This window comes from Numenius arquata, chromosome 6, assembly GCF_964106895.1.
Source record: "Numenius arquata chromosome 6, bNumArq3.hap1.1, whole genome shotgun sequence".
Taxonomy (NCBI): Eukaryota; Metazoa; Chordata; class Aves; order Charadriiformes; family Scolopacidae; genus Numenius; species Numenius arquata.
The window spans coordinates 38,496,606-38,782,521 of NC_133581.1; the positions used below are offsets into that span (position 1 = coordinate 38,496,606).

General features: G+C 46.9%; 3 protein-coding genes across 4 annotated transcripts; all 3 read left to right on the forward strand.

Moving 5' to 3' along the window:
• Positions 1 to 82,302: 82,302 nt before the first annotated feature.
• Positions 82,303 to 191,726, forward strand: HSD17B12 (hydroxysteroid 17-beta dehydrogenase 12). Its single transcript, XM_074149623.1, is given in 12 exon segments — positions 82,303 to 82,561; positions 82,564 to 82,737; positions 122,751 to 122,797; positions 128,069 to 128,144; positions 148,080 to 148,190; positions 153,923 to 153,987; positions 154,934 to 154,978; positions 168,863 to 168,897; positions 174,511 to 174,592; positions 179,098 to 179,163; positions 189,382 to 189,531; positions 190,035 to 191,726. Coding segments are annotated over 12 exon segments (1,215 nt in total). The 3' UTR covers positions 190,140 to 191,726.
• Positions 191,727 to 193,634: 1,908 nt separating this feature from the next.
• Positions 193,635 to 221,739, forward strand: ALKBH3 (alkB homolog 3, alpha-ketoglutarate dependent dioxygenase). 2 transcript variants are annotated; one of them, XM_074149693.1, is made up of 9 exons: positions 193,635 to 193,772; positions 195,940 to 196,052; positions 197,244 to 197,278; positions 202,278 to 202,325; positions 204,346 to 204,449; positions 205,663 to 205,751; positions 210,653 to 210,862; positions 219,478 to 219,576; positions 220,117 to 221,739. In XM_074149693.1, the coding sequence occupies exons 1-9, from the start codon at positions 193,685 to 193,687 to the stop codon at positions 220,207 to 220,209; spliced, it is 879 nt and encodes a 292-aa protein (XP_074005794.1). In that variant the 5' UTR covers positions 193,635 to 193,684; the 3' UTR covers positions 220,210 to 221,739. The 2 variants fall into 2 exon arrangements, with proteins under 2 accessions (XP_074005794.1, XP_074005795.1); XM_074149694.1 differs by having other exon boundaries at positions 193,685 to 193,754.
• A 15,391-nt stretch (positions 221,740 to 237,130) lies between these two features.
• C6H11orf96 (chromosome 6 C11orf96 homolog) lies at positions 237,131 to 237,493 on the forward strand. The gene has a single exon (XM_074149941.1). The coding sequence runs from the start codon at positions 237,131 to 237,133 to the stop codon at positions 237,491 to 237,493; it is 363 nt and encodes a 120-aa protein (XP_074006042.1).
• Positions 237,494 to 285,916: the final 48,423 nt, after the last annotated feature.

Here is a 285,916-nt window from a genome sequence, read left to right on the forward strand (position 1 = left end):
TAACATGTTCTGGGCAATCCTACTTCAGCAGGGGAGTTGGACTAGATGATCTTTATGGTCCCTTCCAACTCTAAAAAGTCAGTGAAATTCAGTGTAAATTCAGTGAGGCTGCATAAGCTAGTTCTATAATGAAGTTTTTCTTCAAGGTGGTGGTAGCATCTGCCACCGTGCAGCATATGGAGTGTCAGGTGGACAGCCATGTAGATGACAATCCTGCATTCCTTCTCACAGTGTCTCTATGGATTGTCTTAATTGCATAGTACTATTAGGGACCCAGATATAATCTTCTTCATAGTAAATGAGCAGCTAAACATGCACTTTCTTATGAAGAACCCTCGGAGAGGCAACTCCACGCTACCTTAGACTCTAGGAATACGAAGCAAAACTCTGTCTTCTGCTCAACTGTGTATATAGTAGGACTGGACAAAAAAAATCAGCGCTGGTGAGGTAGAACTATATTTTGTCCTTTCATCAGACATCTTATGCACTTTATGACCATTGATCAATCGGACTTCAATTGTGCTAAATACTGTACTGTATGAGGAGGTAACTGGAAGAACAAACCAGTTTATTGCTTGGACTCACCTTTAGTTTATAGAAAAATGAAGAGGAGGGTACAAGTCCATCAACTGTCTGGCAGAGGTATTGCCTTCTCCCAGTTTCATCGCAGACCTCTCCAAAAGACACTCCAGACTTGGATGACACCCATGTGTGGTCTCACTGCCGGGTTCCTTCACCTCTACTTTCTCATTTGCAAAGGAGCCTCAAGCCAAGAGGAGTGGCTCCACTCATCCACATGCTCCACGGAGTATTTTCGATACTCCATGACGTTTTTTTCCCCTTGAAACACCAGGATTGCAAATAAGACTGTCTCACCCCTGGTATTTGCCTTATTGCAATGCATTTTTGCAAATTCTTGGTGTATAGAAGGTTGGGTTTCTTCCACTTTCCTAATTTTGTGACCGGCTTTCCGTTGACTTCCGCAGTGAGATCAACTGTGAGGCCACACATCTTGCTCTTGCCACTTGTGACTTCCCACTCCTCTTTGTTCTACCCAAGATCTCCTTCCTATCGACTTGTGTCTGCCTTCTACTGGGATTTTACCAAAATGATCCACGTAGCTGAAATGCCTTTCTGCAAATGCCCCATTTAATTTTTCTATGTCTCTTCCAAAATAAAAAAAAAATAAAAAAAAAAAAAACACAAAAACCCCAACATGCCAGGACACAAGTCATTTTCTTCTGTTCTTTGTGGGATTCTGTCTTTGTTCCCTGCCCTTCCATTTGGATTGCAACCTCATGGGGCTGGTACCGTCTGCTGTTCGTTATTCTGTACAGTACCCATGGTTAGATAAAAAAATATGTAATCTGTCATTATTTTTCTTTTCCTCCCCCCGCTCCCTCCCTGAATAAGGATCAGCTTTATTTTAATGCCCCAACCTCTGTTTTCAGCTGTTGGCTCCCAGCTAGAATGTCCCACGTGGTTCCTTTCTGATGCTGTGTCTGCCCAGCATCCAGCAGAATGGGAGCTTAATCTGTGATTGCCAGTATGTAATAACAAGGCTCACGTTTGAAAGTTTAACTTGTGACATGTGTTGCTAACGTAAGGAGCAATCAACTGATACAATATTAAAGTAAAAAAAAAAAAAAAAATTAACGTGTTTCTAAATTTAGCTAAGTACTCATTGTCAGTCTTGAACAACAACTCAGGATAGCTTTTATATGCAAACCTTGAACTACTCAGAAAATCATTACATGGAATATAATTCAGACTTTGTATCTCTGTTCATGTAGTCCTACAGTAATTGCAGTTACTGCAAAAGCAGCACCAAAATGATGCTCTGTGAGGGATTTGCGGAGGTATATGTGTTTCATCAGCTGGCTCTGCAGCAGGCGTTTGTAGCAATATGATAATAGCCTGCACTTCTCTGTGGCTCATCCATGGATCCCCAGATATTCCACTAATACTCAGTAAGTTATGTGTGATACTCGCTTCCCCATCCAGTTCACATGATGAGCTGGGTAAGTATTAACGCACATCTCTGGTCGTTAAGAGAATGCAAATGTAGCCCCAGCAAAGGAACGGGGACGCAGCTGCCACCCATCCTTCCCTTCGGTGGATCCACTGGGAAGGGGACAAAAGGGAGACAACCACTATGGTTCCATAGTGGCCAGCTGTTGGCCGATGGGAGTGGTGTTTCTGAAGACTATCTTAAGGGCCTATAGTCTCCCGAGTATTGAAGTGTGTCCCTCTCCCTGCTAATTTCATGGCACATCCTGTCTTCTCAGTGATGGCTCTTAGTCCAGTAGCTGTCACGGTTTTCCCCAGGGGGAACTGAAGCGTGTCTTAGCAGTGAAAACTTGTAGATGTTTCCACTCCCATGCACAATCACGTGAATTACCTCCTTCCGATATTCACAATCAGATCACGCCATGTACCAATAGCTATAGTCATTTATTTGGCAAAGTAAAAGGACGTGAAGTATTCTAAGTTTCTACAGAGAAGATTCAGCAGCTGGAAAAAGAAAAGCCCTTGCTGCTTGGCCAGCTGATCCTCCTGGGACTTCCACAAGTTCTGTACACACTGATGGTTTGCCAGTCACAGCCAGGGAACCGGTGGCTTAATTTGTAAACTCTGCATAGCAAAGACAGCTTGGATCCAAGCAGAAACAGCTTGGATCTTGGTGCCGTTTATAGGGCTGAACCTGCTATTAGCATGCAGTGCATAAATGTTAACTGGGGATAAAAATAGATGTTCAGACAAGAAGTCATGTGTGATCTGGATCTCGTGCTCCATTCATGTTTTCATTTTCCCTGATGTTACTGGAAACCACTTTGCCAGATGTTTCTGCCCTACTGAATGTGGATTTCTGGAAGTTTGGGCTCTAGCTAGATAGGAATGCCAGAACTATTGAATGGTGTGAATTTGAGATTTTTCTTACCCCAAAAGGTAAGTAGAGAAGTGACTGGTAAAATTGCCATCGTGTCCTGGTTTGAATATCCATGGGTTTTTGTGGCTGAGTAGCAATTTTATGTTGTCATTTTTGATAGCTAGATTGAACTACATCACAGGGAAGAACAAATCAGAGACAACAAGCCAGGAAAGACCAGTGTTGCAGGGGCATCATAGGTCAGGATAAGAGCTCACAAGGCCGGGTCTTCATAACCCTTAGGCGTCGCACCTTGTCTTTCACCTCACCATCTATGAAATGCAGATAAATGAATGTACTTTCTTTTTCCACCCTGCTGTCTTCTTCCTTGAGAGAACTTGATTTATTTTTTTCCCTTTAATTCAATCCTTTGGCTTCATGTTCTGTTGTATCAGTAAATAAATTCTTCCGAAATTCCTTTCATATCGCCCCATTCCATATCCCATTCTCTCCCCTGGCTATGATACCATCTAGCTTGAGGTAAAAACTGACACAGATTTTTGGCATTTCTTCGTCACTGCCTTCTCTTTTTTCTACCAGTACAAGATCCTGTATAATGCACCTTGAAGTGTTGGCTTATCCTTTTGTTCTTGTTTATAACCCTTTCTTTAAGGTGGCTACCAGAGATGTGTGCATATTGTGTGAAAGGTCACGGGTCTTTTTCATGAAAAGTTCCATTTTAAAGGCTAATGAAAAGCAAATCTTAGTGTAAAGGCTCATCAGATTCATAGCAGGATTCCTCAAAGGTTATGCTCCATGTATCTGAACTATGATGTCTGTTCACCGTATTTCTTCCATAGGTTCAACTTTTATTAAAAAGTGGTGTGATTTTCTTCTGATACCATCCTCAGTATCAAGACCTTAGTACTCCTTTCCACCAGCTTCATTATGCTAATGTTTTTCTTCTTTTCATCCCTGTCGCACAGAAGCGTGTCTCTAGGGTCTGATTTTGCAGCCATTGGAGGAAGATCCAGTTCCTATCCTTTTACACGTTATAGCCATGATATATCTGTATAATGTAAACAGAAAAGCCAAAGATAACAAAGCGACCTGGGTGTACTGGCATTTCAACCCCAGACCGCTAAAAGTATTTGTTAACCCGATCTGTGTGAGATGACACTAGCACGTGAGTTGTCTACTTTGTTGGTTGCCTGGTCTATGCATCCAGTTTCTCCACAAATTCTGTAAACTGAAGTCTTAATAAGTCCTTGATCTTCTGACACAGGTGAGATTTTCTTTGCTAACATACTGCACAGCCTCCCATTCCGCTAGTGGAGGAAAAGCACTCTTTTCCTCCTTATGCCTCCTTGTATGCTCTGATTTCTCTGGTTATTTATAATATTCGTGTCTTTCTTACTGATGACTTTTATTGATTATCTCGATGCTATAGATATCTTCAAGAACATCCTGGTTAGGTAAGTAGGTGTTGTCTTATCTTCATTTCATGGGTGGCTAAACCAAGCAGAAAGTGATGGGCACTTCACCTCAAATTTGTGGAGAACTTCAAAAATACTCAAGGAAAAAGCCTTTCCATGAGAAATTTCAGATCAACACTTGTTGCAGCAAATTTGTGATTGGAAGAAGAATATTGTAGACCCTAATCCCCTGCTTTAATAGCAATTACTCTTCTCTAGGTCCTTCCACTAGCTTGTGCTTTGCCACCCATAGTAGGCAGTAGATTGTTGAATAGACATTGCTCTAATCTACTTCCATTTCAATGGGATTGCTCTTTCCTCTGGGTATTCTATTTTCCTGTAACAAGAGTTAACTAGTATAAGTTATGGATTGCCCTGGTACAAGGTGAATTATATTCAAAAAGCTGAGGGGTTTTTTGTGAGCTCTTGGTATATCTCGGTGGCACTTCACTCTGTTTCTGGTCTTCTTCTGCTCTCCTTATGTTTGGAACATACCACGTGTCATTCAGCTCTCCAGGTGAACTTGCCAAGAGCAGACTCTGTGGGAGTAGGACTGGGTTAGGAGAATATGTTATAGCAATTATATTAATGAATCAGCCACTGGCTCATCGGTCAACAGAACTCCAAGGCTCTAAGGAGGTAACTCTTGAACTACAGCAAAATGTTAGGCTATTTTCCCCTCATTTTGTGGTGTTCCCTCTGGCTGATCCTTGTCTTGAAAAGAAGGTGAAAACCATCTTCCAGGGCAAAATGAGAAAGAGGCGGAGCCTTGAACTTGCTGGATCAAAACCCCCCAAAAAGTAATGAATACCGCTAAAATAGCTTTGACTTGCAAACTAAACTACTTTAAGTGGCAGAGCATAGTTGTTTTGAGCAGCAACTTTATGCAGGCTAATATTTTACCACTACTGTTAATAGGAGTATCCCAATGTCTGCCATTGTCCATTAGGGCAGAGTTTGGAAGGGAAATTTCCAAAGGTGAGGACAGTCCCATACGCAGCTCCTATGTGTTAAGAGAGTGGGCTGTCCCCTCTGGCACCTTCAGTAGCTCTGAGTGACAGGCTGTGTGCCCGCAGCCGACGGGCACCCCGCTGCTTCGGCCGGGATTACTTTTCAGTGGAGTTAAAAATACAGGATTCACTGCTTTCATTTAGACTTCGTTGGTAGGGAGGCTTAATTATTTGGAAACAAGGAGATCGCTGGTAACTAAAATATTGAGATAGGAGACAAAATTTCCTTTTAGTGCTTCTAATGATCAGAAGAAGTGGGAACTGCTGTTGGGTGCACGATTGCCTGCCAGACATTCTTTCCAGTTTGGATGGTTTCCATTTCTTCTTCTTTTTGTTTTTTTTTAAGCCAGAGATTCACTGGGCACTGGACTTTGCTTCCACTGAGCCTTTAGCAGCAGACAGACAAGACAGGAGATGGGTCTGCTAAGATGGAGATGACACGTTTGGGTGGAGAGGCAGAGGAAAGCGAAGGAGAAGGCAAGGCTGCTTGTGTGACATTGAGGCTGAGAGATGGTACTACAACTTCCAGAAGAATGTGTCAAACGCCTTGGAGGAAGGATTTAGGTCTTTCACTAAGATGGGAGAGTTTAGAAAAAGAAAAAAAACAAACAACCAAAAACCCATGCATGGGACTACAAGGAGCTGCTCAGGATGGGACTCAGGGAGGGAATTCCAGGCACTGGGGATGGCCTGAGGTCCAGGAGGTGCAGGGATTGCCGGTGTGTCTGCTCCTGACCTGCCACTGAGATCATCCTTTGTACATGACCGTGTTGATACCTTTTCTTTGCAACAGAGAAAAGCTAAACAGCTTTTCTCTGTTCACATGCACAGAGCTGAGCACTACAGGGGAAACTCAAAGCTCTTGGGGAATGGGAGGGAGGGAGGGAGGGAGGGAGGGAGGGAGGGAGGGAGGGAGGGAGGAGAGATGACCTCCTTCTATGGTAGGCCGTGGGTTATCTGAACACTCTTGGGTCTGAGTGGCAGAAGGTAGTTTAGGTGTGCATACCCGCATCCTTAAACTCCTGTGTGGCCTAACGTTTTTGTTTGTCCAAGATGAGCTTCATTGCAGCTCCTCAGAGAAGGTATGTTTCGTGGCTGGCTGGCTGGGGTCTTGAGGTGACAAGATAGGGAAAGGGGTAATGGTTTTAAACTGAAAGAGGGGAGATTTACATGAGATATTAGGAAGATATTCTCTGCTGTGGGGGTGGTGAGACCCTGGCCCAGGTTGCCCAGAGAAGCTGTGGCTGCCCCATCCCTGAAGGGGTTCAAGGCCAGGCTGGACGGGGCTTTGAGCAACATGGTCTGGTGGGAGGTGTCCCTGCTCAGGGCAGGGGGGATGGAACTGGATGATCTTCAAGGTCCGTTCCAACCCAAACCGTTCTATGATTCTATGAAGATCTGTCCTTGGTATAAGGACTTTCCCTACTGTGGTATTTCTTGGTGTCCTGGCTTCTGGGCTGCTACTGCTGTAAATGCTGTCTTTCCAGGTGTGTATAGTGAAATCAGGGTATAAGTTGGGTCTTTCTTCCATATATGAAGCGCAACATCTCTCCCAGTCCTGGGAAGATGGGTTCGTGCTGGTGTGTGTGGAGACGTGTGGATGACAACGCGTCTGCTGCCGCCTACCAGAGAGCTCGTGTGGTCATTTGAAATGCATAATCTATCTCCCCGAGCCTGGCAGTGCCTTCGAGGTGATCTCATAGAGGTGTGTGGTGCCCCCTCCCCGGATGCTGCTGTACCAGTAGCAGTGGTTGGCGATGGCATTGCCTGGGTGAGAGAGAGAGGGGGCGAGAAACAGCCTTCCCTCATTGATTGCGGTTTATTGACATTAGGAAATTCATTGTCTGCCAAAGAAGTTGGTAATAATTGAGTTAAATAAGGAATGTGTGTGTACAGATTAGACAGTAAATAACTTACTGGCTTCTTGATTGCCCCGGCATTTTGCTTCTCTCCTCATACACAAGGTGTGAAGTGGGCTGGTGGTGGGCAGAGGGGATTCTCCACACTCACCTGGGGAAGAGAGAGGTCCCCACGAACCTTGGCTTTCCCTCGGGTGCTGGCGTGTGTGTCTGAGCCTGTCCCCAGGGGCGGGGAGGTTGTTTAATGCTTTTAGTGCCATTTTCCAACAAATGAGAGATGTGTTTAAAAATAGCAACAGTCCTTTGCGCTTGCCTTTTTTTAGGCATTTTAAGAAAGAGCTGCGTCCCTTTGTCTGGGAGACTGGGAAGACGACCTGCTCTTCAAGGTCCTCATTAGCTCCTCTGGGACCGTGGAAGGGCTCCTGGTGGCCCCCCTCCTCTCCCGGGCTGCATGTGTTAATTGTCCCCTCTTCACACACTTGGTGGCAAGCGAGGTCGTTTCAGAGATGTGTTTTGCTTAATGGGAGCTGGGGAAAGGTGTGGTGCGTGAAGGAAATACCTCTCTTGGCCAGATAAACCCCGCATTTACCAGCAAGACAATTCTCTTTTGTCTGGTTGCTATTGGTGCCCGGGTTTGGGGCAGGGGGCTCGGGGGGGGGGGGGGGTGCCAGCATGTGTCTGTGTGTGTGTGCATGTGTGTGCCACCCTGCAAGCTCAGGTTTAGCCATTTGCGTACAGACTGTAGCAGCATTATAATTTTTAATTGCAATTTCATTTGTTATTCTCTCCCTTTCCCCCACCCCTCTCTCTGTATAATCTGGATCATTGCTCTCTGTAGCTGATTCCGTGGGAGACCAAGCAGAGTGCGTGGGTGCAGAATATAGAAAGCCAGAGCCATAGAATCTGTTATTTGCGTCATTCTAGGAGACGGGGCTGTTTGCCTGACAAATATACAGAATTAATCCTGGTTTTATCAATATCTGTCTTTTGCTACAGTAGCCAAATACAAGTGTAAGGTGGTAGGGGGACTAGCTGCTGCTGCTGTTGTTGGTTGGATTTGGGGGGGGGGGGGGGAGGAGGGGGGGGGAGAGGTGAGAGAGGAAGAGAGGATGCTAAAATATATCCAGCTCCCCCCATGCTGTTTGCCTTACAAATATTATAAAACCTGAGATTTTTATCCAAATTGCTTTTTGTTAAAATTGCTAACCACGAGAAGGGGATGGGAGGGGGGGGGGGCGGGGGGGGCGGGGGGGGGATGTTCTTGCAAGGTCTGGCTATGCAGATTGCTCTCCCTGCCTGTGTTTCTGCATGGGATATGTGTGTGGTTTTTAAGAAATACCTCCCTATCCCCAGTGAGTACTCTTTTTTTTTTTTTTTTTTTTCTCCCCCCCCCTCCCCTTTTTCCAAACACACATATGCACACACACACCCCCCCCCCAGGATTTTTGTGCAACTGTACAGAGAGCTGCACAAAATATGGGGCTGGCTAATTAACTCTGTTCCTCGAATTGAAGTGCCTTACTGCAAGCACAAAGCTCCAAGCACAGACATCTTTTATGATGAACTAGAGCCTCTGAAGAGGAGAATCTGAACGTGACGTCAATAGCTGATAACTGACGCAGCCTTGCAAAGGAGTCTCAGGCTGGCTCCTTGCAGCCTGCAAGCCCTAATGATTCTATTTTTTCCCCAGTCCCCCCTCGTAGTGAATTACTAGAACGCAAACACACACACCTCCCCCCCCCCTTTTTTTTTTCCATATATATATTTATAGATCCTTTATTCTCCAAACAAAGGATTTTTAAGGGGCGGGGGGGAAGGCACTGGGCGGGAAGGAGAGAATTTTTTTTTTTTTTATTAAAAATAAGCAACCCTTCTTTCTGCAGGGTGCAATTCACTATATGAAACCATCTCTGTCTCTCGGCAAAGCAACCATCCCTGCCTGAAACCCACATTTGTGCATGATGGCAAACTGGTGCATGGTGGTTGTTGTGTTTTTTCCAAAGCCCACTTTATAAAGACACTGCAAGAAGACAGACACAATAATGCTTGCGAGGCAACAGGCAGAGAGGCACAGAGACAGACTCAACACAACTGTGGATTAGGGGTTTGTGCAATAGGACAGCATGGAAGGCGGTCAGTTTGGGTTGGTTTTGATTTTTTTTTTATTCTCTGCAATGATGCACCTAAAACAACTGTGGATGGTGGTGCAGAAAGAAGCTAGGGTAGGGGGGTAGGTGGGGGGGGGGGTGCGTGGTTGGGGGTGGTTGTGTTGTAGGGGGGCAGACTTAATGCACATTTAATGTTTTGGACGTAGCGTTCCAGCGAAATGCCTTTGTGTGTGGATTTTTTTCCCCAGTACCTGCTAAAAATAGCATCAGGGTTTTGATCGCGTTCCAGAAATAGACAGAGGGTTGCACTTGTATAAAAAGCGAGCGCGGGTGGAAGAAAACCTGGACATCACCGCAGTATTTTTTTCCAACTCCTGTCTGGAAATTAATTGTTGGATACCCCCCCCCCCCTCTTTCCTCGCCCCCCCACCCCCTCACCCCTCCCTCCCCTAACCGAGGAGTTCCCGTCTGGGTAAGTAGTGATCTTTCCTGTGCATGGTGCAGAGAGTGCCTGTGAGTCTTGTCTTTATTTTATGCATGCCTGGATTAATTTCCACCACCACCCCCATCCCCCCCTTTCCCTTCTACTTTTCTTCTAAAGCGAGAGGGGTAATACTCGGCTACATAAACGAGTGCGGTGCATGCACGGAGCCCAGAGACGGGGGAATTCTTGCAGAAAGGGGAATCACCCTGTCGGTAAATCTCTGAATCGATAGCGAGCTGCAGCGCTCTCTCTCTCTCTCTGTCGGCGCTATTGAGCCCCTCTCCCCTACCCGCCCCCCTCTCTATTTTCCCTTTGCCGGGGGCGGGGGGGGGGGGGGGAACGGGACGACCGGCGGCGGGGCCGGGGGGCGAGGACCGGGCTCTCCCCGCCGGGAGCTGTCCGCGCCCCGGTGCTGAACCCGCCGCTCGGCTCGGCTCGGCTCGGCTCGGCTCCGCCGCCGCGGGGGGGGGGTATCTGCGGGGGTCCCCCCGCCGCCCCGCATCTTCCTCCCTCCCCCCCCCACCCCGCACCGCCCCGCACCGCCCGGGAGCGCCTCTCTCCCGCCGAGGCTTCCCCGCCGCCGCGCCTCCGCCCGCCCTTCCCGCCCGTGCGTTTGAAAGAGCCTGTACCTGATGATGGTGCTCCGCAAAATAAGAGGCTATAGGTTGCTTTATTTGGACTCACCCCTTCTCCTCCCACCTCATTTTTTCCCCCCTTTCTAAGCGCTCACACCTTCTGCAGATCGTGTGTGCGAGAGCGTCTGTTTTTATTATTGCCCGCCGTCCTTCGCGTCCTTAGTCACATCCTCGCCAGATGAGTTGGTGGCAATGACTGAATTAAGAGGCGAAGCGGTGGGGGGATTTGTTTGTGGTTGGTGTACGGAGTAGATGTGCGGGGTTACCTCGGTGCTGCAACCAGCCGTCATCCCCTCGCCGATTCTAGGGAGCCGGGGAAGTTCTCGCTAGGCTGTGAAGCATGCAGGTTCCCAGGCATTCCGGCTAGCAAAGACATGTCATCAGATTGTATTAAAAAAAAAAAAGAAAAAAAAAAAAAGGAGAGAGACACGGAAACACCGTCCGGCACTCACACGCACCACCCCGTTATCCCGCACAATGGTATCCCTCCGAAAATGCCGTGGGAAAGGGGGGGGCTTTAGCCGCAGGCTTAGCCCCGCGAGGGGTGGCAAATGCACAAGGCAGACAATAGCCAAGGAAGCAGCTTTCCCCTCCGCACGTTTAGCCATCATAGCCTTACAGTAAAGAGCAAGCTTAGAAAATGGTGCACCTACCACACAAAGCCCAGCAACAATTGCGGATCCTGCAGACAATGGCATGATGCAGCCATGAACATCGGTCTAGCACAGCACATTGGGCTGGGGGGGGGGGGGGGGGGATTGGGAGGGGGGGTCGGGAGGGGATTGAGAGCACCTCCCGGCCAAGATCGCATGCAATGCTCTAATCTAGGCATACAAAAGACATCATTTCTTGCAATTAAATCAAACCCCGGCGCCTGAATTCACAGCACGGTACTCCACCCACGGCTGCCCTTAATGGCTAAACCGTCCCTTCCCCGAGCTTGCGTGGTCGTATTTACAAGCGGACCCGATATCTAGTTTGTTTGTTTGGTTTTTTTTAAAGGAGAGAAAGAAAAAAAAAAAAAATCCCCTTACAACACGTGTAGCCAATCATCGCAACTCTTAATATATCTTTATAAAACAGTCATTAGAAACAAGAAATGCCCTCCTTCCTCGCCCCCTCCCTCGCCTTCCCAGCCCTCCCCTCCTAGATCGTTGCCTGTCTTGGCACAATGCATAAGATTACCCTTAACTGGATCCTATTAAATAATTCAATGGTGGCGGTGTAATTTTGGTTGGAAACTGCACGGATTTCCAAGTCGTGACTGTAAAAGTGAGTAATGTGCTCTGGCTGCGTCATGGCTCCAGTCACAGATGGTTCCAAACTGAGGAGAAATCGTGACTTCGACTTGAGACGTCCCCTCTCCATGAAAAGACCATCCAATCACAACGGCGTCGGGGGGCAGCCGGACTCCGCGGAGCTCGCTTTCTCCCTTGCTCTCCCGTGTGTGTGCGTGCCCGTGTGTGTGTGTGTGCGTGTGTGTGTGTCTGTGCCCGTTGTTGTGTGTATAAAATCCTCAACAAGTTGCAGAAGGGTGAAGGGAGAGGAGGGGTTAATCCCGGGGAATCTTCTGCACCTAGTGAGATCGTGACCCTCCCACACAGTACAGTAACTTATATACATACCTGGAGGAAGGGACGCTTTGCTTTTTGGGCTTTCTTAAAAAAAACCAAAACAACAACAACAACAAAAAAAAACAACCCCCCAAAAAAAAAACCAACAACAAAACAACCCAAACAAAACCAAACCACACCAAAACCCCCAAATACTGTCGCTGATGGTCGCACCCCGCGCGGGACTCCCCGGAGCGGCCAGGGACGCGCCCCGCCAGGTAAGTGCTGTGGGTTTTCCAAACTTCTGCTGCCTGCGCTGCCCCGGCCGCCCTGCTCCGCTCCGCTCCGCTCCGTTCCGCTCCGCTCCGCCGCTGCCGCCGGGGGCTCGGGAAGGCGCGGGGCGTCGTGCCGCCCGGCGGGCGAGGAGCGTCGGTGCCGGCGAGGGGAGGGAGGGAGGGAAGGAGAGAGGAAGGGAGGGAGGGAAGGAGGGGAAAGGAGGGGAGGGAGCCGCGGCGGTGCGGGGCTCCGGTGTCTGGCGTTGGGTTCCCCCTTTGCCGCCCGCGGGGCAGCGGTGGACTTGCAAGTTCTGGAGTTTTTGGGTCCGTGCTGGGAATGCGGGGTTTGGGGAGGGGGGTGGGGTGGGTGACGGGGGCTGGTGTGTGTCCCAGCCCCGACCGGTACCGGAGCCCGGCGGGCGGGACGCGACGTGGACGTGGAGGTGGAGGTGTGTTTGACTCGCTCCCGCTGCCGGCGGGGCCGCTGGTTGCCCGCAGGTTTTTTTGGGTTTTTTTTTTTTTTTTTGGGTAGAAGACCTCTGGAGTTCAGTGACATGTCCTGGAAACTTTTACCGGAGCGGGTGTCCCCGCCGCCGGCGGTGGCCGGGGTGGCTCCGCGACCGGGACGGTGCTACGGAGCTTAAGGAACAGAAGGGAGGGGGCGGCCCGCGTCCCTCGCCGCCCCGGGTGGGTCGCCCCCCGGGGCTGGGCGGCTCCCCGCGCTGGGGGAAGGTAAGGGAAGAGGGGGAAAGGAGGCAGCGGCGGGTCCCCCCCACCATGTCCCCGGCTGCCCGCCGGGAGGTGGCGGGCGGCCCGGGGCGCCCCCTCCGGGGGGAGCAGCGGTTCTGCGCCCGGGGTCCCCGGCGGCGGGGCTGCTCCTGAGCTTAACGGCGCCCCTTTGGTAGCGGAGATGGGTTTGGGGGGGGTGGGGGGCGAGGGTCGGCAGGGGACAGGAGGGGTCTGGGCTGGCCCGGCTTGCTCTCGGACGTGCTCTTGTCGCGGATTTGGTGACTAATTAGATATGGAGAGGAGGAGAGGGCGCTTGGGTTTTTTGGGGGGGTTTTTTGATGGTGGGTTGTTTTTTTTTTTTTGGGGGGGTGGTTTTTTTTTTTTTCTCCTCCCCCCCCCCCCCTTCCTTCCTTCCTTCCCCTCTTCCTTGTTGCTTCCCTCCCGTTCTCCTCTCCCTCTTCCCCCTTCTTTCGGGAGGGGAGAGGAAAAAAAAAAAAAAAAAAAGGAAGAAAAAAAAAAAAAAAGGAGTTAAAAAAAAAAAAAAAAGCCGAACTAGGCAATGTGAGGCGCCGCCTGATTGGTGGGTGACGATTTTAGCCCGCACCAATGAGCTGCCCGCCTGCTCTCTATTTATTTAGCGCTCAGGGGGGAGAGTTTTCTCTTTACGCAGCGCCCGTGCCCAGCGCCGGAGCCTCCGCACAGAGCGGGGCCGCGGACACGCCGCGCTCCGCCACGCTCCCGCGGCCCCGCCGGGATGGGGAAAAAGAGGGGGGGGGGGGGTGGTGGTGGGGCGGACGGCGGTGGGACGCCCACCTTCCTCCTCCTCCTCCTCCCTCCTCCCCCTCACTCCACCGGGTGGGGTCCTCGGTTTTCGGCGCGGGACTCGGCGGTGGGGATGGGGGGTGGGGACCCGGCGTGTGGCGGGGGATGTGGCGGAGCCGATCGCCCGATGGGTCCTGTGGATGTTGTGGTGGCAGCCGGATGGATGGATGGATGTAGGAAGCCGCGGGAGACTTTTTTTTTTGTCCTTCGCGAATCTTTTTGCGGTCTGGGCTTGCTGTACATAACTACCTACCCGGGAAGCCCTTACCCCAAAAAGCATTCGCGGAGGGCGCATTCGCCGAAGGAGCCAGCAGCTGCGATCGCCGAGCCTCGGATTTAAATCTAGACTCTGTGGGCTTCTATTATTAATTCCGGGCACCTTTCCCTCCCCCCCCCCCCCCCCCCTCCCCCCGTCCAGCTTCCCCCCACCCCCCATGCTGTGAGTGTATATATGTGTCTCTCTGGATATATATGTAGTGAGAGAAATAAACACCCTCCCCCCCCCCCTTTCCTACTCCGCTTGGTCCCCTAGACGTTCAAATATTCACCGTCCCTACTAGTCTTAACTTTTTAATCGACTTTTGCCTAACGGAGCAGATCCCACGTTTATTCGGCTAAATGTATGGTGGTTTTTATTTCATTAATGGAGAAATAAAAATAGAATAAAACTTCCTAAAAGTTCTCCGCCCCTCACCTTTCTCCCCCTCCCCTCCTTCCAGGGCATAGCTGTGTTTAAAAAAAAAAAATAAATATGGGTGTCCTAGTTGATCGAGATTAATTCATAAAAAAAAAAAAAATCTTCGGAGCGATTCATTAAATGCTCTGTAATCGGAAGCCTCGGCTTATTTCGAGGTGGGGAGGGTGGGATTTACTGGGATCACCCCATAAATAATAGGGAGGGAGGAGGAGGGGGAGGCGCACGGATCCGCCGCGGTTTGGGGGAGACCCCAGTTAGCAGGAGATGCACCATGGAAGCGCTTGCCAAAGGCGCCTCCCTCCCCCCTGCCCACTTCCAACCTGATTTTAAGCAACTTGCAGTCCGGCGATCTCTCCGATCACTCATTCCCTAAAAGCTAGTGCCCCCGAAAAGGGTAAAAAAGGCAGAATCCGGGGGAAAACCCAGCCGAGGCGATGCTTTTGGACGAGGTGATTGCAAGCGAGCAAAGCAGCATCAGCACCAGCTCTCTGGTTCTGAAACAGCCTTGTGCATGCACACAGGCACTGAGAGCATCTCAGGCAGGACTTGGGGAAGCTGCATTTTTTCCCTCTCTTTGCAGTAATTACCAGCCCGGATTCCCTGGGCAAGAAATAAATAGCAAAGAGAAATCCTCCCTCCTTGCCGCCGCCCCCTCCCCCCCCCCCCCCCCAAAAAAAAAAGGAGCGATTAAGAGCAGATCTGTCCGTGCAGATCAGCCTCGTGAAAGAGACAAGATCTCAGCAGCAAGTTGGTAGCAGAGTGGCCGCTTGACGCAACACAGGGGCCTATGGTTCGCCCGGCTGTAAAATAAAAAAAAAGGCGGGGGGGGGCCGGGGGGCTAGCTAATGTCTCAACTGTTAGAAACTAGAAGGGTTCTCCCTTCTGCTCCCCCGGCAGCGGCACGGAGGGAGATCCGGCTGAGAAAGGGCTGATCTTGCATTTCATGGGAAGCCTGCATGGGAGAGATCGGACGAGGGCTACAGTCGAGGCTAAGAGTTAATGTTTCTCGAGAGATAAAAGAGATTTTGAAGACCTGCTTGCACTTTAGAAAAGAGTAAAAGGCCGGCTAAGGGACAGGCGAGGAAAAAAGGCGAAGGAAAAGCACCTCGTTGCTCCCCTCCCTCCTTTCCTCCTTGCTCAGGACACGTAGCTCGAGCACTGGCTGGCTTGATGAAAACAAAGGTGGAAGGGTCACAGTATCTTTCAAGTAGACTCGCAATTTCATAATATTTATCCTCTTCTATTTAGAGGAGAAAAAAAAAAAGGCGTTTGTCCTTTCTGGTCGCCAGCAAAGCTCTTTACGGGGGTTTTATTCATGTGAGCATATTTTAAAGGGAGAGACAAGGTACTGGAGGGAACTTGGAAAAAAAAAAAGGAAATAGAAGTGATAAGAGGGATCGGCCAAGCTAAGGCTAAAAAAGCATCCTCTCTCTTCCCTGCCTGCCGTCGTCCCTCCAGAGGATTGAAACCGGGAGTGGTATGGGGGGGGACAGCCCGGTGGCGAGTGGAAACCCGAGCCGGGCTGGTGCAGCTCCCCGTCTCTTTCCCTCGCCAACCAACTTGTTGCTGCCATGCTGAGGGCTGCTTGCTGCGGGCAGGAGCGGCCACCGCTCCTCTCCCCTCGGGGGGCTACCCCACCCCGGGCTGCCGGACCGCCATGGCTCCACGGGGCGCCTCTCCCCCACCCCGCCCTGCCCCTCTCCCGGCCCTCTTCCCGGGGCTCTATCCCCAGCAGGGAAGTTAGACACGTCGGACCATTCCCGGTCCCGTGCCCACCAGGCACCCACCCCCCCCTCACCACGGGGAAGGTCTTCTCCTCCTCCCGCCCGGCTTGGCCTCGCCTCCCCGCCCCGAGGTGCTGGGGGCCGGGGTCGGGTGGCCCAAGCCCCTCTGCTGTGGGCAAGCTTGTGGGGGGCTGTCTCCATGCTCTGTGTGTGTGTGTCCACGGGTGGAAGGGACCACCCCACCACCACCACCACTCCCCCCGTCCGGCGGGGCCTTGGGCAGGTCTCCGCTCCCCTCCAGGCACCAAGGTGAGGAGTCAGGGAGGAGCGGAGAGCCCCGCTTTAACCCTCCTCTCCCCTCTGCCTTTTTCCCCCCTCAGGTGAGGCCGCGCCGTCGAGGCCGGAGGCGACGCGGGAGCAGCCAGGGCCGCCGGCAGGTGAGCGCCAGCGACGCGACGGGCTTCCTCCCCCCCCCCCCCCGCGCCCCGGGGCTCCCTCAGGCTGAGGCGGGGAGATCAGGGACCTCGCACAGGCCGGGGAGCCGGGGCGGGGGCTGCAGTCCCCCTCCCCGGGCACGCCGTAGGGTAGGGGAGCGCAGCCCCCGCCCCGGCTCCCCGGCTGTCGCCCGCCCCTTCGACCCCGGCGGTGGTTACAGCCAGGCCCGGCCTAAGGCCGCACTAGGCCGCGGCCGCCCCGGGGCCCACAGCCCCAGGCAGGGCCCAGGGCAGCACCTGCCCCTTCTCCCCACCCCACCCTCCCCGGGTAGAGGCAGCCACCCCTCATCCACACAGGGGAAAAGCCCAGGTTGGCAGGGGGAGAAGGTCAGGGTATCGAAGGAGGTAGCAAAATCCATGAAAAGTTGATGGGAGAGTGGCATGTAAAAAAGGCCACGGCGTCGATTCCCGCAACACCCCTTGGTGTGAGAAGGCGGGGAAGGGAAAAAGATAGTGGGCTTCGACTGAAATCTCCTTCTTTACCTCGTGTTCTTCTTCTTTACCTCGTGTTTTCCTTCTTTACCTCGTTGTTTTCCTTCTTTACCTCGTGTTTTCCTTCTTTACCTCGTTGTTTTCCTTCTTTACCTCGTTGTTTTCCTTCTTTACCTCGTTGTTTTCCTTCTTTACCTCGTGTTTTCCTTCTTTACCTCGTTGTTTTCCTTCTTTACCTCGTTGTTTTCCTTCTTTACCTCATTGTTTTCCTTCTTTATTCACTAGCTCATGCTCTCTTCCACTTCGTAGTTAAATGCATCGTCGGACATTTGCAGTTCTCTCATAGTTTTTGTCTCGTAGGTTTCTTCTTTTTTTTTTTTTTTTCCTCCAAATCCACGATCCTTCAGGCACTTAGTACAATTTTTCTGCCTACCGGTGTAATGGTAGAAAACTGAGAGGCGAATGAATTAATAGGATGTGTTTTAAAAGAAAAAGGACACCCCACCCCCCCCCAGTAAAACAAGGAAACATACTGTTGTTTTCAGTCACGTTCAGTCGTCGTCCCTTGCTCTGTTTCCAGACCTGGCTGTTTTAGAGGAGGAGGAAATACATTCCAGTCATAAAATTAAAAGTTTGTAGATGAGTAACTGTGGCAAAGTCTCTTCACGTTTACCGCGTTTTGAATTTTAAATTTAATAATATTACGAGTAAACAAAATGCATAGGAAGACTTATTGCAAGCAGTCTCTCTCTGTCCTTTCATTTTTTGGCATCTAATTTCTGGACGGCTGTTATCTGCTGAGGAGCTGCTATGTAGGATTTGCTGTAAAACAACACAAATGTCTTCCTTCAGAAAGCTGCCATTCTGGCCAGATGACTTTCAGGGGTTGGGGGCTCGCTTGCCACCTTGACTTGAGTCAAACACTTCCTTAGGACCCACAGAGCTCAGCAGCGCTTTACTGATATCAGCTGCTTTCACCACCAAAATAGACAAACTCCGCTTATTTAAAGATGGGAAAGAAAAGCAGATCCTCGTAGCCAAAGATGGGAAAGGCCTGTTAGAGCCTCGAGTACACACACCTCCTGGACCAGCATTTAATCTCCCCCAAAAGAGGACGTATCAAATATTAAACTAGTACTACTCTTGAGGTTTTTTAAAAGGTCAAGGCATACATTGCTAGGAGCATGGGGTCAGTGCATGTTAATTTACGTCTGTTACTGTACTTAATACAATTATATAAAGGCTAAGGGCCTATGAACAGAATTGCTGCTTGAGGCCTCTGAGCCTCCTGTATTCCTGTCAGTTAAGGGCTGAGAAATACCTCCAACCATCTGTAAAAAATTGCTTTGTGAATACGAGCCTCATGAAATAATGATTAACACTCTTACCCTCCCTTCCTTCTACCCTCCCTCCCCCCTAATTTTTATTAGTATTCGAATCTTTTACAGTTCATCTGCACATCAGTTCTCATTCTTTCTCTTTTAAATCTGTTACCACAAATACAATTGGCTATAATATTTGCATTAGCTGTGGTACGCTGCCATCTCATTTCTGGCTATAGACATTGCCCTAATAAAGGACACACATAAATTAACTTTTATTTTTATGATTGTATTTTCAGGCAAGTTTTGTGTGGTGGGCTGTTGTTTGTGTAGCTTTCAATAACTGTCAACTCTCGCTGAAATGCTACTAGTTTTTAAAAATACTTCTGGAGGGGCTTTTTCTAGAAATTAAAATAAATACCTTTTGGCTTTTCTGCTACTAGATACAACCTAAGTTCAGCAGGGGCAGGTTAATTTGGTTGGTATCGTGTTGCCTGCCCCTCTCCCTGCCCCCTTCCCCCCCCCAAAAAAAAAAAAAAAAAAAGCCCAAAAAAGTTATGTGTCTTTCTTTCTCTGAGATATTTTATGGGGACTACTTGGGGAGTGCTAGGTAGGGTTTGTTGACCCGCTGGTGGTATCCACACAGGTCTGTTTTGCCAGAATATTCCCACCATTGTTATCACCTGTTTAGCATGACCACTGGAAGTGGTCTGATAACCAGTAATGCCGTTAGCAGCTCTTACAGCAGGCTTAGCTGGCACTGCGTTTACCTGACGTAGGGAGCAGGAGAAGGAAAACCCTGATGAAGCCTAATTAGCAGTAGAAGTGGTAGGAAAGGTTTGCAGATTTATGGTACTGCAGACGTGATAAGCAGTCTGGGGGAAAATACAGGGTGTGGACTTTGCAAACTTTGGAGAGGAGCGCTACAGCAGCCAAACTTAGCCTGAAACAAGACTATGCTGTTTCACTTCAATTCCTGTTTGTAAATATAATCCATTTCTATTTGTGAATTTAACCAGGGCATGTGGCAGTGTCCGTGGACATTGTTTGGAGCAGGGAGAAGTTGCACCTTGTTTAAATACAAGCAATTTTCCGTATAAGTGACCTGGTATTATTCAGGACAATACACAGGGGTGGCTGCACACATGCATGCACACAAAATACATATGTATGCAAATATAAAATGGATTTTTTTTTTTCTAGCATTTTGTTTGAATTCCGGGTAGTCAAGCTTCCTGATTTGTAGAAGAGAGATACAAAACTTGCCCCTGTGAAACTCAAAGTTTCCACTTGAAAATAAGAAATGGCACTTAGGTTTTGTAGTGTATTTGATGCTGTTGTTCGGGTGGGCTTGGAAGGGACGATAAGAGATGCTTTATTAACTATTTGCTACATTTGCACTTGGAGAAATGCATCACGGTAGCAGCGTGACATGAGTCTCGTTTCTAACATAGCTTTAGTCTCTTTAGGACCGTAGCATGGCCTCCGGCACAGCTCAGGTGCTGCCTGTGATCAGCGCTCCTGTCCTTGTGCAGGTAGCCACAGGCTGAGCTACAAGTGCGGTGACAAGGACACGTGTCCCGGTACCAATGGTACCCGGGCTGGTCACCAGGATGCAGCATTACCCTCCTGAAGAGAAAGGAGACGATTCCCTTGAGTCCAGCCAGAGGCGAAGCGTGTCCCCTGCATTTGTGTAACGTTGTCGAGTTGTGGCATCGTGACTCCTAACATCTAGGTGCCACCTTGTCCCCTCCCAGGCAGGCATAGATGGGAGACATGCATAAGGAGAAGGGAGGTGAATGTGATTTTTCCATTGATTTTATTAGGGGATTCCCCCCTCCCCAAAGCTAATCCTCTGAATTTGACAAATCCCTGTTTTCCTCCTGTTCTCCTTGCTCTCCCGTGGCAGCAGCCCTGTCTCCCAGGAGGTGGCCAGGCTGTCTTCTGAAGCCATTCCCTTTGCTTGCCCGTGGAAGTACCGAAAGGGTTGTTGCCAACTTCTCCCCAGAGCTGAAAGTGGCCGCTCCACCTAGTTTTTTTTAAAAAGGGCTCGGAGTAATGTGAGTTTCTAGGCCGAGAATATAGTGAACACTTTACTAAGAATAAAGTCAGGGTGTGCCCAGGCAAATGTGTTCCATCATCCCTTATTTTCAGTGAACTGTAAGGAAACGGTATGGGATAATGCCATGCTAAATAACGTGAGCTATGACGGGCTTCTGCCCGAGTGGAAAAGGTTCGACCGCCTGGGAAACCCAAACGTTCTCAGTTTGCTTGCAAAAAAAAATTGCCAAAAAAAAAAAAAAAAAAAGTTCTGCTGAGAATTTGGTTGTTTTCAGTGATGCATTTTCAAAATGAGTGCATGGTTGAAGGAAAAAAAATGGAAAGCGGTGGGAAACTGCCATGGAGAAATTACATCTAGTTTTTAAAGGGCGCGATTCTTCCATTTTTCCTGCTTGAATTATCTGCCTCGTGTGAACAGTTCTGCCAGCTCGTTGTGGGAGGCAGAAAGCCCTGCCCAATCTGGGGCCCACCGTGCTCTCGAGCTTACAGCTTTTCCTGAAGCAAATAAGGTTATTTTCCGACGGAGGGATTGGGACGAGCGCTGGAAAAAACACGTGCTGTGGCGCAGCTCGTCGTATTACAGTCCGACCGTGCGGACGCAAGTTGGTGACCGCGTTGGTGTCCGCCCTCGGTCCAAGCGAAAAGGAGGGAAATGAGGAAACGGCCTGGAAGAGAGCACGTTTGATCTTGCCCCGAGTGAGTGGCACGTGGTGTCCACTCCGGAGCGGGGAAAAAAAAAAAATGTCAGCATTTCCTGGGAGAGGAGTAAAGATGAAAAAGGCCAGTTAATTAGGAGAAGAGTTGGGGAGAAGTGGCCAGCAGCCATGACGCTATCAGCTATTTAACCTCAATATACAGGATATATAGTCAGCAGTGTTAATTTAACATAAGTACCGGGAGCTGCTAGCATCCAAACAAAGATGTGAAAGCCAACCCAGAAATGTATCAGTGCCCTTGCCTTTTCTCTGTCTGGAAAGCCTGGCTGGGTGACTTGCTAAAATCCTGCGTGTCTGGCGTAGCTGCCCACGTCCTTAGTGGCAAGCTGATGCCAGGACTCTATCGCTTTCTGGTTTCCTTTCTAAATCTCTTTAATTATGTTGTTATATCTTAGTTCATTTTCAGCTCTGTTCCTCTGCTCTGTTTGGCCGCGTTAGAAATGGCCAGTGATTTTAAGTGAAGAGAAAACCAGTAGGATTAGCGGGAGGAGGTGGGGGGGGGGGGGGGGGGCGGAGAGGAGAAATGTACATAAGCTATTTATTTGCTATGAGGACGTGAAGGATCCCGATATACCTGTTAGAAGTTCCTGGCTGTGCCAATACGTTTGCCAATTTTGATGGAAACGGATACTGGTCGCTACTTTGCCGTTTGTTGGTCCATCTCCAGGGCAGGAATGGACCAGTGAGGGGTTCCCTGCCTGGGCACAGTTCTCAGCCCTCGCCAGAGATCTGCTCGTGTGGCCTCTTGCTCTTCAGAGAGGCTCCAGCCCACGTGTCCCAAACGTAGGGCCAGGCGGAATTCCTGGTTGGAAGAGGATTTGAATTTTCCTCTCAAGGAGGTAGAAAGAAAGGGACATCCTAAAGTATGGGGAGAGATGACGTGGCTTTGGAGAGTGTCGTTCTTTGGCAATATATTTGGTAACTTTCTTTTCCTTCCAAATCAGGATATAAGAAGCCAAAAAAAAAAAAAAGAAAAGAAAATGAATTAGCAGAGTGACACATAGGCTTTTAAAAAAATCCATATACTGTTGGTTCCCAGGCTCACCCTGAGCAGAGCAAGGCCTCTCGGTCACCCTCCTTACCCTCCCAGGAGCATCCGCTGGGGAAGCACAATACAGCACAGGTAGAGAAATGACCACATGCAACTCCTGGTGTGAGCGTGGCAAGACAGTTCCTATTTCTTCTCTTTCAACCCCTTCTCTTTTTTTTAAAAAAAGGAAATTCCTGCTTTCCCCTGTTTCATTGTTCATCCTTCTCCTTGGTCCCGACCCAGGCATATGCGCACTGTCTCTCTGTTTTCCTTCCACTGTGTCTCCCAGATTTTCATCCACCTCCATGGACACCTGTCTCTGGGAAGGGCCCTCAGCTGATTCCCCTGCTCCTCCCGCCTCGTCTCCTACCGTGCACAAGCCCAGTTCTCCTGGTGAACCCAGGAGTGGAAAACTGGGAGGCAGGGCAGCAGGCAGAGGAGTGAGCCTGAGTCCGAGGAGCCAGTTCAGCAGACGTGATCCCTAAGCCGGGTTGGCCGCTCTCTTCTGGCACTTGGACGCTCACAAAGTTCATCATGGAGCAGAGGAAGCAGATGTCAGGGCTTGTCAATGTAAGTGTGAGAAACCCCCCTCTCGGCCGATGGGTTGGATGTTAAAGATTCCTCGCCTTAATTGTTCTGTAGGTAAATGAGGGTGGTGTGTGCTGCTGTGGCTGTTGCTCAGGGCTGAAGTGGGCTTTGCGGGCGGTGTGGTGAGATTAGAAATGGATCACCCATCCGCAGACGAGGGTGGGAATTGCAGGACATGGAATGGAGCATGTGCTCCCTGTTTTATGCTAAGTTGAGGCAAGCAAGAGTGGGAGAGAAGCATCCACTACACAAAAATAGGGTTTGTAAACATGTACACCGTGTTTTTATCCAGAGTTTTGTAACTAATTGCATTTTTATCCCGCAATTGTAGCAAAATGCCAGACTTAACTGAACCAAATAAGAAAAACAGGAGCAAGAAAAAAAAAATCCCAGCTTGACGATACCGATTTGTACGCTGAAGTGTTGTAGTCCATATAGTGACAGGTCACCCCCACCTTTGGTCTCTGGGCTTTATTGAGAGGTTGTGGTATTTGGATATAGTGTGAGATAAAAGAACAGGGTGCCAAGTCTCTAAGCTGAATCGTTTGGAAGCTCTGCTCTATAAGGGATGTTATGCTGAAGCGTGACCCTAAAAGTCATCTTGAAGGACTTAACGTCAATAACTTCTTAAAGCCCCGAGTTTTTCTTTTTTTTTTTTTTTAAAAAAAAAGAAAAATTAAAAAAAACCCTATGTTCGTGAGAAGGAACAAAAAAAAAATTATCTTTTATTTTTAAATTAAATTAAAAGACCTTATTTTATATTTAATGTCAAAAAGCCAAATGCAGCCGATTTGTGTTAGTACATGACAGCAAGGAGGTAAAATGGCGAGGATAGGTAGATAAACAATTCATTTTTTAGTATATTTTTTTTTACTGGCGAATCTGAATGAAATACAACAATAGAGAGGCTATAAAACTGGAACTTGTATTTTTTTTTTTTCAGTTTCTTCAAGTGCTTTCTTGTTTTGCTCTTTAAAATAAAATTAGAAACCATGACTTTTTTTTTTTTTACATAATAATTTTAAATTTACGCAGTACTTTTAACTTGTTAGAACAACTATACTAGGTGCATTTTTTTTAAGTTGTTCTTTAGTTTCTTTTCTTACCCAGTATTTGTGAATATCCAAGTCTTTGTATGTGGATGCAGACTGTTTGATGGGAACGTGGATGGATACGTATGTGCGTATGGGAACATATTCACAAATCCACGTGCCTGCAAATCCACAGCAGAAACAGTAAAGGCAAAATGTCATCCTTTTCTTTAGAAGTTTTACAAAAATTTAAAGGTGGTTTACTGATTCACAGGTTTCACTGCACACTGAGAAAATTATGGTTTATTTCATAAATATTTACTAAACTTTTTTTTAAGGCTTATTCAGTAGTAATTATGCTGAAGTACAGGGCAGACTATTTTATTATATCACAGTTTATAGAGTCGGGGACATTTTAAAAGAAAAAATGTTTACTGACCTGTGATTGCCTACATTTCTACCACTTTCAGTCAGGTTTTTTTAACCCCAATTTTAAGCATATAAGTCAGGAAAAACTACATCCTGATCCATAAAGGGCTTTCCTCTTCCAAGCAGTCTCCTAACAGGAGTTAGCCTGACCACAACAGGGCTCCTCACAGCAGTAAGCGCTGCTCAGAGAAGCAGATGCTTGCAGGGAAAGGCCTTTTGTCTTGCACTACTGCATCTGAGATTTTTTTCCCCTTGCTTTTCACAATGGGTGAAAATACCTTGATTGTGTTGAAAAGCAAGCTGTTGCTGAAGTTTGCTTGACTTTTTTTTTTTTTTTTTTTTAAATTGTCCGGTTGCAGAAGTGGGATAAAGACCTTACAGCCCTCCCCAAGGGATCCTGGTTTCTGGGAATTTCTATTTATTGTTATTTTGAACAGTTTCCATAGGATGTAGTTCTGGCACTGCGTGACTGGTCCTCTCTTCACCTGCTTTAGTAAACCTATTAGCAATAGATATTCTGGCTTTATTAATTCACTGTTCCATGCTACATCTACTCCAGGGCAGAGGGACAATTCAAAGCCTGAGAGGAATATTTGGTTTTCCAGGTCCTCTCTGCTCAGGTTGTCAAAAGATGAGAGTATTTATTTTTATTTTTTTATTTTTATTTTTTTTTTTAACACTAACAATTATTGCCTGGCAACTGAACAGAGACCTTCAAAACTTGTATCACACAAACCATTGGTACCTCGTTTGTTAGCTTCCTTGCTTCTTGCCTTCTCTGATTATTCATAGTCAAACTAGGCCTTTCTCAATAGAGTGGATTTTAAAAATATATGTATAATGCAGCTGCCAAACTGAGAATGGAGATCCTGCAGTTTAGCACTCGGTAAACAAAATGTGACCAAGTACTTCCATGCCAATAGGTTTAAAGATTCCCAAATGAACATGAGTGCTGAGACCCCTGTAACCTGCTATACTATATCTTTTTGCATAAGACCTTCATTTACTCTCCTGTACGGTTCCTGAGATTATGGAGGCAGTTCTGTTCCTACAGTGAGGCCATTAGTAAAACCCCTTTAGACTTAGATACAAAGAAGTAGTGGTTCCAGAGTGATAATTTTTTTATTCTGAAGTTGTTTTTTGACCTCTTCTTTTGAGGCATGTTCATCCCTTTCATTTATTTTGTTCAGTTGATATGTATTTATATACAGTAGAAACATCACAATTTAGCTATTTTATTTGCTGCCCAAAATTTAAGCAGATATTACATGCAAGAAAAGCAATCTGGGAAAAAAAAAAATCAGGAAAATCTGATGAGACTGAAATGGAAGAAAACATTGTTCTGCATAAAACAACATTTATTGCATTTCATCTTTATTTTTGCTTTTCACATTAATTTGGGTGTTCTGATCTACAGAAGACCAGAGTCCATCGGTTGCCTTTCCCCCCTTCCCCTCAATCATATAAGACCCATTAAACACTACTGAACTCACTGGTACCACATAAGTGTGTCCCCCTCGCATTCCCCACACTCCAAATTTGAAATTTTAGCTAGCCCTGTCCCAATTAAATAACGGTCATTGCTTTTCACTCCTATTAAACTAAATCAGTCTCTTGATTCATTCCTGTTAAAGGAATTTCTTGTATAAATTTGAAACAGCATAGTAGGACTCTGTATGTAGGGGACTGGGTATATGTGCATATATGTAGGCATATGTGCATTAAAAAAACCAGGAAAAGTATAATAACTGAAAATAATAAATAGAATCAAATGAATCTTCCCTCAGTTCGTTTGTTTATAAGGTGTTTGGGTAGGTTAATAGAATTTTAAGTTGTTCATGAAACTGCAGTATAGTTCTCCTATATAGGGAAACACTTCTGCTGGAGAGGGATTTCACCAATTTATTGCTGTTCCAATAGTTGCTTGGAAAATGTGTTTGAAGGTACGTGTCTATAAGGTACATACTGCTCACCTGCTTTAACCGAATCTGATCCAAACCCCGCCAAAATGAAGGGCTGTTTTTTTTACCGAATAGGAGTTGTATCGGTGCCTTCAGTGGTCTCGTTTATTTGAGGGAAAGAGCTGCTGTAATGTCTGTGGGTGTGTATGGGCACATGTAGCCATGTATATTTTACCCATCTATCTGTCCGTATACAAAAGCCATAGGTTTTGTGTAGTTCTTACTGGGGCTTTGTGCATTCATTAGGTGGACACACGTGCCTGAGCTTGTACACGAGAAGAACTGTGTAACAGGGGTCTCCTCTTTATGTACAAGTTTATTTTTTTTTTTAATACCTAGGGGAACAGGCATCATCTAGACTTCAATGGGAAAACCAGCAGATTAATTTTTGCTGCTTTTTTTTCCATTTTAATTTGTCCTTGAAGGTCAAAATTATTTTGGTGATCACTTCATGTCACGATTTTTATTTGGAAACAGGCTGTAATGTCTCTGGCACAGGGACTGAGAAGTCACGAACACGTCTCTGAAGTGTCTAACACACCAAAGGAGTTTTTTTTTATCTATTTTTTTTTCTCTGTAGTGATAAAGCAACCGTGGACCAAATCCTGCTTGCTTTATTATCCAAATTTTCCTAACAAAGTCCTCTCACTTAATTACAGAGCTAAAAATACTGGTTGCTTTCATAGGTGGACTTTTGCATCTGTATGTATCATAGACATTTCATCAAATAGTTGTTCGTTGATTTTAAAATGCTTTTATTTATTGGCTTGCCTTTCCCTGCTGGCTAGCTTAGGAGCCTAACCTCAGGCAAGCCAGTTTGAAATGTTAGGCCATTGTTTTTTAACCTTATGGATAGTCCCCAAACCCTACAGCACTTATTTCTCTATCAGCTTTAAGAATAAATGTATACAGAATTAAAAAATTATGAGATACTGCTTTCTGGTATCTAGAAGGTAACCACAGTTAGGTCTAACGGAGTTTCAGGAAAAGATGTCAAGGAGGAATCCAGTCAGCTTGCCGTCTGCCATTTCTAGCTGCCCTAAACGGTGTGGAATTTGAATAACAGAATTTCAGTGGAGCCAAGGGAAGATCTTGGATGGGAGGGAATTGTGAGAGGTGCAGACTGTGCTGATAGAGCACCATGAAATGTCATCTGGCATCTCGGCATCAGCCTTGGGTGGAATGGATCGGTGCAGTCTGGCCACCACACTCTCAGGCCAGCAGATTCGTGAGGTGGTGGCAGCATCTCCGAGTGGGCAGGAGAGGGGACATGCGCCATCGTGCCCAGGCCACCGGCTCGGTGCCCCAGCCCTCCTGTAACTGCGGCACCAGGTCAGGCTCTGCTGGGCCGCCAGCAGCACAGGCTCAGCCCATTAGGACATCTGGCTCAAAGTAAAAATGGAATTTAGTTGGTGCTGACCTTTAGCCCCAAACAGTTTTTAACTACAGTGGGCTTCAGTCTTGTAAACGGGGAGGTGTGTGACACGTGTGGGGTCCCTTAGTGTTGCGGTGGCTGGTCCCAGCGAGCTGAGCCAGCAGCCTGCCTCGGTGCCTCCGGCCACTCCGGTGATCGAGGAGGAGCAAAAGTGAAGCAAACTGAATGCTGAAAATGTAAGAATGCAACCTAAACACACCAAAAAAACCCAAAACCCCACCAAAAAATACTTGGGAGCTCTTTCTGAAATTGGAAGTTCTGGATGCATGATGAATGCAGGCTCGGCTTCTTATTCGAAGCAATATTTGTAATAGCTTTGGTTTATTTCTTATAAAGTTAGGCAGCGTCATAATGGAGACCTTGAGGATGTTTTAAAATAGTTGCTTGAGAAGGACTTTGCCTAGTAGAAGTAAGCCTTAATGAAAGTTTTACTTTATATATGCTTATTCAAAGGTCCGGTATGCGAGTAAGAGAATGTTTTGTAGGAAAAAAAAAATAAAATAGATAAGTATGTCTGTTAGGGATGATACAGATTCCAAGCCCACGTGTGTAAAAGGCCAAATGCAGCTCACTTTCCGTACATTATTTACCATAGTCTTGTTTCCAGTAAATGAAAGTATTTATCAGAGCGGCCAGAGCAGAAACTGGCATTAAAAATTAGCCAGGAGTATTATTCCTTTGCATCCCTCGGAAAAAAACAAAAATCCAAAAAAAAATCCAAATTTATAATGAAGCAGAGAACAAACAAAAAAATTAAAACTTTACTCTGTTGTTCTTGCTATAGCTAGTCAGGGGGTTATTGATATCAAGTGCATATTGACTGCTGCAGCTAATTGCATGTTTAGATAACAGTCAAATCCATATTACTCTGTCCCGTGAACCCAGTCCTATTGCACAGAAGCAGGATCCAGCCCGTTGGCTTCGTAAGGGCAATTCAGATGCATAAAGCAAGCATATTTTGGCTCAGTCACGTGCAAACAAAAGTCCCCTGCCCATTTACAGCCAACAAAGCAGGTTTAAGATGAATTTTTTATATGAATGTAACCCAAAGTAAGAAGGAAAAATAATTCCATGGAGGTAGTAGTGGAAGCTAAATGTTAAACAAGCCTGGATCGGAAAAAAAAAAAAAATTGTCAGAGCAGCATACTGCCATTTTATTACCCTGTCATCTGCTAATATAAATGTTACTAAATCAATATGAATATTAAAAATAAGTGTTAATCCTCTTTCCGTATTTACTTCACAGTAACATTCATATTTTCCTTCTTATTTTTTTTTTAATTTTGACATTAAAAATATTAACAGTTTTTGCTGTTGAGGACAAAGGCTGGAGATTATTTTTTTTTCTCCATTTAAACTACTGATTCACAATTTATTTACTTGTCACTTATTGTTGGCCATCCCAATCATTGATTTTATTTGATATTTTACTTGATCTTTCTTTCTGGGCGGTATATGGAGCAGGTTTTAATTTCTGTATGATTCTCATCCTCTATTTCTACGTACGTTACTAATATTTCCCTTAGAAATAGCTTGTGCTTCAAAGGAGAATTCTCCCTCTGTAATGTTACCTTTCTGTTGCAAAGTACTAAATACTCTGATACTGAAGTTTTCTTATTTTGAACAGTCACTGTTTGGGATAGTCCTTCTTGCGAGCTCGGGGATTCAGGTTTGAGGCTATAAACACTCCTGTACGTCTGAGTTAAGTCTAATTTTGTGAGTAGTCCAAGGCAGCAGGGCTCCTCCAACAACTACGTGTCTGCAGGTTGGGACCTGCACATATTTGGATGGAGGAGAAGACAGGGAAGGGTTACAGCTACTAAGTTTTATTTTTAATTACACGTGCCTGCCAGGATCATCGAGAAATCCGCCAGTATATTTCATGAAATTGGCTGGATTGTTTGAGACACGTAACACATAAATGAAACTGTTTGCTAAATTTGAGTTAACTCAAATACCTGATATATTAATCGAGTCCAATCATTGTGATTGTTGAAACCTTTGGTCCTGATTTAGTTAAATTTATGGGTAACATTCGAGCATCTAGAAATCTTCCTGTCCAATGATACCTGGTTGAAAAATTTGCAAAACCAGGAATCAGTCTCTAAAATTTGGGGGGGGGGGGCAAAAGGCTTGTTAAAGATGCTATTAGATTAACAGCTTTTTATTTTATATATATCTAAGTTGTTATAGTTGCTGTGGTTTTTTTTCACTAAGAATTTTGTTTTGTTTCATTAGGCTTTTTTTTTCCCTTCACCCCATCCCTTCCACACTGCAGCCACTAATTAAATCCACCTAAAGGAGAAGTTACATGCCTGGTTCTTGATACTTCTCCTACTGAATTTAATGGGATCAGCATCAGTTTTAGAGGTGAGGGGTGTGGTGTAAAAGCAGAAGGACAGAGGTGCATAAAAAGAGTATTTCACAACTCCGAGAATATTTATAACGTAGTCAGGAGCTTGTGCAATGAGAGAAAAGGGATATGAGGACATAGGCAATGGTATATATAAGGAGGCCAGAAAAATCAGTGTTTTAGAAGCCATATTTGCAAGTATGACAAACATGTCTACCTGGGAAATGGCAGTTAAGTTTTAAACAGTATTCTTTTTACAGTAGTGAAAATTAAGGAAAACTATGAGGGTCAGATCCTGCTTTTAGATATACTCATACATTGTCGACATTGAGAGGGAAGATTTTAACATTTCACATCTGACTTGGAACCAAAACAAAAAAAAATAAATTATTTTCAGATGACTCTGGAGTGACTTCCGGAACAGAGGATCCCGAATTTCGCCTGCCAATATATGGAAATACGATTTCACCAAGCAGTGAGAGCAGTCTCTTTGGAGTCGAACACGATAGCTATTTAACTGTACATAGCAATGAAAAATGGCAATTTTGGCTTTGACAGGAAAGAGGGAATTTGCTCATATGTAGAACTTCATACTACAGGTGACTGTCTCACCTAAAAGGAGTGACAGCAATTCTGGCCATCATTCCTTCTTCAAAATTCTTCATAATGGCTTTGCTCCTCTGTCCTGTAAACACGACCAGCCCAAAGGAATTGCTGGGTTCTGTGGTTCAGACGGAGCATTAATAAGCAGGACTTCCAGGTCCTCCTCTGGGCTCCACCAGCTTTTCAGTGTAACCCTGGACAGATACCTGGTTTTCAAATGGTATGTAGTATTTACATGAAACGTGTCAGCAGAAGGTAGGCTTCACTGAACAGCTAGTTTTGGGTGGGATGGTCGTAGGCCGCTGGTTACCGAGTTGTGGAGACTGCCATACACTCATTTATTCTACTTCTTCACTTCTCTGATGAGCGTAGCGTGGTGATCCCATCTGAATGGCCTGGTTGCTGGTAGTTTCTGAAGGTTCCCGCCTGGAATAGTCATTTGCTCCCTCTCTGTTGTTAAAAATTACCGAGAAGATGAAAGAAGGCAGCCTGCTGTGTCAGAAGGCTGCGTACAAAGACAGCTAGAAAGGTTTTGGTGGGTCTTCCCAAACCACACTGACCAGAAATTAACTGTCCCTTTTTTTTTTTCCTCTGGCAGACCTCAGCAATGCCAACACATAGTTTTCCTGAGCTGTCTTTAGAGGTCCCAGCTAAGCTGCCTGTGGTGGTTCTTGGCCCTTTGTGGAAGGTGGCAGTCAGCAAATGTTTGATTCTCATTTGTCTTGCAAAACGTTCTATTTATGTGGCTATTGAGATAGACAACAGTCCTAAACACTTCTCATCCCAAAGTTCTTGTCTCCTTGCTGTCAATCAGGATGGGCTTCCTGAAGACCAGCGATGGGGCTGTCCCTGTTAACTTTCACCAGGAAAAATAGGGAAAGGAATGTTGCCTGGATGTCTTGCATGCTGTAGCACCAGAACCCACAAAGCTGATTTCCTGGGGTGGTTTCGTGCTTTGCTGCAAGTTTTGCTGGATGCTTCTCCTGCAGTTGGGGCTTCTCCTGCAGTTGGGGCTTTGAGCAACCTGGTCTAGTGGGAGGTGTCCCTGCCCATGGCAGGGGGGTTGGAACTCGATGATCTTTAAGGTCCCATTCAACTCTAACCATTCTATGATTCTATGACATTCCTGACTGCCATCCTGCCAATCCATACTGACTGTGTGGATTCTCTGGTGCCTGATAAGGCACACGCTCACAGTGCAGCCTTTCCCTCTGACCTGGGAAACTTCTGGATCTCCGTAGTCTTGGTGGCCACCTGCCTCCACAAAACTTGTAGGAACTTCATTATCATCGAGGCCTGTTGTCAAGTGCTGGGTCTGAGCACAGCCTAGCAATGCATTCGACAGTTGTTGGACATTCCGATGGTCACCGCCTGTCTTTGACATGCACACGTACACGTGCACACACGCAGCGTGATCACAAGCCTTGTTGCCATAGGAAACCAGGCTAAAAACAAGCAAGGTCAGAAGGCATGAGCTCATTGTTTTTCCTTTCCAGCTCCTTATTTAAATTACTAGCACAGGCTTCTTTTTTTTTTTTTTTTTTTCATTCATTAGATCAGGTGTGTTATTGGATGCCAGGTGATGGGAATCGTGCTTGCTGCCTGCTAGGCTCTGTTCTGCGGGACGCTGTGGTGTCTCTTGTGGAGTCTGTACGGTTGCCATCTTTGTCAGGCCTTAGCTCCTTCCCTGGTTGATTCAGTAGTCATACTCGGTGCTTTGGCTTGCAGGTTTCCTTCCTGGTCCCCTGCTTATAGTTGAGAGTATCTTCCATAATCACTTTGAGTCTTGCCTACCTCCAAAAAAGTAGCAGCATCATGGGAACAAGGAGTATTCTGCCATGAGTTTCAGTGGGCTGCACTGTTTTCGTGAAAGAATGAAGCAGGGTCATCAGTGGTTAAATATTAAGGAAATCTCTAGTCTGGTTAGGACTAACTCAACCACTATCGTCTTTGCTTTAGCATAAATATGTAGTGCATTATGGCTATGCCTTTAAAATAGAGAGGTGCTGATGCTGCCTAGCATTTGAGGGTGGTGAGACCCTGGCCCAGGTTGCCCAGAGAAGCTGTGGCTGCCCTGGAGGGGTTCAAGACCAGGTTGGACGGGGCTTGGAGCAACCTGGTCTGGTGGGAGGTGTCCCTGCCCAGGGCAGGGGGTTGGAACTCGATCTTTAATGTCCCTTCCAACCCAAACCATTCCATGATTCTATGATTTGTGGATGTGAGCCACATTCATCCTGTGACCAAGGTGATGGCCAGCCACCCCTCCAAACTGATGTGTCGGTGGCAGATGGAGTCTCTGCCGTCAGTTGAGCTGCTGCTGTAGGTGCCACCAGCAGGCAGAACCCCCGTTCCTCACCGCAGACCACGTTCTCTGCCTTGGAGGGTATCACAGGCTGCAGAACTAGCCCTGGTCAGGGTATCAGAGGGACAGCGGAGGCCCCTTATCTGCAGACATTGATTACCTTTCCGGGCTTAACTTCTCGCGAGGGTGGGGTGAATGGGGTCTCAGAGGAATGCGAGATTAGTGAAAACAGAGGCATGTAGCTGCAAAATTCAAAGGACTTCTTCATGAAAATGAAAGCCATACTGTAACTTTTCCGTTTTTCCTTTGCCCCCCCCCCCAGTACAGCAGCACAAGTGTCTACTCTTTTGACCAACATGGTTACTTGCAGAGACTTAGTTTCCTTTTCCGGCATGAATTGTTGCGTTCTCTTCCATCTTCTTCTTCTAGCAAAGTACAAACCATAAGGAGCAGGAATTCATCTGGGTATGAATGTGTAAAACGGCTTACTTAGTGATAAAGCATAGTACGTATCCCTCTATCTATGGCATGTAAACATTAAATTAAGGTGCCTACAAATGGGCACAGTTATTTGGACATACATTTATCATGTTGAGGATAAATCCAACTTCTTGTTTTCCTTATAACTGTTTTAGAAATTCAGAAACCATAGACCTCTTTGGTTATGACTGCCTGTCCCTGTGGCCAGGGTAGGCTTATTCCTTGCTTATCATCTTCCACACTTTCACCTGTACTTGCTCTTACAGAAGTTCTGTTTCTGGGTAAAATGAGAAAAAATTCAGCCTTGGAAAATATTTCCTCTTGTCCTGGATGGATGGTCTTGTCCGGTCTGGATGCTCTCACTTCAGTGGATGGAAGTTAGATATTAACTGTACATATTGTTTATTAGTAGATTCTTTTGCTTTCTAACTCCCTGCTTGGGTTGGCTGGCCTTTGGCCTGTTGGCGATTAGTAAATCCCAGTGGCATGTAGGTCACCCAGATCCTGTCTGCCTTTCTACATCTTCTCTCCTGGTGTTTGTCCGTGCTGCAGAGACGGAGTACCCGAAGCCTCCAATCACCTCGGCTTTGTAGGGCCTTCTAGGGACAAAAGCTCTTCTCAGCAGCAAGGGTTTACTGGGGAGTGGGAAGCCTGCTCGAGTAATGGTGGTAAGTTGTAAAACACGGAGTATTTCTGGCCACCAACAAGGGCACAGGAAACCTGCTTTCTGAAACTCTCTTTCACCACCCCGTGCCCAGCTTGCCTAGAACCATATCACTTTCTTTACTAGTCTCATACAGGTGGTTTGGGCTGTTCGTGGTGCCGGGCGGTGAAACATTTGTAGTCTGGGAGCTGTGCTGATGTTCTGGTTGATGTTATCATATCAGCAGAGAAAGGAACTACTAGAATGCAGTTATTTTCAAGAGCCATCTAGGAGATTAAAGTTGCCACAGAGTGTGTGCCTATCTCCCTGCATGTCTCTCAAACCATGGGCACATAGCTTTAAAATCCTTAAAGAAAAGGAATCTGGCAGCTCACTGAGAGAGATCTCAGAGCTGGCACCATGTATCTTGAAGGCTCACGTCACTGGCTGTGTCCATGCTAGTAAATTAAACACCTCCTGGACCATTCTCTGGCATTGAGGTCAACTGGCACAAAATAGCCAGCGTCCATACTATTAAGCTGTCTTGAACTCCAAGGCAGGACGGCCATATGGGAAGTGCCTATTGAGAGCAGTCCCTGGCTCGTGGTAATTCCCAGGAGCCGTTTGGGAGAGTGCTGTTTGGCCCTGGCCTCAGCCACGCCGGGGATCTTGAAGAAACTGGAGAAGAGGTGCCAGCGGTGGTGTCCCTGGCACCGTGTCATGTTTCGGAGGAGGTGCAGCCAGCGGGTTTGCAGGTGACTGAGCCTTTGAAACAGCAGCTAGATGGAAGGGTTGATCCTTCTCACAAGGGCTGCCATTCCCTCTCTTTGCCAATCCCTTTGTCTTCTCTCTCCAACCTGAGATTTTATTCTGATTAGTGCTGGAATGACTTACTATTTTCAGCTGTTTAATAGTTTGGTGTTGTGATTGTATTTGATTGTGTTTGAATTTCTATCTCCCCAAGGATAGGCAACGGGATTCTATAAATATTATTTGATTTAATTAATAAATGTCAGCTTCTTTTGTAATGTCGTAGGGGACTGAGGATGTGCACTGGGACAATGACCAGTAAGGACAGAAAGGCCTTTCTGTTTTTATTCCTGTGCCACCTTCACCACAGTCCCTGTGCCACTGTTGCCAGGAACTCTAATGCCACTGCAAAAGACATTGTCTATTACAAAAAAACTTTGCTAAAGCCCCCCAAGGTAGCAAAGGCAGATAATAAATCACTTCATGCCTTCTCAGGTATTTTTTTGTAACTCATAGTTTGCTGCCACGATCCGTAGAAACCCCCCAGTACAGACCCTACTGAAGGAACGCGCTTGGGTCAACACGTTTTTCTTGGTTTGGGCATTCAGATTCTTTCGATTCCTCGTAGGCTTTTCAGCAGAAGATGATCATGATTGTTTTGTGTCAGTATAATCTTCCAAGGGCACGTCTTCTTTCTGAAATGACCTCTGTAGCCTGATGTAAGCCCTGGTTGAATTTGGCCAGGCGTGTTGATGGGGCTTCTGTGCGCCGAGTCGGACCAGTGTGCTGGTCAGCAGAGGTCTTGGAGCCAGGGAGAAGCAGTTTCCTTGTGCTGGTTATTTGGTTAACTGAGAAGACTTTAAATTTCTTCTTAATAATATTTTACAAATCTGCAGGTAAAAATACAAATGAAAAGAAAATATTTTAATCAGATCCTGATATGTCTTGGGGCAAATTAGTGATGATACAATGCCATGTGGATCCGTGGTAGCCTATTAAGGTTGCACTGAGATTCTCCAGCTGGTGTATGTACTCCTAGAGCTCTGTTGGATAAGTAAATAAAATGCTTTTAGTAATTTTGCCGTCCTGGGGCGTTGTGTTTGACAGCTGGGTGAAAGATTCTGTGGGCCAAATGCTGTTTGCTTAACTCACGGGAGCTAGTCCGCTGATTTCAAGGAGTTAGCAAAGCAAACGGGCTTTTGTTGTTGGGAAACTCTTTAGAAAGCTGCTCTGTATTTTTACTGAGGATCCTCCACTGCTGTGGATGCCACTATGTGCTTAAGCCGGAAGGTTTTGCGTGGAGTTTCCCATGTTTTAGGATTTTCAAACAAATCCTTGAAGGCTGGGGGGGGGGGTCATGTGGGGGGTGGATGGAACCAAAGTCCAATACATTCCAGATGGTGTTAAGTAATAGCCGTGGCTATTTCTTATTCTGTGATATATATATGGGGCTTCTGTGGGTAGGAGGAGTATATATACATATGCAGCATTGGAATTATGATGTTCAAAACTAAGAATTTGAGAGTCGTTTTAACAAATGTTCTATTCATCTGTAAAATCTGGAAATGTATTCTGTCAATGGAGGCTAGTACATAAAGACTGATGACTGCTTGAAAAAAAAAATTGTGAACTTTTGTTTGAATATAACTATTTGTTTTGATGGTAATTGAGGCAATTCCTTCACTTTCCACAAACATTCATTAGAGTGATATTCTGTAGAAAAACTGTCACGTGCAATGATGCATTTCTGTATCCATATGAATGCCTGAACTGGAAGTCTGCGCGCAGCTCTTAGGGAAGCCTTTGATGGGTTGTAAATTTACCAACCAAGGGCAAAAAAAAATAAAAAATGATGTCAGGTGATTTGGGTGACCAACAACTCCTATAAATACAAATCTATGAGTGGCAAATTCCTAAAATACACAAAACAGTCATTTTAGTGAATAGCTTATGAGCAATCTCACGGGCAGAAATATGTTGGCTATTACTCATTCAATAATTTCTGAAAAATATGTCTACTCATTGACATTTTGTTAAAAAAAAAAAAAAAAAAAGAAAAAAAATAAATCTCATAAATGCATTGCGGGAAGTATCTTGCCAGGTAACAACTCAAAAGACATGACTCCACTTCGAAATATTTAACCTTCTGAACTTCTGATATTCCTTACCAGAAGAGGTCTCTCTAGATGTATGGACCCTACCAGTTCCCTGAACAGAAGAAATGTAACCACAGAGTTGTGACACAGTTTGAAAAAAAAAATAGAAAACCCCAACCTATATTGGTGGCTTGGTCCCAATCTGAAATTTGCAGCTAGCCAGTTTTCTTAAACAAAATTTCAAATTCTTACACTTGGATATATTAAAAAAAAATGGATTGTGATTTGAGCTTTGAAACAAAATTAGCTTCTAAAGGCTGTTATGCATGTGCATTAGGGCTCCGAGCGTATTTTTGAAAAAGCAGTTGTTGGCAGTCATTAGTTTAAACACCTCTGCTGACCACAGGAGGCGTGGAGGTAGGTCCAGAACAGTTTATAGCTCCTGATCCGTGATCTGCTGCAGCTGTGACATTTATGAAGGCCCATTCCTGCATCATTCCCTTCTCCTGGGCCATCAGGAATATCAGTTCTCCCACGCTGCTCCTTTGTGACATGCTGTAGAGGTTGGAAGGAGGTTGATTTTCTGTGGCTCCTTCTTCCTTTTCTGTCTTCGCTGAAACTCCCAACAAGGAAGGTCATTTTTAAGAGTGTATTTTTTGTGACGTGGACATGGGACATGAATTGAGGCTGACAGGTTCATTTCATGCGGGATACATGACTAGTGCTCGCAACTTGTGGTCCGTGTGTACCTGCGCTGATTTCAGATTGGGAGTTTAGCTGGCATAGCTACTTCCAATTTATTTTTTTCAAGGTTATTTGTACCGTTTCAGCCTCAGCTCAGTAGTGACCGGACTAACAGGTCTCATCATGTATAGACACGGAGCCTTTTATACATTCTTTCTCTGTTTGGGTTTTTTTTTTTTAATGTAGTTTGCTGATACAATTGTTTATTTTTTACAATTTTCTAATTAAAACCCAGTTCCTAAAGCGCTCATGTTACTAAAATAATTTCAGAGTTGACTAAAATTTCTTCCGTTTCTCAAGTATGTGATGACTACCTTAGTGTAGTCAAACCGATATCCTCCCATTGTAATTGGATGGTATATCAGCATTAAAATGACTTGGTGTTGTCTGCCCATCTGTCAAAATATTCCAAAAGCCGTTTAATGATATTAACGAATTTTGGTTTTATATTTTATACAGTTAAAAAATATGGAGAATTTTGAAACCCTTCGCATTCAAGGCTAGTTCAATGAAAATACAGCAAAAAAAACATTCCACTATAGGTACCTCACAAATAATTTATTTGTCTGTCAGATGCATCTGTCTTGCCGTGGAAATAGTAGTTAAAAGGGGGAAATAAGTGAAGTTCTGTCTAGTTTTACATGATTTTTTTTTTTTTTATAAATGAAACAACTGTAGATGGGTAGAGATATTTCATTGAACTTTTTCCTGAAATATACAGTGCTTTTGTTTATATTTTTGGATTTCAGCTTTCCTCTGAATGATTTGCTATCCAGAACCAAACCAGGGCTTTTCTAGTACACGGTAATTAAAAAATGAAAGCTAACAAGTACTAGAAAATGAATCTTGTTTGTTGTCAATTGGTGACCTGGACTGCAATGCAGAGCGCAAACTGTGACCCGAAAGTCAGAGAGACTTGAAAAGAGCGACAAAATTGATTACAAAATGATTTCTGAAATTGCTAAGGAGTCTGTGTTTTGAGTTTTGAGGCAGCCACGTGCCTTTAGGCCTGTTACGATTCGATTCAACTTCTCTTTTTTTTTTTTATTTTTTTAAAGCCTTCAGTGATGAGACCGAATTGTGACGGCGATGCGGTTGGCCCGAAATAGCCATCCTTTTGTCCCAGCCCTTCTCCCCCGCATGGCACACGTTAGTACACCCAGCCCTGCCTCAAGTGTCCCTCTCATCCTGGCCCCGTTCTCCTTTCACTCAACGGGAATTACAGGAGAGGGCTTTTTTTGTGAGAACAGGGGCTGGCCCTCTTTCTCAGGATTTCTTTCCTCAGTAAAACAATAACTTTGCACAATGCCTGATTATTTTGGGGGGTTGTTCATGGTAACTACTTGAGTTCAACGGTGTTTTTGTATTTTCTTTTATTGTTGCTAATTTGAATTTATTTTAAAAAGGGGAATTAAATTACCCAGACCGGAAGATGTTGATGCAAATATCCTAACTGCTAAGATAATAAGATTGAAATTAGGAGCATGTACATATCTTCAAGAAGCATCCAAAGTACATAACTACAATTTAGGGACCTTAGAAAGATTTCAGTTTTAACAGAAATGTGATTCCTTGACTTGCTTAGTTCAAGTCTGTTTTTTAAATGCCGTGACCAAGACTGAAAAGCTCTTTGCTTCCTCAGTGATGCAGCAGGATTGTTTTGAACCCTCCCCGAGAACAACATCCCACAACAGACTTCTCCCTGTTTCCTCCAGATGATCTCAAAGACTCCCCAGACCAAGCGCTGGGAGAAGTACGCTTTACAGTCCATTCCACCATGTAATTTCTTTATAATTTTACCTGGAAATTTTGTGGAGGAGTTCAAACAGCAAAACTTATACTGTGGAAGAGTTGTGCTACCACACACGCACGTGCGTGCAGTTATTTTACAGAATACGGGCTCAAAGTCTATCTCTGAGACTAGCACTTTTTAACCAATCAAACACAACAAAAATATAACGCAACTATTACTTATTTCTCCTTTTGTGTACAGCTAACAGTGCATATTCAACCCAAAGGATCTCACAGTGCTTTACAAATGCCACATGTACAGGAATTCCTTCCACACTGAAATGCCCAGGCTTAGAGGGTGGGCTGCAGCCAAGAAAATAATCAGCTTATACCACACTGCATAATGTGTGTGAATTGCACAATATGAGTAAGGATAATTCTGGCCAAGGGCATATCAGACAGTACATCTCACCAGTGCATCCTGCTGGAAAAGACTAATATTTAAAAGCTATATTAAAAATAAAAAAACACCAACAGCATTGTTCATTGACAGGCAATATGATCCATTACATTTTTCTTTTTATTTGTATATGTGTATATATTTTTAATATACATCCGTACAATTGAAGTGTTGATTTTTCATTGGCATCCCTAAAACTTGCCTGTTTTCACAACGAATTTCCTTTAAGCGCCACATTTTGATAACTGATGGTAAAGGGAACTAGAGGAAACTTGACTTCCCCATCCAAGAGGACGGTATACATCTATATTAACTCATGCTATTGACTTACTGCTCCAGGGACCAACCCATACCCAGACTGTCTAGTACAAACTGTGAGCTAGAGAGTGAAATGTGTGTGTGCATTTATTTTTGAAATACTACAGCACCTACTGCCTGCTTCTTGTCACTTAGATAGTGCTGCCAGCTTGGAGATCCTCAACTTAAAGCTTCATTCCCCATTTAACAAATGAGAAAACATCAAACACGGCTTTACCAGTAAGTGCATGGTGAGCCATGAGTTAATACTTACTGTCAAAACTGAGTTCCATAACTACACCTGCCAAGCTCTTTCTCTGGCCAAGCTTATCCTTCAGATATTGCTTTTGGGGTAGAGGCAGCCGGTTGTTGTGGGACTGTATAACCCTACCACAGTGGGACTAAACGTGGTTGTCACACAGGCGGTTTTAGTGGTGGCTAGTAATTATAAGAAGGATAGAAATGCTCGTAATCCCTCCAGTGGTACCGGAGTCTTGTATTACAGGAATCTTTTCATAGGAGACCTTCAATAAATGCTCCAGTTTCTCAGGGAGAAAAATATGTTGACTACTACCTTGACCTTCCTACCAGCGTGAGGAGAAGGAGCATTGTTAACCTTCATCTTCACCGTAATTCTTGCTTTCTAGCAAGAAACTAGAAACTTACCTTCTGTAAGGTGTCTCCCTTGCTTTCTCTGCTCCTTTCCTTCTCCCCATCTCCACATGGACTCCCAGGATGCCTCTGTTCTCAACATGATGGCACCAAGCCTCGTTTAGTTCTGCTGTTCAGGTACTGTCTTTTTCTGCAGATTCCTCAGGACAGATTTCTTGTGCAAGTCCTTTCAGAGGAGATCTACCAGTGCAATGTCAATGATAACAGGTTGAAAAGGATGATAAAATAAAATGGCAAGGAATATGTGGAACCAACAGCAACAACTGGCTGTCTTCTGCAGAAAACCCTTGCACCACCCAAGCAGCCCCACTGTAGTTCTTCCCTTTCCTCATGCCCCTTAAGGTATGTTTTGGATTAGTCTGATTTAGAACACTAGCTTCTCAGCAACAGATATTTTTGATATTTTGGCCTTTACTGGAATGTAGGTATGTATGGCACTGTATCAGTAACAACAGGAAAGGCTTCAGCACAGTTCGTTTAGCTCAAATTTTTGCATACTAACCAAGGGATTAATTATTTCTACTCCTCCATGCTTTGATTTTCCAGTCAGATCGTTCATGACAAGGCTGCAGGTGGAAAGTCATACTTTGGAATAAAACTTGAAGGAGTCGAGTGAAGTGGGGGAAGAAGATCTTTATAAATGTAATCCAAGCAGTTATTATTTAACAGCTGATATTTTTGCTTCTCTCGTCCCACTTGCTGCTGAAGAGCACAAGCAGCTCGTAAAGAGAGAGGTATACTTGGTGGGGAAAAATAGCTGATTTTTTTTTTTTTCTGAAAAATAGGGACTTCTCTCTGGAATGTATGTAAGTGGTGGTATGTACACACTAAAGTGTGCCTGCATTTCTTGTAATTGGTGTCTTTGAAACATTATGTGTACACAGTCTCTCTGTGCAAGAAAAAAAAACAACAAAAAACCAAACAATAAAAAAGATGGTTCAAGCTCAAATAAAATTTGAGACGGATTTGGGCAGACAGTAATATGAGAATGTGTACACAGGATGCAGATGCCTAATAATGTGTGTGTTGTCTGAGTGTAACAGTGCACGTGTTCCCTCTATGCGTGTCTGTGCATGTGCACTTTGCTTTGTTAATACTTGTATGTGTTCATGTCACGTAGTTGTTTACGTATTTTTATATTTATTTTCACGTGTATCTGTCTGGACGTACCTACAAGCCATTTTAAAGGTTCTTCCAAGTCAGTATAAGGCATAACTGTATCCATTGAGCTGTGTCGATGCTGTCATGAGAAGATGAGTCCATACTACATGTATCATCCGTGATATATGTACACATGCACGCGTGTAGACGTGGTCAGCCTGGTTTTGCCTGATGGGGAGAGCCGGTATATCTCCGTGCGGTAGTGGTTGTGCAAGGGAAACGTGGTTGTGCTGGTTTGCAGACATTGAACACATTCTCAGTGTAGAGAATGGTGACCACTGAGCGCTTGTGATAACATCAGGGGTCAGTAATAACTGCTAACGTTAAAGATATTTTAATTTATCAAGTCAATAATGTCCATATTCTTGCACAAAACTGACTCTCTTTTCTCTCATCCCCCCAAAACACCCATAATTCCAACGCTCTGAGAGAGGTGACCTTTGTTTTTTAAGGGAACGCAGAATATAGCCAAGACTGGTTTAGATAGTTTTTTTTAATTTTTGCCTCATGCTTAGAAATATAAATCTTTAGATTTCTGATCCCAGATTTGGAAATTGAATCTCTAGTAAGTGTTTTACAGGCTATTTGTAGCTGTCTGGTGAGCTAAAGCGAAGGACTGTATCCATCAGTTGTCCTGTCTAGTTCATTTGTTAAGTGAAGCAACCTTCCCGAAGATCTCCTCGGGAGCATTTTGTATGGTTTGCTAAAGAACCAGGAATTTTTTTTTTTTTTTTAAATGGTAACAGGAAAAAAAAAAATTATTTCAGTCTCCAGCACCTTGAATAAAAATAAAGACCTGATTTTTCACTGCTTCATCTAATAATTCAGGCCCATGCAAAGTGAGCGCAAAGCGGGTGTAGATACCATGTTTTGTGCTTAAGTCTTCTTCTCTGAGTCTTGAAACACGAGTCCCTTGTATGACACAGAGAACCAGCGTGGTGGAACGGGTCCACCTTCTTATGCAGAACTGAGTATACAAGGGGCAAGACAGCAGGAAATTAGGGCATAGGGGCCTATCCCAATTCCCCTGAGGCAAATGGGAGATGGATTAGGCCTAAATCTCTAATTACATAGGGGTAATAGTCTATCGGAACTCCCACTGAAGCAAAAGGGAGTTGGATCAAGTCCAGGACTCTTAATTGCGTTTTTCCTTGCCATTTTTGTTCCTATATTTTGTTTACTTTGGCTCATCGTTACATTGTTTTGTAATGGGATTAGTGGCCATTAAATATCTGATTTCTGAATGGTGTGACCTATTCCTAGTCACTGATGTCATTGATGTATGTCAGAAAGCTTTGCATATTCTGGTGGATAACGGCAAGAGATAGATGAATTTATCACATGCTTGAAATGGGTCGAGGCTTATACGTTTCCTACCCGGGCTTCAAAGAGCCATATTCCTTTTCTGTGTGCAGAAAACAATATAGTGCAAGGCCACACCAGATTTTTTTTCTCCCCTTTTGTTCATCCTGGTGTTTGAATACCTTTGAATTTCCACTGCGAGGACTGGGTTTATCTAAGGAATTTGATAAGAGCAGGGCATTACTAGGTGATAGATATAGCTATTATTTGGAGAAAGCTTCCATGATGCTTGTCATTTTGGGGCACCCCAATACATTCGTTCAGTTTGTTCAATACCAGGTTTCCTCCTGCTCTTCTGAGATTAACTCCACAGGGGTATCAACAAGTCGTCTACGGGTTTTTTTTCCCCATCTTGAACCCTGTGCCCAAACATCACAGTTTTAGAGTAAGAAAGAGGAGAGTTAACAGCACATACTGGCCAAGGAGAATCGTACTCATCCTTCCAGTGCTGTACTGACTGCACCGTACTGGGGATATTAAAACTAAAGGACCGTATAGAGGCCTTGGAACATGATGGGAATTCTCACTGACGACAGCAGAAATTGCATGCGTCGATCTAGGCAGGACTCCAGGTAGATGACGTCAATGTGGCTCGGAAAACATCAAAGTAGGAAATATATGCTGGAGCAAGGGGCATTTCTGCAGTCATTCTTCACGACATAATTCTACTTAGTCGCCCATTAATAATGTCCTGAGACAGATGGGCACCGCTTCACTTTGGACATTTTATTGATTTGTCCTAATTCGTACTTCTAATTTGTGGCCTTAAAATATAAGCTCAGAATTAGGGAAGGGCGTTAGCCAACACAGGTGTAGAGTTCTGGAACAACTTCCTTCCAGGAACCTTGGAAACGGGCAAGAAAATTAACTATGGATTTTGATTAATTAATGAAAGGGATTATCTAGCAGGGCTGTCCAAAACAGGAGGGCTTTATTCATCAATTTAGGAGATCCCATCCACTCTAAGTCCCACTGTATCTATCTGGGGAGCTGTGGAGGAGATAATTATCAATACACTGTGGAAGGCCATGGTGAATCATTAATATATCTGTTCACTGCTTTCTGGGACAGAAGGACTTTGACCAATTCGGAGGTGTTTTGTTCCCAATTAATATATTTTTGGCTACAGCAGAGGTACAGAAACTTTGAAATTCTACTTTAGCAGAAGACATGTCTGTCAATTAAACTGTCCGGGAGATGTATTGGTAAGCATAAAGTCCGAGTAACCTCAGTCACTTCACTGGAGTCATTCCAGACTTAAACTGACGGAAAAGAGGAAGGAAGGTCTTCCTCATTGCATCCCTTTTATCCCGGTTAGAGTAACACAGCCTCAACGCGTACCTCCTAACTGAGGTTAGGAAATGCGGTCTTCTTTCGGACTGAACGGTATTTTGGTGTTTAGCTCACTTGACGTAGTCTGTGTTGAAGAAGAACAGTTTTTCTTGTTGAATTTAGAAGCCTGGGTTTGCAGTGTTTCCAACCTGCACGTTAAAATCCGTAGGGCCGTGTCACATTGTAGCCGTTCTTAATATCCAGAGGGACATTTGCTTAAGAACAAACAGGGTGAAACAGTTCATCCTCAACAACAACAAACTGTTTAAAACCAGATCTGACTATCTTAAGCTTAAAACCGATTGGTTTCTTACATTCCTAACGAAAATCAGTTAGAGACGTTTCCGTGATTTGTAAAAAAAATAGTGTCACGGGGATTTTGGCCACCGGCTGCCCTGGGCTGGGCAGAGCCTGGGAACTGGAGGAGGCAGAGGAGGAAGCTGGTAACAAAGGTAAGGAAGCTATTTAAAATGTAACCTGGACTGAAACGTTTACCTTCACGTTGCTTTTTGGGGGAAAAAAAAAAAGAAAAAAAAGAAAAAAAAAAAAGCAGTATAAAAATACCTGTCAAATCCATTTCAAAAGGCAGGTTTTGTTTTGCCATGAGAGAGGAAACCAGGTGCTGGATGGGGAGAGAGTTTCGTCAGTGGGGACTGGCAGAAAGGTAAGCAGGTCTGCTCTGTGTAACTGTAACGACAAGGTTCATAATCCCCCCCCTCTACCCCCCCCATTACCACCAGATGCAAAGGGCCGTACACCTCCAACCAGTGACGTTAGTGCAGTTTTGGGTGGGTTCAGAGGGGCTGGCTCGAAATTCGGCGAGAAAGGGGAGAAGTGCAGGTTCTGTGATGCAGCTTTTGTAAATAAATATCTAAATTATATGTAATTCGGCAGCTAAGCATTTCCTTAAACACGAACAGGCTAAACAGTAAATAATATGGAAAAAAAAATGGTGTTAGTCAAAAACTTCTCTTTCCTAATATAAAAAACCCTGGAGAAAATACATTGTAATGTACGTGCAAAGTGGTTTTTTGCTTTTTTGAAGGCAAGAGTGTGTCTGAAGAAAACTATCATCTGAGCTAAATTTAAGATTTCTGAATGTAGTGGTGGTCAAAAAATGACTGTACAAGATTTTGCATGCATCTCTGGTTCATTCTGACCAGGGAAAAACTGGTTTTTCTGCGGAGTGCGGACAGACAGACGGCACTCTGCGGGTTCGGCTGGGGCCCTGTGTAAGGGACGGAGAATGATTTCACGGAGTGAGGTGGTTAACTTTTTAAATGGGTTATTACCCCCATTTCAGCCGCCAGGAACTGAAAAATCAAGGTATGTCTTACTGCCTCTCAGAAAGTTTCTTGCAGATCTCTCTGCTCCAGGCGTGGGAGGTCATGATGCTTTCCCAGGGAGAGTGAAATCCCGCTCCCTGTATCTCGTACAGGTAGTTTGGCAGTGTTAGAGTGATAAAAGTACGTGCAACGGACCCGAATCCTTACCGGCATACGTGAGAGAAACTGTTAAAATCATTGCAGCCACAGATGTTCACATCAGTCAGTTTGCCTTTAGTTTGTCAGTAAAACATGCAGATCTTTGCTCTTAAAAATGTTTTGAGTTTTCTGCCCCGGCTCAGTGCTGAGGACCACGTTAACCCCGGTTTAACAGGTTGCATTTCTTCCTAGGGAACCGAATGCACACGCTGGGGATGGGGAGGTTTTGTGCGGTGGCTTTTCTGGAAGGCACGTGCCATAAACCTGCAGCAAAGAGTTAACAGCACCGGGGGCTAATTGGCAGGACCTTGGCAGATTTCAGCAGGTCAGACCTGAAGAAGCTTTTGTGACCAAGTCCCCAAGGGGACAGCACAGAAATCGTGCGCTGAGGGTTCTGTGGGGTTTTTTTTTTTGTTTGTTTTAAAAAATAGTTAGCTGCTGTTGACTTTAGTGGAAAAAGTGTAAAAAAGGATATTTGCTGCTTAATGCAGAATGTTTTAACTTTTCAGAAGGTAGTTCTCACTCCTCTTCCCCATCTGGTCCAGAGCTGGCCACTTTCACGATGGGCTTTTTTTGCAGCTGAGGACACGAGAGCGCAGCAAAGGTGACATCTCTGAGACGGTGGAAGAGCTACGCAAAAGAGCCCTGTCACTGGCCACAGCCCAAATTGTCACCGTTAGGGTCCGGTTAAGTTCTAGACCTTTTTAAAAAAGAAAACCTGGGATGAAGGTGTTCGGTTAACCCTTTGGAAGTGGGAGGGGAGTTTGGCTAGAGAATAGTCTGGACAAATATATCATCACCTGCCCCGAAAGGGCTAATAAAGGGTAAAATCACCGTTTCCGGGGGTCGTAAATACCTGTGGAGCAAGTGCTTTTTTTAAAGGAGACTAACTTTTTTCATACCTTGCAATAGTTACCTCCCGTGTATAAAGCACCTTTTCTAGTTTAGATAATTGTCTTTATTAATGATTAATGAGCTCACAATTTGAACTTGCTTTCTTTGCGATGTCAGAAATATTCAAAATCAGCGGAATAGCACTAATTTCTATTTATTGGTAATGCATTCTGTTATTTTTTTAGAAGTTAAAAATAGGACAGCTTACGAATTACATTTTAAATAAGTTTCACATCTTGTCTAAAAAAAAAAAAGTTTGTTACATGTATGTGACTGAAAGTTTAGATATCCTGTTTTAATTTAGTGAGACAGGTTTGGGCTCAAAGAAGGGCAATTCTGAACATAAATGTTATCAAAGCTTTATTTTTGGCAGCAGCTTTGCAAAACGACACGAGGTGTAGTCTCCTACACTTCATGTAGTTTCAAGCTCTTGCTCTGCTGAAAGTGCTCCCGATTTCCTTGGATCAGGCCCCTTAACTATCTCTGTCACCTCGAAGGGAGCCCTCGGTCCCTCTCCATAACAAAAACCTCGTTAACCCTTCCCTGCCCGGCACCTTCTCAGAGACTTCCTTTGATTCCCGCGATCCAAAGAGCCAGCAGTGCAAAGCTATGCTGCTCCGTTCGGTGAGTCATTGCCGGACCATCCTGATTTAACTCCTTTTTTTTTTCTTTTTGGAGAAAGTAAAGGAGTTTTCAGCACTTCTACCTCTCCCCTCCCCGTTCAACGCTTTCTGTATTTGCTGGGAAAATTTCTTGCCAGTTTGCTTCTTTTTGGGGGGGAGTGGGGAAGCCTACGTCTTAACAGCGTATAGACCAGAGGCATCAAGGTCACAGGTAAAACAGATGGAACTACTAATTTTTCACAACTATCTGCTAGCCAGAGCGTGCAGCAGGAAGCCCTCATCCTGACTAGCCCTCCGTGCCTCTCCGTTGCCCTCTCTGTTTGACACCTGCAGGTTTGGGGGTTGGAAGATGACTTTCAGCCCTGCTTTTGGTGGTGCTCCGGACCCGTATGCCTGGGACCCCGCAGGGCTGGGGAGGGGGTCACCGGTCTCCTGGTGTCCTGCTCTGCACCATGCTCTCCGTCTTGGCTTCAAAGCCATTTTCACACGAGGCTTAACTGCACTGCTCACTGAAGGAGTTTCTAAATCCTAGGGGCTAAATCTAAACAAGGATTTCCACAATGACTTTGTTGTGTTAAAATAGTTTCTACAAACATCAGAGCTAAAGATGCTTTCTGCTCCTGGCTGGAAAAAAAAAGTAAGGAATCTCTGCTGGCTACTTGGAGACTAAATCCTACAACCTCTGGTGAATATTCATGCATATTCATGAAAATAATCTCAAGGAATTCAATAGGAATATTTCTGTGGATGAGGATTATTCCTGGGAGGGCAGGTTAGAGTAATACAGCCCCGGTAGAACCTCCAAGTTGATAATGCTGCAGTGCTTCCTCTCAGAGTACCTGCCTTTTAGAGCTAAGTTTTGAAAGCAGTAAATCAAAAGTAAAAGTTAAAACTTGTGACCAAATGCAGCGTGCAGCAAACAACATTAAGTATTTCAAATGAATTAAAAAAAAAAAAAAAAGTAATCAAAAAAGGCCTTTAGCTGTAGTTTAGTTTGAATTTCTTTTCTCGGACATTTGGGATCTGCTATAATCAGTTCTACAAAAATTAAAATCTTCCAGACAAGCAGCTTGAATCTTTAACTAAATAAACAAAATGTTACAAAGTGCTGGAGTTCTTAAAGGAAAGAAACTGGTGATAGGATTTGTAACAATAATTTGAAAAATTTAACTTGGAAACCAGCTTTTTCTTCCAGAGGGAGGGAGGATCAGAAGTAGCCAGGACATTCAGAAAAGGTAACTATATAAGCTTTCAAAGCTGCTTTGATAACATACTCTCTACCACAAACATTATTTTCACATAATCATAAAACCCATATTTTTGATGTTAAGAGAAATTTCATATAGGTCTTTTGAGCTCTGTAGTTAACTTAGGCAAAATACCTCCTGCCTTTAAATGTACTGCCTGAAATTACTTTTGTCTGGCAAAAAAAAAAAGGGGGGGGGGAGTTTGGGCTTTATTTAGCCTTTGTTTGTATATATTATATATTGTGAAAGATTGACATACAGGTCCTCTTAATTATCTAGAATTCAGACTTGAAGGAAATTAAAAATTAGACTAGATGAAAATTTAGGGAAAACTCTATAGGACTAGGGCCATCAGCCATGTAATTTCAGTGGGCAGCTTTATTTTTTTTAAGTGAATATTTATACTAAATGGCATCCAGTTGAAAAATCATTTTCAGGGAAGATATTTTCTTATATTATATTCTGGGAAGTTAGGCTCATAATAGCCAAAGTACTACGCAGCATGCAGCTAAATATAAAACAAAGTAAGCTCGGTTATCTAATATAGATATAAATATAAGTATTTGTGAAATCTTTTTTACAGCAAGGGTGGGGTGTTTTGTACCTTAATATACAGAGGAAAAAGCTGAAGTGGGGATGTTACATCCTTTAGCCAAAATACCAGCTAAATAATTTTTTTTCCTTTTGCTGGATTTATTTCCTATGAGTACTAAGGAATATTTAAATTATCAAATATGTCCAAAGGGTAAGCATACCTAATTGTTAGCAAATTCATATGGTAAAAGTTAGGAGACGGTTGGATTTTAAATTCCTGTGGACTGATCCTGCTCTCCTGAAATCAGTGGTAAAATTCCCTTTGGCTTCAAAGGGAGCTGAATTTCATGTCAGCTTTTTAAATACAATTTGTTAAGTCTTTAGTATTTTGCTAAAGGATAAAAATTCACTATTTCTTTAGTATCAAAGTAACAAAAATTTTAGATTAAAGTCTAAGCAAACAGGAGGAGCAAATGCCGTAAAAAAAGTTTTTAGGTGGTTGCTATTATTAGCCTATCAGCTGATAATTTGATAAAAATAATTCAGTCTTATTTATCTACTGTTTTTCAGTGGTTTGTAAGACTTAGATGTTTTACATTCTCAATTTAACATATATAGGATCTGAAACAAATAAAGCCCTGCCCTTGCAGAATATAGGCAGGAATATATTTTAGCAATTAGAACAATTATATCTAGCTGCTGAAGCTAAAACTTAGTTATTTAAGTGTTGACATTTTCATGTTAGCAATAGAAAATAAAGCAGAGAGATCTTTGCATCCAGAAATAACTTCTTCTAATAAAATACAGAAATTTGGTCTTTCAGACATTCCAAAAAAAAAAATCTTTCTTTGTATTTGGGAGTTTAAATTTGTAGTTTAGCAAATACATTGTTTAAATAGCAGGCAGAGACAACCTTCAAAGAGGGGTAATTTGTAGTATTAAAACTTACCATTTGTACAAAGAGAAAATGTTTTGAAAATGGCAAACAAAAAACAGAAGTCAGTTTGGGGTTCATTGCTATCCTATGGATTCCTATAGTTCATACTAATTTATATATGACTTAAAGACTAAGATATTAGAACCATTGCTCATCCTTACTGAACGTATTTCTGTTAAAAAAGTTATGGTTTTTCCTGTTTTTCAAAAATTGCTTTTGACTTTTCTACAGAGAAGCCAAAAAAAAAAAAAAAAGTAAAAATTCGATCATAATTCACAAATGCTCCTTCTCTTGAAGCATATATTTTTTTTTACTTTGAAATTCCTAATAGGAAATTATTTGAACAGTTTTTTAACATGAATTTATGTAAGAAGCTTTTTGAAAGTTCTAACATGATCTTGCTTATAACTGACTGCAGCTAGAATACAGCCCTTTTTCCAATTGAATACTGTACATAATAATTAACAAAACATGTGGATGTAGATACAGTTACAATTATTAGGAACATTAATTTGCATGGTTGAATCTTAGTGAGGGGTTTGTTCTTTCTTAAGGCTTTTAAGCAGTTAGCAATGAAAATAAATGGAGATTTAAAAAAAAAAAAACTCTTTCAAATCTTCCTTAAAAACTTCAAAACTGTTTCTAAACCTTGAAATGTGGTTTGGTATATTTTTCCCTATTCTGTATAGGTTATTTATAAAATCTTCTTACGATAGAAGATTGCTATTTTTAGATAGTTCATATCTCATTAAACCAACTGAGCAGACAGGCTTACGTCGTACTTGTTTGTAAGTTTAATTGAGACTTATTTAATAGAACAATGAGCTATATAAATATTTTACATGAAGTTGTATCCAAATAAAAGCAGATGTAATAATTACTATATGTCAGCAGTCCCATATTGATCATGTCTCTGGAAGTTATTTTTTCAGTTTCTACTTGATATTTTTGGAGGTTTTTTTCCTTTTATGGCTTCCAGAAAAATAAACACAATATCCCTGTTGTTTTTGAAATTTATAATAAGGAATAAATACTGATTTTTGTTTTGACATCGAAAGAAATTACTGACAGGAGGAGATATACATCAGTTTTGCAGGAGTAACTTTATGCAACTGATGTTTTAAAATCCTTGAAGTAAGGGAAGGAGTTTAGAAGAACAAAAGCAAACAAATTCCCCCCCCACCATATTTGAATAAAAATGTTTTTAAATGTCTGCTGCAATTTTTTTGAGAGGGGAAAACAGCTTTCTGGCTTCGGTAAGGTATCCAAGTTCAAAGAATACCATTAAAACTCATGATGAGAGTTCTGCCACAGAACTTAGCTTTTCAAAACACTGCTCAGCTCCTTAAATTTAATTGAAACTACATTAAAAAAAATTATGTTTTCATGTACTAAGTAAACCTAAAGGTTTAACTTGGAAAAGAATAACTGCATCTGTCTGATCGAGGGAGACGTGAACACCACAAAAGTGATTTTTCTCGAGGAAAAGAATTATCTCCACGTAATTTTTAAATCAGTGGGCAGCTGTTTATGGCCGTATTAGTGCTGTGATCAGTCCAACGAGGGAGACTTTACGAACTGAAGGGAGGGCAGGTAGAGTAGGATCTGAAGTGGGAGCGAGCTCGGGGTCGCCTCAACGGAGCGGCAGCGCATAAATATAAATATCAGGAACAAAGTCCAGCTTCTTTTGACTACAGTTTCCACTGAAAAACTAACTTAAATTTGAGTTTAATAATTGCATCTGCTTCAGTGAAATCACGTGCTTTTAAAAGAGGTATTAATAAGCTTAAATATGATTATGTTGCTAAATATTTCAGTAATTAGAAAGTGAGCTCTTTAAGCCTAGTGTAAGCCCAATATGGGAAACAGAATTGATGTATTAGTAATATGCTTCATTCTTGATTTATTAATGAACCATTTTAGAGACGAATAGTAAATTCTCCAGAATAAATTGACAAATGCATACCTCTGTTACTTTTTTTTTTCTTTTTTTTTTTTTTGAAAATGTTTTGTTCTCCTGGCACAAAAATTATGTATTCTTTTGGCCCTCTAGAAATAATGCCAAAGGTGCTGAAAGGGTCAAACATGTTACCGGTTTGTTTTAAGTCACAAGAAAAGTTTTCCAAGATTTTTATAATTCACCTTAAAACAAGGCAGATGTGGCAGACGGTTCAAAGTAAGCCATTCATTTAAAAATTCATTAAAAATTTAGCTAAAAGTTATCATTACGGTAAAACATTGTTATGGAATTTGATATGAATTTCTTCTGTAGGATACTGTAAATCTAAGGCAAAGTCCTACAGTCCAAATCCCTACTGATGATAGTATCAGATTAGGCAAGGCAGATGCTGCAGGGTTTGGAATGCAGTATCCTGGTTTGTGGCTGTAATCTTAGAACCAGAGCAGTATTTGGATTAGAGGTTCAAATTTTAATACTTTTTTTCTACTACAGCTCTCTAAATTTCTATTATATTTACTAATACGAGTACTTTTGCCACAGTCCTCATTGTTAATGTATTTCAGAGAAGAAGACCCAATTGCTTGGTCCCTGATCTCTAAAAAATCCATCCTGTCAGGATGAGAATTAATTAATATAGCTTTAATTAACTTTTAACTTTTCCCTTTCCTTTTTTCTCCCTGGTTAATTTGGGAGAGGGGAAAAACAGGACTCGCATTAGTATCATTTCCCAACTCACATCAAATCCTGTGTTTCTATAAGACAAATTCATGGGGTAATAATGGCATGCTGCTACTAGTATGCATTTTTAAACCTAAAATATAGCACCAGTTAAATTTATTTCACTGAAAAAAAAAAAAAATCCATTTAATTCACCTCAATGTTTACCAGAGGTTGCAAATAGTGATTTTAGTTACTAACTCTTAATTGTCATTGTACTTACGGTTTAGAATGCTATTTAAATAACTAGGCCTCACCATTCAAACCGTCTTCGCCACTGTTCTAATAATGTTATAATAAAATATCTTCCCCGCTGTTCTGTTATAATAACCCGGCGGATCTGTATTTCCTGACGTAGGGGTCCGAAAGGGCGCTGTGTGCAGCAGGGTGTCTAATGGGGGTCGGAAGGAAAGCAACCAGAGTACAAGGAGATCTGGATTTAGGGTGGGTTAACGCCAAACAACTTTGTAAATTGCCCAGCTGAAGAGAGACGGAAAATTTCAGCTCCTGTAAAATCATAGGTGCGAAGGTACAGAATTCTATAGGCTGCCTGTTGTACCTAAGTCCAGCCGGAAGCTTGTCCGTCAGTCGTTGTCCCGCAGCCCGACCCCACGCCGAGAGGGGGTTCGGGATTGAGGTGCTCCATGAGTTGGATGTCCAGGCTGAGCTTCTTGGGCTGCATTCTAGCGGAGCATGTTTGGATCAGGTTGTATTTATCAGAATATTTCTGCGTGTGCCGTTCTATATTTATGGGTTGGGCTTTGTAATTATTCTGCCTGCATGCTTAGATGGAACCGAAGCTTTGGAGCCACTATTTTTTTTTTTTTTTTCCCAAAGAAAAATATTGTTATGTAGAACGGGCTCCATATATTATTCCTTTCCCGTATGAGATGGGAATTAACATGAAGCTAGAAGGTATTAATGGCTGCCTTTAACAACTGTTAAAAAGCAGGTGGGTGCTGATAGATTCACTTGCCGTCTGTGGGGGCTCCACATGTGCCTCGTTTTCCAAATTTAATGAAAATTAATTGTTGGTTCCCCCCCCCCCCCCCCCGTATAAGAAGGTAATTCTCTGGCATTTCAGAGTTCACTGCTTGCCCACAGACATGCATCAGTAGCGTAGGATGGGTCGTGTTCTTCAGCTTCGTGGTATGTGAGCGGTATGTGAGCTCTGAGGGTTCGAAAGGGGGAAAAAAAAATCTTCAGGAGGTTGTGTCAATTAATAGTGTTCTTCCCCGTGTTAAGTTTATTTGAGAAGGGTGAGGGTGAAGTTTGAATTAAGTCTGCTTGAACCTTCTCTTCTGTTTGACTTTATACTCTGGCAGTGAGCTGGGTCCCTTCACAAAACACAGTAAGACCAGCTTCGATGCCATTATTGTGAGAGACGCACAACCTGAGCAGAAATATCTATATGATATTTCTTAACCTATATGAGGTGGCCACTTCCTACTGCTTTGATCCAGAATAAGCACTTGGGCCCACAACCACTGTTTACAGATAGGTCTGTAATTAATTGACAACGTGTGGATAAATATCAGGCCCAGATTTTCTTCTTCTGTGCCCTTACCTCATTTCTGATTGTTTTAACTGTGTTTGGGCAGCTGGAGAAGACTAGGTTGCTCTTAGCCGTGACTAAAAGTCCTACAGTATTTAGGTAAATAATGTAAACCTTCTTATGAAATGTTCAACCGTTAATATTGAGGGGCTGCAAAATCATGTGGGACAGTAAGAAATGTCCACGGGAAAGATTGACAGGGCCTCATTTTTCATAAAAATCTGTAGGATTGTTGGTGTAGTTTGTATAAAGCACTTTTTTTTACTTTAACTTTTTTTTTTTTGGTGGGAAAAGATCAAAGTCACACCCAGAATATTTCTGAAACCAGAATGCTTCGTTTTCTTTTTTTTCTTTTTTTTTTTTTTTTTTTTTTTCCTGGAATTCTGTTGGTTTATGTTTCGTTCCATTTAAATTGTTGTGGAATTAACAACACACATGTTAGGGGCCTTCCGACAGCGCAGCACTCGACTTGGTGGGTGCTAAGGGAGTGTGCTTCGCTGTTTGGGAACAGCTGGACTCGGTGCCCGGGAAAGGGGGTGGCTGTACCGTACGTCCCGGTTTAGTTGGACATGGGCTTGGTTGACAACCTGTGAATATGCCTTCTTGAGGACTAGACACCGAATGTTTGCGGATGGTCCTCCTGAGGATAAAAATGGTCATAAAAATGGATGTTTCGGTCATCCTCTGTTAGTAGATGGTTTCTGACCTTCGTTATGATACAAAACAAAAATTTCTAGCCAACCTTTTTGGACCAGAGGTGTTATTTATTATGCGAGCTTGTTAAGAGAGCAGGAGAAATAAGGGGTATTTTATCTTTTGCAAGCAGTTTTAATTTAATACGGTGAGTTGAATGTATGCCATTTGCCTAGGTGCCCTGGAATGTCAAATAAAATGTAGAAATAAGTAAAATGTATTATTGTAGGCGAAACGGCATACCATCTCCCCCAAGACACAGTTGGGGAAGGACCTTGGGAGTGTACAGAACTGGTCTGAAGCGCAAGAAAATAGATGGACTGATTGGCAATAAGTTGTTTTCCTAGCTGAAGCGCTTCAGAAAAAGCAGAGGGAAATAGAGCAAGCTCATCAGCTGTCTCCTCATGAGCCGAAATAAATGACAGGTACCAAGGTCACTATACGTTTTGAGACGATCCGAGCCCGCGGGATTTTTAGACGTGCTGAGTACTTCTTCCAGTAGTGCGACAGGCAGTGTGTGGTTCCTTCCCATCCCTCCCACTACTAACTCATTCAGAAGGACTAGTGCTTTTGGACTCTGAGAATCATGCCCTGCTTGGGAATTGTAGAAGGGTACTGAATACAGGGCAAAAAAGTAGCCGCTAAATGAAGCGCTGTTAATTGATCAAGTCTGATAAATCTTCCGTCGCTCAGCCCATCACTAGGAAAAGTTTTGTGTTGTGGTTTTTTTTTTTTTTAATTTCTTAGGGACCAAATGCTCCGTGCCAGTGGTGTGGTTCCTTTTCCCATTAGCAGGCAGTACGAGGACTTCCTTCTTTTGCCACCTACTGTATGTAATGTCATTATGTCCATTAGTGCAGTGTTTATCAAACTTCCTGGGTCTGGGACCTCCTTTTGATTCACCTCTCTCCCTGTTACTGTCTTGAGAGCTTGTCTTTTTTGACGATAGAGACTTAAGGCTCTGTAATCGCTGTCTGAAAACTCGCTCCCTTTTTCAGGGAGACTGGACTCGCTGCCGGCAAGCCAAGGTAGTTAAGAGCCTAGTGGCTGCCCTGTGTGCAGGAACTTCTCGGTCCCCTGCTGTCAAAAATTGAGCTACTGCTGACGAATTTGGGGGTTTTTTTTCTAACACTGTGAATATCGTTATGTCCTTTTGCAACCTGTAGTTTGAGAAATGCTTCTTTAGAAGAGGGTGCAGTTCCTGTCGAGTGAGGAATTCCTTGGCAGCGCAGTTTTAGAAAGCGACGGAAAGTGGGTCTGTTGAACCTGGATGCGTCAGAGGGCTGTTGGCAGTGGCAGGGGACCTACAGGATTCCGTGACAGCACAAAGTCCATCTCTGGTCTTTAGGCTATAGATGATCATCTGTGATCATCTGAGTTACAGCCATCTCTCGTCTTCCTCTTCAAACAAGATCATTCTCAGTAACGGGTATGGGTGATAGGAAGAGCTTTTGATGTTGGCATAGTTGCTTTAAATTTAAGGAAAAAAGGGGAGTATTTTTTCCCCCGTGTTGTGTGTGTATTGTTTTAGTTCTGTTGACCAGCTGGTCTTTAGTTAGAAGTTGGAAAAAATTGTCCCGGAAATCTATGGGCCGGGTGACATTTGTAATACCCGTGGTGTAATATTCACGGTCTCTCTTGTCAACCCCCTTGTGCAAACACCGAGATGTTGTTGGTTCCTGGGCACAAGCAGTGGTCCTCGGCGCGACTGGGATGCTCTCCACGGATGCCCATCCCCAGCAGCTGGTCCAGCCATTGCTGTGCTCGTCTTGGGCTGCCCCGTTGGGTTAGGATCAGGGCAGTGCTTAGGAGATCAGGAAAGATGGCTCGAGCCTGGTGTGTTTGAGAGTGATAAAAGAGGTGAAAAGTCAGGAGTCCCAGGCCGTGCTCTCTACACCCATCACAGGCACTGTTTGACCCCTTCACATCTCCATTCCTCAGTTTAACCTACCTGTCATGACAGTTACTCTCCGCTGCAATTATTATTAATCACGTGACTATTACATAGCACCAGGGGTTATGCCCGATGCCTCCCAAAACCAAATACATTAATGAGTAGTTGTTAATAGTTGCTCCCCTCCTCGTTTCCAGATGGGGAAAAGAAAGAAAGGAGCGGGCTGCCCCTGCGATACCCTATTGCGCTGCAGCGGGACCTGTCAGGAGAGGGCTGCAGAGCACTGGGAACCCCAAAGAGGGGCTGCAGAGCCCTTGGAGGCTGCTGGCGTGGGGAGTTCCCTGCTTTGCACTTCAGGAATTGGTCTAACGTGAAGTATCTTGGAAAGAACAGCAGCCCTCTTTCCATCGTCCCTCCCGTGTAACTGCCTCCTGCCCCTTTGCCACTCCTGATACTTGACAGGGTTCACGGATGATACTCGCTGTGAGGCTTTTCTCCTTAATATCAGAAGAAGGCAGGAGATAAATAGCAATCACACAGTTAAAATTATCTCGTTAGAGTAACGCAGGCATGTATGGTAAATATTTATAGAAAAGCCGGGTAAAATACAGGACAGAGCGCTGCAGAAGGAAATAATTTCTAGGAGTGAGCCAAGAGCTGCATTTAATACCAAGCCTAAGTCAGAAAACGTGGCCTTTAGAGGAACCATTTTGAAACAGGCCATTGTATTTCCCTGTAATTATTTCCGTCGTTGGTAACGATCCACCAGTATTAATTGATGGATAATTGTTGATTTCACGAGTGTCGTGAGCCTGTGAAAGTCAGTGTTGTCATCATCGTGCTTTCCAGTGGACAGAGTTTTCTGTCGCCCAGGGGATCACAGTGGTCCCTCTTGGTGTGGCACCGAAGGGCCCCAAGGTGCGCTTGACCTCGGCGAGTGAATAACCCCCCTGAACAGGGGGTACAGTTGTACCCTTGAAATTCAGTGTGTGTGCGAGTCTGGGGTTGAATTGGCCTGGGAAACACAGAAGATGTCTTCTGGGGAAAGGAGGGGAGAGGTGGAGGTGGAGAAGGAAAGTGGAGAGAAATTAATTCTTCGGGAGCACAGTTACTCCTCTGATCATAGAATCATAGAATGGTTAGAGTTGGACGGGACCTTAAAGATCATCCAGTTCCAACCCCCTGCCCTGGGCAGGGACACCTCCCACCAGACCAGGTTGCTCAAAGCCCCATCCAGCCTGGCCTTGAACCCCTCCAGGGATGGGGCAGCCACAGCTTCTCTGGGCAACCTGGGCCAGTGCTTAATGATGTAGTGGCATCCAGGAAAAGAGAAACCGGGAGAAGAGAAACCGGGAAGACTACATAGTGCTGTGGAAGTGCTCGTGTCTAGATGTGTGATGGCATCATATAAAGTCAAATATATGGTACCACGGTCTGCTCCGATCGATAGAAAAGTGTGCGGCTGCGAAACGGATGGGTACACGATCATGGTGCAATTCCCTGTTTTTATTCACGTTTCACACGGTGAAATAAACCGTTCGGGTAAATAAAACAGAGATACAGGTATTCTCCCAGGAGTTGCGTGCGTAAGATTTTAAGATTTAACTTTTGGCATGTAAACAGGAAAATAATAATCTGTAAGCAGGTGGTGACAGATTCTGTGTGTGCTTGTGGGATGCGGAATTTCTGGGAAAGAAGTTGAAAAAGTGAACGTTGCGTGATTCCTGTAAACCCTTCGGTCTTCCGAAGTCTTCCCGTTAAGTCTCGAGGTCTCGGAAACCCCTGCGTCCCCGCAGACAGAAACTGCAGTTTCTTTGCTTTGGTAGCTGGAGGAAGATTTCGTCGTACGTCTGTGCACCTCCCTACGCATGCGTGCGAGGTCACGGCTGCGTTGTGGGTGTCTGTGCCGTAGAGAGGGGAAGGGGATATAGAAGGGAAGATAAGGGTTTTGAAAATGTAAAGGGTTTTGAAAATGTAAAGGGTTTTGAAAATGTAAAGGGTTTTGAAAATGTAAATGGAAGCCTTTCCCTCCCCCCACCCCTCCCTTGCTGTTGATAGTTCTCCTTTCTGAAGGCATTATGGTTTATCCTAGAAAAATGAGGGTGACACAGGTCTGTGCTTTGGAAACGTGGATTATAGAAGGTCCTGGCACAGGACAGTGATGGTTCTGCGTGGGTCGGAGTGTTGCCTATAGCTCGCGCTTGGCACAAGAAGGAGAAATAGTTCTTTGCAGCCGGTGGCAGGGAAATACAGCATTTCCCTCCCCATGCAAACCAAAGTGGGGAGATGTCCTTCTAATTTCCTACAGCCTGTGTCAGGAAGGGTATTTATCACTAATTTAAAAGTGTACAGAAAGGTGAATGCAGGGGCTGGGTTGTTTTTTTTTTTTTCCCTTGAGTTTGCATAGGAAAATAATTGAAGGCAAGCCTTGTAGGTTATAAGGAATATATTGGTCTGCGTATGGCGTTCTTTTGTTACAGATTACAGACCCAGAGGCCTGATCCTGCTGTCAGGGAAGTTAATGGCACATTTCCTATCCATTTCAGGGAAAGAAGGAGCAGACCACAACCTAAACACGTGACAAGTGAAAGCTGCTCCTTTTACAAGGATGCTGCCCATTACATTTAGGCCTCCAAATTATTATTTTTCTGAGCGTCCTGGGAGAGAGATGGACACGAATTGCTCGTGTTATAAGCGTAATGAGGATTGTTTAAAAATGTAAGTGTCATCTTTAACATTGCTGAACAGAAAATATAAAAGATTTTCTCAGTGCATGAAAGTGAAACTGGCTGAGAACAAAAGTGAAACCAACAGGCAACTTTCACTCCTCAGGCTGAGTGAAATGCAGAAAAGTAAATCCTAAACAGGTGATGCCGACCAGTACATTTGAATTTAAAAATTTTCTTTACTTTTATTATTGTAGAAAAGTGTTGCTAGTGATCTTGATAAAGATTTCCCCTAAGATGGGTGTTTTCTCTCGACGGTTTCTCTTTAAAAAGTCAGAACCAGTTTAAAATGTCTTTTTTTTTTCTTTGTGATGGTAAGGGGCATTTCTAGATGTTACCCCCTTTTTCCTTTTTCGTGCTTTGCATCACAGACTTGCAAGTTCCTTTACATTTAGGATGCTGACAGGAGCATGAGCTAGAGCAGCACAGGGCTCACCTTGCTTTACAAAAATATGGGTGACTGTAATCAGCAAGTTCCTAGAGAAGGGGAAAAAAAAAAAAAAGTATCTCTAAAATATATGAAAATGACAGTAGAATGAGTTTAATCTGTAAAACAGTAAAAAAAATGAGAGTGTAGCAAATGGGAGAGAGAGACATTCAGTTCTTCCTGCCTGGTCTAATAGGAGCAGCAGCAGAGAAATACACAGAAAAGTGGGCAAAGACCAAACAAAGCAACAGCAGAGGGTTAAAAAAAAAAGCCTAGGGTGCCACGGAGAAAAAGAGAGGAGGGGGAAAAAGAAAGGGTTTAGATAAGTTACCATTGTGCAAAATGCTTTTCTGGTTCACATTTGTCAATGTCTAGGAAATTGGGTGGAAAAATACACGTGCGGCAATAGTCCGCTAGGATCTAGGCAGTATGAGGAGGGGAAAATATGTAGTAGAGAAGGGTAAAAGATGGAAGAAAAGATTTCAACGCGGGCAGACCCTTTTTTTATTTAAAAAAAAAAAAAAAGGCAGTTTAGTCACAAATGCTACACCCTACAGCACTGAGGCTTTCTGACCATGACTTACATGGATAATGCTTATTAAATGACAAACTGAAACAAGGGCTTTTTTGGAATTGTCGTACACCATCAATTTGTACTCATTATCTTAACTTTTTTTCCCCTCTCGCGTTTGTTTGACAAAAGTATAGAGGGAAAAGGGGCATAAAAATGGTGTAGAGACAGTGATTTTTTAGCTGGTATCTTCCTTGCAGGTGAAGGGAAGAGGCAGAAGTCCCAAAACTCCAGGCCTGCGTTAAATTCTGCAGCATCACAAATGAGTACATAATAACACAGATCACAGAAAAAAAAAAAAACAAAACAAAACCAAACCCCCAAAAAACAGGTAAAGCAAACATCCTATTTATCTGAGAAGGAATTCAGCTTTTAAAACAGGGGAGGGAAAAGTTGCTGTGGGAAGGGATAGCTCGGGACTCTGTCCCTCGTGTAAATGGCTTTAAAACAAACCAAAACAAAATTCGATTTCAATAGATGTAAAAGAAATTATTTTTTTTCTTTTTAAATAGAAGATCGTGCCGTTTGCGGGTGAAATGTTGTTAATGGGGTGGAGCATGCAGCAGTACACAGGCCTCTTAGAACTTAAAGCCAGGTCTGGAGAATGTGGTACTTAAAAGGACCCTGTACGGGGGGTAATTTTTGATGCGTGCCCCTGAGTTCTCAAAAACAATCTTGAGGGCTCTGATTCGAATGTCAATAGAAGTTTTTAAAATGCTTTTCAGACCAAGAGATGCAGAGCCTTGCGAGAGCCAGGTAATTTGAATGGGCAGGAACGGGGCTAAGCATGTAATAACTTCAATCCCTTCTCTCTTAGGGTGCGGGGACCTGGACAGAGGGACGGCCGTCCACGGGACACGAGCATCACTTCCCAGGTAACATACTGTTCCTGATGTCTTTCGGCGTAGAGAGAAAATAACTTTTCCGTTTGGATTTAATAATACCTGATCTTTTGGCCTTTTTCGGGGTGTTTTGTTTTTTTTTTTTTTTTTTTGGAGTTTATTGCCATTGCAGCCAACCCTAAATATTTTGGGGTTTATTTTGCCGGAGGCGAGGAGGTGAAGCCTCGAGAGGAAGTTAGTGCCGGGTCCTTCGGAAGCGCGGTGGGTTGCGGGAGAACAGCAGTGCTGACGGTGGTGAACTGGATTTTCCCAGTAAAAGATGCAAATGAGAGGGTGTTCTAGAAGGCCAGAGGTATTTGCGAGCTGCGGTGCGTGTTTCAGTTCACCTCGTGTTAGAAGAGCAAAGAAATTGGAAGTGGATGCTGTAATTTGTGGTTGGTCAAAGGCAGGGCTTAAAAAAAAAAAATTAAAAAAAAAATCGGTTCTTTCTAATTGTACGTGGCTTTATTGTGTTGACAAATATATTTGACGTGGTAGCAATTAAAAATAGTCTGTTTTGATTAAGTTGAAGGAACGCTACTTGTCTTTAAAGCATGCTGGTTAATTAAGCAAGAGTCAGTAAATGGCATGAAGCTATAGACAGGATGCTTGTTGAGAAAATGCAGTTCCTTGAGGTCAAATTAGTCAATAAGTAGAATTTTTTTTGCTCGGGGCAGAGGCTGTATTTATTTCTGAGGTATTTACTACTTTGTGTAAGCTGATGATACACCAACGGAGAGAGGAGCTGTGTTAAAGTGTGGGACTTGCTGTTGTGTTATGGTACATCACTTGTTCTTTCTGTTGTGAATTGTTGATTCAACTTGGATAATTCAGACGAGAGAGAAATGTAAATTCCATTTACCAAACGGGAGGTTTGTAGCATTTAAAAAAAGAGAAAGATTAAAAATGGTTAGAAGTCTCTAAAATCTCTAATGTTCTTCTGTAGCCTTTTAAAAAGGCAGAAATCCAAATAATAATAATATTTCCACTGACAAAATAATATATTATATCTAAAACCAATATAAACTGTTAGAAGAACTTTGAAATAAACAATACGTGAAGATAGGGAGCTAGGATTTTGCAGTATTTTTCTTCCCTTAGTCTCCCTCCTTTTTGGCAAGGAAAATGGGAAGATTTCTTTTAAATAGAAAAGGAATAAACAAATACGATTGCAATGAAACATTATGCTTGATATTTGGTGAAATTATGTTTTCTTATAAATATTTCGGGTTTTAAATGTGAGTGCTGTGAAGTAGTTCAGATCTCAAAAGTTTGTGGGGAGAAAATGTTTCAGCATCTTGGTTCCTACCTGAGGAATCCATTTTAGAAGTCCATTTTCCCTGTTTGCAAAATACATTTTTTTTATTAGATCTATGTATTTGGGTTAAGACTTACTTAAAATTACTTAATTAGGTTATACTGAAATTCTAAGTAATTTAAAAAGAAGGATTATGGTAATATGACAAAACATAACACTATTTTCATTGAAATCCTTAAAGAAAGCCCTTTTAACATGCCAATTTTAAAATCTATAAATTTGGGGTGTTAAAATAGTACAAAATATAAAAAGGCCGAACTCCTAATGGAATGTATAATCCTGCACCAGTGAGCAGGGATTTTGTAGGTACGTCTGGAAGGTGGGAGGAGGTCATTTACACCTTCAGTTTGGTTTTGAGCATTTCTCTTGCTGTCTTGTCCTTTTTAAGACTTTATTATATATCTGTAAAATCCTTCTAAAATGTTTGTGGTTGATTTGTAGAGAGAAAATGTGGAGAAAGAGGTTAACAGCGTAGGTGCGCTAAACTAGAGGGCAATTGATTGTGTTTTCCCAGGGAATTTGGAAAAACAGACCAAAGTAAAAATTGCCACAGTAAGGAATAAATTCTAAATAATTGTATCAGTGCCATTTGGAATAGCGGGGCTGGGAATTGTCTTTAAAAACCCTCCTGCAAGCATCTGAAAAACAGTACAACATGAAAAGCCTTCCCAATTGTGTTTTCTCTGGGTAAAGCTGTTGGCTTGTAGGCTGATCGAAGGGACAAGGTATTAAAAAAATAAACTTAGAAAAAAAAAAGAGCTATGTGTGTGCTTTTCTTATCGATAAAAAAAAAATAATAATAAAAAAAAGAGAACGTATATGTGTTGCTTTCCTCTGTGTTGTTCATGGTCTGAAATAAATAATAAATTTGAAGTGGGTTGTTTTTTTGTTTTTTTTTTTTTTTTTTTAAGAAAAAAGAAGTATTTGTATGAAAAAATAAATACTTCTAGCAGCAGTTTTGTTTTAATTCTGGAGGAAGGGCAGAGGATGCGTGTGGGTATTTGCTTGGGTTTGTTTCAGAGGTTTGGAGCAGGAGCCAGCTTTCTGTGTGGTCTGTCAGGCAGTCACACGTCTCGGCACGTTACAGTTTAGAGCACGAGAAATTAAGAGCCATTTGACTGGGGTTTGCTGCACAGGGCTCTCATGAAAAAATAAAATAATAATAAAAAAAAATATAAAATATATATATATATGTGGCAAATAAAGCAGCCGTATGGGGGGACGCTCTCGGGGGGTATCTCGGATGCCCAGCTGCAAAAGGGGGGGTATCTAGGGGGAGACCCCGCTTCTGCGTGAACTTGTGCTCTCTGCCCCCGTCCCTCGTTTTGCTGTGAAAAATGGGATTCTGACTCTCGGGTTTATTTTGTTGGGATTTTTTTTTTCTTTTTTTTTTTTTTTGGTGGTGGTTGGCAGCGGGGGTTAGCTGTTGTTAGTCGCGGTGTCGTTGGCTACTTATCTTGAGGAGAGGGAGCCGGGCGAAGGGCTGCGTGTGGTTGTGGTGGGTGTCCCCAACACCCCTAAGCAGGGGGTAGGGGAAGGGGGACACCCCAGGACACAAGCCTTGGATGAGCTGTCACCTGCCTTTCCTGGCCGGGTAACCCAGAGCCTCCTCATTAACTTCGTCCCAAAGTTTCCTGGGGGTCGGAAGGCTATTTTGGAGTTACTCAATGAAATTTGTGCTTTGAAACAGAAATTTGAAAAAAAAAAAAACACCAAACAAACATCCTAAACCAAACCTAAAAACCACCGAATCTAAACCAACAAACGGTTGGAGAAAATAAAAAAAAAAAAATAAAAAAAGTATGTTCCACCCGCTATTTTTTTTTTTTTTTTTTTTTTTTTTTACTAACTGGCAGGGAGCGAGCAATTAAAACCACGGCCGGCAGCAGCGGGAAGCTGGGAGCAGACGCCCGCCACAGCGCCTGCGGGCCCAGGGACGCCACCAGGGCCGGGCCGGGGGCGGCTCTTCCCCCGCCGGAGGAGCGGAGGGGAGCGGGCCCGGGGCGGCCTGTGGTGGCGGTGGGCCCGCGGTGGGCCCTCGGCGGGGAAGCGGTGGTGAGGGAATGGCGGGCGCCGCAGAGGGTTAACGGCGGCGAGCCCGGGGCAGGCTGGGAGTTGTAGGCGCCGCGGAATGCCGGGAGCTGTCGTAAACGCCGCCGCGCCCGCCCGCCCGCTCGCCGTGGCGGGCCCCACAGGCGGCAGCGCGGCCTGGCCGGCCACACTGGCCTCGAAACGCCGCGCTGGGGGCGGCCCGGGGCCGGCCGGGGCTGCTGGAGGAGCGCTGGCTTTATCCCCCCCCCAGCCCCAGAGGACCAACCCCGGGGTGGCTAGCGCGGCCCGGCTCGGTGTGGCCGCCTCAGGCCCCGGTAGGTCAGTGTTAGGTTTGGCCCTTCCCCCGGAGCCGGGCGAGTCTGGGCAGCCATGGGTTGGCCTGGCTGAGGCGGAGGCGGCTCGCTCGCCCGCCGGTGGAGGAGCAGGCTGAGAGGCGGCCCCGGGGCGCTCGGGCCGGGCCCGGCCGGCGGGGCAGCGTGGCTACTCGGGGCCCCGGCCGAGGCGCTGGCCCACGGGGCTACCAGCCCGTGCAGGGTCCTGCTTCTAGTTTGTGGCGAGCTCTGCATCGAAAGGAAGAGCTTTCCCGTGGCGTCCTCCGGGAGCCAGGCTACGCGGACAGCACAGGCTTGGACGTGGCAGGAGGAGGGACTGGGGTTTTCTCTGCAAATTCGGTTTTTGTGCTGTTTTGTTTTGTTTTTAAATGCGAAAGAGAAGAATTCGGGTGCCCGCAGGCGCTGAAGCGTGATGGAGTTATGGAGGGACAAACCCAGGAAGCAAAGGAGACTTGGTAGTCAACCGGCTAGCAAGGTATTTTCTCTGAGGACAAAGCAGGGAGGGAGGAAAAAGGTGGGGAAAAATATTACGTGTTGATTTAATTCATGCTAATAGTGGGCCACAAGTGCAAAATCAGCTTCTCGTTAAACATTCTGATGTTTTAAAGGAATTAATTACCTTCTTTTATGTATGAGAGGAATGGCAAATAATAAATAGTATGTGAAATAAATCAGTCTGAAGTGAATTCGGTAAACTTGGTTTGGTTGGGGTTTTTTTTCCTCCTTACTTTCTGAAGGCAAACGTTGAAAGATAGCGGTGCCGAGCATCAGTTGAACTTCGGGCTGAGCATGCTTAAACATCTCCTGGGAATGAAGCTGGAAAGACTCTGGTCAGGTGGTTCCTTTTTCTCCGTAATAGGAATCCTCTTGAAATGGAGAAGAAAACGTAATTTATTTGTTAACTAACAAATGAAGGTGTGCAAAGAAAATAACACCGTCGAGATGGAATGGAAAAGGGAAATATGCCATACTAGGTTTGTTTTCTATGGCACATTTTGCAGTTCAGTTGTGAGAGGAGGTACGTAAGGGGCTCTACAAAGAGTTTTATATTTGTGTCAGAAACCACATCAGATTTTGGCAACGATCGTGACCTGAAATACAGGCCTTAAAGCATACGCGGATGGGTGTAATTCTCGGAAGAAAGGTGGCGAAGAAATGACTTTTAATTTATTTTTTTTTAGGGAAGGTATTGTTCTAGTGGAGGAAAAAAATGTTTTGCTTATTAAAGAAATTGTTGGGTAGACACAAAAAAGGGATGAGCGTCTAAGTGCCTGCTTTGTAACCCCTGGTGGTTTGGACTTGCAGAGTTAAGCTGTTGAAGGTGACCTGAGATACAAAATCAGGAACAGACTGAACAAAACAAATGTGAATAATGTGTCGTAATGTGTTTTAAACTTCTTCACCTATGGCCCACTCTGTTCCCATCTGAAAAGAACCATTGCTTTTCCAGTTCTTCAACAGGAAATTAATTTTACTGAATTCTCTTTCCTTATTTTGGTGGCAACGGAAGCGCATTAGCACAATAAATACGGCATATCCTCTATCCAAAAATGTACAATCTCTCTTTAAATACTATAGAAGCGGTGGAAGCTACACATCGAGGGCGGCGAGTACTTGAGGGTCCCAAAAGGAAAGAGGAGATTTGTAATGGCAGAGGATCTAACCTGATAGCCATAGTACATTTTGCCGTCGAACAGTTTTTGAAGGGCAAAATAAAAGACACAGAGAAAAATGAAAGATGGGATGAAATGCAACGTAGTTTTAGCAAAACCAGACTGTGCCAGATGAACTTGGTACCTTACGCTTGGATTTTCTAGACGGAGGAAATACACTAGATCTAATGAGGTTCATTGTTAGGAAAATGTTTGATATTGTACCGTGTTAAGAAATGAAGTAAAATGGAGAAAATTTGGATTAATTACGTTGTCAGGTGACTTGGGAATGCACTGATAGGGAATAGGTAGAAAGAGAACGTGCTGATGGAAAGGAGGCTGCAAACTGGATTTTTCAAAGGCTATACTGGAAATTATTTAATTTTTTCCATAGCGACACCAGTGGAAAAATAGAACTGCGGTGATAAAACCTTACGATACAAAACCGGTGGACTGTATCGATAGAGAGGAGGATCGGAATATCCGTGTACCGACACGATGAATCAAAACTGAGTTCACCAGATGAGACTGGGATGCAAATAGCAGCTAATCACAATTTATTCTGGGAGAGCTCATCGCTTTAGTGATCAATTGGTGTCGTAGTCAGCAGCAGAACGGCAACGTACTATACTGCTATGTGACGTGGCTGAGAAAATAGATGGTGTCCTAGAACGTACTAGGGGAGGGAATTCCTGCAGGTATAGAAAATGTCAATGTATATGGCATTAGTGAGAACTTACCCAGGGCCCGACCATCACCCACATTCAGATAAATGGCTTCCAACAGATGGATGGAACAGATGCAGGAAAGGACCACATGGATGTTAAGAGGAATAGAGAGACTGTTTACGGAAAGATGCAAAAGTGACAATTACACAGTTTTTCTATAGGGGAGGAAAATAATTATGTGAGCTCAAGATTAGCGTAAACAACCAAAACAAAGGCATATAAAGGGGATAATGAACACAGTTTGCAGGAAATGACAGGAAGAGTTCTAACGATTGGACCACCACTAGTCTGGAGCGGTTTCAAATGAGAAAGAAGTTTAAATTTCTTTTTAAATGAAGTTTGATAAATGCAGAAAATAACATCAATGCTTGGTTTTGCATAGTAGTGGAGAATTTGCCTCGGGAATCCTGCATATACCCTTCCTTAATTCTGCATTCACATGTATCAGTAGAATGGATTCGGAGATGGAGATGTGCATTTACAGTGGGCCCATTTTGAAAGCGCTGCTGGTTTTTCTCATCTTAATTTCCCCTTCCGTTGATCGAGTTCTTTTCTTTGGGCCCCTTACTGGAAGCGGTGCAGCTTGGTTCTATTTGCTGCTGACTGCTTATCACCTGCGCGCTCTGACTTATGCCGGCGGAGGAAAAGGGATGTTCTTTACCTCACTGACTTCAACGTTGGGAGCAGACAAACCATAGGGTTTGGACGCCGGGGCTGAAGGTCTTCTCATGCGGCGCTGCCCCGCTTCTTGTCCCTGATGGGCTGTTCGTAGAAGTCTTTATGGAATAATTTTTAGGAAAGTATTTAAATGAAAAGTCGTCTAGGGCAAGACAATATTGCATTCTGAAATGTATGTATAATCAGCTCCCTCGGGATATTGCCTGAGACCTTGCATCTTTTTTTTCCTGCTTTTTAGACATGGTACAGTTTTTACATACAGCACTTAGTGAAGCACTGAGGAATTAACAGAAGAACCGTAAAATTAAAGAACGTTGCTTTTCAGCCAGGCTGCCATACTCTAGGCTGACATTTTAGGTTTTTACTCGGCGTTTTTGCTATTTGGGAGATCTCTGCAAAGCAGGGAGTTCAGCAATCATTGCTCAGCCATCCAGCTTCATTTTATTTTTTCAGTCCACAACTGTCGCAGGTTATTCAGATAGAAAGAATTTGGTTTAAGGAGGTAACTTCCCATTCGGTGGTCAATAGAAAATTAAGTGATGGAATCAATCGAGTCATCAATGTATGTGTTAAGCGCTACTGGTGGCACTTTCACTAGTTGTTGAAGCAAAGGAGTGAATGGATTATAAGGATTAAACTTCCTTCATCCCTCTAGACGTGAACAAGTCGTGAAAATGGAAGGCTCATTTGGTAGGAAACAGTATGAAAGACTTGGAAGACACACAAAAAAAATAATATATATATTATCTTTAAATGGTTTCTTGTACATTTTTTCTGTAATAGATGGTGAGCCAACAGACAGCATCTCGAAGCTTTACAGGGCAGAAGTGTGACCGTGAAGTGATTCCGAGTATGGAGTGAAACCTGCCTGGTCGTTATTTAACCTGAATTCCTGAAAAATATCTTTCTCTTCGTCATAAGTGTGATTGTTTAAAGAAGAATACTCCTCTTCATGGCAGACGCTTTCTCTTGTTCTTTTCTTGACCTTTTTGAACTGGAAGGAAGTCATGGACTTTACCGCTGGAACGGTGGGAGCCCAGTGTTAGGGCTACAGTGAAAATAGCAGAGGATCAATAGATAAAAGTACTGGGAACTTATGCACTGGACAAAAGCAAAGTATGCCAGAGCTCGCTTTGGTAGCAGTAGACTGGGAAAGGGATGGTTCCCTGCAGCCTCCAGCAGCATCGTTTGGGTTGGTTTTATTTTTTTTTTTTAATTGTTGTTTGTTTGTTTTTAATTATTATTTGTAGAAATGCTTTGGAGCCAGGGCATCGCTGCTGTAAGTCTTCAGATTTTCATTGATGTCCTTGGAGAGATAGTGATTTACACCCCCTGAAGAGATGGCCTTCTGGGCGGGGATGTTATTATGGTGTCTTTGGTCTTACATCATTTCATTCCTCTTGTTCCCAGAAACAAAAGCCAGTCAAAGGATAGGTAATGATAAGCTCCTTAATGAGCTCCTCCCATAGAAAAAAAAAAAAAAACAAACAAAAAACCTCAGTACCTCTACAATGGTCATATAGTTGGTACAAAAGCTGTTGGATGTTGTTGTTGTAGCAGCGTCTATAAGAACTGAAATGGCAGGAGGAGAAATTGGAATTTGAGGATTCCCCTGGTCTCTCTCCAACTTGTGAAAAATCCTGGGATGGAAGGAAATGCCATCTTTTGGAGCTACTTATTTGGTTTTCTGCAGTGCCTTCACATACGGAAACTTCTCTGAAAATTTCATCGAAGCAGAATAACGAGTAAGTAAGTAGGATAAAACTTGAAACTTGTTTCTACTTGTTTCAGAGTGGCGGTGGTCATTTCTGTCTCAAGTGTTTCTGTGGAAGGAGAGTCCAAACGATCTATTGCTATTCTTACTGCAGTATCCAGGTAGAAGACAGCTTGGTTTAAATTACGGATGCGAAATGAATTTCACTCTCCCACCGTCAAGCACAAAGAAGCATCGAGTTAGAGAAGCCAGACCTCACCTGTTTGAGCAAGTCAATATTCTACTCCCGTAAATTCTCCAACATAATATCGACCTTTAATACTTCTCCTGTTACCGTCCAGAACATCCAGTTGCCCTCTTGGCATCTAAAGATAAAAGATTAGGAACCCCAGATCACCTGCTCAGGTACCACCAACTGTGAGAGGACCTTGGTTCCTGTCCCTAGATTTCTCTGCCTGTTTGTGCGGGAGAGAGGGCGATGCCACCCGGCTGAAGCCGAACGTTAGAGGCAACCGACTGCAGTGATGGGTACTTGGGATCCAAATCCTGTTGGAATGGGGAGCAATGTACAGTCCTGGGAATGACTTGAGTCTCCCAGGGTGTTTTTAAAATGCCACCTTTAATGGTAGAACTCTTTAGGAAGTCTGGAAGCTGGATGTTTTAAAGAATTGCAGAGAATTTGAAGAAAAAAATACAGAAGCATAATTGGCTGTTAGGAAATGGAGACTTTTTTTTTTTTCCTCTCAGCTTTTGTCCCTGGTAGGGTCCTAGTTGGACTCTCTGCCCTCACGTTTCCTCACGTGCAAACTAGGAGTGTTATATCGTACTTAGTGGGCATTCTTTTGAAGCATAATTCATGTTTGTCAAATACTGGGAGCAGCCAAGACAAAGTCTTCTAGAAGCACCAGGTTATGGCAGGGGTACCAGAACTGTCTGGCCAGTGGATCTTTGAAGAGACACTTAAAGAATCATAGAACACTGGGCTGGAAGGGACCTCGAGGATCATCTGGTCCAACCTTTCTTGGCCAAAGCACGGTCTAGACAAGATGGCCCAGCTCCCTGTTCAGCTGAATCTTAAAAGTGTCCACTGTTGAGGAACCCACCACTTCCCTGGTGAGATTATTCCAAAAGCTGATTGTTCTCATTGTGAAAAACTTTCCTCTTGTGTCCAGTTGGAATCTCCCCAGGAGTAACTTGCACCCATCACTGCTTGTCTTTTCCATGGGACTCCTTGTAAAAAGGGAGTCTGTCATCTTTGTCAACACCCTTTAAATACTGGAACATGGTGATAAGGTCTCCCCAAAGCCTTCTTTTCTCAAGGCTGAACAAACCCAGTTCTTTCAATCTTTCCTCACGTGGCAGCTTCCCAGTCCTTTGGTGTCCCTTCCCTGGACCCTCTCCAGCCTGTCCACAGCTTTTTTGTGTAGTGGGGCCCAAAACTGAACACGTATTCCAGCTGTGGCCTGGCAAATGCTGAGTAGAGTGGGATAATGACTCCTTTCTCTCTGCTGGTGATGCCCTTGTCGAAGCAACCCAGCATCCTGTTGGCTCTCTTTGCCCCAGCAGCAGCACACTCTTCACTCCTATTGAGCTTGTTGTCCACCGGGGCCCCCAGGCCCCTTTCCACGGAGCTGCTCACCAGCCAGGTAGATCCCAGCCTGTGCTGCACCCCTGGACTGTGTTTCCCAGGTGCAAGACCTTACACTTGTCTGTGTTGAACTTCACAGGGTTCTTGTTAGCCTACTCTTCCAGTCTCTCCAGGTCTTCCTGCAGGGCGGCTCTCCCTTCTGAAGTGTCCCCTTCCTCACTCAGTTTGGTGTCGTCAGCAAACTCCATCAGGGTACCCTTGATGCCATCAACCAGATCACTTGGGAAGATACTAAACAGCATTGGGCCCGGTATCGATCCCTGGGGGACCCCGCTTGTGACAGGTTGCCCGTTTGAAAAGGAGCCATTGACCACCACCCTCTGGGTGCAGCCTGTTGCCCAGTTCCCCACCCACCGCACAGGCCACTGGTCTGGACCATAACACATAACTTTCTCTAGGAGGAGGCTGTGGGTAACCGTGTCAAAAGCCTTGGAGAAATCCAGGTAGGTGGTGTCCACCACTCGTCCCACATCAACCAAGCAGGTTACTTGATCCTAGAAGGCGATCGGGTTTGTCAGGTATGATTTGCTCTTGGTGAATCTGTGCTGGCTTTTCCCAATCATGTTTCATTTGACTTACCCTCAGGAACATTCGTTCCGTAACTTTCCCAGGGACTGAAGTAAGACCGATGGCTCTGTAATTTCCTGGATCCTCCTTTGAACCCTTCTTGTAGATGGGGCTGACATTAGCCTTCTTCCAGTCTTGTGGGACATCCCCCGATCCCCATGATGTCTCAAAGGTCATGGAGAGCGGCCTCACAACAACGCCTGGAGGAAGAAGGATTTTTTTTTAAAGGATACGATGGCAAAGCCAGTCCACTGGCGTATGGAAGAGGTGAAGTAGTTCTGTGGAAGAGAGGAAATGTTGTGTGATTCCCGTCCCACGGATTTGAACCAAGAGTCTCTCGGGGACAATAGATATGTCAGAGGGGGGTAGAAGGAGGGCTGTAGACACCATCTCACATTCAGTGTACTCCACAAAAGGATGCAGTGGAAGGGTGGAGTGGATAGAATCCAGTGTAGTGGGTGAACAATAGGTTATAGATGAGGAGACAAAGGTTCATTGTCAAATGTAGTCCATCATCTGGGTCTGAAAGTGAATGCATCACGCAAGGTGACACGGAGCGTTGACAGTGGCGTGAGGGACACGCATTCCTGAACTTTGCTCTTTTTATGAAGACAAGTATCTGCATCGCTTATCTACAGTTACGAAACCAGGTAGCAGAGGCACCGGGGATTAAACAAAGAGAACGGGGTATTGCGTTTCTACTGATGATATTTTCAGCTCCAAATCAATACATTTCAGCGGGCTGCAGGATTGAAGAAGGTTAATCTGTTGCCACGACCCATATTATGTCTCTCCACTAAACTCACGCTGCGCTTGGATTTGCAGCACGCACAACTGTTAACATTTTTTTTTGGAGAAGTACTAGAATTCCAGCGTTCCTGGTGATTAGAAAAAAAAAAAAACAAAACAACAACAACCAACCATCTGCATGTCCTGCTCAAGCCTTTCCTTGGTTTTCCTTGGAGAGGGGCTGGAGCTCCCCACTGTAATCGCTTCTGAGAACTCCAAACAGGAAATGGCAACAAAAAGAGAAATTTTGAGGTTTCACAAGAAACTGCAGAGCTCACCTCTTAAGCTGTAGGAGGTAAAAGCGGAAGATCCCTGTGTAAAGTACTAGAAGTTCAGAGTGCCATTTGTGTTGTTTCCTATTCCTAAGAGGAACCTACTGGACTTTCTCACGGAGAGCAGCGCGCATCTGCGTGGCACGTTAGATTTACGGTCCGTAGACTCAACTAGTTCATACGCCAAATGCCGTCTTGCTTTTGGTGCTGTTTAGCCTCCATCGCTCCGTTTGCCTGGAGTGATTTGTGGTTGAGAAATTCGGGACTTTAATCCCCGGAGCAGAAGGACAGGTTGCTGACGCCCGAGGTTTATTTGGGAAACAAGGAGGAGCGTGTCGCTGTTCCACGGCGCCGTAACCTAAAATGCCTCCATGACTCAGTTTTGAAACTAAGCCTTGTGTTTGCAGGCTCCTGTCCTCGGAGAAACGACAGTCAAAATTGCAGGATAAGAGACAGGCAAATCCAAATTTATACTTTTTGCTGATTTATTATGGCACTTAATGATACGGGTTCCCCCCGCTCCCTGCTTTTTCTCAACCTGCTGCTCTCTGGCTCGCTTGCACCTGTAAGCTCTGCAGAGCAGGGACGATGGGCTCTTCTGTGGTTGTTGGGCACCTGGTTGGGTTGGGTGCCCCTTCCTCAAGGATGCTGGGGTGCCCTGTGTTATGCCCGTGGGGCTACTGGGAGGGCTGAGAGCCAGGTAGCTGCCGCTGTTGAGGCTCGAGTCTTAAACCACAGATCCCCAAGCCCCTGCTTACTGGGGAGAGCAGCAGGAGCGAGGAGGATTCCAGAAATACCCGCTTCCAGAGCTGCCCAAAATACGCTGCTTTAACAGATGCTTAAGATTTACGTCTGGGATGGGGCTGAGATTGTCTGCCCCAGCCCCCTCCGGTCCCACTGGCTTTCCCTCCCATCATGGCAGCTGGTGGGAAACCGGTTATTCTGTGTGTTGTGCAACAGCTTCAGCTGGGATCGCCTCAGCCAGCAGAGTCTGTGCCACGGGAAGGCATATCGATGGTGACAGCCCTTCCAGGCAGAGGAGGGAGAACTGGGTTCCCAGGTGGGTGCCAAAGAGCCTGTGGGCTTGGAGAGGTATGGCAACCCCTGCAAAGGAATGGAGGAGATGCCTAAGAAAAACCTCGGGAATGGGAATTCCACACAAAGGTGTTTTGCCTCACCCCAGCCTTAGGATCCGCTGCTGTTTGAGGTGCGGAGAGTTTTATTGGTATGTCCGACCGGTTCCTGTAGAGTCCTTCGCTTAACAAGGTGGACGGCGTAGATCCCTTTCCTGGGTATCCTGCTTTGTGCCTTCAGGATGCACCGGGAGGGGGGGGTGTCTGATGTGGGGCGGTGGGGGTTTAGGCTGCTCAGCACCGTGGCAGCCGGGCCCTTTATCCCATCCGGCCTCTCTGCAATCGGTGGGAGAGAGGCGGGAGAGCCGCGCTTTGACTTGACGGAAAACGTGTTTGTAATTAACGTTAAATTAGCACCGGGTACAGGAATGCCATTTAGTGAAACGAACGACGACACCCTTTTCTCGGTGGCAGGGGAAAAAGAAAAAAGGTGCCACATCACAGATGACCAGTGGTGTCCCCCACCCCCTCCATCCTCCCCTTGGGGTTGCTGCAGAGGTGACAGCGCTGCCGGCCGGGCTGGGGTGAGGAGTGTGGCTCCCCGAGCACTGAGGGCCCTGGCCACACACCTCGCTGGTACCTCTGGGGAGCCACTGGCTTTGGGTCTCCTCTCTGGACTTGCAGGAAGAGGTGTCTTCCTCAGGTAGAGCGGGGCAGGAGGAAGGACGTATGTGTGGGACATGGTCTCACCGAGACGCGGGATTGCTCCTGAGGTACTTGTGGCAGCAAAATCACAGAGGAACCTAATAATAATAAAAATTGGCTGTCTCTTCTTATTGGATGCTCTTTTATCCCCTCTTCATTGTATTTTATTTCCCTCTCTGCTATACTTTTGCCGCCTTTATGTCTCCTTTTGATATCTTCTTCTCTGTAGTTCTACATCCTTTTTTTTTCGTTCTTTTTTCTTTTCCTTTTTCTTTTTTTTTTTTGTTTCACTCATGCGTGTCTTTACTCCTTTAGCTTCCCTAAATCCTTTCTCTTTTGTCTCTCTTGTGATCTGCCGTACAGTTTGGCCGCCTTCCATGTGATGGAGCAACGTAGCTGAGTTGCGGGTTGACTTAGGCTTGCGTCACCACCCTGAGCCGGTTTGCATCTGCAGTCGTCTGGAACTGGCTACGTGCCTGAACTGATAGAAGATGCTGCGGAGACGTAGATCTCCGGGGCCCTGGCAAGGTATCCTCACGTACACGTGTGTGCATGTTGGTGTGGGAGTACCTTCGAAACGTCTGTGGGTTCCGTCAGCTGGGCTGTGGCTGGGTGCTCCTTGCTGGGAAACGGGAACAGACCTGCAAAGCTCATGGGAAGGCCGGGATTAACCGTGGAAAAGGGGACGTGCCTGTTGCCCGGGAATGTGTGATGACCGTAAGCAGGAGATCCAGAACCCCTCACTTGACCTTTGTGTAATTCTTTCCCTTCCAGTGAGTCCCTTTCCCTGCCTGTGACTCATCTTCTAAATGTAGACCGTGAGCCTCTCAGAGGACAGCCTTTCTCTCGGAACGGAGTAGCATGAAAAATAGCAACGCTGTTGAATAACCGGTATTATTTTTTTAACACACACACACACAAAAAAAAAAAACCTCGAGGGCTGCCTTGCTTGTAGCTGTGTTTCTCTGTCAAGGGATTTATCGGTTTCCCCAGAGATCAGCGGAGCACGTTCTGTCCTGCCCCACAACAAGAAGGTTGTTCAGGCGTGAGGCCCCAGGAGCAGCCCAGCTGCAGTGCGGTGGGCAGTAGATGTTAGAATAAAAGATATATAGGTGCTGACAAAGGCCACGGTGTTTCATAGCACCCGCCTACTTCTTTCCCTATTTCTGACCCATCTCCCTGGTCGCTGCAGCGTGGCTTACGTGAACATCCAGTAGGAAGCTGCCTGCTCCCTCCAGCAGGTTGCCCAGCGCCCATCTCCTTTCCTCCAGCCTCTACAAACTGCCAGTCCTCTTCTGTTCTCCATACTGGGTGACCCTGGTGATCATAACTGGGACCTTCTGTCCCTCGCTTCAGCTCTTGTTTTGTCTTTGACTTGTTGCAGATCTCTCAAGAGAGCCAAACTGGTGCCTCTTCTCTTTTCAGCTGCCTTTGCCGTGTCCTCTCTCTCTCTGTTGCCCGGTCCTGTGGAAGGCGGAAGAGTGAGAATCAGCGGTGTGCCGTTATCCTGCGACCAGTTTGTGACCCGCTTTGAAAGCCGAGAGAAGAAGATGGTGTGTGGCGGCCACAGCGAGCGCGGGCTCTTTCTACCGATTCACGATTGCGCTACGATCCCAGCGAGGCGGGATGCTCGGACCTCCCTCTGACCTGCGTTCTTTTCCCTTACTAGAACGACCTGGGCTCTTTCCAATACACACGACACGTCGAGATTCTCCACGCAGGTTAAAGTGGGATTGCAAATTGAGGGAAGGCTGGTACGGGACAACAGGGAGATTAGTTTATCCCAGCAATTTTATACTTCCTTGTGATCCAGGTCCCGTCTTTGGCGGGTGTTATGTTAGGGTGAGGCCCACGTGAACTTTCCTTGTGTAAAGACTGCGGGATTTCACCCTGGCAAATCACACTAGTCTATGGTGGCCAGTAAGAAATAGGTAGGCTCTTTTGGGGGAAAAAAAAAAAAAAAAAAAGAAAAAAAAAATAAACAGGAAGAAAACTTGGTGAGAGCTTGATCCTCTGTGATGTCACCTTTCACAATCAAGTGACTGATGAGCAAAAGGAAAAAGAAAAAAGGTGAGGTAAGCTCCGAAGACTGGAGACAAGCTCCGAAGAGAAAGATCTGGGGGTCCTGGTAGACAGCAAAATGACAATGAGCAAGCAGTGTGCTCTTGTGGCCAGGAAGGCCAACGGAATCCTGGGCTGCATAGGGAAGAGTGTGGCTAGTAGGTCGAGGGAAGTCATTCTGCCCCTCTACTCTGCACTGGTGAGGCCACAACTGGAATACTGCATCCAGTTCTGGGCTCCCCAATTCAAGAGGGACAGGGAACTACTGGAAAGAGTCCAGCGAAGGGCAACGAGGATGATTAAGGGATTGGAGCATCTCCCTTATGAAGAAAGGCTGAGAGAGCTGGGACTCTAGTCTGGAGAAGAGAAGGCTGAGGGGAGACCTTATTAATGCCTATAAGTATCTAAAGGGTGGGTTGAAGGAGGATGGAGCCAGACTCTTTTCAGTAGTTGCCAGTGAGAGGACGAGGGGCAACAGGCACAAGTTGGAACATAGGAAGTTCCACTCAAATATGAGGAAGAACTTCTTTCCGGTGAGGGTGCCAGAGCCCTGGAACAGGCTGCCCAGGGAGGGTGTGGAGTCCCCTTCTTTGGAGATTTTCAAGACCCGCCTGGATGCAGTCCTGAGTAGCATTCTCTAAGCAATCCTGCTTCAGCAGGGGAGTTGGACTAGATGATCTATATGGTCCCTTCCAACTCTAAAAAAAATTCAGTGAAATTCAGAGGTAAATCACCAGGAGGCTGGTGGCCTCCTGTTGTGGAGCGGAATGAAATCCAGCGAGGCGCTCCCTCCCGTTAGACCCGGTAGAGCTGCTCTGTGCTAAAGATGAATTTCTGAAACTCGATGGTAAACCTGCAGGTCAGCCAATAAGAGGGCGACTTGAGAAATTCTTTACTGCAAAGCGTGTGATGGTTTCGTGCCTTTAATCTGCATCGCAGCGTTGAATCCAATGAGGTGTAAATCCCACTACAGTTTCAATTGTTTTCCACAAGCAGATTATGAACAGAAGCCTTTTATTTCTGCTAATTATGTATCTTTGAGTGCAAAGCTCATGCGCGTGTGGATATATGTGTATTTAGTAACAGAAATGTAACAAACGTTTATTTTTCTTAAACTAATAAAACAGGTACAACCTGTCAAAGCATGTTTGCATTTAATTCCTTTGGTCTTGTTTCCCGCAGTGTAAATCAAAGAGCATTAAGTGCGATCTCCTGTATCTCGGGACGCGCGGTTTGTTGCGTCAGGTAGTCGATGTCGTTGCAAAAGTATCTTTATTTCTAAGTGAGAGCTTTGGGGTTGCAGTAGCCTTTGTAGCTGCATCCAGGGTCCTTCTTACCTGTTGCATTTAGGGGTAACACCTCACAGAATCACAGAATGATATGGGGTTGGAAGGGACCTCTGGAGATCATCCAGTCCAACCCCCCTGCCAAAGCAGGTCCACCCAGAGCAGGTACCACAGGAACGTGTCCAGGTGGGGTTTGAATGTCTCCAGAGAAGGAGACTCCACCACCTCTCTGGGCAGCCTGTTCCAGGGCTCTGCCACCCTCACAGGAAAGAAGTTCCTCCTCATGTTGAGATGGAACTTCTTATGTTCCAGTTTGTGCCCGTTTCCTCTTGTCCTGTCCCTGGGCACCACTGAAAAAAGACTGGCCCCATCCTCCTGACACCCACCCTTTAAGTATTTATAGGCATTGATCAGATCCCCCCTCAGTCTTCTCTTCTCCAGACTAAAAAGACCCAAGTCCCTCAGCCTTTCCTCATCAGAGAGATGCTCCAGGCCTTGTACAATCTTTCCAGACTCATGGAAAAACTCAATCCCTGGCATTGAGGAGCCTCCTGCCCTGGGAAGGAGCAGGCAGAAAGTTAGGGAACGTGGAATGAGATGAGGAGAGATTCCTTGTAAATGGCTTGTAAACACAGTGGAGAGCAAGCAGTCTGCGGGGAGTGGGGTGGGGAGATCTGGAAAAGGAGGCTGGATCTGAAGTGTGCCGGGGTTTGGGAGATGGTCACCCGGATCCAGCATCAACCTGGCATGTGGGAGGTAACGCAAAGGAGTGGATGAGGGGAAGTGGCCAAGTGGCTGCCACCCGGCAGCAGGGCAAAGGGGGGCACAGAAAGCTGGAGAGGCCTGAAAACCTGGTTGGTATTAAAGGCAGGTGTAGAGAGCCACGAAGATGGAGGGCCCACCAGCATTGAGTGGCTGTGGGAGCAGCTGGAGAGCCAGCGGGCGAGGAAGGGAGAGAAGGAAAGAGCAACACAACAGAAGTGGTGGACGAGGAACTCCGTAACTCTTTGGGTTCAGCTGGGATCGGCGATGGGGATCTGGGAAGGGCCAAGTAGGCTTGTCCTAGGTGTCGGAGCGGCACGGGAAGAGGGGGAAGTCAAGCTGAGCGGTGCTTTGGTAGATCTTGGAGATCTCCAGCAGTAGCGGCTGGGTTTTGGGTATGACCTGTTTGCCAAGGCAGGGGGGAAAGGAAAGGCGGTGTGTGAAACTACCCTCTCTGCTGCCTGTCGTTACCAGCCTGGATGGATGTGGATCTCCAGAAAAAAAAAACCAACCTCATCTAGAGAAGGTTTCTTGCTGCTTGTAGTGAGGTCATTGTCAAATAAATCTTACAAAAAGGCTTGCTTTCCAGAAAAAAAAAAAAAAAAAGATTTTGACACTGAAGAGGTGCAAAACTCCACCTTTAAAATCGGTCATCTCCTCCACCTCCACCGCTGGAGGAGAGGAGCAAGTCCCGCTGGACTTGCCCGCCGTTCTGGTTGACCCCCACGTTGCAGCAAGGCTGGTGTCCATGAGAAGGATGGGGATAGCCAGGGCCTGGAGGTGGGGTGGGAGGGGGGTGGAAGAAGAGCTTTGTGCCGCCTTCTCTGCCTCCACGGGAGAGGTGTGGGCAGGGGACACGCACAATTTTGGAGCCTTACAGAGAAACCCCCAACAATTTATTGTTTAAGCCAATTAGTCTCTCACTCCATGACCCCTCCCCAGCCGGGAAGGGGAATCGGGGGGGAAAACCAAGGAAACCCAAGGGGTTATGTATAAACTGAGTTAATAGAATCGGACTAGATAATTAACATTAATAATGCTAAGGAACCAACGTTGATCCTGATACCGGTGTAAAACACACAAGGATTATACTCAGTTTGTTCTGTCTCAGGAGGTCCCCCCCTCCCAGCAGGGACAGCCAGCGTGGGACCCTGCCAGCGCTGGGGCTTCGGGAGGGAGGGAAGGGCTCAGGGCTCCGGCACCGGGGCAAGGAGTTCTCTGGACGCACCACCGAGGGAGGGAGAGAGAGAGAGAGAGAGAACTCCTCATCAAACTTTCTACTTTATATCGGACGTGAGGTTCATGGTGTGAAATAACCCCGGTGGCCAGTTTGGGTCAAGTGCCCGGGATCTTGCTCCTCCTCATAGAATCATAGAATCATCTAGGTTGGAAGGGACCCTCAAGATGATCTAGTCCAACCATCAACCTAACTCGGACAAAATTAACTCTGAAAAAATTCTTCCTAATTACCCATCTTCGTTAGTGCCACGAGAAATCTTCCTGAAGAACCGCCAGAGGAAAGGGGCTCTTGTTCTAGAGGTGCTTGTTAATAAAAGCTGTGATTTTCAGAAGATTCCTATCTACTATTTCATGCCAGTGCTTTGTCTCCCTCAGAGACACCAGAAATGAAGAAGCTCGGCTACCTCTGGTGACTTGGGGTTGATCGGCTTCCGTGTCTAAGGTTCAAAATAGAGTTGAAGCTCGTCCTGTGGTTAGTTTTAATTAAGGCTTTTTACTTCTCTGCCTCTCTCCCTTCGTATGGATTTCCTGATGCCTAATAGCAGGTAAACTAATATCGCTATTCCCCTTGAAAGGACGTGTACCTCTTCCGAAGTCTCCTACTTCCAAAAAAAAATAATATAATCTATCGGGACTAGAAGCTCTTGCAGAATTTCCACTGACTCACTACAGGAGCAAGTCGTTCCCTGCCCTATCTCAGCCCTGTTTCTATCTGGTAATGGGGACAGTAGTCCCTCATCTTCGCGCCTGGAGAGGCTCAAAAACCCCGAGACCCTGCATCCCACGGAGCCCGGCCGCCTGTAACGGACGTTATTTCCACAAATTTAAAAGACTGGAGTCTTCTAAAAGCGCGGTGTCCCCCCCCCCAACTCCAGCGTTAGAAGAGGAGTCAGCCCTGTGTCGCTCACACCGGGTCACAGCGGTGGCTCCTACACTCCAGGCTCCCGTGGGGCTCCAACGGGCAGCGGCGGGGACGAGCCAGCCCCGGGGCGGGCGAGGGGGGGGGGCACGGCCAGTGGCCACCTCCGGGGGCATCTCAGGAGTCCTCCGCCGCCTCGGGGAGGTGGAGGGAGGACGGGCGGGCGAGCAATGCCGGCCCCGCCGTGCGGAACGGGCTACCCCCCCCTCGGTGCCGGGCTCCCCCCCTCGATGCCGGGCTACCCCCTTCGATGCCGGGCTACCCCCTTCGATGCCGGGCTCCCCCCCTCGATGCCGGGCTACCCCCTTCGATGCCGGGCTACCCCCCTCGATGCCGGGCTACCCCCTCGGGTCACTCTCCTTTGCCCCCCCCCCCTCCCCGGGGTCACTGCTCCCGCCGTCTCGCCGTCCCCCCCCCACGCCGTGGCGATGGCAGCGCGGGGGCGTTTGGGGGGGGATAGGGGGGGAACCGAAGGCCGTATTCGGGTGCGAGGCGGAGCCTGAGCATTTTATGAATGGGCTCATATGACGTCAGCGAGGGCGGGAAGAGCGGCCCCGTCTCCCACCAATCCCGCGAGAGCCTCGGGCAGCCCGACCAACCGGAGCGCGCCCGCCGGTTGACGGCCACCCCCGGCGGCCAATGGCGATGGGCGAGCCGTGCCGACCACGTGGGGCTGAGGCCGCAAGTAGTACGGGGGCGTGTGGCCGCTCGCTCCCTGCCCCCCTCCCTTCCGGCCTGGCGAGGCCGCGCGGCCCCCGGGGCGGGCGGGGCCGGCTGCGTTGCCGGGCAACCGGGTGATTGAACGGCCCCTCAGCCAATGGCGGCGGGGCGGGGGCGGGCGCCGTGACGGCTGCGGGCCGGCGGTGGCCGGGAGGGCTCAGTTCGGCCGCCGCCGCCTCCGCAGCATGGTGGCTGCCGCCGCGCTGCCGGCCGCCGGCCTGCTCTACTGGGTGGGCGCGCTGGGCGCCCTTTCCGCCACGGCCTTGGTCTCCTACCGCCTGCTGGCCGGCCTCCGCGTCTGGGTGCTGGGCAGCGGCGCCGCCGCCGTGGGGCCGGCGCTGGGCGCCTGGGCAGGTGAGTGAGTGCGCGTCCCGCCCCCGCCGCGGATCTGCCACCCCCCCACCCCCCCCTTCACGGGGAGAGAGGGGGGAGCTGGGTCCCCGGCCGGGCTGAGGGGCCGGGGGGGGGTGTGTGAGCTTGGGGGGGCTGCCCGCAGAAGTTGCGTGGGCCGAAGGGGCGCCGGTTGGAACCGTTCGTGGGCGGGAGCGGCCCTTGTGAACTTGGGCTGCCCGGTGTGTGTGTGTGTGTGTGTGTGTGTGTCGGCGGGGAGCGGTGCCCGGTGGCTCCCGGCGCCGCCCCCCTCAACCCCCCCCCCCCCCCCCGCCTCGCACCTCATCGCTGACGTCACGCCAGCCCCGTCCCCGCCGCCCCCGGAGGAGCGGGCTGGTCCCTCCGCCCGGGAAGCCGGGGGGGGGGCGGGCGGAGAGAGCCGCCGGGGCTGCGGCTGCTCGCCGTACCGAGCACCCCCCCTCCCGCAACCCCCTCCCTCCCCGAGCCCGGCGGCGCAGCGGTGCCGTCCCGGCCGCCCCGGGGCGGGGGGGGGCGAGGGGACGGGCTGGCTGGAGCGACCCCTTTGAAGTCTCCCCCCCTCACCCCCCTTTTCCACCCCCTTCCTCCCGTCAGACCGGCCCCCTCTTGAACCGTGGGGTCGAGCCCGGGGTCCCTTCGGGAAAGGGCTGCAGGAGGAAGGGGGGGTGTCCCCGGTGACAGGGGAGGGGGTGGCGGTGGTCTCGCCGCTGGGGAAGGGCGGCGGAGGGGAGGGTACGGCCCGGGGGAGGGTCACCGCTGCCCGGTGCCAACTTTCTTCGCAGTTCTCCCCCCTTCCCCCTCACAAGAACCGGGCCGGGGAAAGGCCATTTCTTCCGCCCGAGCGCGGCAAGGGTGGCTTTTGAGTAACGACGAGGAGTGGACAGGACTTCTCCACCGGCACGAGCGATCAGGCCAGGAGAATTTTCAAACCTGTTCCTGCCGGAGGAATCATCCAAATGATGAAGGACCGTGGTCTTCCTTCCAGTCAGGGGGAGGATGTGCCCGTTTAAGATACTTATTTGGTACAGGAGACCCGAAGCCTCTTTGACTTTCTCACGTTGGTCTTGAATATGTTACTACATTGGTCTGAAGTTGCATCGGGGCAGGTTTAGATTAGATATTAGGAAGAATTCCTTCACTGAGAGAGTGGTCAGGCACTGGAACAGCCTGCCCAGGGAGGTGGTGGAGTCACCATCCCTGGAGGTATTTAAGAAACGTGTAGATGTGGTACCTCAGGGCATGCTCTAATGCCCCAGATTGTTGGGTTGGGTGGTTTTTTGGGTTTTTTTTTGTGTGTATGTATGGTTGGACTCGATGATCTCAGAGGTCCTTTCCAACCATGAAGGTTCTGCGATTCTGTGATAGTTGCCTGCTGACCTGTGGTGCATCGCAGAAGTCATAGAATCATAGAATCGTCTAGGTTGGAAGAGACCCTTGGGATCATAGAATCGTCTAGGTTGGAAGAGACCCTTGGGATCATAGAATCGTCTAGGTTGGAAGAGACCCTTGGGATCATTGAGTCCAACCATCTACCCTACTCTGCAAAGTTCTCCCCTACACCATATCCCCCAACACCACATCTAAACGGCTCTTAAACACATCCAGGGATGGTGACTCAACCACCTCCCTGGGCAGCCTATTCCAATGCCCGACCACTCTTTCTGGGAAAAATTCTTCCCTAATGTTCAGTCTACACCTACCCTGTTGGAGCTTGAAGTCTTGGTGGCTGCCTTCGCTTGTTCTGCGTTGTTTCAGGCATGGAAGTTTGCAGTGCTTGGGGCAAACGCCAGCTGGAACCGTGAACTGTAGACAAGAGATCTTTCCTCAGTCCCATCATTGAACGTCCCAGGAGCAGAGAACCGCTGTGTGGATGTTCTCTGTCCCTGTTTTATACCACAGCTGTTGGATGTGGCCAACAGCTGCTCCCCAAAATTTTTCTTTCTCTTTGCCACGATCTTTGAGGCCTGGAGGAAGAGGAGTTTGGGCAGTAGAGCTAATTTCCCTGTGTTTATTACTCTGCTCTGCTGCAACCTCGAGGAGGATGGAGGAGGAGGATGATGATGATGTTGCTTCCTCCTAACTCTGACCTGAGCTGTCACCGTGGAAGCACACATGACCACCATCGGCTGGCTGTCGTACGTCGCAGCCCAGCTGAAACCAGGAGAGCTTTCGGAGAGGTTTCCTCATCCGAATGAGCGCTGGGGGTGGTTTGCCCAGAGGCACGTTGTGGCACCAGCAACAGGCTGGGGAGGCTCCCTGTTTTCTCTCCTCCTGGAAAAGAGGATTTGAAGGCACAGCTGCGGGTAGATTGGGTCACCCTGAGAATTAGCAAATTATTAAGTCATACTCTGGGAAGAAGTGCATTTCCTCCTCTCTTGGGCTTTTAAAAAAAAAAAAAAAAAACAAAAAAACACAAACCACAACAATGGGTTTGATGCTAATTAGTCCCTGTGATTACCCTGATGATGCATTCTTTCTACTGCACAACTAGAGAGCAGCTTTAACAAAAAACTGAAAGCCCTTACAAGCCCTTTTGTGAGGACTCCTTACTGCCCTTTAACTCTTCTGCAGGTGGGAAATGGGAGTTGCAGATTCTGTCCTTGTTTTCTTAGTGGGTTTTTGGTTGCATTGATGCAATTTGTTCTGTCTGCTGGCTCTAATTTGCTGGTGTTTAGAAGGAGGGGACGTGAGGAGGAGGAGGAACTGTGTGAGCCGGTAACGTACACTGGGAAAAGTAGGTTTGTGCTACTTTAAATAGCAACTTTTTTGACAAAAGTGTATTTTTCTATGCGTGAAGGTCTGTATGTAGATTTTCTGATTTTCTCTCCTCGTAACTCCCATCTGGCTGGGCTCTGGCTGCTGTGCAGTGATGGAGGTTGGGTGGATGTTGTCTCAGTGTGGGATTTCTGGGTGCATCTTGGGAGAGAATACAGTGGCAATTCCAGGGTCAACTGCTCCGGACCTTTAGGGCGCCTCATAAATTAGTAACAGAAGATAAGAGTAACAGCTCCCTTGCTTGGAAACCAGTTTAGCTAAATAAACCACGGGCTCGACAGGAGCCGAGTGCCAAGGAGTCCTCCTGAAATCACCAAGAAGACTGCAGAGATGTGGCCGTTCCCCTGCCTTCCTCCAGGCGAGGCAGATCTATTGGCAGCGCCGGTAGTTGTGATCTGTAGCGGTGTTCCCTTAGGTTGGATGAGGGTGTCCCGTTGACGGCGGTGGCAGGCAGCCACCTCGCTTCGCTGCCATCGACAGTTGAGTGTGTTCTGGAGTGCGGAGTGTCTGGAGCAGGGAACCGTCTGCTGCTGCGGAGCTCCCGCTTGGAGAGTTGCCCTAGCTCCTATTTTAGGAAGCTGCTTCTTTTTTTTTTTTTTTTTTTTTTTTTCCCCCTGGAAAAGATGAAGTCGTTTTCCTGCCCCTTCCCTTCAGTTAACTTGGTGAAATGAAGTCAAAAGTCCCACGGTGCTTCAAGCTGGGAGGTATCTCAGGAGGCCTCCAGTCCAAGCTCCAGCTCGGAGCAGGGGCAGCTGTGAGATCAGACCAGTTTGCTGTACGCAAATAATCAACGTCGTGTATTCAAAATGCACCGGCGCCGCAGGTTGGAGTGATCTGATGCTCTGAAACTTCTAACATCTTGGTCGCGTTGGATACTTTAACTTTTCTTTCCCCTTTTTTTTTTTTCCTGGCTCAAAATTGCAAATATTTTAATGAGAAATAATTTATTTATTTAATTATTTTTTTGGGTCCAGTTTGCTGGAAACAAAGTTTATTTTGACGGTGTAATTGGCCGTATGACGCTCCAAGAAAAGTCCTAATTTTCTTTCAAGCCTCTCTCGGGGTGGGGAGGGCCTCGAAAAAGCATCCACTTCTCCCCCCCCCCCCCAGTGCCTTTGATACGAGCGCAGTTGAATAATGGCCCGTTTAGCGATGACAAAACGTTTGATAACGCCGATGCTTTCTCATGTGGCGAATACAGCTGTACAGTTGTAACGGGGCCAACGAATGTTTGGGAAGATGAGCTCGCCTTAATTAAGCTGCTTGGAGTTTATTCACCAACGTGCAAAAATAACTACATGTGGGCAATTTGCTCTAGATTTCTTAAAAGGGAAAAAAAAAAAAAAAGAATCTCTAAGAGGTCGTTAATCAGGATGCTGCTCTCAACCGCCTCTAACTTTCTGTAATTTGGTTTTGGACAAAAAAAAAAACCCAAAACAACCCACCCTTATTCAGTCTGAAACCGTTCTTTTCTTCGTCAGCAGCAAAGCTGGGTGAAAGCTCTCTGCCTGCTCTTCTTGGCTCCTTTGACATGATCATGGGCTAATATTTGACTATGCATAGTCCAGCATCTAAAAATAGCCATTTGTATACCAGGGCCACTAAGGGCAGCATGAAAAATGTGCGTAACTGGGTACAGGAGCAGCAGAGTAGATATTTATTTGTGTCTTCAGGGTCAGGTCTTTTAAAAACTAAGAATATGTGGGGTGATTTCCCGACCTCTTCTTGATTAGGAAGTTGGACTAGATGGTGGTTGGACTAGACGATCGTAAAGGTCCCTTCCAACCTACACAATTCTATGATTCTAAGTTGGGGTAGTAACAAGCTCTAAATCAGCCCTTAATAATAATCGAATTAGATGGATAAGATGTGATGCTTTTATGAAGAGGAAGGAGTGACAAGCTGGATTTTGTCCTTGTAAATGGTTTGAGTTGGATTCCTCCTATAAGATTAGGCTTCCTCTTGTCCTTGGAAGCAGCATCTTATAAAACAGACCTTGATCTTTATGAAGTTCTTTGGGACATCCTCGAAGAAATAAGTCGGGTGACAAACGACTTTTAATGACAATTTAAGAACGCCGCACGAAGGACATTCATTTTACGGCTGACCAGGTGGTAACTTGTTGATAACTCTGAGTGGCTTTCACAGGCAACGTCGTTTTTCAGGATTCTTGGCATGGAGTGGAATAGTTGTTGCCTGAAGGCTTTGTTTGTTTTCTGCAAGTAAGTTTTAATCCCTGTTGCGCAAACGAGCACAATCTTGCTTTGCGGGCGTGTGGCAATGTGCAGTGACAGTTGACAAGACCATGTCACAAATGACTTGCAGATTAAAAGAGCCAACCTCGTGCGGCGTGTGGTGAGGGTCCGGTTAGCGGGGAAATGAAGGGAGCTTCAGCCTCTCTTCCCACCGCTCTCTCCGCAGGATGCGAGAGGAGAGAGGCAACTCCCGTTTCATCAGGGAGTGGAGCCACAGGACGAGGGGGAAGGGTTTTAAACTGAAAGAAGGGAGATTTAGATGAGATATCAGGAAGAACTTCTTTGCTGTGAGGGTGGTGAGAGCCTGGCCCAGGTTGCCCGGAGAAGCTGTGGCTGCCCCATCCCTGGAGGTGTTCAAGGCCAGGCTGGATGGGGCTTTGAGCAACCTGGTCTGTTGGGAGGTGTCCCTGCCCAGGGCAGGGGGTTGGAACTGGATGATCTTTAGGGTCCCTTCCAACCCAAACCATTCTATGATTCTATGAAGATCTGTCCTTGGTATAAGGACTTTCCCTACTGTGGTATTTCTTGGTGTCCTGGCTTCTGGGCTGCTACTGCTGTAAATGCTGCCTTTCCAGGTGTATATAGTGAAATCAGGGTCTAAGTTGGGTCTTTCTTCCATATATGAAGCGCAATATCTCTCCCAGTCCTGGGAGAGTCCTTCCAACCCAAACCATTCCATGATTCCCTGCAGATGAGTGCTTGGCTGGTGTGTGCAGAGCTTTGGTTTATCTCTCCTTCTTTAGCAGGATCGCTTAGAATCACTTGTTGAGGGATTTAACATCTCAAGCACTTTGGATCTGCGACGAGGGTTTTCTAGCCTTGTTCTCCATTCTGGGTGCCACACAAACTCTCCTGCCCTTGTATGGAATAAGGCATGGCACCCGTCAACCCAAAAAGTAATGGTGAGGGTGTGTGTAAATCCGCTAGCTTGCTTGTAACTCTTGAGCGTGTCAGCTCAAGTCAAACTCTCAGCGTCTTACAGGTTCTGAAGGTTACTGCTCTGAGATGTGGCTCTGGGAACAGTCTGGTGCAAGTGCACTGATCCTGGCTGAACTTCCCAGGAGTGCTGTGCTCCAGGGTGGGTGGCTTTTTCCTTTCCAATTTAACCATATAACGCTTCCCAGTATCCATCCTAAAATTTTCCTCTGGTTAAAAAAAAAAATATATAAAAATCTGTCTTCCTTTAGTCATCAGTCTTCCTCGCAGCTTTTCATTTGGAAGGCTTCTGTCAGTGTCTCCCTCCAGCCGGCTCTTCCTCAGCCTAAGCAAGCGCTGCTCTTCCAGAGCATCCCAGGAGAGGTGGGAATCTCTGACCCTCTTGCTGTAGGCTCAGCAGCTCCCACCGAGTGGTACTTCAGTGAGCTCCAGCTCCTTTTGAGACCTCGCAGCTCTTGGTGAGTCAGTGAGGGTCTCTAGTATTTATGACGTAGCCTACTGCTACTAACGTATCCTAAAATCAGTTCTGCTTCCTGGACAGTGTAAAGGAAACTCTGTCTGATTTCCTACAGTTTTGCTGTCTTTCTGCCTCTGGATTACTTCTTTTTAGGTGTTTTCCTTTGCATGTTGATCACGGAATCACGGAATTGCCAGAGTTGGAAGGGACCTCTAGAGATCATCTAGTCCAACTCCCCTGCTAAAGCAGGGTTGCCCAGAGCACATCACTCAGGACTGCATCCAGGCGGGTCTTGAAGATCTCCAGAGAGGGGGACTCCACGACCTCCCTGGGCAGCCTGTTCCAGGGCTCTGGCACCCTCACCGGAAAGAAGTTCCTCCTCATGTTTAGATGGAACTTCCCATGTTCCAGCTTGTGCCTGTTGCCCCTCGTCCTGTCACTGGGAACCACTGAAAAGAGTCCGGCTCCATCCTCCTTCAACCCACCCTTTAGGTACTTGTAAACACAGATGAGGTCTCCCCTCAGCCTTCTCTTCTCCAGGCTAAAGAGTCCCAGCTCTTTGAGCCTTTCCTCATAAGGGAGGTGCTCCAATCCCTCAGTCATCTTTGTTGCCCTACGCTGGACTCTCTCCAGTAGTTCCCTGTCTCTCTTGAACTGGGGAGCCCAGAACTGGACGCAGTATTCCAGTTGTGATGTTACTGACTGTTTAAAATGTCTGCTTAGTAGGGTTGCTCAACACTTGTTGCATTAAGTGCTCTTCCTTGCATGGCTCCGGTCAGGGAAAGCAAATGCTTAGAGCCCAGAAATCCAGAGTCCTGTCTCCGGTTTCTGCTGCATCCCTCCCGATGGGCTTCAGCCCTTCCCTCCTGGTTTGTGCCAGCACCTCTTGAGACTAAATGTGTCTGGGGGGGCACCACCAACCTCAGCATCACCCAAGGCTCGTGATCTCCAGCTCTGGAGTTTGATTCGGTGTGAACGCTTCCATTCTCCTGTTTTATTTATTTATTTCTTGAGAGATGCTTTTAATTTTTTGAGTGAAATTCTGAGTGGAAGCGTTCAGTAGCGTGGAGCTAAGGTCACTGGGGAACTTGAATCGGAATACGAAGAGGCTTTGCCGTGTTTACCTGCAGGAACAGACACGTATGTGAAGAAGTAAATGTCCTATGGGCTCTCCACCTCCAAAAAAAAAAAAAGCTAACGGTGAGCGGAGGAGAGATGCTGTTTGAATTAAGGTGAAAGGAATACCCGTCTCTGATAAACAGCCTGAGAGGGGAAATGCTTGAAAATTTATTAGTCGGGGGGATGCATAGTTGGGTTATTTTAAGCTAGCTCATTCTCTCAGCCTTCTGTGTATTTTAAAGTCGGGATACTCGGTATGGAAACCTGTTACTTGAAACTAGGGAATTTTATGCAAGGAAGTAATCTAGAGTAGTATCTTATTCTGGTCTTCTTCATATGGCTTTTCTGGCCAGCGTGCTCCCCTCCTCTTTGGGAAGGTTACCTGTGGAGTGCCCCGCTGAAAGCAAGGAAGGGCCTCACGTAGGAGTGAGGAGCCCAGAAGTGTCTCCAGCAAAGAAGTCCAACTGGAAACCGTGCCGGGTGTTGGAGCCAGTGGGGTAAAAGCACTCCTGCGTAAGGACCAAGTGAGGTGGCAGGAGGTCCTGTGAGTGTCAGGGCGGAGCCGAGAGTGGAGTCTGGGGGGAAACTGCAGTAGTTTACCACCCAGGAATTATTTTTTGACAGGTGGGTGAAACACGTTGTTCTTAGTTTGAGGAATATTTTCATTCCTAATCCATAGTGTTGGGACAACCGTCCCTGCTACAGAAGGGATGATAGTAAGGAAATATCTTGCCTAATTATTCTAACAGAAATGCCCAAAGTCATTCTTTAGGCTTGTACGTGAACACAAATGTGGGATAAACAGCATGGCTAGTGGGTAAAGCATCTCGTCTTGGGCTTGCGTGCTGTAATTGCTTGCCTAATTAGATTTAGGGTTGCTGCTTGGAACTTCAGATGACTTCTGTTGCTCACTTATTGATGAGCTTTAGGAAATCTAGGTTCCTCAAGTAAAGCAAGCCACTTTGGAGGCTGAGCACATTAATAACTGAAAACGCTAGAATTAGGGCTATTGGTCTTCCTTCCACTGTAGTACATTTAATTGCACAAAAGGGTTCTACCTTACATCTGCTGCTTTTTGACTCCTGATTATTTAACCTTAATGTAGTATTTTTTTTTTTTTTTTTCAAATCTGTGCAACTTCTCGGATTCCTGGAGTTGAAGTGTAGAGGAGTACCCCGTCACCCACTGGGTGAGTCATTAGCAGAGCTGGAATCCCAATCCACAATATAAGCTTCTTCAGTTAACATTGGAAAAGAGCTATATGCAAAACTTCCTACCGAGCTTTTAATTTACTCCCCTGCCCTCAGCAACAGATGGTGACACTTAAAATCCTGGGGTTTGGTTGTAGGTTTTGAAAGAAACCTCTCGTGGAGCGGTTCTTAAAACTTGGAGATGGGATGACCAGCAGCTGAGCCTCAGGGAAAACTTTTTATTCCTTCCTATTTTCTCCTGGTAAGTGATGGTGAGCTGTGGTGTCCCTGGAGGGTGTGTTACGTCAGTCGTGCCAGTAGCTGAGCGACAAGCTGCACTTCCACTTCTTGAGGAGCTCTGTACTTGGTGTACGAGGAGGAGCAGGGGTGAGGAACTCAACTCAGAGGATTTTCAGGTATGTTAGAAGACTACCACTGAAGCAGAAAGGGAGAAAAGCTGTAATGAAAGAAAGGGAAGTGTGGGATAAACTCAACGGGGCAAAGGGTTTTTGTTGTTGAGGGGAAGAAACCGTTGTGCAGAGACTGGAGTCTGGTCTCCTTCCAAAGTCTCTGGACCCTACTTCTAGCTGCAGAGGTCTGCGGATGTGTGCGGGTATGGAAAGCAGAAGGCAGAGAACTATTTGTGATGTGACTGCTGCTACCCAACCAACCCTTGCTTACGCTCGCATTGCTGCTCTTCTCAAAACTTGGCTTCACCACTGGGTCCTTGTTCCAACAAGTTCCCACTTTTACGTGTCCAGCCAATCTGTTCCTCCAAAACCCTTCCCTTGTATCTCCTCTGAAGCCTCTGGTTGATCTGCTTCCCATGGGCTTCAGCCCCTTTGCATCCTTCCTCGGGATTCTTATCCTGCCAGCAAAGGCATTTAATCTATAAACTCATTATTCACTAAGAGTTTTCACAAATATATATATATATGTTTTGGTTTTTTTTTTTTCCTTGAAGAGGTGTATATACCCAGTATTCCTGGTGTCTGAGTTCCATCTGCCGCAGGAGCTTTCCATCTCTGGAGAGCAGCTGAGCAGCGGTGATTCAGCCCAGCTCGCGAGTCGGATCTCTACCAGGAGGGAGAAGGATTAGGGCAGTAAAGCATCGCAGCACTGATGGAAGAAGCCACAACCCTGGCAGTAGTCGCACAAGGGATTAGAGTCAGGGTTTCTTGGTGTTTGTTCCTTCCCTCAGATGTCCTGTGTGTCCAACCCAGTGTTTATGTGGTGTGGCAAAAAGGGATGTGTGCTCTGATCAACTTAGAGTTGTGCTTAAAGGCAAGTTACTGTCTTTACCTCAGTCTCTTTGTTCTGCTAGGCCCAATTCTGTCTTCAGATCTATGGCAAAAACTTTTGGTGCTCCATAGCTTTGTATTGGATCCTAGATCCTGATCTAAGAATCCTCCATTTGCTGGACTGGTTCTTCACCTTTGCTGTTTTGGGGTTGCTAGATAGTCTAGAGAAGTTGGACTAGATGATCTCCAGAGGTTCCTTCCAACCTCTATCATTGTGTGATTACTGGATAAACTATTATTCTGTGATTATTTATTTTTGCCAATTCTAGTCACGGTCTGGGTGTTAGCTCCAACCTGCAAGGTCTTGTTCATGTCCGTTTGCAGGAGAATCGGTTTACTGCCCCTCTCGTGTGATGTCAGTTTATAAACGAGATATCGTCGGTCACAAAACTGAGTGTGTGGTTTTACGTTGTGGCTTTCTGATCTAATGGTTTGGGTGTGGGGAGAGGAGAAGGGAGATAGAGAGCTCTTCTGCTTCCCTCCCCCCCCAATTTTGCTGGCACTGGTGTTTGTCTTGTTCTGCAGTGATCTAATTAAGGAGTCTGCCCTGCAGAAAATTAGTCACTTTTTGGCTATTTAGGCTCCCTAGACTGCTTTGCTGTGGGTCAAATGAGTTCCAGGGCTGGTGCAACCGAAGAGAAGCTCGGTGTCATGAAACTGTGTGTTGAGGACACACTGAAGCCCAGTGGTCACCTTGAGTTGCTCCAAGACCAGGCTGCTGCCAAAAGAATTGCTTCTGCTCTTGTCGATGGCCATGAGCTCTCGCTGCTTCCCTTGTGTCTGCTCTAGTTGTGTGGTGGTGGTGGTGTAAGTGAGGCCTGCTGGCTACCATGGCTGGCAACTAACTCTGCAAGAAAGACCAGCTGTGGGGCTCGCTAGATCAGCTTGCTGGTTTGCCTGAAAAGCAATTGGTGAACAAATCATAGAACCATAGAATGGTTTGGGTTGGAAGGGACCCTAAAGATCATCCAGTTCCAACCCCCTGCCCTGGGCAGGGACACCTTCCACCAGACCAGGTTGCTCAAAGCCCCATCCAACCTGGCCTTGAACCCCTCCAGGGATGGGACAGCCACAGCTTCTCTGGGCAACTTGGGCCAGGGTCTCACCACCCTCACAGGAAACGATTTCTTCCTAATATCTCATCTAAATCTTCCCTCTTTCAGTTTAAACCCGTTCCCCCTCATCCTATGGCTCCCCTCCCTGACCAAGAGTCCCTCCCCATCTCTCCTGGAGCCCCTTTAGGGACTGGAAGGGGCTCTAAGGTCTCCCCGGAACCTTTTCTTCTCCAAGCTGAACACCCCCAACTCTCTCAGCCTGTCCTCACAGCAGAGGGGCTCCAGCCCTCTGAGCATCTCCATGGCCTACTCTGGACTTGTTCCAACAGGTCCATGTCCTTCCTGTGCTGAGGACTCCAGAGCTGGACACAGTGCTCCAGGTGGGGTCTTCCCAGAGCGGAGCTGAGGGGCAGAATCCCCCCTCTTGCCCTGCTGGCCACATTGCTGGGGATGCAGCCCAGGAGGCTGTTGGCTTTTTGCGCTGCCATCACACATTCCCCAGATGCTGGGGAAGCAGATGGGAATGTATGGTTGGGTGACATCCTGCAGCTACGCTGGCGTAAACTGAGCCTAAACCGTCAGGAGGAGCCTGTTGTCGCTTCTGTTGTTTGGCCCCATCTTGACAGGCTATTCCCAAGTCTTGTTTTGCTTGGTTCTGTGTTGGTGAAGGTGGATGATGTGTGTTGTCCTCTTGCGGGGTATATCATGGAATTGTCAGAGTTGGAAGGGACCTCTAGAGATCATCTAGTCCAACTCCCCTCCTAAAGCAGGGTTGCCCAGAGCACATCACTCAGGACTGCATCCAGGCGGGTCTTGAAGATCTCCAGAGAAGAGGACTCCACACTCTCCCTGGGCAGCCTGTTCCAGGGCTCTGCCACCCTCACAGGAAAGTTCCTCCTCATGTTTAGATGGAACTTCTTATATTCAAGTTTGTGCCCGTTTCCTCTTGTCCTGTCCCTGGGCACCACTGAAAAAAGACTGGCCCCATCCTCCTGGCACCCTCCCTTTAAGTATTTATAGGCGTTGATCAGATCCCCCCATAGTCTTCTCCAGACTAAAAAGACCCAAGTCCCTCAGCCTTTCCTCATCAGAGAGATGCTCCAGGCCTTGTACAATCTTTCCAGACTCATGGAAAAACTCAATCCCTGGCATTGAGGAGCCTCCTGCCCTGGGAAGGAGCAGGCAGAAAGTTAGGGAACGTGGAATGGGATGAGGAGAGATTCCTTGTAAATGGCTTGTAAACACAGCGGAGAGCAAGCGGTCTGTGAGGAGTGGGGTGGGGAGATCTGGAAAAGGAGGCTGGATCTGAAGCGTGCCGGGGTTTGGGAGATGGTCACCTGGATCCAGCATCAGCCTGACACGTGGGAGGTAATGGCCCCTCCAGGCCCCTCATCATCTTTGTAGCCCTCTGCTGTACCCTCTCCAGCAGTTCCCTGTCCTTGAAGCGGGGAGCCCAGTACTGCAGCTGAGCGTGGTGTGGGCTGGGCTGTGAAGAAAGCGCTGGTAGCCCTGGGCTCCCAGGCTCCCTGGGGGTGCCATCTGCTACCCTGACCACGGACGCGCCGGGACCGACGTGTGAGGGTGAAAAGGGGGTGCTCCTCGCACCTGTGGGCTGAGCCCTGGGCCTCCTTTGGGGACTTTCCATGCTCCGACTCCCGCCGCTTGCCCCTTGTCCCGGCCGAGGGGCACCGCCGGGCGCTCCCGCTTCCCAGCCACCGCCGCGGGACAGGGCAGGGGCATCGCGCCTGGGTGCGGGGAGGGGGGGCGCTCCTCGCTCCGTCCGTCCGTCCGTCCGTCCTTCCCGCGGCGCCGCAGCGCTCCCTGCCGGCCCCGCTCGGCGGCCTCGGAGGGTCGGTCGGTCAGAGCCGGTGCTGCCGCCTCCCTCCTCTCGGGGCGGGGGGAGCCGCCCTCCCTTCCCCGCTGGCTGCGGCGGGGGAAGCCCGCCCCGCTCCCCGGGGGGGGGGGACCCGCTCCCCGCGGCTGAAGCCCCCCCCCCCCAGCCAAGGGTTAACGCCGCCTCACCTCAGCCGCCCTGGGAGGGGGGGGCAGGAGGAGGAGGAGGAGGAAGGCGGAGGGGAGGGGGGGGGGGGGAGTGCCGTCACTGAGGCGGCTCCCTCTCCCGTTACCTAACCGGTGACATAACGCGCCCCCTCCGCTCCGCTTACGAAATGCCCGGGGCCGGGGTCGCACGCCCCGCGGGGGGGTGTGCGTGTGTGTGTGTGTGTGTATCCCCCTCCTCGCCACTTCCCCTTTCCTCTCGGAATCCCGTTATTCCCCGAGTGCGGGATGCCCCTGCGGGATGCCCGGTCCGTAAGGCGGCCGTCGTCGTTCTTCCGCCCCCCCCGAAGTTTCGTTAACGGCTGGCGGGGGAGCCGCCTGGGTTGTGAATGGAGGGCGCCCCCCCCGCTCCCCCCCCACCCCCCGCCTGCCCGCCGCTGTGAATGGGAAGGGGCGCCATTCATCCCCGGGGCTCCCAAAGCCTTTGGGACTCCTTGGTTCGGGCCGTGCCTGGATGTGACCGGGTCGCGGGGGGGGGGGGATAAGTGGGGGGGGGGTGGAATTTGTGGGAAAAGGGGTGTGTGTGTCTGCAGCCTCCTCGCGTGACAGGGACACTGGCTGGTCCACGTGCGGCGGGGAGGGAGGGGGGTGAAGGCAGGGCGGGGGGGGGGCGGCCTGTGGCAGCCCATGCGGTGCCCGGGAGGCACCTCTGCCAGGGAGGAGAAAGTGCAGCGAAATCAATTGTAGCTGAAACATTTAAGGAGGTTTGATGGGGAGCCCCCCCTTTCCCCCGGGAAGAGCTGGGGAGCCCCCCTTTCCCTGGGAAAAGCTGGGGACGCTCCTTTCCCTGGGAAGAGCTGGGGAGCCCCCCTTTTCCCTGGGAAAAGCTGGGAACGCCCCTTTCCCTGGGAAGAGCCGGAGAGTCCCCCTTTCCCTGGGAAAAGCTGGGGAGCCCCCCTTTTCCCTGGGAAAAGCTGGGGACGCCCCTTTCCTTGGGAAGAGCTAGGGAATTTTCCGCCGGGGAGGGGGAAATATTGCAAGTTTTCAAAAGGGCTTGCAGTGAAATCCAGAAAGCACCAGCGGCTGTTTCTTTATTTAGAAGCGGGGAAGGGAAAGGCGGTGTTGCCTGAGCTTTTTCCTTCAATCTTTAATGCAAACACCCCTCGCAAAACCAGTGGCGATAGGGATAAACCAGTCTGGGATTTCTAAATCGCTTTAACATTAAGAGTCCCCCCTAATGCTTGATGGTAATTTATTGAGGGCATTTCTCATGAGACAACTGTAACCTTCCAAATTGATTAACTTGGGCGCGTTAACATCGTTCATTCCCCTTTGACCACCCTCCACCCCCCCACCCCCCGATGGATAGAAATACTCAATTAAAGCAAATGTAATTAAGAGCGTGGGATGGAAGGGACCTCTGTGAAACAATAATTACCAAATATTCTCATTTTAGCTAAAAAGCTATCTGTATTTTAGGGCCAAAAAAATACAGAACGCTTTTCAGATTTGATCTGTTCCTAGCGCTGCATCGTTGTCTTTCAGCTCTGAGCGACCCCCCCCCCCCCCCTTTTTTATTTTTTTTTATTTATTTTTTTTTTATTTATGAATGGTAGGTTTTGCTCAATTGAAGAGACTGCTCTGTGTTCTCCGTTCCTTCTTCAAGTCTGTGGGCTAGAGGGTGCTGCTGAGCCCTTGAGTAATCTTCCTGGCAATGCGGAGAAGAACGAGGTTTTTTTTTGGGTTTGTTTTTTTTTCCAAAGGTGTGGTTTGAGCTTGTTTGAGCTTCTCTTCGGCGACCGCAGTGCACAAAAGCATGATAATCCGAGGGCTTGGGATTTAAACAAAATCGCGCCCGTGCGTCGGTTTCTAGTGCGTCGGCTGGGATGTAGGAGGCAGACTTCGAACCGAGTATTGCAGAGTTACCTCAGGGTTGCCGTAGGCAGGGTATCTTTCGAAGATTTCACTGAATTTCACTGAATTTCTTTAGAGTTGGAAGGGACCGTATAGATCATCTAGTCCAACTCCCCTGCTGAAGCAGGATTGCTTAGAGAATGCTACTCAGGACTGCATCCAGGTGGGTCTTGAAAATCTCCAAAGAAGGGGACTCCACACCCTCCCTGGGCAGCCTGTTCCAGGGCTCTGTCACCCTCACAGGAAAGAAATTCTTTCTCATATTCGAGTGGAACCTCCCATGTTCCAACTTGTGCCCGTTGCCCCTTGTCCTGTCGCTGGGAACCACTGAAAAGAGTCTGGCTCCCTCCTCCTTAGGAGGGAGATAGTTGCTGAAAAGCCATGAAACTTTCAGGCTTTGTCTTTTTTCTGTTGATCTGGACCATATATTTGAATAGGTTGCTCCTCATCGTAATTAGGTAACTCCCAAAGACTCTAGAAATCTAAATTTTTCTTAGGCTACCTCTCTACCCTTTTTTTTTTTTTTTTAAGAGTTGCCTTTATAGCATCTCTGAAGATCTTTAGCTGACTAAAGAATTGGCAGCTACGTCAGCTTTTATCCCTGCTTCTCTCTGCATCTTTTTAAACGGCACGTTATCTACTAAATACGCTCCTCCTAAAGCCGCCTTGTGTCTCTGACAACGCAGGAGAAGCTGTTCCCACCGTGAGCGAGAGGGCTCCGCTTTTAACAGAAATAAGGGTCTTATTCAGAGTGAGAGGTTACAAAAGGTTTAGAGCCATTCCCGTCACAGCGTCGACACGCTCCCCAGCTGCTGGTGGGTCTGGGAGCACGCGCAATCACGCTTCCACCCGGGAGAGGGGACACCCTGAGGGGTGTTTTCTTCTCTCTCTGGAAGCCCTACTTCTAGCGATCGGTTCCAGCAAGGTTGCACGGGTACTTCGTCTCAAACTAGCAAGGAGGAAGAGTCACGTTTGATGCAGTTTTGTGTCTTGGGTAGCAACAGGCAGCTCGGTCTAGTCCACCTCTTCCTTTATTTTCTTTTTTTTTTTTTTTTTTTTTTGGTACTTGGGAGCTGAAGAGTTGGGTGACCTGGAATTTTGTATCTTTCTGTTGGGGGGGAAAAGCAAGTGCAGGATTCTGCACCTGGGAAGAAACAATCCTCAGTATCAATACAGACTGGGGGATGAGGTATTAGAAAGCAGCCCTGAGGAAAGGGACTTGGGGGTGCTGATGGACGAGAAGCTGGACATGAGCAGGCAGTGTGCTCTCGCAGCCCAGAAGGCCAATCGCATCCTGGGCTGCACCAAGAGATGTGTTGCCAGCAGATCCAGAGAGGTGATTCTGCCACTTTACTCTGGTGAGACCTCCCCTGGAGTACTGTGTGCAGGTCTGGAGCCCTCAATATAGAAAGGACATGGACCTGATGGAGCGGGTCCAGAGGAGGGCCACCAAAATGATCAGGGGGTTGGAGCACCTCTCCTATGAGGACAGACTGAGGGAGCTGGGGTTGTTTAGCTTGGAGAAGAGGAGGCTCCGGGGAGACCTCATAGCGGCCTTCCAGTACCTGAGGGGGGCCTACAGGAAGGCTGGGGAGGGTCTGTTTACAAAGGCCGGCAATGACAGGACGAGGGGCAATGGTTTTAAGTTGGAGAAGGGGAGATTTAGATTGGATATTAGGAAAAAATTCTTTACCATGAGGGTGGTGGAGCACTGGAACAGGTTGCCCAGGGAGGTGGTTGAGGCCCCTTCCCTGGAGATATTCAAGGTGAAGCTCGACGAGGCCCTGGGCAACCTGGTCTAGTTGGGGGTGTCCCTGCTGACTGCGGGGAGGTCGGACTAGATGACCTTTGGAGGTCCCTTCCAGCCTGGACCAATCTATGAATCTATGAATAGAAATTAACCTTTTACTAGAAGATACGATAATATCAAGATAACAATATAAACAAGAAGATACCTCTTCTCGCTTTAAGAAGCCATCTAGGCTAATATTAGTCTTCTGAACTCTTCAATTTTTATTACCTAATTTAAGTGCTGGAGAGTTTCACATTGTTTTCAGCCCACTTTTATCCTAGGCAAGCTGCACACAGATGTAATGAGGCTATGATAGACCCACCTGCTCGCTTTAAAGTCGTGAAGGTCCTGCAGTCCCGTAGTTCTGCAGCCTCAGATGTGGATCCATCCTGGAAACAGGTGGATGTTTCTCACCTCTCTGTCTAGCACGACACATCCGACGTTAGCGCTGTGTTCTTCCTTCCTTCGGGTAAAACCACCGGGAGCCTGGCCAGGGGAACTAGCCCGGCCTCCTGGTGCGGGAGGGAAGCAGACGTACGTTTGAACTCTTGCTCCCTATTCTATCTATGTTAAAGGGCTGGCTTTCCACGCTTGTCATCCTCCCGCCACCTTCACGAGGCCTTGTGAAATTCCTCGTGCTGCTGCTTTGGGGCTTCGGGTGTGGAAGTCCCTGTGCTTCAGCTCCCCTACTTTTGGGCTGGTTCCATGGTTGGGGCATGAGTCTCGTTGCCGCTTTAGCTGTTCTGCAGCATCCTTATTTTCGTACCTCGGTGTCCCTAGAGCAGATGTGAACTTCTCAGTGTACAGCTTGTTTTAATGTTGCTTCTAGCCAAAATCAATAAAATATCATTGGGTGTCATAGAATCATAGAATCATTCAGGTTGGAAAAGATCCTTGGGATCGTCAAGTCCAACCATCAACTCTACTCTACAAAGTTCTCCATATCTCCCAACACCGCATCTAAATGACTCTTAAACACATTCTGGGATGGTGACTCAGCCACCTCCCCGGGCAGCCTGTTCCAGTGTCAGCAGCCTATTCCGGTGTCTTCCTGCCTCAATTTCTCTTCTACTTCTGAGCAGTCGGATCTCTGAGAGAGTTGAATTCCCTGTTCTGCATAAAGCTTCTGGAATGAAATCTCTCCAAGTCTCGCTGCTTTGCAGCCCGATTCATAGAATCATAGAATCATCCAGGTTGGAAGAGACCCTTGGGATCATCGAGTCCAACCATCTACCCTACACTACAAAGTTCTTCCCTATATCATATCCCCCAACACCACATCTAAACGGCTCTTAAACACATCCAGGGATGGTGACTCAACCACCTCCCTGGGCAGCCTATTCCAATGCCTGATTCCTTTTTTCCCCAGATGGGCTGTGGATGTTCCAAATTCCACTTACATTGGCTTCCCCACACTCGTGTTGTTGGGGGGAGGGAGGAAGTAAATACATCACGTGGGTGGTGGGGAGGCAAAACTCGACTGCTCCAAACAAGAAGTCAAGAGTTGTCAAGCTTTTCTGCTTCCGTTTCTCTGGTGTGGTAGGTGAGGTGATGAGAACTGGTGAAGAGGGGGAAGATCTTGGAAATATCCTAAGACAAAGCAGATGCTTTGGCTGTGCTGGGATCCGTCTTTACACCTGATCTGGCATGCGCTGTAGGGCCCGAGGTGCAAAACTTGAAACCAAAGTTAATGCTGCTAACGCATTAATTGGGCAAACGGGCCTGTCCAGTGTGATAGGCATCGACTCCTGCTCAAGCTGGGTTTTGTTTCAGAGAATCATAGGGTTGTCCAGGTTGAAAGGGACCTCCAAGATCATCTAGTCCAACCATCAACCTAACTCTGATAAAAAAACCACTAAACCGTGTCTCTGAGCACCATGTCAACCTGAGTTTTGAGTCCCTCCAGGGATGGTGCCTCGACCGCTTCCCTGGGCAGCCCATTCCAAGGCTTAATAACACTTTCAGTATAAAAAAATTTCCTAATCTCCAATCTGAACCTCCCCTGGTGCAACTTGAGGCCATTTCCTCTTGTCCCATCGCCTGTGACTTCGGAGAAGAGACCGACCCCCACCTCTCTACACCCTCCTTTCAGGGAGTTGTAGAGAGCGAGAAGGTCTCCCCTCAGCCTCCTTTTCTCCAGGCTGAACACCCCCAGCTCCCTCAGCCTCTCCTCATGAGACTCGTGCTCCAGACCCCTCACCAGCTCCGTTGCCCTTCTCTGGACCCGCTCCAGCCCCTCAATGTCTTTTTTGTGGTAAGGTCCCCCAAAACTGGACCCAGCCCTCGACGTGGGGCCTCCCCAGTGCCCAGTACAGGGGGACGATCACCTCCCGAGTCCTGCTCACCACACTGTTCCTGATCAGGATGTTAACGTAAATAGATCGTGAGAGCAAAGGTTTGGAAATACAAAACCAACAAAGCCGCAGCTGAATGGGAGTTGTTACACACCCGTGACACACGCAGGGGAATTCCTCCCGAGCCCTAAATGCTGGCTGTGGCTGATGAATGGATGGTCTGAAATAGCGCATAGAGCTGCTATACATATATATGTATATATGTATATATATATATATATATATACACCCTGCGCGTGTTAAGCAAAGGACTCGAACTCTGCATGGTAGCAGGGTGGGCTCATGGATTTATTAATATATCGTGTCCATGACCACATATTTAAAACAGTTATTGTATTTTTATTTTTTATTTTTATGGCCCTTGCGTGTCTCCCTCCCCCATAGGCCCCTGGAGATCAGAAGTCACACACAAGTAGTTTCTTTGGTAGTTCTGACTTCAGGAATGACCTCTGTTCTTTTTGGGGAGGGGGCAGGTGGAATTTGAATTTATAAGGGATCAGTGGAAAACTGTGCAGTAAGCTTGAATCTGTTACATAGAGGTCCACATGGCTATTGCAGAACCTAAAGGGTCCACAAACCCAAAGGGCTGAAAAACGCCTATTCTCTTTTAAAAAGAATTTAAAAAAACCCTTAGCGTTTCTGGAACTCTTCTCGTTTTTAGTATTTTTAGCTGTTGAAACAGTCACGTAGCAGAAATGTGTCTTAGCAGTTGTCAGTACGCAGGAGAACTTTTTAAAAAAAGATCTCCAAGCATGGAAATAGCTTTGGGAAGGATTAGACGTTGTATTAGCTTTGCGGGGTTTTCAGTCTTCACAGAAATTCAGCAAGGAAACCAAGCTTCGTATTTTAATAGAAATTAAAATATGCTGCTTCGTATTTCAATAGAAAATCAAGAGGTCAGAAAACCCCTATACATTGTTGTGTGTCTTTCTGGTCATACACAGTGCAGGTGTATTTCCTGATGGGTGTATAGATGCACTTTTTTTTTTTTCTCTTCGCGTGTAAAATCTTACCTCTTTCTTGGAAGATACGACTTGAAAAAGGGTGACATCCCGCGGGTAACGTGCTGGTGCTGACAATGGGAAGGTGACAATGCAGGGTTATTAGGGATCTTGTAGCATCTTTTAATAAATACGGCTTGGACTTTTAAATGAAAGGTTCTGGGAGAGCCCTTGCAGCTATTGCATCACTTGCCAAAAATAGCATCTTTACTGCATAAGGCAGCCTGTCTGCAGTGTGGATAGGCTTGAGAAATTAGTGCTTCTTGTGAATGATGTTCAGTCATTTTTCCTTCTCCATTAAGCAGGTTTTTAGTCTAAATTTTGAGGCAGATTGAAGCAAAAGGTTTTATTTTCTGTCTCTGGGGGTGGGGTGGGTTTGAAAATAGCAGTGTCCGGTTCTGTCTGCAGCATGATTCTAAAAACACATTTTTAAGCTCACTGAAATCACAATTTGAAGACACTGATAAATACGTTCTTGTATTGTAATTGTCTGGGGAAGGGAGGAAAAAAAAATTTGCTTTGTGCAGCATGAGGTAGTCTGCTGTTCTCATCAATCACTTAAAATTTAGGAGTGGCTTTTTAAATTGCAGTTATACGATGCAAGGAAAGTATAATTCTAATCTAAAGTCTTATTAAAAAAAACACCACAAAACCCAAATACCTTCCCTTGAAAACAGAAGATATGTTCAACAGTGGGTTTTTTGTTGGTTTTTTTTTTTTTCCCCCCTTCTCTTGTTCTGAAATCTTAGTCAAGATGTACCAGCGAGGGAGTGTGTTTGTATTCCAGTGGTGTTGCTGAACCAGACAGGTCTGCAGCGCAGCATTTTATTTTTAGACTCTAGGTTGCCATTTTTATCCTGTAAAAAAATATTCATCAGCGTCTGGGTGACAGGCCATCAGTTTTTATAAATGTGTCAGACCACGTTTTTTCCACCTCTCTCTCTCCTTCTCCTTTTATGTCCTGGGGGGGGGGGGGGGGGGGCGGGCAGGAAGGAGAGGGGGAACGAGGGTGCGGGTTTTAATTCATGCATTAGATTTTTTTTAATTATTTATTTATTTTCTCTCCCCAATTCACAGATCTTTAGTGTCACACGGTTCATTCATCTTCTGCGCGGGGCTGCTTGCGCGGCTCTTCGCTTATCGTCTGCCATGGGTGAACCGTTGGGGTTGTGCGGCGCCGGAGGCTCGGGAAGGGGCCACCGGGGTTTGCTGTCGGACCCGTTGCCTCAGCTGCCCTCTCTCTGCTCGCCCCCAAAACACCCCCGAGGTGGCGGCGCCAGGGAGAAATAGCTTCATGTAGGGTTTCGGGGTAGGGGACACATATTAAAATTACTTCGCTGGAGAAGCTATTGAAGATCTTTCCCCCCCCCCGAAAAAAAAAAAAATTTATATAGGTCAGCTGACTACTAAAAATAGAAGTGGGGAGATCTCTTCTGGCCTGGGATACTGAGAAGTGGCCAGTTCATGGCAGCAGGGGCTCCACTAAGCTCTCACTAAGCATGAATCTCTAGCACAAACTTCTCTTCGTCGCAGGAGTGCCACACGTTGCTTCTAGGGTGCTGGACTTCCGTATCTCCATAGTGCGTGCGTGTGTGTGTGTGTATGTGTGTGTGTGTAAGGCCTGAGGCTTTCACAAAGAGTTGCTCTTTGAGTCTTTGGAGAGCCATCTAGGTTGGCAGGGAACTCAGCAGCTCAGACCTTGGAGTCCTGGTGGACAACAGGATGCCCATGAGCCAGCAATGTGCCCTTGTGGCCAAGAAGGCCAATGGCATCCTGGGGTGCATCAGGAAGAGTGTGACCAGCAGGTCGGGGGAGGTCATCCTCCCCCTCTGCTCTGCCCTGGTGAGGCCCCATCTGGAGCACTGTGTCCAGTTCTGGGCTCCCCAGTTCAAGAAGGACAGGGAACTGCTGGGAAGAATCCAGCAGAGGCTACGGAGATGATCGGGGCCTGGAGCATCTCTCTGATGAGGAAAGGGTGAGGGACTTGGGTCTTTTTAGTCTGGAGAAGAGAAGGCTGAGGGGGGATCTCACCAATGCTGAGCAATATCTAAAGGGCGGGTGTCAAGAGGATGGGGCCAGTCTATTTTCCTTGGTGCCTAGTGACAGGACAATGGGCAATGGGCACAAACTGGAACATGGGAAATTCCTTCTCAACATGAGGAGGAGCTTCTTTCCTGTGAGGGTGGCAGAGCCCTGGAAGAGGCTGCCTAGGGAGGTGGTGGAGTCTCCTTCTCTGGAGACATTCCGAACCCACCTGGACACGTTCCTGTGCAACGTGCTCTGGGTGGACCTGCTTTGGCAGGGGTCTAGATGATCTCCAGAGGTCCCTTCCAACCCCATATCATTCTGTGATTCTGTGATCTTGAACTTGGCATAGGTTGCCGTCACCAGAGCAATTGGTGCTGCTGCTCGCCCCTTCCTTTTTCCTCTGAACCCAAACACGGGGATCTTGCTGTAGCAGTGAGAGGAGCTTGCTTCTGAGTGGCTTTTTGGCTGCTTTTGCTGGTGTTGAGGAAGAGTTGTTGCTTGTGAGAGGTGGCAACCAGGAGCAGCTTGCTGCTGGAGCTGAGTTGGCTCCTGGCCTGAGGGGGACCTGCCTGGGAGGGCCGACGGGTCGCTTAGGTTTTACCCAAATGATGGGGGACGTGGCATCTCAAATGCTAACAGAGGACTAAGAGAAACAAGTGAAAATGGTGTAAATACTCTTTATCAGTAGCTGAAGGTCTGAGTCAACTCTCTCCTGATTATTTTTGATTTATTTATGATTATAAAAACTTTTGGAGCCCTGGGAGTGCTAGTACCCAAGATGGCTTGTCAGGGCAGGGTCAGACTTAAGTGTTACGATAAGTAATGGTAGGTATTCACAAATGTAGGGGCAATAAAATGATTAGGGTGGCTGCTTACTGGTAATTTTGGGTTAGAAGCAGAGATTCAGTATGTTTCCATATACACATGTTAAGCCTTCTTTAAGGGGGGAAAAATGGGTTGGATTTTGATCTTATTTGGAGAGACACTGTAGGTTGAGACCTTCCTAACGAGGGTTCTCGAGTACAATGGTGCACCTTTTGGGTGTGGGAATATAATACACTGAGCATGTGGTGTATCTCCCTGAGCGTGTATAATTAAAAAGTAGTTTATCAAGGTGTATCTACACCTTATCAGTTGCAATTTTCACTGAATTTCACTGAATTTTTAGAGTTGGAAGGGACCTCTAGAGATCATCTAGTCCAACTCCCCTCCTAAAGCAGGGTTGCCCAGAGCACATCACTCAGGACTGCATCCAGGCGGGTCTTGAAGATCTCCAGAGAAGGGGACTCCACACCCTCCCTGGGCAGCCTGTTCCAGGGCTCTGGCACCCTCACCGTGAAGAAGTTTTTTCTCATATTTGAGTGGAACCTCCTATGTTCCAACTTGTGCCCGTTAATGATGATGATGATCATGTAATACTATGCCTTTCTCTAGGTTAAAACTTGTTTTTCCTTCTTATGCAGACAGGTAGCTGTCCCGATTTAGAACATTCCTTCCTAAAAATGGAATATTTTCATTTTTTGTATATTGGAGTTTGTAAACCCTAGGGAGGTGGCCTTGTGGAAAAAAAAATACAGCAGTAGGTGGCATTCCAGAAGAAATTAAGTAACCCGTGTATTTCAGTTTTTTGATCTGTTTCGACTATGATGAGTTCGAAACCACCTTGTAAATAAGATGTTAAGGGTGGAGGCTGGACCTGAAAGGTCCGAAGGCTGTTGTGAAAGGTGATGATATCCAGGTTGGACAAAAGTTACAGGAGAAAGCAGGTAAGGCAGAGATGTGCTAGTGTCTTCATGAAGCGATCACAGGGCTGGCGTGGCTGGTCTGGGCCAGGGCAAAATGGCTTGTCCACGTGGGACACCTGTGCCTTCAGCTGAAGGGCTCCGTGTGGAGGTACCTAGTGATTCCGTGGGAGATGACTCGGGTCTGGACGGACTCCTGAGCTGGAAGCCGGGCAGGTTGTGAGAATATACCTGTGAGAGTATCTGCAGCTCCCTTTCTTCTCAGAGAGCATCTACCTGTCTTTCCCAGAGAATGTTTTACCTTGGATGGTGACCCTTGTTGCAGACTGAGATGCTGCAAACGTTTATTACCTTTGGCACGAGGCAGGGTGCTGAGGAAGGTGGTGAGGAAACGTCCAAGCAGTTCTTCAGCTCGGGGTTCGTTGGAGCTGGAAGTTGAGAAGAAAAATAGGTTTCTTACAGCGTCAGTTTTCTCAGCCTTTCTGTGCTTCTCAGTTTGCCTATTTTTGGTGTATAGTTGGCACACTGAAATTCTACGCTGTAACTTGCATTCAGAATTAAGATTTTAATTCTGGAGGTAGGGAAGTAGCAAGATTTTTCTCATAGATGGAATATATTTAGATCGTTTTGGTATTTTAAATATACTGATTTTTTTAACTCATTAGCTATCTGCAAACCTGTAGCCCAAAGAGATTCTGATAGAGGCTCCCATCAAAGGGTTCCCTGAATGTCTAATGCTATAAATTATATCTGTTAGAATTACCTATTTAATAAATTTATCAAATAACTTCAAAATCCACAGCTTCCATTTAAAGGACAGAGAGGAAGTTAAGCGAAGCGATCAGCGTCATTGCTTACCATCATCAGGAGATGGTGGAGAAAGCACCAAATCCCAAAATTCAACATTTTGAAACTGCAGAGCAGTTTCCAAAAGAACAGAAGATGATGACACCGTCCTATGCAGGATGTTGTTCAGCTGGGTAGCTTCCTGTTACAGTCTGATTAGATGCTAAAGGTTTACATGGATTAAATAAAATAAAAAAAAATTATTGTAGATGATCGTCATAGCTTTTTTCTCCTATGAATTTGTCCAAAATCCCCAGCTGTAGCCCACCAAACGGCAGAGCTGCGAGCTGGAGAAGAGCATCCTGGAGAGGTATCATGATGCGCTCGACTGCTGCTTAAATTCTGCTGCCGGTACCTCCTACTGACCACTGCCAGGGACCAAGCCTTGAGTTAGCTGGGTCTCTCTCCTCAGCTGGAATGTCTATTCTTGTGCTAAAACTGTTGCGCAATGAGGGAGCTTGTCTACACTATGTTTTTTTTATTCCCTCGCTTCCCATATAGATAGTTGGATACGTGCAAACGGAGGGAACAGGTGAATGATGTCAGGGTGTTTTTATTCAGTTAACGTGGCTTTTTTTCCTAATGACCTGCTGCATCGGGATGTTCCATGCTTTATGATTGAAATGTACCCAAGCCTTCCTTTTTAAAGACTTCTTCAAGACTTTTGTGGTTTGTAGAATTCGAAATAGTTCAGGTCCTGGTCATGAAGCTCTGAAAGGTCAACCGATGATTCCAAGGTGTAGAGAAAAGGTTGTTTTTAGCGTTGCCTTCTGGGGTCTCTTGGCACGTACGGCAGAAAATTAAGGAATCTCATGCCCATAGTCTGATCTTAAAAAAGCCATTATAAGCTGCTGTTGCTTCTTTTTTTTTGGAGACTCATGTCCTCACTTTGAATGTGGAGGTGCTTGAGTAAGATGATTTGAGTTAGTGCTGGCACAATAGGGGGTTTCCAGAAGGAATCCCTTTCTGGTTCAGATCCTCTCCATGAAACCAGAATCTCTGTTCTGGTAGGGCCACTGTGCATTTGTCTCTCGTATCTCTGCAGTGAGGCTCTCATTCATGAAGAGGCGAGCAGAGACACTCTGGAAGTCAAATTGTGTGTTGAGATGGGGAGGGGAACAAAGGAGAACTTCTCCGATGCCCTCTGACAGTCTGAGGAAGCCTAGAAGCATGCGATTAATAGAATGGATCAAAACTAGTCAGACTTACTTGGTTTCTCGTTTTCCTCGGATCCATTAAATGGATGGCAATGAACAGATTCTTGGTGAAAGTTTGTAGTTCTGTTTCCAGAGTTACGTCTGTCTTGTCCTGCACTACTGTCTTGCATCTCAGAGCTCCTCCAGCAGGTCAAGTTCCTTACCCTTACTGGGCTCTTCAGAGTCAATCTTTTTTTCTCCTTTGAGATATCCTAATTTCCAGTCTTAATTGTGACCAACTCTATTTTCTTCCTCATATTAACCTGAGCTTTTCATTTTCTGGTGATTACACTACATGAGCTTATGAAGAGCAAACGAAACTCTTCTAAACTCATCTCCCCAAACAGGTAATTCTTAATCATCTTAGCATCTTACGTTACTTAATGTATTATTGCTTTCTATTACTATGGGAAGCACCTCAGTGGATGCAATCAGGTTGTATAAGTTGTCTTTATAGCTGCATCAGAATGGCGGTTTATAGTCCATTTTATATCCGGCCACTGCACCCCAGGTACCTTTCTTCCATTGCTTGTGCTTGCAACGGTCACCTCAACTCTAAACAAAGCTAGTCTCAAGTGCGTGTCTTGACATCTGGTACCGCTATGTCGCCAAGCAATATCTGGCAGTATTATGTTTTTATTGCTCTGGTCTGTAAAACCATCTCATTCCTTGCAGTGTGATGCTGTGATCCTTCCCAGTAGCGAGGCTGTCCGTGAAGTCCATAAAGCCATCAAAGTCATCAATGACCTGGACGAGGGGACAGAGTGTATCCTCAGCAAGTTCGCTGATGATACCAAACTGGGAGGGTTGGCCGACACTCCAGAGGGCTGTGCCGCCATCCAGCGTGACCTGGGCAGGCTGGAGAGTTGGGCAGAGGAGAACCTAATGAGGTTCAACAAGGGCAAGTGTAGGGTCCTACACCTGGGGAGGAAGAACCCCAGGCACCAATATAGGTTAGGGGTGGATCTTCTGGAAAGCACTTCTGAGGAGAAGGATCTGGGCGTCCTGGTGGATAGCAAACTTTCCATGAGCCAGCAATGTGCCCTTGTTGCCAAGAGGGCCAATGGAATCCTGGGCTGCATAGGGAAGAGTGTGGCCAGTAGGTCAAGGGAGGTCATTCTCCCCCTCTACTCTGCACTGGTGAGGCCGCAACTGGAATACTGCATCCAGTTCTGGGCTCCCCAGGTCAAGAGAGACAGGGAACTACTGGAGAGAGCCCAGCGTAGGGCAACAAAGATGACTGAGGGATTGGAGCATCTCCCTGATGAGGAAAGGCTGAGAGAGCTGGGGCTCTTTAGCCTGGAGAAGAGAAGGCTGAGGGGAGACCTTATCAATGTTTACAAGTACCTAAAGGGTGGGTTGAAGGAGGATGGAGCCGGACTCTTTTCAGTGGTTCCCAGCGACAGGACGAGGGGCAACGGGCACAAGCTGGAACATGGGAAGTTCCATTCAAATATGAGAAAAAACTTCTTTCCGGTGAGGGTGCCAGAGCCCTGGAACAGGCTGCCCAGGGAGGGTGTGGAGTCCTCTTCTCTGGAGATCTTCAAGACCCGCCTGGATGCAGTCCTGAGTGATGTGCTCTGGGCAACCCTGCTTTAGGAGGGGAGTTGGACTAGGTGATCTCTAGAGGTCCCTTCCAACTCTGACAATTCCCTGATTCCATGAAACCTTCCCTTCTTGGTGCGGTGGTCACCAGTCACAATGCTGAGCAGGATTTGTGCTGAGGTCAGTCCCTGAGGAGCGTAGCTAGTAATTTGCTTTTATCCTGATAAAGTTACTTTTTTTTTTTTTCCCCTCCTTTGGTCTGAACCATTGTAGATGCCTCCTCAGTTAGCTCCTGACGATATTCTAAGATTCTTATGTTTGGTCCCAGTCACCTTCACAGTCACAGTTTCTTATGGTCATCGTCTAAAATTACTTTCTTTTGCGTCTTGGGTCTGGAGCATTATTCTTGTCTAAACTGGTCACACTTTTGAAAAGTTTGGCGCGGTTTGCCTCTTGATTAAAAATGGCTCTAGCGCTGCATTTTATCCCAATCTCCACTTTTTTTTTTATGTGCTTGTGACTATCCTGACACCTTGCAGAGCTTCCACTTGACATGAATACGCCCACAGCTTGGCAGGATCACTTGCTGTCCTCTTCTATTATCAGGTGTTGGGTTTTTTGGTACCATGTCACTGGCGTGAATTTATTTTTCTACCCATTACAAATATATAGTGAAAAAGAGAAAAGAAATAAATCTCCAATTTCTTCTAATGACTTCTTATGTAGAGCCTTCTTTCAGCTTTGTGGGCTCCAAACCCAGAGGTCCTTCTACTGGCCGCTTGGTTCCTTCTCTGAAAAGCAACTTATCTATGCGTGGTACCAGTGTCAAACACACTAAAAGCCTTCAGATGGTGCCAGTCCCGAGCTACCTGATCTTCAAAATTTTCCTGTTGTATACACCCTCTCCTAGGGGCAGAAAGAACCAGAAATGGCAATTTGAATGATCTCCTCCGTGCATGTGCTCGCAGGGACAGTCACATACACACTGACGAACAAATGAGAGGAACTTGTTCACTTTGAGGGTGGCAGAGCCCTGGAAGAGGCTGCCCAGAGAGGTGGTGGAGTCTCCTTCTCTGAAGACATTCAAACCCACCTCGATGCATTCCTGTGCAACCTGCTCTGGGTGGATCTGCTTTGGCAGGGGGTTGGACTAGATGATCTCCAGAGGTCCCTTCCAACCCTGTATCATTCTGTGATTCTGCAAGAGCTCGTTTTTGGCCGAATATTAACACAATGCAGTAACTCTTATGGTGGTGTCTTACTGACCACAAGGCAGCAATAGAGGGGAGAGTTAGATGAGATCTCAGGAAGAAATTCTTTGCTGTGAGGGTGGTGAGACCCTGGCCCAGGTTGTCCAGAGAAGTTGTGGCTGCCACATCCCTGGAGGGGTTCAAGGCCAGGTTGGATGGGGCTTGGAACTCGACGATCTTTAAGGTCACAGAATGATATGGGGTTGGAAGGGACCTCTGGAGATCATCCAGTCCAACCCCCTTGCCAAAGCAGGTCCACCCAGAGCAGGTTGCACAAGAACGTGTCCAGGCAGGTTTTGAACGTCTCCAGAGAAGGAGACTCCACCACCTCTCTGGGCAGCCTATTCTAGTGCTCTGGCACCCTCAAAGTGAAGAAGTTCCTTCTCATGTTTAGATGGAACTTCTTATGTTCAAGTTTGTGCCATTTCCTCTTGTCCCTTCCAACCCCAACCATTCTATGATTCTATAATAGGTTTTGCATGTGCTTATCTCAACTTAGACTTGAGGAGGTGATCTGAACAACTTCCTCGCTGTTGCAGAAGTGGAGTTCAGGGCGCTCTTGGGTTCACCTGACAGTTTCTGGATCAAAAGCCTTGAAAAGCAGCAAAGTTCTTCAATTTGTAACCGTGGGGTGGGGGCTTCTGAATGCAGGAGATAGGATGACTAAGTTGCCCCTCTCCTCCTAGACTCCCATACCCCTAATGCAGCAGCCCACGACTAACAGGAATAAAAGACCTCGTGGCAAAGGTTTGAGGGTGAGAGGGTAAAAAGAGGCCGTCCTGGAATAGGGAGAGCTCCCATAGACCTGGTATTGCCTAAGCCTTGCTGTGGCTTTTCACGAAGTCTTCCATATGGTATTCCTGTTGGGATTTCTAGATTGCTTCCAGCTCTCAAGTCTAAAGAAATCTTGAGAGCGCACGGCCCCAAACCCATTCTTGCTGTATGTAGTTCTGGATGAAATGGGAACTTGTCAGTGCTGCGATATTTATAGAATATTTTTCTACCCACAATCCTAGCTCCTAGACACAAGCTGTTACCAAGTGTTTGGTTCTGGGAATTGAACCTTTTTCTGTAGCCTGTCTTTTCAAAGCATGACCATTAGGTGTTAGCTCCTTTGTGCAGGGGAAAAAAAAAAAAAACAACAAAAACCTTTATATGAAAAAAAAATATAAAAAATACAGAATTTCTAGGATTTCAGCGTGGGTACAGATGATCTTTGTGATGAGGCTTCCTATTTCAGCAAGTTAAATGGAGAGTCGAAGTGAAGTTTGTCTTATTTTTGCGCCGAGTTTTCTGGTTTTTAATGAATAAAAATGCAGGGAGTTACTGCTGTCTTATTAACTTGCAGCCAGCATGCTTATCTTCTTTGTTCTTCGTTAAATATGAGCTGGCATGTGTTAGACTGCGTTAGCGTTCGCTCTTTGGGACTTCAGTGGTTTCTAAATTTGGCATCGCTAAGCCGGTGCCCTGTTTGCTTGAATCAATCGGGGCTGCTATTTTTAGCAACAAAAGGGAATTGAAATAGCAATTTTCTTTCCATGTAATAGATCCCCAAGAGGAATACTGATGCAAGCTCTCTGTCATCCCGTATTCTCCCCCCTCCCCAAAAGCGCTCAGACGAAAGGCAGCTGTCACGGTTTGCGGCTGTATTAATCTTTAATCAATCGAGTGTTTTCTGCATTCAGGTGTTCAGGGAAAAAAGGGTCACGACGAGGATCTGCCTGGAATAACTAAGCGCCCGTGCATGGTCTGTGCAGTCAGAATTTGTGGGTAACGGCAGGGATAGACAGAGCAGCTAAAAATAGTATTTGCTTCCAGTGTTTCTCCAGTCTATTTTTGATGCTTGATTTTGATAAGGTTGATTGGGCTCTTACTAAAAATAGCCGTTCCTAGCAAGCTGAGGACAAAAAGTAGAATATTTTTAACCACCGCAGACTGAAGTACTTTTGTTGGCTGGAGATAATCTAGAAGCTTGGTATTGGTCAAATGCCAGTGATTTATATAAATCTGTAATAAATGAAGCACTGCTCGATGCCAAGCAGGGATAGTCTTTTCTCCCCTTGCCAGCTTCTGTTTTCCCCAGGAGCTGTCATATTCTTAATATAGCCTCTGTGTTTCGTAGCAGAAGAATCTCGACTCTTCAGTTATTTATGTGTTGTACTTTAAACCTATGCTAAGGTTAGCTGTGCCATGAAGTTGCTCTCAGCCGTATTGCTTTAATAAGACACTCGTTTATTTGTTCCTCGTTTATTCTTTACCTTGATATGATGATGATGATGATGATGATGTTCCTCGTTTGTTCTTTATGTTGATGTCTGCTACGGCTGGGTGCCCTGCCAGACCCTCGCTCCTGTCTTTTACTGTCCCTGATTTACTCTTGCAGGACAGGGATGGAGGATGTAGCTGAGAGACCAGCTCTGCAGTGGCCATTTCGACAACAAATCTGAATACCTCTCAGGGGAGCAGAAATGTGGCTGAGCTGCCCTCCTTGAGATCTGCTTGTTAGCTTAATTATTTTTTTGGGTTTGTTTTTTTTTTTTTTTTTTTTGGCAGGAGGAGTATAGGTGCTCCCAAATTGCCGGACCCACATCTAGGGGGAATAACATCGTTAAGGGCTTGGGTTCTCCCTCCTGGGTAATGACGCGCATGAGTGCATCTGCAGTACTTCGAAAGGCTGCCTAAAACATCACGCTTTTCTTAATGAAAACAGGGGAAAATGGCTGAACCGAAACGAATTTGTAGTTTGAAGAGGCCAGTAGAGAACAATCTTTGTTAGCTACCTTGTGCAGGTAGTCAAGGCAGCGCGGGGCGTATGCAATACGGATAAAAGTATTCCATGCTTTATCTCCATTAGGCATCTTAAAAGCTTATTTTGCAGTGGAAAACCGTGTGTTTGTATCTGAAGGCAGGCTTGATCTCTTTAAGCTTTGTCTTCGCTGGAGTCTAACCTTGAATTGGGGAGTCACGAATCTATAATCTTGTTTCAGCGTGATTGCTCTGCAGAACTGCAGCAGGATTTTCTACGCTTGCTCTTGCTCCCTCTCCCTGTGTCAACGCTGGTCCTTGCTCCTGTCGTGAGACACGATGATTTCTACGTGCCTGCCTCATGCTTTCCTGCACCAGTCTTTGATGTTGTTTCAGGATGTCCCGGCTGCATAAGAAGCGGATTAAACTCTTCTTTCCGGGCCTGGAATATCCACTTCATTCACAAAACAGGCTGCTGTGGTCCGCTGGGTGCTGCAGAAGCCTGGCTTCAGAATGGTGGTCCCCTTTTTAACAGCAGATAATGTTGATATCCACCTCTTAGGAGGTGGTGGATGTTTTCTGGGTGACCTCTTCTTTGGGAAAGGCAGTGGCTGTTACTTTCTACAGACAGAAAGAACACGTGAGCTCCCTGCACTGTTGGTGGTACCTTATCCCACGTGTGTTTAGCCAGGGGCTGTGGGATTTCTGAGGTGCTACTGGGAACATCTGCATATTCACCCCTCTGTAAGCCTTTTGGAGAAGAGTCTACATTTTTAACCCCTAAAGTCATGTACCACTGGGCATATTCATCTTCTAAAGTCAGTGGCTGGTTACACAAGGTGTTTCATAGGCCTGGTCTATGGCTTTTTTAACAACAGGAAAGCTGTTCCCTTTTAGAGCAAGAGCCCGTATCTCGCTGACTGCTGAGCCCCGTGTTTGTCAGGGCTTGCCTCGAGTTTGGTACTGGCCAGGAAACGATGCCCATGCTTACGAGCTGGTAGATGGTTGGACTAGATGGTCTTAAAGGTCCCTTCCAACCTAGACAATTCTATGATTCTGTATATGTTGTGTATTTGAAAAAAAGCTGTGGAACGTCAGGAAGCAAAGTGGCTGGGTGGTATTAAGGTTTTAGAGAATTAGTAAATCGCATCTATCAATAGGAAGTCCAGTAGTAGAGGCACTGGTGGATTCCTGTGTAGCTGTATTTTAAATTGAAGAGATCATTGTAAGAGGTCAAATATGTACAAGTAAACTCAAAGCAGGAGTTGAAAAGTGATAGATTTATTTACTTATTTATTTTTCTTCCCTCCCCACATGGTATAGGAAGCAAAATGGTGGCACAGTCTTTAAGGCAAAGATGCTATATTGTCCTGAGGTGGGGATTTTTTGGTAATTTATGGAAATAATTCCATGATATGTTAAGGATAATGCTGTAATTAAAAATTTAACTGTTGATCTGAGTTCTTGTGCAGACTTATTTATATACAATGGCAGCTGAAAGATGTACAGCCTATATATGGCCTAACCTCCTCCAGTGGTGTGAGCAGATGATGCCCCACGCTGCTTGATTTGGAGACCATGACACTACATTGAAAGTTTCTCTTTGCCCACTTACGCTTTAGTAAGGCTGCATCCAAAGCATTGGTGGGTTCAAAGTCACTGATACTTATGTGGGGTACACTGGTGGCTGGCAGGAACGGTGATTTTTAAATGTTTTACCAGGTTTCCCATTCTCGCCTACCATTTTGAACAGTACGGGGTCAGTGGAAGGGATAAATAAGATGTGCACAACTGAAATGAAAGCTGGGACTAGAGGACAAAATCCATGCACACATCTGTAACGCATTATCATAGAATCATAGAATGAATCATAGAATGGTTAGAGTTGGAAGGGACCTTAAAGACCATCCAGTCCCACCCCCTGCCCTGGGCAGGGACACCTCCCACCAGACCAGGTTGCTCCAAGCCCCATCCAGCCTGGCCTTGAACCCCTCCAGTGATGGGGCAGCCACAGCTTCTCCGGGCAACCTGGGCCAGGGTCTCACCAGCCTCACAGGAAAGAATTTCTTCCTAATATCTCATCTAAATCTCCCTTCTATCAATTTAAAACCCTTCCCCCTCGTCCTGTAGTTCTGCTCCCTGATCAAGAGTCCCTTTCCATCTCTCCTGTAGGCCCTCTTTAGGTACTGGAAGGGGCTCTAAGGTCTCTCTGGAGCCTTCTCTTCTCCAGGCTGAACAACCCCAACTCTTTCAGCCTGTCTTCATTATAATAATGATTATGGCAGTCTTACCCAGTCAAGAAAGTGTCATTACATAGAAGAGCAAGAGATGTTCCTTTCAGTGTGCTGGACTCACTAGGGCCAGGCTGTGTGGGCTCTGATTTGGAACAGGAGCCTTTGGGAAGGCTTTTCAGACCTGAGAAAAGATGATGCAGTCTTGCACGTGTTGCCTCTGTGATTATACATATGCTAGTTTCAAAAAAAAACAATAGTTGAGATGGGAATCTGTTCAGGATGCAGTCCAATTATTTAGTGAAATACCTTGTGTCCAGAGCTGTTGAATTCTGGTTAGTGGTACCTTCCTGGGGTAGAACATCTCCAACCAACACATGTGGTGGTTGGTTGGAGATGTTTGGTTTATCAGGAGTGAGCTGCTCTCAGAGTATGTCATGTTACTGGATACCTCTCCTTATTTTTCTTCCCCTGTTCCTTTGCAGCCCCAAAAGTCAGGGGAAGATGGATGTTGACTACTCTGCCTGAAATCAGCCAGTGCTTCAATACGAGCTTCCATTCAGACAAACTTTTATTCGATGGGCTCACGCACGAGCTGCTTGGGTGCTTCTTCTTGCTTCTCTTCTGGAGGCGGCAGATGGCTGAAGTGGGAAGCTACTACAGTTAGTCTGACTACTGAGTAAATGTGTATAATCATGCTTAGGAGCTGGTGCAGCTTTCTTGTAGAGGCAATAACTTATTCCCACCCTCCTTGCTTTGCCTTCCTCGAGCTCTGCCAACTGCAGTCGGTTTAACTTTGGTTGGAATGCAGTCTGTAGAAGGAACCGTATTTAAAAGCTTAATCCAGGCTTGGAGTTAAACTAGTGTTACCCAAGACAGGCCTTTGCTTTGTTTATAACCATATGCTAACTAAAATGAGTTAATTACTGAGCTTCTTACTGTGTGAGAAAACAGTTGGTCACCGAGCTGATAGGGATAAGGATGGGATAACAAGAAGTAGTTAATCACCTCAAGGTTCTCTCATACGTCAAGTACGTACTCCTGTACCAATTAAGTCAGAGCTGTGGCTACTTGAAAGGACATCCTTATCATCCTCAAGAAGTTGCCAAACTTACAGTAAACTTTTACTGTCCTGAGATGACTCAATACTTTAAAAGGACAATGTGAGGAAGGGTACCCCCCTACCCAAACGACCACCGAGGAGCTCACACCTGTGCAGAAAAGTTTTGCAGACTCTGCAAAATTTAATGCACATGTGCAAAAGGACTCTTGGGTCATCCTAATGGATATGTAAGCCCAGGTGGAGTTATGGATCAGGTAGGCAGAATAGTGATAATATTTTGTGTCTAAATAATGGGTGAATGTCCCCAGTAAGGTGTGCTAGATTTGTGGATTTCCACCTGGCACCCGACGTCGAATAAAACAGTATCTCCTCTATCCGGGTCCAGAGAAGGGCAACGCAGCTGGTGAGGGGTCTGGAGCACAAGTCTTGTGAGAAGCAGCTGAGGGAGCTGGGGGTGTTCAGCCTGGAGAAAAGGAGGCTGAGGGGAGACCTTCTCGCTCTCTACAGCTCCCTGAAAGGAGGGTGTAGCCAGGGGGAGTCGGTCTCTTCTTCCAAGGAACAGGTGATGGGACAAGAGGAAACGACCTCAAGTTGCACCAGGGAGGTTCAGATTGGATATTAGGAAAAATGTTTACACGGAAAGGGTTATAAGCATTGGAATGGGCTGCCCAGGGAAGTGGTTGAGACACCATCCCTGGAGGGATTCAAAAGACGGGTTGACATAGTGCTTGGTGACATGGTTTAGTGGTGGGTTTTTTTATCAGAGTTAGGTTGATGGTTGGACTAGATGATCGTGAAGGTCCCTTCCAACCTAGATGATTCTATGATTCTATAAACTGCTTCTGGGTTCCAGAGCTGTTGTTTCAGGTAACGCTAGCTTCAGCACATTAGGGTGATGGTTAAAATTTAGTTAAACTGGCACAGCTTCTGGATGTAGCTTGGGGTGGTTAAAACTGCAACACTTGGCTCTGGAGTGAAAACCAGAGATTAACGTAATCAGCATGAAAAATGTAAGTGCCTTGCTAATGCAGAAGTCTTACCAAAACCTCTTTTTATCGTTCTCCCCTTTCCTTGTAGCATATACACTTCAGGTAATCCGAAACATGGAGGGAGATGAGGTGGTTGAATCTTGGCTCTTGTGGTATTGGTCCAATCAGTTGACTTTACCCCAGCTCTTCTCCTTGCTTTTACAGCGTAGGGTGTAAGTGTTGCTCTCTGCACTGTGGCTCAGACACCTTCTCTCGGGCAGGTCTGGGCAGCTCCTGACCCGACAAACTACCCGTTAGGGTCCCATAAATGGGCCGTAACCGCAGCTCCCGGTCTGAACTGGATGCTACTGGTCAGCAGCAGGAAAGGTCTGGATCAGCGCGTGTTTCCTATCTCAGTCCTTCGGTGCTGAGCTTGACAGCCTCTGCAGCAGTGGAGCCATCCATGGGAAATTAATTTCCTTAAAATGGGTGAGAGCCGAGCCAGGTGCCTGCTCTTAAAGAGCCTCAGGAAGAAAAGCATGGCCTGAAAAAACAGTGTTTTCTAGGCTATCCGTTGGAAAGCAGTCTTTGGAACCTAATGAACTTCAACGTGGGCAAGTGTAGGGTGCTGCACCTGGGGAGGAATAACCACCCCTGCATCAGTACAGGTTGGGGCTGACCTGCTGGAGAGCAGCTCTGAGGAGAAAGACCTGGGAGTCCTGGTGGATAACAGGATGACCATGAGCCAGCAATGTGCCCTTGTGGCCAAGAAGGCCAATGGCATCCTGGGGTGCAATGAGAAGAGTGTGACCAGCAGGTGGAGGGAGGTCATCCTCCCCCTCTGCTCTGCCCTGGTGAGGCCCCATCTGGAGCACTGTGTCCAGTTCTGGGCTCCCCAGTTCAAGAAGGACAGGGAACTGCTGGCGAGGGTACAGCAGAGGGCTACAAAGATGATGAGGAACCTAGAACATCTCTCTGATGAGGAAAGGCTGAGGGACTTGGGTCTTTTTAGTCTGGAGAAGAGAAGACTATGGGGGGATCTGATCAATGCTTATAATTACTTAAAGGGAGGGTGTCAGGAGGATGGGGCCAGTCTTTTTTCAGTGGTGCCCAGTGACAGGACAAGAGGTAATGAGCACAAACTTGAACATAGGAAGTTCCACCTAAACATGAGGAGGAACTTTTTTGCTTTGAGGGTGGCAGAGCCCTGGAAGAGGCTGCCCAGAGAGGTGGTGGAGTCTCCTTCTCTGGAGACATTCAAACCCCACCTGGACCCATTCCTGTGCAACCTGCTCTGGGTGGACCTGCTCTGGCAGGGGGGTTTGACTAGGTGATCTCCAGAGGTCCCTTCCAACTCCGTATCATTCTGTGATTCTGTTTGATTCTGTGACTATGGTTGCTCTTCAAGGTGCCATGGGAACAAGGAGCAGGAGACAAAGTTATCCTTCTCAAAGTGGAGCCGCCAATAAACTGATGGCATTAGTGCCTTCTTGTGAGGAGAGGATTCTCTCATTGCTCAGAAAACCTAGCTGTGTACTTTATTTGAATGCCTATACCTTTACTTGCAGCAGAAGCTAAACAACATTATCTGTCGGCCTGTTAATGTAGGTGATGGCTCAAGCACTTTTTTCTTCCTGGTGAGATTTTATAACGTTTTTCATCATTTTCTATATCAGACTTATTTAAATTTCTCAGGTTCTGTTCTGAAGTTACTTTAACCTCTGGGCTACAGGTTCTTTTAATTTGACGTAGGATCTAAAAAGGGAGGAACCATCCTGTTATTCATACTTCAGTTAGAAATCCCTGATCTTCAGCTTCTTAAGTCTCGTGTTCCAGCCAATTCTATTACAATTTACCTAAGCATTGAATTCAATAAATGAGTTAAATATCCTTGACTGAAATTGTACTTGCACTCTGCTAAGCCTTTAAAGTGCTGGAGATGCTTTTCTGGGTCCCTGCCGTACAGAGCGTACACGCTAGAAACCGAACAACTCGCGGTGTCAGAAAACAATCTTTTAAAATGCTGAGCTTATTATCTGGGGATAAAACCATTAAGTCCATGAATCTCGAGTTGGGAGGAGGGGAAACGATCTATAAGCCTTAGCGGGAATGGCTGTTCCTTAGGTACCTCACTAACTACAATGAAGGAAATAACCCCTTTCACCAAGTCACCGAAGTTGGATGGTTTCCAGAGTGGGTCAACTTAGACCATGTCCAACTGCTGTTGTAAGCCTGACGGGGAGGGATACCAGTACAGATTTTTCCTTCTGGGAATGTATTCTCGATTTCTTCTCCAAGGTCTGCTTTTTTCATCATTTGGACCCCTTGCTCAACCTTTCTATATGTGGATTTGTTTCTCTAACAAAACTGTTACTCACGCTTCCCTAATAGCGGCTGGATGGGAAGTTGCAAAACGAGGTGACACAGACACTTGGCTTTCTCAGTAAATTCACCGGGGCTGACGGTACAGCAGCTGGAACTCTGTTTACTTGCCAGAGCATCCTGTGTGTACAGTCACGCGTATCCTTACCACACCAGAGCTGTGGCATCTTGCAAATAAACCTTGAAACCGGGGAAGGGATAAATGTATGTATACGTACCGTCATAGAATCATAGAATTGTCCAGGTTGGAAGGGACCTTTAAGATCATCTAGTCCAACCATCAACCTAACTGATAAAAAAACATCACTAAACCACGTCACTAAGCACTATGTCAACCCATCTTTTAAATCCCTCCAGGGATGGTGCCTCAACCTCTTCCCTGGGCAGCCCATTCCAAGGCTTCATAACCCTTTCCTTGTAAACGTTTTTCCTGATGTCCCATCTGAACCTCCCCTGGCGCAACTTGAAGAGTCGGGGCATGACTGGATCTTTCATTCTTAGCCCGTTACTGCACTGTTGGCTGGCCATTCGAGCTCAAATAGGACCTTCACTGACAAGCTTCATCACTTGTTATTACATCCCCTTCTTTTAGATCTAGCAGGCACAGAACCTGAAACGGTTACAGCGTTTCCTAGCTGTTATTACTCAAACAGAAACATTCTGGCTGCTGCTTGCATGCCAACTGTTATGGGCGATCTGCAAGCGGTGACTAATCAAATCATCTGCAAACACATCTCCTTCTGATGCCCTGAAGGGAAGTTATTGCTGAATCCCAGGGCCAGACAAACACCTTCGTCTGCTCTTGAGTTTCAGTCGGGTAGAGGTTGACCTGAGAGTTGAACCAAACACTCTCAGTTGAGTTTTCTGAAACGTTAAACAAGCCTGATTATTTGAGGCATGCCTACTGGAAGCACAAACCAAGCTGTTCTGATCTGACACGAGGACAAACAGAAAAATCTGGTATATTCTGTAGCCACCTTGGGAGTGAGAGCAGAGAGAGATGGATGAGTAGGGAGCTAGTTGAGTAAGGGTGTTGAGGTGTAGGCATTGGGTTTGATGAGAAGAAAGAGGTGAGAGAGAAAGGAAGTGGTGGTGAATGTTCTTGCTTCAGAAGTAGTTGGACAAGCAGATCCTGGATGGAGGAGTTGCTATTTAGCGAGTAAACTGAGATGATCAGCTACCGGTGTGGTGAGAGCCCTGGAATAATCCATCAAACTAATGGCACGTTGAGTCACTCAGAGCTGTGGAGCTTCCACCCAGCATGTGGAAAAGAATCCTGGAAAGACTTGAGGCTTGACACAGATCCCAGTCACCCATGGGCGAAAAAGCTTGAGCTCTAGAAACCCAGCTTGCAACTGGTGGCTACATCAGCCGCTCATACTTGCTGCTGGTAGTCACAGTGGTCGCAGGGATGTGAAATCTACTGGGGAGTCACTAACAGAGACTAAGATGTTTGTGTTATTGGATGCTTACAGACTTTTTATTTTACTATTAAAAAAAAAGAAAAGCTTTTTTAATAGTCATAACTGAGCTTTTTTTTGTTAGTTAAGTGACTTGGAAGTCTCTCTTAGTCTGCGAAGCTTCTGAAGCGGCATAATGGGCCAGATGACTGACGTGAGAAGTGGTGCTGGATGTGATTCTTAAAACAACCATTAGGCTCACAACTCCTTCTCTTCCTCTCCTTTCTTACAGATGGAAAGATTTTAGTGCAGGTTCCCTAAGAGATTTAATAAGTTGTACACCTATTCCAGAAACTTAGAAACGTCTCCTGGCTGGAACGAGTACTTTAGTGGTCGATTAATGAATGGTTATTTCTGCGAAGCGACTAATGTATATCTGTCTGTCTTTTTTTCAGTGGTCACAGGAGCTACCGATGGGATTGGAAAAGCCTATGCAGAAGAGGTAAGAATTCTTATCGCTTGGAAGTGTATCTGGATCCTTGGCAAGATGTCGTGCTGTCTCAACTCTCTCAAGCAGCACGTCCTATCTCCTCACCTTATCTTAACGTAGATACCTGTGGAGAAAGAGGTCTCTGGTCCTGGTCTTGCCTCCCTCAGGTGACCAGACAAAAATTGTCTCCCTTTTTGTTAGTTTTCTTTATTTGTGAATTCTGTTTTCAGCCCTTACGCTGCCCTTCAGTTTTTATTGATTTTTTTTTTTTTTTTAGTGATTACAATTATTTTAACTTTCTTAATCCTTGGTATTTCCAGGCACTGACTAAAGAGCATTCTTAGCTGCCTGCAGTATATTCCTATTATTCCCTATAGTCCATGAAGTCTCTGAAGCTGGGTTTTACTTCTATCTCTTTTACTGTACTTTTCCTTTTGATGGATCTGTGGGCTCCAAATACAGTGCTGGAATGTATCGCTTAAGACAGAAGGTGCCTGTTAGTATGGGGCAATTTAGCCTATAAGCCCAGGGAACATCATGACAAATAGTGCTGACTACAACAACTTATAGCAAAAATAACTTTCTACTCCAGCATCAGTATCAAAATGATCCTGTCTGTACTCATTTTTGTGTTCTCTGAAACACCAGCGTGCCTTTGTGTGAGGAGATCAGCTGTGAGAGATCCCCTTTTTCTGGAGTTTTTTTTTGTTCCGCGCAGCCCCTGGGGAGGGTGGTGTTCATCTTGACGGGGTAGTCCTCATCCTTCAACTATCCCTTACGTCCCCAGGTGCCCTGTCACCCGCACCCTGAGCCCCCAGGTTCCTTTCTGCTTTGCAGAAGCCCTTCTTGGGTCAAGAAAAGGGGGAACTGGCCACAAAGGGCATGAAGCCTGGTGCCAGCGGTGCCCCATTCTGGCGTAGAGCCGACAGCTCGTATGTGCCAAATATCCCAGTTAGACGTCACCGAAGCAAATGACACAACGCTTAAATTTTTTAACTGCCTAGAGCAAGCGGAAGGAGGTCATCGCACCCAGGGCATGGCGTTCCCAGGAGGTCTGGTGTGGGAGACACCCTCTGAACATCACGGGAGATTAGTTTCAGGATCTGTATGTTAAGTTATGGGCTAAGCGAAACTACAGCTTGCTTTATGTTCTGCTGGTGTCTCTGGGAACACAAAATGTGTGCCTCTGGCAGACCCCTGCATGTGAACCCCTGTTAGGAAAGCCGATCACAGGTATGACATCCTGCTGAGAAACGCTTGACCATTTCAGCTTCTCTGCTGTAGGCGCAAATCACCCCAAAAGCACCCCAAAGGGTACAAAAATTCATTCTTGGGCTATAGAATAAAACACATTTCTTTTTTTAAAAAAAAGTATTATTATTTATTTATTTAGAATAAAACACATATCCAGCCTTTGACAGTTTACGTGGATGAAGAATATTTGATGAAATCCAGTGTGAATGTGGGGTGAAATGTGGAATACTTGAAAAGGCTTCCAAATCACAGAATCGCAGAATGATACGAGGTTGGAAGGGACATCCAGTCCAACCCCCTGCCAGAGCAGGTCCACCCAGAGCAGGTTGCACAGGAACGGGTCCAGGTGGGGTTTGAATGTCTCCAGAGAAGGAGACTCCACCACCTCTCTGGGCAGCCTCTTCCAGGGCTCTGCCACCCTCAAAGCAAAAAAGTTCCTCCTCATGTTTAGGTGGAACTTCCTATGTTCAAGTTTGTGCTCATTACCTCTTGTCCTGTCCCTGGCCACCACTGAAAAAAGACTGGCCCCATCCTCTTGACACCCTCCCTTTAAGTAATTATATGCATTGGTCAGATCCCCCCTCAGTCTTCTCTTCTCCAGACTAAACAGACCCAAGTCCCTCAGCCTTTCCTCATCAGAGAGATGTTCTAGTCCCCTCATCATCTTTGTAGCCCTCTGCTGTACCCTCTCCAGCAGTTCCCTGTCCTTCTTGAACTGGGGAGCCCAGAACTGGACCCAGTGCTCCAGATGGGGCCTCACCAGGTCAGAGCAGAGGGGGGGGATGACCTCCCTCGACCTGCTGGTCACATTCTTCCTGATGCACCCCAGGATGCCATTGGCCTTCTTGGCCACAAGGGCACATTGCTGGCTCATGGTCATCCTGTTGTCCACCAGGACTCCCAGGAAATCTTTCAATTAACTCTAGAGATGTCTTTGGAAGACTGCCAGTGGAGGCTTGACTTGCTACTAGGAAATGCCATCAGGTTGCTATAAATGACACTGGCATACAGCTGCTTGGGCACTGATGGCTGTGATTACTGTGTTCTCCTTGGAGGAGTGTGTGAGAAATGTACGGTGTGTTGAGAATCGCCTCTTTGAAAGTTGAACGTGGCCACCAGCAATTGATGGAAGAATGTTACGAGTTTGTGGATTCTCTGGTTCTGTTCTGTTCTGTTGGTTACTTCCCTTCTTTTCCAAACAAAGAGGTGTTTTTACACTTTTCAGTCTTGCAGTATTAAGTTCTTTATTCCTTGCTCAGCACTAATATCCTTTTCATCACTAGACCACCCCTTCACAAAAGGTAGGGTGCCATAGCATATATGTTTTCTTCTCTGTCCGGGTAATGCTCACCCAGTCTTTGATTCCAAAGCAACATACTTTTTTTCTTTTTTTTTTTTCTTTAAAGGATATGGTCAGGCGTTGCTCTTTGTTGCCTTTCTCTTGCTGTTTACTGTTCGCTTTTGTGAATCCTGAATTTAAATTTATTCTCAGATGTATTTGTGCGCTATTGATAAACTAGAGGTTCTGATCCCATTGCGTACTCTGCTATGCACATCTGCTTCGTATTGCTTTTGGTAGATCCTCTTGCTATACCTACTCTAACAAGAGCTTTAACTCTGCTTTGGTGGGCTGTCAGCGACACTCCTTTCCATCTTGGAGAGAAAGGGCTTTAACAGCAGCTGTGTTTTGCTCACAGTGGAAAATGTGGTAGTTACTAACATGGGAATTAAGGAAATCAGATGCCTACATCCACTGAGACCATTAGAATGGTGACTCTTGTTTGCATCAATCGTTAGGCTACAAGAGCATCTTCCCAGTGTTTCCTTCTCTGGGTGAGTTTCTGTGGTTAGTTTTAAGGTCTTCAGCCTTTTCATAACTCTCATGACACTGGCCAAAGATCCAAGTATAATGGCAGGTTATCCACAAAGCAAATGGGTCTTCCTCGTTCCTTATATGAAAATGTGATTAGTTACTGGGATCTCGGAGGTTCCTTGTTGCTCTTTGGACAGTTGTGGTTCCTTTGAACCCACTGGGCCTCTACCAGTGAATTCAGAGTGCTCAGCAGAAACTGATCGGGATTCATCAGACCCAAACTGAACTTGCTGTCCAGCTCTGTATCTTCTCCAAGTTTGATTTCTCCTCTTAAGTGTGATATTTGTTCCTACTTACAGGCTCTTTCCTTGGCCATTTTATGTGTTCCATGCTTAGAGAATTCCTTGTGCAAATGGGTTTCTGTTTCCAGATTTCAGATGCGCTTCTCAGAGTGTGTCCCTTTAGTGTCAACGTAGCAGCAGTTTTTCTCAAGCTCACTCTGGTGGAAATTCTCCTAAATGTGCTGAGGTTTTGCTAACTGAGGGCATTGGCGTGGCTTTGCTTCATTGGCTTTGGAGACAGATCTGCTATGAGATTTTTTATGCTCAGAGATCACGCATGGGAGTGAGGTACGGAGTTCACCAACAAACTTCATAGAATCATAGAATTGTCTTGGTTGGAAGGGACCTTTAAGATCATCTAGTCCAACCACCAACCTAACTCTGATAAAAACCATCACTAACCCATGTCACCAAGCACTATGTCAACCCGGCTTTTAAATCCCTCCAGGGATGGTGCCTGAACCACTTCCCTGGGCAGCCAATTCCAAGGCTTAATAACCCTTTCCATGTAAAAATATTTTTCCTCATGTGCAGTCTGAACCTCCCCTGGAGCAACTTGAGGCCGTTTCCTCTTGTCCCATTGCCTGTTCCTTGGAAGAAGAGACCGACTCCCCCTGGCTACACCCTCCTTTCAGGGAGTTGTAGAGAGCAAGAAGGTCTCCCCTCAGCCTCCTTTTCTCCAGGCTGAACACCCCCAGCTCCCTCAGCTGCTCCTCATAAGACTTGTGCTCCAGACCCCTCACCAGCTCCGTTGCCCTTCTCTGGACCCGCTCCAGCCCCTCGATGTCTTTTTGGTGGTGAGGGGCCCAAAACTGGACCCAGCCCTCGACGTGGGGCCTCTCCAGTGCCCAGTACAGGGGGACAATCACCTCCCGAGTCCTACTCACCCCGCTGTTCCTGATAGAGGCCAGGATGCTGTTGGCCTTCTTTCTTGGCCACCTGGGCACACTGCTGGCTCATGTTCAGCTGACAGTCGACCAACACCCCCAGGTCCTTTTCTGCCAGGCAGCTCCAGCCACCCTGCCCTCAAGCCTGTAGCGCTGCGTGGGGTTGGTGTGACCCAAGGGCAGGAGCCGGTACTTGGCCTTGTTGAACCTCAACACTTCGTCACACTTCTCTCCGAAAGAAGTGTTCTTGCTTTGCATGCTTCTGGTAGAAAGATGGATGAGGTTAAGAAGGGCAATGTCACTATGAACTGTGGATATATTGTTTTTACTTTTCACTGGAATAGGGACTTGGAGTAGTCACACATTGTTTCCATTGCAGAGTAATTCCGGTATGTAGCTGTCTTTCTGCAGACACTTTTAACTGGAGTTGTTAGATCCCATCACAGACCTGCAGCGGGAGGTCTGATTTGATGACTGGGATATGCTCTGGCCACAGCTTCCCTAAAAAATACTGCCTTGAGTAAATTAATCTTTCTGCCTGTGATTAGCACAAAGTCAGAGTGGAGCCTGACGAAAGGAAGCCAGTATCTGGTGCTGGGGTAATTCTGCAACAGGGTTGGTCAAGTGACCATGGATATCTTAACTTGGCATTTAAATTTAATTATGGGTAATGAACTCTGACTTGCAGAGGTGGTGTAAAAGTTCCGTGAAATACCTGCTGTTGGATTTCTGTTTTATAAATGTGCCTATACACCCGTGTTGGGTGACTGAGAAGATAATAAGTTTGTCATCAAGGGTATCAAGTGAGAAGTAGCTCGGAAGTGTTTGTCCTGGTTTACCCCTTCATGACTCTATTTAAAATTGTGATTTGTTTCAAACTTGCTGGTCATATGTGGTTGTGATGTTTGACAAAAGATGCAGTTCCTTTAATTAAGGATGCTGAATGCTTTATGATTGTTCTCACCTCTCCTGTTTTGTTTCGTTGCAGTTAGCCAGACGTGGAATGAAGGTGGCCCTAATCAGTAGGTCGAAAGAAAAACTGGACCAGGTTGCAAGCGAAATAAGTGAGTTGAAAAACTTCTTCCCCTAAACTTCACAGGCACGTTTATAAATAAATGCCATTGCACATGAATTTCAGACATGCTAATAATATATACAGCTTTGATTTTGAAATAGGTTCGCTCTTTGTGCACAGAGCAAACGTTACAGGTATAAGTGGTAAAGGCCTCGGAGATTAATTTTACAGGTGTTCGTATGTAACTTCTGAGAACTATAGAGCTTAATTTTGGAATAAGTACTTCTAAAACTGTTAGTCTTCCATAAGAACAGTCTACCAGGTCAGACCAAAACACCACTTATTCCCACGGTAGCTGTCTAAAATCATAATAAGGAGGAAAAACACGTAGCCATTACTTCATCTGAACATTCCCTCGGCTTGAAGCAAGTTTCATTTCATGGGCTTCAGCCATAAGGGTGCTTTCTTTGTAACTCAAAGATGTTGAAAACATGTTCTTTATGTTACTCCTGGCATTACCAAATATACAAATTTGTTGTGGGTAGCGCCCCCCTCTTCCCCCTTTTTTTTTTTTTTGTTTTGTTTGGATAAACTACTCAAAGAGCAGATTAAAGAGCTGGGAGCTTTTTTTGAGGTGACGAGTGTGTGTAATCATAGGAATGTAGGGAATGAGTTAATGTGTTTAAGCACCTCCATGAGGGATTGTCCCTTCATTTAAGTGTGTAGTAATGCAAAAATAAGGCAACAACTTCAGTATTGCGATCCCAAATGTAAAATGGGCATTTGTACGGGGTCAGTTGGGAGAAAGCTTCCTCAAGTCTCACGCTAAAGAATGATTTTTCCAATCAAAAGCATAACCATAACTCACAAGAATTCCTCACGTAATCTGTGTCTCCTTTACAAAGGCAGATTTCATGGAAGGTTATTAGTTTATGCGGAGTATGTATGTCAAGATAAAGGGAGAAATGTAGCCTTATGTGTAGAGGTTTTGGATCAGAGTTGTGTACTGGAAAGCAGGTTTCTCAGCGTAATGATGTTGGGTAAAGAAACCTCTAAGACTATGCTTCTCTCTTACCCTCCCTTGTCTTGCTTAGACTTTCCTAAAAGGATTTTTGTACATAATGCGGAGAAACGTAAGAGCTGCTCTCTTTTCAGAGGTCTTTGCCTTGAGTTTGTTAAAAACCTTAATAACTTTGTCAGTGGCACCGCTTTACTGTTAAGTATAATCTATAAATCAAGCCTCAGCAAACTGTCCTACACTGAGTTGTAAGGGGCTGCTCCCTGAGCGTAAGGATGACTAAAAGACTCAAGGACTGGCTTAATGGTAACGGTTATACTGGTTTCCCGAGAGGCACGGGGCAGACAATGCTGTTGATGTAAATCCCCCTGTCTCTGATTTTTAGTGTCTCTTGTAAGACAGCTTTTGAAACTGTTTTCTAGACAGAAAAGCCTTCCATTCCCTGTGCACGTTGGGGCGGTAGAGAGCATTACTCCCTAGAGCAAAGATGGCATCGAGTCCTATGTTCTGCTGGTTCGGAAGCAATGGGTGATGTTAATTAGAATCCTGCATGTGCAGATGTTGCTGCCATGTCTGGACGTACCTGGGATACTCCGGTCAATACAGTCACGGCGTAAATTAGAGAGTATAGGCGTTGGGGCTCGGGCAGCCTGCGTGAGTACTGCAGCTTACTGCAAATCACAGAATCTTCATGGTTGGAAGGGACCTCTTGAGATCATCGAGTCCAACCATATGCACACAAAAAAAAAAACCCCCAAAAACCACCCAACCCAACAATCTGGGCCACTAGAGCATGCCCTGAAGTGCCATGTCTAGACGTTTCTTAAATACCTCCAGGGATGGTGACTCCACCACCTCCCTGGGCAGGCTGTTCCAGTGCCTGACCACCCTCTCAGTAAAGTAGTTCTTCCTAATATCTAATCTAAACCTCCCCTGCCGCAACTTCAGACCATTTCCTCTGGTCCTGTCATTATTCCCTTGGGAGAAGAGGCCAACACCCACCTCTCTACACCCTCCTTTCAGGTAGTTGTAGAGGGCAATGAGGTCTCCCCTCAGCCTCCTCTTCTCCAAACTAAACATGCCCAGTTCCCTCAGCCTCTCCTCATGAGACTTGTTCTCTAGACCCCTCACCAGCTTGGTGGCTCTCCTCTGGACACGCTCCAGCAGCTCAATGTCCTTCCTGCAGTGAGGGGCCCAGAACTGAACACAGCACTCGAGGTGAGGCCTCACCAGCGCCCAGTACAGAGGCACCATCACTTCCCTACTCCTGCTGGCCACGCTATTCCTGATACAGGCCAGGATGCTGTTGGCGTTCTTGGCCACCTGGGCACACTGCTGGCTCATGTTAAGCCAGCTGTCCACCAACACCTCCAGGGGTACCTAACTTCTTTAGGTAAATACCTAAAGAAGTTGCAAAAAGTGGTCTTTTTGGTGCTCGGCTGCAATAGCGGGATGGCAGTTTGCTGTGTATGCGGTCACGTTTCTTATTATGCTGTGTAAAGTTGTCTCGTTAAGTAAAAGTGTAACCGATAGAAGCATCTACAAATATCTTGTTGTGGAAGCAAACACTTGGGCGTGAAGGGAGAAGGTTCCTGAAAGTGGTCACAGCCCTTTCTCTACCGGTCTGGAAGTCTTTTCCCGCTCGGGAATGAAGTGTGATGCTGACAAGACCAGATAAATCAACTGCTTTGAGCTTTCAGCTCTTACATGATCACTGCCGGGGGAGTTTTCCAGGTTTAAAAAACAGGTACATGAACCCATGTAAAGCAACCTGTAATAGATGATTACTGTTAGGCCTCACCCAAACATTCTTCTGCTTTCTCTCCTAAACCGTTCTGAAGTGAGATGATTCACGTTGGGTTTTCAGAAGGTTTCTTTTGACAACACTGAGCTACCGAGATGTAGACCTTGTTCACTGTGGCATATGCTGAGGGATTGGGGTAGTCCGCGTAATCAAGCAAGCCCCAGTTGCACTTTCAGATCCTGCTTAGGTTTTAGTTTTAGGTGGATAGAATTTTCTTGTATTCAGGCTCATGCGGTCTCTGCAGCCTGGTCAGATGTTGTCGTGTATAACATGAAGGACTTTTTTTTTAGAGCTAAGGCTGTAACTACTTGAGTCTTTCCCTTGCAGGCTCCTAATGCAGCTTTAAAACTTCTTTATGGTGATCCTGCAATTCTTCTTCAAACACACGTGAGCTTGCTCATCTGGAGTAATGACCCTTAATTACTTTGAGGAAGAATGGCTGTTTGACTAATTCCAATTCTTTGAATTGTGCATGTTTTTCGTTCCTCCCTTGTTTCCACTGATCACAGTCCCCCTCATCCTAGCAAACAGGTAAAGCGCTCTCTGTTGCAAATAGCAGAGGGGTTTTGAGGATCAGGTATGTTCATTCTATCCAGAAAGATTCTTTTTTCTTGTGCTCTGAGGACACACTTACATTAGGAGTGATATCTACCTACAAAATGCAAGTTGCGTAACCACTCTCATAAGGGAGGTACCGATAGGTCTTCCTGGATGTTAAATGCCAGCTGACCCAGATCTGATATTCTCTTTGTGTGCGTGCACACATTAAGCCAACTGTACTGATGTTACAAGAAAGCTGGATATTCTGAACTTGCGGCTCAGTTTGAGCAACGAAAATTTAGCGGATTAATAGTAAGTAGTTGAAGACTTCAGAAGACTTCCCAGAGTGTCTTCAAACACGCTGTAAAGCTGAATTTGCAGAATTAATTAGGTGTCGTAGGATTTGCTGCAAAAGGAAATTCTGCTTTGTGTTCCCTAAGAAATAGGGCATAGGCCACAGACTGAAGAAGAAAAGATTTTGGATTTCCTCTTAAGTGATCATGGGCCACCTTTGCATGAAATTACGCAGGTTTTATGGAAACATATTTGATCTTTTAATCGAGTTTTCATACATAAGCACTAACTAGTAGGGTCACTCTACAAAATCCTTGGTCTAGTTTCGCTTGCACTACGTTGGTGTTCCACTCTCTTTTTTAAAGTATCTATTCTATTACATTGTTAAACTCTTTCAAGGTTTCAGGAAGGCTCAGAAAGAAAACTTTTCTGTGAATGGAGATGATCCTTCGAACGCCACGTAATGTGACTGCTCCCTGATTTGCTGTATTTATTAATGAATATGGTCCCAGACATCTCAGGTGCTCTGTGCTAGCAGTTCACAGAATAATACGAGGTTGGAAGGGACCTCTGGAGATCATCCAGTCCAACCCCCTGCCAAAGCAGGTCCACCCAGAGCAGGTCCCACAGGAACGTGTCCAGGTGGGGTTTGAACGTCTCCAGAGAAGGAGACTCCACCACCTCCCTGGGCAGCCTGTTCCAGGGCTCTGCCACCCTCACAGGAAAGAAGTTCCTCCTCATGTTTAGGTGGAACTTCTTATGTTCAAGTTTGTGCCCGTTCCCTCTTGTCCTGTCCCTGGCCACCACTGAAAAAAGACTGGCCCCTTCCTCCTGACACCCACCGTTGAAGTATTTATAAGCATTGTCAGATCCCCCCATAGTCTTCTCTTCTCCAGACTAAACAGACCCAAGTCCCTCAGCCTTTCCTCATCAGAGAGATGCTCCAGGCCCCTCATCATCTTTGTGGTCCTCTGCTGTACCCTCTCCAGCAGTTCCCTGTCCTTCTTGAACTGGGGAGCCCAGAACTGGACCCAGTGCTCCAGATGGGGCCTCACCAGGTCAGAGCAGAGGGGGAGGATGACCTCCCTCGACCTGCTGGTCACATTCTTCCTGATGCACCCCAGGATGCCATTGGCCTTCTTGGCCACAAGGGCACATTGCTGGCTCATGCATCCTATTGTCCACCAGGACTCCTAGGTCTTTCTCCTCAGAGCTGCTCTCCAGCAGGTCAGCCCCCAACCTGTACTGGTGCGGGGGGTTATTCCTCCCCAGGTGCAGCACCCTGCACTTGCCCGTGTAAGTTGGCTCAAGAGCCTTGGATCTGCAAGCAGAAAAGCCTCAATTGCTGCACTGTTGGTGATGGGGATGTTCTGAGCAGACCTGAGAAGAACTTTGCTGTAGAAACTCCTTTGCTGGGGGCTGTAGTATGAAGAACGTGGTGAAATCTAGTCAAGCAGGGAAAACGCTTTACAGAGAGCTTGCCTGTACGGAGATTGTCCAAAGAAGAATTTGGTGTTGGTGTATGTTATTAGTTGGTGGCTTCACAGGACGGGTGGTGGAATTTTTCACGAGCTCTGGGAAGCAAGAACAAACAGTTACAGCCAAATAGTGTTCCTACTTGCAAGTGTAAGTACCTATTTACTTGTAGGTAAGTGCATATAAATTTAACACAGGAGATTTTATCCGTTACTATATAATTCAAAGCTTTTTTTTTTTTTAATAAATACCCATTTGCTGCTTTCAAGTTGGTGATTGTTAGTTTTACATACACCCAGGTGATAATATTAGCTCCTAAGAAATTGGACTGAAATAATCAAAATTTTTCCAATGTGTTCTCACAAATGATGGTTTAACTGGAATACGTTGTCTTTTAAGCCTTTAAAACTGTTGAAGAACTAGTGTCCAAAACTTTAATTTGATTTTTGTGCGTGTCTTTCTTTAAGAAAATGTAGGTTTTTGCAATTAAAATCTGTGTGGCTGACTATTTCCTTCCAATAAGTTTCCTGAGCTCAGTGTGGAGTGTGCCTGAAGTTGCTTGGTTGTGGTAGTTTCCTCTGGAGCTACTCTTTAACCCTCAGATTCCAGGTACATCATTAAACTGAGAGCCGGCCTGTTTAGACTTGGGATCTATCGTGTTCTCACTCCTCTGGCGTGATTCATGAGTACGAGAAAGGAATAGGATGTGGCACCAAAACCAGAAATGTTCCTTGTCCGTTTCTTAGGTGGGTTTTACCACTTTCTTCTGCTTTCTTGGTCAAAAGGTAGCAGGAAATATTCTGGAGCGGACCTGATGCTGCCCTGGTATTTGCATTTCCCCCCCGCCTCCCCGTGCCCTGGTAAATCCTCCTCCCATCTTGGAGTTGGCAGGTAGGAAAATTTGCATTTAATAGAGGAGGCTGAAATGCAGACAAACTTCATGAATAAGGGGACATCATCTCCTTCCCTTTCTTGCACAGAAATGACAAGGTTCCCTTTCCTAAGCTTTAACTTGAAGACTAACGGAATCCGGCAGTTATTTTGACCTTTTGTGATCTATTTCAAGGTAAATTAATGTGTTTGCAAGCCTTCCATTATCTGAGCCAGGTTCAGCTTGACGTACTTGAAATCCCCCTTAGATTTCTTGGACTTTACAAAATGGCTTCAAGTATTTTGAACTTGTTTTGATGCACTGAAGTCACCTTTCACATAAAGCTGTGGCATGAGGATCCTCTGGTCCCAAATGAGCTCTTGGTTTTCATCTGGGAGGAAAGTTTCCCTTGGATGAAGTGGAGAAGGTTCCCATGGTTTTGCCTCGAATGGTGTCAGCCACTTACTAAGTGAGCTGTTGTCAGACACCGTGGAGAGCTGACAGAGAAGTCAAGCAAAATTAATTTTTATTAATTTGTTAATAAACAAAATAGATGAACCCCAAACACAATCAGAAGAGCATGTAAAAGACATAGAGCAATTGGGAAGAAAGCTTATTTTAAATTTTTTTTTATTTTTTTTTAAATTTTTTTTCCTTTAAGAAGCATCCTGCTTCTGTGGTTTAGGGTTTTCTTTTCCCCCTTAGTCCCTCTTTTTTTGTTATCATCTCCTCTTGCGTTTTCTCGGTAAAGTTTTGCCCAGATTAATTTGAAGAGACTGAGAAGAATGCTTAGGGAGAAACACTGGGCGGATGTCCTGCAAGCTACGGGATGCAGTCCCAGGACTACGTGACCCTTCAGGGGAAATTTTGAGGCAGCAACGAGGTAGGATGAGCCACGAGCAAACTGTTCTGGAGGTGACTAGTGACATCCTTGAAAAGGACTTTGTTTATCTCTCAGCTGTCAGCACACGGGGTCACAGGCAGCTTTTAAGGATGAAAACCCGTTTAAGAAGGTTTAGCAGTCAGTGTCATGGGTTATACACGTAGCAGGAAGTGATTTGGCAAGTTGTAGCCCACGGTGCTTTGCCACAGCTGGCGAGACTGAGTTAACCTCTTCCAGAAGGAAGGATGGGAGGTGAGCTTGCTGTGAACCCTGCTGCCGGAGTGCTTCTGTGCAGTGTTAGTTGTGTCGATAGCTGGTAGACCCATAAAGTCCAGGAGAAGAAATCACAGAATCACAGAACCTTCATGGTTGGAAAGGACCTCTGAGATCACCAAGTCCAACCATACACACACACACGAACGCACAAAAGACCCCCACAATCTTGGCCCCTAGAGCATGCCCTGAAGTGCCACCTCTACACGTTTCTTGAATGCCTCTAGGGATGGTGACTCCACCACCTCCCTGGGCAGGCTGTTCCAGTGCCTGACCACTCTCTCAGTGAAGTAATTCTTCCTAATATCTAATCTAAACCTCCCCTGCCGCAACTTCAGACCATTTCCTCTGGTCCTGTCATTATTCCCTTGGGAGAAGAGTCCAACACCCACCTCTCTACACCCTCCTTTCAGGTAGTTGTAGAGGGCAATGAGGTCCCCCCTCAGCCTCCTCTTCTCCAAACTAAACATGCCCAGTTCCCTCAGCCTCTCCTGGTATGACAATGCGTAAAAGTTATTGAAATGGGAAATCAGGTGCTTTGGGTTTCCTTTTTTCTCCTGAATATAAACTAGAGCAGAAGTAGCCCGTTCCACACCCCTGATGTTCTCTGTGTTGTGTTTATAGGTTCAGGACTGGCTCCGGGACCTAACGGTGTCTTGAGTCTTAACGTTTGACACGCAGGTAGTTGGATTGATGGGGCAGATGACTTTTGAAACCCGGGCTGAAGAACCAGGAATTAGTCATCCCTGCAAACAGTCAGGGTCCCTGCTGCCTCCCCCCGGTGTAGCGGGACGAGGGAATAGGTTGCATTTTCTTTAATACACATAAACCGCATGCCTGTCTCTGCCAACAACCTATTTGTAACGTAAGGTTTTGTGGATCCCAAAAACTTGTGCTGGTCTCGGGGCCATTAAACACCTTCTGTTAACACAAAACCTGCAATATATTGCTTATCGCTTTCAGTGTAAAATAAACTGAATATTACATGAAAAAAATGAAGATTGGAGCGAAAGTCTGTTTTGCAAATCTGCTTTAAGGCAGTTGGTGGAAGCTCTATTGCTGAGAGACCTAAAATTAGACATTTTAAAAGATTCTACAGGGAGCGGTCTCTCTCTGGCACAAGGAAAGGACTGCAGGATGCGAACAGTGCTGTCCTCCTTATACAACTTCATTCTATCAATGTATATTTTAGTCTCTTGCCACTTTTTTAGCAGGTCGAGTTCCATTACACCAAGCTTTTTCTACCCATCAAAGCTGTAAAAATCCCCGATAGACTTCTCTGTCCAGGAAAACGGTGATAATCGCTTTAATGTTTTTTTTTCAGGAATACATTGTGGTGAGGACAATAATTAATGCCGGTTAGTAGCTCTTCATAGAGAAAGGAAACTCAGTTGATCTGTTTCTCCACAACAAAATCCTTGGGAAAAAAAAAAATAATTCCATTACTATGAAAAAAGAAACAATTTTTAAAATGGTGTAACTAATGGATATGGGTATTCTTGCTGGGTAACTTCTTAAACATGTGCAACCCTTCCAGCGCTTAACTGGGTACTCTACTGCTTTGTACATTAGATGCGGACTAATTAACAGTGTATTTTCCCTTACGAGTAACAATTTGGAGAACCCTGAAAACTGTGCTTTTAGGCATCTGTTTTTTGACTACAGTAAACACCCTTTTTCTGTGGATAGTGACTGCAGACGTAACTGTCCGGGACATAAAAAATAATGGTGAATTAGCCTAGAAGCTCGTTTCACTCTTAAAATTTGTTTTAATTCATGTGGAGTGATTGATTTAAATGTCTTGAAACTGACTTTGGAGTAAGGGCACAATTTTTTTCTTAATCCATACTGTGATACCTTTCAATCTCTGTAAGTGACTCTTAAATTCTTCTAACTAAATCATAATCGTGGTCATTCTGGAATTCACTCTGTTGAACTGAAATGGGGGGGCGCAGGGGGAAGTTGTTTATTTTTTTAATCATTAATTTTCTAACAACTATAGGGCTGGAGAATTTAGACTTGTATTTTCAAAACGTGGTGAAACATTTGTGTTTATGAGTATATACATATCACATGTACCCATTGTCACAGTCGGGCAATAATAGTGACTTTAAGGAATGTTACTTGGACGTTACCTGGTTTGGTGGGAGGTATCCCTGCCCCGGGCAGGGGGTTGGAACCGGATGATCCTTAAGGTCCCTTCCAACCCAAACCATTCTATGACTCTATGAAAATTAAATATTACAGGAAATATTGGAAATAGGTCCATATGCCTTTTGTAAAATGAGGTAGTAAAATAAAAATAGCTTTCTTCACGCAGTGTAAAAATCACTGCCACCAATGAATATTAAAAAAAAATAAAAATAAAGCCTTGAGTGGGGGCATGGGGCTGAAAATGGTGTCAGGAAAGAGGAGAGAAGGAAGAGGAGTTTGGGAGTTTGAATTTGCCTGAAATAACGTTGAGGTTTGGAGACATGGCCACGACTTGACTCCACAGCCCCCCCCGGCCATCAGCCCCACGCAGCTGCTATTTCCAGGCTGCTTGATTTCTGTGTCTTTAGTTGGCTTTGTAACTAGGAGAGGCTTGATTTAGGACAAGTTTACCGTGTTGAGCATAATGTTTGAGTGAACGGGTTTGTCGATTGATCCCGTGTGTTGCCAGGAATGCTCTTCTGACTTGGTAAGTGGATCTTAGAAGCTGTGGTATGTTTTGACGTAACGGGAGTCGGAGAGGAGCAAATGGAGGCCAGTGTTAATAAAGCGTGTTTTCTTCTCATGTTTTGCACATTAAAAACTTAAATGTCCTCTGTGGCTCAAGGGTTTGGGGACTTTGGCTTGGAGATCCATCTTCTGCTGCGTTGCCTTTGAAAGCTGAGAAGCGAGGAATGCTCTAGTGTATGTGTGTATATATTGAAACTTAAAGCTGTTTAACAGAACTCTAGCATTTTAAATGAAGTCTGGCCTTTTTCACCCATTCTACACTTAATACATGATTTAGATTTTTAAAATAGTCATGATTTTAAAGGAAGCTGTATCTTACACATGCAACTGGTGCGCAATTTAAGGAATTCCCTGGCAGCGTTGCACGTGTAGTTGAATGGAAGGAATCGTAGAATCATAGAATGGTTAGAGTTGGAAGGGACCTTAAAGATCATTGAGTTCCAACACCCCTGCCCTGAGCAGGGACACCTCCCACCAGACCAGGTTGCTCAAAGCCCCATCCAGCCTGGCCTTGAACACCTCCAGGGATGGGGCATCCTCAGCTTCTCTGGGCAACCTGGGCCAGTGCCTCACCACCCTCACAGCAAAGAATTTCTTCCTAATATCTGATCTAAATCTCCCCTCTTCCAATTTAAAACCATTACCCCTTGTCCTGTCACTACACTTCCTGACAAAGCGTCCCTCTCCGGCTCTCCTGTAGGCTCCCTTCAGATATTGGAAGGCTGCTATGAGGTCTCCCCGGAGCCTTCTCTTCTCCAGGCTGAACAACCCCAGCTCTCTCAGCCTGTCTTCATAGAAGAGGTGCTCCATCCCTCTGATCATCTTTGTGGCCCTCCACTGGACCTGTTCCAACAGGTCCATGTCCTTCCCGTGTTGAGGACTCCAAAGCTGGACACAGTGCTCCAGGTGGGGTCTCACCAGAGCAGAGTAGAGGGGTAGAATCACCTCCCATGACCCACTGGCCACACTTCTCTTGATGCAGCCCAGGATGCGGTTGGCTTTCTGGGCTGCCAGTGCACATTGCCAGCTCATGGTGAGCTTCACATCCATGAGCACTTCCAAGTCCTTCTCCTCAGGGCTGCTCTGCAGCCATCCTCCGCCCAACCTGTATTTGTGCCTGGGATTGCCGTGACCCACGTGCAGGACCCTGCACTTGGTCTGGTTGAACTTCATGAGATTTGCACAAGCTCACCTCTCCAGCCTGTCCGGGTCCCTCTGGATGGCATCCCTTCCCTCCAGCGTGTCGACCGTGCCACTGAGCTTGGTGTCGTCAGTAAACTTGCTGAGGGTGCACTCTATCCCACCGTCCAAGTCTCTGACAAAGATGTTGAATCTGAAGCTGTTCCTTAGTTCTTGACCCCATGTACGTGCAGGTGTGCTTTTAAAAACATGTTGAAACGTAGCAGGTTCTGTTAAATTGTGGGCAGGCATCTCGTTGTGCTGTGCAGAAACTGATGCAACGTAGCATCCCTGCCCGGAGACTTCTTATGCAAACCAGGTGCAAACAGAGCTTTCTTCTAGCTACAAGTTACATCAACTTTTGTAATTCCTTATAATTCTTTAGGTTACCAGTGCTCTGCTCCAGAGTTTTATAGAAATGTGTATAACTTGGGTATCATAATAAAAATCCTACTCTCTCTGCTCCCCTTCTGAAGGCACGTGTTCTCTCGCATGGGGTCTGTGCTGTGGAGCATCCCTCCGGGGAGAGGTTCAGCGCTGACCCCCCCCGCCCCGTGTCTTCTTTTGCTCTAGATGGCCTTTTCTCCTTCTGTTACCAGAACAGAACAGCTGCTGGGATCTGATTCCTGAAGGGTTTCTGCTCTTTTTCCTAATAACTATCCATATGCTCCTCTGGTAATTCTGTATTTCGCTGTGACTGATTTTTGGAGGGGGTGGAGGCATGGGGAGAGAGAGGTTTGTATCTCATTCTACGTTTCTTTCTCAATATCTTGGACTTCATTGAGTAACTTAGAACCGTAATTAAGAGCTGGTCTCTATTTTGCTGAAAGGCAATGCTCATCCCTTGCATTCTTCAGTCCCTACAAAACGATCAGAAAGAGCTCGCTCTTCTTGTACCCAGCTGACTTTAACGTGCTTCTAGATGGTGAGTACCATCAATATGTAATAACAACCTGCTCTCACCAGTCTCAAAGTATTTTATTCTTCTGGAAAGTAGATTCCAGCCATACGTGACACTCGGTGTGCTACTTAGAATCGTAGAATTGTCTATGTTGGAAGGGACCTTTAAGATCATCGAGTCCAGCCATCAACCTGCCTCTGATAAAAAACAATCACTAAAAACCATGTCACTACTTCTGTGAACTCTGAAAGTCCCAAATTGGATACGTTCCCCAAATGGATGGCTCTCCCCTAAAAAAAAAAAAAAACCCAAAGACTTTGTAGAGCTATCTGCAGCCACCGTATAGTCTTAAATTCTTCTTCGTCTCTGTCCCACATAGGTGCAGTACTAAAAAGCAGAAGGTTTTCATGTTTTGCTTTCATCTCTCAGCTTCTTACCCTTCCTTGAAAGGTTACAAACTCGTACTGGAGAACAGGGTACCGGATGAGGGTGAGTTTTGCCGCTGCCGTGATGCTGGGAAGATGCCATCTTTAATGTCCTTTTCCCTGAGCTTGAAATTACTGTTCCCAGTACCTGCTTACGATGTGGGGCTCCTACCCTGAACCTCGCTGTGGCAAAGTCCTGGAGGTGTTCAAGGCCGGGCTGGATGGGGCTTTGAGCACCTGGAGGTGTCCCTGCCCAGGGCAGGGGGTTGGAAGTGGATGGTCTTTAAGGTACCTTCCAACCGAAACCATTCCATGATTCCATGAAAGTTGGCTAGATGTGTTTCAACATACTGGGTGCAAATTCAAGCTGCTGTGTCCCAGCTGCTTTGAAACAGGTGGCGCAAGTGCTAACGTTATTTTCTCAGGGCTGGCGATCTTCTAGTTTTCCTGTTTCCCACCAAGACTTCGTGCCGCGGACCCTTTTAACGCTGACACAGCTCAGTCGGCTGAGACCAATGGGATGAGGTTCAACAAGGCCAAGTGCCGGGTCCTGCCCTTGGGTCACACCAACCCCCTGCAGCGCTACAGGCTTGGGGCAGAGTGGCTGGAGAACTGCTTGGTGGAAAAGGACCTGGGGGTGTTGGTCGACTGTCAGCTGAACATGAGCCAGCAGTGTGCCCAGGTGGCCAAGAAGGCCAACAGCATCCTGGCCTGTGTCAGGAACAGCATAGTGAGTAGGACTTGGGAGGTGATTGTCCCCCTGTACTGGGCACTGGAGAGGCCCCACGTCGAGGGCTGGGTCCAGTTCTGGGCCCCTCACCACCAAAAAGACATTGAGGGGCTGGACTGCGTCCAGAGAAGGGCAACGGAGCTGGTGAGGGGTCTGGAGCACAAGTCTTGTGAGGAGAGGCTGAGGGAGCTGGGGGTGTTCAGCCTGGAGAAAAGGAGGCTGAGGGGAGACCTTCTCGCTCTCTACAACTCCCTGAAAGGAGGGTGTAGCCAGGGGGAGTCGGTCTCTTCTTCCAAGGAACAGGCGATGGGACAAGAGGAAACGGCCTCAAGTTGCGCCAGGGGAGGTTCAGATTGGAGATTAGGAAAAATGTTTACACGGAAAGGGTTATGAAGCCTTGGAATGAGCTGCCCAGGGAAGTGGTTGAGGCACCATCCCTGGAGGGATTTAAAAGCCGGGTTGACATAGTGCTTGGTGACATGGGTTAGTGATGGTTTTTATCAGAGTTAGGTTGGTGGTTGGACTAGATGATCTTAAAGGTCCCTTCCAACCAAGACAAGTCTATGATTCTATGACGTGTCAGAGCTGCTTCTCCTGACCACCAGGATGGTGTCTGCTTGCTTTTGCATCGAAGTATAAAAAGCTATGCCTCTGGGGGAACCTTCTTTCAAGCCCAGTTTATCTATGTCCAAAAACTTCAATTCCTTAGCATTTTCTTAGCCTTTCAACCAAGATTTCAGTTTAGGGGGGGCTGCTGCTTTGAATTATTTGCAAGCTTTCAAAAAACCGAAAAAATATTTGAAGATGCTTACCTCCTCGCCACTTTACCATTCTTTATTAGTCTTTATTTCAGGTGTAGCTCACTGTAGTTTCTAGCTTTCCACATGTTTTTTGTTTGTTTGTTTTGGGGTTTTTTTTGTTGTTTTTTTTGTTGTTTTGTTGGTTTTTTTTTTAATTCTGGTGTGATCCTTTCTTCTGGTGTTCTAAGTAACGTGGAGCTACTTTGCATCTGAATCTTTTTAGTAGCAAAGGTGTTCCCTCGTCTGCCTTAGCCCTTAGATTAGTGTTTTCCCTGAATAGAAAGACACTGGATACGTTTCCTGTAAGTCGGACATCTCTCTGGCCTTTGGAGTTAATTAAGCTTTTGCTTCACTTAATGAGGTTGTAACTAACCATCTTACAGATGGACAATCGGGTACGTGTTGTTGCTCCAGAGGGTGCTGGTGTGCTTTCTGCCACCAAGTTGTCCTTTCTCCACCTTTCTGTCTTCAGTTCTCCGTGGCTCCTGCTTGCTGAAGCCCATGGTTTCCAGCTCCACCACTGCATCTTCCTTCAGTATTTCCCACACCACCCATAAAATATGATCCACCATTTCTTCTCAAAGCGCAAGCGTATTTAAAAGTTTATCGTAGTGGAAGCCCCTTAGAAGGAAGGTGTAGGATAGATGTGGCTTTTGCTTTCGCCGCCTGCGTTCCACCTCCCTTTTGCTTGTGAAATTCAATAAGGTAAGACTTGTAAAAGCTGAAAAGGGGAAGGTTGAAATCTGAAAAATCCAGAAGATGCCTAGGAGAAGTCTGAGGTGCATAGGAAAACCGGAAAAAATGGATATGAAAACAAGTAAATATTAACATCTTAATGTCCCTTCGCTCAAAATTGAGAAGTAATGACAGTGAGTTACCTCTTTGAAGCAAAAAAAAACCCCGTGGCAGCGGTGAGGTGGTGTGAGTGCTGGAAAGGTGTAAGGATTTGTCGTGGTTGGGCAAACAGCTGTAGGAAGAGGTGGCTGAAGGCTGTCAGGGTCGACATAGCCAGCTCAGGAGTTTTCTGAGTAACGAACTGCTGGAGCTTGGAATAATAAGTTGAGGAAACATTATTACGCACTTTCCTTATTCTTTATACCATTTTCCTCTTTGTCTGCTACAGAATACCAAATACTTGCATAGATGGACCTCTGGACAGAGTCACAGGAATCACAGAATGGTTTGGGTTGGAAGGGACCTTAGAGATCATCGAGTTCCAACCCCCTGCCCTGGGCAGGGACACCTCCCACCAGACCAGGTTGCTCAAAGCCCCATCCAGCCTGGCCTTGAACACCTCCAGGGATGGGGCAGCCACAGCTTCTCTGGGCAACCTGGGCCAGGGTCTCACCACCCTCACAGTAAAGAATTTCTTCCTAATATCTCAACTAAATCTCCCCTCTTCCAATTTAAAACCATTACCCCTTGTCCTGTCACTACAGGACAGACCTGGAACGACTGCTTAAATGTCTTTATGCTTATTTTGAATTAGTGGTACCTTAACCAAGTTTGAGACGCTGTTTGGAGTCCTCTTCTGAGGGTACCAAAGGCAGAGTTATCTTCAAGGGACTGTCCGTAGAAGCGTTTGTATTTCTGACGGTGCGTATGTGAAGAAGGTGGTTAAACAGCCTATTTGTTTCCAGACCGTCTCATCCTGCATTGTGCAGGAATGCACAGAATGGGAACATGCCTCAGGAGGTCAGTTCTTTACCAGCTGTGCAAAAAGTGATGCTTTTTTTCCACTTATGTTCTGTTCCCCTTCTAATGTGTTTTTTTTTTTTTTTTATCATGCCTTTGCTTGTATGACAACTGTTTTTGTATAGGTATTGGTTTGGGACATGCCTATGGCTGTGCAGTCTGAGTGTGTCCTTGGGTTGCTGGCTGGATTTTCAGAAGAATCCCTCCCAGTATCTTCTACAAAAGTTCGCTTTGCCTTTTTGTCTGGTACCATCCTGCTCTGTCACCATTATTGGTTCGTTCAACCTTCCCACAGCTGTGAAGATGCTTTGTTGAGGCTTTGTTTGTGGTCACCAACTTCTTTTTCAAATGATGCTATGGTTACAGAAGATCATGTCTGCTTTTATTAGATTACCAGGATACTGTTGTGCATAGTTGGTCGCTTGCTAAACCACCAGAAGTCCTTGCTGAGGTCAAACGGGCCCTGTAATTTAACTGGACGTGGGCAAGTTTAGGTTAAAACTTATTTGTAGGGTCAATACTGATCTCACCTGAGATTTTTAGTAAATGAGATGATTAAAACACTGGTGTGTCAGAGTTGAGGGATGTGAAGGAGGTCTGAGGAACTGCCTTTCTCATCCTTGAGACCTTGTGGGTAGGTGATGACTGATAGCCGCATGACTGTGGATAACATGGTGGTGTAATATTCAGTCCCCTGCTAAGAAGCATTTGAAGTGCCAGTTCCGAAGACAAAACAGCAGATTCACTTTTCAGTATCACCAGGAATGCTGGACACGCCGGTAGATAGCATCAGCTCTTTCAGATCCTCTAGCTGCTGACTGCAAAAACTGGCTCATACCCTTCTTTAGCTCCCTGTGCCTCCCGAGTTCCTCATGCTCTTCAACATGAACCTCTGCTGAGGAGGTTCAGGTTTTCTCCTCTTGAACAGCAAGAGCCCAGTCACTGCTGGGTATCCTGCATTAGGATAGGATCCTGGATAGCTGGCAGATAAAACAAGGGGTTGCGCTACTGTGTCTTCTAGCCCATCTGTTTGAGAACATCTTAATTAAGATCAAGTAAATTCCCTTTTCCACTGTTCATGCAGAGCACACCCGTTCTCCTTGTGCTCTGACCGTTGGGACGACCTTAGGCAGAAGCGACTTTGTGCTCTTTGCATCGTTGTTTGACGCAGAATCATTTTATCATAGATTGGTCCAGGCCGGAAGGGACCTCCAAAGGTCATCTGGTCCGACCTCCCCGCAGTCAGCAGGGACACCCCCAACTAGACCAGGTTGCCCAGGGCCTCGTCGAGCTTCACCTTGAATATCTCCAGGGAAGGGGCCTCAACCACCTCCCTGGGCAACCTGTTCCAGTGTTCCACCACCCTCATGGTAAAGAACTTTTTCCTAATATCCAATCTAAATCTCCCCTTCTCCAACTTAAAACCATTGCCCCTCGTCCTGTCACTGCAGGCCTTTGTAAACAGACCCTCCCCAGCCTTCCTGTAGGCCCCCCTCAGGTACTGGAAGGCCGCTATGAGGTCTCCCCGGAGCCTCCTCTTCTCCAGGCTGAACAACCCCAGCTCCCTCAGTCTGTCCTCATAGGAGAGGTGCTCTCCTATGATCATTTTGGTGGCCCTCCTCTGGACCCGCTCCATCAGGTCCATGTCCTTTCTATATTGAGGGCTCCAGACCTGCACACAGTACTCCAGGGGAGGTCTCACCAGAGTAAAGTGGCAGAATCACCTCTCTGGATCTGCTGGCAACAGTTCTCTTGGTGCAGCCCAGGATGCGATTGGCCTTCTGGGCTGCGAGAGCACATTGCCTGCTCATGTCCAGCTTCTCGTCCATCAGCACCCCCAGGTCCCTTTCCTCAGGGCTGCTTTCTAATACCTCATCCCCCAGTCTGTATTTATACTGAGGATTGTTTCTTCCCAGGTGCAGAATCCTGCACTTGCTTTTGTTGAACCTCATGAGGTTCATCTGGGCCCACCTCTCCAGCCTGTCCAGGTCCCTCTGAATGACATCCCGTCTCTCCGGTGTATCGACAACACCACACAGCTTGGTGTCATCTGCAAACTTGCTGATGGTGCTCTCAATCCCTCTGTCTATGTCTTTGATAAAAATGTTAAACAGTACTGGTCCCAGCACGGACCCTTGAGGGACACCACTTGTCACTGCTCTCCATCTGGACTTAAAGCCATTGAGTACCACCCTCTGGGTAATCATGTGTGTCTCCTTGTCTTTTCTCTGATGCAGCGGATCATCCGGCCCGTCGCAGGCTGTGGGAGGGAGCAGGGGGTACGCGGGAGTTAGAGGTGTGAAACGGGGAGGGCAAGGTTTGCTCAACGGGCGGCATCTGCTGAGGCGGGACATTCTTGCCTGTTTGCAGTGAGCAACCACACAAAACCCATGTCCTCTGGCCATACCGGTAGGAATTCTGCTTGTCACAGGTTTTTATATATTGTACTACCCACCCTACGGCCACAAAGGGTGCTGCAGCTTTTTATAGGTGTATGGCTTAACTACTTTAGATGTAATGGCTCTTTGCTAATTTTCTAAAGCCTCGAACGATGGTCTGATGTGAACGGTGGTGTGAGGACTTTTTATTTTTGTTCTATTTACAGTATTAGGTCTTGAGATATCTTGATTTTGTTTTTCTTACCTCGTCCTCTCAGTAGCCCCGTAGTGATTTCGACAGGCTACGAAGATAGATTGGTAACGAACCTCACGAAGAGCCTGCGGTATTAAAAAAGGCCGGCACCAATTCAGCAAGTCTGTGAGGACGGCGTTTGGGTCCTTTAAAACGACTGGCCTTTGAGGAGGCGTCCGAGTGGCAGCAGAGGCGGCCGCTGATCCCAAAAACCAGTTTAGAGATGGCACGTGTGTCCGAGTGTGCGACCCGGGCTTTGCCCCCCCCACCCCGGTATCACACGTGCCTCTTAACGCTGCCTTTAATTCGGTGTCCTGTAAAGAACCGGAACGTGTATGCTAAATATTAGAACGGCTGTGTTCAAAAATAGACTGTTTCTACCTCCTCCCTTCTCTCCCCCTGCTCTCTCCCCCCCCCCCCCCCCCCCAAATGTTGAACTTGATTTTCTTCTGACGCGATCACAAGACTGGCTGCTGCAGCAGGGGCTTAACGCTATTTACGTCGTCATTTGACATAGCAACGTCTCTCGGGGGATTTTTAAACAATGCAGCTGTTGAGGAGAGATGAAGAGGTTGGGGGGGGGGGGGGGGGAAAGGAGGAGAAATCATTTCATCCGCCGTTAGGGCTATTGGCGGATAGGGGGGGTTTAAAAGAGGGGACGGGGGGGGAGCGGGGGAGGCAGCCAGCAAAGCAGCGGGTTCAGTAGATTCATGATTCTGCATGAATGGACGGGCAGGATCACGGGAGTGGCGGCTTTCCCTTGAATGGGAAGGAGCATCATGGGAATCTGGCCGCTCCTAATCTTTTTTTTTTTTTTTTTTTTTTTTTTCTTTTTGTGAATGGTTCTTTGCCTTTAACATGGCACGGCTTTTATGAATGGCTCTGGGGGGGCCAAGTGCCGCAAAACCCTTCCGCAGCCGCGGGCGGGTTCCTTGAGGAGCGCTGGGGTGGGAGCCGGGGTCAGCACAACAGAGATGCTGCAACGTTAAGCTACTGCTCTGCTCTTTCTAAGAGGACTTGGTACTGATTTTAATTCGGTGTAATTAATTGAGCTCGATGGAAGCAGAATTACCTTTTATAGAAAGTATTTTTAAGACTTCCTTTCTTTTTCTGTTCCAAAATGTAGTTGACTTACGTGTATTTCTCCTGTTAAGGATGGAGATGACAGCATATCAGAATGGCTTTGGAATGATTAAACTTGAAGTTCTGCTCTTCTTCTTCACCCACACATTCCCCTCTCGATTTATGTTCAAAATACTAAATATTCAAAAAGTTTTATGGCTCCAGAAGTGAAAATGGAAAAAGGAGGGCAATAAAGAATTGTTTTTCGCTTGGTCTGAAGCGATTCATTTACCATTTGGCCGAAGTTGGAAAAAAGTGTTTTGCTCAAGCTGTGCTTGAACACCACTGTGTACGTGCATTTTCAGGTTTCTGTATTTTTTTGATTCTCTGCAAACCTGTATATATAACCCGGTTTTCTTGAGGTCTTCATCGTCCCTTGCAAACAAAATGCCGAATCACTTGAGAATTTACCTTCTCACCAGAAGCACCTTAACATCGCAAACTTCTCGTGCGGGTGATGTTAAAATTCAAAGATTCCTGTTGCAGAAGTGAAAATTATCATGTGTAATATTAGCTACGAACCGTAATGTTTCGTAAAAACCTAATCTTAATATCTGGTAATTCAACTATTTCAAACTTTAATTTTAAAGCCTTTTTTTTTTTTTTTTTTTTTTTCCCTAGGGGAGAATTATAAAGTGGAAACAAAAGTCATCGTGGCAGACTTTGGAGAGAGAGAAGATATTTACAGTAGAATCGCAGCGGGATTGGAAGGCCTGGAGATCGGTGTTTTAGGTTTGTATCTGATCTAAATCTTTCCCAGTGGTGGTTCCTCTCGACGTGCCTACTAACTTTTTCCCATCATTGAAGTTTATTGAAACCGATTCACGAAAAGCTAACGTTTGCCTGACTGAAGCTGTGTTGCTGCCGGCGCGGTGTGTTTTTTAGCTTCCTGTTGACGCGCTACATGAGATGGTGCTTGCAGGTGCGCTTAGGTTCCAGGAATTGTGATGCTTTTGGAAGGTTTTCAATGTGTTATTCTGGGATTGCTAAAGGCTGTTACGCTTATGATGGTGTGTGCAGTGGCTTGACCCTAATGCCGTCTTAGAACTGTAGAATGGTTCAGGTTGGAAGGGACCCTAAAGATCATCCAGTTCCAACCCCCTGCCCTGGGCAGGGACATCTCCCACCAGACCAGGTTGCTCAAAGCCCCATCCAGCCTGGCCTTGAACCCCTCCGGGGATGGGGCAGCCACAGCTTCTCTGGGCAACCTGGGCCAGGGTCTCACCACCTTCACAGCAAAGAATTTCTTCCTGAGATCTCATCTAAATCTCCCCTCTTTCAGTTTAAAACCCTTCCCCCTTGTCCTATGGCTCCCCTCCCTGATCAAGAGTCCTTCCCCATCTCTCCTGGAGCCCCCTTTGGAACCGAAGCAAGCTCCAGATACTTAGATTCAGCTTAGTGGTAGAGCCCTGTGGGAGAACCATTAACTTTTTAATTATGAAGCAGTTGAAATTTAATCATTACGACATAGCATCAAGTGGCTGGCTCCCGCTTCAAAAGTTTTAAGTGTGTTCTCTGGTGGTGTTGGTGAGCTGTGGTTCTTTTGCTGGTAGCAACACCGTATGCCCGAGTATGGTCTGGGATATCGCAGGAGCGTGGTAATCCTTGAAAAAAACCGAGGTGATCCATCCAGTTACTTTGTCAACTGTAGAACTAAGGTGATTTCAAGAAGATGTTTATCACAAGTTAAGAAGAGTTTAAATGTACCAACGGTCTACCTGAATCTTCCCTGAACAGTGGTGGAAAGGCAGTTTCTTACCAGTTTTCTGGTTCTTTCCTTGGAAGCGCATGCACCTCTACATCTCCTGTACTTCTACAGTTACTCGATACGGGGATGGGCACCTGCGATGGTTAAACGTAAGGCATGAAACTTCATAAAGTCGCCATGACTCAGATGTACTCCTATATGCCATTTGATAAACTGCTTCTCGCTGCAAAATTAATTTTACGAACCTGAAGTGCAGTAATTAGAGCTAGAACTGTTGTGTTTTTTTTAAAAAAAAGCATGTTTCAACATAAATTATGGTATATGATATACCATATGAACTTTGCTGCTAATAGATGGATCTTGCTGTAGTATGTCTGCAAATAATGCCCAAGGAAATAGCGTATATAAAAAAATCAGTTTAAAAACATAACATTAAAAGATAAAGCCCGGAATGTTCCCTGATGCTTGTGACAGATTTGAGTACGTGCAACTTGTGACATGCAGTATTTAATTGCTATGAAAATTCAAATCCCTGGGAGTAACTGCGATGTGTTTTGTGTAAAGGGTAGTTGTCACAGAGCTGTGGGTGCCGTGTTTCTTATTTCGGAAGGAAAGAAGTTCCAAAGAAACTTTGAAGATTCAAATTAATGGCTGTTCTAACCTGCCCTGTCAAAACCAACTCGGGGAATGCCAGGCTTGCCTGTCACGTAGCGATTGCTGCAGAATAGTGTCTCCAAACACCAGCAGACCCTCTACTGAGCGAGGTACACGTCCACACTGGAAGGGGGTTTGTTATTTCTGAGGTTATGGTGATGCCCAAAATCCTGACAGTCTGACTCTCTATAGTGGACCCCGAAGCAGTGAATGCGTCTCAAATATTGTGTTAGCCTATTACAGGAAAACAAAGCATGTTCCTTAAGCAGAGCTTGGCTCTTGCTTTTATTTGCATGAGCACCTTGACTAAAAACTGGGTAAAAATAGCAACTAAACGCTCTGGAGTTGTGTATTCTCTAGCTGAGTTCCTCCGCTCTTTTTATTTTTTTTCTCTCGCAGCCGTTGCCAGTGCAGGTTTACAGAAATCTCTCTTCTAACTAATCACTAGCAGTTTTAGTAAATCTCATATTTGGGCTCATCAGATTACATGATATGTAGGTTTTGGGTTTTTTTTCTTTTTCTTTTCCCCAGATAGAGCTGTATTAATAGAAACCACTTGCCAGTGTAATTTTTCAACACAGATGATGGCTACTCCAGAAAGACCGCATCTTAATTTTTTTTCTTCATGGCAATTAATTTCATGCTTTAGTGCCTTATATTTTAAATTGTTGTAATCTGGAATGTAGCTTTTGCTGATCTGCGTTTTTCATGTTTGTGGGGAAGGGGGGGAAGGGGGGGAGGAGAAAAACCATGGGTTTAAATGAGAACAGCCATAAGGAATGAATTCTCAGGTTTGCCGTATATTTTCTTCTTTCAGGTCTCATCTGGTACGGTGGGTGGGAGAAGCGTTGGTAGCACGGCACAAGTTGCCAGTGATCGATGCTGATTTTTTTTTTTTTTTTGTATTTTTTTAGCCTTATACTTAGACTTAGAGACACGGGAGTCTCCACACGGGCTGCTCAAGATAGAGCTTCCGATTATATAGTCGCAGGGAGTCTTAACTCAAGTCCTTACAGATTGAAATCCCTGTAAACTTCTTATTTGGAAGCTTCTTCTCACCCATGTAGGAAGGCTAAAAGAGTTTGCATAATGTTTTGCTGTGTGTTCAAAACAGCGTCTGTCAGTGACTCCCAACATGTGCTAGCTCCAGCAATATGTTAAACAAGCAGAGGTGGGAAAGCTTTCTTTTGGCTGTTTTTTTTTTTTTCTTTTTTAAATCGTTGTGATTCTCGGAAGGCTTTTTAGCCCGCCAGCATCATCCCTTGTTGTTAGCCGCGTTTCCATAGGTAAAATACCCCCGGACTAAAGGGAAAACTTAATTTAGTTAATCTTCTGGTCCAAACTGCAGTGATGTAGCATCCGGTATAGAAAATGATTGCTGCAAGTGGAAGGGTTACGTACCCGGGGACCCAGTCTGCGGCAAGGGGTGTGAATTTAGTGCCGCTCGCTCTGTAGCATGAATCATATAAATATTCTAAATTTGGAGAGAATACCCGAGGTTAGTCCCCAAAACCCTGCCACAGTTCATAGCCGAAATCCTTTCCGGAGAGATGGACTAAAAAAACTCCTAAAAAAGGCAGTTGGACTAGATGATCTATACGGTCCCTTCCAACTCTAAAAAAAATTCAGTGAAATTCAGTGAAAATTGTTTATTTTAGGATGAAAAAAAAAGTTAAAAAGAACCATCCTGCTTTGCTCTTGCAACAGCAAGATTTAGACCTTCTTCCTTTTCAAAACTTTTCTCTCTTTCTAAATATAGCAAACGTCTGCTGGGAATTTGCCAGCTCCCTCTTCTCCTCAATTCCTGTATTTTTAAAGGTTACCTAAAGGTAAAGGTTTGAAAGGCACGATGCGACTGGGGAACAAAGGGTTTCCAGCAACACCCTAACGGATCCGGACTCCCTCCGGAGCTGTCATTCCAGGGGAATCTCTGAATGAAGTCTGTGCGCTCGGCCAGCCTCCCTCCTGCCTGCATCCTGCATCCCCTGTTGATACTTAAAACCTCTTTCGGGTTGGGTGTTAAAAATGATGGCTTTTTTGGCACAGGTGTAGGGGGCTGTTTGATTTAAACAAACAAATAAACAAAAGGCATCAGGTGCCTTTATGAGGGGCGTTTCTTACCCCCTGCCCTGGAGATGCACGGTGGGGTTGAGCACACGGAGAGAGCTCTTTGGGATTCTCTGGGGTGTAAGACACTATATAAATGTAAAATGTTGCCACAGCAACCAAATGTCACACGATTCACTTGCGTAAGATGAACAACAGATACTTAGGAAACGGAGATCCCATTTGCTTGCTTTGTTTTTATATTTTTTTTGGGGGTGCGTGTGTGTCTCCGTATCAATATGCTTTATTAAGTCGGAAGCAACCGGGAACCTGCGGAACGGTGTTGTTTTCTGACGGCGTTAGAAGTTTTCCCCTATTTGTGTTTGGGATTCGGGAATGGATATTGGTTTAGAGTCTGAGAATAAAACCCTGCTAGTCTGAAGTGTTGGAAAAAAATAATACTGGGTTTAAGTAATTAATACGTTCTCTGGGTTGATTCTAAACGCTGCCAAGGGGGAAAGATTTTGGCAGATGTAACGAGTCCCTGACTAGGAGGTGAGAGCAAAGCAGAAAGGCTTGTTCTGAGAGTGATAACGTGCGTGGGAAAGGGGGGGTGCGGGGGAGCTTGCCCCGCAGCCGCCTCCTCCCGCCCCGAGCCGGGCCACCGCCGCCCGGGCTCCTGCTGCCACCTGCCGACCGACCGACGGACCCACCGACGGACGGAGGGACACCCCATCCTGGCCTGTCGCCTCCCCCCCGACCCCCGGAACGTGGGGCTGAGGAGGGGTCACGGTGCGTGTCCCCAAGCAGTCGGTGACCCCCAGCCCTCGGGACACCCGGGGAAGGGAGCGACTGGCCGGAGGAGCCTTGGGGAGACTTACCAGGAGACTCTTTTAGAATCATAGGATGGTTCGGGTTGGAAGGGACCTTGAAGATCATCCAGTTCCAACCCCCTGCCCTGGCCAGGGACACCTCCCACCAGACCAGGTTGCTCAAAGCCCCATCCAGCCTGGCCTTGAACCCCTCCAGGGATGGGGCAGCCACAGCTTCTCTGGGCAACCTGGGCCAGGGTCTCACCACCCTCACAGTAAAGAATTTCTTCCTAAGATCTCATCTAAATCTCCCCTCTTCCAATTTAAAACCATTCCCCCTTGTCCTGTTGCTCTACTCTCTGATCAAGAGTCCCTCCTCATCTCTCCTGGAGCCCCTTTAGGGACTGGAAGGGGCTCTAAGGTCTCCCTGGAGCCTTCTCTTTTCCAGGCTGAACACCCCCAACTCTCTCAGCCTGTCCTCACAGCAGAGGGGCTCCATCCCTCTGATCATCTTTGTGGCCTCCTCTGGACCCGCTCCAGCAGGTCCATGTCCTTCCTGCACTGAGGACTCCAGAGCTGGACGCAGTGCTCCAGGTGGGGTCTCACCAGAGCGGAGCAGAGGGGCAGAATCACCTCCCGTGACCCGCTGGCCACGCTTTTGTATCTTACTTCGCTCATCTATCAAAAAAAACCCGTGTTAAAACAGTTTCACATGATGTCCTGCCGGGCACGGAGAGCTTTTCTTTGCCTCGAGACTCCGTTCCTGCAGCAGCGTCTCCGCGTTGCAGCGATGTCACCCCTACGCTGCCGACATACTTCTAAAAGAGGAAACCTCCTTCCCCTGCGCTGGGAAAAGCGGTGGAAGACGGGTACAATGTGCTAAATATGCCAGCTTTTAAACAATCGGAGAATTAATATTTACGGGTCTAAAATGGCCTTGCATATGCGCTCTCGCATTCCGCTGGTGTGTGCACAAGAATATTTATCATAGAATCATAGAACGGTTCAGGTTGGGAGGGACCCTAAAGATCATCCAGTTCCAAACCCCCTGCCCTGGGCAGGGACACCTCCCACCGGAGGAAGTTACGATTTAATATTTACAGTTAAGGAAACTTGGCTGAAGGGGTTAGAATGTTTTAAATGCAACATTTTAAGAGTATTGCTTGAAAATTGGCATTAATCAGAGCATTAGAAATCAGGTGGCACCCAAGCAACCTAATTAAAACTTCATGCTTTCGTTTCAGTCAACAACGTGGGAATTTCGTATGTTTATCCTGAATATTTTCTTGATGTTCCAGACCTGGATAAAGTAAGTCCTTCTGTAGTATCTTCTAGCGTTCTCTTTTTTAGCACTAAATGCCTAATGGATATGGCAAAAGTCTTTAGGTTTGGTTAAGGTACTCACATAAGAAGGTTGCCTGGTTAGAATTAAGGGTTCAAAAAGTGAAGGGATTTACGTAAGCAACATAACACAATTCAGGTGATGGGTTTTTTTGCGTTTTGTTTTTTACATCCACTCTTCCCTGCTTCTTCATTTTTATATTTCTATTTTGGACAGAAGCTCTGGGGTTGGTATCTGAATTCCCCTCCTGTCCATGGTCTCACCTGGGGGCTCTTCTTGAGCTGCTTTAGCTTCTGGGGCGGGGGGGGTGTTCTTTAATGATGAAGGGAAGCGAGCGATTTCACGAATGGAAGCCGCATATTCCATCACACTGTTATGAAACTTAAATACGATAGACATTTTGTAACGTAGGGACAGTCTTGGTTGCATCGAGTTCTTTGAAAACTCCAACTATGAACACTTCCACCAGTCCAGGATTTTGTTTCCAAAAACCCCTGTCGCTAAATGTATTTGCTGTGGGTTTGTGCTTTCTGCTTAAGTATTGATAAAGTTACCTGGTTTTTGATTCCCCTTCAATTAACCTTCGTAATATTTGTATCTATTTGTGTCTAAAATAGCAGAATTTATTAAAGTTCATAAATATTGCCAGTAGCGTTAGGAAATACAGTGTCAGTGTGATATGTCTGTGTTGTCCTTTATTGGTCTGAGTCCCTCAGCAGAGATAAAACTTGACCAAGAGCAAGTCACAGACTCCTGATAACCTAAGCAGGAAGGCAAGGAGTGAAGGTGGACGTTTAATTTATCCTGAATTAATTCATCCTGAATTTATCCTGTGATCTGTCACCCAGAGGGTGACTGAATATCGATCAAATAACTTGAAACAACATAACCCCAAACTTTTGTTTTCTTGCAGACCATCGACAAAATGATCAACATTAACATCATGGCCGTGTGTAAGGTAAGTGCCCCGTCGCCAACGCTCATTCTTGACATCGTAGTTGAAAACCAGCAAGCAAGCAGAATTCACTTGTCTGAAGCAATGACTTTCACCTCTTGGGTTCATTTTTCATCTTGGAGTAACCCTGTCCCGGTTTGAAGTAAAACTGAACCAATTTTCTGTTCTGTAACTTTACATCCTAGCCAGGCCTCCTCTAACTCTCTGAAATTAACGGCATATTGTGGAGAAAACTGCTCGTTCTTGGAATGATAGGACCAATGTCTGTGCTCCATGCCAAGGGATGGTGTGCAGGGAGACCCTTGCTTATACTTATTGCTATAACAACCAAGGGCAGCCCGTTTCGTTATTTGCTCCCTTAGGGGGTCGGAAATGGAAAAAACGTAGAGGGGTCACATCGGTGGGGAGGAGTGGACAGGAGAGGTGACCCAAACCTGACCAACTGGGGTATTCCATCCCATCTGCCCCACGCTCAGTATAAAAGCTGAGGGATCAAAGGGTCAGCCCCCTTCCTGCGATGGCCGACGTCCAGAGAGGACTCTGTCTGTCCATCTGCCTTTGATCCCGATCCATGTGTTCCTGACTCCAGAGCTGGAATCCAGTTCCCATCCGTTGCTGAGTCCAGTCTGGGACTTCCCCAGTGCCTGCCGGTGACGTGACTGTCATCCTGGGAGCTGATACGGTTTTGTATATATTGTATCTATTTCATTATCTTCTTCTCTATTTTTATTTTAATATTAATTCTTCATTAAAGTAGTTTAGTTCATTCTAAACTTCTGAATCTCCTTATCTCTTTCTCCTCCTCTCTCCTCTTTTTGGAGGGAGAGAGGGGAGGGGAAGGGCCATCTGTTGGTCTGGTTTCGGTAAATTCGGCCGAAACCACGACAAACCCAGAGGTTATGATTGTTGTATCGGGCTCTTCTGGTTGTTGTCTGAAGTGTAATTCGTCGTACAGATACCTGTTAGCTATTTAGAAGAGCAAGGTATGTACCCAAAACAACACTTAATGCTTCTTCATGCTCCTCATTCTAGTTCTTCTTGTAAATCTCTCATTTCTCCTCCCTCCATCTGTATTTCCCGGGGTAGGCAACCCTTATTTCTGTGTACCTAAGGGTTGGGTTTTTCTTGTACACCAGAGTGAGAAAGCACTTATTTTCTGTGAAATACATGAGCAAGAAGGAAAACCGAGCTCGCAGAAGCGTTTGCTTAACTTTTGAAGTAAAATTACCTTCCCTTTTTGATATTTAAACTGAAGTTTTTATTGGGAAGCAACCAACCTGACTTCAGGCTAAAACATACGGCTCTTCCCTTGTTTATTAACGTGAGGCCCATTCCAAAATCAGATTTTCATCCCAGCACTTCAACGCTTAAAAGGAGCAGAGGTAAGAGCAGCTGCTGACCCGACACCAGGTCAATGTGAGTCCCGAAGAAACCCCACTGCTAAATCTTAATTTTTCTCTCCTTATGTGTAACAAAGCTTGCATCTCCATCAGCTGAGGGTTAACTTTATGTCGCAGGGCTAAAATATTAGGTGTTTCAAAGCTGGCTTGAAAGATTTGACATTCTTGCGGCTGTTCTGCTTAGATTAATTACTAAATGAATCTAGTAGTAAATGAACCTAGTACGGTGCTCTTGGGGAGTCCAAACTGTAGGTGTTCTGTTTCCACGTGAGGCAGCGAAGGGCGTCTTAAAACCATGCTTCTGTTAAGATTTTCACACCTTATTAAAACCCAGGCAAACAGTGAAAATGCAACACTCGCGTGACCGACTGTTGCTGTCAGCTTGCTGCTGCTGACTCTCCCTTTTGTCCGTGTTTTATTTGACGTCTTAGAACTGCATGTTGCAAAGTTAGGAATGCTACAACAGTGAGTCTTCCCACACTTTTCAGCTGGAAAATTACTGCCAACCTGACGAGCGCTGATTTTTAGTTGGCCGCGGGTTGTGGCCCACGGTGTCTTGTTGTGCTCCTGCAAGGTTTTTTGTTGGAGAAGTCAGTTATTAATGGGCACAGAATCCCAGAATGATATGGGGTTGGAAGGGACCTCTGGATGTCATCTAGTCCAACCCCCTGCCAAAGCAGATCCACCCAGAGCAGGTTGCACAGGAACGCATCGAGGTGGGTTTGAATGTCTCCAGAGAAGGAGACTCCACCACCTCTCTGGGCAGCCTCTTCCAGGGCTCTTCCACCCTCACAGGAAAGAAGTTCCTCCTCATGTTTAGATGAAACTTCCTATGTTCAAGTTTGTGCCCGTTCCCTCTTGTCCTGTCCCTGGGCACCACTGAAAAAAGACTGGCCCCATCCTCCTGACACCCTCCCTTTAAGTATTTATAGGCGTTGATCAGATCCCCCCTCAGTCTTCTTTTCTCCAGACTAAAAAGACCCAAGTCCCTCACCCTTTCCTCATCAGAGAGATGTTCTAGTCCCCTCATCATCTTTGTAGCCCTTTGGAAGTTTATCTTATGGAATTCATTTAGCAGACTTGTTTTTTTAATGTTAGCACAGCTCCGGCAGGTGTAAATGTAAAGAGGTGTTGTGATGCAGAGACCTCTTAGCTAGAGATTAGAGTTATCAGCAGAATGCTTTTCTGCTGAGCTGTGACATCTGCGCTGTGCCAGCAGAGGGAGTGCACTCTTCAGTGATTAAAGGATTTGGGGTGTCAGTCTTCCTAGAAGGATTTTGTTAGAACAGAAAAGTTACATACTTTAACACGCATTTCTGAACACGGTAGGCTAGAATAATAGTTGAGGTCTACTTTAACTCGGTAGACACCTAAAAATCCAGAGATGCATCCGGGTTGTATTGGTTTCCAGAATGAACTAGGGCTGTTTTGTGGCTTGAGTCTTCGCGTTTATGATCGGTGGTGGTCAACAATTTAAAAAAATTCTCGTAGGTTTTCTTGTAAAATTTGCATTGTGTCAGCCTCTTCACAACGTATCATAGAATCATAGAATGGTTAGAGTTGGAAGGGACCTTGAAGATCATTGAGTCCCACCCATTGCCCTGGGCAGGGACACCTCCCACTAGACCAGGTTGCTCAAAGCCCCGTCCAACCTGGCCTTGAAAACCCTCCAGGGATGGGGCAGCCACAGCTTCTCTGGGCAACCTGGGCCAGGGTCTCACCACCCTCACAGCAAAGAATTTCTTCCTGAGATCTCATCTAAATCTCTCCTCTTTCAGTTTAAAACCGTTACCCCTCGTTGTCTTCAAACGTATAAAAACTTACAGAATATCTACTTGCTGTGTGTTAATAGTGTTTTTCTTACCACTTGAAAACTCTTTTTTTTTTTCTTGACCGTGAACGGCTCCTGCTACTGGGTTTCATCAGAGTTGGAACATAAGCTTCCAGGCTTGAAAACGTTTCCTCCTGCCTGAGCCTGTTGTGTAATTAAACAGTAGACACGCCAGATGCTTACTGGTTTGGGGAGAGGAGCGTATTAGAGATATGTACCATCTGTAAGTCATTCTTTTGAGGAGAACCCATAGAACTAGAGTGTCATGGTAGGAAAAAGTAATTTTAGGAAAAGTCTGTATGGCCTTTTACTTAGGTTTTTGGGACGTAATCCCATGAATATTTAGTTCAGTGTTTTAGCTTGATACCATCTCTTATCCAGGGGATGTAAAAGCAGTTTAAAAAACTAAAATACTATCCCTTCTTGCCTGATGAAAAACACGAAGTTTGGGATGGGAGAGAGCGCCGAGTTCTTAAGCAAGGAGGTGAAGGGCTGCTGAAAAGGTGAAGGTACAGGAGAGACAAAGCAGGTTTTGCTGTTACCTCTTCAAGCTCTCCTCACAGTATCTCCGGATCCTTGTCATAGTTGTCACATACTGTTAATTCCGGAGCATTGCCATCCACTTCCTTGCCCTTTGGGACAGAACTTCCTTAGTGCCTAAATGGTAATAATATTTCCTGTCTTCTCGGTAATCTGAACCACGTGCCGTCAGCAACACCTCCGTTGGACGCCATAACTCTTCTGGCACACATCTCAAAGAACTCCATTTCGGTTCTTGCTGAGTTCTTCAAGCTCCTTAGGCTTGAAGCGAGAAAGTCAAGATACTCAGCACAGTTTGATTCTGCAGAAATGTGAAGGTCTGTTCCGTTGCCACAAGCGTAGGTGTTTTTGAAGGGTCATGCTCATCCCTTACCTTTTGACCCATCTTTTTCTTTGGTGGGCGGCTCATTGGATATGGAGCATGTAGGAGGGGATGGTTACGCTGAGAGATAAGGCCCCATCTTCACCTCATGGGATAAATTATCAACCTTGTCGGTCCTGCTGTTTATTACTTTTCTCAACCCTAAGGGACCTAATGCTATGAAATTTTCCCTGATGTTTGAGAACTTGTTTCCCATCAGAGCTCTTGAACGTGTTTCTTTCCCAAATCGTGTTCCACGCTCTCTGTCGCCATCACGTCCTTAGAGAGGTGTTGGGTCAGGTCCACTCGTGATCCACCCAGTGGTGCAATTGTGGGGCTCAATCAGTCTGGCATGAAGTATTGTGATTACTGTGATCTACCTTCAAAGCCCCCTGTACACCACTGAAGAAAAGCTACACAAAACTACCTAAAACATGTTGGAAATCTCACATCTTGTAAAATGCTGGTTAAAACCAACCAACCAACCACCACCACAGTAGGTTCTTTTTCAGCTTTCTGGAAAATGTCACCTTTTTATAGTGATGTGCAGTGCAGGAGTTACTCCCTTCTTTATCTAATATACAAAAAGGGTCTTGATAATGCCATTTTTGTGGTATTTTCTTAGGAAAGCTTGAGACTTAATGGAGCCTTATACAACGATTGAATTGACAGATACATGAGGAAGAAGATGGGGTAATATGAAAAGTTTCATGGTTCCTGTCACAATCTCATCTCGAGCTTCTGGGGAGGGATTTAAAAAGCAGCACTTTTCTTTAATGATTGTTGGTGGCAGTTTAGGTAACATGGGTTTGCATTATAATTCTTTGATGTCACATAGCATTTTGAGACACAAACTAAACGTATTTCTGGCACTTAATAAAATAACAGCTGGAGAGGGTGCAGCAGAGGGCTACAAAAATGATGAGGGGCCTGGAGCATCTCTCTGATGAAGAAAGGGTGAGGGACTTGGGTCTTTTTAGTCTGGAGAAGAGAAGACTGAGGGTCGTCTTCTCTCTAAACACTTAAAGGGTGGGTGTCAAGAGGATGGGTCCAGTCTTTTTTCAGTGGTGCCCAGTGACAGGACAAGAGGTAATGGGCACAAACTTGAACATAGGAAGTTCCATCTAAACATGAGGAGGAACTTCTTCACTTTAAGGGTGGCAGAACAGGCTGCCCAGGGAGGTGATGGAGTCTCCTTCTCTGGAGATATTCAAACCACCCCGGACACGTTCCTGTGCAACCTGCTCTGGGTGGACCTGCTTTGGCAGGGGGGTTGGACTAGATGATGTCCAGAGGTCCCTTCCAACCCCATATCATTCTGTGATTCTTTAAAAGTCCTGGTGGTTTTTCCACTCACCAGCAAGTGTTGAAGAGCCAAAATTAGAATTGCTCTGTGTAGGTTTCATCTGTAGTTCCTTTGTATCAACTGCATCTCCATGTGTGACTTCACCTTTGTGTGCTACATCCTTTGATTTTACCTGGAAAAAACAATTAAGGTTGATTTGGCTGTTGGAGTAACGTACTGACAGCCAGGGATGCCAGACTTGCTGTCCGGTGGAAAAAGGGCGTAGGTAACAAGCCCAGAGAATGGTTTCCCTTACTTGAGGGAGCCCTCCTTTCTCCTGTGGAGGCTGCAGGAGATACTTGGTATGTGAGGAAAAGCAAGCCTGTTATTTCTCTTTGCTTCCTGGCAATATGCTGTTTGCATTGGGAGTGAGGCATAAACTTGTGTTCTCTTGCAAAATGAGCAGGACTAAATAGTTGATGGAGTGCTGGCTTAGCGGTTGATTAAGCAAGGAGCTGAATTGGTTTGCAAGCTATTACGTTCGGGGGGGAATGTAAATTTTAGGCTCGCAGGCCAGGCTGCGGTTGGAAATCGGCATTAACAGCCAAGGGGGAGAGTAAATGACGTACCTTGTACATACAGTACGTGTACATGCCTTGGTGTCTGGGCTAATCTTCGCTTTGATCACCGTACCGATGTTCTATGCTGAGCGTTAAATACAAAGGGATAATAGGCCTACAAGACCGAGGATTTTTACCATCGCTGTATTTGAGAAGGTTAAGTCTTAATTTGCTTCAGACTTCAAAATACATAAATACTCTGTGTTGAACTGAGAGATCCGGTGTCAGCTGCCCTCCTAACGGAAGAGGAGTGAGAGGGGAGTTATACCAGGTTGTGAATCCCAGGTAGGACAAGGGAACAATTGCAAAGTCTGAAACTGTGAGTTTAGGGGATAAAAAACCCACAACCCCAAAAAGCCAACAAAACCCACAAGCGATATAAAATTGAAAGGGGGAGAAGCAGGTAGTATATTTGAAAAGGAGGGGAAATACCCTTTTGCAGACCTGTGCATAGAAAGAAGAAAAGCCTGGGGAGCAATAATCCTGAACGACAGTTGGAAATGACATTTCTCTCTCCCGTGGGTATCTGGATGGGCTACTGCGGGCTAATGCCCCGTCTGTAAAGGTAACTTGCCAGAAATCAGGTGATATATGGGACCTGGACAGTCTTAAGAGATGGGCCCATGCAAACCTCGTGAAGTTCAACCAGGCCAAGTGCAAGGTCCTGCACCTGGGTCACGGCAATCCCAGGCACAAATAGGGGTTGGGTGGAGAATGGCTGGAGAGCAGCCCTGAGGAGGAGGACTTGGGGGTGTTGGTGGATGAGAAGCTCAACATGAGCCAACAATGTGGGCTGGCAGCCCAGAAAGCCAACCCCATCCTGGGCTGCATCCCCAGCAGCATGGCCAGCAGGGCGAGGTGGGGATTCTGCCCCTCTGCTCCGCTCTGGTGAGACCCCACCTAGAGCACTGTATCCAGCTTTGGAGTCCTCAGCACAGGAAGGACATGGACCTGTTGGAACGGGGCCAGAGGAGGCCACAAAGATGCTGCGAGGGCTGGAGCCCCTCTGCTGTGAGGACAGGCTGAGAGAGTTGGGGTCGTTCAGCCTGGAGAAGAGAAGGCTCTGGGGAGACCTCAGAGCCCCTTCCAGTCCCTAAAAGGGCTCCAGGAGAGATGGGGAGGGACTCTTGATCAGGGAGGGGAGCCATAGGACAAGGGGTAACTGTTTTAAACTCAAAGAGGGGAGATTTAGATTAGAAATCAGGAAGAACTTCTTTGCTGTGAGGGTGGTGAGACCCTGGCCCAGGTTGCCCAGAGAAGCTGTGGCTGCACTATCCTTGGAGGTGTTCAAGGCCAGGTTGGATGGAACTTTGAGCAACCTGGTCTGGTGGGAGGTGTTTCTGCCCATGGCAGGGGGGTTGGAACTGGATGGTCTTTAAGGTCCCTTCCAACCCAAACCATTCTATGATTCTGTGATAGTTGCTTGTGCCCTGCTTGAACCCTATGTGCATTTTTGGTGTTGCTGTATGTTGGAGAGGATCACACTAAGTGGAACACAATTCTGAGGGTAGTGGCAATGCTGACTTGTGAGAAGAGATCACTCTGTGTGTGTGTGTGTGTGTGTGTATTTTCCAGTCTAGTGAAGGGGTGTCTTTACCTTTATATTCAAAGTCATAATCAAAGGTTGGGGGGGGATGAGGATTTAGCCAGGTCCATAATCCAAGTTTATTATAACAGAGAAAGACGGTTGCCAGCACTTGGAAGAGAAGCAAGTGTTCTGTGAAGGTGGTCCTGAATATCATTCAGATGGTCCAGAGGGAGACATTAGATGCGGTGGGTTCCGACCTTGCTGACTTTGAACCCGAGAGCGTGATACACGGGAAGCTGGAACAAGGGATATGTCGCTGTGATAAATACTTTTCAGCGGTAATCAGGGAAGCACTTGGGATTTTTCTTCAAAGCAGAATCAACTTGGAAAAATTTAGAAAATCCTGGAGTTATGTGGCTTTTTGTAGATTTGGGATTGAGACAAATACGTGTTCCGTATCTTGAAAAGAGAAAGTTCAGCCTTATTTGAGTAGTCTTTTGCCTACGTAAAGCCAAGGCAGGGGGGAGGAGAAGATGCTTATTTTGAGAGCTTTCCCTTACAAACTGGACTCTGAAAGCTTGTGGCTCTAAATAGGGAAAACTTTCTCTCCTTAAAATGTTGCTCAAAGAAAAGTCACTGACAACGAACAGGGCTTGCATCATGGTAAATTTGTAGTTCCCTTTGTACGTCCCATGCCCCTTCCTGGTTCCTGACCTTCCACCTGGGTTATTGCATGATTTTCTGGCTTTGGGTAACAATTCCGTGGCCCATAATTTGTGAAGGACGACTTCGAATATTGACCTCTGCTTTTCTTACTGTATTTTAGCAGTCTGAATGGGTATCGCTTGAAAGGTATTCCAAACTTTACAGATTATGATTCTTTCCCGAAGCGCTACTCCTGAGCTATTGCCTGGATCGGAGTGAGAAAGGACTACAACTCCATGATCTCTAGGAATGGAAGATAGTTTTTCGAAAACGTTCTAAGAAATTTTTTTTTTCTAAAGAGGAAACACTGGAAATACATTGTTTTAATTTCTAATTATTTGTTAGTCCCCTAAAAGGAGCTTTTAAATGTAGCACCTGTTTTTGAACATATATCTAGCCATATAGCTGTGCATTTTTATGTCTGCAAGTAGAAATCTCTGCTTCTTTAGACTAAAAGCAGTGTTCCTTTTTCTACAGTTAGAAGGTAGAAGACAGGTCTGGTGAGCAAGAGTGAACAATACAACCACTGCTTGCCAGGCATGTAATAAATGGAGAGCTGGGCGGAGAGGAACCTGATGAAGTTCAACAAGGGCAAGTGCAGGGTGCTGCACCTGGGGAGAAATAACCCCCCCAACCGAAAAGGTTGGGGGCTGACCTGCTGGAGAGCAGCTCTGAGGAGAAAGACCTAGGAGTCCTGGTGGACAATAGGATGCCCATGAGCCAGCAATGTGCCCTTGTGGCCAAGAAGGCCAATGGCATCCTGGGGTGCATCAGGAAGAGCATGACCAACAGGTTGAGGGAGGTCATCCTCCCCCTCTGCTCTGCCCTGGTGAGGCCCCATCTGGAGCACTGTGTCCAGTTCTGGGCTCCCCAGTTCAAGAAGGACAGGGAACTGCTGGAAAGGGTACAGCAGAGGGCTACAAAGATGTTGAGGGGCCTGGAGCATCTCTCTGATGAGGAAAGGGTGAGGGACTTGGGTCTTTTTAGTCTGGAGAAGAGAGGACTGAGGGGGGATCTGATCAATGCTTATAAATACTTAAAGGGAGGGTGTCAGGAGGATGGGGCCAGTCTTTTTTCAGTGGTGCCCAGTGACAGGACAAGAGGGAATGGGCACAAACTGGAACATAGGAAGTTCCATCTAAAGATGAGGAGGAACTTCTTTCCTGTGAGGGTGGCAGAGCCCTGGAAGAGGCTTCCCAGAGAGGTGGTGGAGTCTCCATCTCTGGAGACATTCAAACCCCACCTGGACACGTTCCTGTGCAACCTGCTCTGGGTGGACCTGCTCTGGCAGGGGGGTTGGACTAGATGATCTCCAGAGGTCCCTTCCAACTCCATAACATTCTGTGATTCTGTGAAATGCAGTTGCAGATAAATGGACATCAAGATATGACAGCTGCCTGAAAAAGATCAATGAAATGGTCTGTAATGAATCTCTACCAGAATCCTCACAGAAAATGGCTAACTTAAGGAAGTTAGGAGCCGGAGGGTTAGGCCTGAAAGAAGTTGACTTAAAAATCCAGCCCTCCAAACCAAAGGAACTGTACCCTGAACTCTATGGTAGCGTTATGTTTGTATGTGAAATCATCGTAACACAAACAAGCCAAAAAAAAACCTCAACAGCATTTCTTTGAGCTGGCAGTTTTCACACCATCCAGCATCTGGCTGCTCTGTCTGAAGTTACCTCTGAGCCTTCAGAGTCTTGGGGACATCCACATTTTCAACTGCCTCACGGGTATTGCTGGGGAAGGTAGTGTTCCTTCTGAAAAACGGTTACATGGAGGAGTTCAGTAACCCCTAACTTGAAGGTGCTCCTCTTAGGGTAGTTCCCAACCTCTCCTTTAGCTTCCCTCCCGCTTTCTTCTTCTTTGATTAGATCGCCTTCAGAGAAAGAAACACCATTGTAGAGCTCTCCGCCATCCCACGTGCTAATTCCTCCAGCCTCAGGTTTTTCAGTGCTTTGGCATTTATGAAACACACCCCGTTACAGAACTAGCTGTCTCTAACTAAGACCTACCTAAAATTTGGAGTCTTTATCTGGGAGGTGTTTATTCGGTTCTAGATGTTTGGTGTTGAGCTGCCAGTTTCATAAATGGCACGTCTGAGATTATAGCTCTTAAGGGCAAGAGCGTTGACTTGTTGCGCAATTTTGGGTAAAGATCACACAAGCACGTACGGACGCTTATTAGTGGCAAAACTATATTTCTGCTGTAGACGGTTTTATTTGAATTAATGCTGGGAATACCTGTGTGTGTACGACGTATAAATTTTGTCAGACCTGAATAGGGCTGCAGAAGGGCCCTGCCAGCATTTTTCCAATAGAGCTCTCAACGCTGCTGGAACAGTCTGAGCGTGGACTTGGCTGGGTGAGGTGAGACTGACTCAGAGCTGCCTTCTGTTATTTTATTCTTTTTTAAAAAAAAAAAAAAAAGGTATTTTTTTTCTGTACGTAAAGATACTGCATATTCCTATATCTCTTTTCACGCAACACAAGATGTAAAAACACAGATAGGAAACCCAGTTTTGCCCTATTTCACAGATTTTGGAAATTCCCTCAAAATATTGATTTTAGTGGAAACAAATGGAAGTGATATCGAGTATGAAATCCAGTTTTGCCATCCATGTTCCTCTGCAGAGGGGAAAAAAAACCCCAACACTGATTGCCTGTCCAGCTGAACTTTAGGAACAGACTATTTAACATAGCCGGTGGTGAGAGACTTCTTGATTTCCACCTCCACCTCCACCTATTGTGATATCTCAGCTGTCAAAGGCTTCATATTTAAAGTTTTTATATTTATAGAAGTCAAACAATCATTGTAGTCTGTTTTTCTGCACTCTCATTTGGATATCAGTAGTAACCAGCGGGTTCGTGACACGCTGTTAGAGCTGCTTGGTGGGTTGCAATTGGGATTGAGACCCTGAATTGAATTTGTGTGGATTTATGACCAATTTTTTTTCGAACGTGGGGTCCCCTCTGCGTTACGATGGGAGAACCTGTACTGTTTTTTTTTCAGACCATTTATGTGTTGCCTAAGGGAAGGCAATTACAGTCCACCTCCGTGTGTCCATCTGTGGAGTGATGCGCGGCTTTACGCTGCCTTTAGAGGCAAGAAACCATACGCTGCTTTTTGCCAAGGGATCTGTGGGAGAGATCATAAAAGATCTGCCGGTCTTGAACTAGTCTGAAAATCAGCCCAAATCATTCTTTATCCTGTGCTAATAAAATAAATAGTTGTTTTCACGTCTCTTCTGAAGCGTTAGTGTATGAAAAAGCTCTGAAGTCTTAGACTATAGGCTGTAGACTATGGAATCTCAGCTGGAGGCTTTTTGAAGTTGCATCTGCTTCATAGAATCATAGAATTGTCCAGGTTGGAAGGGACCTTTAGGATCATCTAGTCCAACCATCAACCTAACTCTGATAAAAACCATCACTAGACTATGTCTCTAAGCACTACGTCAACCCGGCTTTTAAATCCCTCCAGGGATGGTGCCTCAGCAACGTTCCTGGGCAGCCCATTCCAATGTGCAATAACACTTTCAGTGTAAAAATATTTTTCCTAATCTCCAATCTGAACCTCCCCGGCGCAACTTGAGGCCGTTTCCTCTCGTCCCATCGCCTGTTCCTTGGAAGAAGAGACCGACCCCCCCCCCAGACCAACCCCGTTTAGCTTGGTGATGTTTACCAACTGTGAATACTTAATTTGGTTTCTGGGGCAGCGCTGAGAGTTAAATAATGTCACCAGCTGACCTCATGAGAGTAAGGTCCGTCCGACTCCCACCCGTACGGTCCCTCGTTGAAGCTGTCGTGCAGCGTGGCCGATGGCAGAATCTGTGCCAAGTGAGAAATGCCAATAAAATACAGAACACAGCCCTTCTCTACCTATTTCTTTGTGTGTCAGTTGCCATCAATTGAAATTTTGGTTTCTTTTGTGATGTTTCTCCTTTACCCTTTCAGGAATATGTTTTATAATTAAAAATCAAAACAAACAACCCCCCCCCCCACTCCCCCCAAACCAGATTCAGTCATGTGTGAGTGCTAACGCAGTGGTGATAGTAACATGAACAGCTTGCTACAATGAGATTTGTTTCTTTGGAATAAAAGTGCTTACGGATGTTTTGTCCTTCTATATATGCTGATTTCTTTTTTTTTGTGTGTTTTTTTTTTTTTTTTGTCCCATACTACTCAAATGTCTCATATTTTAAGCTATCGGGGTAATTTGGTGTCAGCAGAAGTACCGTTACATTTTTGGTACCATTAGTGTTTTATTGCCCCCTCCTCACCGATGTTCTCAAAAACTTTGTTGGAACACCTTTTAAGGATGTGAAAAGTGGTAATAATTTATATTTCTTGTCTGATCCGTCTCAGGTGTCAGTGACATGACATTTATTAACAGGGCTGGTTGGGGGCAGGGTAGTATTTGGCAGAAGCTGAAACTTTTGACGATGTTATTTCTTAAAAGGGAGAGATTTTGGATTTACATCATGTTTTAGAATGGCAGTAATTAGTAGGAGGAAAAATAACAAATTTTGTCAAAGTTTGGATCAATACTTGATTTGTTTCCCCTTGTCAGAGCTATTCTGTCTGCAAACTGGGAGGCTTGTTTTAGGATTACTGCTCTGGAGAATCCTTCAGCCAGGTTGTAAATGGATTGCTCGGAGTCATAGCGAAGGCAGGAGCTTCCAGAGCAGGGTGTGTGTATGGGGTTTGTCAGGCTCCTTTCACACTTCTTTTCAGTGTGAGAACATCTGTGTAATCAGCAAAAAAAATAATCTTTTGGCGTCTTAAAAATATTAGGAAAAATTTTGACACGGAAAGGGTTATGAAGCCTTGGAATGAGCTGCCCAGGGAAGAGGTTGAGGCACCATCCCTGGAGGGATTTAAAAGATGGGTTGACATAGTGCTTGGTGACATGGTTTAGTGATGGTTTTTGTCAGTGTTGGGTTGATGGTTGGACTAGATGATCTTAAAGGTCCCTTCCAACCTAGACAATTCTGTGATTCTACAATTCTAAAGGTTTTCTGTAGGTAACATAAGGTAGGAAACTTACCTTCGCTAGTTCTTTCTGGTGCTCTTGCTGCTCCGCAATTTAATTTTAACATAAAATCAGCAGTTCGCTGAGCCTGGCTAAAATGCACTGGATATTGTCTTGAGTCTTGGCACAGGGTGGTAAATTTAGTCAGTCTTGAGGAAGACAGATGGTTTTTTTGTGGGGAGAGAAAGATCGTACGTGTTACCGTAGTACTCCGGCTCTTTAACGTTCTTTGGAGGCCACGGATGCTGCAGGTCGGTGAAGACACTTCTTTTTTTTTTTATTTATTTACTCTTATTGTACTTATGCTACCAGCTGGGTAGGTTTACCAGATTCAGCGCGCGCGCACACACACACACACGTTACTTGACAGAGCCAAGTCGCCCAGGTAGAATAAAAATAACCTGCCTACGCAAAGTATGGTCTGCACTTCCCCGGTCCTGGGTTGGGGTGGAGGGGGTGGCAGCTGCTCCTGGGAGGAGGGGAAGGCTTCCCTTGCCCTCTGCCCGTCTGCTGTCTGCATTCTCAGCCATCAGGAATGTTTTCTTTGTTTTTTTTTTTTTTTGTTTTTTTTTTTTTTTTTTTTGCAGATGACACGATTGGTGCTGCCCGGCATGGTGGAAAGGTGAGTCACACTAACACTATCCAGACAAAGTCATCATTATTTATAGGGGAGAATCCTTTCTTGAAAAATTCATTACTGTGACTAATCAGCCTAGTCTCCATGTTTTAATGGCAGAGTAATGCTGGGTGAGTCACGCTGATGGTGCATGAATCATCAGACGGTGGAAGCCTTTTCCACTCGATTCCCTTTTTATTTTTCCTCTCCCTTCTCCACTGTTGTGGTGATTCCTTTTAGAGCAGAATTAAAAAGCCCGTCTGACTCATCGGCACTAACTCAACAACCTGCTATTCTGAGGGGGTGGTTACAGTTCCTGGGAATAACCTTCTTAAGGCTATTTCTCTAAGTCATTGTAAGTAAAATGGATGCAAAGAATATGTTCTCATTATACAGTAGGAGGTATATTGAGGAAAGGCTGTGATCGTTTGGAAAAGTAGAATTGAAGACCAGCTCTTTAAAATAAGAGTTAATGCACACCACTGTCGCCGTGGAAGACGTGAACTGACTTCTCAGCTGGCTCCCAGGTGACACTAAAAGGTGCACGGCTTCCGTGTAGTCCCTCCAGGCTGTTTTCTGGTTGACGTTGACTGTCGCAGGCTGTTGGCCATCTCTGTTGCGGTGCTAGCCCTGGCTTGCCAGGGGTTGCCCGAAGTCAGGTCCAAGCTACACGAGCGATGTGAGGAAAGCTGTGTAGAACCACGCACAACAGTCACCGTGGAATTGCCTCCAAGCCAATACGGTGGGAGGAGAGTATATATGGGGCAGACCTCCAAATCCAACCAAGATTAAGAAAAAAACCTGCTATTTCTTGTATCATCCCACTGTCTGGGAATCTTCCCCGTGGATCAGGATTCAGTTAATTCAAGCGTTGCACAGACCTAGAGGGAGTGTTTCGCATCTAAACCGAAGTTTCTTCGTGGGTACAAACCGTCAGAGCCAGTGGGCGGTAGGGAGTCGATGTCTAGCACATCAGGGCGATGGCAAGCTTAGATTTTCAGTTAATCGGGAGATAAGAATGAGTTATTTCACGTAAAGAAGCTTGAATTAGAAAAGAAGACCCAAGACAGAGCTCTGCTGTATTTCCCGATGAAGCTAGAGCAGAGGATGAGGATGTGGATGATAGTACAGTGGTGGTGGTTACTCAGGGTTTGCAAGTCAAAAGTTACTCCTTGCCCGTGTACTGTTATTGATAGATAAAGGGACCTGCCTTTTGTGAAACCACTGCCCTCTGAAGATGCCCACGTGCCCAAAGCCATTCTGCTTTGGAAGGTTTTAACGTGGTTTTGTTAATCAATTTTTTGGAACTTTGAAGCTCTAACAAGTTTTTTTGGCCTCAGCTTCTTCTGTGTCTAAAGAAACATCGTGGTTATCCACTTGGCAGAGTCGATCACTTCAGCTTCTCCGGACAGGATGATGCATCCTCTACTTAGAGAATACCCTCTGTATGTTTTTCCTGGTTTTTAACCTATTTGAATGAAAGGCAGCAAACCAGGATCCTGCTGGCTTGTAGTTCTGCCTGCCCTTGAGCACACCACGTCATGTTTCTTCTCACGTCTCTTAACTATGTGATTACCTCGGGAATCTCACAGATAAATGTTCAAAGAAGCTTGGAAAGAAAAGGTTAATAGTGGTTAATAAGAAAAAAGTACCCATCTTGAACTTTTTCCTGTGTGTGAGGAGCCACTTGGAATGACTGCTCCATTTGAATGGAGGCTTTGGTTGCTGTCCCAAGGAAAAAAAAAAAAAAAATTTGGAAAAAAGCTTCCTTTTTTTTTTTTTTTTCTGTTTGGTTTTATGAAGTCGGGAGGGTTTGCAGCGCACAGGAGCAACGTCTGCAGCTGCCAACTCCTGCACAGTCATAGCTCACAGGCCATTAACGCCGCAAAGAGCCTGTAACCACGGGAGGACGTGGCTGTCCGGCAAATCCGAGAGCAGGAACGAGCGGTCGCTCGACTTGGCTGCTCTTTGGGCCGACCATAAATTGCTAACGTGGGACAGCGGGTTAGGAAAAAGGACTCCAGGCTCTAAGAATAAAACTAAACTAGAAATCCCATCGTTGTTCCTCACTTTTTTTCAGCTAGGATAGCGTGTTGAGTAGACAGATGTGACGTAGCACACCAGAGCATTGTGCAGCTACAGTGCCTACTTTTAAGTGTTTGAGCATGAGTTTTATGGCACTATATTACAAGACAAATACAGTAATAAAGCAGATTTTACAGGCTTTGCATCCAGGTCTGTAAGGAGAAAACACCACTGCATCTTGGTGCGTCTGTTACTTTTTATTTATCATAAACATAACAGCATTAGATGAATGCCACTTCTGGGAATGGCATTTAGATTCTCTGCTGCGGCTCCTCTCCTGTGCTCTGAACACTTAAAGTGACAATTTATAATCTGCGGCTTCCTATTACACTTAAATGAGCAGTTCCTCTGTAAATTTTCAGGCTACTGTCTTAAGGTGGGAGACTCCTAGAACTGAAAACCGAGGCTTGATGTCTTCGGGAAGGAAAAAAAAAAACAAAAAAAACCCCAAACAAAACCCCAACCACCACCAAAAATCAGTTGACTGTTTCCAGACAAATATCAAACTATGGTATTTATTGCCAGGGAAGTAGCAAGTGCATAATTACATTACAGAGGAAGCTTGCTCTTTCCACTTGGCGTGCAGCTGGAGCAGGCGCTGGTTGCCACAGCAACAGGGAGATGGCTAAATATAGCCTTCCTGGCGCTGGACCGCTTAAGGTAGAATGATGGGGAGGTGTGAGGGTGTGGGTCCGGCTCTCCTCATCTTCACCAACTTTCTTATTTTTTTTATTTTTTTATTTTTTTTTTTAAGTGCTCAGTTGAGTTGGATGAAGCCAACGTTTCTTCTCGCCGCACTGATGCTCACGGAGTTCTTCTGAGCCCTCCCTAAAAACATTTTCTTCTACAGTTCCTCTAAGACGGGGAATTCTAATTGGAGTAATTGGAAGTGTCCCCCCCTACACGCGACGCTTCTGGGTTTCCTTTTTATCTGGAGGTTTTAAGTTACGAGCTTTTAAGGCTAGGACTGTTTTCTTTATAAATTAAACAAATATACCAACCACAAAAGCCACAGTGGCATTGACTGCTTCAAAGAGACCGACACATGGAGCTTCTGCCGGGGGCTGCTATTCATTTGTTGTGTTTCCAGGAGGGTTTTCTTCACTGGGTCAAACTACTAATTCACCGCACCTGGATGATGCTCACCGCTGCTGGAAAGCTGTGGTCCAGCCAACGCTGGGGACCTGAGCTTTACAGCCTGAACGCCAGCCTCTCTTCTAAAGCTTCACTTTGTTTTATAGGCACGAGGCTCACGTTTATCCGCATAAATTCTTACCCCTTTTCGAATCCTGTTAAGATTTTGTCCTCAATTAAGTTTTGTGGCGAGTACTCCCGTAGCCTGAATGTGGGAAGGGCACTTCCTTTTATCGGATCTAAATTTCAGTCTTTCATTTAAACAGATGTCATCTTTCTTTTGTATTCTGAGAGGATAAATCAAGATCTTGATCTTTGTCATTCATTAGTCCGTATACTCTTATCATGGCTGCTCTTAATAGTCTCTTAAATAGCTAAATTACTTTTCACCTCATCGATGTATTGGGGTTTTTTTTTCTCCTTTTCCCCTTTCTTAAATCGTCAGGTTCTTAATACTTCTACGCTATATTTGGTGGGATAAACGTGTTCTGTAGCCTGTACTACAAGAGTTCAGTGGTGGTGGATCTGATCCCTGCCATTGCCACCGTCCTGTTCTTTGGCTGGCTTTGGTGACTGCTGCACGAAGGAGAACTCCCTATGGACTTTGTGCAGGTTTTCCAGGGAGCAGATAGCTGATTTAGAGTCCTGCAAGGTTTGCGGTTAATTCACGTTATTTTCTTTAGCATCCATTGTTGGTTTTGTTAATCCTGTTGTTTTTTTTTCATCTGCCATTCTGTAGTCTGTTCACAGAGCAGTCTGCACTCTTTAAAAAAAGTTCCTTATAGTATTCTCCAATCTGGTAATCTCTTAAAAATGGCACGAATACTCATTTCACTGCTAATCCCCATTTGAGCTCACGAATAAATATCAGAAGCACCACCTGTCTTGATACGAGAAACTTCTGGCATCACAGTTAACCTTTTGCTGTCGTGAAAATTCGTGATTAATTTGTGGTCTTTATTTTCTCCATACTGCATGTTTTGATCCACGCTGCTGCTTTATTTCCCCACCCAAGCCTTGCAGGTAACTCCTGAAAAATGCAATGAACTTTGGAAAAGGGGTTTGAAATCCTGAATGACTGAAATGATGCTTTTCTGTCCCGTTAGCCGTCTCGTTCCTAGAGGTGAATCAATCGCAGGTTTAATTCACGCTTGTGTCGTGGCAGAAGCCGCATTGGTTTGAATCCGTTGTCACGATTTTCAAAGAGTTATATGGTTTTAATTTTTAAGGGGCGCTTAAGCTCAGGTGTTCGTTTTCAAGAGGGCTACTTAAATCATTGTGGCAGCAGCGGCAAGTTGCTTGAATTTACCACAGGGCAAGAAGAAGCAGAGTTGCATCTTTCACTGTGTTGGACTCTCTGGTAGCACCTTCTAACACTGTCCTTGCCCTAATTTGCCTGAAGCTTTTAAAATGAATTCTTCTTTCTACCCAGCCCTGGAAGAGGCTGCCCAGAGAGGTGGTGGAGTCTCTGTCTCTGGAGACATTCAAAACCCCCCTGGACACGTTCCTGTGCAACCTGCTCTGGGTGGACCTGCTCTGGCAGGGGGGTTGGACTGGATGATCTCCAGAGGTCCCTTCCAACCCCATGTCATTGTGTGATTCTGTGATATGTCTGGTTTTGTAGGTAAAACTAGTCACAGAAATAGACGGGCTCAAAATCAGGCAGTGGGTTGAGAAATCCAGGAGTCTTACTTTCTGTCCCACCTGCAGATGTTTTGGAAGCGCTTAGCAGAGCGGGTGGTAGCTCGTTTCAGTCTGGTACCCTTACCTAGATATTATTGTGGAATACTTTCAGTGTTGCTGTCATACAGCTGTAAAACAACTTACTTTCTCTAGTCATCAAAACAACTTACTTTCTCTGTCATACAGCTGTAAAACAACTTACTTTCTCTAGTCATCCTCTAGTAAGGAATCTCTTCCATACTGTAGTAAAACGCCTATATTTGATCAGTAGACTCGGGTACTTCCTATCTTGAAGATTCGTCATGAAGTAACCTATAGAAGATAAAAGGGATTACCAAAGTGTAAACTATACAACAAACTTGTGTAGCCATTTCTGCCACCTTAGCCCGATATTTAGAAGTTGCCTTTTGGGCTTGTGCCACCTTTGCTCAACCAAATTCGTATAATTTAGCCCAGTGTGTGTGTGTATATGTAACGTATGGAACTTGATTCTCTTGCTGTATCGACCTTAGAGTTATTCCCGTTTACACCAGTTGCCTGAATGCTTATATTGTGCTTCAAGTCGTATTGATAAATTTCAATTTAGGATTTGGTTGTTTTTTTTAAAGATATCTTAATCGCATCCTAAAGTTTTTCTTTAGGCTTGCAGTAATTTTATGAAATGTGAAAGGTGTTTCCTTTATTTCATGATAACGATGTGTCTTCGCTGCCTTTCAGATCAAAAGGGGTAATCCTGAATATCTCCTCGGCTGCTGGGATGTACCCAACTCCGCTGCTGACTCTTTACTCTGCAACCAAGGTAAGTGGTCTTTTCCACGCTGAAATCAAGTGTCAAACACAAGCCAACGCCACTGCAGTGAATGTTTTGGTGTCCATCTAGTGGTGCTTTCATGAACTAAAAGTACTGAGTTTCTAACTTCAATTTTTCCCAATAGTGGAAGCTGGAAGGCTGAGAGAAAAATGAGTGCAAGTGTTTATTGGCATGGAAACAACTATTTTATGTATTTCATCATCTGCATTTTCATCTGCTTTGACATGGAAAAGGATGCTAGTGTATCAAGAAAGATTAGTGTGAGGTTGAGAAGGGACATTGACTGAAGTTTAACATACTTGCTTATTTCGCCTTTGAAACTTTTTTCCCTAATCTTACTGAAGATGCGTATCTTCAATATATAATGTATATATATTTATTTAAGTAGGGCTCTTCTGGTGCTTGCTGGAAGCAAACATTTTTCCTCCTTTTTTTATTAGTTGCCTTAAATTTATCATTTCAGGTAAGAGAAAGGACAGAGCTCTAGGGCCTCACCATCACCAAATAGTCAGCTTCCCTTGATCTGCTGACTATATGTCCTCCTAATGCAGCCTAGAATGTTGTTTGATGTTCTTGCAGTGTGTGGACTATTGGTTTATCTTCTCCCTGAAAGCCACCATAAATTCCAGGTTCTTTGCAGCAGGGCTGCTGCTTGACCAAAATTAAGGCGTGAGGTTAACCCACTCCGTATGCGGAACTTGGCACTTTGCTCCGTGCCAGTCCAGAAATCTCACCATGTTTAACAATAATCAAGTTTCTCGGGGTCTCTCTGGACTGAAGCTCTGTCGCATCAGCAGCTCCGTCTGATGTTGGATGAGGGTGTGCTTTGTGTCGTCACCTAGGTCACTGCTAGGTGATACAGAAGAATATGGGCTTCTGTATTGATTTGTAGGGTTCTCTGCTTGTTATCGGCCAGTTGCCAAGATATTGATCATGGCCCTTTGAGCCTGGTGGTCCAGCCAATTTTCAGTTTGGCCCGCAGTTTGACCTTTCAGCTTGACTTCCAAGTGAGGATGCTGCAGCAGATGGTGTCAAAAGCTTTACTGAAGTAAAAATGTATCTATATACACACATATATATATTAAAAATCTGTTTCCCTCATCTACAAAGCTTGTCCACTCCGTTGGAGAAAGCAATTTGGTTGGTCAAATGTGATTTGCTGTTGGTAAATCTGTGACTGTTTCTGATGTATCTTCTTGTCCTTTGTGTACTTGGAAATGGTTTCCAAAAGGAGGACTCCATGATCTTTCCACAGCTGAGTTAAAGCTGACAGGATTATTCTTGCCTTTTCAAGGAGGGCTATGTTAGCCCCCTTCCAGTTGTCGAAGACCTCCCCCAGTTTCCATAATTCTTAGATACCGCAGGCAGCAGACTTGTACACGTACGGACTAGTTCCTTCAGCTCTCTTGAGTGAATCCATGGTGGCTCCATCGAGCTTCTCTGCGTAGTCCCTAAATTGTTGCTGCCTCTGCCTGTCTCTTCCATTAAACAAAGCTGCTGCATGCCGAGACTTTTGAGCAGGCTTTGGCTGTGCAAAGGCAAGAGAAGTGTTGAATAACTTAACCTTTTTTTATCCTTTATCTCTAGATTGTCTCCCTCGTCCATCAACAGATCCCCATTTCTCCCAAATGCCTCTTGAAACTAGTGTACCTGGAGGATCCTTTCCTGATACCCTCAAAGTCTTTTGCTAGTCTTTTCCTAGCTTGGATTTTATTCCTAAGTACCCAATTTAATGTTTTATGTTTCTCTTTTGTTACTTCTCCTTGTTTCTGTCTCTCCTACGCTCATTTTTAGTTTGTCAAGAAGCTCCCCTCTTAACCAAAAACATCTTCTACTGAAGTGTCCTGTCATCTTCCACAACGGGCTGGTTTATTTTACGAGCTCATAAGTTACTACTTTATTTCTTGTGGAATTTATCTGCTCTGGTTTCTCTTTGTGTCGCTGGGACAGTTTTGTCTTTCTACAGCTAGTCCTTTTTTTTTTTTTTCCGAAGATACTTATAGGGGCTTCTAAAACGTTCATCTAAAAGGTCTCCGGTTAATGCTGTAAAGAAAGAATATGGGTGTACACAGTAGGGAACTGAAGTATACGTGATAAAACTAAAAGCAAGAGACATTTACACTGGTATTAGAGCAAGATGGCACTTTTTCAGGTGCACCTGGTAATTACCTTAAATACTTCAGGAATTGTAGAGTCTAAGCAGAACCTTGACGGGATGAAGAAACCATCAGTAGTGTCATTCGTGTCAGAACGGACCTACGTTTCCTTGAGACTCTTCATATTTCCAGAAAGGAATCGGTGCACACTATTTTATTCATACTGAAAAAGGGGATATTTAAGTTTAGAAATCATGAAAGCCTAAATTAGTTTTAGCTGATAGAATTTATTCTTGAAATAGCTCTTTCCTGAGAGCCCAGTTCTTTGTTTTAATATGAAAGGTCACTTTTCGTTGTGGCAGCGCCTTCAGCTTTATGGAACGAATCGAGCTTCTGATTTCAGTGATAATATGCCTTATGCTGCTTTGGTTAGTCTCTTTTTTTTTTTTTTTTTTCAATGCGAATCTCAAATATTTCCTCCCCTCCCCCTAAAAAACTCAATTACAGGTTAAGTAATCTGCTTATTCTCAGCACTGCTCATCTCCTACCGCAGCAAGATTAGTAAGCATGAAAGTGACTCCTCTAATGTAGCTATAGAAAGACTGTATCTGCAATTTCTAGTTGGTTTTTTTTTTTTTTTTTTTTTCCCCTCGTCTGTATAGAGGGGATTTAAAGTATAGTATCCTTCAGGTCTAAGTCAATGGCTTTGGCTAATTATCAGGAACAGGCGCAGTCCCGCTCTTTTTAACCTTCTCGCGGAGATTCCCCATTTTACAAGGAAACAAGGTACAGAATCACAGAATCACCTAGGTTGGAAAGGACCTTTTAAGATCATCTAGTCCAACCGATGAAAACAAACAAACAAACAAACAAACAAACAAAAAAAAACAAAAAAAACAACAACAAAAAAAAACAACAAAAAACCAACAAAAAAAAAACCAACCAAAAAAAAAAAAACCAAAAAAAACCAAAAAACACACAACACCCACAAACAAACCACACACACCACCACACCACCCAACACTAATCCATATTCCCAAGCACCATGTCAACTCCTCTCTTGAATACCTCCAGGGATGGTGCCTCAACCACCTCCCTGGGCAGCCCATTCCAATGCCTGACAACCCTTTCAGTAAAGAAATATTTCCTAATATCTAACCTGAACTTCCCCTGGCATAACTTGAGGCCATTGCCTCTTGTCCTATCATCTGTAACTTGGGAGAAGAGACTGACCCCCGCCTCTCTACAGCCTCCTTTCAGGTAGTTGTAGAGAGCGATAAGGTCTCCCCTCAGTCTCCTCTTCCCCAGACTGAACAACCCTAGCTCCCTCAGCCTCTCTTCGTAAGACTTGTGCTCCAGACCCCTCACCAGCTTCGTTGCCCTTCTCTGGACCTGCTCCAGCACCTCAATGTCTTTCCTGTGGTAGGGGGCCCAAAGCTGGACGCAGTACTCGAGGTGGGGTCTCACCAGTGCCGAGTACAGGGGGACGATCACCTCTCGGGTCCTACTCACCACACTGTTCTTGATACAGGCCAGGATGCTGTTGGCCTTTTTGGCCACCTGGGCACACTGCTGGCTCATGTTCAGCCGACAGTCGACCAACACCCCCATACTTTAAAGGAATGGCAGTCACTCCACTATCCTACTTGCCCCTCTTGTTTCGCTAAAACAAGAAAGCAGAGCAGAACCTGATATTTTTGTCTCACTGGACAGCAGGAGGGAAAAGTGGAAAAGGGGGTTTAGAAGAACCTCAGGGAGGGGGAATCTTTTCTGTGTGGTTACGGAGGTGGCTGTATCAGACGTGAGGGCATCTTGAAGGCAGGTGCTGGCATCCACCTATTCATCCCTTTCACTTCGTTCTTTAAGCTTTTCGTCTTGTAACTTCTAAAACTTCCAGAAGTTTGGAAGAGAATGTATGGGGGTGGACTTCAGGACTAGGAAGATGTATCACCATCAGGTGGCATTTCTTTCTTAAAAGTGTAAAGGCAGAGTACAAAGTATTTAAACATTATGTTTTAAAACCTGTGCACAAGAGAAACCTACTTAAATCACTCTTTAAAAAAAAAGAGGTCTAAGGAGATGACATAAGTAGTGAACGTACAAAGACTTACTTCCTTTTTTAATTGGGCTTTGTGTAACAAATCTAGTTTCTTTTCCTTCTAAACAAAGAAGGGTTTTATTTGTTTAGATCGAGCCTCGCTTCTGTAAAAACACATGGTAAGTGTTGGGTTTCTATTCAGGTGTCATTGCTCTGATAGGCAAAGTTTCAGTGAAGATCTGAGATTTTTCACTTTGAAAACAGGATCTATAAATACTAATTCAGATATGCTTACAAAAACCTGCAAGCTAGAGTTTTAATGTGTAGCACGCTGTGTGTTTCCCTCCTTTTCTCCCCAGGCTTTTGTGGATTACTTCTCCCGAGGCCTCCATGCAGAATACAAGAGCAAGGGCATCATCGTGCAGGTGAGTAGAGTTTGTTTGGTGTTAAGTGTGGTTACCACAGCAACACCTGGTGTCTTGGTAACAAAAAGGCAATCAGCATATTCTCTTATTCATGAATATGTGACGCAGATTACGGGTAAGGATTTCCTTTGATCCCATGAGCAGCGACTCTGAAACAAATGCATCTTGAAGCAACGAAAAACTGATGGTGGTAACTCAACCTTTGAGTATAAAATATTCCATAAAACCATGTGCAACTTTGTAGGATATACATCTTTATACAACTTAATCTACTGGAATGCACTTTTGGAGTGCCTTTGTGCAGAGATTCAGTGGGTAACTGCTCAAAAGACTAGAATTGTAGCAGTCCCTTCCCTGCAGTGTCAGCGAATCGCCTGCCAGCGTAAGCACAGTGGTAAGAACAAACAAAGCCTCAAAGACCCTCTGCATGTAATGGACTGACTGAATTTTCTTTAGTACTGCCTTTCCGCGTCACTAATGAGTCTTGTTATTTAGAATCATAGAATCATAGAATGGTTTGGGTTGGAAGGGACCTTAAAGATCATCCAGTTCCAACCACCCTGCCATGGGCAGGGACACCTCCCACCAGACCAGGTTGCTCCAAGCCCCATCCAACCTGGCCTTGAACCCCTCCAGGGATGGGACAACCACAGCTTCTCTGGGCAACCTGGGCCAGGGTCTCACCACCCTCACAGGAAACGATTTCTTCCTAATATCTCATCTAAGTCTCCCCTCTTTCAATTTAAAACCATTTCCCCTCGTCTTATCACTACACTTTCTGAAAAAGAGTCCCTCGCCAACTCTCCTGTAGCCCCTTTCAGGTACTGGAAGGCTGCTATAAGGTCTCCCCAGAGCCTTCTCTTCTCCAGGCTGAAGCCCCCCAACTCTCTCAGCCTGTCTTCATAGGAGAGGGGCTCCAGCCCTTGGATCATCTTCATGCCCTCCTCTGGCCCCGCTCCAACAGGTCCATGTCCTTCCTGTGCTGAGGACTCCAGAGCTGGAAACAGTGCTTCAGGTGGGGTCTCATGAGAGCAGAGTAGAAGGGTAGAATCACCTTCCTCGCCCTGCTGGCCACGATTCTTTTGATGCAGCCCAGGATGCGGTTGGCTTTCTGGGCTGCCAGCGCACATTGCTAGCTCATGTTGAGCTTCTCATCCATGAGCACTTCCAAGTCCTTCTCCTCAGGGCTGCTCTCCTGCCATTCTCTGCCCAACCTGTATTTCTGCCTGGGATTGCCATGACCCAGGTGCAGGACCCTGCACTTGGCTTGGTTGAACTTCATGAGATTTGCACAAGCTCACCTCTCCAGCCTGTCCAGGTCCCTCTGGATGGCATCCCTTCCCTCCAGTGTGTCAACCGCATCACACAGCTTGGTGTCATTGGCAAACTTGCTGAGGGTGCACTCTATGCCACTGTTCATGTCTCCAACGAAGATGTTTGATGATTTCCCCCCATTTGTTTACTTCCATGTTCTTAACTATTTTTTGATGGGGCATAAAAGCAAACCAAGTGCCAGCCTCTCACAACTTCACGTGATTTTGCTTTAACATAATTTCTTATGTACTCAGTGTTTGCTTCCAGAACGTGGCTGGAATTTCCAGCTTTGGTTGCAAACACTGAGTTTTTCATTACTTATTACAGCTATTGCTCTCCAGAGAGGCCAGTTTGATAAAGGCGCGATCAGATCTGACCTGTGCTGTGAAGACAGTGGTGTATCTTTTGCAAATTCAGTTAGGGATCTCCTCCCAAGCAGGATTAGCCCACGTCCACGCCTGTCACTCTCCTGTGACAGGATTTGTCCTGTGTCTCCTATCGTGGTTCTCAAAACCATCTGAGCTCCGAAAGCCCTACGAGGAGCGAGGCACAGAGTTGTCTGCCTCATTTGTGTAACCATTAAGCGCGACAGCACAACTTTTGTTATTGGCTAAAGCCATGGAGAAGTTGGTACCAACTTAGGGCTTCGTTACCTTACTGATGGGCTAGATTTTTTGTTTTTTTCCCCTTTAAGCATACTTAGCAAAACAAGAATTTATCCCCAGGACGTGTCCTGCAGTTTAGTACCCAGATGTTTAGTCCCAGATGTTTAGTGTAACGTCCCCTCCCAGTTCCTGAGAGAGGACTGTGTTAAGAAAAAAGACGATTGCTGGGCAAGCTATTCCCATGCAGCCACTGACTTCTTACCGGGAACCTCATTTAAACCTTACGCTAAACATCTACTGCTGTTTATTTTGGGGTCTGTTGGCAGTGGAGAGAAAGCTGGCAAGGGTGGGCCCTGAAAGCATTCTAATGGCTGTTGGTATAGACCACAAGGACAGCCTAGGTGACATTATAATCTGTCACCAGTGTAAAACTAATTTGCTGTAGAGCTTCCAAAGCGTAACTTCTCCTCGGAGTGCTTGATGCTGTGTCCTGGCAGCCTGGGATGTCCCCTCAGCTAAACCAAAGTGCATAAAAAGGTAGGAATCTGAACAGGCATGGCTTATGTGCGCTCTCAGTTCTTGAAGTGGATTAAGCTGGAGGAACTTTTAGTGTTTTATGTCTCCTTGCTACTTCCTCTCCTCACAGGCTTTTCCAAGCCTTTCCCTGGCTTCATCCCCAAACTGTCCAGCAATGGGTCAGTTTTACCGTATACTCCAACTTCCTCACAGCTTTCTTCTCATGGAATCACAGAATTGCCAGAGTTGGAAGGGACCTCTAGAGATCATCTAGTCCAACTCCCCTGCCAAAGCAGGGTTGCCCAGAGCACATCACTCAGGACTGCATCCAGGCGGGTCTTGAAGATCTCCAGAGAAGGGGACTCCACGACCTCCCTGGGCAGCCTGTTCCAGGGCTCTGGCACCCTCATCAGAAATAAGTTTTTCCTCATATTTGAGTGGAACTTCCCATAGAATCACAGAATCATAGAATCATCTGGGCCGGAAGGGACCTTCAAAGGTCATCTAGTCCAACCCCCCCCGCAGTCAGCGGGGACACCCCCAACTAGACCAGCTTGCCCAGTTCCCATGTTCCAGCTTGTGCCCGTTGCCCCTTGTCCTATCGCTGGAAACCGCTGAAAAGAGTCTGGCTTCATCCTCCTTCAACCCACCCTTTAGGTACTTGCAAACATTGATAAGGTCTCCCCTCAGCCTTCTCTTCTCCAGGCTAAAGAGCCCCAGCTCTCTCAGCCTTTCCTCATCAGGGAGATGCTCCAATCCCTCAATCATCTTTGTTGCCCTACGTTGGACTCTCTCCAGTAGTTCCCTGTCTCTCTTGGACTGGGGAGCCCAGAACTGGATGCAGTATTCCAGTTGTGGCCTCACCAGTGCAGGGTAGAGGGGGAGAATGACCTCCCTTGACCTACTGGCCACATGCAGCCTGGGATCCCATTGGCCCTCTTGGCAACAAGGGCACATTACTGGCTCATGGAAAGTTTGCTATCCACCAGGACGCCCAGATCCTTCTCCTCAGTAGTGCTTTCCAGAAGATCCACCCCTAACCTATATTGGTGCCTGGGGTTCTTCCCCCCAAGGTGCAGGACCCTACACTTTTACCCTTCTGTATTACTTCTGTCTCCTCCATGTGGTTCAAGTTGTATTACCGGCAGATTTCGCTTTGTTATCAGACAGCTGTTCTTCCCATTGGTTTCATCCCTATGCAACATGGCCTCCTTTTAATCTGTGGTCACAGATTCTAACCGAGACTGGAGGAACTGGCAGAGTATTTCTCTTTTCTATGTGAGTAACATGAAGTCTTCCGGTAGGATTTCTTTCCCGCTCAAGCCTCCCTGCAAACTGTGAGGCGCGGGGTTTCCTTCAACACGCAGCTTGGCTGGCGGTAGAGCTGGGTGTGATGTTTTTCGTGCATGCGCACGCGTGGCGGTGCCACGTCTAAGCTTTTTCTCTGTTTTACGGTGTTTTCTCAGGTAAAGCTGCCCATAGTCGCCTCAGCGTGAGAGTACTTAGAGACAGGTGCTTGCAGGAGAAAGAAGTGTTACCTCTTTGAGATCTATGTGCATTTGTGACCAGGTTGTCTCCTCCTCCCCAGATTTTGCTTAAATAAGTATTCTGTCAGTTTGAGAGGCAAAGAAAGGAGCAGGTACACTTATGACTATGGAGTACCTATTGAAACTGAAAAGGTTAATAACCTAATAACTTAACTGGAGTCAAGTTCTGAAGAGAAAGATCTGGGGGTCCTGGTAGACAGCAAAATGACAATGAGCAAGCAGTGTGCTCTTGTGGCCAGGAAGGCCAATGGAATCCTGGGCTGCATAGGGAAGAGTGTGGCCAGTAGGTCGAGGGAAGTCATTCTCCCCCTCTACTCTGCACTGGTGAGGCCACAACTGGAATACTGCATCCAGTTCTGGGCTCCCCAATTCAAGAGGGATAGGGAACTACTGGAAAGAGTCCAGCGAAGGGCAACGAGGGTGATTCAAGGATTGGAGCATCTCCCTTATGAAGAAAGGCTAAGAGAGCTGGGACTCTTTAGCCTGGAGAAGAGAAGGCTGAGGGGAGACCTTATCAATGCTTATAAGTATCTAAAGGGTGGGTTGAAGGAGGATGGAGCCGGACTCTTTTCAGTGGTTGCCAGTGACAGGACGAGGGGCAACGGGCACAAGCTGGAACACAGGAAGTTCCATTCAAATATGAGAAGAAACTTCTTTCCGGTGAGGGTGCCAGAGCCCTGGAACAGGCTGCCCAGGGAGGGTGTGGAGTCCCCTTCTCTGGAGATCTTCAAGACCCGCCTGGATGCAGTCCTGAGTGATGTGCTCTGGGCAACCCTGCTTTAGCAGGGGAGTTGGACTAGATGATCTTTATGGTCCCTTCCAACTCTAAAAATTCAGTGAAATTCAGTGAAATAGCTCATGCTTGGCTAAAGGCATTAAACAAAGTATGAATGTAGGTAGCATGGGAAAGATTTTCTAGCTTTTGGATATAGAAAAGGTGGAAAAAAAGTTTTCAGTGTCTTATATTTTTAACATTATAAACAAATGAAGAACTAAATCTGACTTTCTACATTCATAATTATGCTTTCTTGCACAAGACATAACGGGTCGTGTTAAGTTGTCTTTTTGTAACTCCCAGGCTGGCAAAGGGTGCTGAATTCCTGACAGCATGGCTTTTTTGCCCCTAAATGTAGACAGTGAATCGCCGCTCTGAGTTATGTGGGCCTGATGACCAATAGCTGTCACGGCTTCAATTTGTTATGCTAATTTTATTACAGTCCGTGTCCTTGTTGCCTTGTTCCAGCCTAAGTCACTATAAACCACTAATGAATATTACAAAGTACCTTCCTGGGAAGACTAGCTGACGTCTCTTCTCCAAGCCCTTTGGAAGACTGCATCTCCTTCAGATTCTTTGAAGTTCATCTCTCTGACCTTCAGAAACGTAGTAGTGCTTTTAATCCAGACTTCCACTTCCAACTGAGGTCACCTTTTAAAACAGTTAACTCTTACCATGCCGATATCCGCAGAGAACCACCGCGGCAAGAGCAGAAACGCGGTGCAGGTGGTATTTTATTTTTACCAATTTCTGAAGTTCAATTTAAGTATATCAGTTTTGCTCAAGTGGATTGCCTCCCCTCCGCAAGCTCAGCTTTGGTAGTATATAGTGCTTTTATTGCAACGCAGACAACTTTAGATCAAAAATGTACTCTTTCTGGCTGACGGGCCTGCTTAATTTTACAGAAGCAGCACAGTAATAGCAGAGGGTTAAAATTCAGTGTGTGTTTACACGGAGAGAAAGAGATGGGGAAAAAAAAAAGATATGACGAAGAAGACAACGAGGACTTCTCTCACGGCTCTTTTGGAAAAAAAACTCTCCCCGAAAGATTTCTGCAGAGTCTTCTGAAATTTTTCCTTGTTGAATTGTAAAAATATCGCTTGGTTCTTCACCTCTTTCTTTTACTCCCTTTTTTTAACTTAACGTCAGTACTGGCGTTTTCCCCCCCTATACTTCGTTACCACCCCTAGTAAAAGTGGAACAGCGAAAACTTCCACTACCTGTTTTCTTCTACCATATCCACTGTGCAAGATATCAGATCACGGAATCACGGAAGTGCGTGTTTGAAGGGTTCTCTAGGAAGTTTTCTTGTCTAACTGCTCCTGCGTTAGCAGTGGGATTGCTGCTAATACAAGGTCACGGGCTGGTCCTGGCTTTATCCAGGTAAATCTTGGAAGACCTTCAAGGGCAAGGATGCTGTGACCTCTCTGGACAACCTGTTAGTGTTGTTACTCTCCTAGCAAACAGGTTTTTTTTTTTCTTAGTGTCCCCTCTGAAAGTTCGCAGCCAAAATGGACAAGGTTTGCCTCTTTGTTATTTTATCTGGCACTACCAAGAAGAGTTGGGCTCTCATCTTCGTAACTGAAAATAACTTGAAATAACTATAGGCAGGCACTGGGTGACCACCAACCTCCTTTTCACCTCACTGAACAGGCCTGTCTCTCTCTCCGGGTGTTCACAGAAGTGTTCTGTCACCATATTAATGGCATTGCCTTCCTCCAGAGCTTTTTAGCTTTGCTCTTTAGCTTTCTGTGCAGGTCAGCTTTGGTTGCTTTAATTCTTCCATTTCCCCTTTTATGCCTGCCCTTCCCTCCCGTTCCCCACAGAGAAAGGTAAAGAGACTTCTTTGAAAACTCTCAAGAGTTCAGGTCTTTTTTTTTTAAAAGCAAGGTAAAACTGGTGATAAAATTGTGTAAACAAGCTGTTCTGATTTTTTGGGGGGGTTTATTTTCACATGAACGTAGCATAATTAGTAGAGGCTTCTGTTCAGGATTTGAGGTCAGTTTTTGCATCCGTACAACATTCAGGACCCCCGATTTTAATAAGTACCAGAGCTGTAAGTGCTAGGAAATGTTTTAAGAGAGCAAGAGACGTTGTATTGGACATAATTTACTTTTAAGGCCTGTTTTGAAACTGGAGAGCAGGCTAGGCTTTCTCTGGATCAAGACAAGGAATTTTCTATAGAGTTCCTTGCCCAGGTAGTGTGGGGTTATAGCTGCCTAAATACAAATGCTGAAAGGCTTTAGGCAGAGGAAGAGTTTTTCTTTTTAATCTGTCGTGCTAGTTTTAGATACGGTTCATCAATGTGTAAAATCTTTGTGGGGAGGAAGAAGGCGGGGGGGAAATGAACTGAATGGATTCAACAGGTCTCTTCATAGCCATTAAAATACGGCACAGTTAATGGGAAGATGGTAAATATTGTGTTTCTGAAATTAAATACCTGTCGGTGTTTTCTAGAGAGTGTTTGGGAAGGGGAAAAATGTTGGAGTGTAATCCTATGCTTCGATGTGCCATGAAGTTTCTGGATCGATAGCTAACCAGTAGTGCTTTTTCAAGTATCCTCGTGCGCAATTGTTTGCCCCTTCGTGCTACCCAGTGCCTTAACTGGGTGGTGCGGTTCTCTTATGAAGTCTGTTTTGAGCAGAAGAAGACAGAAAATAGATCCTAACTATAACCACCGTGCCACTCTACGTGAGGATGCTGCAGATACGATTTGGTGGTGAATAAGAAGCTTAGAATGTTTGTTTTGTTGTTTTGTTTTTTTTTTAAAACACCAAACTAGAGATTAAGTTTTGAAATGTAATCTGAAAAATGGATGAGGTTCACATTCTGGAGCTGAAACGAAGTAGCTAACAGAATGAGTACTTTCCTTATCCAAGCATCTGTAGCTTTTGGTGACTTTAAAGACGATGGTAACTGCTTACACTTCTGAAAGTCAAGTCTCCATGTTTTTCCTCTCCATTTGAAGGCAGACTCATGCAGGATATATTTTTGAAAGTCACAGAATCATAGAATGGTTAGAGTTGGAAGGGACCTTAAAGATCATCCAGTTCCAACCCCCCTGCCATGGGCAGGGACACCTCCCACCAGACCAGGTTGCTCAAAGCCCCATCCAGCCTGGCCTTGAACCCCTCCAGGGATGGGGCAGCCACAGCTTCTCTGGGCAACCTGGGCCAGTGCTTCACCACCCTCACAGCAAAGAATGTCTTTCTGTTATCCAATCTAAATCTCCCCTCTTCCAATTTAAAACCATTACCCCTTGTCCTGTCACTACACTTCCTGACAAAGAGTCCCTCGCCAGCTCTCCTGTAGGATCCCTTCAGATATTGGAAGACTGCTATGAGGTCTCCCTGGAGCCTTCTCTTCTCCAGGCTGAACAACCCCAGCTCTCTCAGCCTGTCTTCACAGGAGAGGTGCTCCATCCCTCTGATCATCTTTGTGGCCCTCCGCTGGACCCGTTCCAACAGGTCCATGTCCTTCCCGTGCTGAGGACTCCAGAGCTGGACACAGTGCTCCAGGTGGAGTCTCACGAGCACAGAGTAGAGGGGTAGAATCACCTCCCGCAACCCGCTGGCCACACTTCTCTTGATGCAGCCCAGGATGCGGTTGGCTTTCTGGGCTGCCAGTGCACATTGCCGGCTCATGGTGAGCTTCTCATCCATGAGCACTTCCAAGTCCTTCTCCTCAGGGCTGCTCTCCAGCCATCCTCCGCCCAACCTGTATTTGTGCCTGGGATTGCTGTGACCCAGGTGCAGGACCCTGCACTTGGCCTGGTTGAACTTCATGAGATTTGCATGAGCCCACCTCTCCAGCCTGTCCAGGTCCCCTCTGGATGGCATCCCTTCCCTCCAGCGTGTCGACCGCACCGCACAGCTTGATGTCGTCAGTAAACTTGCTGAGGGTGCACTCTATCCCACTGTCCACGTCTCCGACAAAGATGTTAAAGATGTTAAGATGTTAAGTCCTATTTATAGAGAGAAGTGCACAGTTTTAATGTTCTAAGGTGAAGGAATGAGCAGACGTACCAATGCTTCCGCTGTGTGGTGGTCGAGTTCCTGTTGAAATGCCCACAGCAGTGGCACGGATAAATAGTCAACGGCAGTTCAAGTGGTCCTTTCCCCCTGCGCTACGCTTTTGAGAGCGTGATGGTAAAGCTAATGTTTCCGAGGTCAAGCATGTGTGGTCGTTGTTCTTTAAGAGACTAACTTGGGGAAGCAGGTTTCCAAATATAGTGACTTTTGAAATGGGGTATTCTCTCTCATTTTGAGGTCCGTTAGCGTAGCATAAGCGGACGCACACTTCTCAGGTATCTGCTGTAAAGCTATGTGAGTCATCGCGCACACTACTGTGATGGGCAGTAGAATCACCAGCACAGCCCCAGAGACCAACTGTCAGTGTTTTTAGGAGGTCCTTGTTCAAGTGGTGAGGTTCCAGCCTTTCAAAGCTTGTGAGATGTGGTATGTCACTATCTGATTGAGTGGCTACAGACCAGGGCTTTTTGATTATGTTTTTTTAGAGACATAAGTTGAGGACGAGTTAAAAGCAACGTCAAAACCGTGACTATGGGGAAAGAGGGTTGCTTCCTAGTGTGCAAGTGTGCATGCATTTCCCTTCCCTTCTTCAGTAGCATGAGCTAGGGATAGGTGGAATGTGGTTTTGGATCCCTGAGGTCTTGGGGGATCTTGCCCCACCGTGGACATGCCATTATGTCCCTTTGTCAGCCACATATTCACGCTGCTTCCTCTTGCTTTTCCATTATGCCAGGGCCGATAGCTCTGAGACCCACCATCACTTTTTCTGTTTCTTCCAAACATTGCTATAAAAACCCATTAACTCTGCTCCACTTCTTGATCCTTCCTTCTGTCCTAGAGGTCTTCCACTCTGCCACCGATGTCTCCTCCTACCTCCAAGCCTTCCTGTGGAGTTACAAGCCCAATGTTCCAAGTCTCCCTGACATTCCCTTTCTTTCTTCCTCCTGCTTTCGTGTTTCTCTCTGTACAGGTGCCTGACTGAGGAGCTGTTACTTGAGTATAAAACCCTGTCTTGGGTTCTGCGCCTCTTTCCCCAGCAAACGTTGGGAGACCAACTACTGAGAAGCAACACTGCAGCATTTTCTGTTAAACAGCTGGAATGAAGTTTTGTGCTCAAAAATGTTAAGAAAGGCTTTTTAGCCATAGGTTTGCACGAGTAGTTTTTCTAGAGCCCTAGCTGGGGATGCTGACCATCAACAGACCACTAGACTATCTATCCTTCACATTCCATATGTGGCCCACAAGATACCTCATCAAAAATGGTTTTGATATTGTACATTCTGGTTTTGTAGCCAGAATCACAAAGAAGGCTGGCTTAAGCTATAATTCAGTATATGGGTTACCTGATTTCCAACGATTTTAGTTTCTTGATGGATCTGTAAGTTAATCTGAAAGCATTCTCTGCTTAACACGATCTTCCCTACGTGCAGAGCGTTCTACCGTATTACGTGGCAACAAAAATGTCCAAGATCCGCAAGCCGACCTTCGATAAGCCCAGTCCTGAAACCTACGTCCGAGCTGCCTTGGGCACGGTGGGACTGCAGTCCCAGACCAACGGGTGCCTGCCCCACGCGCTCATGGTAAGTCACCTGGGAAGACATAAGGACCTGGAATCACAGAATCACAGAATGATTTGGGGTTGGAAGGGACCTCTGGAGATCATCTAGTCCAACCCCCCTGCCAAAGCAGGTCCACCCAGAGCAGGTCGCACAGGAACGTGTCCAGGTGGGTTTTGAATATCTCCAGAGACGGAGACTCCACCACCTCCCTGGGCAGCCTCTTCCAGGGCTCTGCCACCCTCACAGGAAAGAAGTTCCTCCTCATGTTTAGATGGAACTTCCTATGTTCAAGTTTGTGCCCGTTTCCTCTTGTCCTGTCCCTGGGCACCACTGAGAAAAGACTGGCTCCATCCTCCTGACACCCACCCTTTAAGTATTTATACGTGTAACGTCCTTTGTATGTGTTTATTACGGAAGATGAGTAAAGAATAATTTGAGATATTACATATTTTTTGTTCTTTGACTTCTAATCATAACTTGGAAATATTTGTGCGTGCAGGTAACCGTTACTTTTTTTTTTTTAGGGATGGATCTTCTCACTTCTACCTACACCTACTGCCATTAATTTACTCATGAAAACAAACAAACAAGTACGGGCTCGTTATTTGAAAAAAATGAAGGAGAAGTAAGTTGGAGGCAACTTGATATGGGAAGCCTGGGACTCCCGCAGGTTCCATGCCCACGCTGCAGCACCGCGCAGACCTAACATCTTCAACATCTTCAATCCTAGGTGTACTTTCTAACAAGCAAAAACCAGTCTTCGTTTTGAGGATGCAGGTGAAACGAGACTGGTGACTTCTAATACTGATTTAAAAAATAGGCTTTATTCGCTTATAGGTATTATGAGGCAGGGGTGGGGGGGGAAAGCGCTTCGGACTAAAATTGCACTGTGCTTTAAGAAATACTTACATGGACTTGATCAGACATTGCGCTGTTGAGGAACAGCTTGGTTCTACAGCGTCCATCACATCTATGTATTGTGTAGAAAAAAAAAAAGGGCAGAAAAATAGTAGTTCTCACACATTCCTGGACGGGTGGAGAGGAGTGGGAAGGGAGCATATTTTATTTAAAGAGGTAACCTAGCACTATTGACAGAGTATAACTTTTTCCCAGCTCAGGTTTTGGGTACCTGGAAGGATTCTGCATCATCAGCCAGCTGATGGATGCTCCCCTGCTTACGTGATTCAGTGAGATATTTTTTTTTGGGGGGGGGGAGGTTATGAACTTTGAGGGAGTTGGGCCAAAACCAAAACTGAGTGAGTGTAACTGCTCATCTATAAATATATACATAAAATAACATTGCACAAATTATTTCAATTCCTGGTTCTGGAATATGGTTTCTAACTTTTCAGTAATATGTAATCTTCACGATTTGTAATAACATTTTTAAAAGTTCAGTGCCTGCTCTTTGTCATAGGTGGTGATAACACAATGTAGATAAATGTCACGAGTTACGCGTTACGTGCTGGTTGGTACGTTAAAGATTGTGGGCACTTTAAATGCAGAGCTTGAAATGAGTTATGCTCCTCGTTAGCGTCGACGGTTGAAATTCTTTTTGAAGGCCCTTTGAAACGCGAATCCTGAATATTTGAAGACAGCTTTAAAAATGAGAACCAGTAAACTTCTTTAAACGTAGAACATTGTTAATTTAATTGGGTTTAACTGATTTGTTTCGTGGTTCTGTTCCAAAATGGAGTGCTGTAGTGAGGCTGAAGTTACCCGACTCTAGGCGATCAGAGAAGTCTGCACTGCTGTTGTCTGTATTTACCTACTCTCTCAGTAGAGATTTTGGTCTCTAACATTCCTTTTTATAAACGTAAAATGTACTGAAACTTCCAAGGCGAATCAAATTGCAAGCAGCTTTCCGATATTTTCTGTGGTGACTTCCTACAGTTGAAGAGTGGAGGTTGTTTTCTGTCCTTTGAAAGAATTTCAAGCTCTGGTTTTGAAGTAAAGTTATGTTGTACCGAGACATGATTTGGGGCTAACATTTCTGTACATTGAAAAAAAAAAACAAAAACAAACCTGAATACCGATGCAATGGTGCTGATCAAATCTGAGTTTTCTTAATTTTTCGGAACAGGGAAGGTGAAGTCAGTGGTATTAGTTCTGAAAGAGCACATGACTTGGTTTGCTCTGGGTCTGACGTGGAAGCATTGGACTAAACAATCTGTATTGTGGACTTTGTAAAACAAATAAAACGGAAATTTACTCTGAATCTTTTAATGTGTTGGGTTTTTTTTTCCTTAAAATGTTTGCCTGTACATTTAAATGCCTGATTGTCTTTTAGCATATATAATAATGCAGTGAAAATGGCTGTACTTTTACACGCCAAAACCAAAGCTTTTATAAATCTGTTTTCCTGGCCGTTACCTATTTTACAGCACTGCTCTTCAGAAAATCACCGGAACACAAAATAAACTGTTAATTAAAACTATTAATTAAGCTATGGATAAGAAAGTGTTATTTCCAAATAACGATTTTCTAACTATTGAAGGTGTTTGGAAGGAATACGTTGGAGGGGAATGGCATGCCTGCCTGCCTGGCACTGAAGCAGTGGTGGCCGGGCAAGGCTGGACCTGGTTGGGGGGCGGGGGGGGCTGTTGAAGCCTGTGGTGATGTCCTCACTGTCCTGTGTGTGGTGCTAGAAGGCTGCACTTGGGCTTCCCGCTCCCAAGCTTCCTCTGAGGTCTTTTTTTATTTTCCAAACTGCAGCAGGGAATGGCTTTCTAACTGAAATTGCCTTGACTTTGATTTTTTGAACGTCTGTTCACCGCAGCGATGAAGGTGATGTGCGTCTGTGATGGCTTCCGATATGAAACATCCGTGAAGCGTCCTGGGCACGCAACAGAAAACAGGAGGGGGTTTCCTTGCGGTGCTGTTACTGTCTCTTTGCAACTCTGCTCCGAAGCCTGTTTTTGTCACGGATGCAGCGTAAGAGGGCAGGGAGGTCATGGTCCCCCTCTGCTCTGCCCTGGTGAGGCCCCATCTGGAGCACCAGGTCCAGTTCTGGGCTCACCGGTTCAAGAAAAACAAGGAACTACTGGAGGGCTGTGAAGATGATGAGGGACTGGAGCATCTCTCTTACGAGGAAAGGCTGAGAGACCTGGGGCCTGGAGAAAAGAAGACTGAAGGGGATCTGATCAATGCTGAGCAATATCTAAAGGGCGGGTGTCAAGAGGATGGGGTCAGGCTCTTCTCAGTGGTGCCCAGGGACAGGACAAGAGGGAATGGGCACAAACTGAAACATAGGAAGTTCCGCCTAAATATGAGGAGGAACTTCTTTCCTGTGAGGGTGGCAGAGCCCTGGAAGAGGCTGCCCAGAGAGGTGGCGGAGTCTCCGTCTCTGGAGACATTCAAACCTACCTGGACACGTTCCTGTGCAACCTGCTTTGGGTGGACCTGCTTTGGCAGGGGGTTGGACTGGATGATCTCCAAAGGTCCTTTCCAACCTTCCAATTCCATCTGGAGTGAGTTTTCACTCCCTTGTTTCAATGTGAAGAACAGGACCGGAGTTGAGCAGCGTCTGCCCCTCACCTCCCTGGCAGCCATCCCTGACCAGCACAGGCCCGTTCCCCATGGCCGGCCTCCTGCTCCCTGGTGAAGGAAACCATCGCAGCCAGGAGCCGTGGCAAGGCCTCAGGCAGCCGCTCACCTCGCCCAGGAATGGCGTGGGGCTGAAGGGAGCAGAAGGAACTCTGTGAGGCGCCTGCAGGTAAGGCCCGGCTCCCTCCGGCATCACCCCAGGGCAGCCGCCATGAGCCCTGCCCTGTGCCTGGGCCGGGCGGGGGCTGAGCCCTGCAGGGGGGAGCCAATTCTGCTTTCCCTCCTTAGTTGTCACTTTATGAATCTATTCTGCTGCCTCCCCCACCTGGGGAAATACAGATGTAACTTAAGCAACTCCTTAAAAGCAGCCTCCTTGTGAGAACTGCCACCTTTTGACAGAAAACGCGTTGATTCCAGCTGTTGACTGCAACCTGGGTGGGGGCCGGTGGTGCCTCCGCCCCTCAGGGCCGCGGCCGGGCGGGCCGCCTACACCCGGGGAGGAAAAGCAGGCTTAGCCCGCTGCCTGGGGGACCTCTGCCGCTGAGCGGAGCGGAACACCCGGCGCGGGCTGCGGGGGCGGGCGGAGCGGCGGAGGCGAGCCGGGCTCCGCCGGCGCTGAGGCGGCGGCATGACGGAGAGGCGGCAGCGGGCGCGGGTGCAGGGCGGCTGGGCCGGCGCTCCGGCGGGACGGCTGGCGGGCAGGGCCCCGCTCCCAGGTAAGGCCTAGGGGCGCGGCGGCGGCTCCCGAGCCCTGACGGGCGGGTGTCTGAGGCTTGCCAGGGCCCTTCTGCCTGGGCCGCGGCGCGGCGGAGAGGCCGGTGCTGGTGAGCCCCGGGGCCGGAGGGGAGCGGTGGAGCAGCCCTGGCCTCGTCAGGCCCCCGGAGGGGAGCGGGGGGCTGCCCTGGCCTCGTCAGGCCCCCGGAGGGGAGCGGGGGGCTGCCCTGGTCTTGGAGGCGGTGTGGGGAAAACTGCTGCCCTGGGCCTGGTGTGGGCCGAGGCGAAAAATAATCAGCCAAGCTTTGGAAGCCCGTAGAGTACTCCCCATCTGGAGCACTGTGTCCAGTTCTGGGCTCCCCACTTCAAGAAGGACAGGGAACTGCTGGCGAGGGTACAGCAGAGGGCTACAAAGATGATGAGGGGACCTGGAGTATCTGTCTGATGAGGAGAGGCTGAGGGACTTGGGCCTGTTCAGTCTGGAGAAGAGAAGGCTGAAGGGGGATCTGATCAACGCCTATAAATACTTAAAGGGTGGGTGTCAGGAGGATGGGGCCAGTCTTTTCTCGGTGGTGCCCTGTGACAGGACAAGAGGGAACGGGCACAAACTTGAACATAGGAAGTTCCATCTCAACCTGAGGAGGAACTTCTTTCCTTTGAGGGTGGCAGAGCCCTGGAAGAGGCTGCCCAGAGAGGTGGTGGAGTCTCCATCTCTGGAGACATTCAAACCCCACCTGGACACGTTCCTGTGGGACCTGCTCTGGGTGGACCTGTTCTGGCAGGGGGTTGGACTGGATGATCTCCAGAGGTCCCTTCCAACCCCATGTCATTCCGTGATTCTGTGAGAGGTGCAGTTGGAAGTTAGCATGGTTTTCTTTGCTGAGCGGCATGTGTGCACCTGCAGCAGATGTGGAACCATGAGGACATGTCTCCTTGGTTGCGTTTTGTGTGACACAGAGCCTTGAGCGGTGGTCCAGCTTTTCCACGTAACTAACGTTCAGGTGTTCAGAACCAGTTTTTCAGTAAAATTTTTAGGTGTGTCACAGGTACGTTGTAGCAATTTTGGACACTGAACACAGCTGCGTATGTGCATAGATGTGTTTATAATGTACACGCCTAAGCAAGCGTTTTACTCTCATCTTTGGGCAAGTTGAATGAGACAAATAGAATTCGGTGACTGTTAGTCACTTTTTATTCATAAAACTTACCACGTGTCTTCCTTTCTCTTTTCACAGTGAAAATATTGCAAAATAAAGCCTTCTAGTTGAAAGGGCTGGAGTTGATGTCACTGGTTTGTATCAAACATTTAAACCAGAGAGAGCAGAGGCAGGAGAGGTCGGTGTTGGTTTCCAGTCCCGCAAGAAGGACTGGTTTATTTTGTGAATGTGGTCAAAACCACCGTGTTCCGTTTTCCTGATTGCAATGCCCAGGAAAGCTCCCATTTCTCTGCAGACTGAGCGTTCTAGGCAAGCTGATTTCTTTTCTTTTTTAGTTCCTGAAAAAAATCCACCAGCTATTTTTACTTGTACATGTAGCCTGTAGGTTTTCTCTCACAGAAATATCTCACAGAATATCGTTCCACTTATTCCTAAGGGGATTTTTTAAAAATTATTTTTCCAATCTTTTGAGTTATGCAGAGTGAAAATTTTTACTTGACTTTTTTTTTTTTTTTAAAACTCTCAGGCCCATTTTAAAGCCTTTTTAATCTGTAAATAAAACACATGAAGTGATATGCCCGAGTTGCTCTTCCATACTTTCTCACTAGTTTCAAAATCTTGTTTTAATAAAAGGGTTTTTCTCAGAGAAATGTCTTTTTGTTTCCTAAAAAAAAAAAATTGCAGAAGGAAGCAGTTTAGCTGTTTGGGCAAATTTCTGGTGGCATGTGATAGGTGTTTGTGGTAGAATGGAAAGGTTCTACGTGTTATCCTTTCTGATAAAATGATGTTTTCATTTTTGTCTATGAATAACTAATATATTTTTTAAAATTCCGGTTTCTGTGCAATTTTACTCTCACGTAATGGAGGTTTGCCTGTTCCCCAGATTCTCTGTCAAGCAGAGGAGAATACTTCAAAGAATGATTCCATAAGTTCTTCCAAACTGTAATTTTTATATGGTGAAATTCTATTTTGTGTGATTATTTTTTAATTATTTTTTTCCTCTTTGCTTTAGCACCTAAGGCACCTGTGGCCACCAGCCTTGCCCCTGCAGGTGCCAGACCGGCATGGATGAGGAAAGATCAGCCTCACGCTCAAAAGCAATTTGTCTTTCAAAAACCATCAGAGGTAAAAATTACACGGTAACTAGCAGAATCTCATCTTTTATTAAACCTCAAATGATAAAAATTATCCAACTTTGAGATTATAGCCTCATGTTTAAAAACAAATTAAAAACTCAGCTGAGTTGAACTTCGGTCTTTTACCAAGCAGAGTGTGCAACTGTCTTGCATATATGGCAAACAGAAAATGATGGTCCCTCTGTTCAGCTTCAGGTTTTCATTACATACCTGTTCATAACTACTTTTTTTTCAGAAAGCCAAAAGAATACGTTGTACTAACTATTCAGAATGATGCAATGTCCCCAGCGTGATTTGAGCTCTGTTTTTTTCCCTTCAGTTGTCTTATTTGTTACAGGGGAAGAGCATGGGAATTGTTTTATAGACTTTGCTTTATGTACTGTCAGCAGATGAAGAACATTGTGCTCTGTAGAGTGGGAAAAAAACCCAACCAACTATCGAACACTTCTTTCCAAGCCAGAAGCGTTTGAAAGGCTGTCTGCTTGGCTTTGAAAGATGGGAGATGGTCTGGGAAGATTCTCTTTTTCTCTGGGGCAGAGCCCTGGTATCTATATAGTACTATGTTTTGACCCTCTTGCTTGCTCAGCTCAGTACCTCCTTGTATCTGAGTGCTGCACTGAGATCAGAGAAGCGTAAGTGCCTGAGACAACCAGAATGATAATCCAGGCTGGATTAAACTACTCTGTGTGTGGTTTGTTGTAACAAAAACCAGCTATCTCAAGCTGTGCAGACAATTTTTAAAGTGTCAGCTACTGCTATGTCTGGTCTGTCTTGTGTTTTGCTCGTTGTCTGGGGCCTGGGATTTGTTCATTCCTCCTACAGTTGCTGTAGATTTTTACTTCCAAATGTAAGGATGAGATTTTTTTTTTTTTTTTTTTTTTGGTTGCAGGTGATAAATGGCAAGTATTGTAATAATCCAAATAATTTAGAAATGAATGTCCATTAGGGGGCAGTTGATTGTTTAAAAACCGCCTGCAGCGGTAGCTGCCTTTGAGAGTTTCTTGCACATGGAGAGAGTGGCTGGGTTGTTACCGCTTACCAATTGTCCAGAGGTATGTTTTTCTTGCTGTCGTAACAGTATACAGCTATATAGAGTCACGAGAGATGGTAATTAGTTCTGTTTGACTAGAGCATGCCATTAAATGTTTAATATTCACCATGTCACCTTATTACCTTTCAGGTGGAGCGCAAAGTTCCCGAGGCAGGTGTGATAGAGTGAGTATACTCCTGACTTAACTGTCCTTCCTGAGGTTTTCTTGTCTGTGGGAATCTGCTGAAAGAGAGTTCCTTCTCCACTTTGGAAGAAAATTCAGTACAAAATGTAGACTTTCAGCCCTTTTATCATGAACTGAATTTATAATCAGGAGAGTCCAAATCTCTGTTAACTGGTTTCTATAGCTTTGGTGTAGCTGTATAAGCCAGGAAGAACAAATAATGGATGTTCTGGATCAACAAAAGTGAAAATATGTCTCCTTTGGTTATCAATGTACATTTTCCTACAACAGTCCCCGTGTGAACTATGCTGGAAATTGCTCACCGTTGTCCAGGAATATAGCTGGTATGGCAACTCAGGCAGCGCTTCCTTTGAAGGTTTGGAAAAGGAGCTGCTACTAAGTGTCAGAGTCAAGCTCCATACTCATGCCCTGTAGATCACTCACCCTTTGTGTTGAAACAGGGATCTTTGCAGAATGACCTTGGCATGAAATGTGACAAGGTGTGGTGGTGTACAGTGAAGTTGCAAATTCTGAAAATTAAATTTACTTCAGTATGGTAGAATTTTCTTACTAAGTGGTTCCCAAGAGGCATGTTAGAGATTCAGCTTTTGACTCCCTGTATGTTGGTTTTACGTTGATGCTCGGTGGGTATTTGTGCAGAGCAGGCATAATTGGGCTGAGATGTTCAGCTGCCCTCCTGATGCTGGAGTGGTAGTGAACAGTTCACAGAATCACAGAATATTTTTGGTTGGATGGGACCTTTGAGATCATCGAGTCCAACCAACAAAAAACCAAACCAAACCAAAAAAAAAACCCCACCAAAACCAAAAAAACCCCCAAAAAATCCCAGAACACCAAACACCAAAACCAAACCAAAACAAACGCCCACAACCACACCCCACCCCATCCACAAACAGACACAACCCAATAATCTCAGGCACTAGAGCATGCCCTAAAGTGCCACCTCTACACGTTTCTTAAATACCTCCAGGGATGGTGACTCCACCACCTCCCTGGGCAGGCTGTTCCAGTGCCTGACCACCCTCTCAGTAAAGTAATTCTTCCTAATATCTAATCTAATCCAATCCTCCCCTGCCGCAACTTCAGACCATTTCCTCTGGTCCTGTCATTATTCCCTTGGGAGAAGAGTCCAACACCCACCTCTCTACAACCTCCTTTCAGGTAGTTGTAGAGGGCAATGAGGTCTCCCCTCAGCCTCCTCTTCTCCAAACTAAACATGCCCAGTTCCCTCAGCCTCTCCTCATATGACTTGTTCTCTAGACCCCTCACCAGCTTGGTGGCTCTCCTCTGGACACGCTCCAGCAGCTCAATGTCCTTCCTGTAGTGAGGGGCCCAGAACTGAACACAGCACTCGAGGTGAGGCCTCACCAGCGCCCAGTACAGAGGCACCATCACTGCCCTACTCCTGCTGGCCATGCTATTCCTGATACAGGCCAGGATGCCGTTGGCCTTCTTGGCCACCTGAGCACACTGCTGGCTCACGTTAAGCCGGCTGTCCACCAACACCCCCAGGTCCTTTTCTGCTGGGCAGCTTTCCAGCCACTCTGCCCCAAGGCTGTAGCGTTGCCTGGGGTTGTTGTGACCGAAATGCAGGACCCGGCACTTGACCTTATTAAACCTCATCTCATGGGCCTTGGCCCATTGATCCAACCTGTCCAGGTCCCCCTGTAGAGCCTGCCGACCCTCAAGCAGATCAACACTCCCACCTAGTTTGGTGTCATCTGCAAACTTACTGAGGGTGCACTCAATCCCCTCATCCAGATCATCATTAAAGATATTAAACAAGACTGGCCCCAAAACTGAGCCCTGAGGGACACCACTGGTCACCGGCCGCCAACTGGATTTCACCCCATTAATTACAACTCTCTGGGCACGGCCATCCAGCCAGTTTCTTACCCAGTGAAGAGTATACTTGTCTATGCCATGATTCTCCAGCTTCTCCAGGAGAACGCTGTGGGGGACGGTGTCAAAGGCCTTACCAAAGTCCAGGTAGACAACGTCCACAGCCTTCCCCGCATTGAGAACGCAGGTCACATGGTCATAGAAAGAGATCAAGTAGGTTAAGCAGGACCTCCCTTTCATAAAGCCATGCTGGCTGGCCCTGATCCCTCGGCTGCCCTGCACTTGCCGTGAGAGCTCACTCAAGATGATCCTCTCCATGATCTTTCCCGGTACTGAGGTCAGACTGACAGGCCTATAGTTTCCCGGATCATCCTTCCGGCCCTTGTAGATAGGCATCTCATTGGCCACCCTCCAGTCATCTGGTACCTCTCCTGTTGACCAGGATTGTTGATAGATGATGGAGAGAGGCTTGGTGAGCTCTCCCGCCAGCTCTCTGAATACCCTTGGGTGAATCCCATCTGGCCCCATGGACTTATACGTGTCCAGGTGCATAAGCAAATCATTAACTACTTCCTCCTGGATTCGTTAAGCAGAACTACTTTTTGAGAAGTGTTTCTGTCAAGGCTCATGAAAAATATTGCTGGAAATGGTTGCAGAATTTCCCAGAAGCACTTACAGGTTCTAACAGTTTTGCTTATGTTTTAACTGTCCATTTCAGTGTGAATGATAGAGCCATATGTTCTTTGCATATTGTTTACGATTGGTAGTAATAACATAGTAATAATTAAGTAAATTCAGTGCCTTAAAAGTGTTCTAAAGGTTCACTGACCTTTCATTTGTTACATTTATTTACAAATCAAAAAAATACAGAGGAAACAAAACGGAAATGCTATTCTCACAGCAACAGTGTGCTGTAGGTAACACGGTACAGTTTATGCTCCGCATATGCACTAGGGAAGAGCTCAGAAGTTTCTGGGTATTTAACTTTCTTAAATACAGGATGGGGCAAATAACAGTGTGTGATCACCTCATGAGCTGGTGAAGGGTTTTGAGGGAGAAGCAATGCCGGAGAGAGAGGAACTCCTGGAGTGCTCTAGGCTGTATAAAGTTTGGAGCTAGCTTAGGAGAAAATGAGATGGTAGGTGAAGCCAGCAGTTCGTACGAGAGTAAATAATGCTTTCTGACAGCGCAGCTCGTAACAGGGAAGAATCATTTTCCCTTTGTACCAGCTACAATAGTTAAAATACTGCTCAGGTGCCTCTAACTTGGTTTCTCTGTGTGACACAAAGATGAACAATTCGCTGTTAGTAGAATTGTGGTATTGGTCATCTCACTGAGAACTGGATTTTGCATCTTCAGTTACCCTTGTGCTCTTTGTATACCTGTAAATGCAAACATAGCGGTCAGGGAGCAGCCTGGTATGGCTGTCTCCTTTAGATTCCCTGGGACATCCCTCGTTTATGTATCTATTAATTACAGACCAGTTAGTCTCACCTCCGTCCCTGGGAAGGTAATGGAGAGACTCATTCTAGATGTCATCTCCAAACAAGTTGAAGAGCAGGGGGTTATTGGAAGTGGGCAACATGGGTTTACCAAGGGTAAATCATGCTTGACCAATCTGATAGCTTTCTATGATGCCATAACTGGTTGGTTGGATGAGGGGAGGGCAGCAGATGTCATCTACCTTGACTTCAGCAAGGCTTTTGACACTGTCTCCCATAACATCCTCATTGGAAAACTAAGGAAGCGTGGGCTGGATGAGGGGACAGTGAGGTGGATTGAGAACTGGCTGTGTGACAGGACCCAAAGGGTAATGATTAATGGAACAGGTTCAAGCTGGAGGCCTGTAACCAGTGGTGTCCCCCAGGGGTCAATACTTGGTCCAGTCCTGTTCAACATACTCATCAGTGACCTGGACGAGGGGACAGAGTGTATCCTCAGCAAGTTTGCTGATGATACCAAACTGGGAGGGGTGGCTGACACCCCGGAGGGCCGTGCTGCCATCCAGCGAGACCTGGACAGGCTGGAGAGCTGGGCAAGGAAGAACCTCATGAGGTTCAACAGGGAAAAGTGTAAGGTGCTACACCTGGGGAAGAAGAATGTCAGGCACCAATACAGGTTAGGTGTGGACCTGCTGGAGCCAAGCTCCGAAGAGAAAGATCTGGGAGTCCTGGTAGACAGCAAAATGACAATGAGCAAGCAGTGTGCTCTTGTGGCCAGGAAGGCCAACGGAATCCTGGGCTGCATAGGGAAGAGTGTGGCTAGTAGGTCGAGGGAAATCATTCTCCCCCTCTACTCTGCACTGGTGAGGCCACAACTGGAGTATTGCATCCAGTTCTGGGCTTCCCGATTCAAGAGGGATAGGGAACTACTGGAAAGAGTCCAGCGTAGGGCAACTAAGATGATTAAGGGATTGGAGCATCTCCCTTATGAAGAAAGGCTGAGAGAGCTGGGACTCTTTAGCCTGGAGAAGAGAAGGCTGAGGGGAGACCTTATTAATGCCTATAAGTATCTGAAGGGTGGGTTGAAGGAGGATGGAGCCAGACTCTTTTCAGTGGTTGCCAGTGAGAGGACGAGGGGCAACGGGCACAAGTTGGAACATAGGAGGTTCCACTCAAATATGAGGAAGAATTTCTTCATGGTGAGGGTGCCAGAGCCCTGGAACAGGCTGCCCAGGGAGGGTGTGGAATCCCCTTCTTTGGAGATTTTCAAGACCCGCCTGGATGCAGTCCTGAGTAGCATTCTCTAAGCAATCCTGCTTCAGCAGGGGAGTTGGACTAGATGATCTATACGGTCCCTTCCAACTCTAAAAAAAATCAGTGAAATTCAGTGAAATTCAGTGAAATCTCTAGAGGCTTAAGACTGTGTTTTGAGCCTTTGGTGAAATGGGAGTGAGAGGCAGAAAGTACACACAAAGTTGTTTGCTTCTGCAACACCCCTTGATGCTTTATTGTGACCTCTGACTGTATCCAGAATATTAGTGCTTCCCTTAGTAGAGCGAAGCTTGCTTTCTTTTCCCTTTTAAAGAATACTTTCCCTAGACCGGGTTTACAGTGGTTCTAGTCCATGCCGCTCGGCGTAAGATGATTTCTTGTTGTTTGTCCGGCTGATGGCTCTTTCCTTTTTTACATCCTCAGCAAACCTGGTGTCTATGAGCTCAGCAAAGCACCAACCGGCATTTCTAGGTAAGTGAATTGCACCTTTTTTTTTGAAACTTGTCATTTGCTGTTGCAGAACAACAGGGTAACACCTGGCTTCCTCAAGTCTAGTCTCTGCAGAGTGTTTTGGCTCTAGCAGGTGCATATTGCCCTTCCTGTTTAGAGTACTTCTGGAAGTACTTTGAGTATCAGGGAGCAGAGACGTACGCAGTGTGAGCAGCACTGAAGAGAAGAAAAATGAACCTCTAACATCTAGTGCTTAGTGCATCTGCTGTTCTTGTCCGGAATAAGGAGAAGGGGCTGTGTCCGTGTGTTTATGATCCAGCCTAAGTTGCTGCTTGAAATTTGGATCGGTTTTCCTGTGTTAGCCAGCGCGTGATGTCTGTGTTGTATAGTTAAGAGCTACCAAAATCTTTTAGCTATAAATTGGATTTGTTTTAAATTAATTTAATAAAAGCATTTCATTTTAGGCAGATTTGGTAACTTTGGGGATGTCCCTTTTGCTTGCATGCTATGCCTTAATTTTTTCAGCTTCAGGACACTTCAAAACAAAAACTACTTGTTTTGTGATTCCTACTAAATAAAATGCATTTTGTTTTACCTTGCTGACTTACCTGCAATGTTAATCTTTTTCTTCTGAATTTGATAGATTTTATTAATAGCGGAAAAAAACCCAACAGTCATAGTAACTTTTTGTGCATTTATTTCAAAGCTTTCATCTTGGTTTCTTCTAAAACTGCAGATAAAGTTTTATACCCATTTGAAAAGTAAAAGCTTTGACCAGCTGGAAAGAGAAAAGATAACGCAGCCAGCTGGGTTATTCTGGCATTTTCTGGAGTTTTTTTTCATGATAGGTGAAATAGATACATATCTAGAAAGTTAATAATCGTATTTTGCATCGCTTTTAGTACCTTTACTATATATATATATTTACTGTGATGTCTTAAGAGCATTGAATACTCGTGAGAGCAGCCTCTTGTGAACAGCATTTCTCCTCTGCAACCCCCACCGCAGTGGCTGGGATTTTTGAATGCTGCTATTAGTACAGTCAAAATACAAAATGTACATATAAAAATAGGAGAGGTTAAATCCTTTATCATAGAATCATAGAATTGTCTGGGTTGGAAGGGACCTTTAAGATCATCTAGTCCAACCATCAACCTAACTCTGATAAAAACCATCACTAACCCATGTCACCAAGCACTATGTCAACCCGGCTTTTAAATCCCTCCAGGGATGGTGCCTCAACCTCTTCCCTGGGCAGCCCATTCCAATGCTTATAACCCTTTCCATGTAAACATTTTTCCTAATATCCAATCTGAACCTCCCCTGGTGCAACTTGAGGCCATTTCCTCTTGTCCCATCGCCTGTTCCTTGGGAGAAGAGACCGACCCCCCCTGGCTACACCCTCCTTTCAGGGAGCTGGAGAGAGCGAGAAGGTCTCCCCTCAGCCTCCTTTTCTCCAGGCTGAACACCCCCAGCTCCCTCAGCCGCTCCTCACAAGACTTGTTCTCCAGACCCCTCATCAGCTCCATTGCCCTTCCCTGGACCCGCTCCAGAGAATTTAGGGTTCATGGGCTTGGGAAAAAGAGGATAGGATGGCAGTAGTGATAAAGGGGTATTGAATTCTGAATGGCATGAAGATGGGGAATAAAGGGCAATTATTTACTTGTTGATTGTGGTACCATAATCAGGGCTATCTGTTTTATCAAACGGGAAGTTAATAACAAGCAGAAGGATGCCATTTTTCACACAGTCTATGGCTGATTGCGTGACTCATAGAATATTGTTGGTGTGCTATGTTTTTATAGGTTTTAAAAAACAATTAGATGTGTTTGGTGAGGGGAAGACTTATCAGGAGCTCCTGCTGCCTTCTGTTCTTTGTTTCACACCTGCTTTTGGCTGTGGTCAGAAATAGGATACTGGGCTTTGACTTTTGGTTTGATGCATTACAGCCATTCTTATCTGGGAATCCTGGAAATGGGAATATTTTATCAAAGCATTTATCAAAGCAAAGTTCCTTCCATTTTTTCTTAATCTTCCTTAGGATTCATTTGATTCCTGGCTTTATTGACTCAGAACAAGCTGACTGGATGTTTGAACAGCTCCTCCAAGACATACCCTGGGGTCAGAGAACTCACATCAGACAGGGTACGGGGTGTGAAGAGCAACTTTTCAGGTCATTCCCAGGTCATTTCCATACCAAAATCCAGACTTTGTTTATCATTGTTTTGAGTTTGACATATTACCACTCTTTCACATATTTCCTGCCAGATTTTCCATGCGTATCTGAAGAATACCTCTGCTTATTTTTTCAGTCTCTATCACCATGTTCCAATTGCCAATTAGATGAGATATTTGCAAATTAAAATTCCCTGTCTTAAAAATCTTTGAATTTTACTGCTTCCTCTTCATCTCCAGTTCTTTTTCCTACCCTTTTTTTAGGTTAAGTCTGTGCTCCACCCCTTCATACTGTCTCTCAGTGATGCTGCAAAAACTGTATTCTTTGAGCTTTCTGTCACCAAGAATATTTTTTGCCTCTCTCACTTAAAATCCCAGCAAAGCACGTGTCTTTTCCCTCGTCTTTGCTTATTAATGCCAGTATGCAGTGAGTGGAGGAGGCTGCTATTCTGGATTTGTTCGCTAAGGGGCACCTGTTCTAGCTAAATTTCTCTTCAGTTGGGAATGGATGGATATAAGATAATATATTGGAGTAGTTATTGGACAGGGCTGGAAAATGTCTTCAACATCTGTGTTTATTGGCTTGCAATAAAGGTACGGTATAATGGAGAATGTTACCTGTCAAGCATGAGAAACAGCTGCCAAGATGGTCTTTTCAGAAGCTGAAAGTACTTTTAACTTGATGTTTGTATTACACCACAGAGCACATGCGTATTTGACAAAGTATTACTTGTTCAGCCTCGCTATGTTCTGCTTCTGTAATGTCCCACTGATGATGCAGTCCTTTCCGCTTCATCCTGTCCAGTGCATACATCTTGCAACTTATGCCAGTGTGTTGAGCACTGGAACAGGGAGAATATAACCCAAGCCAGAATTATAAATAAAATTTCAGTTTCATTTTGCTAACTTTAACTTGTCCGGTCCCTGCCCTGTCTGGCATAGGGATTAGAAAATTGATGGTGAGGTAATTCCTCTTGCAGAGACAGGCCTGCCTTTGAATAATCTCATTCCTTCACATGAGTCCATTATTTAAGGGTGAGGATTTTAATGGGGCTACTTTTTAACTTCAGGTGGGTGGACAGTCCCTTTCTGCCAGTTCCTTGGCAGAATCGAATCATCTTTCCATTTTCAAGCCCTTTGAGAAGGCAACTGAGAAAGTCATCCTGTTTTTTCTTTTCTTTAGAATTATCTTTTGAGGAACCAAGGCTTACCTCCTGGTATGGGGAACTTCCTTACACATACTCCAGGATAACAATGCAGCCAAACCCAAATGTATGTATACGTTTACAGTTTTCTTTCATTATTGTGTACAAAGAAATCCTTTGCAGAGATTGAGACACAAAAATTCCCTCCATCTTCTATTTTTTTCTGGAGTATCTATCAGCTTTTCATTTGTGATCAACAGTAGACTCTAGTGTAACGTGGACAACTTCATAAAACGAGTATTTTGAGTGGACTGACTGAGAGGAGCATGATATAGTTGCTAAATGTTGACAAAAGGAAACTCCAGAGTTTAACGTTCTGCTTTTGGGTCACTGTAGCTTTGGACAAAACTCTAAATAGTTCTGTGTGACTTACTCTATGCATCTTTATATTGGAGATTGTACCGTACACAGTCATGCTGAGTTTTTCATTGTAAATATCAATTACTGAAATAGTTACCTTCAGAAACACTTAGATTCAATAATGCTTAAATGAGAATTTAGGCATATTGTTGATTCCTGTGTGAGTGCTATGAAGTTCACGCACACAACCTGCCTGCTCAGCAACTCCAGAGAGTACGATGTAATTTCCCATGCTATTTTGGAAGGGTTAAGAAACCTTCCGAGTGACTCGTTGAGGTTTTGTTCGTATTCGTTCTCTCTCTCTCTGGCTTCCAGCTTGTTGTCCCATGGGCCTGTCTCTTGGCATTGCTTTGTTTGAAATTTCCATGGCAGTAGGCTGCAATGTTCTGAACCATAAATTAAGTGTGACTGTTGAAGGCTGGGTGGCATGAGAGAGAAGTGTCCCAAGTCCCAGAAATGCTGCTGAAGAGGGGGTACCTCCTAGAAAAGCTCAGTTTGGCAAAAGTGGAAAGGCGTTATTTAACAAGATGAGTTGTGAAGATCTTGTAGTCTCAAAAATACCGTAGTTCAAAACTTCCGTAACCTATGGAATTTGTGGTGGAAAAATAGGCTTTTCTTTTTTTTTTTTTTATGTTGTCATTTGTGGAATAATATTTTAAATGGATTTCTCTAAAAGCTGAATGGCTTTATGGATTGGAAGTGCCCCTCCAAAATCATTCTGCTGTATGCTGATGATTTAAATCCAGTTCAGAATTGCCTGTTGGGGAAGCTGTTGCTGCTCAGAGGTTGGATAGAGCCTGTATACCCTGAATTGACAGTTTCAGGTTGGTTTGCGTAAAGTTCAGAGTTAGCACTCGTTGGGCCACCGGTTTGTTTTTCCTCGTTCGAGAGGTACAGGGTGTAAATCAGTCACGCGTGCTGATCCCGTCTTTCATCCCTGAATAATTCTCCTTTTTACTGAGAGAAACAAACTCCAGCAGAAAGTGAGATGCACTGGCGAACTTGCACAGCTGGGAGCCAGCCCTGCCGCTGGAAACTGCCCGTGGGCAGATAGATGGGCAAACTGCACCCGGGCGCTCTGAAGTTTTACTCAGCTTTGTAGGAGGGAGTTCCTGCAGCCTCAAAGAAGCAGTAGGTGGTGTAAAGAGCACAGTCCTTCCCTGTAGAACAGGATTTATATAAAAAAAAAATAATCCCGAGTAAAATGTAATTACGGCTTGGCCAAAACCAATTACCTGCCTTGAATGGTTGATCTGTCGGAGTAATTAGCTTTGTGCCCCTCCTTTTTTGTTTGATAAGACTGGGTGCCATTGCAGCGCTGCTGGGTAAAATCCAGTGCTCGTGCCTAAGGAATTCTGGTATTAGTAAGATGTTTCTTTGTAAGGAGTGGTGTAGCTGGTGACACAGTAATGTTTCAACAAAATTACTTTGGCTGCTGTAGGCTTGTAGTGAGGTTCCCACTGAATGGTAAAATTCACCATATGGTAACTTTTTTAGTATTAAATACTTTTGTGATAAGAATTGAAGGAATCCAGTCCTAGTTGGTCACTGGAAAGTGCTCTCAGTAGATTTTGTTGGACTCTTCTGTCATTACATTATATGTCCTGCACATACTGCATGCTCAGGCAGCCCAGTTAGAAGCTATAGCATTTTTTGGGTAGTGTTACTGATTTCCCTACGTATAATTGTAGAACTGTCTAGGTCGGAAGGGACCTTTCAGGTCATCAAATCTGACCGTCAACCCAACACTGACAAAACCACCACTAACCCATGTTCTTCAGCACTGCGTCTACATGTCTTTTAAATACCTCCAGGGATGGTGCCTCAGCCTCTTCCCTGGGCAGCCCATTCCAAGGCTTAATAACCCTTTCTGTGTAAACATTCTTCCTAATATCCAATCTGAACCTCCCCTGGCACAACTTGAGGCCGTTTCCTCTTTTCTCCCAGTTCACTGGCAATAGGACGAGACCGACCCCCCGTGGCTACACCCTCCTTTCAGGGAGTTGTAGAGAGCGAGAAGGTCTCCCCTCAGCCTCCTTTTCTCCAGGCTGAACACCCCCAGCTCCCTCAGCCTCTCCTCACAAGACTTGTGCTCCAGACCCCTCACCAGCTCCGTTGCCCTTCTCTGGACACTCTCCAGAATTATAGAATCACAAAATGGTTTGGGTTGGGAGGGACCTTAAAGGTCATCGAATTCCAATCCCCTGCCATGGGGAGGGACACCTCCCACCAGACCAGGTTGCTCAAAGCCCCGTCCAACCTGGCCTTGAACCCCTCCAGGGATGGGGCAGCCACAGCTTCTCTGGGCAACCTGGGCCAGGGTCTCACCACCCTCACAGCAAAGAATTGCTTCCTAATATCTCATCTAAATCTCCCCTCTTCCAGTTTGAAGCCATTGTCCCTCATCCTATCACTACATGCCCTTGTAAAAAGTCCTCCTCCGATTTTCTTGTAGGCATCCTTCAGATACTGGAAGGCTGCTGTAAGGTTTCCCCAGAGCCTTCTCTTCTCCAGGCTGAATAACCCAAACTCTCTCAGCCTGTCTTCATAGGAGAGGTGCTCCATTCCTCTGATCATCTTCATGGCCAGCTCTGGACCCACTCCAAGAGGTCCATGTCCTTCCTGTGCTGAGGACTCGAGAGCTGGACACAGTGTTCCAGGTGGAGTCTCATGAGAGCAGAGTAGAGGGGCAGAATCACCTCCCTTGACCTGCTGGCCATGCTGCTGGAGATGCAGCCCAGACTCTCAATGTCTTTCTTGTAATGAGGGGCTCAAAAAGTTGGACACAGCACTTGAGGTGGGGCCTCACTAGTGCTGAGTACAGGGGGATGATCACTTCCCTGGTCCTACTCACCACGCTGTTCCTGATACAGGCCAGGATGCTGGTGACCTTCTTGGCCACCAGGGCACACTGCTGGCTCACATTCAGCTGGCTGTCGACCAATATTCCCAGGTCCTTTTTCACCAGGCAGCTCCAGCCACTCTGCCCCAAGCCTGGAGTGTTCATGGGGTTGTTGTGACCCAAGGGCAGGACCCGGCACTTGGCCTTGTTGAACCTCATCCCATTGGCCTCAGCTCATCGATCCAGCCTGTGCAGATCCCTCTGCAGAGCCTTCCTACCCTCAAGGAGATCAACGCTCTTACCCAACTTGGTGTCCTCTGCAAACTGATTGAGGGTGCCCTCGATCCCCTCATCCAGATCGTTGATAAAGATACTGAAGAGGACTGGTCCCAATATCAAGCTGAGCCCAGGGGAACACCACTCATGACTGACCACCAACTGGATTTAACTCCATTCACCACCGCTCTCTGGACCCAGCCATCCAGCCATTTTTTTACCCAGGGAAGAGCGCTCCCGTCCAAGCCATGAGCTCCCACATGTCCCAGAGCTGCAAGCTGTGTTTATGTATAATTAATTATTCACATGATGCTTAGTCACTGAAGGGGTGACTTAGCTCGAAATACCCCTAATAGAGAAAGATGGTGTCTTGAGGCTCCTGCAGTGTAGTCAATAGGTTAAAAACCCCTTAAGCATGTGTAAGCATGAAAAGAAGGTGGTTCAGACTTGATTATTAGAGGTAGTTGTTAGGAATTAATTCCTGCTGTCTGTTCCTCCTTCTGCCAGTGATGCACTGGGATGTTTGGAATCAGTCCTTTATCCTCTCTTGATCTCTGTTTCTGCTTATATAATGGGTAAAAATTCTGGCCTACATTGCTTTGGCTTTTTTTTTTTTTAAAAAAAAAAAAAACAAACTTGTGTAGTAATTAAAAGCACTCTGACAGATGAAAGTCATGATGTAAGTTTAAAACATTAAATAATGATTCACTGGACTGAGTTGTAGTGGAATGTGCAGAGCTGCCGTGGGCTACGGGCTCAGCAAGATGTCAGCAAAGGGAAGGATGAAATTCAGGGCCCGTGACGCTGGTTTCGCGAACCACTGAAAAGTTACAGTGTGGAAGTCAGAAGCCCGAGAGGTGATGAGTCAGTCGGGCTCAACAAGCTGTACTAACAGAGCAGGGGACGGAGGGTCATGCTGTGGCAGTGTTAGGCCGACTGTTGTCTCTTGTTCTGTGTCAACAGCTGCAGGCGATTGAGAGCGTGTTGTTTAGTCACTGGTGGCAACTTTCTGGATGCACTGTGGCCACCAGCAATGGCCAAGTAACTCGGATGTTATCAGAGCCCTGCGTTAAACTCCTCTAGCTTGGCCAGGAGGTTTAAAACCCAGGTATGCGTGGAGGAAATCGGACGCTTCTTGTCTTGGTGGAGAACTCCCAATGTTTATTCATGGTCAGTTCAAGTAGATCTCACTCTGCTTTCTCACCGATCAGTTAATTGGCGTGACTGGCTACATTAGTGTGAAAGGCATTATATGGAACTCCTCATAGTTTTAAGAGCTGATTTAGTGTTGAGCAATAGGTAATGTATGCATATGTTGCAGAAAGCCCGTTCCTCAGCTTGACTAAAAATAATCAGAATTGTTCAGAGGCATTTGTTTTCACGCTTATTGTGATTAAAGTGCAGTATATTTTTTCTTAGTAGTTTTCCCCTTGTGTCTTTCGTTATTTGCTTTCATTGTACTTACCCTACTCCTGCTCTGCTGATTCCAGTGGCATCCTCTGCTGACCGTGCTGAAGGAGCAGATTGAAGAGTTCAGTGGTTATACCTTCAACTCTCTTCTCTGCAACCTCTACCGAAACGAGAAGGACAGCGTAGACTGGCACAGCGACGATGAACCATCGCTGGGAAAAAATCCTGTCATTGCCTCGCTCAGCTTTGGTGCTACCCGGACCTTTGAGATGAGGAAGAAACCCTCCCCTGTGAGTGTTCGTATCACATTGAAAGAGTCCTGTAATTGCTAATATGTTTAGACTTTTCCCTCTGTTTAGAGAACTTGATTACTAAAAGCCTTTAATACTAGTTCATGAAAGCACAACTCCTGAAGTTCTGTGGAATAAGCGTAGGGATCAAGAAACCTGTCACATGGAATGCGGCATCTTGAGGATGGGAATGGGACCACTCTAAAGTGCAGCAGTGCAGTGCTGCAGTGAAATTGCAACCTGGACACTCTTCTGTCCAAATAAAGGCCTTTCCTGTTACTTAAGATGATAGCAGTGATGGTGGAAGGGGACTGTCCCTGTGTAAATTAGCCAAAGAGTTGATACCATTTTCTTGAACTCAGGCAAATATTGTGTAATGCATCATGTATGAGGACAGGCTGAGAGAGTTGGGGGGGTGTTCAGCCTGGAAAAGAGAAGGCTCCAGGGAGACCATAGAGCCCCTTCCAGTCCCTAAAGGGGCTCCAGGAGAGATGGGGAGGGAATCTTGATCAGGGAGGGGAGCCATAGGATGAGGGGGAATGGGTTTAAACGGAAAGAGGGGAGACTTAGATGAGATCTTAGGAAGAAATTCCTTGCTGTGAGGGTGGTGAGACCCTGGCCCAGGTTGCCCAGAGAAGCTGTGGCTGCCCCATCCCTGGAGGGGTTCAAGGCCAGGCTGGATGGGCCTTTGAGCAACCTGGTGTAGTGGGAGGTGTCCCTGGCCAGGGCAGGGGGTTGGAACTGGATGATCTTTAAGGTCCCTTCCAACCCAAACCATTTTATGATTCTGTGATGAAGAGTAGCTCTGTGACTGCTCTTGTAAGTAAAAATTCTCTTAAATAATGTTTGCGTTTTGACTGGTGTGTGGTCAGATTGAAGGATGGTGAGCAGAGGGAAGGACCTAATTTCTTTTCTGTAAAATAACAAACTGTTGTATCATACTTGACAGACTAAACAGAGACTGTTACTTTGATAAGGAGGCGTGTGTGGAACATCCTTTCAGGAATTAGTTGGTGATTTAGCAGCGAATTCTCTCTCTAGATAAAAAGCTGTGCTTGGGAATGCTGTGTTTACAAGCCAATTTGAAACTTAAATTTTGCAATTCATATTTATCCAAGTAAAGGAATCACACTTTCCTGTGTTGAGAATACAGGCCTCGTTTTGGTGTATCCTGCTTCAGGTGCCTTTTCTGCATGTGTAGTCTTTGATAACTTTGGGATGAAGTTTGTTGTCTTCTTCCGCTGCTAGTTATTTTGAATAAGGAATGCAGAAAGCAAAGGTGATGGTTATCAGCCTGTTAGAAAACTGTATGTACTGTCAGCGTACAGTCTGACCCCTCAAGAGTCACCTCGGGTCACCTACTCCTGAACAGCAAAGGTCAGAATTTGGACCAGAAAACAAATGAATTCTTTGTATTTTTCACCAGTCCTCTAATTTGTAATTTCTTTGTTCTCTGAAGTGGATTTAATCCCGGTCCATGAGCGTGAGATCACATCAGCAGTGCATTAATCAGTGGGCATAGCATGAGTAAGTGTCTTTGATACTGTGATGATGACACAATGTCAGCTGGAAGGTTCTTTCCTCTGGGAAACTGTAAATGGTGCTTGGATTAATTTCTCGAAGTGCATGCGTTCCCCTTCGACGGATGAGAATCGAACCCACTTAGATTTCAGTATAAACTTTGCAGTTTCCCTCTTAAAAATCAAACCCGGTTCTTGAGCAAGATGTCTTTTTGTTCTGTTTTCTGAAGGGACACCCACTATGAGCAAAGGGGGGGGAAATTCAGTCTGTGCCATTCATAATTGGCCACCTTCTTTGATCCTGGACTGCACGATTTCTTCCCTTTTCTTCCCGAGATGGGTGATTTTCTATGGATGTATCCCTCGAGCTCTCCGCCTGGTTTTTCTTCGGTGCCTCTGACCCGATGTTTCTGACTAGCTGAGTCATGTTACCTACGAATTGTGCAAGTGTGACATACCTGTTCCGAAGTTATGATCCACGTGTGCAGTGGGATCTTTGAATAAGTTGCTATTAACTGTATCTTGTGCCTAAGGGAACTCGTACTTAATAATTACATGGCATGCATTACGTATTCTTTGCACATTCCCAAAGCCTGCAATTTTCTGAGAGCATCCTATGACACCAGATGCTTTGCCAAGTGGGAGTTACAGGAGGCTCTGATGGAAATTACAACCTTTCAGGCTTACCACCAAAGAAGTAATTTTCATACTCTATTGTAATGTAGCATTCTCTCTTTCATTAAGAGAAAGTTGAAGTTGATTGTAGATATTTGAAGTTTGGTCATTACTTTGTTCAAAAGCCAAGTAGTATAGGAAAAAGGGATTCAGATTAACATTCCTCATAGGCATTCAGGCTCACCCTGGTTTATAATCTGCCAGTATCAGTACATGAGGTTTTCCAGAGTTAGTCTTCAGTGAGCAGGGAAAGAGAAGGTAAATCCTTTTCCTCCCCAAATTAAACCTCTTTGAGGTCCAGCTTTCTAGTATTTCAGATTCTGGAGTTTCAAAGGCTTTCATTTCCTTTTTGTTCTTGTAAGTGCTTTTAAGTAGTTTGAGATGAAAGATGGAAAGATGTAGTGGAAATAAAAGATGAGAAATACTGTGGTAGAAGCTCGCTGGGGATAAACGGTACTGGGAAAAAAAAAAAAAAACCAACCCAAAAGCGTTTGCCTGTGTGTGATCATGTACTGGGTACAAAACAGTATGTACCACAAGTCAGGGAACCTCTTGTAGTGCTATTGAAGAACACTACTAGATCAGAGCCTTCGCTTCATGTTAGTATCTGCTCAAATATTTTCCATATTATATTTTGAAATGCAGACGAACTTGTTAGAGAATAAAATCCTATTTCTCTAAGTGCAAAGACCAGTACCGGTGGTGGGTGGGGTTTTTTGTGCACGTTTGTGTGAATTTTGACATTTATCCGGTAGGAATTTGGTGGTGTTTATATAGGCCACTCTGAAACTGTCACAAAAGGAAATCTTTTAATCCTTTCTCTGTGTTTTTCCTTGACAAAAAATGAAAAAAACCCCAAAACTATTTAGATGCAAGTAGTTTTTTTTTTTTTTTTTTCCTGAAAAATGTTCTACAGTGAGATGAGGGGAAGGAAAGGTTGAGTCCTCTACTTTTCTTTTTGATGAGTACGGGACTGGACGAGTGAGCGTTCATCGTATTAATAGGTGGTGAAGGAGTGTAGGGACACGCATAGCCCACTTGAATCCGCATCAACAAGCATCCCTTGGGGATAAATAGGAATAATTCTGTCTCAGATTTCAGCCCAGTGCGTGTGAAAAAAGCTACAAATGCATTTCAGGAGCACATTCTACACTGGAATTAAGGAGACTTATAATGGAAATTAACACGATGCCAGAAACTGTTTTACTTTACCTGCTGGAGTTTTCCTTTTTAAGCATTCTTTCTTCTCAATACTGCCTTTTCTGTTTATTTGCACCAGTTGTGCGGTTGTATCTGGTATTTTGCCTTTGCTTTCCATTACCTCAGTAAACTTACCTGAGACTTAGGTAGATTTATACTAGAACTTCTTTCTTACCTTTTTGATTTTAAGAAAAAAAATCCTTGATGGAGTCCAGGATTACTTACAGATTTTATATTCACAGCTCCCCATCAACTCATGCTGAGCTTTCCTCACTTACTTACTGTAGTTACTTGAATTAAGGATTTAAAAAAAACCCAAGTTTTAGTCAGTGTACTTAGGTTGTGTAAAGCTTGGGTTGTACTGAATGTGCAACTCAAGCTGATGAATATTCTAATATACTAAGAAGCAGAACAGTTGCTTTACTGGAGCTCTTCTTGGAAGCAGGTGGTTTTGTAATATGTATATAGAGTTAGGAAGTGACCATATAAAAGTTACCTGATGAATTTCTTTCCGTCTTGGTTATCAGTATTCTGAAAAAGTCTTTTCCTCCTTAGATGTCAAGAAGAAATTTCCTCCATAAACTCGACCTCTGAAACTCAACTGAGTTTTTCTCTCTGTCTGACACCAGCTGTAGAGAGAAAGGTTCTGAAATGAGATTTGGTGGACAGTGTTAGTAATGACACGGAATCGTGGAATTGTCAGAGTTGGAAGGGACCTCTAGAGATCACCTAGTCCAACTCCCCTGCTAAAGCAGGGTTGCCCAGAGCACATCACTCAGGACTGCATCCAGGCGGGTCTTGAAGATCTCCAGAGAAGGGGACTCCACACCCTCCCTGGGCAGCCTGTTCCAGGGCTCTGGCACCCTCACCGTGAAGAAGTTTTTCCTCATATTTGAATGGAACTTCCCATGTTCCAGCTTGTGCCCGTTGCCCCTCGTCCTGTCACTGGAAACCACTGAAAAGAGTCTGGCTCCATCCTCCTTCAACCCACCCTTTAGATACTTGTAAACACAGATAAGGTCTCCCCTCAGCCTTCTCTTCTCCAGGCTAAAGAGCCCCAGCTCTCTCAGCCTTTCCTCATCAGGGAGATGCTCCAATCCCTCAATCATCTTTGTTGCCCTACGATGGGCTCTCTTGAGTAGTTCCCTGTCTCTCTTGGACTGGGGAGCCCAGAACTGGACGCAGTATTCCAGTTGTGGCCTCACCAGTGCAGAGTAGAGGGGGAGAATGACCTCTCTCGACCTACTGGCCACACTCTTCCCTATGCAGCCCAGGATTCCATTGGCCCTCTTGGCCACAAGGGCACATTACTGGCTCATGGGAAGTTTGCTCTCCACCAGGACTCCCAGATCCTTCTCCTCAGAAGTGCTTTCCAAGACAGTAAAAAATTTTGTCTAACTTCACCAGCTCTGCAAAACCAATTGATACAAAAATCTCTTTTTCTAAGTTAAAGCTAAGCTCGGAGATGTCTCAGTTAAAACAGAAAGCAACTACTGCTTTTACATACTGACTTTTGTAAGCCGAAAGGATGTTTTGTCCTAAATCATTTGTCTTAGAAGAATTCCATTTTAATCAAGACGAGCAAGAGATAAAAATAAGTGCGCTGTTAATCCATCCACAAAGTGAAATGATGTAATCCTGTGAAACAGAAAACAGCCGTGCACTGGTATTTCTCTGCTTTTCATCAGCACTCAGGTTTATAATACCTATTTTTGAATTTTTTTCCTTGTTTCCTCTGAAGTTTAAGATAGCTAGTTTTAATAGATAAATGGCTAATAATTCCAGAAGCTTAAACTGTTTTGCATTGTCCTTCCAAAGAATACCTGTTACAGGTGATTGTGAATGCCTTCAGCGCTCCCCGATTCCAGAGCCTCATTCTATCACGCTACCGCTTCCAATCCCAGACATGAATAGCAAGTGCCAATGGTGTGAATAAATAGTCAATATATTGAGTGATGCTTTTAATTATTGGGAATTGATTTGATCCCACCCTAGCTCTTTTGCTTTTTAGAGGGTTTGCAGTCTTCTTTCTGTCTGTGTGTTTTGTTTTTTTTTAACACACACACACTCCCAGTTGGTTGTTTGAAAATCAAACTTGGTTTTAAGTCCAAGCTATATTTTTTCCAGTAGTTGATACTTTACCTCGTTATTTTGAGCTTTTCAGCAAGCCATGAACTTAAAAAAAGACAAGCCTGTGTGACATTGGGCCACAATTAAGCTTCAAGGAAGTTAGTTAAGATTTTTGAAACTGTGAGGTTTTGTGAAAGCATTTAAAATGTGTTGAGTGAGAGCTCTTCGGTCTTTTTAATGGCTCTCAAAAGACCATGGCTGCCCTTTCGTGACCTGTTAATGTTTTCTTCTTACTGTGGGGTCTGTGCGGAGCCCTGTTAGTTTTCCTGAAGGACTGAACATAACAGGTGAAGCCTGGAGATTTTGTAATGTTTCTTTCAGTTTCAGAAATGTGGGAGTTTTGTCAGCGTGAGGTACCTACACCTTCCCCTCAAACTGGATGAAATCTTACTGTCATAATTCCATTTTCCCGGTCTCGGTTGCCCTGTATTGTTTCCAGCTTCTCTGCGATCTGCTTCTGTTACAAGTGACTGAGTTAAGTTGTGACCTCTCATCTCTCTTTTTATTTTCCCCTCCAAAGTACGGTTTCATTTTACATGACAAATGTGACAAATGCCACTCTGGTAGTAACAGGTTTTGTGGAGTCTGGAGTAATTATGTCTTCAGCTGGGTCTGAAATAATTGAGCACTGCCTCCTCCTTAACACTCAGCAAGAGTGATTTTAGGAGTCCACCAACCATTATAAGAAACTGGAAGAGAAGGTACTGCCTAACTAATTAAAAAATAAAAAATCTGAAACATTTGTTCAGCAACTGTCTAAGGTACGTGGTCCCTTGAAGGAACACCATCATGCTGTAGAATATCAGACCTTGCCTAATTATTTTTTTTCTCATCTCTTTGTAGTAATTTTGTATTTCTGGTTTTTCTTTCAAGAACAAATAACTGATTTGGTAATCTATTTTGAAAAAACCCACGGTATCTCTGCTTCTAGAGGCAGCGGTACGATAACAAATACGCATTCAGGCTGTTTGCCATATGCAGTGTACTCAGAACAAGGTTAACCCTGTATTGTACAACGTAGAGACTGAGAACCTGTCGTACTTCTTTCCATGGAGGACATTTATTATCTACACTTTCAAGCTATCTATGGCTTTCTATAACTTAAAAATAAAAGATCTCTTGAGTCCCCTCTCTTTCAATACTAATTAAAATGTTTCTCTCTAACTCCCCCTCTCCCTAAAATAATCCCTGTATTTTGCAGGGTGATTTCCTGTCTGAAACTTCCCTGAATTCTACATTTCGGAGAGTTACTTTCCACTCTTCCTAGACAGCTTGCAAAATTGTAATGGAGATCTGGAAAAGGCAAACTATATAATGCCATTCTGTATTTGGGGGGCATCCTGGTTTTCCTTTTTACATTTCAATATTAATGAAATTGAAGTGCCAACATCGAGTAGGCAAGATGTTAAATGGAAGTTGTTCAAGGTTTGCAGCAGTTTTTTTCTGCAGCTGTTGAAGGCTAAAATCAGAAAATATTGAGGGAGCAGGCAGAGCAATTTGACTTAGCTAGTCTCATTTAAAATTGGAAGGGAGAGTGCAAAGGAATAGAGAGTTGCTGTTCCCACTAATGTGGTGCGTGTGAGACTAATCCTGGGGTGTTACTCTTGTCCGGTTGTTATATTTGTGCTTTAAAAAAGTTGTACGTAATCTGAAGGCTTAACGGAAGTTTGCAAATTATTTGTCTTCTGGCTTAGCAGTCTGTTTTGCTTAGTGATGAGAAAGTTTAAGACAATTTGTTTTAGGAGGTACTATAGGAAAAGGAGATTTTTTTAGATAGGAGAAGTTCTTCGTCTACTATATAATACTATCCCAGCATGTAATGTCCAAACCACAACAAATTCAGAATAGAAGGAAGACGTGTGTTTTTGATAAAGTAGTTAACCCTTGGAATCAGGGTGGCTATTGCAGAATGTCTCCACACCCAACTGTTTTGTATTTCAAGGGTGAATGTTTCCAAAAGGGTTGCAGCCTCGCTCCAGATTTTTGGACTAGATGTAGGAACTTGGTGTTGAACCGTCCCTGTGTTGTACAGGCAGTGAGACACGGTGGCTTCATTCATCCTGAAAATGCTCCGCTCCTGAACTCATCATGAAATATGGTAACAGAGAGGTTTAGTTAGGTTTCTTGATATGGCTGTGTTGCCACACAGCGAGACCTGGACAAGCTGGAGAGCTGGGTAGAGATGAACCTGATGAAATTCAGCAAGGGCAAGTGCAGAGTGCTGCACCTGGGGAGGAATAACCCCCTGCACCAGTACAGGTTGGGGGCTGACCTGCTGGAGAGCAGCTCTGAGGAAAAAGACCTGGGAGTCCTGGTGGACAAGAGGATGCCCATGAGCCAGCAATGTGCCCTTGTGGCCAAGAAGGCCAATGGCATCCTGGGGTGCAATAAGAAGAGTGTGACCAGCAGGTCGAGGGAGGTCATCCTCCCCCTCTGCTCTGCCCTGGTGAGGTCCCATCTGGAGCACTGGGTCCAGTTCTGGGCTCCCCAGTTCAAGAAGGACAGGGAACTGCTGGAGAGGGTACAGCAGGGGGCTACAAAGATGATGAGGGGCCTGGAGCATCTCTCTTATGAAGAAAGGCTGAGGGACTTGGGGCTTTTTAGCCTGGAGCTTCTCTTCTCCAGGGGGGATCTGATCAACGCCTATAAATACTTAAAGGGTGGGTGTCAGGAGGATGGGGCCGGTCTTTTTTCAGTGGTGCCCAGGGACAGGACAAGAGGGAACGGGCACAAACTTGAACATAAGAAGTTCCATCTAAACATGAGGAGGAACTTCTTCACTTTGAGGGTGGCAGAGCCCTGGAAGAGGCTTCCCAGGGAGGTGGTGGAGTCTCCTTCTCTGGAGACATTCAAACCCCGCCTGGACATGTTCCTGTGCAACCTGCTCTGGGTGGACCTGCTTTGGCAGGGGGGTTGGACTAGGTGATCTCCAGAGGTCCCTTCCAACCCCAAATCATTCTGTGATTCTGTGATATTTTAAGAGCTTCCTTTGCCTCCTTTCACCTCACAGCTTTTTAAGCTTTGCTGTAGAGGACTGGTTCTCTACCAAATGCACGTGCCCACTTCTTCAGTGTCTTAATTTCTTTTTAGGAAGAGAATGGAGACTATACTTACGTGGAAAGACTAAGAATCCCACTTGATCACGGGACTCTGCTGATGATGGAAGGAGCTACCCAGGAGGACTGGCAGGTGAGAATTCCTTGGCACCATTTGTGGCCTTTATTTGCAAAGCCCTTTTCTAAATATGCACGAGGCACTCCCATAAAGGTACGGGACTTTCTGCTTCCAGGAACACAATCGTTTCCCAGTGCATTTATAATGCTCTCGGCCTCAGAATTTCAAAGCACCCACAGAAACAATGGGTTTTCTTTCAACTGCTAAGGGATGTAATAGGAATCATCTCTGATGTTCCAGCATTAAAGTTCAGCAATGAAGGTTGCAGCCTGAAAGAGCAAAATCAATTTAGGAATTTGGAATATAAAAAAAGTTGCAACTTAATTTAACAAGTCTGCAGTAATCTGCAAAGACCTTTTGTTTTCAGTGGCCCCGAGCAGTCACAACATGAATTTTTTGCCATACTTAAATGTTTAGAAAGGTTGATAAAAAGCCATCACAGGAAATGAAAGTTTTTTTACATTGTTTGATCACCTGTATTTTAAACACTCAAGCTCATGCTTTTGGTCTTTTTTTTTTTTTTAATTATTTTTTTTCCCCTAATGCCACTTACAGCATCGAGTGCCAAAGGAGTATCATTCTAGAGATGCACGGATAAACTTGACGTTTCGGATCATTTACCCAGAACCTGATGGAGCTTGGAAGTGAGGAGGCGCCTGGGGCATTGCTGGGTATAAAACACACAGCAGATCCGGAGTCTCCGATTGCTACAGATTTGAAGGAAGCCTTGCAGGAACAGAGTTCTGTGAAATACCTGGTGGGGGAGAAGAATCGGTGTTATAAAGATCTTTGACAATCAGAAGCTGCCTGTGTTATGTGGGACGGTGCTGGTTTGTTTTCAGAAATGACATGCTATTAGATGATACTAAATCACCGGCTTTAAGTTTGTGAAAAAACAGTGATCCTTCTTAAAAGCATGCAAAGCACGTGAAAGATCTGAGAGGTACCAACTGGAGCAGAAAGATTCAGTGAGCAGTTGTTTTTCGCACCTTCTCTTGTCTCCCTCTTTCCCCCCCGAGTAGGGATCTATGTTTTAAGTAACGACACGACAGGATTCTTTAATGTAAAGCCAGCTGTGTGTGTGCTGTGTGTACAGGAACCAGAAAGCTGTGCTTCCCGGTGATCTCCGAGTATTGCTCGTTTCATCAAGGGGTAAGTGCATTGCTTTTTATTTGTAGGTTGCAAAGTCTTTTCCAATGAAGCAATCAGTCCCTTAGTTTCTTTTTTGGGTTTTCTTTTTAGCACAACTCAGTTGTGGCTCCCGGTGGTTTCAGGTGGGACAGGAAATGTCAGGATCTCTAAAAATTAGGCCTGTGCTGCCAAATTTGATACCCAGAAGAATTGGTCCAAAGATTTTCATGAGAGCAGTCAAGTTTTTAATACTCAATTATGCTGGTGTTTTAATGTTATTGATGACCTAAAGGACAGACTCTTGATTCATTTGAGTACCTGTGCTCTGAAATTGGGCAGAATCATCTTCTTTCTGTATCAAACTACTCTAGAAGCAGCTTCTCTACCTAAAGCACCATATAGCTTTCGAAATAGCTTATTCTTCTAAAATGGACACATGTTATTAGAAAACTTACTTTGTTATCTAATAATGTCTTTACTTTCATCTCAGTTTGTAAAGAAATACATTTTTGGAGTGTATTTAATATTAATTCCTTGCATCTGAATGTAAGCTCTGGGCTCTGTGATGTGTATCCCGAGAATTAGTGTTGAAGGAGGTGGACACTTACTTTCCCATTTACTTTCTTTGAGTATCTGGAGTTTTGGGCATATCTGTGTGTGTGCGCCCAGGTCTGGTGGTCCTGACAGAGAGTGCTTGTCCTTAACCAAGGGGCAGTGCCAATTGCTCCAGGTATTCTGACAAGGCAACACTTCAGCCTTTATCAGTGCATACAAGCTACATTTATTTACACTGTGTTAAGAGAGAGTAGGAGATGGGGACTAGACGAAACCTTTAAATCCCCAAAACTCACCCTATGGAAATGGCAACTCGTTTGAATTCATTGAAGCTGTGGCACATCACTGATGATAGAGCCCTGGCTGATACTGTTGCAGAAGAACAGTTTTTCACTTACTTTCTCGGTTTCAATTGTGGTTTAGTTTCTTTGCCTCTGTTGATCTTGGAGAAGACCAGGTTTTCATCCCCAACAATAAAAAGATTTATAAGAGAAGTGCTGTGTCCCATGGAGCTCTCTTGGGGTGATACCCTTCTGCTGCTGGTGTCTACTATATTCTGTTCCGGAGCACTGTGTCCAGCTCTGCCATCCTCAGCACAGGAAGGACATGGACCTGTTGGAAAGGGTCCAGAGGAGGCCACAAAGATGCTCCGAGGGCTGGAGCCCCTCTGCTGTGAGGACAGGCTGAGAGAGTTGGGGTTGTTCAGCCTGGAGAAGAGAAGGCTCCGGGGAGACCTTGGAGCCCCTTCTAGTCCCTAAAGGGGCTCCAGGAGAGATGGGGAGGGACTCTTGATCAGGGAGGGGAGCCATAGGATGAGGGGGAACGGTTTTAAACTGAAAGAGGGGAGATTTAGATGAGATATTAGGAAGAACTTCTTTGCTGTGAGGGTGGTGAGACCCTGTCCCAGGTTGCCCAGAGAAGCTGTGGCTGCCCCATCCCTGGAGGGGTTCAAGGCCAGGTTGGACGGGGCTTGGAGCAACCTGATCTGATGGGAGGTGTCCCTGCCCAGGGCAGGGGTTTGGAACTGGATGATCTTTAAGGTCCCTTCCAACCCGAACCGTTCTGTGATTCTATGATTCTCTCTCTTGTATCGACTGTGCTGCTGCTTATACCCAAATCTGCTTGTCAGTGGGGAGAAGGCTCATGGCGTTGTTCCCCACCCTGTCCCGAGTGCCCTGGCTGCAAGGGGAACAGTTGGCAGAGAGCTCAAGTTTCTTGGTCAGCTGGGAACTTGTGGGTTCTTCCTTCCTCCCCCCACCTCCTCCCAAAAAAGTCACCTAAGCCAGGTGGCAGCGGATTGCAGCCTGCTGGGACGGCAGGAAATGGCTTAGAGCAGAGGAGATTCCAGCCCACATCTCCTCGGGAGAGCTTTCTGCCGGGCACATTTTTCCTGTAAGTAGAAATTTGTTCCAGAATGTTTCAAGCACTCTTACAGTTCTCAAAATGAATGTGCGCAAAAGTGAGATTTGAGAAGTATTGAGCCTGGTGCTGTTTTCACAGCACCTGAAGATTTTTCCCTTGAGACCAGGGCAACTTGAAAATTCCTAGTGCTGCCATTCGGGCTGTTTCTGCTGCTGGAGTCAAGTGCAGAGGGTGACGTATTTAGAGTGGTAAAAACATAGTTTGGTTCCATTTTTTAGCTTAAAGGTAGCTGGAGGAGCCTTTGCCCTAGTTACATGGATTTGAAAACAGTATTTCTAAAAATGCTACCAAAAGATTTATTTTCCAGTCATTAGGCTTTCTTCCTTCACAGGATTGTTTTGACAGTACAGTATTTCCAGCCAAAAGCTTTTTGAAAAAAGGGTTAAAGCTGGAATACATTATCTTAATTTAAAGTAAAATATATTGTTTATCTGAAAACTAAAGGTTTATATGTACACGGGGGATTTGGGTTTGGGGTGGTGGTTGCCTGGGGTTTTTGGTTTTGTTGTTATCACCAATCTGACTAATCTAAGCATGGAGAAGTCTGTCCGTATGAGGTGGTGGAGCAGGTGCTGAGAGCTGCTTTGCCAACAGAGCACTTTGGAATTTTATTTTCCATGTTCCTTGTATTCTTCCTGTTTGTCCCAAACTGCCTCTCGGAGCCTTTTGCTTTCCCCTCTCCTTCCCGCTGTCACCTCTCGTATGCTGCAGGTGTGACAATATTTTTTTATGTAGAAGATATGATCCGTGGGTTTACTTTTTTTCCTGTTTCTTCGTTATTTTCCAGCAGAGTATGTGTATCTCTTCCAAGAGAAGCTGAAAAATTGCATTCCTCCAAACTGTTCATTGTCTCTGGCTTTCAAACAGATTGACTCTACTGGTTATCCCAGTTAAGATTCCCTTTTCCAAAACAACCATCGCCTTTTTCAAAATACAGTGGGTTGGTGATAAGGAGCAGAAGAGTGGAAGCTTAGGTAAGGGTGGATGGTGGCCTCCCACTCCCAGGGAACATGCGAGATGGAGCCCTTCTGAAAAAAGGGCGACTGCTTCCATCAACCATTTCTTTAACCATTAATGTAACCATTCATTTCTTTAACACCTATAAAAATAACAACGTTATTAATTAATCATACTGGTGTCAGGAATCGCTCTGTCTCCGTGCTACTTTGGTCTCTTCTCCCAAGTCACAGGCGATAGGACAAGAGGAAATGGCCTCAAGTTGTGCCAGGGGAAGTTCAGATTGGATATTAGAAACAATTTTGACACGGAAAGGGTTATTAAGCCTTGGAATGGGCTACCCAGGGAAGTGGATGAGGCACCATCCCTGGAGGGATTTAGAAGATGGGTTGACGTAGTGCTTAGAGACATGGTTTAGTGATGGTTTTTATCAGAGTTAGGTTGATGGTTGGACTAGGTGATCTTAAAGGTCCCTTCCAACCTGGCCAATTCTATGGTTCTATACTTGTAATAATCATTTAATCATAGAATACTTGAATATTCAAGCACAAACTCTTGATGAGGTTAGAGTATATCTGCTTGAATACCACACTGTTGGGCTGCACCAGCTTGTGATCTGAGCACACGCTGTTTAAAATCAATAGCAAAGTTCTGTCGTTTCTCTGCTGTATTTATTTTAGTTTATTTTTTGGTTTGGTTTTTTTTTTTTAAAAAAAAACCAAACAACTCCTTAGGATTTTCGGTATTGTTAGCTTTAAAGCTGTAGATAATTTTGTAACTGATGGGCTTATTATAGCTACTAATCTAATACTTTATAGCTGCAATAGTAATGTAGAAGGAGATGGGGTACCAGGAAGGGGTTAAGAAACCGGAATTTTCATACCATAGTATCGGGAAGGTACAGAATAGAGTTCTCCTACAATTTAGGGTAGAAGAGGTATGATGGGTGCTGTGAATCCATAACGCCTCCTCCTCAAGCGCTGCTACTATTGACTGAGCTAAAAAGCATTTAACACCCACTTTGCCTTTTCTGGTCATAAACCTTTTCAGAGTGGATATGAAATCTGCCTCGCTCCGTTTTGTTTTCAAAGTGCTTCTTTTCCATCCTGGAGGTTTCCATAGCAACCCGGGCCATTTGTTTAAATTGGAGCTCGCTGGCCTGTCCTTCCTTGCGCCGAACTTCTGCTGAGATCTTGCAGGTATCATCTCCTCTTCCTCCCGTGCCGGAGAGTCACTCGTAAGGGTTATAGAGGGGCTCAGCGGCGGTTGGCTGTAAACGTTGGTCTTTCCCAGAGGGCCATTGACTCAGCAAGATGACAGATGCGTGCTTTCTCCCCTCTTGCCCTATTTGATTTACCTCATTCTTCTTCTGTGTGATGTTCCGTAGGGCTTTGTGGAGTCATTACCAGATCCCTTGAAGAACGGGTGAGCTGGCAGCTCTTCGGCCGGTCACGCTGGGCAGGCACATCTCAGGAGAGCTAGGAAGCTTTGTTTTAAGTCAAGAAGTGGGGACCATATTGGAGAATTTTAAATAGAATAAGGAGCAAGGAGATCTGTTGCATGGCCCTTGCAAGACTTAGAGCAGAGTCTTGCTCACAGAGGATCAGACACACCGTGCTCACTGGGGCCACAATGATGCCCAACCAAAAGTTGTTTCTGCCTGTAGCTGTGTGTGCAGCTGCTTTGCTCGTCACAGGAGGGTGTTATTTATTCTGTCTCTCTAGTTCCATGGTAGAGACATCATAGAATTGTCTAGGTTGGAGGAAGGGACCTTTCAGATCATCGAGTCCAGCCATCAACCTAACACTGACAAAAACCATCACTAAACCATGTCCTTCAGCACCATGTCTGCTCGGCTTTTAAATACCTCCAAGGATGATGATTTCACCACTGCCCTGGGCAGCCTGTTCCGATGCTTGATAACCCTTTTGGTGAAGAAATTTTTCCTGATATCCAATCTAAACCTCTCCTGGCACAACTTGAGGCCGTTTACTCTTGTCCTATCGCCTGTGACTTGGGAGAAGAGACCGACCCCCCCGGCTACACCTTCCTTTCAGGGAGTTGTAGAGAGAGAGAAGGTCTCCCCTCAGCCTCCTTTTCTCCAGGCTGAACACCCCCAGCTCCCTCAGCCGCTCCTCATAAGACTTGTGCTCCAGACCCCTCACCAGCTCTGTTGCCCTTCTCTGGACCTGGAGCACCTCAATGTCCCTCCTGTCTTGAGGGGCCCAAAACTGGACCCAGCACTCGAGGTGGGGCCTCTCCAGTGCCACTACAGGGGGACCATCACTGCCCCAGACCTGCTGGCCACGCTGTTCCTGATACAGACTGGGATGCTGTTGGCCGCCTTGGCCACCTGAGCATCACATAGATCCACACTGAAGAGTGGGGTGACATTACAGCTGATCTGTTGAGTTACCAGTGCCAGTCCTCTGCCCAGTGTTTCCAGTAGTGCCCTTGTGCCGGGGCCAGTGGGAGGTAAGCTGACCAAACATGATTCCTTAAAGCAGAAAAGAGCAGAAAGGAGTCCACTTGGGAGAACCCAGAGGCTAGAAAGCTCCCCAGTGTTGGGTGGGACAGGGGAGTTGTGGCTGTGACTTGTCAGTGGCCATCGGGTCCTTGTCGTCCTTAGGCAGGGCTGCTGGAGGACTCTTGCCCTGAAGACCATCTGATGCAGAGAGCAAAAGATGAAGCAGGAGCGAAGAGAGATGTGACTTGGCAGAGGGTGTACTGCCCTGGGCGTACGACCCGCAATCCCAGCTCGGTGCCCGATTTGTTAGGCTGCAGAATTTACATGGTTGCCAGTATCTCTCCATTCCACATCCTGCTTTCTGGAGACAGATCCCTGCTGGGTTTCTGCCCTGTGCCGAGGAGGAGACAGCCTGCTCCACCAGCATGGCATCCCTTTAGCTTGAAATAGCTGAGGGGTGTGTGGTGTGGAGCTTGGAAAGGAGGGTGGGCCACAAGATGCAGGCTCCTCAGTTCTTTGGGAGAAGCAAGTGGGGGTGATGGAAGAGGAATTGTGGTGTTCTCTGTTGGGAAGCAGTGGGTGGCTGCAGGTTCCTGGGATTACTGGGCTGGGAAGCAGCACTGGTACCCACCCCCTTACCCCTGCACAGGGGAGGGGAGGCAGCAGGAAGGTGTCCGACGTGCCCTTCCCCAGCGGCGATGAAGCTGCTGGTGAAGAGATTGCTTCTCTGGGACGGGCTGATGAGCCAGCATGAAGAAGCCCTCCCAGCCCTCGGGGCGAGGAGGGTGATGGAGTGAGGAACTGCAGTCTGGACCTGGACGCAGGACACGGCATCTTGGTGCTGCAGCAGCCACTGATCGAATAAAACGACCCGAGCGTGGGCTGCTTCTCCGTAACATCCCCGTATTTTGCACGGATCAGTCTTTCCTTTGGTCACAAGGTCACTCCTAGCTTCCCTTCCCTTACAGAGACCAACGCGGCTCTATTTTATCTTAGAGAAGCTTCTTCCCCGTGTTGCAAAGATCGTTCCTCAGCTTTGGGTGCTATGGGCTTGTTTTCTTTCTGCTTGTCAGCATTAGTGCCACACTGGATCCCCTCCGCAAGGCAGGGCTTCGGTTGCTGGAACCAATGTCACTCCCCTTTTTACTGACGTGGTGGTAGTAATTTTTGACTGAAGTCCCTGAAAAGGTTTAGACACTGAGTAAAAAACAGTCTGCAGGATTTGGTTACTTGACATCTGATAGTTCACTGCTAAGAAACTTCTGTTTTTATCTCTCTAGTTGATTTGATGTCTTTCTTGATTACTTACAAAAAGGCTTAAAAAGAGAGGAAAAAAGGGAAATTTATTCTGCTGAAATACGTGGATGCTCTGCGGTGTTTTTAGCTGCAGAAGAAAGAGGAAGATAAAATCCTTCAGAAGTGCTAAGAACCTGTTTGTGGCACCGACTTCAGATTTTTACTCTGGACTGACATAGGAAAAGCTTCCCTTTTTGACCGACCTCCAGAGCAGCCAGAGAGGGTTTGGGAGCCCTGGGAAGCAGCAGAGTGTGGCCATCAGCACCATCCCGGCCACCAGCTCAGCATGGACCACGTGGAGGGACCAGAAACTCCAGAGATTCATCAGCAAAGTTCTCCCCTGCGCATGCAAAGTTGGTTTTTTATCCCCAAACTTTATTTTATTTTATTTTGTGAGGCAAAACACTTTATCAAGCTTTTGAACCTGAGGCAGGGTGCGCTTTATTAATTGCGAAAGGTATTATTGAACTAGAAATCCTCATTTCTGCGCTGCTTAATTGATAGGATCACAGCACAATTAGGCATAGTAATACCTGGACGGTTAAAGCCATGGGAGGTCAAGGGTTAATTTTATTCCAGGTGGCAGCAACGTGTACCAGCAGGAATATTCAAAGCAGTCGGTCTCTTTATTTGTTAATACAGTTCCATTATTTAAACAGCTGAGTTTTCTGGAATCACTGCTCTCCAGTTGTCTAAACCACACTTTTATCTTGTACCCTCGCAGCGCTGGGTTCTGATACGTCAGTAGCAGCGCCGGGAAAAGCTGCCATCCCTTCTGACGCCCGTCAGGCCAAACAAGGAAAATCTCATGTAGCAATTTTCGTCAGGGAACATTTTGCAGCTCTCTTTGAAAACAAAAGAGTTTTATTACTACATTCGTTGTTGGGGGTGTGAGGACAGCCAAATGCTGTTATCCTGTGACCTGCTGGTGGAACCCTGACTTCTCACTGCAGTTACCACTTTACAATTAAAACAGTTCAATGTAGAGGATAAAATAATAGATTTCTGTGAGGAGCATTAATGCATTTAGACATTTTAGGCAGTACTTTGTCCTAATGGCAGTGGGCAGAAGCCTTAAGGGATTTATTGCAGCTCATAAAAAGTCAGGCAAGACTGAGAGTGAGATATTTGAGGGGGTAGGAGCTTTGAATAGCCCTACCTTGTATTAAGCGTGCTGTAGCGTGAGACCCTCGCAAGCATTGAGTGTTTGTCGTTGTCACGACCTACATCCATGCTGTGGGTATATCCTCGCCTTGCAGTGCCGGTGGCTGCGCTTGAAGGCGATGATCCCGCTCCCGGTCACAGGCTGGTGGGCAAACGTGAGGTTTGAAGAGAGTTAGTGCCATGTATCCTGTAGGCAATGTGCCACATGGCCCCCTGCTGGGTTTTCCATCCTAGTCATCCCCCTAGACTGTCCCTTGCTCTTGTTGCTCCAGCCTTGATTCTGCTCTTGACCATCCCAAGCGGCCCTGCTGTTCCTCCTGCTCCCTTCTGTCTCCACTTCGCAGTGGAGCGTTGCACTGATTTCTATTTTATAAATATATGTAGAGATTATATCGTTATACTTAATGGAAGTAACAATGAATCATAGAATGGTTTGGGTTGGAAGGGACCTTAAAGATTATTAAGTTCCAACCCCTTGCCCTGGGCAGGGGCACCTCCCCCCAGACCAGGTTGCTCCAAGCCCCCTCCAACCTGGCCTTGAACCCCTCCAGGGATGGGGCAGCCACAGCTTCTCTGGGCAACCTGGGCCAGGCTCTCACCACCCTCACAGCAAAGAAGTTCTTCCTGAGATCTCATCTAAATCTCCCCTCTTTCAGTTTAAAACCGTTATGCCTTGTCCTATGGCTCCCCTCCGTGATCAAGAGTCCCTCCCCATCTCTCCTGGAGTCCCTTTAGGGACTGGAAGGGGCTCCAAGGTCTCCCCGGAGCCTTCTCTTCTCCAGGCTGAACACCCCCCCAACTCTCTCAGCCTGTCCTCACAGCAGAAGGGCTCCAGCCCTCGGACCATCTTTGTGGCCTCCTCTGGACGCATTCCAACAGGTCCATGTCCTTCCTGTGCTGAGGACTCTAGAGCGGGACGCAGTGCTCCAGGTGGGGTCTCACCAGAGGAGAGTAGAGGGGCAGAGGTAGTAGAGGGGCTCAGGCTTTGCATGGCTAACGCTGCGTAGTGGAATACTTTCTCTTCCAGGTCAGTTCCCAGCTCGTGAGAGGCGCCATCGGAGACAGTGAACACCACAGTGTCCCTATGCTGGTAAGTGACACTGTGCTGGTGGGCCTGGGCTCAGACGGATCTTGCTAAAACAGTAGGGGCTGTGACGAAGGAAGAGGGAGCAGGAGCCACAGCTGGGGGACAGGGAAGAGGAGGAGCCAGCTTTCAGGGATGGACTGAGGAAGGGAGGATCCTGCGATGAAGCCCTCTGTAAAAAGAGAAAGTTGGGAATCAACGACTCAGCTGAATTCCCCATACTTACTAGTTTAGGTTGACTTGGAAAGACATTTTTTAGCTAAAATGGCCAAGTTCTATATAAAAATGAGACAACCTCTTTCTCTTAAAAAGTTACTTTGTTTAGAGAAGTATCTTAAAACCTCAGTAAGTACAAGGTGGCACCGTTTCTGTGGCAGGTTGCCTGAGGAGATGTAAAAATTCTTCCACGCACCTATAATTCCTACACTGAACACGTCCAGTTTGAAGCATCCCTCAGAGAACTTGCCCATCCTCCCAACGCCCTGGTGCGTCGGCAACAGCTTCCTTATGGAAGGAGCTTGTAGAAATAATTTTTCATAAGCTGCCTGCGAACACCCCAGCAGGGACCTGAGCCTCCCGGTGCCGCTCAGGGGTGACTTGCTGGATGTGTCTGCCCTCCAGGATATGGTATGTGTGATCCTTACTGTAGAATTACTCTCAGGCACTCAGCCTCTGGGGCTGGCTTTGCTGTTATTTATATATATATATATATTTATTTTTTTTTAAAGAAAAAAAATGTTAAAAGGCTGCTGAATTCCCAGCTAGAAACCCTGGAAAGGAAGATAAAGGGTTATCAAACAAAAACATAAAGGAAAGGGATCACAGAATGATATGGGGTTGGAAGGGACCTCTGGAGATCATCTTGTCCAACCCCCTGCCAAAGCAGGTCCACCCAGAGCAGGTTGCACAGGAACGTGTCCAGGCGGGGTTTGAATGTCTCCAGAGATGGAGACTCCACCACCTCTCTGGGCAGCCTCTTCCAGGGCTGTGCCACCCTCACAGGAAAGAAGTTCCTCCTCATGTTTAGGTGGAACTTCTTACGTTCAAGTTTGTGCCCGATTCCTCTTGTCCTGTCCCTGGGCACCACTGAAAAACGACTGGCCCCATCCTCCTGACACCCACCCTTTCAGTATTTATAGGTGTTGATCAGATCCCCCCTCAGTCTTCTCTTCTCCAGACTAAAAGGACCCAAGTCCCTCAGCCTTTCCTCATCAGAGAGATGCTCCAGGCCCCTCATCATCTTTGTAGCCTCCTGCTGTACCCTCTCCAGCAGTTCCCTGTCCTTCTTGAACTGGGGAGCCCAGAACTGGACCCAGTATGGTGTATGTATGGATATGGCAACCTGGAGTGCATCTCCCTTGCAGGAAATTAGGCACGCAATTCCCTGATGTAAATGCATTTGCTTGTGCTTGGGGGAGGTTTGGCTGCTGAGTTAAGCCGCATTCGGGGCTGCTGCTCTTCTGTTGGGATAGTTAGAAAGAAACGACACTTTGCTTTTTTTTTTTTTTTCCTCCCCAGGCAGAGCAGACTCGGGATGGGTTTTAACTGGGCCCTGTTGAGGAACTTGGGTTCCCCCCATCAGAAAGGCACGATTTCAAGCTTAAATCAAATGCGCGTGTGTGTGCGTGCGGAGAAAAAAAATGAGAAGACTTAACCTTCTGCTTTCCAAAATAGTTTGTATCGACTGCCTCGTTATTTTATTTCCTCCTTTTCTATTTGTAAACCGGTATCTGTTAGGTCGGAGTTCGCTGGATGGTTTTATTACTGTTTTTAAAATGGGTGTTTCGTTGGGGTGGACTATAGTGGAGAAGGAACTGCAGCTCTGTCCCCTTTCCTCATGGAAATGGATTCCCAGAGTGGAGATGCGCCGTGTGGTGGCTGACAGGACAAAAGCCTGATGGGGAATGCCACCTTGGCAGGAGGGCAAGAGGTGGGTTTTACTCTCTCGATGGCTGGGGATGGGTTAAGGAATCCTGCTGGGAAGCAGCTTATCCCGCTGGCTCCCAAGGGAAGCCCCCCTCAGCTCCCACCACAGGGTTACCGCTCCGTTTTGGGGCACAAATCACAGTGTTGAGGGCATCTGCACTGGGACTGTGTAACTACAGGTGGTTTCTGTGGAATCCCTGGGTTTTGAAAAGTTTCTTCAGGAAGAGGTGGATCTCCCCCTCTCCCTTCTCTTCTTACTCTTTCCTCTGCCTTCTGTGGCATTCAATCTGGTGGCTAGCAAGAGGAATAACAATTAATAGGCTGGTGTATTTCCTAATAATCACATCGTTAAACGAGTGATATGATGACATACACTAATTTCCCTGGTGCTGTTTCAGCAGCGTTCGTCGTTTCTGGGTGAGGCCCCATCTGCAGCACTGTGTCCAGTTCTGGGCTCCGCAGTTCAAGAAGGACAGGGAACTGCTGGCGAGGGTACAGCAGAGGACCACAAAGATGATGAGGGGACTAGAACATCTCTCTGATGAGGAAAGGCTGAGGGACTTGGGTCCTTTTAGTCTGGAGAAGACTGAGGTGGGGATCTGATCAACACCTATAAATACTGAAAGGGTGGGTGTCAGGAGGATGGGGCCAGTCTTTTTTCAGTGGTGCCCAGGGACAGGACAAGAGGAATCGGGCACAAACTGGAACATAAGAAGTTCCACCTAAACATGAGGAAGAACTTCTTTCCTGTGAGGGTGGCAGAGCCCTGGAAGAGGCTGCCCAGAGAGGTGGTGGAGTCTCCTTCTCTGGAGACATTCAAACCCACCTGGACACATTCCTGTGCGACCTGCTCTGGGTGGACCTGCTTTGGCAGGGGCTTGGACTGGATGATCTCCAGAGGTCCCTTCCAACCCCATATCATTCTGTGATTCTCCTCCTATGAAACCAGCATTTTAACTTCCCAAGGTCCCACACCTTTCAAGTGGCTATTATGTAAAAAAGTGCAGCATTTGAAACGTTCCTCAGCCTCGGGTAAAGGTTCCCTGGTGTTCAACGTGACTTCAGCCCTGTACTATGCAGGCCAGAAATCCTCTCCGATGATCCCACGTGGCAGAGGGTTTCTGTAATCTATACCATGAGGTCACATTTCAATACCGGGAGCAACCGAGATGAAAGTGATGATTTAAACCCCTGGAGTAAATATAGTTTTTACATTAGCGCATTGCAGGCCTAACTTGGGGGATTATGTCACAGGATATTTTTTTTTTTTCTGAATTGTCTCAAATAAAATCTTCAGGCCTCCCCGGTTATTACCATGGTGATGTTTGTTCCCAACTCGGCACTGAAATTTCCCAGAGTGTTTTACAATCAGAATTGCGCGGGGAATTAAACGTTCGCTCTACCTGAAGTGAAACCAGTTTGCCCTCGTCCTGAACTTTCTCTATGTAACTGGGCGGGCGGTTTGGACTGGAGGATGCATGTGTTGCTCTTAGATACCAAGCCAGCCTGCCTTCACAGAATGATATGGGGTTGGAAGGGACCTCTGGAGATCATCTAGTCCAACCCCTCTGCCAAAGCAGGTCCACCCAGAGCAGGTTGCGCAGGAATGTGTCCAGGCATGGTTTCAGTGTCTCCAGAGAAGGAGACTCCACCACCTCTCTGGGCAGCCTCTTCCAGGGCTCTGCCACCCTCACAGGAAAGAAGTTCCTCCTCATGGTTAGGTGGAACTTCCTGTGTTCCAGTTTGTGCCTGATTCCTCTTGTCCTGTCCCTGGGCACCACTGAAAACAGACTGGACCCATCCTCTTGACACCCACCCTTTCAGTATTTATAGGCGTTGATCAGATCCCCCCTCAGTCTTCTCCAGACTAAAAGGACCCAAGTCCCTCAGCCTTTCCTCATCAGAGAGATGTTCTAGTCCCCTCATCATCTTTGTGGTCCTCTGCTGTACCCTCGCCAGCAGTTCCCTGTCCTTCTTGAATTGGGGAGCCCAGAACTGGTCCCAGGTCTCCAGATGGGGCCTCACCAGGACAGAGCAGAGGGGGAGGATGACCTCCCTCGACCTGCTGGTCACACTCTTCCTGATGCACTCTTTCAGCAGAACCTTCTTGCGGCAGGACCTCGCCACTTCTTATTTAAGAGGATTTCATTTACCTTGCTTCATACGAAGGCAAGATGCTTTTCTCCACTGTCGGAAGAAGGCTCCTGTGTCATCCCGCAGCTTGTTTCCGCAGGATGGACAAGCTTAGCCCCAGTAGGCCTCCAAACTGTTCTCCGGGCTCCTCCTCTTGGAGGGCTCTGCTGAGGAAATGCATTTCGGCCCTCGCTGTGCTGCAGTGTCAAGTTGTCAGGGTAAAAAAATGTTAGAAATGGGGCTCTTGGAGAGAAAGTCGTTGTACTGCAGTAAGGACTGTATGGGCTAAATTTAGCCATTAACATCAACAGTAAAAAACACAGCCTTCTCCAAGCTGGAAAGATTCAATTTGACCAAAGAGAAAATTGTTCTCTTATTAAGGTAATTGTATCTCCCAATAAAAAGGCTTCAAACCAAGCCTGGCCCTGAAGCTGCCTTGGGGAGCCAGGGAGCCGAGAGATTGCAGTCGGGCGCTTCCTAAAGCCAAGGCTCTCCATGTTCCTGTCCCGCTGGCAGGAGGCGAAGCCACCAGCGTTCTGCAGACACGCTGGCGATCGCCTCTGGGCCTCTCCCTCTGAAATCTGTGTTCTGTTTTACCCCGCTTTGAGCCAGGGCTGTAATCACGGAATCAGGGAATTGCCAGAGTTGGAAGGGACCTCTAGAGATCATCTAGTCCAACTCCCCTGCTAAAGCAGGGTTGCCCAGAGCACATCACTCAGGACTGCATCCAGGTGGGGCTTGAAGATCTCCAGAGAAGGGGACCCCACACCCTCCCTGGGCAGCCTGTTCCAGGGCTCTGGCACCCTCACTGGAAAGAAGTTTCTTCTCATATTTGAGTGGAACCTCCCATGTTCCAGCTTGTGCCCGTTGCCCCTCGTCTTCTCACTGGAAACCACTGAAAAGAGTCTGGCTCCCTCCTCCTTCAACCCACCCTTTAGATACTTGTAAACACAGATAAGGTCTCCCCTCAGCCTTCTCTTCTCCAGGCTAAAGAGCCCCAGCTCTCTCAGCCTTTCCTCATCAGGGAGATGCTCCAATCCCTCAATCATCTTTGTTGCCCTACGCTGGACTCTCTCCAGTAGTTCCCTGTCTCTCTTGAACTGGAGAGCCCAGAACTGGATTCCAGTTGTGGCCTCACCAGTGCAGAGTTGAGTGGGGAGAAGGGTTTGTTTCCAGTTGCGGGTCCTGAAACACTGCGACAGCTTGAAGGGGAAGAGGGCCCAGTCCCGAGCCTTACCCAGAGACAAAGGTTGAGACTTTCTGATGGTGAAGAAGTCCAAAACCAAAACCAAGTCCCTTTCTATGGCACAGGAGGCGTGTGCTGCATGTAAGCTTCTCTTTCTTTTTTTTCAGAGCACTTGTCTCCCTCTGGGCTAAGAACGTGTTTGATGGCAAAAGGCAATAAACTCAAGCTGGCTGCGGCCGTGTGAGCTTGGGCACGGGACCCGGGGCTGCTGGGGTGAGCGCGGATCTCTCTGTGGGCTAATGTACTGGTTGGTGCTGGAGGTGCCCTGGGCACTTGGGACACTTTTCTGCAGTCCCACACGTGCGCACCCAGCGTCCTGACCGTTCAGCAAACCTCGGGGCCCCGAGCACGCTGTCCCTGTCCCCTCGCCAGCACAGACCAGGATTCCCAATGCCGTCGCTAAGCCTCTGCTTCCTTCCCCGTTCCTAACCAAGCTTCAAAAATATCCTCGAGTGGGTGAAGCTATACCGGAGAATGCCTTTATGGGAATAGTCTAACACGAAGAGGGGACAGACTAACCATTTCAGGCTCTGTCTCCCTCATGCTTTTCTACTCCGCTTCCTTCTAGCTCCTTTCCTATTCCTATCGTATGTTTTTCTTGCGCTGTGGGGTTTTTCCATCACTGAGACTCCTTGGCACGCGCAGCTTTGGAGCGTGGTCCCAGCCGTCACTAATTTCCAAGCTTTTGTTTCAGCTCAGTAATACTTGTATGCCTTTTTTTTTTTCTTTTTTTTTTGTCTGGGGATCCAATTCTGCATGGCATCGAAGAGCCCACAGGGGAATGGAAAATTTTAGGATCCCTTCTAAAAGGAAAAAGAAAAAAAAAAAAGAGGGGGGGGGGGGATTCACGCTGAAGCAGGTGTTTAAATTCCATTAGAGGTGGCAGGATTGGGAAGGAGAGCCCCGTGCTTTGAGTCCTGCTTAACCCTCTGCTGCTGACGGTTCCTTGGCCGGGACCAGCCCGTGTCATCTCTGTCCTTTAAAGCTGCCTCGTTGCCGCATTAGGGCTTTTTTTACCCCAAATCAGAGTTGGGCTTGCCTCGGGCTTTGCTTTCCCCATCTGTATGTTACTCCAACAGTGGCGATCCCTGCTAAAAGCTGTCCTGACGCGGCCCGTAGGATTCCTTAACACCCGTAGAAATGGCGTTATTGATTAAAAAAAAAAAAAAAAAAAGCTGCGAGGTGAGATGTAGAAAGCTGAAGTACCGCCGAGGCTCTCCGGGATGTAGCGGGGGTCTCCCCGGGGAGAAGGGGACCGGAGACGGGGGCGTCAGCCTCTTCGGCGGCGGCGGCGGTGCCAGGGGGCGAGGAGACGGGAAGGGGCGACGGGCCCGAGGGCGAAGCCTCCGCAGGGGCGGCGGCCGGGCTCCCCCGTCCCGGGCTCTGCCCGCATTCCCCCCCCCGCCAGCCCGGGCCCCGCTCCCGAGGGGACGCGGCGGGCGGGGGGTCCGGGGGCGGGGGTGCGGGGAGACGTCAGGCGGAAGGGAAGAGCCCGACGGGCTGCGAGTGGGCTCCGCCGCCGTCTGAGCATGCTCCCGCGGGGGCAGCGCCGGGATATATAACCGGGGCCCAGGCACCGGCGGCGGCAGCTTCGCTCAGGCGAAGGGGGACGCACCGCACCGCACCTCTCCGGTCCGCGGGGTACCCTTCTTCTCGGCACCGCACCGCTCCGTTCCGCGGGGTACCCAGCTTCTCGGCACCGCACCGCTCCGTTCCGCGGGGTACCCGGCCTCTCCGCACCGTACCGCGTCTCTCCGCTCCGTTCCGCGGGGTACCCTCCTTCTCGGCACCGCTCCGTTCCGCGGGGTACCCTCCTTCTCGGCACCGCTCCGTTCCGCGGGGTACCCTCCTTCTCGGCACCGCTCCGATCCGCAGGGTACCCCCTTGGCACTGCACCGCTCCGTTCCGCGGGGTACCCGGCCTCTCCGCACCGTACCGCGTCTCTCCGCTCCGATCCGCGGGGTACCCCTCCTTCTCGGCACCGCTCCGTCCCGCGGGGTACCCGGACTCTCGGCACCCCACCGCTCCGCGCCTCTCCGCGCCGTACCGCTTCCCTCGGCGGAGCCCCGTCCCTGCCCGGCCGCCGCTGCCCGCCGGAGCCCCGGTGCCCGGCACGGCCGAAGCGGCTCCCCCCGCTCCGCCGGCCCCGGCCCCCTCGGCGGCGGGCGGTCCCGCGGGGGGCGGCAGGATGGCGGCGAAGCCGGCCGAGCTGATGGGCGTCTGCTCCAGCTACCAGGCGGTGATGCCCCACTTCGTCTGCGTGGCCGAGGAGTTCTCCCCCCCGGCCCGCCCCGCCAAAGCCCCCAAGGGCAAGCTGCGGCGGCCCCGGCAGTCGCGCTTCAAGACGCAGCCGGTGACTTTCGACGAGATCCAGGAGGTGGAGGAGGAAGGGGTGTCCCCCATGGAGGAGGAGAAGGCCAAGAAGTCTTTCCTGCAGTCCCTGGAGTGCCTGCGGCGGAGCACCCAGAACCTCAGCCTCCAGAGGGACCGGCTCGGCAGCTGCCGCCTCCGCAACAGCCTGGACTCCAGCGACTCGGACTCGGCCCTCTGAGGGCGGCGGGGACCCGGGGAGACCCGGCGGGGACCCGGGGGGACCCGGCGGTGACAGGGACTGGGCTGCGGGGAGCCGCTCCGCCGCCGCTTGCCCCCGGGGCCGGCAGCCGGGTCGTGATGTTTTCTAAGAAAGCGCTTGTACCTTCGTTTCTATTTGATTGTACGAAACTTTCCGTTTAAAAGACAAAAAAAAAAAAAAAAAATCTCTTTTCTATTCGTTAGAAGAAATGAGCTGTTTTAGATGCATTGAGCTGCTGGACTTTATATTTATTTTTGCATTTAAACTGTTGACTGCATTAATTTAATATGTTTCTACCTGAATGTCTGTTATTATTTCCATAAGAGAGTAATAAAATCTGATATATTTGCACAGTACATATCGGACTGTCCTTCTTTCGGGGGGGGTCTGACTGTCTTCTTTCAGCTTCCTTTACCCCTTTGAGGGCCGCAGTGATTTAAAGGTTGTCGACAGCAGTAAATGCTTTCCTCGGGGATGCTGCTCGGAGCGGTTTTTGCAGCCCGTACCCTCAGGTACAAGCTAATGAGACGGGAGCCGAGTTAGACTGATTTTTAGACAACTTTTATTTCCTTCTTCGAGACCTCTGTGTTAACCCGGATAGATGTTTTAAGGAGAATTTATAACCGGTTGTGTCCAAGGACCTTAATGCAACCGGGCAAGCCTCATGCCTTGGCAGAAGTGCGTATATGCTTGATTTTTCTCATCCAAGTTGCTTTTGCCTCTTTTTTTTTTTTTTTTTTTTTTTTTTCCTTCTTCCCTTCTGACCTGGAAATTGCTTAGTGCCGCAGACGTGTTTGATAATTTGGATATAATGCTGGTTTATTTCCTAGAGCAAGCTGTACCCCGCGGACATGGTTTTCTTGGAGTTGAAAAGCAAAGGTATTTTGATGCGGTTGGGGAGCGAGGTTACGCGGGGCTTCTGGGGGGGGGGGTATATGCGTGCAGGGGCGTGTAAGATTGTCTACGGTGTACGTGCCAAGGAGCATCTGAAGCTGTCTACAGAATGAAAAGCGAATTCCTGGAGCGGGAATCTTCTCCCCCTATTTTCTCCGTTCTCTTTAAATACCCCTGCGCTAATAGCGTAATCCCATGGGAGCATCTTCCTTCAAGGCAAGCCTCTGGCAGTTGAAACTTCCCACTGGTTAGGTATCAGCTGATGGAGCTGTAGCCCCTAACGTTGCTGTGGTGGGGCTTTCTCTGGAGTTCCAGCTTTCCCGTGTTCTGCCCCTGTGTTCTGCCTCCGTGTGCTGTCGTGCTGATAAAGAGGGATAAACAGCGTGCTGTGAGCTTATTGGGGTGGCGAGGGCTGGGGCAAGAGGGAAAAGGTGACCTTGATGCAGATGGAGAACAGGGTGCCTCGTTAGGGCCCCCCAACCACAGACTTGGACCCTCTGGGCACTGAAGAACCTGCCTGAGGAGCCCGGTGGTGGCTCTCAGCTCTGGGCACAGCTGAAGCCCATCTCTAGCTTAAAGCTGAGGCAAAGGGGGTGAGGTGAGGAAGGGGGAAGGTGGCTTGTTTTTGGGATGGGTTCTTCGCTACTTTCCTAAGTACGGGAAGAGTTTTAAAAAAAAATCCTCGGCAGTAGGAGAGCCAGCCGAACCTCCAGCCCCGATGGCTGCTTCCTGTGGAGGAGCAGTACATACACAAGGGGGCAAAGCAGCTTGACCTCTGGAACGGCTTTCAGCCAGGCAAACCCGACTCGGTAAGAAATCGTCACTTACCAGCAGCTGGGCTCATTTTCCTCGGCAATTTCCTAAGGCTGTGTCAAATTGGGGAGTTTTGAGTGTGTGTGAAAGGGTTTGAAAGGTCTGTGGGAACTCTATAGCCGGGTGCCTCAATATTGCATTGTGTTCACAGAGGGCTACCGAGCTCCCTAAGATTCCCAGAGGTTGTACAGCATCCTCCCCGTACGGCAGGTTTCAGGCCACTTCCCAGTCTTGCCTCTGTGTTCAGCTTGGGCGCAAATCCCCGAGGCACACGAAGCGTGCGGTGGCTCCAAGAGGCTGTGAGCACGGGATCCTCTTCCCCGCTCACATCCTTTCTGTTTAGCAGCTGGGATTAATAGCGGGGCCATTTACAGTCGCCCTTCCCATCCCTGCTTTGGCCTCTGTCGGAGCAGCAGAGCATCGGGTACCCCCTTCCTAGAGGGGGTGGAAAACAGCCACATTCCCTTTTCTGTCTCAAGAGACAAATGTGGATGTCGACACAGAGGACAAAGAGGGTTTGAGAATCTGTTGTAGGATAACATGTGAGGAAAAAGCTGCGTTTCAGTGGTTAGGCTGAATAAATAAGTTTCTCTTCGACTCTTCTCTGTTAACGTTTCCCTGCTCCGTCTCAGAGTGGAGATGCCAGCGCTAAGGACAGGCTGGCGTTTATCTTCCCAACAGCTACGGTCGAGGCAAAAGGGTGAAAAGCTGGGGTGTTTTAGCTCTGTTCTGAAGAGGCCCTCCTGAACGTAGCTGGGAAAATAAACCTCCCTCCCAGTCTTCCTCGGCTGCTAATTTTGCAGGGATCTCTCGCAATGGGTTTGAGCATTACGAATATCCGCAGGAAGACCTATTACGTTTGTTTTACTGAGGGTAATGGCTGTATCAAAGGGTCTTGAGTCTGTCACAAGCTACCCAGGTCGTAGGGCTTGAGATGTGGGTTGTGCATTTCCCTTCAGCGGTTCACAGCTGAAAAGCACCCAGCAGATGCCACTTAGGGTGACGCTTGGCATGGCGGTGAATAGGCAGGAGCATCCTGTGGCGGAACAGGAAGGAGATGGAACCCAAACCCTCACGGCGCAGGAGGGCGAAGGGGAGACCGAGCACCCCAAGGGGCGCCTTCTCCAAATCACAGGAGATCACACGGCAGAATTTGGCTTTGATGGGACCCGTGTTTTATTCTCGTGTATCGCTTCATGTGTAAGTCGCCCTGTCCTCTGCAGCAAGGGGAGCGCCCAGATGGGGTGAGTAAAGGCTTGAACTTTAAAGCAATTCTTTTATTTTCTTCCTGCTTTGTGTCCAGTCCCCTTCGAGCTTGTCGGCATTTTGCCCCCTTGTGCTCGTCTTGAACCGCTCCGTTAGTGTAACGCAGCTCAGGCTGGGGTGGTGAATTGGGACCTCCGTGCCATACATTACAGAATCACAGAATCTTCATGGTTGGAAGGGACCTTTGAGATCATCGAGTCCAACCACAAAAACAAAACAAAACAAAAAACCAAACACCAAAAACACAACAAAAACAAACACCCACAACCACACCCCATACCCACCCACAAACAGACACAACCCAACAATCTCGGCCACTAGAGCATGCCCTGAAGTGCCACCTCTACACGTTTCTTAAATACCTCCAGGGATGGCGACTCCACCACCTCCCTGGGCAAGGGAGGCTTGTCTTTGGCCTGAGAAGCATAGAGGGGATCTGAATGGGTCACACCAACCCCCTGCAGCGCTACAGGCTTGGGGCAGAGTGGCTGGAAAGCTGCCCAGCAGAAAAGGACCTGGGGGTGTTGGTCGACTGTCGGCTGAACATGAGCCAGCAGTGTGCCCAGGTGGCCAAGAAGGCCAACAGCATCCTGGCCTGTGTCAGGAACAGTGTGGTGAGTAGGACTCGGAAGGTGATCGTCCCCCTGTACTGGGCACTGGTGAGGCCCCACCTCGAGTACTGTGTCCAGTTTTGGGCCCCCTACCACAAAAAAGACATCGAGGTGCTGGAGCGGGCCCAGAGAAGGGCAACAGAGCTGGTGAGGGGTCTGGAGCACAAGTCTTATGAGGAGCGGCTGAGGGAACTAGGGTTATTCAGCCTGGAGAAAAGGAGGCTGAGGGGAGACCTTCTCGCTCTCTCCAACTCCCTGAAAGGAGGGTGTAGCCGGGGGGGTCGGTCTCTTCTCCCAAGTCACGGGCGATAGGACAAGAGGAAACGGCCTCAAGTTGTGCCAGGGGAGGTTCAGGCTGGATATTAGGAAAATTTTTTTCACTGGAAGTGTTATCAGACATTGGAATGGGCTGCCCAGGGAAGTGGTTGAGGCACCATCCCTGGAAGTGTTCAAAAGACAGGTTGACATGGTGCTGGGAGACATGGTTTAGTGATGGTGTTGCATTTTGTTGTTTTGTGGGTGTTTATTTTTGTCAGTTAGGTTGATGGTTGGACAAGATGATCTTGAAGGTCCCTTCCAACCTAGAAGATTCTGTGATTCTGTGAATGGTGCCATTCCTGGCATCAGGAACGCAAAAAAATCCTCCCTGTGCATCCTATCAGGCACCTCCAGATATTTAATTGACAGTGCAATTAGTTTAACTGGTACCAGAGGAGAAGGAAGTGCTTCCTGCATAACCAGTAACCGCCGTCTCGGTGTCGGGTAACCATTTCTTGTGCCAGAGCATCAGCTTTAAGGCTGTTAAATGTGTGAACTTGGTAATTACGCATTTATGGCTACCGTGTGAGCAAATGCCGTGGTATGTTATAAATAGTGTAGGGTCAGGTCCTGATTTTGGCTTTACTGCTGTCAGGCTGGCTCTGCTCCAGCTGAGTTGATCTGGATTTGCCCCTTGCGAATTCACACTGTTCGCTGATGTTCCTGAGCATCCTGTGGACTGGCTTGAAATGTCCAAGCCATTGCTCCCCAGCTTTGTCACCCCCAGGATACTCCGAACCGTTCCACAACCTTACGGAAATGTCACCACCGTTGTGCTTTGGCAGCAATGGATGATGTGCCCCTGCCTGGCTGGGACATCCCTTCCCTGCTCCCAGATGGAACAGGAGCCAGCGGCAGCGATGGGGAGAGGCTGGGGGAGCAGGGGGAGAGAGGGGAGGGGGCTTTCCTTCGGGTCCTTCATGAGTCCATACTGATATGAGACTGCAGAAGACCTCCTCTGAAACCCAACTGAGGTTTGCCTGGGTCCGATTGCAAACAAAACAAGATCTACCACGATAATTTATGACTCTGTCTGGAACAGAGATTCTTTGTTAGGAAATATTTGCATCGAAGAGGCTGAAGTTATTTATTAGGAACTGGTGAAAGGGAAGTTTTCTTCCTTGGCTTGATTCTTGATTTAAAACCCTGTTGTTGTGGAAGATTTTTTTTTTTTTTTTTTTTTCTCCGTGTGAAGAAAATGACCTTTCTTGGGCAGGAGGGAAGGGGACTGGCGAGAAAGAGGGAGGGAGAGAACACAGCTCGCTTGTGAAATGGCTCTTGGCTAACACAAAACCATGTGAAGGATGTTTATGTGCTTGTTACATTTAATCTCGGGTTCTGGCAAGTCGCGGCTTTCCCTTTGAGAAGTATTTGGAGGTCCTGACCGTGATCGTTAAAGATCCATTTTGGTCTCTTTTCACAACAACCTCGAATGCTTAAAGGAGCCTGCGCTCCGCTGACTTGAATCTTTTGGGGGCAATTCAGCGAGGTAACATGGTTTTTCCACCGTTCCTTAAGTAAAAGCAAACAGAAGTAAAGCAGTGTCGGGAACATAGGTTATCGCTCATGCTTACTGTTAAAACAGTCGCTGGGAAGCTGAGTTGGATGCGTTTTAACTGTATGGCAACAGTGGGTATGTGGCCGGCATTTATCGGCTGGGAATGCACCCAGGGGGGATTTCAGGAAGGTGGGGATGTGGTGTCACGGTGACCTGCACAGCTCTGAGGTACCATGTGCTCTGGAGACAGGCTGGATGGTGGGGTTTGGAAGGGGTGGGAAGATGCAGAAGGGCTGAAACCTGAAAGGACACAGCTCTGTCACGTTGCAGAGAGAGAGAGAGAGAGAGGCAGCTACAGCAGAGTTGTCTGGGAATGGAGCTGCTGGAGCAGAACCAAATGGTGCAGAGAGAGGGGAGAGGCAGGAAGGAAGGAAAGAAGGAAGGAAGGAAGGAAAGAAGGAAGGAAGGAAGGAAAGAAGGAAAGAAGGAAAGAAAGAAAGAAAGTAAAAAAAGACAAAAATACCCAACCTCAGAGCAAAGTTGGCTTTGGCCTGCCTGCCTAAGAAGGCAAAGGAGAGCCTGTTTTTAATCAACTTCCATTAGCAGCATCCCTGAGCTTGTGCACCCTTGGGATCCAACGCAATGCAATGAAGTTTTGCCTGCTTTTTCAAGTCCTGAAGCGTATTGACATCTTTATGTGACATTTTTGTTTGTTTCCCAAAATAAATGTGAGGATTATCAACCAGCTCCTCCTTTTCCCAGAAAAATCAACCCAAAATAACCGATCTACCCCAAATAAACAAGCTACTAGCTTTAGGAGTTTAGTTGTTGATTTTATGACTGTGTCTATGGGTGTGTTTACTCCTGGATAAAGGGTCCCTACGTGTTTTTAGCATGCAGATGAAGCAAGTGAGCGGGCAGAGCAGGGGAGGTGGCAGGATTACTGAGATTTCTGCTTAGCTTGAGACAGGAAGGTGCTCCAGGGCTCAGAGATAGTGGTTGGGGTGCCCCACCTGGAGCACTGCGTCCCGCTCTGGAGTCCTCAGCACAGGAAGGACATGGACCTGTTGGAACAGGGCCAGAGGAGGCCACAAAGATGCTCCGAGGGCTGGAGCCCCTCTGCTGTGAGGACAGGCTGAGAGAGTTGGGGTTGTTCAGCCTGGAGAAGAGAAGGCTCCGGGGAGACCTTGGAGCCCCTTCTAGTCCCTAAAGGGGCTCCAGGAGAGATGGGGAGGGACTCTTGATCACGGAGGGGAGCAATAGGACGAGGAGTAACGGTTTTAAACTGAAAGAGGGGAGATTTAGATGAGATATTAGGAAGAACTTCTTTGCTGTGAGGGTGGTGAGACCCTGTCCCAGGTTGCCCAGAGAAGCTGTGGCTGCCCCATCCCTGGAGGGGTTCAAGGCCAGGCTGGATGGGGCTTTGAGCAACCTGGTCTGGTGGGAGGTGTCCCTGCCCATGGCAGGGGGTTGGAACTGGATGATCTTGAAGGTCCCTTCCAACCCAAACCATCCTATGATTCAGGGATAGAAAATGGTCTCATGCTGGCAGGGAGTGATGGAGAGCTGGGGGAGAGAGTGCTCTTCCCCATCCTCCTGTTGGTGCACTGCGTGGCCCTGAGCAAGCTGCTGCTCTCTGGATTGCAATTTCCCTGTAGGAGACTGGGAATTGATGAGGCTTGATTCGTTCATCCCCTGCAGATGCGGGTCTGTTGCTTTGCAGCCACAGGAGATGCTTTTGGTCGGTGAAAGGAGAGGACTTGGATTTATTCAGAGAATGAACGCCCAGCAATGTTTATAAATTGCGCCCAGTGGTTTATAAATCTCACAGCTGCACGGTGGGATCACCTGTGCCAAAGGAGGAGGCTCTGCTTCCCCACAGAGCCCCGTGCAGAGCCTGAGCCCCTCCGGTCCTGATGAATGGTATTTACACACCACCAGGCTTGCGTGTGGCCTTCTCAGGTGTCCCGTCTCCTTGCTCGGGGACTGGTGACTCTCCTCCTTCTGCTCTGCAGGGATCCCATGGTGTTTCTACATTAGGAAAGGGCTTATTTTGGCAGCATGAACGTGAGTCTGGATCGGGGAGGAAGGAGGGCTTCATGTGAGCATCTGAGGGAAGAGGGTGGCATGGTGGCTGAGCCAAAAGGTGGTCGCTTCAGGAGCTTAGTGGAAAGGAAGTGACCAGCAGGACATACAAAGAACACGATGGCTGAGTAGGTCAACCAGTACCAGAGAGTCCTTGCAGATGGAGATGTCATGCCCCCACAGGGTCAGTATTAAGACTGGGGTGGTGACACTGAGCACCCAAAAGTGATGCTGTGATGGATGAGCTATTCTGACTGAGAGAGAATGTAGCCAATACAGCCCATCATGAGAAATTTCACGTCACCTGTAAGACAGGTTACCTGTCTGTAATACAGACCAGGTAAATATTACAGAAGGGCACGATGCTGATGCTACGTTTTGATACTATAAGCAGTGCTTCCCAGAGCAACATGTCTCGGGGAGGTCTTGATTTATCCCAAGGAACGTACAGCTGCAACGAGGAGGCACTTTGTGATCGAGACAATCAAGCTTTCCGATTTCACGGCTGAAACTTCCTTCCCCCATCCTCTACGGTAAAGCCTTCACTTCAAGGATGAAAAAGAAAAGATGGCAAAAGAGTGAAAAAGGCTTGGAGATATCTAGGCTCTGGATATTAGGAGTCCATGATAAATTTGACTACCAGAAAGACTTTTCCAAAAGAATAAAAATAGCTAGCATAGTTAAACAGCAGATTAAAGAATATTATTAGAAGTGAAAAGGTACCCTGCAAAGAGCATAAGTCATGTCCAAGGGGGGAAAACAGAAAGGATCATAAATGCCAGGATGTTAAATGTGAAATCATAATAAGACATGCTTAAAAAAAGATTTTGAAGGATGGCTTGTAAAAGGCTAGAAGCTTCTGCTGTAGACTTTTGCAAACACGTTGAAAGAAGGAAGCTTGCTAGGAAACCTTAGGCCCTCTGGCTGAAAAGTGAACGCTCAGGGAGGATAAGGCAATATCAGAAAAGCTAAGTCTCTTCCCCGCAACACTGGAAACTCCACCTACTTGACTGTATATTCAGTAGAAAGTACTCGAAAGCGGCAATTATTGATGGTGAAAGAGGCGCTGGAGGAATTGGGGATAGTCTTAAGTCAACTTGCTACTCAGCAATGCTTAAGGGATAAGGAAGCTGACAATTGCTAGGAGAGGAATCAAGAGCGAAATGAAAATCCTAATCTAGCAACTGTCTCAAATGACACTGCTCTGGTATCTGGAACATTTTGTTTAGGTCTAGATATTTTGAAAAAAAGAAAATTCAAAAAAGGTATCTATGTTTCCTGTTGTTGAACAGAAATTTAATAGAGTAGGACCTTTTGGGTTGGGGAAGAAAAAAAAAAAAAGGAAGATGCAGGAGGGAGGTGCAGGAATTAATGAATAGTTTGCGAAGATCGGTGAGGAACTTAACTCTTTCTGACAATACAAGAGCTGGAGCAGGATCTGAGTTATCGGACAGCAAGTTTAGGACAAATGGAAGGGAATAATTCTCTTGCACAACGAATAACAGAACCGCACAATTCACTGGTAAAGGACGCTGTGGATGCCAAAGGGACTGTCCTGCTCAAAAAGCAATTAGGCAAATTCCGAGGAGGCGGGTTTATGCAGAGGTAGTAACAATCGCATGGGGACGGGGGACGGACCCTTCCCAAACCACTGGTGGTCGTGGTGGGCACTCCTGGGCGACGGATGGGTGCTCCCCTGCAGCCCGTGGAGGTGGCCAGGGTTGCAGTTGGGATGAGGTACCTTTATCCGACCGGGAGCAGCCTCTGGCTGCCCCTGGGCTGCTGCCCAGCCGTGCTGGCTGCCTGACCCACTCCGGGGGAGAGTCCAGCCGCCCGGTCTGTCCCCACTGTCCCCAAGGCCACAGCTGCCTGCCTGGGCAGAGCCAAGGGCAGGTCAGGGGTGCCCATCCCCTGCCACTGCTCCCCAGGCACTGGGCAGTCCCCACGGCCGTGGTGGAGCAATTCCCACTTCCTCACACGGCATGGGTTCTCCGTTGGGAAGCAACCGCCGGCACGGTCCCTCCGAGAATATTATCGACACCTGCCTTGGAGGGAGGTGTTCGGGGCTGCGGTGTTTGCTGCGCAAATGTTGTGTTAAGCTCAGTATTGGGGGGAAATTTTTGGTAGGAGCCAGGCAGGACCCCCCTGAGGCTTGTTGTACCGAGGCACCCAGCTGGTCGGTCCCCATGTCCCCGTGCAGCCCCTCTCTGCCCCACAGCGATGCCGTGCCCGGTGCTGCAGTGCCTGCGTCTCTCTGTGTGTGTCTGTGGCTGTGCTTTTGGTTTGGTTGCTCTCAAACAGTCGGAAATTCAGCTTGATAAGCAGAAAGCAAAGACTTCTGTGCTTGTCCCCCTGCGTCCGTGCCCCGACGGACGTGCGCTGTATCTCCTACCCAGGGCTTAATTCCTGCGTAGGCACTTGGAGCCTGATCTTAAAGCGAGCATCAGCACCACCTCCAGAACATGTCTAAATAAAGCAGAAGTTGAGTGCCAGCATATGGTTCCTTTCCAAAGGCCGTGTTGGTCCTGCTAGAGAAAATGGTTATTTTTGTAGGGTTAACATTTCAGGGGGCATGATTAGAAAAATAAAAATCAATGTCCAAATAGAAAGAATTGGGCCACATTTTGCAGTGACTAAGTAACTCCACTTGATAAATGGAATTATACTGAGCGGGGAATAAATCAGCCCAGAATTTGGCTCAGGGTTGGTTGCTGGAACCCTGACAACAATAACAGGTAGACTGGGATTGTACGTGAAAAGCCAGGACTGTGCTTTTCCCTGCTGTTACCAAATGTGCGGTGCCTATTTTTATCGAGTACCTTCCTAGCTTACGTATGATGGGCTGAAAGCTCTTGTCGCCGTGTGATGGCCCCCGCTTCCTACACAGACACACTCGTCCACATGTGCAAGGTCTTGGCTGACGCTCGTAGCTTGGCTTGACGTGTTTCCTGCCGCTTATCGACGAGGCTTGGACGGGGCCGGTCAAACTCTGGAGAGAGTCCTGGTGTTGCAGAGTGTATTGGACCCTCCTGCTGGGGGCTTTCCAAGTCCCCTCCTTGCTGGGCTCCTCCAGGAGAACTGTGCCTGTGGTTTCCTTGTGCTTTAGCCTCAGGGGAGCAGGAGGGGTGGTCGCCCTCCCTGGGTGGAGCTGGACCATCTGAGCGAGAGGCAGGCTGAAGAGGAAGGCTGCTGCCGTCACAGGGGTCCTTGGCGCACCCTGGGCAAGGGCAAGATTCCCTATGGAAACCACTAGGGCTGGGAGGTCTTGCTGGCTTTCAGCCTACGGCCATTCTTGCAAGATCTGTTTGTGCTCCTCTGAGGACCATCAGGCTTTTTTTTTTTTTCCTGGATTCTGCCCATCCTTAAGTCTTTTGGGGCCTGAAGCCTGCAACATGCTACCATGTCCTCTGTGAACATCCTACATGCACATCCTAGCAAAGCATCAGACACCTCTTCTGAGGCACAAGCAAGTCAGTCTCAAGACAGTAATGGAAGAGAGATCATAAAATCGTAGAATAGTTTGGGTTAGAAGGGACCTTTACAGGCCATCCAGTCCAACTCCCCTGCAATGAGCAGGGACATCTTTGACTTGATCAGGTCGCTCAGAGACCCATCCAACCTGACCTTGAATGTTCCCAGGAATGGGGCATCTACCACCTCTCTGGGCAACCTGGGCCAGTGTCTCACCACCCTCATGGTAAAAAATTTCTTCCTTATATTTAATCTTCCCCCTTTTAGTTTAAAACCATTACCCCTTCTCCCATCGCTACAGGCCCTGCTAAAAATTCTGTCCCCATCTTTCTTACAAGCCCCTTCTAAATACTGACAGGCCACAATAAGGTCTCCTTGGAGCCTTCTCTTCTCCAGGCTGAACACCCCCAACTCTCTCAGCCTGTCCTCACAGCAGAGGGGCTCTAGCCCTCGGACCATCTTTGTGGCCTCCTCTGGCCCTGTTCCAACAGGTCCATGTCCTTCCTGTGCTGAGGACTCCAGAGCCGGACACAGTGCTCCAGGTGGGGTCTCTCCAGAGCAGAGCAGAGGGGCAGAATCCCCCCCTGGACCTATTGGCCATGCTGCTGGGGATGCAGCCCAGGATGTGGTTGGCTTTCTGGGCTGCCAGCTCATGTTACCGGCTCATGTAGAACTTCTCATCCACCAACACGCCCAAGTCCTTCTCCTCAGGGCTGTTCTCAATCCCTTCATCCCCCAGCCTGTGCTGATACTGGGGGCTGCCCTGACCCAGGAGCAGGACCTTGCACTTGGCCTGGTTGAACCTCATGAGGTTCACATGGGCCCACTTCTCAAGCCTGTCTAGGTCCCTCTGGATGACATCCCGCCCCTCAGGCGTGTCAACCGTGCCACACAGCTTGGTGTTATCTGCAAACCTGCTGAGTGCACTTGATCCCACTGTCTATGTCACTGATGAAGATATTAAACAGTACTGATCCCAATACAGACCCCCCGAGGAACACCACTTGTCACTGATCTCCATCTGGACATTGAGCTGTTGACCACTACCCTCTGGATGCAACCATCCAGCCCATTCCTCATCCACTGAACAGTCCACCCATCAAATCCATATCTATCTGATTTAGAGAGGAGGATATTGTGGGGGACCATGTCAAAGGCCTTAAAGAAGTCTAGATAGATGACATCAGTAGCTCTTCCCTTGTCCACTGATGTAGTCACTCTGTCATAGAAGGCCACAAGGTTGGTCAGGCAGGACTTGCCCTTGGTGAAGCCATGCTGGCTGTCTCAGATCACCACCCTGTCCTCCGTGTGCCTTAGCATAGCTTCTAGGAGGATCTGTTCCATGAACTTCCCAGGCACAGAGGTGAGACAGTGCTGGACCTGAGGAACATAAGGAAAACCTACCAGCCAGTGAGCTGGCTCCTCTGGGCTTCACTGGGCTCACTGCAGACCAGGAGCTATGTACCAAGCTCCTCCTGGGCTGCTCCACTTCATTCCCTGCACATCAACAGGGCCGTGTGGAAAAGGCGGACAGGACTCAGGACCTTTGGGGACTATTTTCTTGCGTCTCCTGTGGTTGCGTCCCTGTGACACACCAGTTTTGGGTCGTTAAAGCAGTCTGTCCAGCCTGCAGAAAGCTACCTCTTTCGGCCCTGTTCCTCACAATAGGAATAGGGTTAACATAATGTTTATCTCAGCCTTCCCCGAGTACATCTTGTTTTGTGAGGCTCTGGCTCATTAGCGTTCCCAGCGGAGTAAAGCCTGCCCCCAGGAAGCAGCGCTGAGCCCTCCACCGCGTGCCCCATCCATCGCACGATGTTCTGCTCTTTTTGCCGTCATCCCGAAGTGAACGAACTTCACGGGAAGCCGGCACTCTACTTAAGGTTCGTGCTGCCCGTCTGCTGCTCCCCGGCCTTCCCTGCGCTGGCGCCTCTGATTTACAGCCCAGCGACTGCTCCTCTCGGCAGCCTCAGCAGATTCACATTTTCCATCCTGCTATCTCTCTCCCTCGGCCTGACGCGTGCTCAAGTGGGACGGCACGTCAGACCCGGCCTCCTTTGCAGCTTGTAAAGTACACGCCAGTTCTCAAAGCAAGTGTAGGGTTTTGTTTTTTTTACTGTCTCCCTCTGCTTGTCGACGGCACTGATCTGAAAGCAGCTCTCACAGCCGTGTCCCGGCCACCACACGCTTTGGCCAAGCGCTTCCATAGAATCATAGGATGGTTCGGGTTGGAAGGGACCTTCAAGATCATCCAGTTCCAACCCCCTGCCATGGGCAGGGACACCTCCCACCAGACCAGGTTGCTCAAAGCCCCCTCCAGCCTGGCCTTGAACCCCTCCAGGGATGGGGCAGCCACAGCTTCTCTGGGCAACCTGGGCCAGGGTCTCACCACCCTCACAGCAAAGAAGTTCTTCCCCAGATCTCATCTCAATCTCCCCTTGTTCAGTGTCAAACCCTTCCCCCTTGTCCTATGGCTCCCCTCCCTGATCAAGAGTCCCTCCCCATCTCTCCTGGAGCCCCTTTAGGGACTGGAAGGGGCTCCAAGTTCTCCCCAGAGCCTTCTCTTCTCCAGGCTGAACAACCCCAACTCTCTCAGCCTGTCCTCACAGCAGAGGGGCTCCAAGTTCTCCCCAGAGCCTTCTCTTCTCCAGGCTGAACAACCCCAACTCTCTCAGCCTGTCCTCACAGCAGAGGGGCTCCAGCCCTCCGGGCATCTTCGTAGCCCTCCTCTGGACCTGTTCCAACAGGTCCATGTCCTTCCTGCGCTGAGGACTCCAGAGCTGGACACAGTGCTCCAGGTGGGGTCTGACCAGAGCGGAGCCTGGTGACCATCATATCTGGGGAAGTGGGAGTATCACGTAGGCTGCCTGGGTGAGGGATGCCTGTGCCCTGGAGCGGGGCAAGGCTTCTCTCCTCATCCCCAGACTGGTTTCATGGTTCCCTGGACACAGCCCGGCCAGGGAACATGCTTCACGTTGTGTGTGCCTGTGAAAACCTCTGTATCGCGCTGCCTTCACTGTGGAGATCTCTCCTCCTGTCTCCAAGTGCTACAGCACATGGAATCATAGGATCATAGAATGGTTAGAGTTGGAAGGGACCTTAAATCACGGAATCACGGAATTGTTAGAGTTGGAAGGGACCTCTAGAGATCATCTAGTCCAACTCCCCTGCTGAAGCAGGATTGCCCAGAGCACATCAAGATCATCCAGTTCCAACCCCCTGCCCTGGGCAGGGACACCTCCCACCAGAGCAGGTTGTTCAAAGCCCCGTCCAGCCTGGCCTTGAACCCCTCCAGGGATGGGGCATCCACAGCTTCCCTGGACAACCTGTTCCAGTGCTTCACCATTAATTAATTAAAGTTCTTAAGAAGTAAATCTTTCCTGTCAACGTGTTGTGGGGTGGGGGTTTTTTTTGGCCAAGAAATTGTTTGTTTGTTTTTTTCCCCACTGTGTTGATTTTTCTTTGCCCGGCTCAAAGACTTGCTTTTGATTAAAGCTCAAAAAAAAAAAAAAAAAAAATCTCATTTTGCCTCTCCTCCAGCGGTGCCTCATGGGAGGCGCAGCTCAGCATCCTGAGGCTGCCCTTCTCTCGGCTGGGCTGGGTGAGGGCATCTGGTGAAGGCATCTGGTGAGGGCATCCCCCCGCCTTGCCCCGGGGCTGTGCCGGGATGAGGCAGTGCTGCCGGGAAGGGTGCCGGCGAGGCGGGGAGGGTGGCAGACCATTTTTGGGGGGGAGAACAGACCCAGGCAGAAGGGCAGTGGGAGATGCCCACGCGACAGCTCAAGTCAAATATTCAAAACCTTCTGCTTTTGTTTCTTTCACCAGAGGGAGAACCTTTTCCAGGAGGGGATTGCTGGGGTCTCTTTTTCTCTCCGGTTCCAGGAGATGCTGCTGATTTCGTGCCCAGCAAAGAGCCGGCTGCGAGGGCAGAGGGCTGGGAGGAAACGCGCCCATCAGCGGAGGCAGAGGCCTGAGGTAACCTCTGCGATAGCTCCTGCAAAAACGGCTCCAGCGCCTCTGTCAGGGTCTTCAGGCTTTAAAAAAAAAACCACAACATCGTTGAGACTTTTTGATTTAACGCTCTGATAGGAAAGCGTTAGGGCTTTTCCCCGGTTGTCGGCAAAAGGCGGGGGGACCTGACTTCTCGAGGGATGCTGTGCGGGAGGACGGGAGCAGCCTGGGGCGCTCGCCTGTCCTGAGGGTGCACGTTGCTGGCTCACGAGCCACGGGGCCACGGCTCCGGTTAAAATCCTTCAGTGCAGACATCTAAGCCCAGCGTGCCTCAGCCCTGCCTGCCTTTGGGGATGCTTTAACCTGATTAAAACTCAGGAAGAGCTCTGACCTTTTTGTGTTGCTCATCCAGCGTGGTTAATACCAGTCCCAGCTGCTCTCGCTGCGTTACGGCTCCTCGGAGATCCTCCAGCTACCTGCAAACGCACCCAGACATCCACACAAACGCGGGATACAACCTTGTAAACACAGGATACAACTCTACCCTGTGCTTACACAAAGAGCGCTCTCTTCACGCGTCAGCGTGCGTCTCTTCATGAGCCAGCAATGTGCCCTTGTGGCCAAGAGGGCCAATGAGATCCTGGGCTGCATAGGGAAGAGTGTGGCCAGTAGGTCAAGCGAGGTCATTCTCCCCCTCTACTCTGCACTGGTGAGGCCGCAACTGGAATACTGCGTCCAGTTCTGGGATCCCCAGTTCAAGAGAGACAGGGAACTACTGGAGAGAGTCCAGCGTAGGGCAACAAAGATGATTGAGGGATTGGAGCACCTCCCTGATGAGGAAAGGCTGAGAGAGCTGGGGCTCTTTAGCCTGGAGAAGAGAAGGCTGAGGGGAGACCTCATCTGTGTTTACAAGTACCTAAAGGGTGGGTTGAAGGAGGATGGAGCTGGACTCTTTTTAGTGGTTTCCAGCGATAGGATGAGGGGCAACGGGCACAAGCTGGAACATGGGAAATTCCACTCAAATATGAGGAAGAACTTCTTTCCAGTGAGGGTGCCAGAGCCCTGGAACAGGCTGCCCAGGGAGGGTGTGGAGTCCCCTTCTCTGGAGATCTTCAAGACCCGCCTGGATGCAGTCCTGAGTGATGTGCTCTGGGCAACCCTGCTTTAGCAGGGGAGTTGGACTAGATGATCTCTAGAGGTCCCTTCCAACTCTGACAATTCTGTGATTCCGTTTTGCCCACAATTTACAGACGCGTGCCCTAAACACAAAACCCAGCACATCACGTGCGCCGAACACGAACCCCACAGCTTTGTTTACCCTGGCACTACCTCTGGCATAGGGTTTGCCTTTCAAAGGTGGTGTCCTAGGTGTGGGGTAAAAGACAAGCTGGACAAGTAGCTCCAGGAGAGACATTGCAGGGGCCAAGAGCTGCCTCCAGCCCAGGGTTGCTGGTGGGTGCCCGGGCTGCTGGAGTGGGTTCAGCTGGCCCCTGGCCATAGCAAGAGCTGCCAGCTCAACACAGAGGTTCCTTGTAGTCTGGGGACCGGACCCAACTGAGGAGAAAACTGTTGGGTCAATATTTACCCGAGCCGCACGCACAGCTCCGCGTGCCCTCCGGAAACGCCTGCACTCAGCGTGTGCCCCGCACACAGGGTTTTGATGTAAATCTGTAGGAGCAGCCATAAAGCCATGTGAAAGCCCTGTGCCCTCACGACACGTCGCCTTTAGAACCTCCCTGTGTGGAGGAAACCACCATCTCTGGCACTGGCTGAACAGGCAAGGCTCTTAGGGGTGGCCAAGGTATAGAAGGCGGAGCTCAAACTGAAACGCCACCAGGATTTTAGAGGTGGTGGGACTTCATGACACTTTGGTGGCTAACCAGCGAGTGGAAAATAGCCTCTGGTTTCTCGGTGTCTGACTACCCTCATGCATCCTGTAATAAGTGACAATTACCATAGGATATTAGCTGTCCAGCAGAGGTGAAGTGACCACCGGAGGGAAAAGGTGGTTGCCATCGATGGCAGTGGCACCGAGAGGCACTTCTGACGAGCCAGACCCAGCCCTTGGCTTGCTGAGAAGGGGCCTATGAATAACGCACAATGCAAGCCCTTGTCCTTAAAACTGACAGCCATAAAAAGAGCCCAAATAGCCCTCAAATTATGACTGCTTGTTCTTGGATCGTGCTCACGATCACACGATCGTGCTTTCAGCTGCAGTCTCACAAGGACTTTAACCTAAGGCTTTGGTTTAATATCTCTCCAGGCTACGGGGGGAAGGAGTTTCTGGGCTCTCCTCTCACCCCAGAAGTTTGCAGTGACCATGTAATAAACCGAGGGATCCAAGTGGGTTTTGCTGAGGCAGGATGTCCCCAGCAGGCTGGGCTCCTGCTGGCTCAGACGCTATCATGGTTGTGCCCAAAAAGGTTGAGGCAGGAGGTCGGGGCTCCTCTTGGCTGACCAAGACACTGTCACAGCACGCCTGTGAGCCGAGGTTTCACCCCAGGCTTCTTGTACTTCACCTACATGCTGGAGCAGGGGAACGGCAAGTGAGTCCAGGACAAGGCTTGAGTAGCCCTCCCAATCCTTGGAGCAAAATTGAAGGCGTGAGGAAATGCATTTGAGGTTCTTGAGCTGGAAAATGAAAAACAGGAACCGCAAAATATGTTGTTCTTAGCATGATCACTCATGTACTGCTGTGTTCCTCTCCTGCAAAGCAAAATCAGAGCAGCAATACCTTATAATATTTTGGGGTACTGGCTGGTGGTGCTCAGATATTTAAGGTTGGAAGGGTCAGTGATATAAGTGCTGTTTGTTCCCCCCAAACTTGAGCATTTTGGGAAGGATTCTTCCTGGAGGCAACAGGAAGGTATCAGAGCTGTCTTTTCTGTCTCCCATCAGGAAGGTTAAGTGAGGCAGAAAAAAATAGTGTAAGATTAGAGAAAATCAGGGGTGAATGTTACAAAGCCTTGGGCACTGTGGGAATCCTTATGGACGCTGGATACCCAGCAATGCCAAGCCTGTGACAAGCCGTGGAAGCTGGTACCGCTCCCGATCCTGGGGAAGCCACAGGTGACACTGTGAAAGTAGATGATGCCTGATAGCACCAAGCTGTGGAAGAACTGGGAAGGGCAGGGTGGGCCCCAGGGAGTCTTGCTGTGCAGATGGGCAGCATGAAGAACTGCCCTCTATTATCTGTTTTCCTCTCGGTTGTAGCACTGAGGCTGCTTGCGAGCCCCTTTTTGTGCTCCCCAGGCTTTTTGTGGGGCCGTATCCATGCTGAGGTCAGGCTCCCTTTGCAGTTAGGGACCTTGTCCTCCTGGGACCGGGAGACAGCAAATAAAATCCAAAAGCTTAGATGGTGCCTGTTAATCCTTTCTGTGTGTCCCAGCGACCTGGCTTTGTTGTTTGATAGCCGGCAGCTCTCCCTCTGGGCAATGTTCCCTGGAGACCAAACACAGAACCCCCCAGCTCCTCAAATATCAAGTTCCAGCAGATGGGGATCCAAAAAGGCTTTTAGAAGAGGAATTTCTGCTCACTCACTGGTTATTGATCAGCGCAAAGAACAAAATGCTCTTCGTGCAGTGGGAACCCATGTATCTTTGTAGCTTTTGCAATAAACCCAAATACTGGCTTCTGAAGTGCAAAATGGAGCCAGGGCAGACCTGAGGCTGCTGCTTCACACCTGGGGCCCCGCTTCTGCTTCTAACAAGGAACAGCAGAGAGGATTTTGTGATGTGATGAGGGATGTGGTTAAGGTGTTTTGTTTTTTTTTTTTTTCCTTGATTCTGCCAGAGTCTCTGTGTGATTGGGAAGCACAGCTCCCCTTCCCTGTCTCCCTCTTTCCCTAGAGCCTGGTGCCTGACCCCAGCAATGTGGGCACTTGATGCACCTCGGTGTCCTGGCTGCAGGGCGCAAGTCCTGGGGGAGCAGGCTGGGGCTGGATGAAATTCTTCTTCCATGAGTCTAAACCCGGGCTTTTCTCCTGGGTAGGAAGCCAACTGTGGGAAACAACTCCCAGGAGCTGCCGATACCTAGCAGGGAAGCGATGTGGTCTGAAGCACATCAGGCTCTCTGCGGGGGACCGGCCTGCAGCAGAAGAAGAGCTTTCCTCTGGACTGGTGTGACAGGGGGTCCAAGCCCACACAGGATGGATCTATTCATGGACCAGTACAACCTTCAGGTAAGAAAGTCATCTGTCTGGATCAGTGGACCTTGCCTGTATAGCCAACAAAGGGGAATTGTACTGTCCATCAGGGATGTATTCTGTATTATCCTGACAAGATCTCCTACCCATGGACATAGAATCATAGAACCTTAAAGGGTTGGAAGGGACTTTAAAGATACCGAGTTCCACCCCCCTGCCATGGGCAGGGACACCCGAAGGTTAATGCTCCATCCACCGGGCTGGTGGATAAAATAACAACTGTCATTGTTTGTTGACATTTATCTGAGGTCTATTCTAGGAGACCTGGTCTGAGGACAGTTATGGGCTCAGGCCAGTCCTCTCTGAGACTTCAGCCAGCACTGTCGGGCAGACAACCAGAAACTTGATTGCTGTGAATAGCTGAGAATCTCTAGGTTTAAGCTGGAGTGATTGTGACACTTAAATGTTAGGTACAGATTCCTAAAGGCACGGTGGGTTCTGTTTTGGATTTAGACCTTCAGGACTAGGACGTGCTGACTTTGGGGTTGATGCTCAGCCTTGGTTTTGCCCTCTGAGCGCTGGCAGCACAACGGATTCAATACCTGGTATTGACATGACTGATTCCACTGCCTGCACTAAGCAGATACCTGAATGTAAAACTTAGAAATAAAATAAGAAGGAATATGTAAATAGAATTAATACAGATCTATAATAAATACTGTATTAAATTACTAATTAACAGCTCCTGTACCCAGCTGGTTCTGGGATTTCTGTTTTCTGAGGCTATGCCCTAAATAATAAACCTCCCCAGAGCTGATCAAGCTGGAGTGTCCTGCACCCCCAGCGTGGCTCCGGCACAGCCCTGCCAGTTGGTCTGGGGAAAGCAAGAGCCAGTCTCCTTCAACCACAGTAACACCCAGAGGTCTGTGGAGGCCCCAGAGCCATGCTGAGAACTTCTGCCATTCTGACCAGCTGCAAACACAACTGCTGCCCTCTCACATACCGAATGTACCACACATTCATTTTCAGCACAGGAAGGACATAGACCTGTTGGAACAGGTCCAGAGGAGGGCTACGAAGATGCCCAGAGGGCTGGAGGACCTATGCTATGAGGACAGGCTAAGAGAGTTGGGGTTGTTCAGCCTGGAGAAGAGAAGGCTCTGGGGAGACCTTGGAGCCCCTTCCAGTCCCTAAAGGGGCTCCAGAAGAGATGGGGAGGGACTCTTGATCAGGGAGGGGAGCCATAGGACAAGGGGTAACAGTTTTAAACTGAAGGAGGGGAGATTTAGATGAGATATTAGGAAGAACTTCTTTGCTGTGAGGGTGGTGAGACCCTGGAACAGGTTGCCCAGAGAAGCTGTGGCTGCCCCATCCCTGGAGGTATTCAAGGCCAGGCTGGATGGGGCTTTGAGCAACCTGGTCTGGTGGGAGGTGTCCCTGCCCATGGCAGGGGGTTGGAACTGGATGATCTTGAAGGTCCCTTCCAACCCAAACCATTCTATGATGATTCCAAGACAGCCAGGAGCTCGGCATTGCCATGCAACTGGGCTACTTGTGAGTGTAGCTCTGCTTGCAGCTCACTGCAGCCATGTCCTAGCCCAGCAGCAGTAGCGCGTGGGGAGCTGGCGGTGAGGCAGCATGGTGCCTGACTATTTAAGCCTTTCATGGCTGCTCAAAGCATCCCAGAGGGAGGGAGGTGATTTCAAAACTAGCTCCAGATCCCAGAGCTCACAAGCATCTCAGGAGGTGCTTATGAGACCAGGTCTGATCTCAGCCAACGGAGGTCCATCCTTATGGGCACTGTGGTGCTGAGGAAGGGTGCAGGGCTTTGAATAGCTCTCAGAAATTTGTAGTCCTGTCGGATTTTAAAAGCAATTCTTCTGGTGCATTTAATACCATGGGCACATGGAGAGCTCAAGAGGCCTAAGGCAAGAGAGAGGATTACTCTTTATATACAGGCTCGGCAGAGTGGTGTCCTGATGTAACAGGACCAGACACCTGGTTCACTTCTGCCTAGAGGACTTGGAGGCAATCTGCCACACTCACCCCTGCCAGCTCAGCCAGGACTCCAGGCTGTGAAAAAACGTGAATTATGTGCAGAAAAAGTTTTGAGACTAAGCAAAGAATGCATTTTGGTTCCTTTTCCTTGTTTCCAGGTACAGCTTGTATCCCGTTGGGTACAACTAGGTCGATAGTCTGAAGCACTTTTCTGTACACAGGAGGTCTAGAAACGTGTTTTCTTTCCTGAGCAGAAATTGAGAGTCTTGGCAAAGCAAAGGCTGGGATTTAAAGGTAGTGATAAATGTGTCTTGAGCGATCATGATAAAATCCCAAGTGAAAGGGGGTTGGATGACATGCAAAGAATGCAACTGCTCCCAAGGGATCTCTGAGGATGCCCCAAGTCCTGGCAGAAGTCACCCCTCCAGCTGCAGCCCTGAGCTGGTGTCGCTCTCCCATGCTGTGGACTCATCCCCTGGAGAAGAAAGTACGAGCAGCGCCGTTGAGGTGGAAGCCGCATGTGCCGTGACTTTGTGCCCTGTGCCAGGGGCTACCCCCCTCCCCTTGGGAGCTGCTGTTTCAGGGCTGCAGCAATTTTGCTCTTTCAGCTTTCCCCTCTCCGTGCGCATCGCTGGGATGTCTTTGCCCCTACGCTGACTTCCTGCCAGCAAGCGCATGTATAGACCTCGCTATATATAAACCAGCAGGGTCAGAGCTCTATTTTTAGCCTGTCTCAAAATATTTCCCTTGCTGTGCATTTCTTGCCACCGATTTCTAGTCCTGTCTCCTTGCTGCAAAAAGCCCCGTGATGTGAGGGAGGTCTGTCAGCCCCTGCATCGCACCTGGGTGGGGACTGGGGAGAAAACAGTGCTGAGACATCCTCAGCACCAGAACCTGGCACGACCACGAGCTGGGGGGGACCACTTCTGCTATGAAATCCCTTGGACATTTCATGTGAGGAAGTCTCCAGGACAATTTTTATCATTTAGAGTCAACCGTCCTGTAAAATGAAAGCCAAGCAGCTCATCTGTATCAGTCAGCTGCGGGCACAGGCAGGGAGTGTCGGGATGAGTTGGGCACCATGGGACACTTGTCCCACCACCATAAGCCTCTCCTCTGGTACCAGGTAGATACGGTTTTCACCTCTCTAGGGTTGAGCTTTGCTTTCTCTTATAGCCGGTAGGGTTGGGGAGTACAGGGGGAAGAGCAGCTCATTTATCTCGTGCCAGTATGTGATAAGTTTGGGTGCTGCGCGATGGCTCCTGTCATGCCTCCAACGTTTTCTGAGAGCCACCACAGCAGTTAACAGATGAAGTGCTGCTTCTGGTCTGGGGAGCAGGGGGATTTCGGGGAACTTGCTTTCTGTGTTGGCTTTCCATCTTCCCGAAGCCAGGCTGCCTTTGGAGGTGTTGGCAGAAGAGCTGGTGCGTCACTGCTGCTGTTCAGCCTGGCTGTGTGGGGACAGGAGGTGGCTGACCTAGAGCTGGAGAGGGGATATTTGTGCCTGACAAATTTGGTGGCCTTTTACAATACTGCCACAGACTTGGTGGACAAGGGCAGAGCAACAGATGTCATCTACCTGGACTTATGCAAAGTGTTTGATGCTGTACTGCACGACATCCTGGTCTCAAAATTGGAAAGTCATGGGTTCAATGGATGGACCACTCGGTGGATAAGGAACTGGCTGAATGGCCGCACTCAAAGGGTTGTGGTCAATGGTTCAATGTCCAGTTGGTGGCCAGTGACGAGTAGAGTTCCTCAGGGGTCGGTACTGGGACCAGTGCTGTTCAACATCTTTGTCGGAGACATGGACAGTGGGACAGAGTGCACTCTCAGCAAGTTTGCCGACGACACCAAGCTCGGTGGCGCGGTCGACACGCTGGAGGGAAGGGATGCCATCCAGAGGGACCTGGACAGGCTCAAGAGATGGGCTCGTGCAAATCTCATGAAGTTCAACCAAGCCAAGTGCAGGGTCCTGCACCTGGGACGTGGCAACCCCAGGCACAAATACAGGTTGGGTGGAGGATGGCTGGAGAGCAGCCCTGAGGAGAAGGACTTGGAAGTGCTCATGGATGAGAAGCTCACCATGAGCAGGCAATGTGCGCTGGCAGCCCAGAAAGCCAACCGTGTCCTGGGCTGCATCAAGAGAAGTGTGGCCAGCAGGTCTCGCAAGGTCATTCTACCCCTCTACTCTGCTCTGGTGAGACCCCACCTGGAGCACTGTGTCCAGCTCTGGAGTCCTCAACACAGGAAGGACACAGACCTGTTGGAATGGGTCCAGCGGAGGGCCACAAAGATGATCAGAGGGATGGAGCCCCTCTCCTATGAAGACAGGCTGAGAGAGTTGGGGTTGTTCAGCCTGGAGAAGAGAAGGCTCCAGGGAGACCTCATAGCAGCCTTCCAATATCTGAAGGGATCCTACAGGAGAGCTGGAGAGGGACTCTTTGTCAGGAAGTGTAGTGACAGGACAAGGGGTAATGGTTTTAAATTGGAAGAGGGGAGATTTAGGTTAGATATTAGGAAGAAATTCTTTGCTGTGAGGGTGGTGAGGCACTTGGAACAGGTTGCCCAGGGAAGTTGTGGATGCCCCATCCCTGGAGGTGTTCAAGGCCAGGCTGGATGGGGCTTTGAGCAACCTGCTCTAGTGGAGGTGTCCCTGCCCATGGCAGGGGGGTTGGAACTGGATGATCTTTAAGGTCCCTTCCAACTCTAACCATTCTATGATTCTTTCATCTCCCTTCGCACCAGGGATGTTTATTGAACTAGTAAACCAGCAGCAGCTTCCCCAAGGCTCCAGCTGGCCCAACAGGCAAGGCACCAGGGTGGGAAGCCATCGAGACAGCAGGGCAGTGAACAGCGAGTCCTATCCATGGGACTGCAGGTACCATTCCCACCCGGGACTGCAGCATCGTCACAGAGCCGGGCGCATTTACAGGAGGCAGATAAGATTGTTTTTTCCATTATAGATCCACCTAGACATAACAGGGGAAGCCCCAGCAAGGAAAACAAGCATGGGGACATTCAGCAGACCGAGACTCTTCCACCCTCATGGTAAATGAATGAGTCTGGAGGCAACGAGCAGAAGCATCCCAGCTCCCTGCAGCAAAGTGAGTCATCCTGTATTCTTCCCACAGCAAAGTTGAAAGACTTCCCCACTCAACAGCCAAACACATCCATGGAAACGGAGAGTGATCCAGAATTGACGGGAGCTGGTAGGTAAGGGCTGCCCTTTGGGTTTCGCTGGGACCCTTCCGCAAAACAGTTAAAGGAGCTGCATTTCATTGGAAAAGTCACATTGGAGGATGTCACACAGCTGCTGAGTCACCTTTATTGGCATTTTTCAGGCAACAAATGCACAGGTCACAAGACCCTGACAGTGCACCGATGGAGGTCAACAAAAGCCAGGAGGACGGTCTAGTCAGCCTTCAAACTTGCAATAATTCAAAACATGTGTTATCTGCTTGCCTCCAGCTGAGTCTCCTTTCCTCTCGCAGAGCCAGTGAAATTAAATAGGGAGAATAAGATTGGCTAATATTCCCTAAAGGCTTTTTTCCGTCTACGCGTTAACATATCCGATCCATTCTGCTACTACCAGGCTTCATCCTTGTAAATAATAAAGAAACCAGAACTTAGCAGCATTATGTCATTTCCCATTTCACCCTCAAGTGTTTATATCGCGACTGGCAAAACGCATGAATTCTGCACATCAGAAAATATGTAATTGGGTCTCAGGTGGCAGGAGAGAGAGAGAAAAGAAGGGGTACCATTGTATTCTTGGTGAAGTGCAACAATCTCCCTCAGCGTAGCCAAGGATTGATCGCTATTATGCTGATGTTTGGCCAGGATCACGGATCTAAAACTGTAGGTGTCGCTGGCTCTAGGGGTCTTCTGCATCGTACTCGCTCCTCAGCCCTTCCTGATCTGCATTTCAGATGCCTGGGTTTCAGTACAAAAGGTACCAATAGATCAAGACCATATCAAGTGGTATTCAAAGTCACTGTGATAAATGTCAGAGGACAGCAAGCCATTGCGAACGTAGCAATATTTTGCTAAATTTCTCCTACATCAGCCTCTATCAGGCCCCAAGATCTCTCCTCCCTACCCTCCATCCTTCTGTCGGCTCTTCCTCCCTCCCCTGTCACCCCTCGCCTGGGGAAATCAGGCAGTAGGCCACCACACATATTATTCCTCAGATGTTTTGAAACTGATTTAGAACTGGTGAGAGGCGCCAGCCCCAGAGCCTGAGACAGATCACTAAGATAGAGCAGGAGGGCAAGCTGCCCGGATACTGCCCGTTATCAAAACGCCTTCAGGGAAAGGGGGAATTTAATCTTCATGGCCCGCTCCGTGCTTACTTTCCTGGGAATGCCAATTAGTGCTCAATGTGGCGTTTTCTAAACTATAAAACTTTGAACAGTTTATGAACTCAGCCAAGATCGTGAACTCACCGGAGACCTCCCAGCGGCCAGGAGATGACTCTTAGCGAGGATTTTTGGACATAATTAGCCGGGGTCACGTTCTAAGCCGTGACTCAGAAATGAGTGGCTCTCTAACCTTTTTTGCCAACCTTGCTTCCTGCCTCCTAATGATCGCTAAATTGAATGTGACAACATCCAGGCTGATGATGGGAAGAAGAGCTCTGATTCCTGGGAACAAGTGTTGATGACAGGGGAATGCCTGGGTTTTAGCAACGCCCGGGTTCCTGGGGCTCTGCTCCCTCCGATGAATGTTTCCTTATTATGTCCCCAAAATCCCCTGGGCAGGGGAGCATGCAGCAGGAACACACTCAAGTTATTTTTCAGAGACTTTCCCCTCTGGGCTGTCACAGATCTGAAGGAGCTGGCGACCAGCCCACTCTTATTCTGATAAATGCTATTTGCAACTAAAAATGGATTAAAATAGCCTCTGAAAGCTTGTCTGAAGGGGAACAAGCAGTCTTGTTCAGAGATGCCATTAGCAGGAAGATGTGGAGAGGGCTATTCTGAGGGCTGCTTATTTTTGGGTTTCACCCCTCTTTGTCATTTTCCCTGACCAAAGCAGAATAAGGAGATTATAATTAGCGCATGGGGCACTGTCGATGGGAGCAGCAAACAGGCCCCGGCCAAAATTCAAACTCAGGCTTCCTTGGGTTCTTCATCCATTCCCCTCCCACGATATGGACCATGGGAGTCTGGGCTTTGGCTACTGTGTCCGTCAGGGAGCATGGATTCTCTGCTGGCCACAAGAAGGCAATACATCAGGAGGCACTGGCCATCTTTTTTGCACAATGATCCTGCTCTTGGTCTTTCAGAAATCCAAATCTTCCCTTCACCGCCAGCTAGAGTGAAGGAGATAGCAGAGTTTTAAGGGTTAACAGAAGGAAAGTGCCAATTTACCACTACCATTTTTAATCACTAAATAGCCATATGCAATTAAATGGTCAGGTGGGGAGGGAGAGGTGAGCTGAGGCTGCTAGGTTAGTGTACCTTGTTGGAGGACACAGAGAGCAACAGTCAGGCCCACAGGGAGGTGGGCTACACTCCGTTTCTTCCAATCATCTCAGAATTTCCTACTAAGAAATTCCCCACTGCAGCAGGGACGTAGGACACCGGGGATGCTCTTAATCTCTCACATCCCGTTGACGCGGCACCTCAAAGCTGTTGCAGCTTTTGGTCTTCTGTGCTATAGGTCCGAAGCTGGTTTGAAGTAAAACCACTGTGGGCAGAAGGTGCTCCGTGATCCATGCTGGGCAGGATGCAGGGCGCCAGTGGGGAATTTCTATGTGCCCTTCCAGACATTGGACAACTCTACTCAATGACAAACCTATTCTTTAAGGTGCACCATGACTCATGGGCTTTGCTGTCTTTCCCAGTTTTCTACAGTTTCCAATCTCTTTCTAGGCTACCTGGGACCGTAACAAGCCTACAAGTCAAGTCCAGCCTTTTCTTCTCCTAGTTGATATTCTAATAACCAGGAAGCCAGGAAGAATTTCAGTTATTGCTGATGCTAATACTGCACCTGAGGTGGCAAGTTTGCGACTGCTTAATAGCAACAGCCTCCTGCCTCCATCTAAACATATTTCTGCACTGGAAGACTTCTGCTTTACACATTCATGGGTTAAAAAGAGATTCATATTATAATTAAGGAATTAACAAATTATACCTGTGTATGTAATGAATCATAAATGAATCAACAATATTTTCCCTTGAAAGCATCATGGGTTACTGTAAGGAACTTGTGCGAAATGAACATCTCATGTTTCACATCATCTTAATCCTTACCTTCCTCCTCCAGCTGTTTGCTGAAATGATCCTGTGCACAGTCCTCCTTTTGATACAGATTTGCAGCTTGTGGATCTCCACACCAGAGTTCACACTCCTCTGCTCCATTGACTGATCTACTAAGATCCTTCCAAACAAGCTTTCTGAACTGAAATCTCCTTCCTTTATTTTTTTTCTTTCTCATGGGCAAGTGAGCAGCTGGAAGAGGGGAAATTTAGATTAGATATCAGGAAGAACTTCTTTGCTGTGAGGGTGGTGAGACCCTGGCCCAGGTTGCCCAGAGAAGCTGTGGCTGCCCCATCCCTGGAGGGGTTCAAGGCCAGGCTGGACGGGGCTTTGAGCAACCTGGTCTGGTGGGAGGTGTCCCTGCCCATGGCAGGGGGTTGGAACTGGATGATCTTGAAGGTCCCTTCCAACCCGAACCAATCTATGATTCTATATTTGACATGCATGTACTAAGTCCAGGGGATCATGGAAAAGCAGATGTAACATTCTGTTTGCCTGCTTAGAAAGCCACACAACCCCCCTGCATAAAGAATAAGAAATACAAAATGCCAGTAGTTTTCCGTTGCCTTTCAGTTAACTGGAATAAACTTACAAAGAGGCGTGGTTCATAGAATGGGCAAATATAAAGGGTTGTTTCAAAACCTGCTTGACATCCATTGTCACGAATATTGGTGACATGCTGCAACGCATCTTCCAAAGGGGCTGTAATCAAAGGGTTCATCTGACAGAAGGTATTTCCTGCCTCAGATGTTCCAAACCCCTGGAGCCTGCTTCGGTGTTGACCTAGAGATTTCTTCCTTGGCACTATTATTGCTGTGATGCTCTCGTATCACACTAACATCCACAATTTTTCTGGTTGTGAACAAGCTGCAGCACTTTTGACAACCGCTCTGTGGTACCTCACCCTCCTTGGCCTTGTTGTTGACTCCTAAAGTCGGTGTGTGACCGTGGACCTGGGCAGCTCTCAGAGCAGCCCACAAACTTACTTTTTAAGGGATGCTGCCACAGCCGCTGGATCCACCAGGGCCGTGTGATCTCCACATGCATTTTCTGCTCCTGGGGGAGAACGCTTGCTGCTCCTTCTCCTTACTGTTCAGCTGAAAAAAACCAGAGTGACACTGAGGTTTCACATCACCGGTAATACACTTGGTGTTGCAACTGGCACTAAAAATAGCTGATGTCATGTAAAGAAGAGCAGTAGAAGTATATTGTGGCATTCGATTTTCATGATGGAGCTCCTAGGAAAAGCTTCTCAAGGACAAGATTATCACACATTTAAAAAAAAAAAAAACCCACCCTACAAAAAACAACTCTCCCAAGCTTCAACTGGCACGGGTTCGTTACCCCTCCAGCCCGCAGACCATCAGCCACCACCGTGAGAAAAACGCTGTACGGCGTTTCTCTCTCAGCGACGCCTCTGCCTCCCCAAATTGACTCTTTCTGATATGAAGCTGCTAGAAAGTTGTTATTATTTTTTAATAGTTGATGCGTTTCCCCTCTCTCTTCCCAGCCTACCCAGAATACCGCAATCCCACTTTCAAGCTTTTTTCTTTCTGTAAGCGCGGAAAGTGTTACAAAAGCAAAAGCAGAGATTTTTGCCAGACCAGAGGCTTCCAGGAGCCAAGATACCAAGAAAAAAATAATCCTCAAATAACAGAAGATTTACAGTCAAATTGCAAGAGCTGGGTCTCGAAGCTGAATTACAGTGACATGAGTTACCATGAGTAACCAGCCAGGGGCACAGGGCGAGCCAGGACTATTGGAAGGCAAATGAAATCAAGCTCAGCCCGTGATGAAAGAGGGTGAGACGATCAGCTCATCCTGGGCTGCCCCCAGCTCAGCAGCTTCACTGTCACCTGCGATGGCACCGCAAAGCGGCGGAGCGTGGGAGCCCTTCGCAACTGTCCCTTTAGGGATGTCTTTGTCACCAAGGGCCGGAGCAAGCGACAGAAGCAGGAGAGATGACTGCGTGGCATCTTCCAGAATGGGCTGGGTGTGCACCTCTTGCACCGGTGCCCCTGGGAGCCGGGGGAAAGGGGTCATGGCAGGCCAGAGCTGCCTTTAGCATCTGCTTTCCCACCCTCTCCTCCGCCGCCCTCTTGGACGGAACACTGTTTTGGATGGGCTTCAAGAGACCTTTTAAGGCTGCGGGGTTTCTCTTTTATAGCCGCAATTTACTGGTAAAACTCGTCTGAATTATGCAGGCTTTTTGCAGTGAAACAGATTCAAGAACCTCTATTTTTAGTCCAGCTCTAAACAAGCGCAAGAATTAGTGCCCGCTCCTCTCACGTTCCCCCGTGGCCCTCTCGCTCACCAGGCTGCCCAGCTTTTCTGTGCCAGGTAGCTGGTCGGTGGCAGGAATAGCCAGAGAAAACGCGACTATTTAGTCTCAAAGAAACCCTAACCCGCTTTTCCAGAGCCATAAAAAGCTTAATCCATCCTCTTGATTTGTCCCAACGAGCTGATGTGCCATCAACTAGCAAGTCCAGGCTGTTCTTGGAGCAGGATGGCTGAAAGTGGGGAGGCTTTTTAGAAGATTGTTGGGCACGAGAGAGCGTGGGGTCAATGCAACCCCGTAATAGAGGAGCATGGAGGGGGCGGGCGTACTGTTTACGTGGCGATGTGTTTGTGCGCCACAGATTATAGACAGTTAAAAGGCACATTCCGTGGTGTGAAGAACTGCACTTGAGAAATCGTTTGCAATCATAACAAGGACTCTAGCTGACCTGCGGAGATGTTAAGCATGGTAGAGCTCCTTGCTCCCACACCTGTTTATATAAAGCATGTATGTGCTCTCCCTCAGTTTTATATACAAATTCACGTGGCATCCATCCCGGGAAGCTCATGACCTAAGCTTAGCGCCGAAGGATGCGGACTGTGGCAGGGGTGGGAATGGCTGGAAAGCAGACGGGACCCTGCCCTCACGAGGGAGGGTGATTGCCAGGAACCCACTGTGCTAATCCCTACCTGCCTTTCCTCTCCTTAGAATCATAGAATCATCCAGGTTGGAAGGGACCTTTAAGATCATCTAGTCCAACCATCAACCTCACTCTGATAAAAACCATCACTAAACCATGTTTCTAAGCTCTATGTCAACCCGTCTTTTGAAAACCTCCAGGGATGGTGCCTCAACCACTGCCCTGGACAGCCCATTCCAAGGCTTCATAACCCTTTCAGTGTAAACATTTTTCCTAATATCCAATCTGAACCTCCCCTGGCACAACTTGAGGCTATTTCCTATGGAATTTTTTCTTCCTTGTTTTTCTTCCTTCCTCTTCCTTGTTTGACCCCAGCTCCAGGAGGTATCAAACCACCTTGCAGCACCCCTAGAGCTGGCTGCCGAGGAAGAGTCCCATGAAGCAGGAATGGCAGGCTGGAGAGACTTCAGAAAGGACAAGGTTACCTCTGTAGCATGCACACATGTGCCCTGTCCTACCTTCAACCCACCTGTTGCCTCCTCCTCCTTAAGGGCTGAAGGAAACAAAGGCCCTGTTGCAACTAATTGGCTGGTGCAGCTTCCTTATATAGACTCCCCTGGAGAGAGGGTTTTGTAGGCTCTGCAAAAGCAACTTCAGTCTCCCTATTTAGTGCAGGGATGGTCCTTGGACATGCAGGAAAAGTCCAGCCATCTTGCAAAGCCACTACACTCCTTGCTTGGCTTCCTGCTTCACGGCTGAAGCTGCCTGGACGGCTGTTTTTCCTCCATCAGGTAAGACCCCTGTGGCTGAGGATGGTGGCTTGAGAGGCGTTAAGTCCTGGGGAGAGGGTGCTTGGTTTTGGCTGGCTGCACTGTGTCCAGGGCTCCTGTGTGTCATTGTCACTTGATGTTACTTGGGCCCTTGTGGTCCAAAAAGTTTTGAAGCCCAAGTGGAGAGGCTCTCGGAGGAGATACAGCAGGGCCTGTGTAGAACTGGTCTCAGGGGGCTCTCCCTCCTTTGCTGAGACAGGGATGTTCTAGTGCATGGAGGAAGGTGCATGTGGAGGTTGGTTGCCCATGGAGGAAGGTGATGATGAGGAGTCTGGAGCATCTCTCTTACGAGGAAGGGCTGAGGGACTTGTGTCTGTTCAGACTGGAGAAGACTGAGGGGGGATCTGATCAACACCTATAAATACTTCAAGGGTGGGTGTCAGGAGGACGGGGCCAGTCTTTTTTCAGTGGTGCCCAGTGACAGGGCAAGAGGTGATGGGCACAAAGTTGAACACAGGAAGTTCCATCTAAAGATGAGGAGGAACTTCTTTCCTGTGAGGGTGTCAGAGCCCTGGAAGAGGCTGCCCAGAGAGGTGGTGGAGTCTCTGTCTCTGGAGACATTCGAAACCCACCTAGACACGTTCCTGTGGGACCTGCTCTGGGTGGACCTGTTCTGGCAGGGATGTTGGACTAGATGATCTCCAGAGGTCCCTTCCAACCTCATATCTTTATGTGAGTCTGTGACATGCTTCCTGAGAGCTACAGCCTCAGTTGCTTTCCCTTGCGTGTAAGCTGTGAAAAACTACATTTTTACTACAGGTAAAACCTGTAACTGGGAGACCAGCCTTGCTTTCTGTCCCAGAAAGACCACTGAGAACCCAGCACAGGCCCTGTCCTCCCTTCTGCAGGGGACCTGTGGCTATCCCAAGCCCTTGCTGGGCTCGCAGGCAGCTCCAAGGGTGTGAAAGGAAAGGACAGCCGTTTCCTTCAGCCCCAACAGCCCAACCGTGTCCCGTGCCCCCCCCAGAGGGATGTGTCCAGGGGCTGGGAAAGAAGCAGCAAGAGGCATCAGCAGGGTGCAGCTCCTCTGCCCCAGGCCAGCTTGACACGGTGGGAGCCCCAGGGGTGAGTCCAGTGTGGACGGCTGCCTCTCTGCTTCCTGCAGAGCAGCATCCAAGCATCTGGTGCTGCTTTTCTGCTCGAGTTCTATTCATCTGCAGGCTGAAATGAGAACCAGCTGGTGGTTGTTTGGGATTTATTTTAGAAAAAAAAAAAAAAAAAAACAAAAAACACAACAACCATCTTCTGTAAAGCATTATTCTGTTTTGAGTTCCTGTTTCCTTTCCCACGTGTCTGAGGAGCTGGGTTTGTAAATCTCCCGCTGGCCACATGTCCTCACTCAAGGGCATGGGTCCTCTGCTCCAGGTCCCAACGTGGCTCCAGCAGGCAGGATGAGGGTATGCTTGTCCCTAAACCGTGCCCGGAGCGGGGGGGGGGGCACTTGTGCAAACTCTTTGTTTATTAGCTGGGTATGTTTTCATCTGCTTATGGTTTCCCTCCTCCTGAGTTTCCTAGATTTGAGCGAACCCAGGAAATCTCCAAGCAAAACACCATCTGGTTTCCCATCAAAACAGCCCCATTCCCAGGCATTTCTCTGCCAGCCCGGCTTGCCTCTCCCGTGCCGCCCGCCGCTGTGAGCTATCGCTGGCACCAGCACAAAGTGCCTGGTTGGGTGGTGTTCTGTGCCCACAAAGCCTCTGCAAAGAGGCAAAAACACGAGGCACGAGGCCAGCTCTCAAAAACTGGGCAGAGCGAAGACATCTCGCAATCTCTAGGTTGTGATTTTTATTTATTTTTTTTTTTTACACACCTTTCTTTGTTTCCTGCGTTTGGTTGCATGAGAGTAGAAAACTCTGCCTTATTTGTTTAAAAGGGGAGGCCAGATGCTGCTCTCAGTTGCACCAACATTAAGCTGGATTTCCTTCATTTTGGATTTATATTCAGCTTGTACAGGAAAGAAATACTGCTCTGTGTCTTCTTTTTTTGTTTGCTACCAATGCCCTTTCTCTTTCATTCAGTTGTTGGCAGCTATATGAAGGCTTTTCTCACTGGTTTTTATTTTTTTCACCTGTATGAAAGAAATTATGGCTTGAAAAAATAAGATTCCACTTTCTTTTGTAAATTCTAATAGCAATTAAAATCTCTTCCGTAGCACAGCACAATTTCTCTGATATCTTTGAGCGCTTCCAGAGGTCTTCACCATTCTTCCTGAGCACTTTTCATATTTTTAAGACCAGAGGGAACTTCATTCTTCCTGAGCACTTTTCATATTTTTAAGACCAGAGGGAACTTCATGATTGTCTGTTCTGACAACGAATCTCACCCAATAATTTCTGCTTCAACATTCCTTGAGATAAAATGTATCTTTAGAAAAAAAAAAGGCTGTTTAGTCTTCAGTTCAAGACCTCAAATCGTGAAAGCTCTACCCCATCCCTCGGTAAATTCTTCTAATGGTTAATGGCTTTTGTTAAAGAGTTCACCTGAATTTGCTTTGCTTCTGTTTCCAACCACTGCATCAAATTAGATTCCTTTTTTTTTCCTCTCTGATTAAAGAGCCTTAATATTAATCATTTCTTCTTGTGCTGGTAATTATAGACAGTGCTCAAGTCGTCTTTTGACCTTCTGTTGGATAAACTTGGATTGACCTTCTTAAGTTTCTGGAAGTATGCTTTCCAGATGCTGAATCTTTCTTGAAGCTCTTTCCTGAACTCTTGACAATGTCTGTGTTGTTTTTACTCTATGAACACTGACATAACAACCACATATTTCTCTTTCGATGGGGTGTGGTAGTTTCTGCTGCTGTTTCAACAGCACTGTATGCTGAGGGAAAGCCACCTCTCTTCTATTACACGGTGCTCTCCTGCTCGTGTGTCCAAGAATCACACTTGTCCTAGCAATGGTGTCACGTCAAGGGATTGTGTTTCACTGACTGTGTACCGTGACCCTTGGGCAGAGTCAAATTTGTGATCATCCTTTATGGAGATGCTGCTTTGCAAGAGACTATCTTCCGCTCTACGCGTGTAAGCATCACCCTCCTCTGCTACTGCGTGAATGACCCCAATTTGGATGTATCAACCACCATATCGCACAAATGAATCTGTCGTGCTGGACAGATGGGGGCCTGGAGCATCTCTCTGATGAGGAAAGGCTGAGGGAGTTGGGTCTGTTTAGTCTGGAGAAGAGAAGACTGAGGGGGGATCTGATCAACACCTATGAATACTGAAAGGGTGGGTGTCAGGAGGATGGGGCCAGTCTTTTTTCAGTGGTGCCCAGTGACAGGACAAGAGGTAACGGGCACAAACTTGAACATAAGAAGTTCCATCTAAACATGAGGAGGAACTTCTTTCCTGTGAGGGTGTCAGAGCCCTGGAAGAGGCTGCCCAGAGAGGTGGTGGAGTCTCCATCTCTGGAGACGTTCAAACCCCACCTAGACACGTTCCTGTGGGACCTGCTCTGGGTGGACCTGCTTTGGCAGGTGGATGGACTAGATGATCTCCAGAGGTTCCTTTCAACTCCATATCATCCTGTGATTCTGTGATTTCTGTAACAGTAGGCCCATACAGCTGAGCATCCCCCTTGTCTATCCAAGACCACCATTTTTGTATCCTTCTTAATGCCACCTGCTTCCTGTGAGCAGTACTAATTCTGCAGATTGTTGTTTTTATACAAGGATGCCAGGCACGTCTATAAAATGCCTCCCGATGTAAACATGTTGATAGAGTTATCTATGTTAAACAAACTCCTGATCTCACCAAATATGGGACCAAGTGCGTTTTAGCAAGGCCTGTTCCCATAAAAAGAGATGCACATTTCCCAGAGAGGGCAGGGAATCTCATCTCTGGAGATACTAAAAAATGAAGCAGACAAGTCCCTGAGCAACCTGACCCCCTAATCACACCTGTTTTGGGCAGGAGCTTGGATGAGATGAGTTCCAGAGGCCCCTTCCAACCCCAATTTTTCTGTAATTATATAATGATGCAACTAATTAGGTTACTATTTTTAATAATTGTCACTCTTCTCCACAGTCACCTTTCTGCGTTTCACCCTGCTCCAATGACAGGTTAGCTGGAGTAGGCCCTGCAGATTTAAATATCGTTTAGACCAGCTTCTGCTTAAAGAACTCTGTGTTTAATGGATGAAATAGCGCTTTATTATCGGTTACTCCTGGTCATGCCAAATATCAAAGAGGTGTGCTTGCAAAAGACATCTTGCTAGGGAGGGTGTCTGCTGTGAGGTTTCTTGGGGGACGTGTCTGGTACTGAGATGCCTGCAGAGATTTGCCTGGGGTGGGACTGTTGGTCCTGCTCTGGCCAAACTGGAGGCAACTGGAGCCTGTGGCTGGGCTCCTGCTGTCCCTGGAGTGGGACTACCAGGCTGGTAGTCTCCAGGAGAGGTCACTCCTGTCTGCCAGAACCTGCCGGCGCCAGACTCAGGGAGCTGCCTCCTCCCAGAACGGATCCTTACCCTCACCTCTGAAACGTGCGGTGGGATGGTAGGAAGGAAACTCATCTCTTGAAGGTGGAGGAAGGTGCTGCTCTGTTTCTCCCCAGTTTGCCTTTCCCATCCTGGATGCATCCAGCAATATTAGGAACGTCAGGCATGTTCCTAATTTATTGAAATCACTGACCTGTGATTTCAATAAAACCTATTTGGTCATGTTTATTTTAATAACTGAATATTTCCAAATCTTCCCGCTTTTGATTTCTTCACTCTGATCACAGTTCCCTTCCCAAATACTGTAAATAGCTATTCTCAGGCTCTTGTTTCATTCCAATGCTTAACGGTAACTTGTGATCAAACCCTGTTGTAGAATCTAACTTAGGTTGAAGAGATCTCTGAAGATCACCTGGTCCTTCCATCCAACCAAAGCAGGACCAACTTCAAAGCCACATTGGGTTGCTTGGGGCCGTATCTGGTTGATTAATTAATATGTCCCATGAATGGTGATTTCACAGCCTCTCCAGGTGCCTGCGGCACTGCTTGACCATCCTCATCAGTATTTGTTTTATGGCTTAATACCTAAGGGAAGTTCTCTTGCTTTGTCCTGTGTTGGTTGCACGTAATCCTGTTGTTGTGCCCTTTATTGATGTTTTCTATCCTATTCCTGCCCGAGCTTTCCCTTCCATTTCCCAGTTTGGTCTTGCTGTCCTTCCTGAAGTGCCTGAATTAACCGGGGCCGAGAGTGTGCTCGCTGGAGTCAAGGGTGTCTGGGGGCACCACAGCCCTGCAAGTGTTCTCCATGTTGAGAAACGTGCTGTGGTGCCAGAGAGGAGAAGCATGGCAGGGGCAGGAGGCAGTTGGGACCCCCAGCATCTCCCAAGAGGGGGTGATGGAGGGGACCTCACACCCAGGGCGGTGTTTGTGCAGCTCTTCGCCCACCTCTGGGACCCCCAGCATTTCCCAGAGGGGGTGATAGAGGGGACCTCACAGCCAGGGTGGTGTTTGTGCAGCCCTTTGCCCACCTCTGGGACCCCTGGCATCTCCCAGAGGGGGTGATGGAGGGGACCGCACACCCAGGGAGGTGTTTGTGCAGCCCTTCTCCCACCTCTGGGACACCCGGCATCTCCCAGAGGGGGTGATGGAGGGGACCTCACGCCCAGGGCAGTGTTTGTGCAGCTCTTCGCCCACCTCTGGGACCAGGCGTCGTGCTCCAGCTGCCTTCCCTCCTTGTTTTCCTCTTTGTGGGTTCCGTTGTTTTGCATCTGCAAGGTTGAGTGGGTGGCTTGTCGTTTCTGTACACTCTGTTCTTTTGGTGGGTTTAGTTTAGTCTGTGTGTGTTTAAACGCAGGTTGTGCTTCAAAGAAGGGGACATTACTGTCATTGAATGGCATCATCTATCTAAATACCTGCTTTGGCTTTTACACCAGAAAAATTCTGATGAGATACAAGCTGACACCTTCTTTTCTTCATCTGGTTAGAGGAAAGTCACGATGTGTTTTTTCAGGGAAATCTTTATTCGAAGATCTGAAAATGTATAAACAAGAAGATACTTCCTCTGCTCTCCTTTATCAGGCTGTCAAAATTTTCCCAGGCCACCCTGGTTTGTGGTTTTCACTTGTTATTCCTTCTTTCGGATGACAGCGGAGAAACGAGTTGACAGGCACTGGTGTCTGAGGCAGGGACTTGCTCTGGGGAGAGAAGCGCCCATCTTTAAAGAAAGCTTTGCTGTGGTTTTGGCAAGGCTGGGTCAGGGACTTTTGCCCGAGGGTATTTGTACTGCTAAAAGACACAAAATGCCTGAAATACTTGCTCTTTGGCACCGTCATTTGCGGCTGGGAAGGTGTGCATGGGTTTTATCCAAGGGATACAGGTTATGCTCAAACCCATAAACGTGAGCACGTGCCGATTTATTTATAAAGTCAGCCTCCAGCCAACAGTGCAAATAGCCTATAGCATTCCCGACACCTAGGTGTAGGTTGGTGCCTTTATTCTGTTCTCATTTACGCTTCTATTTCAGCACTGTAAAGTGTCGTATTGGGGAAAAAGGCAGGCTCAGAGCCCAAGGTTGCTCACGGGTTTGTTTCGTTTGGACCCAGCCAGCAGATTTTAGGCTGGGTGCCGGGGAAGGACTGGGAGAGCTGAGGTCTGGCTGCTCTCTGGCTTTCAGCTTCAGGCCTCATCAAATCACAGCAGCTAATGAGAGGGGAGCAGGAGAGCACACCTCGGACTTGCACGGTTGTATTGCGTTAGCTTGAGCTTAAAAGAGCAAAGGGCGAGAAGCAGCAGCTGGTGGTGGTTGTACTGGTGTGTCGCGTGTCCGTGCTGGCCGGAGACAGCAGTCAGCAGGGAAAGGGGCTTCACTGGGTTCAGGAGAGAGGAGCGGGGAGAGCCATAGCCATGAGATGGAAAGCGCTGAGGTGTAACTGGTCCCTACGTTTAAAAAGTCCACAGGGTGAGTCAGAATAGAAACAGGCTGCGGAAAGGGAGGAGGATGGCGGGGAGCGGCAGAACATGAGGGTGGTGAAAACGGAGTGGGAAAGTAGGAAGGGAAAAGCTGGAGCAGTACAGAACCCCTGCAAAGGGAGAGGGCAGGTCGGGGAAAGATTCCCCACGTCGCATTTTGAAACTCGTGACAACATCCAAGTTCTTCTAAGCCTTAGCTGTGCATTCAGACACGAGGGGACAGGTGAGGAAGCTCAGGTTTGAGAGTCTTTCCTCCTCTCCTCTAATGGTCCTTCCTTTGTCTGTCAGCCTCATCCTATGGCTGAACAAAGCTGGAGGTTTCCAGAGTGCTGGGCACGAGTCCCGTGTAGAGTAGAGAGCGGAGGCAGAGCCATGCGACTGGCAGCCACTTTGCCTGCTGCCTCCCCTCCCTCTCCCCACGAAAAAGGAGCCACGGTTGCCACGAGGCCCGTGAGGATGGGGGCATGCTGGAGCACGCCAGGCATCCTCTGGTCTCAGTTATGTGTCTGAGAAGCTCGGTGATGGAGAAAGAGTGGGAGAGCTGTGGGGGCTGATAGCAAGAGCTGGAGGGAGGGAAGGAGGATAGGGTGCACTGGGTGGTTCTTGGTGGCTTGAGGTAGCCGTGGAAGTGCTCAGCAAGGGGCTACCTGCACTGCCTTGCTGGCATCCACAACAGAGGCCAGTGTTGCCCGGGGATCACAGGCACGGGCATTCCTCTGTCAACCTTTGGCATCCCAAAACAATTATGTATGGGAGGGAAAAAAAGGTGAAGGTATATGTGTTCTTCTGTGGTGGATGTGAATAAAGGGAGGGATAAATGTTCTGTTGTCTCGTAGAAGGGTTACCTGGTGGCTGGCTGACAGCATTTTGTCCCTGTAGAGGTGGGTGTTGGGTTGAAACTCCAGAGGCAGAGTAATGCTCTGTTAACCACCTCTCCATGGAGCTGCCTTGCCTGTCCTGGAGGTCCAGGCATGGCGACTCCAGCGTGTCCTGTCTAATGTCCCTCTGGAGGCTGTACAGAGATCCCAGCGCTGGGCCCTGGGTGTAGCGGTAGCTATCTAGCAGGGGGTCCTCTAAAGGGTCACCCCTGCTCCCTTGGGCCCACCATCAAGCAGCACCGCCTTCCTCTAACACCCAGGTGAATCTCTCCCGGGCTTTATTCTTTCTGGAAGAGACACCTTCCTGGGGCAGACTCGGAGCCGGCTGCGGTTCGCAGCAGGCATCAGCCTGTTATTGTTGTGACACTGCTCATGTATTTCCTCCTCTCACCCACAGCCTTTCCAAAGGGAAGCTGTGATAATGACAGGACTCCTCGTTCTTTGTCACAGAAATTGGGTCTAATTGCTCCATTTCAGCGGCTTTAAGAAGTGCGGGAAGGGAACAGGCTGGATTCTTTCTTAAGGCATCAGTCATCTGAAGCATTTGGTAGATGGCACATCAGGGCTGGGAAATGACTCAACCGGCTTTGTTAAAAGCAATCTTTGGGCTCTGGGAATAAAATTAGAGGGAGGGAGCTGAGGGGGGTGTGGGAGAGAAAAAGAGACTGGAGCAGCAAACAGACGCTGTGTTCTGTGCCGCTGCCGCAGCTCCAGAGTTTCCTCTCGCCAGAGCTGTATCTGAATCACCCCTTCAGTCAAGAAGCTATTCATCATCCAGCCTCCCCACAGCGTAAAAGCCAAGGTGTTCCAGAGGGGAGAGGTGGCTGGTGGATGCAGCTGGGCTCAGCTGGGGGGTGGGCACTCTGACATCTGCCTAGGTCCCCTATACCTCTTGCTTTCAGCTTAGCGTTGAGACCTCAGCAGAAGAACCCAAGCTGCCCCCTGAGCCCAAGGTGGGCTGTTATTAGAGGAAAACCTCTTTGAGGGGAGTGAGGATTGTTGTGAACTTGCACGGTCTGCTTAAACTAGCTCCCTGTTCTCAACTGACATGGTGCACAGGGACTAGGGTGGCCTTCTGCTGAACCTTCGGCCCAGGGCTGGGAACATCTCCCTGCTGGTGTGCTGCTGAGCCCCCTGGACAGGCTACAGCCTTGCCCTCCTGTCACGACACTGGGAACATCCAGCTTGATGTAATTCCAGCCAGGAGCCATTTCTTCTCCTGGCCAGGCTCACAGAAACCTTGTTGGGTTGGTCTTGCCCACCTGGGAGCCTCTGCAGGTCTTGTGTGACAAGCCGCTGATGGCAAAACAAGCTGCTTCTCAGTGGGCGTAGCAGGGACTGGCTTTGTTTGTTTTTCCTGCTGCCAAGGCCTTGCTTATCTAACCTCCATTTCAGCCCTGTTTTGCGTGGAAATATTCTTATTTATGCAGCTGGGGAAGAGGCCCTTTCTGTTTTAACTCTTCTAAGTTTGAACTTGTGGAAGAGAAAATCCCTCGTGACGGCTGCCTTCCTTCTGCTGCCTGAGATGTGGTGCCTGATACAGGGATTGTACCGACGAGACTCTTCTCCATTGGGTAACGAGCCATGGTAATGCCTTCAGTGCGTTTACACAACTACTCAAATGCATCTCCTACAGCTAACCCAGGCTTTCCCGCTCCAAGAATCACCCCCATGACAGTACCATCCAGAGGCTTCAAGCCTGATGCAAGCCGGTAGCAAGAAGCAATCCCTGCTCCAAAGAGCACTCAGAGGTGTAGGTGCCACCTCATCTGGAACACTTTTGCAAGAGCACCCGTATGTGATCTCAGAGTGGGTCTGGAGGCCATCTCCTGGGATGCCACGTGCTTGGGCACGCTTTTTTTAGGCTGGGGGCTGTTCATGAGGGGGCATCAAGGGCTGTCCATCGAGCAGGCTGTGCTTGTAGCTGCTCTCATACCATATGTGAAGATGTAGCCATGTATTTAGGAGGCCCTATCACTTTGTCTTGCTGTTTCTGCCTTTACTCTGGGTACCAGCATCCCCGATTGCCAGCCATGACTTGGTAATGGCTATTGTGACAGTGGGGACCTGATGGTCTTCACACACAATCTTTTGATCATGGGAACCAAGGGGAATGGTGTTTTTTAAGCTGATAGAGAAGTTGCTGATAGTTGTCCAGAGAAGCTGTGGCTGCCCCATCCCTGGAGGGGTTCAAGGCCAGGCTGGATGGGGCTTTAAGCAACCTGGTCTGGTGGGAGATGTCCCTGCCCAGGGCAGGGGGGTTGGAACTGGATGGTCTTTAAAGTTCCTTCCAACCCAAACCATCCTATGATTCTATGATAGAGAATTCAGTCATTTGCAGAGCATCTTATGCCTCTTAGGATGTGTGAGAGCTCAACAGCCCCGAGACTGTGGCTGTACCAAGTACTGTGTGTTCCTCAATGGTACTGTAAAAAGATGCAGAAATGAGATTTCTTATATATTGCTTCCTTTTATAGTCTCTCAATGCACTGCTTTGGGTTTTTGTTTAAATACTCCAGGCTCCAGGTTCAGCACAGCCTGTCCGACACAAAGGAAAGTCAGTCATTAGTGGTTAATTAGAAAGTGGGTTTCTTTCTTAGCTGTCCTGTGTTTTTATGGACTATCCAGGTGGCTGTTTCCAAAGCAAAGTTGATCTCTGTGGCTCCCCTCTGAAAAGCATCTACCTCTGCTCGGTTATGACCCTGCAGTAATTAATGAAGAGTTGCAGAGCTGGCCAACGCAGTCTATTTAGCGGGGCCCAGTGTGTTTCTAAGTGCTGTGACAAATTGGTTAAGGGAGCAGGAGCACATGGTTTGCTCCAGCTGATGCTCCCAGTGACAGAATTAGCCAGTCCATCCGCACGCTCAAAGGATCTGTAGAACCTGGAAACTTGGCTCTTGAGTGAGGTTGATGTGACTCTAGTAATTCTATTCAACAGCTACTGAAGTCCTGGGCTCCATCTAATATTTTGTACACCGTGATACACCACGTATCGGTGTTTCTGATATTAAATTTTGCAGAATTTCTGTTTCATGGCAAACCTGCAAACCTGGTTTTTTTTATGCCTACTTGAAATTGCATTTCAAGCTATTGAAAATTTCTTTGGAAGGGGAATCCTGTTATTCAGCTGGCCTGAGATCTGACTTCCACCTCACTGTAACTGAGATTTTGAGTGGCTGGAGATGTTGTGACAACCACTATGCTCCTTGGTAGCAGTTGCTTTTTTGTTGCTGTATAAAATACAACATATGCTGAGGTTTACTTGCACATGGGCTCTGGAGGCTCACTCAATGGAGACTAAGCACAGACTGTGTTTGGCCATTCCTAGAACTCTTTGCAAAGAAGAAAATTGTTTTACAGTATTTTTGTGTTCTGTCTCTACAGAAGGGGTTTGAAGCTCAACAGCAACAACAACAACAAGAAGTTAGTATTTTCTACATTTGGGAGATGTTACTTTCTTGGGAATTTGGTCAGAGGTATATTTAGTGCTTAATAAAACCCTACCCCAGAGAACTGAAACCCCTAGAGAAGTTTGACTAATGCCTACAGAGATCCTATGACCCAGTTCCATACAGTTTTACCCTATTATGGGATGAAATCAAAGATGAAATATTATGATTCTAAAGCCATGGCGTGCCTACCACCTTCATTTCCAAGTGGCTTCAGAGGATATCTTCTTTTTAGTCTGGAGAAGAGAAGACTGAGGAGGGGGATCTGATCAATGCCTATAAATACTTAAAGGGTGCGTGTCAGGAGGATGGGGCCGGTCTTTTTCCAGTGGTGCCCAGTGACAGGACAAGAGGGAACGGGCACAAACTTGAATATAGGAAGTTCCATCTAACCATGAGGAGGAACTTCTTTCCTGTGAGGGTGGCAGAGCCCTGGAAGAGGCTGCCCAGGGAGGTGGTGGAGTCTCCTTCTCTGGAGACATTCCAAACCCACCTGGACACGTTCCTGTGGGACCTGCTCTGGGTGGACCTGTTCTGGCAGGGGGTTGGACTGGATGATCTCCAGAGGTCCCTTCCGACCCCATGTCATTCTGTGATATTGAAATTATACTAGCTGTGGGATGCTTGGTTTCTCTGTGCAGCAAGTCTGTTGCCCATAAGTAAGCAGACTCTGAGCTCTTAATGAGGTGCGTTCCAAGAACTGCAAGACAAATGAGAAACTCGCCCGCATCCGTCAGTATTTACCTTCTAGATCAAATCTCGGGTCAAGCTGGGAGGAGAGTGTTAAAGCCCTGACCTGAGGACAGGCAGACTGGGTTGAACTCAGCTACTCCACCGTGGGTTTTCTGTGCAAAGAGTTTTATTTCACCTGTTCTCGGCTCCTCGTTTTCAAAGCGGGGTGGTCGTACCTTTGTGTCCACGGGGGTGGGAATACAGTGCGGCTTGAGGCGCTCGGTCATTACTGGTTTGGAAGTACAATAAATCCACCTGTTTTCCTGATGGTACAGATGGCAAAAGCAACACGGGGAGTCGGCTTCGTCTGAGGCTGGGCTAGAAATGATGGAGTAGTCGGTCTAGTCTGGGAATAACCTGTTCTGATGCCAGATCCTGCCATCCTGCTGCTGTCTGTGCTGCGCTTGGCTTTGGATCGGAGGTGCTGAGGAGTTCCACCTAGGGGAGTAGCTGGGGGTGAAAACATCTAGTTTCTCTCCTTTACCAGCTGCAGTTTCTTTTGGAAGTCTTTCAGCCCAGCTCAGCTGTTAGACTCTCTAATTCCTTTAAAAAAAAAAAAAAAAAAAAAAAAGGTTTGGTTTTGCTTTCGTATACTGACAACACGCTGATGCTTGTCGCTGGACTTGGCTGCACAGCACTTCCCATGACCCCAGTGATGAGATATTTTGGAAAAGAAATATTACAGCAAGCATAAATTGATCCTGAAGGAGAGTGTGTTCAGTAAGCCTGGGTTGCAAAGCGCTTGCGTCAAGGAAGCTAGGAAGCTGAGCAGACCTCTTGTTTCCCCGAAAAACCTTGTCATGAGGTAATTTGCTGAGGTGCTGACACAAAAGGACCTTGGTGCTGTTTATGCAAGAGCTGGTTGGCCTTCCCTCTAGTATTCGCAGCACCCTCGTTGATCCCAGGTATCGGTGGAGCAGAGGAGGCTTTGTTCCTATCTCTTAGATGCGCAGCTCGGGGTGCTACCACACAGTGGATTTGCCGTGTTTGAAGCTTACTGACGAAGTTGCAGGTGGTCAACAAAATGTTCGTCCACCTGGGTCACTGACCAAAGGAAAGAATAATTAATGCAAAGCTGTGAGAGAACGAAAAAGCAGAAATATGTGCATGTTCCTTTTTTGCTCCCTCTTAGCAGATTTTCATAGAATCATAGAACGGTTCGGGTGGGTACATAACCCAACCCTTCGGGTTGGAAGGGACCTTAAAGATCATCGAGTTCCAACCCCCTGCCCTGGGCAGGGACATCTCCCACCAGACCAGGTTGCTCCAAGCCCCCTCCAGCCTGGTCTTTGTGTTCTTTTTTTTTGACAAAGATTGCAGTACCTGATTGCTCAAGACTATTGATTAGTTTAGCTAAAAATATAAGTAGTTTGTTTCAGCTATTTATGGGTGAAATGTAGACCAGCCTACTTTTTGATGTTTCTGTAACAAGTTGTTTCAGATTGTTCAGGCTGGGATCCTAAGTGGAATGGGCTACCAGTTACCATTGGGGTTTCCAGTCCACTCTCTTAAGCAGAAGACCCTTTGGTGTGAGAGACCCACATCCAAGCCTTCTTCTGCAAAGACTGATGCCCAGGTGCGTCAGTCACCAGGATGTTGTCTCCATTATGTTTTGTTGTAGAAGTGGTGGTATGGCTTCAAAAGAGAATCCTGAAGGACTCGTGGAGCACATCTGATGGTTTGGTGGTGGGGACCCTCTAATGGGAAGGGTAACGGGGGCAGAGAAAAGTACATGGTCTGGCTCACATACGTGAGGTTTGAACTTGGGATTCCCTCATACGTGATGGACAACCAGTACTGGGGCTACTCTGCCCTGTGGGATAGGAACCTCTGACCGTCTGTGCTGAAGCTGCTCTGCTTCATTTCTGATCACTCCTAAGGTCAGAAGAAGGGTGGTTCCGTGGCCGGCTGCTGAGTGCAGCCCGCGCAGTACCACCTCTTGTCTGCACCTCCGGGAACAGGCTCAGCTCCCTTGGGAATCCAGCCGTTTCCTCTGATTCCCTTGCCTTTTGTAGAAAATGCCCCCCCAAGGGAAATTATTTGTTTTCCACCTAATAAAACATTTCACTTAACCCGCAGCCAAATGTTTTCAATTTGCCAGATATTCTAGAATATGTCAGTCTCAGGGGGATGCGCAACAACACTTCCTCTTTTTTTTTTTATGTTTTTTTCTCCCTGTTCGACGACAGAACAATTAATTAATTAGTGCTTCAGCCCACCTCCTCTCATGCTAAAGGCAAGGCAGAGAAAGTATGGTCGTGTTATTCGTGTTATCTCCCCTTCTGGGGGCAGAGAGCTGTGCAAAAAGCGTTCTGTCTCGCTTGAACGGTATCGCAGTCCCTGCTGTCAAGACGGTGACCTTCTTCCAGGCACCAAAGGAAGTGGGGACACTGTGGCCCGGGTTACTTTCTCCTCCCCTTGCATCCTCTGCCTCTCTTGTTTCCCAGCAACTCAGCCCGCAGGCGTGATGCCTGGGCGTTGGGGGGGGGATACCTTCACCTCCGCTCCCAATGCCAAACCTGTGTTTTTCACTCATCCGTCTTTTCTCTCCTCGTCTGTTTATTCAGCCTGTGATAACGCTCAGATCCTCCTCACGAAGGCGAGACGGGGAGGGGAAGGAAGAACAAGCTGTCTTCTAGCAACGCGGGAACGTAAAGCTTCAGCCGCAATTGCTGTTACCGAGCTCATAAAAGCCGTAATTTCTTTGCCAGTGCACAGTCGCCAGCCAGAGACAAAGCCCCTGCAAAGCCCCGCTGGCAGCGGCCCCAGCCAGAGACATCTGCGTGGCTCATCCCCACAGGGGCGTAGAGCAGAGGGGACGGTACGTCTCTACTCTGCAATTAAGGCACTCGTTTTGTCATTTTTATTCCCTTCTTGTGGAAGCTGGCAAAGCGCTTTGCTTCTTCCCCATCTCCCCCCCCGCCCCCACCGCCACTGCCATGCTGCGCAGTGCTTGGGTGCTCTGCGGAGCGGCTGCCGCTGTGTCCCCCTGTCCCCAGCTGCTCTGGCAGGGCTGGGGGACCTGCCACCCTGCCTGCCACCCCTCCGACCAGTGTCATGCTTCTTGCTTTCCCTGCTGCTGCTGGGAGGCACCTGCTCGGCACAGGACCCTGCCGCTGGGAAACCCCTGCCTGCAGCCCTGCTCTGAGGCATCATGCAAAGGCTGAAGTGTGTTTGGTTCATGGGTTTGAAAGGGCCGCCCAGGCTTTTCCCCCTTTTCTCCCCTTCCCCCCCCTTTCCTTCCTTTTCTTTTTTTGGATGAATCCTCTCTTTCCATGCCTGTGATTTAGAGTATGATGCTGCAGGTCCCACACTGTAATCCCTTGCCTGCCCAGCTCTCCTCTTCCCCCTAAGGCCGTGGTGCCAGGTCACTCCGACGTACTGTCGGAGCAGAGGGACTGAACCGCTCAGCTGTTTGGATACAGGCTTTCGGGATGTTACTGATCTCATGTGATTCAAAGATTTCACAGAGACTGAAATCTGGACATGCCCTGGGAAGAAGGCAGATGTGCTGCACTTCACCGTCCCATGACACCGATGTGCGTTGCAGGTTTTTCTCTCTTCTCATCCCTCCTCCCAAGTGCACTCACGTCCAAAGATCCTCTCCAACCCAAGCTGCGTTTCTCAGTGGTTGAAACGAGGAGTCACCAGGCAGGATGAGTCACCAGCACGATTTTTTTTCCTCGTTTAATCTAAACTTCTAGGGCTTGATAGCGTTATTGTTGCTTACATCGAGTGGCTTCTTCCTGCGTGCTGAAATCAGCGGGATTCCTCGTGTCACTGGGGTGGAAGGCGGTTTTTTTGTTTTTGTTTTTTTTTTTTTTTCTTTCAAAAACATGGGTTGTTTTAGGTCAGGATTCAATCGGGGGGGTGAAGTACAGGAAGAAGCGCTGGGCAGGTAAACAGAGCTGGTGGTGAAAGATGCCTTCGTGCAACCTTTCCCCTCTCACGTGTACTTTTTATGTTACTTGAGCAATTTAGTGACTTCTGTCTGCTCCGGGCTGGCCTAGAGTGGGGTGGAGAGGTGGGATTCAGTGGGAAGCTAAGAAATGCCACGTCTCTTGTGGAAACATGCAGGGTTTTTCGGAAAGCAGGGAGTTGGATGCAGTGCTGCTCTTCACGTTTTCTTTCCCAGTAAATCCTCTATCTCAAGAAACAGAATAACTGCCCCAGACTGTCAGAGCTGAGCCCTCCAGAAAAAGCATTGAGGCCTTTGAAATTACCCAAGGACCTGACGCCCTTTCCTCACATTCCGCAAAACAGATCTCTGCTCTTTCCCACAATCGCAGGTCATTCCTTTTCCCTCCTCTCCCTCCTCCTGCTACAACAAACCCAGTCCCTCTGCAGGATTTCTTAGCATCTTGGCCAGCCTAACTTGAAAAAATGCTCTTGTGCTGGAGCTTTCAGACCTACTGTGTTACACGAGTTTTCTTTAGTCGCGTCTTTTATTTTTTTTCTTTCTAGTTAAGTCTGTTTCACACGCACAAAAAAGAATATTCTGCCTATGTTTTCTATATTTGCAGACTTACCAGCCTATCTGTTCTGTCTCTCTGGCAGAAACAGCTCAGTTCAGTCCTCTCTCTCCTGTTTTATTTCTCCCCTCTGAATTCCCGCTTTGACAATGCCTTACCGGTAACGTGCTACCCGTAAGCGAGCAGGAGTATCCCAGAGGACGTCACCCACCGATCTTAAGCGGGATTGTCCCTTCTCTCCTTCAGGACACGATGTATTTTCTCGGATTCTGTCAAAAAAAAACCCTTTTGCAAAATAGCATCGCTCCCCCCCCCTCCCCACCACTGCAGATTTGACTTTTCGAGCCTTAGCCGAGGAAGGCTTTGACCCTGCCAGATGTACGGCAAGGGACCTCTGGGGACAGCAAATTGGGTCCTGGACCCCCGCTGCACTCACGCCAGAGTGCTGGCAAGTCAGGTTGGCTACTGTGCTCCCCAGTGAGGTCTGTCCTACTTCCTTTCCTTCCTTTATCCCTTTTTCTCTGTTCCTTTTCTCATGGCAAAAGCAGATCAGCCCCTTTTTTCTTGAGTCAGTAACTTTTTTTTTTTTTTTTTTTTTTTTTTTTTAGAAAATTCAGTTCAGTCTTCCCACGCTGCGGACATTTTTTTCGATGCTGGCTGCGATACCGCTCTGTACGGAGACCTTTCTTTTCTAGGATCCCTGAAAGTATGGGTGAAAACTATAAGATATAGTCAAATATTTTGAGGAGGCATAATAATAAAAGAAAAACCCTAACTAATGACTACCAGAGGCTTCAATGTTCTAATTTTCAAAGCAGTTAGATAATATAGTAGGTCAAGAATATGCCTGCCCTGCTTTTTCATTTTCCACTTTCCTTATGTCCTATTTCCGTAGCTTTTACTCC

Excerpts from the sequence above, each read along its gene's own strand:
- ALKBH3 (XM_074149693.1), top strand. The coding sequence starts at position 193,685 with ATGACGGAGAGGCGGCAGCGGGCGCGGGTGCAGGGCGGCTGGGCCGGC. Across the intron at positions 204,450-205,662 it reads GAGAACTCACATCAGACAGG|AATTATCTTTTGAGGAACCA; the intron begins GTACGGGGTGTG and ends TCTTTTCTTTAG. Across the intron at positions 219,577-220,116 it reads CTACCCAGGAGGACTGGCAG|CATCGAGTGCCAAAGGAGTA; the intron begins GTGAGAATTCCT and ends TGCCACTTACAG.
- C6H11orf96 (XM_074149941.1), top strand. The coding sequence starts at position 237,131 with ATGGCGGCGAAGCCGGCCGAGCTGATGGGCGTCTGCTCCAGCTACCAG.